The sequence below is a fragment of the Hippoglossus hippoglossus genome, chromosome 13, assembly GCF_009819705.1.
Source record: "Hippoglossus hippoglossus isolate fHipHip1 chromosome 13, fHipHip1.pri, whole genome shotgun sequence".
NCBI classification, from domain to species: Eukaryota; Metazoa; Chordata; class Actinopteri; order Pleuronectiformes; family Pleuronectidae; genus Hippoglossus; species Hippoglossus hippoglossus.
The window spans coordinates 5,278,096-5,566,453 of NC_047163.1; the positions used below are offsets into that span (position 1 = coordinate 5,278,096).

General features: G+C 42.1%; 12 protein-coding genes across 28 annotated transcripts in view; 3 read left to right on the plus strand and 9 right to left on the minus strand.

Annotated features, from left to right (window-relative positions):
• Nucleotides 1–405: 405 nt before the first annotated feature.
• On the plus strand, nucleotides 406–143,622 carry cadm2b (cell adhesion molecule 2b). 5 transcript variants are annotated; one of them, XM_034604590.1, is made up of 12 exons: nucleotides 410–771; nucleotides 99,054–99,080; nucleotides 114,665–114,814; nucleotides 125,922–126,074; nucleotides 126,803–126,940; nucleotides 134,184–134,342; nucleotides 134,663–134,753; nucleotides 135,629–135,807; nucleotides 140,829–140,855; nucleotides 142,536–142,658; nucleotides 142,744–142,867; nucleotides 142,905–143,622. In XM_034604590.1, the coding sequence occupies exons 1-11, from the start codon at nucleotides 711–713 to the stop codon at nucleotides 142,860–142,862; spliced, it is 1,227 nt and encodes a 408-aa protein (XP_034460481.1). In that variant the 5' UTR covers nucleotides 410–710; the 3' UTR covers nucleotides 142,863–142,867; nucleotides 142,905–143,622. The 5 variants fall into 5 exon arrangements, with proteins under 5 accessions (XP_034460485.1, XP_034460484.1, XP_034460481.1 ...); XM_034604589.1 differs by having other exon boundaries at nucleotides 142,744–143,622; XM_034604593.1 differs by lacking the exon at nucleotides 99,054–99,080 and having other exon boundaries at nucleotides 409–771; nucleotides 142,744–143,622.
• A 12,818-nt stretch (nucleotides 143,623–156,440) lies between these two features.
• rwdd2b (RWD domain containing 2B) lies at nucleotides 156,441–160,499 on the minus strand. 2 transcript variants are annotated; one of them, XM_034603429.1, is made up of 5 exons: nucleotides 160,358–160,499; nucleotides 159,599–159,850; nucleotides 159,448–159,515; nucleotides 157,416–157,781; nucleotides 156,441–157,310 (listed from the first exon to the last, which is right to left on the minus strand). In XM_034603429.1, exons 2-5 carry the CDS (start codon nucleotides 159,812–159,814, stop codon nucleotides 157,058–157,060), a joined length of 903 nt encoding a protein of 300 aa, XP_034459320.1. In that variant the 5' UTR covers nucleotides 159,815–159,850; nucleotides 160,358–160,499; the 3' UTR covers nucleotides 156,441–157,057. The 2 variants fall into 2 exon arrangements, with proteins under 2 accessions (XP_034459320.1, XP_034459321.1); XM_034603430.1 differs by having other exon boundaries at nucleotides 160,347–160,473.
• Nucleotides 160,500–160,522: 23 nt separating this feature from the next.
• usp16 (ubiquitin specific peptidase 16) lies at nucleotides 160,523–167,033 on the plus strand. Of its 3 annotated transcripts, none has more exons than XM_034603424.1 (18): nucleotides 160,523–160,809; nucleotides 160,988–161,055; nucleotides 161,157–161,347; nucleotides 161,430–161,533; nucleotides 162,396–162,508; nucleotides 162,588–162,820; nucleotides 162,908–163,003; nucleotides 163,116–163,246; nucleotides 163,350–163,437; nucleotides 163,849–163,930; nucleotides 164,021–164,112; nucleotides 164,198–164,251; nucleotides 164,331–164,504; nucleotides 164,606–165,320; nucleotides 165,530–165,624; nucleotides 165,756–165,842; nucleotides 165,934–166,081; nucleotides 166,159–167,033. In XM_034603424.1, exons 2-18 carry the CDS (start codon nucleotides 160,995–160,997, stop codon nucleotides 166,281–166,283), a joined length of 2,589 nt encoding a protein of 862 aa, XP_034459315.1. In that variant the 5' UTR covers nucleotides 160,523–160,809; nucleotides 160,988–160,994; the 3' UTR covers nucleotides 166,284–167,033. The 3 variants fall into 3 exon arrangements, with proteins under 3 accessions (XP_034459315.1, XP_034459317.1, XP_034459316.1); XM_034603426.1 differs by having other exon boundaries at nucleotides 160,591–160,809; nucleotides 166,162–167,033; XM_034603425.1 differs by having other exon boundaries at nucleotides 160,591–160,809; nucleotides 164,609–165,320.
• A 312-nt stretch (nucleotides 167,034–167,345) lies between these two features.
• Nucleotides 167,346–172,099, plus strand: LOC117772356 (transcription regulator protein BACH1-like). Its single transcript, XM_034603427.1, is given in 7 exon segments — nucleotides 167,346–167,483; nucleotides 168,873–169,130; nucleotides 169,724–170,174; nucleotides 170,177–170,889; nucleotides 170,976–171,182; nucleotides 171,386–171,786; nucleotides 171,820–172,099. Coding segments are annotated over 6 exon segments (2,133 nt in total). The 5' UTR covers nucleotides 167,346–167,360; the 3' UTR covers nucleotides 171,767–171,786; nucleotides 171,820–172,099.
• A 5,534-nt stretch (nucleotides 172,100–177,633) lies between these two features.
• On the minus strand, nucleotides 177,634–200,992 carry LOC117772354 (glutamate receptor ionotropic, kainate 1). 3 transcript variants are annotated; one of them, XM_034603420.1, is made up of 16 exons: nucleotides 200,520–200,992; nucleotides 191,346–191,513; nucleotides 190,957–191,214; nucleotides 189,551–189,732; nucleotides 188,972–189,025; nucleotides 188,450–188,623; nucleotides 187,168–187,311; nucleotides 182,103–182,210; nucleotides 181,732–181,773; nucleotides 181,329–181,442; nucleotides 181,049–181,252; nucleotides 180,733–180,956; nucleotides 179,790–179,908; nucleotides 179,430–179,647; nucleotides 178,755–178,980; nucleotides 177,634–178,631 (listed from the first exon to the last, which is right to left on the minus strand). In XM_034603420.1, the coding sequence occupies exons 1-16, from the start codon at nucleotides 200,602–200,604 to the stop codon at nucleotides 178,342–178,344; spliced, it is 2,610 nt and encodes an 869-aa protein (XP_034459311.1). In that variant the 5' UTR covers nucleotides 200,605–200,992; the 3' UTR covers nucleotides 177,634–178,341. The 3 variants fall into 3 exon arrangements, with proteins under 3 accessions (XP_034459311.1, XP_034459312.1, XP_034459314.1); XM_034603421.1 differs by lacking the exon at nucleotides 181,732–181,773 and having other exon boundaries at nucleotides 178,342–178,631; nucleotides 200,520–200,990; XM_034603423.1 differs by lacking the exons at nucleotides 177,634–178,631; nucleotides 178,755–178,980 and having other exon boundaries at nucleotides 179,497–179,745; nucleotides 179,784–179,908.
• LOC117772361 (claudin-17-like) lies at nucleotides 195,003–212,356 on the minus strand. 2 transcript variants are annotated; one of them, XR_004615764.1, is made up of 2 exons: nucleotides 211,493–212,356; nucleotides 195,003–195,022 (listed from the first exon to the last, which is right to left on the minus strand). XR_004615764.1 is itself a non-coding variant. In XM_034603434.1 (1 exon), the coding sequence occupies exon 1, from the start codon at nucleotides 212,236–212,238 to the stop codon at nucleotides 211,546–211,548; it is 693 nt and encodes a 230-aa protein (XP_034459325.1). In that variant the 5' UTR covers nucleotides 212,239–212,356; the 3' UTR covers nucleotides 211,150–211,545. The 2 variants fall into 2 exon arrangements, 1 of the variants encoding a protein (XP_034459325.1); XM_034603434.1 differs by lacking the exon at nucleotides 195,003–195,022 and having other exon boundaries at nucleotides 211,150–212,356.
• LOC117772357 (claudin-8-like) lies at nucleotides 202,846–205,219 on the minus strand. Its single transcript, XM_034603428.1, has one exon. It carries the CDS (start codon nucleotides 204,785–204,787, stop codon nucleotides 203,690–203,692), a length of 1,098 nt encoding a protein of 365 aa, XP_034459319.1. The 5' UTR covers nucleotides 204,788–205,219; the 3' UTR covers nucleotides 202,846–203,689.
• Nucleotides 205,367–208,016, minus strand: cldn8 (claudin 8). Its single transcript, XM_034603433.1, has one exon. It carries the CDS (start codon nucleotides 207,777–207,779, stop codon nucleotides 207,003–207,005), a length of 777 nt encoding a protein of 258 aa, XP_034459324.1. The 5' UTR covers nucleotides 207,780–208,016; the 3' UTR covers nucleotides 205,367–207,002.
• zgc:110333 (uncharacterized protein LOC550497 homolog) lies at nucleotides 209,001–210,353 on the minus strand. The gene has a single exon (XM_034603432.1). It carries the CDS (start codon nucleotides 210,301–210,303, stop codon nucleotides 209,428–209,430), a length of 876 nt encoding a protein of 291 aa, XP_034459323.1. The 5' UTR covers nucleotides 210,304–210,353; the 3' UTR covers nucleotides 209,001–209,427.
• Nucleotides 212,357–215,985: 3,629 nt separating the features above from the next.
• tiam1b (TIAM Rac1 associated GEF 1b) lies at nucleotides 215,986–262,090 on the minus strand. 4 transcript variants are annotated; one of them, XM_034603532.1, is made up of 28 exons: nucleotides 261,932–262,090; nucleotides 255,436–255,528; nucleotides 239,330–239,421; nucleotides 238,322–239,243; nucleotides 236,858–237,314; nucleotides 236,340–236,512; nucleotides 235,890–236,114; nucleotides 234,129–234,314; nucleotides 232,598–232,744; nucleotides 232,374–232,445; nucleotides 231,928–232,098; nucleotides 231,627–231,731; nucleotides 231,160–231,241; nucleotides 230,777–230,863; nucleotides 229,858–230,070; nucleotides 229,165–229,262; nucleotides 223,856–224,041; nucleotides 222,328–222,396; nucleotides 221,781–221,906; nucleotides 221,573–221,681; nucleotides 220,363–220,542; nucleotides 220,130–220,248; nucleotides 219,930–220,038; nucleotides 219,744–219,802; nucleotides 219,032–219,137; nucleotides 218,834–218,921; nucleotides 218,540–218,712; nucleotides 215,986–217,701 (listed from the first exon to the last, which is right to left on the minus strand). In XM_034603532.1, the coding sequence occupies exons 4-28, from the start codon at nucleotides 239,231–239,233 to the stop codon at nucleotides 217,181–217,183; spliced, it is 4,773 nt and encodes a 1,590-aa protein (XP_034459423.1). In that variant the 5' UTR covers nucleotides 239,234–239,243; nucleotides 239,330–239,421; nucleotides 255,436–255,528; nucleotides 261,932–262,090; the 3' UTR covers nucleotides 215,986–217,180. The 4 variants fall into 4 exon arrangements, with proteins under 4 accessions (XP_034459423.1, XP_034459424.1, XP_034459425.1 ...); XM_034603533.1 differs by lacking the exon at nucleotides 255,436–255,528 and having other exon boundaries at nucleotides 261,932–262,074; XM_034603534.1 differs by lacking the exons at nucleotides 255,436–255,528; nucleotides 261,932–262,090 and adding an exon at nucleotides 251,027–251,221.
• Nucleotides 240,985–282,171, minus strand: LOC117772422 (SR-related and CTD-associated factor 4-like). 4 transcript variants are annotated; one of them, XR_004615771.1, is made up of 20 exons: nucleotides 281,912–282,157; nucleotides 280,314–280,397; nucleotides 279,297–279,341; nucleotides 279,005–279,166; nucleotides 278,797–278,914; nucleotides 278,541–278,674; nucleotides 278,302–278,448; nucleotides 278,132–278,205; nucleotides 277,507–277,603; nucleotides 277,300–277,383; nucleotides 277,010–277,083; nucleotides 276,579–276,760; nucleotides 275,915–276,015; nucleotides 275,716–275,829; nucleotides 275,468–275,624; nucleotides 275,281–275,375; nucleotides 264,188–264,326; nucleotides 263,531–263,998; nucleotides 255,033–255,037; nucleotides 240,985–240,995 (listed from the first exon to the last, which is right to left on the minus strand). XR_004615771.1 is itself a non-coding variant. In XM_034603537.1 (18 exons), exons 1-18 carry the CDS (start codon nucleotides 281,939–281,941, stop codon nucleotides 263,595–263,597), a joined length of 2,238 nt encoding a protein of 745 aa, XP_034459428.1. In that variant the 5' UTR covers nucleotides 281,942–282,157; the 3' UTR covers nucleotides 263,004–263,594. The 4 variants fall into 4 exon arrangements, 2 of the variants coding, with proteins under 2 accessions (XP_034459428.1, XP_034459427.1); XM_034603537.1 differs by lacking the exons at nucleotides 240,985–240,995; nucleotides 255,033–255,037 and having other exon boundaries at nucleotides 263,004–263,995; XM_034603536.1 differs by lacking the exons at nucleotides 240,985–240,995; nucleotides 255,033–255,037 and having other exon boundaries at nucleotides 263,004–263,998.
• A 1,744-nt stretch (nucleotides 282,172–283,915) lies between these two features.
• Nucleotides 283,916–288,358, minus strand: part of urb1 (URB1 ribosome biogenesis homolog) — a 14,693-nt gene continuing 10,250 nt past the window's right edge. The window contains exons 33-39 of the mRNA XM_034603530.1: nucleotides 288,352–288,358; nucleotides 287,733–287,876; nucleotides 287,405–287,514; nucleotides 287,103–287,309; nucleotides 286,696–286,940; nucleotides 285,408–285,986; nucleotides 283,916–284,322 (exon numbers count right to left, since the gene is read on the minus strand). The exon at nucleotides 288,352–288,358 is cut by the window's right edge and continues 100 nt beyond it. Coding sequence (XP_034459421.1) covers nucleotides 284,144–284,322; nucleotides 285,408–285,986; nucleotides 286,696–286,940; nucleotides 287,103–287,309; nucleotides 287,405–287,514; nucleotides 287,733–287,876; nucleotides 288,352–288,358 — 1,471 coding nt within the window. The 3' untranslated portion in view covers nucleotides 283,916–284,143. The remainder of the gene's footprint in view (nucleotides 284,323–285,407; nucleotides 285,987–286,695; nucleotides 286,941–287,102; nucleotides 287,310–287,404; nucleotides 287,515–287,732; nucleotides 287,877–288,351) is intronic.

Here is a 288,358-nt window from a genome sequence, read left to right on the forward strand (position 1 = left end):
ATGTGATCACCCTTATGTCTCAGGGTGTGAGTGTCTGGACAGTTTAGCATGAGATCATATTTCTAAGTGTCCTTCATTGGTGAAACGTCTCCATATTTCCATATTTCTTAAGCATGTGCATGGACTGTAACATTCCTGCAGAATGTGGTCACCTTTATTTCTCAGGGTGTGATTGTTTGGACAGTTTAGCAGAGATCACAACTCTTTCTTCATCAGTGAAGTGTCTCCATGTTTATTAAGCATGTGCACGAACTGTCACTATATTCCTGCAGGATGTGATCACCCTGATGTCCCGGGGTGTGATGTTTGGACAGTTTAGCACAGATCACAACTCTTTCTAGGTGTTCTCCATTGGTGAAGCGTCTTCATTAGTCAAAAGGCGTGGGCGGGACTCTTGCTCTCTGCAGCGAGTCAAAGAGAAAGGCAATAAAGGGAGGCAGGAGCTGCACTTTGCCGACGAGCATCTCTGCCGTCCTGTCTTCACCGCCACCACAGTCCTCCCTGCTCCCCTCGCCAGCCCGGATCTGCGACCGTAACACACACAGGGACTCTGAAGGGGGAAGAAGGCAGAGTTCATGAATGTAACTCCGGTCTGTCTTAAAGAACTGCGCCGTTTACCTGGATAAGTCCGTCCCGACGAGAGGAAGAACAGAGGCTACCCCGAGTGGAGTGTCGACGCACACGACTGTGAAGGAGAACAAGAGAAGAATATGATTGTCAAGCAGCAGTTGATCTTCATCCTTTACAGCCTCTGCGCAAGCGTCTTTAAAGGTGAGGGCGCTGGATGGTGCTGGCCGGGAGACGGGCGTGGTGTGCGGGGTGGGGGGGAGAGAGAGAAGGTGGTGGCTGCGTTAAAGTGAACAAAAAAAAAAAAGGATGAGAATGTGGCGATGCTGTGAGTTCAAGTGCGCAACGCAGATAAGAGTTGATGGTGTGTTTTTGTGTGTGTGTGTGTGTGTGTGTGTGTTGTTGCGTGTGATGCGTGTTTGCGCAGCGGCTGTGCTCCGCTGTCTGCAGCCGGAGCCCATGCACGCGCTGTGCCGGAATGCCTGGGAAGTTGAAATTGTGCGTGGAGCAGAATGCGGCTGCTGCACAAGTTTTGCGTGCGTGTCCGGAGAACAACTTGCACGGTGCCCTCCCTTTTTGTGTGAAGTGACAGATGAGGCGTGAGGCTGCGGATGAGTCGTGTGTGTATTTGCGGTGTGGGGGGGTCCACACCGGAGGGTTTTCCAGCAGCCGTGCGTATTGTCATGTTGCCAGATAGCTGTGTCATTGAATGGATCGTTTCTGTAACGCGCACGGTCGCGTCTGTCTGTGTGCAGCCCCCGGTCTCACGCACGACTTTATGAAAACCAGTGATTCTGCAGAGATGACAAAGTCGCGGAGGTGGTGGCTGCGTTCCTCTCGCGCTCTGGTCTGTGGCGCACAGGGACGCGCTCTCCAAACAGGGTCGCATCCACTGACCCCTGCGTGCCATCAAGTCGGCGCATTGGAAGTTGTGCTGCCGGGACAAGGTGCTGTGAGTGATGCCTCCCTTGCAGCCATGGAGCATTATCCATCGGTGTCTCCTCATGACACTGCTCCCCCCCCTCCACCCCCCCTTTGACTCCCCACAGACCGTCCCGCTCCTGGACATGCTTGCGCAGCCACCGCCCTGTAGGCGACCAGTACGCAGATACATAACGCTTTCAACGGGGGAGGAGGAGAGGGGGGAGCTTGTAAAATATATAGATAGATAAATAAATAAATAATCCCCACTCACCCCAACTCAATAAGATCTTGTCCCACAACACATGAGCAGGAAGGTGTTTGGACTCTGCTGATTCAGTTGGAAGTGAGCGGTGACCCATCAGTGTTTATTCTAATCAAGGTATTTGTGCTTTAGGTCTCACAGATTGAATCAGCAGGAAAACTGAAGTCACAGTCTCTGTATGGCTGCGCCTGTGATTTTCATTACAATCCAAAACTCATAATTCAATCATTTTCATCCAAGATGTTGATCCACCGAGTTGAACGTATTGGTTTCAAATATCACTGACCTGTACGTGTCTCTTTTGAAGCTCGGGTTGGTAATCTTTGAAAAGCTAGCAGGAGCAGGCTACACTTTGATCCCACCCCCTCTTGTGAAGCCACACCCCTACAAAATACATGAAGGAGCACAGTCTGCTGCAAGCCGACTTCTCCGTGACCTGGTCGCTAACTCCTGTCTATCGTCTCTGCTTCAGCTGTGTACGTCTTTTCGGCTAAAGACCTCGGTTGTGTGCAGTGAGAGAACAGACAGGTCGCTTAGTGACAGACGAGGACTTTATCTACAGACGACATTAGCTATTGATGACTATCGGGATGATTTCAACAAATAAGAAAGTGTATCAGAAACAACTTTCCAACCTTAAACCTTTTTAAAGTTTCAAAGGGAAAATGTTATCATCTTTTCGCCTTGATGTGTGTTGTTTTCATCCGTCTCTCACTTTGGGAGGTCCCCCCCCCCCCCCCCCCCCCCCCCCCCCCCCGACACATCTCACTGATCTGCCCATCCTGAGATGCCATCAAGTGGTGCACATCCAGCTGTGACCTGATGACACATCCAGCCACATCCTCCTCACGTCACGTCATCACCATCGATCTTTCTTTTTTTAGCCTGTAATCCTTCCTCTGAACAGTTTCTTTTTTAACTTCGGCATCAGAAAACTTTTTCTTGGATGCTTCCACAGGCTCTTGTCGTACTCTCCATTGCTATGTCGGCTTCCCTCTTCGCCTCTGGCAAACCAATCGTTGCTGGTTGACGTAAAAAAAAAAAGCATCGCTACCGCTGTGCAGTGCGTAAATGTCACCACAGACAACAGATTTAAAAGACTGTTATAGTGCGAAACACAGAGAGATTTACCTGCCACTGACAGGATTAATCAGCTCTGTGTGAACTTGTTTGGCAACAGCTTAAATACAACAGACGTTCATTTTTATGGAACAGTCCTGCAGTCCAGCTCTAAAGGTTTGTTGGTTGGCAACAGGCCGATTGTTTTCATGACTGCCACATGTACGTTTTTGGCCTTTCTGGATGTTTCTATCTAGGGTGAAGTTTAAATATTCAGAATATTGAATAGCTTATACAAATGTTAATATTAAGATTTGAGATGCAAATCAGAAATACCAAAAAGTTCAACGTTGAGTTTTTGAGCAGGCTGGATTTGGTTTATGCTCACATTTGACAATTTATCGTTCCTGTTAATATTTCTGTTTGTGCGCCGGGGGACAGTTTGAAAGGCTCCATCTATAAATCATGGCCGCAGTCAAAAAAAGAAAATCTCGGTCAGCTCAAATCAAACCTACTGATCAACTAATCTATTAGTCACTGGGCTACAAAAATAAATCTGCACGTCATCTGTAGATGAACTAAATTGGCCCGAGTGCATTGAGAGCACTCTACCTGTTATAGCCTTATTAGCCCTGAATGAATTACAAAAATAAACATGGAAAGCTAGTATTTAACCTGAACCGGCTTATTAGCAAACATATTGAAATGTGCACATCCTGATATGTTCTTACTCAAAGCCTCAAGCTGAGCAAAGTGACATAGACAGGTTAGCTCAGGTTTATCGATGATGTGTTGTACTGGTTGTACAGCTGTGAAACGCGAACTGCAGCAACGCATGGTGTCAATTATAAACGTTCAGTAAAGTTTGATTAAGTTAGATGTGGCAAGTCTCCGTGAAAGGTTCTGTGTGTAGAATTTAGTGACATCTAGTGGTGAAGTTGCATGTTGCAGCTGAACACCCCTCACCTCACCCTCCCCTTCCAAACACAGAGGAGAACCTGTGGAAACCTTCAGTTAAAAAACTCAAAAGGTGTTTAGTTTGTCCAGTCTGGGCTACTGTAAAAAATATGGCGGCCTCTGTAGAGAGGACCTGCTCCTGATGTAAATATACAAAAGTACAAAATATAAAGTATTTAAATATAAAGGGCCCATTCTAGTGTAAAGAAAACCACAATTCGTACAATTTACATAAAACACACTCGTGAAAACATCACTAGGATTATTTTATATTTGTCCATTAAGTTGGATGAGGTTGAATTTGCAAAAAACGCCGTCTGTTCACATCTGTTCCTTCCACCATGCAAAATATTGGATTTATTCTAGAAGGGCTGTTAATGTGACTCCTCTTTCCTTACGGATACAACACTGGTGGGTTGAAAAGATCATACCTGCCAAGGTAAAGCGTAGGATTGTATTCCCAGCATCATCAGCTGACATAATAGTGGTGAGCATAAAAGTGGACAGCAGCGAGCTTGCCCCTTGTTGGAACAGATTTCTGGTCCATGACATCCTGCCAGAGAGAACAGGCCGCAGAGAGAGTTGTATCATCCTGTCCAAGAGCTCTGCTAAGATAGTGGCCACTTCAAGGGCAACTTTAAATATTTATGCCGTGTGGCTTAACTTCAAACACATGATCTAGCCGTTCCCAGGACAGTGGCCCCAAAAGTCTGCATCTAAGAAACTATAGAGTACTAGAGGATGTGAGCAGGTAAACAATGAATGAAACAAATAAAAACTAGGAGTCATCCAGAGTGCACGCCTCCAAAAGGTCTGCACCAGCCTCCCAATTTGTTTTTAAAATGTAAGTTTCTTTTTCCAATCTGCACTGAGATCAAGGTCTCCTGCTTCATACACAAAGGTGGGCAAATTATCAGATGCAGACATACAAAAAAAAAAGAAATTCAAGTAAGAGTAGTAATTTTTGGCAAACATCCTGTTTTCTATCTTGCAACGTTAACAGGTCCTCTTAAAAAATTGCAGACTAATCCGTTGCTTAACCATTCATCAGATTTTCGACAGTTTTCCAGACGTTGTGCCAAGCTAGCTAAGAGACAAACAAACCCACAAACGAGACTGACAACACAACCTCCTCTGCAGGAAAGAAGGTAAATGCATCTTCTGTGTGATCGCGGCCTAATCGACAGTTAAATTGCCGAGCGCCACATCACACGCTGCAGTTAAAGTTGCAGGCAAGACTTCAGCCTGAGCAGCTTTCCTCGTGCTCCGTAATGCTGAGAGTCATTTCACGCCGGCTCATCCTTCTTAGAACAACTACATTATAGTATTTTGCTTAAATGCATTGTTGCACTCTTATCTGCAGCCGCAGTCCATGGAGCGCTACACTGCTTAAATGTTTAATGTGCTGTAGTGACCCAGTGGATTAATTCTTATGTGTAGTTTGCTGTACATCTATGGTATTGTGTGTGTGTGTGTGTGTGTGTGTGTGTGTGTGTGTGTGTGTGTGTGTGTGTGTGTGTGTGTGTGTGTGTGTGTGTGTGTGTGTGTGTGTGTGCGCTCCTGCTCTGAATGTGAGGTCCCCGTTGTCCCACATGTGCACCAGTGGGAACTTGTGTCACTCTTTGAAGTGTTGGTGCATCACCAGACCAGAGTCAACACAACATATTTCACTAAACGCAGACACCTGACACACTTGTCAGAGCCAGTTAGCAGCTAAGGTGGCAGGCAGGCTAGTAATGCTAATTAGCCACGTGGTGCGGCTCTACTCCATCGCTCTGCAGACCTCTGGGCTGGTTGTGTGAGACATGTAAGTTTTATGATCTGCACGTTTTTCTTTGTTGGCCTCACATTCCTTCCACTCAAGTGTTTCATCACCTTCCTTCTCGCAGAAACCCCAAAAAGCCCCCATACCGCCGAGGGAACTTTTCTTTTGTTTGACCAAGGAGCCTTTCATCATTTCTGATCTTGTCAGACATCTTGGCCAGAACAACCTGCAGGTGACATAAGCAGCGGTGTGTGTTTGACCATAACATGTGAGGGCAAGTGATGCAGTAATGAGGACAGAGCGGAGAATAAATGAAAGTGGCTTCTTCTTCTTTTTTTTTCATCAGGTAACCACACACGGTTGAGGATGAATAATTCCCTCATAATGTAAATGACAAATGTCTTTCTTGATAAGGGAGGGAATTGAGGTTTGCCATTAATAATGCAAAAGTACAACGTTTGATATTTCATTTAAATATTAGCCTAAGACTGGACTCGTGCTGTGATCGTTGATCTGATTTTGTGGACAAATCGTGAACTGTAGTACAGGATTCAACCAAACCTAATTGAAAAGTTGCATCACAAACATCCATACATAACAATATTGATCTGTCTGCAACGTCATTTAGGTGAATAGAATTTTTTTACGTGTCAATAATGACATTGGTACAATATTCCAGTGTTTCTATTTTCATCTTTTTTGCATATTTGAACACATGAACTGGAATTCACATCCAAAAGTAATGTTATGCACAATGTACACATGCATATTAACACGTGCATAACATCATATAAAGTGCTTTGAATTATGTCAGTGTTTTCATTTGCATTCATCAGGATGGAAATTTCAACAAATAAGCAGGATAAACTGAATGTATTTGAATTTGAATCTTGTCTGTGTGCACATAGTCGGGACCATATGCATACAGACCAATATTCAATCAGCTTACAACAGAAAGATTCATTATATATAAAGATAAAATGAAACACAGCAAAAGTTTAGAGGATCAGGATTAAAATCGAGGATCTGCGTGAGTCCTTTGAGCTTTAATGTGCAGCCTACAGTCGTCTGGGGCAGAACTCATGTGGCCGAGTATAGAATCCACCATGGAGTCACAGTTCTACCATTAAAAACCCCGATTCCTGCTGCAGCTTTCACAAAACCCAGAGAGTGGACATCGATGTGAGTCACTGTCCAAAATCCAGAGTGAATTTGTCATTTCGAGGGTTCTATAGGGCGGCAGTGGGTGAACCGCTTTGTATTTTCAATATGTAAAAAATGGAGTTTCTGTTTCACCTCGGATCTGGTTGTTTTGAAAATGTCTGAGAAGGAATAGCAGATACTGGGCTCCGGTGAAAGTGAACCCCCAAACTGTCACATATTGTGAGACACAGGGAGCCTGGGAGATGTATGCATGGGCGCATCTCCTGTGGGTTGGAATAATCTGGCATGAGGAATAAGCTGGCTGAGCCGAAGGCAAGGTATGGCAGGAAGGTGGTTTACACTCAAGGATACCCATTCCCCTCTGCTGAGGGTGAGCTTATCCCTGCAGAACGTCTCCCAGCTGCCAAGTGCTGGCTCTGGAGTCGTGCTGCTGTGTACTATCGCAAATGAATAATCCAGTAAAGGGGACAAACGCTTTCCAAAAGAGCCTCTGCTGCCCTGCTTGCGTTTTTGTTGACAGATATACATCTGTAGGGATAAGCCTCAAGCCAGAGGCAAATGTGCTCAGACAAGTGGGGAATGGGCTTAAAGATTAGCTGCTCGCTGCCCCGACTGCGCCACGTGCTGTCAGTCTCCCTTTGCGATGCTCTTTGTCAAAGCACTTTTACACACTATGCCCTCTCGGAGTGGGCATAAGCTCAGCAATGAAGCTGATAGACTGTAAGGCCAATTACACCATTAAAGATTATTTTGCCCTATGTTTGAGCGGGAGAGATTTTTTCGACTTGCCAGGAAGCACCGTCTCCAGATACTCCTGATAAGTCTTAATGCCACAATTGGTCACGCTGGAGAGTGGTTAAAGCAGCGCTTACCCCCGATCTCCGGCCTCCTGAAGAGCCACCTGCTGTTCTCACGTCTTAAAGTGGAAATCACAGAGCAGAATTTACATGTGCTCCTATGATCCCACACAGTCGATTTCAATATTTCCAAACATTAGTGGCTCGCCAACGACGCCGACACCCAGAGAGCCATAAGTATTTCATTTGTCATGTCATCAAGCAGCAGCGGCGCCTCCATTTACAACCCGAGGAGAGCTGCTGTACGTGTGGAGGCGCACACCTGCAGGAGGCTGACTTCATTGTCGGGGTAGGATTTTATATTATCGTTTGCAACCATATTGATCCAAACCCTCGGGGAACGGAGGCTGATTGTCGGAGTAAAATAACTGGAGATTTGTAATGCAGGGAACATATATCTCAGAACACTGCAGTCTCACTTCCTGTTGCATCCTTTGCTAAACAGTGGCTGGGAAAATAGACCTAATGGAATAGAATGAATCAGGTCTATCTGTTTGTTTTCTCAAATAATATCCATTACTTATACTTATAATGATAGATATACATTATTTAACAATGACAAAAATGATATATTGGCCTCTGCTGAACATTATGTATTAATGTTTACCTGCCTGGGTGAAATTAGCAGCAGCTCCTTAACATTTCATTTGTTTGCCGTAGCAGACTGATCCTCAAACCTCTTGTCGTTCAGGTTTATAAATGACAAAGATTTACTTTCTGTTAACCTTGCAAACATATTAGTGAATTATTGCAGTCATTCCTCATCGTGCTCACAATGCAACACGCCGCATTCTGCAAACTAACAATACAAATGAAAAGAAGAGTTTTCCAAAGCTTGAGAATTATGCTTTTGAACACTACAGCCTGAATTTAGTCTTTTTGTACAATATTCAATGGATTCAGGAGCTTCTTCTGATGTGTTACTGTCTAAATACTGCAGTGTTTTCACAGTTTTTGTGATACAAATGTGATATGTAAATCACCACCGAAGAGTTAAAGGTCCTCAACATATGTAGATGCACACACAGGGAAAAAAATTTACTCAAACGTTTTTAGTGGAATCTGCAGAGGATGGAATAAAGAGCATTTCTCATCGAGGTTCAGATGAATGAGATTCAGCTGCGTTGTGTGTGTGTGTGTGTGTGTGTGTGTGTGTGTGTGTGTGTGTGTGTGTGTGTGTGTGTGTGTGTGTGTGTGTGTGTGTGTGTGTGTGTGTGTGTGTGTGTGTGTGAGAAACTGTCTCTTCTGTGAGTTTTCTGCATTCCCTACATTTCAGTATTGCGCCCGAAATGAAGCCTATACTTCATTTTATGCCCGTTTGCAGTGTTGACCTTTACCAATCTCTCTTGGCCCTCATCTCTGCTGAAGTGGGCTTTGTGCCCGATGCTGGATGAGCCTCTGAATCTCATTTAGCCCGTGTGATGATCTCCTGCTTCTCCTCTCGCTGGAGTCTACATGAACAAAGTTAATATTTTTCTGTTCAGATATGACACGATACACCAGAGCACGACCTGGCAGGTGATGTTTTTTTTTCGGAGGAAGATGTCGTATCATCCAGAAGTCACCTCTGTTTTGTTGTTGTCTGTTTAAACGCTTCTTCGATTAATATCGCACGTCATCACAAAAGTAGTTTCTCGTTCTGCTGAGAAAATACCTCAGTGTATTAATGCAGCCGAGAGAGAGAGAGAGAGAGATGCTGAGTGCACCGTATTAACTGTGACGTACCGGGAGCGTCTTTGTGCGGTTGCCATAATAGATGCTCTTTTCCGTGTCTGCTGTGCATGTTTGGGAGGCTTCCAGAAAGAGTGATTGACTATCTGAGGGTATCGCACTGCAACCAAACACCTGGCAGCCCGACCTGGAGCGGCCGCGCTTGTTTTTGAGTTATGTCAGGATCTTCTGCCAAGGCACAAACAAAAGCTGCAATATTGACAACAAACTGTGGAGCCTTTGTTCGGGGCTGTTTGCGTTTTTTCATTCAGATGTGGCGATTGGCAGGCGTGTCAAGTTCTCACAACCTTCCTCCTCTTCCTCCTCTTTCATCTGTGTAAAGCCTCGGTATTCAGGAGCAGAGGTTCCAGATGAGCTGTTGTCAACCTTTGTTTGTTTGTTTGTTTGTTTGTTTGTTTGTTTGTTTGACTCCTTTTCATCGCTGCTGGGCTGCTCTCACAATAATCCATTATCCTTTCAAATAAGACGTTTCTTAACAGTATTCAGAGGTCCCTGCATATCGGAGAGCTAAATGATTCTGTTTTAGAGGTGAAGTGATTGTTGTGGTGATATTGGTTAGTAGTTGTTGTGTCAGTTTATCTCATGAACCGATATGTCTAATTGTAAATGAACTGTATTTATAATATGCGCTTTGCAGTACAAGTTGCATTTGCATCTGTACACTGTCGGCACAGTGGAAAAGATGCACACGTGGGGTTCAGTATCTTTGGAGGAGGAACCGGGGATCGAACCACCGACCTGGTTCTGGATGACCCTCTCTCTATAGCTTTGCTTTCCTACATCTAGTGGGACTGTGTATCGGTGTGTAGACCCCACACGTACAGCGCTCGGGCCTCTTCACTTCCAGCACACTTTATTTTGTAGTCGATTTAATTGTAAGTGACTGAAATTAGTATTTTGCCCATCACTTGACCACAAAGCCACATTTTCACAAATTTATTAAAATTAAAAATTTTAATTTATTCTGCGGACCCTTAATTCAGCTTTAATTTCCAGCTCAGCATTAAAGCACCGAACATCCGAGTAGAGACCTGACGACGACGTTCACTGCAGCTTCGCCTCCCAATCTGATGAAGGAGGAAGAATGGTTTAATCCAGCTGTGCAGAGCTTTCAGAGACTTGCACATGAAGCTGCTGAAGGAGGAACTGAATTAAGGGTCTCAATACTACATCCATTTGAAATAACACATTTGAACACCTTGTTCTTTTGGGTTATTGAGAGTAGATTGATGGATAACAGTGGAAATATGACCCATTTAGAATAAAAAAATCTGGAACAATAAAGTGAGCAAACAGCGTCTGTATTCCAAATGGTAACAACACAGCAGATGTAATTGCATTGGGAACGACTGTGTCCTGGACTTTGAGGTTTTAAATGTTTCCTGTTTTTATGTGTCAACACAGAAATTCCATCAGTCTCACACGGGGAACAGGATTTTGCACCAGTGTGCGCCTGTGCTCGTAAAGTCCCCGCAGTCGGGCAGGACATCTGAGCGCCAGATAAAGGACACTCTGTTGTTATCTTTGGAAATTTGATAGCTCGCTGGAATAAGTCATGCATTTTCATTGACCTTGTAAGCAGGAAATCACGGGCCGGCGCAGTTTTTCATTCCATTGCTAATGTTTTGTGTTTTAATGGCCTAGTGTTTTAATATTGCTTGTGCACGATAGGCAATTAAACACCCTGAGTAGAAAATGAATAGATAAACCTGCTAAGACCAATAACTATTTGTCAGGGCTCGAATTAAAACCATTTATATTCTCCGCTCGCTGACCCCCCTCTCCGGGTCTTGAGTAGCTGTGGATCCCAAGCATACATTTTGCAGAACGCAGGCAGCCAACCTGTCCATCACAGAGGCCATCGTACACAGACATCGTGTCCTAAGGCGATTTAATGTCTCCACTCCAGTCCTTTACAGTATATCTCTACATTTGTGAGGAAACCCACGGGAACTTGTGTGGGGAAAACATGCCAACTTAAAGGGGAACACACTGTAAAACGTAACAAAGATGAGGCTAATTAAAAATGTCTCCATGTCTGGCAGTATTTCAGAGTATTTCAGGACATCTTCCCATGTGCTTCTGGTTTTTCTCCTCCACTCCCCAGTGTTGTTTTCGCTGCAATATTAGTAAAGCGACTGTTTATGCGCCTTAGAGCAAAAAAAAAAAAAAGAAATCACTCCTGTCTAACCTGTTTATTTTCCTACAGCAATTAAATTTGACAATTTCGCTGAGCAAACTTCCTCGTAGTTATCAGTCGACTAATTCCCAATGCATAGACTGTCTGAAGGCAACTTCTGCATCTTCACGTCGTCGTGTTCGAAAACAGCTCTCGACAGTTTTTAAGAAAAGTTCACTGCTGCATCAATATGCAATGTTTTGCATATAATTATTTTTGGAAGCCACATATATAATAGTATATGCTAAAGCCCATATTTCATAAACACATTCATATCACACCCTGTAGCCAATGTATGATAATAATATAGAAAATCAATAAGTTCTGTGGCAGAGTTTTGGATGAGTCTGCCCAATGAATAATGTCCACTATAAATAAAGGATATACTTTACATACACTTAGCAGTTCTGTGTTTGTAATGGATTACATTCACTCACTGATGGTATTTATATGCTAATCACATCTGCTAATGTTAAATGTTAAAATTTCCACCACGAGAGTTATGTATTCAGAAAAATATATGCAACAATTTATTGGAAAATGTTTTTTCTTCTACTTAATAGTAAATAAATTCAGTTTCATTGCTGCAACGCAAGAGCAGAAAATATTTAAAATTCAGCCTCTGCTGCAAGGTATCAACTGAGAAATGATTTTGCTCTCCAACCCTGCTTGAGCGTGATGCTGTCCCGCAAACCGAACTTTGGAATAAAGACACAAAAAGCACAAAACTTAAGCTCATGCATGTTTATACCGTTTTTATTGACTTCCTCTTTAAAAGCTTCCCACGGGTCTATAAAGCTGAAGTGTAGATACTGAACGCAGGCATATTTGCAAGTGAAGGTGGGGGATAAAAGCATTGAAACTCATGTCCTCATAAAGAGGGATCAGCAGTCTGCACGGGAGCTGCATACCGATGCAGAAGATGCCAGTGCTCGGAGCCAGAGAGCATGCTTTGCTGAAAAGAAAAAAAAAAAAAAGCCTTAAAGCCGCTAAGCTGAGAGCAAGACAGGGGAGAGCAAGAGAAGGTGTGAAGCAGGAAACCACACAAACTAAAAAAAAAAAGCAAGAGAGATTTGCCGTAGTGTAATGCAAGATACTTCTGCCATTTCCTTCGCCTGCTACAAGCGAGTATCGTAAAAGAGGTTAATGCAGTTTTAAAATAAAGGTTAAACCATTACATGTGGGACGGCGTAGCGCATTTCACAGATTTCTCCCTGATTCACTCGCTTCGCTGTGACTTTAGGGTTGAAGAGGAAAAATCTATTTTCCTTTACAGATTTATGTGAGAAAAGAAGGCTCAGGATTTGAGAGGAAATGAAAGATAAATCCGAGTCTCAATGAGTTCCCTGTGTTCGGTGGAGCATTACAATTAGCACAGATAGATGACCTCCTCTTTAAAGACTCTTTATGGGGAATGTTTCCACCGACTGCTGCAACGAATGTGACTTTCTGAGGGCGTGTTCGCTCAAGTCATGTTCGGGAAAAGTTTCTTCAAACCCTCGAGCGTTGTTATTATTTCAGTCACGTTTACTTTGGCAGGCCTGAAGCTTCAGGTGTGCAAGTACAGTCACCACCCTGAGAATGGAAATACCCTCATCATACAGAATCTCACACTTTGTATTCTTCAATTCTACTTTAGATCGAAACTGTTTTATGTTGTATGTGTAAGAACTAACTTAACCCAAAGTCCCCCAAAATACCTAAAACCACGTATAAATCCATACGCTTAATTTTATTGCCTCTAGATGGCACAGGTGAGACACATTGACAGTATATAAATGTCTCCGCTCCCACCCACTCTCAAGAATTCAAGGAAAAATATTGTAGATGTATGAATACTGCCGTCTTGTGGCAATGACGTCATTTGGCGCCAGAGTCTGCGTAGAAGCAATCGGGGGGGAACGATTCACATGCTCGACCAATCAGTCTGTCATGATGGTTCAGCCCGTTTGTATAGAATCAAATAATTAATTTAAATGTGCATTTTATTTTGTTATCCCTGCCCATGTGCTTGCATGGAGGAGGCAGGGTTTATGACCAATACTGCAGCCAGCCACCAGGGGGCGACCAAGACATTTGGCTTCACTTTCAGGAGCTGTCATGTCGTCTATCTGTATGTACATTCTACGGGAAGACACAATAATCAATCATATTACGCCATGTATGCAGGGTGGCAGAGGATGCGATGACAGCACGAAAAATACATTTTAAGCACGGTAAATAATATAAGTACTAAAAATTTAGTGACATGAAATATATGTTCAGAGGTAAGAAAAGTAATTTCACAGCCTACAGGAAACTAGAGATGCTCATTGAGTCTAAAAGGCTCAAAAGAGCTGAAAGTACGAATCAATCAGAGTCTGTTTATAATATCAAAATCTATAGGAGGATGGTGAATGTCTTTTTTTTTTTTTTTTTTAATTCCCAAAAAGCTCACTGCAGCAGAACTGTGAATTGCTCATCTATAATTGTGTCCACACAGGCAGAGAGAATTGAAACGTTCCTCGTCTTTAGGGAACACTCGGTCCGAACATCACACATTGTGCTTCGAGGGAGTTTAAACATATAGAAATGGGTAAAAAACAAACGCCAACTTCGGGAGCCATTTAGACAACGGACATATGTGCACAGTTAAAAATAACCTGCAGGAGGCCTGGGGAAGCAGGAGGAGAGGGGAGATTTCTGCATTATTTTTAGAATTGTATTTATGATTTTAGCTGAACTGAGGGAAAACTCTGGAGTTTACTCGCCTGTACAGCAGCAGCCTCGGCATCGATTTTTACCATGTGTACTAAAATAAAGAATAGAGGGTGTATACGAGTGTCCCCTGTGGTCAGTTCATTTAACTGTCTCTGTGAGAGTTGGCATATGTTAAGTAAATACCTGCAAATGTTTAGATATGTTTAAATAAATACTTTGATTAAATGGCTGGAAAATATTGATGTGGAGCAATGTCTCAATTCAGCGGCTGCATCCTTCGAAGGACGCGGTCTACCCGGCCCACGGTGACCACCTCGTACACCGTGAAGGCTGAACCCAAATGAGACGGTCTGGTCTACGGATGCTTTCTGTGATCGGCGTCACCAGCTCGTCCTGCCCTTATTGCTGTTGCCTAGCAACAGAGCTGAAGTTGAACATGACGAGAAAGTTTTTAATGCCTTTTGTTTTTAGTTTTATTTATTTATTTACCTGTGAACCGTCAGCTGTTCGGTAGAGATGAAGCGTGACACTCAAGCATTAGACATCTTTGTCGCTTGTCGGAGCCTTTACCTCTTTGAAAAATGTTTTGTCACTGAAGCGCAATGCATCCTGGGATATGTCGGGCTGGGAAGGATCCACCCTTTGTTTCTCAGGGATGGAAGGACGCGTTCGGTGGCTGCATTTGAAGGACTGTGACGCAGTCTGCCTTCAAATGCAGCCTCCGAAGGATGCAGCCCCTGAATTGAGACGCAGCTAAGCTCTTTAATTCACTGACCTTGTTGTCTGAGCATCTAAATCAAAGCACCGCAGATGTTTCGCTGTTACTTTTCTTGCAGTTATACAATCGAAGTGAAGTCGGTCGATACGTGGATTAAAGGAAACGTACGGGTCGGACTTGTTAACCCAGGTGCTGTTGGATGATAAGAATCTCACTGTACATGTCTCCATGTCTATGCAAAGCAGTCAATTCGTTTTTCTGTCATTTAAAAAAAAATGATTTCACCTTTCAGTCGATCCACTCGTTCAACGTGTGACTCTTTATCTGAGCAGCTGACAGAGGTGTAGGCAGCAGTGAGGGTGACATCACGGACATGTCAGTGTTTTTCTTTTGAGCTGTTTGAGATGACATTTCAGAGATTGTTTGATCTGCAGTCTATATTTTTCTAATTAGTCAATTAATTGTTAAAGGGGACATAGCATGCAAATTCCACTTTGTTAGTGCTTCTACAGGTTAATGTGGGTATCTGGCTCATGTCTACCAACCCAAAAACTCTGGGAAAAAAACACTCGCGCGTTTTGTTATGGTTCCTCTAAGTCAGAAACGTCATGCTTGAGCGACTCGATTGAGCTTCCTGGGTTTTGTGTCGTAACAAGGTACTGGAAGTCTCCCTACATGGCCTTGGCCCACCCCCCACCTCATCCCCCCCCGTCCCCCCACCGTCCCCCCACACTCGTTACGCCGGGTTTACACCGGAGGCAGCGAGGCTGCAAGGCAGCGCAGATCGTTGTCTGGATCGTTGGGACTGGGAGGCTGCAGCAGCTGCTCGGGCGCGACCGCTCGCTCTCCCATGCGTGAGCTGGAATTTGTGTCAACGCCACACAGCCAGCAGTGTGGAAGACTTCCGCAGTGTTCAGCACTACTGTAACACTGGCACAAACACACAGAGCCCCCCCACTCGTTACGCCGGGTTTACACTGGACGCGGAAGCGCCGCTGCGAGGCAGCGCAGCGCCGTTCTCAAGCGCGCAGCCGCCTGGCTGTTCACACGGGACGAGCATTTCTCCGCTGGTCAGCCCCATAGACTGTATATATAAGGTCAGCCCGCGATTCTGCTTTCTCCGCTTGTTGTTGTACCCGTTGAATGTCGGGGTTCGGGGGTAAATGATGGTCTTCATAGCCCCCCCCACCCCTCTCTTTCTCTCTCTGTCTGTCTGCTTGTGTGCTTGTAGTGGATGGGCAGAGGGGGACATTTAATTATGTGATTGGGAAAATTAAAACTCCAGGACAACAGAAGGGGAATACAAAGTATGGGATGCATATTTGATAATTTATATCATATAAAATATGTAATTTATATTGTTTAAAATCATGGGGGGAGAGGGGGGAGGGGGGAGCTGGCTCATTAGCATTTAAAGGAACAGGCAGTCAAAACAGGTCACTCTGTGGAGGGCTGTTTTAGACAGGGTAAAAAGGGTGCTGTTTTATATGATCCTTGTGGTATTTTGACCAAAGTATGTTACAGACATTTCATTAAGACCCCAAGGAACCATATCAACTTGTGGTAAAATGGGCATGCTATGTCCCCTTTAAGTTTAAGAGGTGACGAAGAAACGAGGCCAAAACTCCCAAGAAACCCAGTTGAGGTTTTGTTTGAATAATGACTTCAGTGAATATTTGATTATCAGAGTTTCTGAACATCTATTAGTCGACTGATTGATTTATAGACTAATCGTTTAAGCTCCTGTGCAAACTGTTGTTGCCTTTTCTTGGAATATACAGTGATAATAATTCATTGAAAATATCAGGCACACAGAGTTTATGATGATACTGTGTATGTGACATGGTTAAAATGGCAAATAATGCTAATCTTGCAATGCAAATAAAGGTGGGGAAAAAAAACACACCTTTCCACCAAGTTTTATGATAATTCGTCCAGTATTTTATCGAGTAATCCTGGTAACTAACAGACAAACAAAATGCAGTTATTTGTCAAATGCTGTGAAATAAAAGTAATCAGCACCAGGAATGGGTAACCGTAGAAACAGTGCGACCAGCAAGAGGAGCAGACACAATAGTTTTGCTCTCTGTATCAATCCTGAGCCCAATAAGACTCCCACCTTCACCGGAGTCGGCGGTATCTGCTATCTGGGAGAAAACAGCCACAGGAAAGATGCACTGTTTTGGATTGTGCTGCTAAAATAGCAGGATATAAAGCCAGGACGGACCCCACAATAAGCTCCTGTAATGGCCGGTCTGGATAGACCCCGGCCTTTTGTGGGCTCAGAGATGATTACACATTTAGTATCCTCCAGTACTGGAGGAGTGCGAGGACATCCGGTGCACCAGGCGACCTTAACTACTGGAGCTGCAGCATCCCCCAGATAATGACCACTCTGAACCCCAGGAGCCGGCCTCATCACCCCATAAATACAGGGACCATATGGACTCTCGGTGAAAAGCTGCCGGCAGTCACTTTTCAAATGGACGCATACTTGTAGGAGGCTTTTGTGCAGCGGGGGGAAAAAATAGACTTGGATGTTATTTTCACAGGTTCACAAGGACTGTGTTTTGTGGAGGCTTGAGTTCACTTACACTGGCCAAAGGGCAGATGTCTCTAAAAGTATAATGTCGTTTTTTTTCCCGGCGCAGGTCTCCACTGGCAGAAAATGATCCGGTCAGATACTGTATACAAACCGAATTCACGGCTGTGTAAAAATTGCTTGTCCGTGATTAAGTGCAGCTTTCGGGAGCAAATTCAGGGTCAGTGCGCGACAGATAATGTTGAATTTCTACTGAGCAAAAAAAGAAAGTTTTCAAAAAGCAGAGCCAATTGCGGTTTTAACACATTGCTTCGAAAAAATAGAGGCGTATCGAAGCAGATGTTGTGTTGCACTTTCTGTCATTTTGAGACTCGGGGTTGCACAAATTCAGTCATTATCTGCTTTTACCGTCTGTTTGTGTTATTTTGACTTTATTGTTTTGATGATGGTGGGATTTATCATCAAACTGTTAAAATGTTCTAAACAACTTGACCACAAATCAATTCAATTAATGTTTATTTGTATTTGTACAGCCCATATTCACAAGTCACATTCTGCCTCATAGAGCTTAACAAGGTGCAACATCTTCTGCCTGTTCCCCTCGACAGGAGTGAGGTCACTGTTTAAAGTATTAACACAAAAGAAAATATGTGACAGAGATGAAGGGAGTAGTATTGAAGTGTGTGTGTGTGTGTGTGTGTGTGTGTGTATATTGTAAATCTAAGCAATAGTTGAAATCATCAATCAATCAATCCACGATCTGCTGAACAAAGCACTTTTACAGAACCATGCAATGTCGATTAATACAAGAACAAACCATTTGCTATAAATTGGATTTAGCTGTAACGTGACACCGGGACTCAAACCTTCCTCCTGCTCTGCACGGACTTGCACTGTGCGCTCGCTCGAGGCCAATCAAACACATCAGAGGGAGATTGCTGCTGAGGTGATTTCCATTAGGTTTCTACTCCTTTTGCCTTCGGACAGTCTGACTTCTCGTGTGGCCTTTTTAATTTTTTTCCCGAAGGCTGGAGACTGGAATTACCAGCTGGGGGACGGGGGCAGCGGGCAGGTGCACGGTGTACGCGTGGTTATCGACGGTGTTCAGCGTGAATTACTTCACGTCGGCGTAGATCGCCCTCAGTCTTCTGCTCTGTCGGGATGATGGAGGGGCCGTCGGATGTCCCTGCAACTGTTAAAAGAAATCAGTTAACGAGGGGGAAATATTTGCCTCCCGCTCAAAATGCGACAGCGCTGCTGGGAGCACTGGAGTCACACTGGAGTCACACTGGAGTCACACTCAGCTTGTTGATGCTCGTTCACAACAGAGCACCACATGGTCATCGAGAACAGGGACTGGTGCTGGGGAGGCTTTTTGAAGAAAATCATGTGGTTTCTTTGAAATAACAAAGTGATCAATGTAAAACCATTAAGGATTTTCGGAGCTTAAAGACGATTAAATATTTACGTCCTCTTCTTTCTTCACAGCGAAGGACGATTTCCTGTTTTTATCGTTTCAGCCCTGACTGAACGATCTGTGTGTGGTAGCTTGTCTGATACAAACCAGTCGCTGTTTTAGTACGAGTCGTATTAAAAGATGTCAGTTTAACGACATCTGGTTTAGTTTTTAAACTTGCATTTGGTAATTAATCACCAAATTTTATTTCATGGTTTTCATCCACAAATATACTTTGTACTACAACAGTGATACTATTGGGAAATATTACTTTAACGATAATATCAGTAGAACCATAATATCATCTTTTTTCATTCTTATTCCCATTATAAGTCTGATATTCCTGTGTGTTGTCTTTCGTGCAAGTGAGTTCCAAAAGAAAAATAATGCACTTACACTACAAACTCAGTAGAGCTCAATCAATCAATCAGTCAATCAAACAAATTTAATTTATATAGCTCGAATTCACATATCACAATTTGTCTCTTAAGGCTTAACAAGGTGCAACGGAAAGTAAAAAGCAGGTGAAATAACAGGAAGTTGCTTAAGTACCAGACAGTAGAGAATGTTCTGTAGAAATCATCACAGTGAGCGACCTCCACCAGCGGCAGGAACACAGGAAATGATGCAACCATTACCAAACCTCGTCAGCACGTTGGAGTCCCACACCACTAAACCTCTGCGGAGGCCAAACAACCCTGCACAAGATCGTTTTTTAATGTAGAAATATAAAAGGAAAAAAGCAAGTGGTCTGATATCCTACATTATTTATTTGTCATAAAACATTGAGTAAGAAAATGGGTTCTTCCCTCGCTCCCAAACTGGAAATTGGTTTCTCGGTTTTGCAAACAAACAAACAAACCAACAAGACACTCGGTGAAAACAGAGGGGATGAGCATTTATGTAAGTTTTGTTTTTCACTGCAAATATCCACACAATTAATAACCGCATGTGGAATTCATCTGTGTGAATGAACTTGGGCTGGACAGAGGACACAGTGTGTGTGTTTGCACGTGTGGACGACGGCTGCAGCGGCTGTTTGTTTACGTGTGTGTGTGTTTGTGTGTCGTAGTGTGTGTCCACGTGTGAGCAACCTGGATAAACATCACAGCAACTGTAGTCCAGCTCACATTATTAGTTCCCTTGTGCTCAGGTGGACATAATGCAACAACACCAGCTACAACATGCTACAGCTCAACTGTGTGTGGATGTGATTTCTGGGTGACGACATCTTCTCACGGCTCTTTGCCTCAGTGCTTCTGCTTATCTTGATTTTTACCCAGATTTTGGATGTGCAAATAGCGTAGGTGGAGCCAGGTGATAGTGAAAAAAAAGGTCCCAGGTCAAGTGAAGCAATATTACTCCACCATGGGCTCTGCATATTTTTCCATTTCTGTATTAAAGGTTATCTGTATTATTCTACCGGGTTTGCAGGAGATAGTACGCTGTTCATTTCCTAAAAGTCGCCCCGATAACAGTATGTTGTGTGCATTTACATAAACATGCATTGTGTTCCCCTACAAAGACGCTCAGACACAGATCAGATGATGATATCTGGAGTGAATGAGGTTTCTTTGTTGCCGGATATCAAGGTGCAGAGAGCGGAGACGGCTAATGTGGTTAACTGCGTTTCCTCATCATTGTTCCCATTCAACCAAACGGGCAAACATTTAGTTGGTTCCACCAGGGAGATGATGCTTTAATCAGGGTTTGTCTGTTTGTTTGTTAGTCAGCAGAATGGCACAAAATGTACTCTACTGATTTTATTTAGAATATATGACCCACGGAGCAGATCTAGATAAACTGGGAATTTACTTTCACTTTAATGTATCGTATTGGGATACGGCTGTTACGCAGGTATGAGCTCTTGGAGCCCCCTTGTTGTTGGGTTGTTTGTTTTCCTCAACCATGGAGGTTGTGTTTTCATTTGCATTTGTTTGTGTGTTTGTTTAATGGAGGACTATGACACTTGATGGAATGATTCAGTGTTGGTCAGGGAGGTCCCATTACATGTTGGTGCAGATGCAGATTAAAGGGGGGGGGATCCAGGAAGTTATTATCACTTTACAACGTGCAACATAAAGCATTTTTCAACATTTTTGTTTATTTTGCGGATCTTGATTTTCAACAGCTTTGGGCTCTGTTCATGACAAATAAATAATTTCGTTTATTTGACCACTTCCTCTTTTCTTTTACACTTCCACTATAAGAAGACAACCCCATTGGATTAACTGTTATTCTAGTTTATCTGAGTTTTAAATTTCTTTCTCTGATGACGATAATCGGCACGATCAGGTCTAAAGCTCTGTGGGAGGTTTCATGTCTGTTTGCATTACACGTCTGATCAATGCATCCAATGGAAGTGGAGAGTTTGTGCACTGGGCTTCATCAGATGGAAAAAGTAATAATGTGCACAGTGCAAGTATAACGGATGATACTTGTAATGGTGTCTGACTTCATACCGTTTTCTCTCTGCTCCACTTTTCCGTAGTTTCAAAACACAATCAGTGAAACACAATCAGGGTATTTTTAGATATTCCTCCTGAACGCTGCACAGGGCTGATCCTGAATTACTTACCCTTTTGCCAGTGGCAACACAGGAGCAGTAATAGGAAATATGGGTTTCCAAGGTATTCTTAGCTTTACAAAGGCTGTGTTAAATTTATCCCAGATTGACAGGATCCAGTGGGGATTTTCACGCTGGAACTAAAAACCCACTGTCATTTCCTCCCTGCGAGACCAGAGGGAACACGGAGAATGGTGTTAAGGTTGGTGCACGTTGGATCAGGAGCATGTGCTTCACTGAGGGTCATGGGATTGCATTGTACTTTTTTTTTTCCTCCTTATGATTTTGGGTTGGTGTCATTGGAAGAGTGAGCTACTGAGCTAATGGTGACAAATATCAAAAACGATCACAAGAACATTTTTACAGGCGACTTTACTTTATTAAATATTAGATAAGATAATTTAAAGATAAACTATTAGTCCCATAATGAGGAAATGTTCCATGTTACAACAGGGGAGAGTAAAAATAAGAAGCATCCGTAAAAACGAATATAAAAGTAGTAATGATGTACACATGTACACTATGCAGACAGGATATACTTAAGGAAATGTATTGAGATTTAAAATATTGAAATTGCACAGACATTGGAGGTTTTGCATTATTTAAATGAGATTAGTTCAGTTGCTTTGTTTGATTTATACAGTGATTATGGTCAAATGACTGGAACATGTTTCACTCTTTATGCACAATTAAAACATGATATATTTTAAAGATGCATATTTTTGCCACTTATATATTTATACACAGAATACAGTCTCATTACTATGCATCTTTTTCCTTCTTCCATGTCACTGGAATCATTAAACATTCAATTTGAAATGTTGGGATACATTAAAGAGCATGTTCGCAGGGCGTCTTTATCGGCGTACACTGACCAAATAAAAACTTTGTGGATGGTTCAATCTCTGACTCTCGTTAAACTTTATTATCATCTACCGCAAAGAAAGATATCCTCTTTCGCAAAGTGTCTAAAACTGCATCTCTATAAAGTGAAAGCAGGGTTCTCATTAATTGTATTACAGTCCGGGGGAATGATTTTGAAATTTCCCAGAGCAGAGAGTGAGCCTGAATGCAACATCGCAGCGTGGTGACATTGACCTCACCCTGCTGCACAGAGAGCCCCCTGCTGTGTGATATACTGTACCTGATAGTGATGTGACATTCACTGAGAGGACGTTACATTTACTGCATGAAATGCAACTCGTTCTGACTCCTAGTCTCAAGTAGACGGGTGTGTGCGCTCTTAGGTTTTCACATTTTTGGCCTTTGCAAATTATAAATAGCCCTCAAACCCTTTGCTTTAAGAGGGAAATAAGTTGATGCATTATTACTATGAATTAACAGAAACCATGGAAACAGCCCTTGTGATACGCTGTCAGGAAGTCAAAGAGCCCAGCTCTTAGAATCGTGTGCAATAATTGGCTTAATACTTCAACAAAATAACGCATCTCTCTAAAGAACAGAGAGCCGCCAGAGGCACGTTTCTGCTTGAAAACATGAATTATTCACTGTCCTGTTATTTTTGATGTAATTTCTCTCACCATTATATAATACCGGCCCAATCCCTGAATAAATGGATACAGTGTGTATACATTGAATGTTGAGATTTAAAGTATTTGTGCACAGAGCTCTGAGTATTTCTGTAATTGAAGATGTGCTGTTTAAACACCCTTTAGACGGCTAATTTGCATTGCAATGAAATGTTCTTTTGAGTGAACCTCTAATGGTTGGAAGGTTTGAATGAACAGTTGTAAAGTAGATCCAGATGTTTGATATAAAGAAGCACAGAGTTGCAGCAAATCCTCAAAGGTGTTTCAAAATAAAGCAGCTTTTTTTTTTCCCCCCTCCATACTTTAAATGTATGACATTAATGAAAGTGAAGGGAGTGGGAGACTTTAACAGCAAAAGTAATTAGACTGATTGATTATTTAATAGTTGCTTGCAATGTTTTTTTTCACACCTCGGGAAAAACAGCGGTTTGTCTGGAAGCATCATTGACATGAAACCTTTAAATATAAAAGCCACTGAAGTAATTCGTTGTGCTAATGTCAATGTAACTCAAGTGAATTAATCTCTTGTAAGTACAGTATGGTCTTTAAATTTATACACCAGGTTGAATAAAGTGCAGCAGCAGTGGGTCTGCCCGGCGCTGGGTTGTGCATAATGATACCGCACTCGATTAATCACAACCTTCCTGTCTGAATGTAGAGTCGAGCAGGCAACCCTTTGATTTCCTATCAAAACAATTCGTTTTACTGTATATGTGGTGTTAATCAGGGGTTAGGGTTGGGGGGGGGAGGCTGGACTGGTACCGGCTGAGAGAAGAGTGCAATTTCAAGATGACATCATACGGACGAGGAAGTACGAACGGACTGAGTGAAAAAGTCCGGAGTGACTGTTTTCATACTTTGAGGGAACCTACTGATCCCCTGCAAGTAATTACTGATAGTAAAAGTCCAGAACATGTATGTGACACAATATGAGCCCTTTTAATCTACACATTTTAATAGAAATATCCAAATGAGTCAATGATTTGATAACTGATCATCATATTGTTCAATGTGGCTGCAGCAAGAAGAATATTAGTCTGTATGAATCAATGCCATCCGCCCATAATAAGTAATTTGTTGAAGCACAGGATGTTGGGAGAATCCAGCTCATAAATCAATGACCTCCACTTACAGTGGTTCTATTTAAAAGTCTTTCTCATGTCCTTTAACACACAAGCTGTTGATTATTTATATAATAACTTATATTGAAAAGTAGCCCATCACATTGTAAGATAAAACTTTCTTGATCCCACGCTGAGGAAATTATTTTCCTATAGCAGCAGATCGTCACAAATGAGTACGAGATGAGAATGTGAAATAAAAGTATAAATAGGAGATTTCTCGAGTCTTACATTAAGACGAACCAATCCTCTCCTTTCCCACCACTTCAACCAAGATGGCACCGGTAAGAGGAGCAGCCTTCTTCATCTGTACTCACATTCTCCTTCATGTTACATTATAATCTCATCAAGCACGTTTTACCTTTAGTATTTCCTTAAGGCTACTGGCAGGAAGGATTTATTTGATGATGATTTGATATTTGACGATGTGATCGCATTACACCTTCTCCCTCCACCTCTCCTCCATGAGAAACTTTAAGGCTAAAATTGATTTACCGGGAAGCCCAGCTGCACGTTTCTGTAAAAATACATTTACCGTAATGCACTTTCCCCGTGACGGGCACATTTGTTTCATACATCTGTCACTGTGGAAGTGATTCTAAGAACATTAAGAACAATAAGGGCATTTTCTTAAAATGGTAATGTTGAAACAGGCACAAGCAGATGTGGAGATTCTTCCAGAACTACACACTCTCCCGTACGCTGACCAACCCACATGATGCTTTTGGTAAATCTGGGTTTTCTTATTAGCTTATTCGGGGGGGAGAATCATCTCACGGTTGATTGTGAAACCCAGAACATGCACTTGAAAAAAAAAAAAGAAGCTTTTTCTTATTCATGGTGGCAAGAGAAATTGTGATAGTTAACTCTCCACAATTTCGACATGATTCCTTAAAGCGGTTGCTGAAGTGCTTCTTGCTCCCGACTCGCTCCGTCTGAAAAGCTGCACAGTAGCAGCCTTATGCGCCCGTCTTCGCTGAGCAGTTACGTAATTGGCCTGCATTCACAAGAGATTATAGTGGGGTGCCTGTTGCTCGGGGTTTTCACTGAGCCTCTATCAAAAATGTATGTCGGGGGCCTTAGATGTGGCGGTTTGAAATAACGATACTCATAATAAGAGTGATAATATTTCATGAGGTGCCCAGAGAGGTTCAGTTATCCCTGAAGATGACGATAATCAAGTTGCGTGTTTCCTTAATTGTATTCTAGACTGATATAAAGGTTCCTGGGGGGGATCATTATGAAACCTGAGCATTGGTACTCATCACCTCTTAGCTGCTCTCTATATGTGCTGGAATAATCAAAGTACTTAAGATCACATCCACACCATAGACTTTATATAAAGATGGGAGACGGCTCCCCAAACCAGAAGCTAAATCCTCTTGATCGCCCCCTGATGACTGTTTGCAGTATAGGCCATAAACTCTCCATGTTAGCGGATTGGGATATGAACCAAACTCGAAAGTCAAAACAACACATTAATTTACATTTTCTCAAATAAGTTTTCTGTCATTTTAGTTCCTTCTTATCACACAGATTTTTCTGGTTGGTTCATTTTATAAGTTATTTGATGCTATAAAAATGTTCGTATTTGGGATATTTTGGCTTCATGTGTGAAAACTAAGGCCGACACCTGATGCTTTTCCGCTGAGAGCTTTATGTTTGGTGAGACAATGCGAAAACCAATAGTGGTACCTGCAGATGTTATGCCATATTCTGCCTGCAGAGGACAGTAAAACATTTAAGGCTGTTTTAACAGACCAAAGACACAGTAAAGCCCAAATCATGCTTCTGCGTCGTAGCCACGGCGTAGGTTTGCATGTAGCCGCCGCACGGGGCCCGAGCATTCATAGTTGTACATAGCTGCGTGTGAGTCGCACTGCAATTACACCGCAGAAATGCTAGTGGTGGTAGAGTTTCTATGTTACAACACCTCTGGAATCTCTGCTCACTTCTGAACTGAGTGGATTGTGTGAAGAGCAATTACTGCAATGAAGAAAAGGAAGACGTTCATCGAAAACACCATGTCACCACTTCCTCGATGATCCAAAGTGTTTTCTCTTTTAATAGTGCGATTCCAAGTTAAATTCAGCTTCTAGAAAAGCCATGTGTCAACGTCATCCACTCCAAAAAAGTTTCCTGTTCATCCCAACACGTCAACATGGAGATCTAAACCAGCTCATGTTTAACGCTGCACTGTGGGTCAGAGGAAAGCTGTGAGAAATACCCGTGTTTATGTGCTCATTATTGCCACTGCTCTGAGTTTCAAGAGGCTTCTTATGCTTATCAAAGAGTGAATTATCAAGCATGACACAAACAGGCATAATTAGACCATCAATCAAGTAAATTAGTTATGGATTATCTCTCTGTAATTGACCCTTTTGTATTACGGGTTCAAAGTGAAATTTTGTCGAAGATTTTCAAAAGTGGGCCGGGAGGCTGTGATTTATGTTTTTTCCTTCCTTCCTTCCTCTTATTAATATAGTGGAGGGAAGCCTTTTGTATATGCTCATCAAATCCCAGCAATTGCAATCTCTCGCCACGCCGCTGTTATTTTGTCCCGGCTGTATCCGCGATGACAGATTCCCCTTGAAATGTGTCTGAAGGCTTAGAGAATCGCACGGGAAAGAGAATGGATGCAGGCTTTTTTTTTTTCTTCTCAAAAAATAAATTATTTGATCAAGAAATGGGGCAGGAGTCGGTTTTAAGTCATGAATCATAGGCTAATACTCAAAGGCAAAACTTGGCTGTGAGCAGTCTAGGCCAATATGGCACTTTGCAGAATCCTGGAATGTAAATGCTTTCTGGCCGGGCTTCTATGAGATCCCTAAATGAACCTGACGCACCGTATCAGAGGAGATAACAACAAAAGAGCTGCCAGTGTGCGGAGGTGATTTGCATTGAGGCGCTGCCGGGCCCCTCTGCTTTACCTGAGCGAGCTCTCAGACAGGCTTCCAGACGCTCCCTGCTAAAGCAAGCAGCGAGCCGGCGATCGTGACGTCTTGAGATGTTTACTGCGGAGTGTGGGGCAGCTGTGGGTGTGTGTGTGTGTGTGTGTCTGTGTGTGTGTCTCATCCCCTGTATAGCCCCACAAGTGCGTGATTGTTGCTTGAAAAAAATCACTTGAGCAGAAAGTGGAGTACAAGCGGAGAGAGAGAGTTGAGTAAGCACTTTGAGATCTGGGCAGCGTGTATTCTAATCGCCCTGTGTTTTTTCCCAGACACTGTGGCTGTGGGGGTTTTACTGAATGTGCTTAGTTTGTGCAGCTTCATGACACAGGCGAGCTCAAGTTCAACGACTGGAGGAGACAATTCATGCAGCGTTATGTGACACCGTCCACGGGCTTATGAATGAATGCATAAAATCATCAACACACAAGCTTCTTATATATGAGGGTTTCCTGCCTTTCTCAGCTTTTTATTGTAAATAAAATATCTTAAATATCTTTAGACTGTCGGTTAAACAAAAAACAAGATATTACCTTGTGCCATTGGTTTAATTATATATGAATAATATTGTAATAATTGCATTTACCATTATATGGTTTATACACACTCAGTTGTCAGTTTATTAGGTACACCTGTATCTCAAACTAATGCAGTCTAATACAATAGTTCAATAATTCAATCTCCCCACTGATGCTCATAATGTTGACTTTGTAAAAGAGTCAGTTGTGATTTGTGGAGCTGTTGCACTCAATTGTAAAATAAAAAAGGGATTGCTGTGATTAAGCCTACCCCCATTGATTTAAATGGCGTGGACAAAATATTAGGAACACCTGTCAACACAAATAGGTGAATCTTTGCCTCTTTAACACCGTTTCAACAAAAAGCAGACTGTTGTTCTGAAGTACAATAGTTTCAGCTCGGTGTTCCTAATAAACTGATAAATGAGTGTATGTGGGGAGTGTTTTGTTTATCCGTCTAATACGATTTATCTCCTGCCAAGTTTGTCTGCCTCACAACTCCTGCACCAGCTACATGAGTTTCATGTGTTAACTCACATTTATCTGTGATTTGAAAATATCAGACGTACAAAGTGAAAGTGATTAAAAAAACAACGTGAACTGGCAGATATATTCATTTAGCGACTTCAAAGGCAATTAATTAACTCTTAAGTCTACTTGATCAGAAACCGTACAGTTAAGTATAATTAAATTCAGACACCTGTAGGTCCAGCAGAATGTGGCCCAAACATACTGCTCTTCATAAATTAATATCTGGAACAGAAATGGACACATGAGACAAGGTGGCATCAGTTATTCAGAGTGTAACTTCTGCAGCAAAAAATAAGCAAAAATAACAGTTGACTTTGTATTTCTATAGAAAGGTTGGAAGTTTTCCCGTTCACTTCAAAACAGTTTTACTCAGAGCCAGCATCCCAGCCATCAGAGCTGCATCTTAAGGCACTTCCACATTAATTTCAACTTTCAGACGCTGGCGTTTGCTGGCGCTCCAGGCTCAGTGTGGCATCTGTGGACCTTGGCAATTCGGTTTGTCCTTTCACGAAAAGAAAAGCTTCCAAAGTTTTCTTTTTTGACCGAGCTAATTTAGCCAGTTTTGTTGCATTTACGTCATTTATTTATTTTACCAAAGACTTTTTGCAGGAATCCGGATATCCTGGCAGTGAGAGGGAGTCATTCTTATGGTTGTTAGAAATATTCCTCAGACAGATTTTGTCTCAATCAGTTTGTGGCCACTTGCTGTTAATTGCTTTACAGAAGAAACGTGCAAATCAAATGTAAACGTTACAGCAGCGGCAGGAACCAAATAAAAACTAGTCCATCGCTGCTCTGACACAATCGGCTTCTGCTGTTTTTTTTTACACATTCGGCTTCCCCGCGGATGAAGATGTCAGCTTCTTAATTGATTTAATTCATTCAACTTGTCATTTTTAAAGGCTGCATCAAGAAAGTGAAACATTCCCAAAACAAATTGTCTTACAGTCAACTCCTACAGGCGTTTATATAGAAGACACTGACACTCAGAACAAATTGGCCTGAAGCTAAAACTAGATATTTGTTTATTTATAGTTATTCCTTTAAAAAAAAACAACACTGAACAACTTCCACGTCTGTAAATAAAGATGGACGACATGACGGCTCCCCTGAAGTGAAGCCCAAGCATCTTGATCGCCCCCTGGTGGATGGCTGCAGTATAGCTCATAAACCCTGCGTCCTCCATGTTAGTGAGTGGGACACAGACAAAAATAAAAAGTCAGAGTACAGGTTAAATACATTTTTCTTAAAGATGGTTTCTGTCATTAAAGTGTGTTTGAAGTCTGTCATTAACATTTGATACATGAAAATGGGGTTTCATGATTGACAGCTTCGACTGTCGGTTTCCGGGATGTTTTGGCATAATTTTCGTACAACGCGTCGTCCATCTTTATTTACAGTCGTCTGTGGTTAATATGGACTTGGATTTTGACGAGAAAGTGTGATGACGCTTTAACCAGGACACAACACCCTATTATTCCAGACTTTCCGGTTTGAAAGTGCTAATTTCATTGTGTGACCTATTTTCCATTTTAACATTGCATTCATTGTAGAACGAGGTAATGTGGAGCACCAGTGTCCTCGGTTGTGTGTGTGTCTGTGTGTGTGTGTGTGTGTGTGCATGTGTGCGCAGGTGCGTGCACAGGAGCCTGCAGGGAAGGCCCATACTGCGGATATCTGTCATTCCCCTATTCCAAAGAGCTTATCACAGAGGGAACATTTTCTGCTTCACCAGTTATTTGAATTGAGAATCTTTTCTGTAAGTCTGAGTAATACCGATTTTTTTTTTTTTTTTTTTACGGGGTGAAATCGGCTGCGTTAATATGCAATATATTAAATACCAGATGTGCCACCGTTTGATGTGGGAATATCAAACTGTTTTAAATTCCCCTCACATGGGTTAAAAGCATTAAATGATGTCGGCGAACCCGGGCCGTCAGGAGTGTTTCTAATTTTACAGCACTGTGGATATGGAACTTTTCAAAGGTTACAGTATTCCGTGAGATAAATTAATTTTCACCTTCAGTGTAATTGTGTCACCGGGATGAATGAAAGACTTTCCATGTGGCGGTGCGGTGTTCTCGCAGTAGGTGTTAATGTCAAAGCCGCGATGAGGCAGATGGCAGGGAGATGCCTCGAGTGGAAGTCCTTAAAGGCATCTGGTAATTGTTTGTTTTTTTTCTTTTTTTTGAAGACGACTTGCTGCCGTCTGCAGGAGCTGTTACGGACATGTTTGATTTCATCTTGCTATCAGATGACCACTGGTGCTTTCTGATCGACGTCAGGCACGCGCAGCTGCCACAGTCTCCTGTGTGTCTGTCGCAGCTTTGACTGGAAACTTCTGTCGCTCCTGATTTCTGAGAGCCTGATTTATTATATCCTCTAATATGAATCACACATGTTGTGAATGGGTGAGAGATCCTGGACCTGCTGCACAGAACAGTAACAGGTCACATTAATTTAATGTTACGCACATTTTCACAGCAGTAATTTCATGAGTGTGATAACGTAATAATCTCATAATGAATGAATATAAATAAGGTTGATACATTTATTTAACATATAATAGTTATATACTATATTAACATTTTTTTTTTGATAATAGAAAAAGTGAAAGTGAAATATTAGCGAATGAAAATGGTATTTCCAGAAAATCTTGCCACAGAAACTGGATTTTAACATCTTGGAATTTAATTATTGAATCTTGAATTGAAAATATTTGAATCCTCCTGAGTGTATAAATACAACACGAGGGTTAAATATGGAGGAAGTGTGAGTTTGCATTTGACACCAAACAAAATTAACAGTTAATTCAGCTGGGAGCAGATCAGGAAACGGAAAAGCTGGTTTCTATTGTAACTTGATTCTTGTTTCCTGTGTTACTTCTCACAGTTTGTCTGTTGTCTCACAGATGATCAGAGGTCTAGTTAGTCTCTCTTCAACTTCAAACACACTTGAAGTCATCTTAAAAACAAAATCTTTAATATTCATGAGTTCCACAGATTTTTCTCAGATGCATCTTGGTGATGAAATGAAGCGCCCACACACCATCGCTTGACACCAACGCACAGAAGAGGCTAAATGGTGCTGATGTGCAAAGTTTGCAGGGTCGGGACTTTTTGACGAAATGTCAGATTTAATGTCGGTCAATGCAGTGGCAACCCTGACTCGTGATAGATGTTGGGCAAATAACATAAAAGAAATGTCAAATAGCATCCTGACATTCATAATATTTGTATTTTACTTCCTACCGCTGCTTAAATTGCCAGCCACACATTGATTTGGCCCCTGTATGCACTGACAAGCCCCATACTAATTCCTGGAGTAAGATATTCAGCGATTGCCCTTTTTAACGGCCCAAAGTTTCCCCACCAACTTCACGGTAATAACCAATCGGCCCTAGAGTCTGGTGTTGTGTTGTTGCCTGGAATTTATTTGTCCTCCCATAAATTATTCAGTATTTTGCATCGACTAACTGCCATACCTTTAAGGTTGTGGATCCAGGACCTTGGCACACCTTGCATGTTAATAAAGCCGCGCTCACAAGGTGAAAGCCAGTCCCAAAATGAGCAAGGCTTTAGTAGAGAGATCCTAAGTTTTGTCATGCCTCCTTATTGTTCCTCAACTTTTTTACCTGTGCCAGGAGATTTGTCCATAAATTTTCCCGCCTCCCGTGTGTCATGAGCTCCGAGCTCTGAATCTGAACGGCTCAGCAACAGCTTGTTGGTGCCGAAAGTCCGATTACTGCACCGAGGAAAGCTCCTTTGTTGTCAGGTCCAACGTGGTGTGAGGTATCACGGCCTGTTGCCGTCAGGATGTCAATGCAGATCCTCCGTCCATCTGTCTGTAGATATCTGCTGTGAGGGCTCGTCCCATTCGCTCTGACACCCGGCAGAGGCACTTCAGCCTGGAGCCGAGATGAAACGAGCTCCTGCTGAACCATGTTGCTTACGTTCAATCCCAGCGTCCCGTCAGCAAATGATGTAGAACGTGTGTGTGGCAGATTTCATGTTGCTGTAGGAACCATTGAATTTCGGTTCTGGATGAAGTGGCGGTTTTCTATGATTTTATTTTAATTAGGGAATTAGGGAACTTGTATCTGAGTGTGTGTTTTGAGTTTGAATTTTGTATTTTACTCCACAAACAGCAAATGCTAAACAATCAACGTGTCTACAAATCTTCTGAGGATACTTATAGATTTTAAAGCTACAGGTGAATACTCGCATCTTAACTTGCAGATCCTCAAGAGATAAAACTCTTGTCTATCTTACTTATTACTAGTGTCAAGGTGTGGTGAGATAGTGTGTATTTCAAATGAACTCATCCTGGTGGTCACTACTGCACCTCGGAGCAGAAACACATCCCTTCCCAGACATTTACATCCTTGAAATCTGACCTATTTGCTCAGAATAAAAAATATATAGCTGCAGACTTTACACCAAACAGCAGCTGTGAGGATGTTGAAGGAGAAGCTGGACACTCACCATCACCATCTCTACTCCCACCAGCCTCCTGAAAGATTCCAGGTCAAAATGTTAAAAATGTGTTTCCCACGACTTAAACTTTCAAAAATTGAAATGCCTATCTGCCGCTGCCACCCGGGGCTACCGGAGTGCGAAGCTTCCTCCTGCAGGTCTTAAATGATGCACAGACCCACTGATCAGCATTTAATAAGTACTTTGGAGGAGTATTTGCACCTAAGCCTCAGCTGTGAACGTCACTGGCGATTGAATAATTGTGTGTGTGTGTGTGTAGGTGTGTATGTGTGTGTGCTGTAGTCGTGGATGTGCTATCGGAAGGTGACGTGGTTTGACACCAGGAGTGTGAAGAAATCACACCCACTTCAGGTGTGACTTTGGCGCCTGGGGTCACGGAGGTGACTCACGCTGCTCAGAACCGCAGCCAGAGTGACTTAGTTGGTCAATCTGCCAATGACAGAAACGGTTTCCCAGCCAAAACATGTTTCATCTGGACATAGAACTGCACAGGTCAGTGTTTCCTATAGAGTTTGATGTGGGTGTAATGTGACTGTGTCGGGTTAATCAGCCCTAAATCATTGAAACATGTTTTAAAGGTTGTGCATTGTTTTGTTGGTTGGTTTGTTTGTTTGCCAGCAGGATTACGCAGAAACTCCCCATATACAGTCTGTGTTTCACCTATTTCCCAGGGAATTATTCATTTATCTTTATTTTAGAAAGATCTGACACATTTAAGGGACTGATGGGCTCTAGTTTATATATTTTCAGTTATCAAGTGAAGTCTGTTATTTTGTATTCGAAATATGTTGCAGCCAAGGCTTGAAACGTGGAATCTGTGGGCCCCATCTCGACTTCCAATACGTTTGATCACCTCCGGTCGAAAACAATACGAGTGTCAGTCTTTGAACACGGTTTTTATATTTCATGTGTTGAGACAGTAGCCTCCTGTTATGGGGAACGAGCTCCAGAGGAAGTGTTGCTTGTTCTTAGCTCCTTTTTTTTTTCTCAACCTGACATTTGAGTCCAGGCAAGAAGAAGAAGAAGAAGAAGAAGAAAGAAAACAGAAATAATATCAACACTATTAAAGTAAAGTGTTGAAATTCAGAGGAAGAACATTGTGATAAGTAAATAATTTCCATTGCATTTCTTCAAACTTTTCCAATTGTCTATATTCGCTGCTGGTGTTTTTTTTTTTTAGGGGAGATTGTGTTTCCAAGTCTACAACAGCAACTCTGAACAAATGCTTAAACTCCTACACCATTTCTTTTCCACCTTATTGCAAATCTAAAGCGACAGTACGGCTGCTTGAGGCTGTAATTTGAGTTAGATTTTTGCGTTATATGCTGTTTTCGGGCTTCGTCCCTGGTCCTCACTGCTTCGTACAATAATCTGAAACAAATCAGAGTTTCAGCCTCTACAAAGTAAAACATGTAACTTATTTCATGCATGAGGAGTCCAGGAAAAACACTGACTGCTCAGCACAGTAGATCTCCACTGGATGATTCACTGTTGTGTTGGATCAGTGGTAAAACTTTGTAGTCATGTGTAACTGTTGTGGATTATATCTTCACACTGTTAAAGACCTTCATTCTATGTGAATACGAGCAAGTCTTTTTGCAAAGTGCACAAGCGGTTCACACAGAGTCCACTGAGCATCATAATAAAAGCATCCAGTGCTGCAGGTCGCTGTGTGAAGACGCTGCTGGAAATGGAAGCTGCAAACTTTGGGGAGCGTTTGTATTGAACTATCGAGAGAGAGAGAGGGCGTCCGTCTGACGTCAATGTGCTGACATCGGCCATCTCACTCCTTTAAATTGCCTATTAGCTCAGCCACAGTATAGTGCTGATGTGGTGGCTGCAAACACGCCGCCTTTTTCCTCGTCTAAATTTATTCAGGGCAGGATTGCACGGCCACAGATGCTCAGCGCCGGTCGCTCCACACCTCACATTCAAAACACACGCCACACATGGGAGCTGCCCGGTACAACTGAAGTCTTATACCGCTGATCGCCGAGCAGCGGAAAGGTTACGTGCCTTGCTTAAGGGCAGCTTTAAGGCAATCATTAAACAGATCTCCCCAAATGATACACGGATTAGAACCAGTGACCTTCTGATCCCGTGTCTGCATTAGTTTGCTGCTGCTGCTGCTGCAGGTTTAAATACTTTAAATATTTGCTTTATTTGAACTTCTTTTTATTCCTCATGATGGAAATTTAAAAACTGTATGATGGAGATGAGTTAAAACAATATGTGACAACTCCTTGTTTTAAAATATTAACTGTTAATTTCAGATGATTTATAATGCTTCTTCTTGTCCATAGTGCAGTCACAATGTTATAATATATTTATGAAATTATAACGAGATACTTATGAGTTTCGCAGTAAAGCAGCAGGAACCATTTATGAAGTAAAGTAGACAAATGGAGATGTTGACACAACGATGGCACTTTGAAAAGTCTTTCAGTTAGAATTCATCCTCAGGGGCACGCGAATATCTGCAGGATAATACTTGACAAACAAACTCAGTCTCTCAATGTCGCACATAAAAGAGATAAATGAGTTTGCCATTAATTATCTAGGACCGCCTTTCTCTAGGTCATTATAAAAACATATACTTCTACTTACCCATTGCAGTGATGAGCTGAGGCAAAGTAAATCCATATTAAGATTTTTAAAAACTTTTTTGTTGTATAAATTGATTATCTCGTGCTTTCCAAGTAAACAGCCTTTGACCTCGATTAAGTAAATGTAAACTTGACTTGTCTTAATCAGTTATATACATCTAGATATAAGGGACGTGTCTGTAAAACATCCACTTTGAGGCTATAGAGTATTTTAAACATTATTACGTCATGACAAAAAGATCTAATATCAAGCATTTCTGGTTAACTTGATATATTTTAAATCTGTTTTTTGGATATGCATCTTTTACATTTCTATATTCCCACAATACACTGGAAGTGAATGCAATTAAAAGCACTAAACTTAACTACATGCCTTTCCAGTAACAGTATCCTGGTATTTACTGGATAATCCACAAACCTCAATTCAACAGCTTTTTACTGAATCGCCTTTCTACCACAAATAGTCCAAAACTATGAGGCGCATTTGGATTATTCACAACATTTATACAAGAGGTTTTTAATGTAACACAAACACATTTTCTTTTAACCCCATTGTATTGATGTGGCAGCAGAAGTCTCAGTACAATAAAAAACATCTGGCTCTGAAGGGAGAGTGTGTTTTTGGTGGTGCGGCCCCCTCTGACCCTTCCAGAGTTTTTATTTGTGCAGATTCATAAATCACTTGGGGGCCTGTATGTACATTCACACTTCATAATTCATGCATGTGTGTTTGCTCACCTCTGCGTGCCCTGCCAGCTCGTTAAATCCACTAAACACGATAACCAACAACATTTGCGAATAATCCCCAAGTGGCCCAAGAGCTCGGCAAGGGAGTGCACTCAGTCCGATAACAGGAAGAGCCAGAGGAGGATTACCAAATCCAGCCTGATGTCCCGCGCTCCGTCATTACAGAAATATGTTGCATGTGCACAGCGCTCTGTAAAGAATCACTTAAATTCAGGAAGATAATCATTCTTTGCCCGTCTGGGTGTCGAGGCTTTTATGATTATGCAGTAAAATGTGACATTTTCAGTAATTAGGGAACGTTGCAGCCGCCGTGAGGAACCTGAGATCTGCTGCACGGCTGACAACTGAATGAGGGGTTTATACATTAAGATTAAAGGACAATTCAGAGCACTTCACAGACAGGAACTCCTCTTTATACGTCCTCAACAAGTTCAGCGCTCATCCAAACATACTTACCCTCGCAAGGTTAAAAGCCTGGTGGATTCAAACTCAGACAAATCGCTGCTTTTGTTCGGCTGCGAGTTTGCCTCCATTATGCCGCGTTTGGCTCCGAGCTCTGGAGTTTGCGCAGGAAAATTGCTGAAGGTTGCTCGAGCAGAGTGTCTTTAATATTCACTGCGAAGGTGGTTTTTTTCCGAACAAACCAGACGGGTAATTCTGTATTATTTCTACCAACAATTATGTGTCTTTGAGCTCAAACTCCACATCAGACATATGGGGGCTGACGCAAGTCTGAAGTGTCTGAGGAGACTGTGACTCCACCTGGGTCCCACCGAGGAGAGAGAGAGAGAGAGAGAGAGAGAGAGAGAGAGAGAGACAGAGAGAGAGAGAGAGACCCAGAATGGGTCTAAAACCTGCTTAAGAACATCTTAAATGTAATGCATCATTTTTATCAGACTTGTATATTTTAATATATTGTAAATCAACCAGGAAGAAATAGTTTACATTTCCAGTGTTGGACCGTAACTTAGTAACTTTCTACTTTACTACATCTCAGAATGAAGCATTGTACTTTTTACTCCATTGCACGTGTCTCCAGATGTTGTGATGTTGAATGTTCGTGATAAACTGGAGGATGAAACATCACAAAGCTCATGAAAAGTTTTTAAAGATACGTGGTTTGTCACTCACAGATGAGATTAAATCCAGTAATCCAACAATGTCAGATAGTAGAACATTTTATTTCGCTATAAGAACTTTTACTTTTCATACTTTAAGTGCATTCTGCTGATAATACTTAGATACTTTTACTACAAGGCAGAAATCGGTGATACAAGATCTTCAAGGTTTTGAATGCAGGAATTCTACTTAGTGGAGTATGTTTAAAGTTTGTAAGTAGTACTTTTACCCAAGTGAAGGCTCTAAATACTTCTTCCACCACAGAACATTTCATGTTTTTCTTCATGTGGAAAACAGTTATACTGACAGAAGTGTGACTGACTTTTAGTTTTTATCGTTTACCGCCTGGTTTAAATTATGAATGATATAAAAATGAAAGGACATAAATAGGAGTTATGACTTAAAAAATGAATTTATTACCCAAACAGTGCAGCCCTGCCTTACCATCTCCAAAAGAGGGTTTTAAAAGTAGGATCGTAAACTGAGCTGCTCTGTGTTTTCTAATTCTGAGCATTTATGGCTGAAAAGTGATGCAGTCAGGAGAAATAAAATGTCTGGAGGGAAGTGTTGCAAAGCAGCTGATGGTGTAAACCAGGGAGAGAGCCGGCACGTCGCTGCCAGACAAAGTGAGAGAGATTGAATAATGTTTTCTTCAGGTGACGTGCAGAATGGAAAAACCAGCAGCTAATGCTACAAAGCAGCTGAACGTTGTGTATTGCATCAAAGTGATTAGGCTACATTTAACGGGTCGGTTCATCCAAATGAAGTAGAGCCACATATTCCTGCTCATCTATTGGTGCTGAGGCTCTTTAATATCAGGCATGTGTCCTTTAGATTCTTGCTGCCGCTCCAGTACAGAAGTGAATCAGTATAACTCTGTATAACACACTATTTTAGAAAGCTAATAATAACCACAATATACATTTTTTACATTTTCCACTAATACTTCCTGCCCTGCTTGAGATTTTCTTTTGCTGAAGGTGCGATAGGATCAGAGAGTTACTATCCAGAAATTCAAAGATGCACAAAATAAAATGTACACCAGCTCCTCCTCTGCAGTAACGTCTGTGCCATCACAGCTTCAGCCTCCTCTCGGTGCCAGAATATCTTTAGATGTGTGCTAAGGCAGTTAGCGTGTTTAAGGGTTAAAGTTCAACTTCTATTGGAAATCATTTTTCTGCCTCTGCGTGATGTCAAGCTTGTGCTTTTTCTTTTTTTTTTGCATGAAAGCCCCCGAGTGAGAGGAGCTGCTGCAGCTATTGACTGGATTTTCTTTGCGTCCCAGTAGGATGTTGTAGTGAACTGCATCATGGGATCACCTCCGTGCAACGAGCGGTGCGACAGTCGATATAAATTACCTCTTCACGCTGGGAATAGATGGCATTTCATTAGGGCCCAGACAATAAAACACACATTATCATCAAATATTTAAAAGTCAGCTATTCTGTGAGGGCAAATGCACTTGTAAAGCCGGTTACACACACACACAGACACACACAGACACACACTATACAGTTACGGAGTCGATAGAAGACAGCTCATAAAAGCTTGGATTCAATGTCAAGAGTGGGAGAAACGCTGCGGTTCAAACGTTTGATCTGTTGACAGGTTGGAGTTTGTCAAAATTGCTTAAAAACACGCTACTGATGAGTGTAGCTCAGCAGGAGGTTCGTTAATTAAACCATTTTTAGATTTATCTTTTACTTTATCGCTGTCAGGCTGATACTCTCAGATCGAAATATAACAAGCACGTGAGAAGAACTTTTAAAACTGTGAGTTCATCCTAGTTATTTCCGAGGTAAAGCTTTTTATTACAGCATCTGAAGCAAAGAGTCGCACTGCGAGTCTGAGCCGGAAACTCAGATGAGCTTTGTAATTGCTGTGCAATTAGGCCTCATTAGTATTAGCATTTTAATTTAATGTAAATGGGATTGTTTCTCCAGCTTCCCGGGCATTATGCATATTGTAATGTAATCAATATTGAAGTTCTGATGATGATTGACAACAAGGAAATAAGAAAACGTTTTTTTATTTCTCTAAGGACTCTGTTATGGCAGTTTAATAAACATTCAATCAATACTCGTTTATTGTAAATGTCAAAGAGGAGACTGTAAAGATGGACGACATGAACGCTCCCAAAAGTGAAGCCACGTCGTCTGGATCGCCCCCTGATGGCTGGGAGCAGAATAGGTCATAAACCCTGCCTCCTCCATGTTAATCGATGGGAGTTGGACCCAAAAGGATTGTTTCTGCCATTTAAAGTAGCTCTTCATGCAGGTTTGGTTATAATTTCTTATTTGATGCTAAAAAAAACAGGGTGAAACGTCCTGATTGACAGCTGGGACTGGCCCACGGTTGGTCGAGCACGTTGGACAGCGGGAGTTTGATACCACGGCTCCACACCACGAACGTCACTGTGCAGACTCTGGTTTCAACTTCCGTCAATAGCGCAAGATGACAGCTCACGTATCCGGGTTATTTTATATATACGTTTTTGTGGATTGAAAATCTAGATTAAAATTGAGGCCAGAACTGAAGGTTTTCTTGATACTGGGCCACAGATGAGTAGAGGTCATATTCTCCATTTCAAGGTCGTCTGCCGCACAGTTGTTGCAGTGACAAAATGGAAAATGAATACAAATAAAATGCTGTACAACTGTTTCAAATAACATAACATACGTACTAGATACATGTTAGAAGTGCTCACATAAGAATTATCTGTGCTCACTTTACTCCTGCACAGTAAAAGTACACACTGAGGCTGGATGCGTGTCAAGCAGCTGCATAGTCGAGAACTTGCTTTGCAACTGAAACAGAAAATAAATTTCCTTCCCCCATTATTTTTATTTTACAGTTTCAGCAGAGATGATATGACACATCCTGCGCCGTGGATCCAGCAGGTATTTCACAGTTGTTTGCCACGGAGGGGGAGAAAAAGTGCACAGGCATGTTTTTGATTATACCAAATTTTTGGTGGATTCACTCTGTGGGCTTTGGAGTTTCAGCAAGTGTATAAATCTTCAGCAAACTTTATTTTATTTTTTTTACAAGGCTCTTTAATATTTAACCGTCATTTGCACTGGGAGTTTCAACAATTTCCAGTAAAACAAATCCTCCCCCACAGGGAGTCGCACAATAACCACAAACCTATTTGAATATTTCGCTGGGAAACTGTCAGAAAACGTTGCGCTTACGTTGATAATCATGGGCGTTGTTACATAGGCTCAGATAAATATTGTTTAAAGCAGCTCCTGAGGATAAATCTTTAATGTGTGTTACTGTAAAAGAAAAAAATATCCTTTGTTATGCTGAACGCACAAAATATTGAAGATGCCACTTTGGATGCAAGTTTCCCCCCCGAAGCCCCACACTCGACTTGCGATGCCCCCGTTGAGCTAACAGATAATTGGTTTGTAAACTCCGCGCTAATAAACAAGATATTACTTCAGTTCGTCTTTGAGCTAAAAGTCATCTCGACTGTCGGGAACCCATGAGCTCATTTCCATAGTGTCGCAGTTGTGTGACTCAAAATTAGCCTCTAATTAAATCTGAGGAATTCACACTCGAGTGGAGACTGTGTGTGTGTGTGTCTGTATGTTCACATGTCTGAGCATGTGTGTGTTTGTTTGTGTGTGTGTGTGTGTGTGTGTCATTGGAATTCATTTCACCGCTCCTCACAGAGGAGGCAGAAAATAATGGGTGATACACTCGAGCGAAAACATATCATTAAGGATCAAGTTTTTCGTTTTAGCGAAAAGTAAATGTTGTTTATGTCAGAAGCAGAGTTAAGTTGGGATTCAAGTGTGAATGAGACGGTTTGCGGGTGAGTCACCGAAGCCGGTCGATTCCCCCGGAGCCGCCCGCGTCTGAATATGTCTTTTACATATTTTTTTTACAGGTATGTTATCAAAAAGCCTTTTAACAAGTCTGGCACAAAGGAATAGTGTAGCCTGGTTTTAGTTGTATCGATTCCGTTATCCACGTTTCTACACCCCCGGCATCTCAGATGTGGTTATCCTCCACTTTGTCTCATCCTGCCAGGCTGCACGCCGTCTAGCCTGAGAAATCACGTATCAATAAGCGCTGTGTGTTGGGTTGCATGCTAACAATCAACAAACACGTGAATGCAGGAAAGTGAAGCAGTAGTTTTTTCCCCTGCTGCCTCTTTGTGTCTGAATCGTAATGTGTTATTATTTTAACTGGCTTTTGTTGTCTCTCTTCCATGATTATCACTTCTTGATTTATGGTAATTGTGCTGTGAGCTCATCTAGGCGATTTGCTAATTTACTGCACAATGTAAGTGCGTTCCTGTAAACTATTCATCTACTTGGGCTTTACTGAGGCAGATGGTTTCATACGTATGTGGTCGTTAAACCACACATCCTCCGCGCTGATAGGTTATTTGAATTTGCATTTAAATGTGTTTGACCTTGAGACTTTGGTCACGCCGCTTCCTCTCTTTCTTTTTTTTTTTGCTTCACACCTTTAATTGGCTAATTATTTTGGGTTTTGTGCTCAGCCTGCTTCATTATGCCTTGTGTTTGCTTTTGCTTCCTCATGTGTTGCTGGCGAGAGGTGATTAGGCAGGAGATTTGTAAGTGTCGGATTTTTCCCTGTAATTTAGTTTTTTAAGGGATTCGGTGAATTGGCTTGAAATCCGGCCAACGCTGGGTGTTGAACTGTAATTTGTGATAAGGGCTGCAGGGGCCATTTGTCCTGTCCTGCTGTTAAAGCGTTGTTGGGGTCATGAGGTCAGAAAATGACCAACAGGGAGAGCAGCACGTTGGTCTGTTGTTATGATGCAATTATGATAAAACAGGGATCAGGGTGGATTCAGCACAGACGCAGTACAGGTGGCAGGTAACAATGTGAGCCGGGGCTGTATGAGGCTGCATGAAATGAAACAAAGACTGGAGTGTCCTCGTCTGTGTGTTTATTAAAGACTTTGCAGCTGCAGAGGTGTTTTGCTTAATCATCATCTTAATCATATTTTTCAATATTCTGATGAGTTTGGCAAATGCATTCTTCACTTTGTGGGTGTAGCTCACCGATCGCTGACAGGTGTTGACATTTGTCTTGTGTGTTAGTCACAAATCCTGCAGCAGGAGCCTGCACTAAGAAAAACGTTAACTCATTTACTCTGGATATTAAAACACTAAATTCTGGGTGTGAAAGTGTGTGATGGTTCTTGACACGTGTGGACATTTTTTTGTTTACTTCCAGAGCACCCAGACTCACCTGTCCCCTGCCCACCACGGGACTGGGAACGTGATGGATTCATTTCACCAGTCTGCACGTCAGTTGGCAGATCACTCAAGCTGTTGTCATACATGAATTCTGGAAAATGTACAGATAATTAGGTCCGGACGCACTCGCTAGAACAGGAAAATCTCCGGAGCATTGAGGCGAGGAATGGGGTCTGGGTCCTGCAGCTTGTAGGAGGCGGGAAAAGAGGTTTAAATTCAGCTGTCAGCATCGGCCCTGTCTTTCCAAGTGGACATCTTCAGTATCCATGTGTATGGCACCTCTTTTTACTCCAGAGATATTTAATTTTACAAATTAAATTAGAGGATAAAACCTCTTGAGATGCACCATGAACGTAAATTACAAAATCAACATAGTAACAACAATAATAAGAACACACACAATAAGACAAACACATATTAACATACATCCAGACTCCCTCCCCCTCTCAAGCCATATTTGTATTGTTTTGGTTTCTTCAGTTCTCAAGAGGGCTGACTCTGACATTTTCCAGAGTTTTCACTAAAGGGCTGGCAGGAAAGATGTCCTGATAGTGTCCTCAGCAACTGACTCGGTCATTTGTGTTCTCACATACAGAGTTCAGTGTCCGTCTGATAGCAGCCTCAGCAGGAACAGATGGGGGAAATCGTAAAGCTGGCAGAAGTCAATTTTTTGAAATTGCACAACTTTGCAGAGAAAGACATAAAATGTCTCTTAACCTTAAAGCTCAGGACTACAACACATCGTTCTGGGCAACAAAGATGAAGATATTTTAAGGGCGAACAAAGGCAGAAGTTGTGCTTTTTTTTTATCTGAGGCACAGGAACACTGCGCTGAATATCTAAGATTTACTTTAATAATATCTTAAATCACATCATCCAGGTTTATATTATTTTTTTGTTAGGCTGGCTGTGTTGTACAAAGGATGAAACACTGAGGCCTGCCCAGCAATATCCCGGCAGGGGGAAGCAAAAAAAAAAATTAAAATCATGTAAGTGATTAGCTCGTTGATGCATCTCTGTCTTCCTCAACAAATTACATTTTAATTTGACATCGCACAAGGATTTTAAGTCACCTTGGAAGCGCTCTGGTCCTCCCCATCAGGAGCATTAGCATGCAGCGATGATCCCTGCAGCCTTACCAGCTTAATGCCGAAGAGCTGTCGCATCACAATAACAGTTTGTCATTTGGCTCGGCCGTCCACCTGGGCACAGAGCACAGGCACAATGAAGCAGTGTTTATATCCCAGTAAGCCGATGACACTGATAGCCAAGCCCTTGTTTGATGAGGAGTCGCGTAAGCTATTGAGTTCGTTTTAGGTTGCATACATATTCTAAGCAGATGGAAATTGCCCCCTTGAGAATCAGTGATGAAAGTTGTTGCAATGGCTAAACTGCAGATTGGTCGGAACAGGTCTGTGTCAGATACAGACACGCGTCTCTTTTCATGCCCATCGGATCCGTCTCTCTGTGTGGAGGAGATCTAAAACACAAGATTGCAGGTTGCAGGAGCGTTTCAAGTTTCCCGGCTGCTTTTTCATCGTGGATAATTGTTACTTGATAGAAGAAAATACAAAACTATACTTGGGATGCATTTACTCTCCCCTGGAATCCTGTGAATGTCTGCCCATGCACCAGTTCCTGTTCAGGTGTGAGCTGGGATGTTCTGTGGGGAAACAGGGACAACAAAATCCAGATAAGGTGCTTACGTGCCACAGTTTTGAGAGTTGCCAACAAAACCAAACAGCTTTTGAAATTCTGGGTTTACAATAAGCAGGACAGAAGCTTATCCCTGCTGCTGCAAAGCGGATGTGCTTCTTCTGAAGTCGTCGTCTTGTGTTGCACACGTGGGTCGGACTTCACCGTCAAACAGACGATGTGCATTTGAATTGAATTAGAGATGAAAATGCTAATAAGCTGTCATTATGGCGGCTAAAGGACAAATGTTTAAACCTTTCCCCATCATGTGATGCAAGCCGAGGGAACAATAACTAAAATGTATAGGTCAAGGCATCTCTTCATCTTATTTAAACTGTCACTGGAGCTTTAGTAGAAATCTATCTCTTGCAGGATTGAAGCTGCATGAGAAGTGCACTTGATGTTTCCCCTGTAGTTGTTTAGCTGTGTTTCTGTGTGTTTCATCCTGATCAGGAAGCACAGTGCTGCATTATTTCTCTCGAGGTTTTCATGCAACACAGACCAAATCTTAAGGATCCCTTTGATAGATCGGTTGATGCATTCAGAGCGAGTCCCCTCGTTTTGTTTACTCTCTACGCTTCTCAGCTTTCAGTCGGCGCCCAGGACCATCTGCCCGTGTGTCAGGAAGTGGAAACACTAACCGGCTTACTTCTCAGCGAAGCGGGTAGAATTCCAGGAGAGGAAAAAAAAATAATTACAGCTTTCTGAAATTAGTTTTTTCACAGACTGCAGACTATTTTGAAAAGTCTCCTAATTGCACCAAAGTTTTAATTGATGTTTGTACATCCTGAAATCCAATATTTGAGGAGAACGACTTCCACAGCGGAGGTGCGAGTTACAGTTACAGCGGCGCAGTGCAGATGGTATTTACTGGCTTTAATAGTGAGCTCCTGAGATAATTAACAGTGAGTTCTCGCTACGTCAGGTATCAGATATAATCAGATTCAACGCTCGACTTAAAAGGGTCTGGATTTTTATTTTGTTCAGTCTTTTTTTTTCACACTTATCCTGTGTTAGGAATCATTACACTTACTGGGCCTCGCAGATGCCATGTTTAATAATATCACAGGTAGTGAATTTCTCTCAAAACACACATCAAATTGCTATGTTCTCAGATTTAGAAACAAGCACTGGGAAAGAAATGCAGTAACAGATGAATGATAGATGTGGAAGACAAAGACAACAGGTAATTCTGTCACATTTCCATATTTGGTTCTGCGGCAACGCTCTGTTCCTCTCTCAGCGTCGAGTCACAGTAGAAAAACCCTCTAACTTCTCCCTGTCGCTAATTTATCACGCTCTGATTTTTTGGTTTTGTTTGGTTGTTTTTTGCAACAGACGAAGGTGCAGTTCAATTTAACAGAACTAATGGAGAAGAGCATGACCCTGTTTTCAGGGGACGGTCAAGTCCCTGGATCAACCGCATGAAAAAATAATGAGTTCACACAGAGGTAGTGGAGGATGAGCCCGGTGTGAATACTCCTGCTCTTCATGGCCACCATCGCTCCTCTGCATCCCACTTCAGCGCTTCACTAAAACAACCGAGTGACCAGCAGTTGTACCGAGTAATGTGATATTGTAACGTGTCCTCAGGGTCACAGGAAGGACTCCAGCTTGAGTGATGAACTGGTTGTGTTGTGCGTAACTGTTGAAACCTGATCTGTGCAGTTTGATCCATCCTGTGATGCATCTCATTGATTTTTGTGTTTAGCTGGAAGTTGTTGACTGTGACGACTGTGGGTTATTTTCTGAAAATCCATTTTACAATCTGCAGCTTGAATTTGGGTTTAGAAAGTTTCCCTGAATGTTGAGCTGCTGCCCAGGTGCCAACATCTGGATGAGAACACTTTGAAAGCAGTTTTTCGGGCCTTGTTTTACACCTGGCACATGCAGCACCGAGCATGACGCAAGTTTCTCTGCTAGTTTGAGACGAATGCATTCTTCATTTTACCCTTTCCAGCTGCTAATTCATTTAAAAGGCAAATGCTCTAATGGTCCATTGTTTGCCCATGGTGGTGTTGGGTTGGGGTCAGGGGCACCTCTTACTCTTGTACCATTCTATAACCTATTTGCACAGTTATTGTTGTCTTTGTTCCTCGCTGCATGTCTAGTTATTGATTAATTATATTAAACCGGAGTCACATTCCTTGTATGTGTAGAAATACTTCGCCAATTTAGCAGATTCTGATTCCAGTCTTAAAATGAGATGTGGGTATTGTTATCTTGGTGCACATTATGCATTATACTGTATGTAGTATGCAACTATATATAATATGCAACTAAATAAACAGGTGCACATTGGATGTACACATATAGGGAAGCGTTGAGATATAGCAATTATGTGACCACAGTGGAATCTCAGTGTCTTTAGTCGCTCTTCTTTCTTTGACTGTGTGATTTTGATATATTTCTAAAAAATATTGGTAGAAGAACTGGACTTGAAATGTATCTGAATCAATGATAATGAAGAATACTGCGACCAGTTTAATGATTTTGACCAAGGACACCTTGAGCTAACTGTGTTTCACACTTGACTCCGTTGCTCATGCACTAGAGTTACTAGCCAATAAATCCAGTATGAGCGTTAAAAGGAATTTTATTGCATTTCAAATGTATTTGATAGGTTTTTATAAGGTAACAGACACTGAAGATTTTTCTACACCCAAAAAACTATTCCTCCAAGTTCTCCAGTAAGGAGTTTTATAGGAGCCTTATAAGCTATATTACTCATAATACAAGATTGTGTGTAGATAAATATAACTGGCTTTATATATTGTAGTTCTATATATGTTATTACAGTCAAGTCCACCTAAAAAATAGAAAACCAGTGTTCCCTGTTTCTGTTAATTGCTTTAAAGTGTTCTGATACAGACGCTGCAGACATCTCGGCCGGCAGCATACAAATGTCTGTGTATTAGCAGTGTCAGAGGTTGATGTCTAACCAAGTCAGAGCAGGTACAAACGTGTGCTGAGAAATATCCGTTGCAGCGAAGTGAAAGATTACCGGAACAAAAGGCGAGTAAATTGTTCTTTTTTGTCATTTTTCTTTAAAAAATGCACTAAAGTGACTTTTTTTGTCAAATGGCTCAAAGAGAGAAACGCCAGCCTCCATCCTCCCTTGAATTATTCCCCCGTACCGGCGGATGTTTTTGCACAACGCTTGCACGTAATTGTATCCTTACAGCTTTGATGGATGAGGCTGAAGAGTTAAAGTCTTATAGATTTTGTAGGTTTTTGTGCAGTGTTATTTTAGTAGTCTCTTCCGACTCTCCCTGTTTTTTTTTTTGGTGTTTTTTTTTTTTGAGTAGACGGATGAAGGTAGGTATGGGCACAGTGAGGGCAATGGAGTGTGGCTTGCCTCAACCCTGTCACTTTGATAGAGTGAATACATTGTGAGAGATAATGGAAACTTTCTATTCAGCGAGGGCTGGAATAAAGAGAGCCTTCCTACTCATTCATCAACATTGATTACTGTACAGCCCATGGCCTGGAAAGAGCATGGGAGCACTACTTCTCACAAAGACTCTGCTGAATTGCAGGTAGAGGGAATCAGACAACAACAAAAGTGCAATACTGGCCTTTTAAGAAACATCACCCCAATTTGTTTTAAGGTGAAGCCGAACAGCGGCTGAAACACTGAGCTTTAGGGTTATAGGGAAGGTTGCTCCTGTGCTTTTCTGCTAATGGAATTGATAGGTGAAGAGGGTGCAGCAGCTAATGTTTTATGTAATGTACACCTGCAGCATAAAGGGCAAACGGTACCGTTGCATTTCACATGAGGCAGGTAGAGCTTTTAAAACCACACTTATTTCTTTAGAGACTAAATCAGACGCGTATGCTGCTCATGTATTATCTTACTATATATTGAGGCCCTGTCCTAATTCCTCTCCCTTGGCCCGACCCATAGAAATGAAGCGCTCTTCTCTGGGGCTAGAAAATCTTCCCCCTAGGAATTGGGACACTACTCGTTACGTCATCAGCAGCCGACCAACGTTATTACAGTGACAATAATAACTAACTTATTATATTAACAAGCGTTTTCAACCAACATTATGACAGTGACACATGTGACAACAGCAGGACAGAAGGGACAGATTGATCTATTGATCAATACACAGTCAGTCAGAGTTTGACAGTGTTTACATCGGTTATTTCAATGTAACGTTAGTCTTGTCCATAGAAACATCTGCCCCTGCACTGACAACGTTATAACACTCGTTACTCTCAGACTGTTTACATCCTTGTTTTGACGGCGTGAATAGGGATTTTCCTGAAAAGCTTTTGTCACCTTTTTATTTGCTACTAGATTATAATGAGATATTTAGCTGGATTTTACTTACCTTTGTATTTAGGGGGGTCCTGAATACACTATATGGTCAGCTAGATTTGGCCACTACCCCTACATCACATGGAGAAATGGGACAATACTACCCCTTCACGGCCACATGAATAGGAACAGGGCATGAAGAGATCTTCTTCCATTTTCTCCACAACCTCTCATCCACCAGCATGTGTTTATAATTTCCAGATCTCTGCTCTAGGTAGCATCTTAACAATGGCAGCTTGTTGTTGACTAACGGTCCATAGCACAGAGATGTTAAATTTACAATGACAGTTACAATCCTCACATTTGAGAAGTCGAGCCCGTGGCATTATAAATGAAGTTATTGATTTGTTCTCAGTCGATCAATTAAATATCCTATTGCAGCTCCTGTGCTTTAGGGCCTTGTGTAAAGCGGCTCTTCACTTCCCTGCACTTCCATTTTTTGTCACTTCATATTGACTCCTTTCAAGCCGGTTCGGAGACGACGGGCTGTATTCAACTTTCGAGCAGAGGCATGCGCGGAGAGTTTGGAGTCTGAGCTGCTGAATGTGAAGTACTTCAAGTGTTAAGTGACAATCAGAGCCGATCCTAAAACATTTTATTTTCTTCCGCTGCTTGATGATTGCAAGGCTGCGGCGATAATTGTTATTTTAATATGAGCTGCTCAGTTTGCCGCGACACACTCCAGTGGCGCTCGCTTGTCAATATTTTCTTCCCCCCCCGAGTCCCTGGGGTGGCGACTGTATATCGCTCACCTACCGGGTTGAGCACCGTGTGTTCTGCACCTCATTTAGAATCCGGTCCCTCAGCACTGCGCCCGTGTCGTGTCACATCACGCTGCAGTTCGGCCATCACCTCAACACTGTGTAAGCTAAACAGACCTCGTTTCCCTTTTCATTTGTTTGGGAGTTGGCAAAGGCTGCAAATCAGTGGGCTGGCTCCCAATCTCCCCCTGGACCATGATTTTCAGGCCATATCCTGTTTAAAGTAACTACTGCAGCACAGTTTATGAACAGGTTGCGTTGGAAAACATGGAAAAAGAAAGATAAAAATGTGGTGATTCATATTTTGGCACTAGTAGAAGTCGATTTCAAATTATATCAGGTCATACTAAGCTTTGCAGCTTTTTTCTTGGTGGCAGTTAACTTGATAACAGACCTGGTGTGTGTTGGCTGAATACAATTTCACTACAGTTGTCTGGAGCACTGTGAAGACTCGGCTTTATGGCCAGAAAGGCCTGTGATGCATACTGATCAATTCAGAGAGCAGTGCTTTGGAAATTCAAACAGTGCTGTGAGTTTCAAGAAGTAACTGAAGTATATGAATCAGACATCACACATGGAAAATATCTATATGTACACATGGGCCTATGTCGTATGCACTTACTCTGCTAGTTAAAAGGGATAGTTCACCGTAAAATGAAAACTCACTCATTATCTACTCACTACTATGACGATTGCAGCCAAATCCAATACAGTTGAAGTAACTGGTGATTCCTTCTTCAGACGTAATGAAACAACAGAATTAAAAAACATAACTTTCCTCCTTACTGCTCCTGTGGTGTCATGCAAGTGTCCATAAGCCCCAACATTCATATTCAACTCAACACAAGGGCATTTACACAGTTTTTCGGTGAACTATCCCTTTAATTATTACAACTGCAGTCTTTTTTCTCGCTGACTTGGACAAATTGAGCTACGCTTCTTGTCTTGTCGGTACGTAAAGGCCTGTTTACTCTGCATGTACAGAACCAGGCTCGCCTCGTCAGACGGCAGACACAGACGAGAATGGATGAAAGTTATCAAATTACATTTCTCCGCACATGATTCATTGCGAGCAGCGAAAAAATGTCAAGGTTTCAGACTCTGCGAGGCGAAAGCGTTCTCCCCGTTCTTGGCAGCGATGTCGCGGCAATAATAGTGTACGATCATAACAATAAGAAATGTTGCTGAATAAGCTGTCGTGTTTTTCACACGAGAGAAAGAACCGTCTGCTCAACCTGTTCAGCTGCAGTTTCAGTAGAAAGCCAAACCCGTTGAAAAGCTTTTCATTTCCAGGCAAATCTTCTGAGGTGCCTTTGTTGGCTATTCAATTGATGGGTACAGCCGTATCACAGCGGCAAGGTTATTAATGACAGAGGCAGATACGTGGAGCAGAATCATTTCTGAGTTAGTTAATCATTTAAATTAAATGGAATTAAACGATTCCTCATGTTTGTTTTCAGAATTTGAGAAAGTAAAAATGTCTGCACCAAGCTCGTCCCAGGTGCGATCCAGCATCCACAGCCCTCAGCAGGAAGACAAAGATGTGAATATGAAAATGAAGAGTGATCCGTGTTGCAACAGCTGGTACTTGTGTACAGTAACATGCGTCGGACTGATTTATTTAGCTGTTTAGCATAATGCAAGTTTTGCAAGGTGGTAATTCCTCTGGGTGAAATTGTTCCAGAGGAAATGGTGGACAGATGTGTCTCGGGGAGGACGGTGCATATGCAAAGATCCAAGTGTGGCTTCCTGCAAAGTTGGAGTCGGCTCACTTGCATAAGTGCTTCCACACGAGCTCCGAAATGGGAACGGAAAAGCCACATGAGAGCGAGCACGGAAACTGGCACAGAAAGGTTTTTAATCTTAAAGGTGTAAAATGTAATTTTTCCTCTGGCACGAAATGCAGCCTCGTGCCAGAAGTGGGTGGCGGTGATGGTCTCCTGCAATGGGCCCCGGCGATTGTAATGTTTGCAAGAGAAGAGGTTATAATACGACCTCCGAGCAGCTTTGCTTTTAGTGCTGGATGAAGTCTAATGAATTTACTTATGACAATGTTAACATTTAGGATCGTGTCTATAAAGATGGTCAATTAGTCCCTTCCTCCTCCCGCTATCCAGAATTAAAGCCAAAGTATCCTGCATATAAATGCCATCTTGCACATTTGGAGCCAGAGTCTTTGCAGAAGGGAATGGGAGGATGGAGCCGAGCCATCGAGGTTCCCGCCGACACATGTGCTCAATCCAGTGTGAGTCGGTCTTGGCTGTCAATCATGATGTTTCTACGGTGGCAGAGAGAGCTCAACGCGCTGCCAATTAAGAAAACACATGCAAATAGAAAAAAAACAAGTGCAAATTAATTAAACAACTTCGTACATTTGACGACGACATGCGTTGCAAAAAGTCACAACACATGCAAATACAGAAACACGCTGCAAATAGTGAAATTGACACTACTCGTCAGTGGTGATGAACGTCACAAAACCATTTGCAGCGCGTTGAGCTCTCTCCCTGTTTCACCCTGTTTTTATATCATCAGATGACTCATTGAAATCAAAGTTATTAGACACATGAACACTTCAACATACATCAGTGTGATAGGAACGACCTAAAATGACAGAAACCATCTCTGAGAAAAATGTTCTTGACTTTTATAGTTTGGTCCATGTCCCATCCGCTAACATGGAGAATCAGAATCTGGCTTTATTGCAAAGCAGGTTTACACATACAAGGAATTTGCTGTGGTGTATTTGTGCAAGTATAAATATTAAAAATATATAAATAGGAAACAAAAATTTAATATAAAAAAGTATAAGTATAAGCACACACAAAAAAAAGGCAAAATCTTGGGTTAAGATGGCGGAATACCTGGTGGTGAGCGTGAATATCGTTAAACTGGATTTAAAATGTCCATTGTAAGAAGAAGGGACGTGTTCTCGAGTCGTATTCTCAGCAGTGCGTCACCTGAAATCTCCCTTCAACACCTGAACACTGGAGAACAGGAGGGTTTTTATCCTTTGTGATGATGTTGTGATATGAAAACACGGGGGCCACACTGAGCTCTCCTTCCTCATTTATATGGCTCATGCTGCGCTGAACTTAATGAGTCTCATCTGACTCACCGGGACACAGAGATCCACTCGCAGACTCAGACGCGATGACATAAAGAACTGACTTTGACCTTGAAGCTCGAGGAATCTGGCTCAACGAGTCTTTTCAATATGAAACCGTTTTTTTTATATAGATAATACACTCACTGTATATGACACATAGCAAACGTTGCCATTTTTGATCCCTTTATTATTTGGAAAACCTGAAGCTTAGTTTTATCCCGACAAGAATTATCATGTTAATCCTCTTACTGTATATCGTCTCTAACATGACGTGTCATATGTCTGCATGGCAAGGACGCCTCAGGTTTTTGCAGCGTGTAGCGGGTGAATGCACGTGCAGCAGTCACATGTCAGCAGGCTTCTGTGGGTTATTAAACGTGTTGGATACTGGGTGGGAAGACAAATATGTCCTTCACACAGAGGATTAGATATTATCAGCTTGTGTTTCCCGCAGCCATCCCAGCCCACTCTGTGTAAACCTCAGGACTGCATACTTAAGCAAACACAGAGGCCTGGAGTCAGGCGTGGATGTGTGGGAACTCTGGTAACCAGGTAGAGAAGGCTGGAATTTATCTCTTAATATAGCCTGTCTCCATTTTGTGTATGTGCTCAGGTCACAGAACTCTCAAAGCTGATTTTTGTCAATTACCTTCTATGTTTATTGGATCACAGCCTAATTGTTCAACGTTATTTTTGTCAGTGTCCTTGTGCACATGTTGTTATCATGGTTTTCTGTTGTGGTTTGAGTTTCTCGTTCAAACAATCAAGGGAAAAGAAGAATTACTGTCAACTTGTTGTATTCTTCCGCCCAACAGTGACGTTTCAGTCCCTCCAGATGTTCCTGAGACTTCGCATTCACACCAAGGTCACTGTGACCTTTACCTTTCACCACTGAAGTCTAATCAATTCATCTTTGAGTTTAAGTTTGTTAAAATTTGAGGACATTTCCTGAAAGGCAGACTTGAGATATGTTCAAGATGCCAAACACATGTTTTGTGGGGGCACTTTGACCTTGACCTAAATCTAATCAAAATATCTGAGTCTAAATGAACCGTTGCCAGGTTTTTAAAGGATTCGCTGAAGGCAAACTGGCGATAATGTGTTTACATGATTTAAAAGTGTGATTTGTAACATCACAATGACCTTGACCACCAAAATTCTAATCAGTTAATTTGAACATTCATACCAAATCTGAAAAGATTCCCTGGAGCGGCTCTTAGGATGATGTGTTCACCAGGCAACAAAAGTGTTTTGTGCGATCACACCCACCTTGACCAACAAAATCGAATAACTTCATCCTCGTGTCAAGTTTATACCAAATCTGAAGAAAGTCTTTCAAGGTGTTTTTGATATATTGTGTTCACAAGAATGGGACGGATGGACAGATGGACATCGGTACGGACAACCCCCCCAAAAAAATGCCTCCTGCGACTGTCTGTCAGCAGCGTAGAGTCGTAAAAACCTCATTACTGACAACATTACATACTAAGGCCCAGTCTTATTGTCTATGTGAGGTAGAATCTGTGGTTCAGCGTGATACTGGTGATCACTAATGACAGAATAGGAGTCTCTGAACAATGATGTGACCAACACTAGTGACGAAGGGGCTAAACTCTCTCGGCAGTAAACTAAAAACCTTGCTTCTTAACAGACGGAACACCGCAGCGCTTTCTTCCTTTCTAATTAAGTTTGTTTGTTGCGTTGGGATCAAGGGGCCGGCTCGTCGTGGCCACCCACTGGAAATTAAACCACTCGCACTTTCTTCAATGCCAAAATTCACTTGATGAGGAGAGGGAAAAAAAACAAGTGTAAAGATTTACCGAGATAAATCTGCCTGAACTCTTCCATTATGTGGCCGGTGGGATGCAGAGATGGAATCTGCTGTTGACTCGCTGGGTTATCAGCAGTCACATTGTCCTTGGCGAGGCCTCCCGGTGCTTTGCTTGAGCCTGGCTTGTCGCCATGTTTGCCGCTTCTTTCTTTTTAATATTAGCCTTTATAATTGAGATGGGGAAAAGTTGCCATCGTGTCCTTGATGTCCCACTCCGCCGAGTAAATGAAGGCAATTTCCTGAATGCAAGATTTTAGCCATGAGCGTCATGAGCACTCGGCTCTCAATCTTTGCGGAAACACAGAAGATAATCACTTTGTTATACATATGAAAAGCTTGAAGAAGCAAACAGGCTATTAATTTAATTTTAATGGTTATGATTCCGTCAGTCGCTTGATGCCCTCCCAGTTTGTCTTGTGTCACGTCAACCCAAACCTCACTCAGATTGCTAAAGCAGTTAATAGGTAAATATGGACACTGATGGATCTATTACATCTCAGTAAAACTGTCTTTTTTACAAGTTCAAGTTTTATATTTGTCCTTTTTTCCACAGCTATTTTAATTTCATTGCCAAAAATGATTGTCTCTGATTAGACTTTAACATTGATGGGAGTTGTCGGAGGCAGACAGCCAGATGATATCTGTGTTACCTGATCGTGGGAGGCTTATATAAACGACCCCATTGTAATCAGGGAGATGGAAGAAAACTTTAGATTTGTATTAAAGCTGGAAGCTCTGTCTCTATCGAGTGTGCAGCGTGACCTGAAAATCACCAAAAATCACGCCTGGAGGGTCCTCGCAAAACTCTGCATAACGTCTCGTGAAATTTAAAGAAGCCAGGTCAGGAGGAGCTGTCGATTTTTACCAAGAGAACTCAAACTAAAAAGACTCGGTTCAAACCACCTACACTCCTTGGTTTTTAATATCGTATAATACCTTAATTACACAAATACATATTTGATTACATTTAAATCAGATTGAATGATTAAGCATTGCATAGGAGTTTTTAAATCGTATCTCTAGTGAAAGATTGTGATTGACAGTGTGATGTGGTGCAGTTTCTTTTTGCGTGGAATCTATTGCTAATCAAAGGTAGTTCTAGTTTGCATCTTTGTCTTTTTGTTCACAGCGTTCGCTCGGTGTCAAATATAATTGATAAAACTTCACACTTCACACTCGTTCACACTTGGAAAGTATTCAGACCCTTAACTTTCAGTAGATTTTTTATGTAGCAGTAATGTACTTCCAATAACCTACAATGACAAAAATGTCTTTACAGTATTTGCAGATTTATTTAAAAGGACAAACTTAAAACTCACATTGACACATTTCTATGGACCCTTTCTTGTGAATTCTTTTATTTACGGGTAACACTTCGGTTGTTTTGCCAAGTGTGGCCAACGTTGTGTTAGCACAAGCTTTCTTTTCTCACAGTTTAATGTCCACCTGCCTGTGCTCAATGTGGTCGAGCATCACTCACGTCGAGCAGTTACTTGCCAGTTTAATCCGACACAGCCCACACACACTCTTATTTTCATTTTCTGGATCCGAGTGATGCCAAAGCACCCTTGTTTTATGAGATGTCATCTGTCCCTCTTTCCAGCTTGCAGGTTTACAGCATCTCTGTGTGTGTGTGTGTGTGTGTGTGTGTGTGTGTGTGTGTGTGTGTGTGTGTGTGTGTGTGTGTGTGTGTGTGTGTGTGTGTGTACTATACCTGTCAAACTTTTTATAACAGGCTGGTTGGTCAGGGCTTCATCCTACAACAAGACGTTGACCCAAAACACACAAGAAAAGAACTTGACAGTGGCTTCACACGATGGACGAGCTGCACAGTCTCCGGACTTTATCCACATTGAGCTGGTTTGAGAAGCAAATTACAAGTGCAACACGTTTGTGTGAACTTCTAAAACACTGTTGAGACAATCTAGATAGACGGAGCCTTTATCTGTCCTTTTCTGGAAATTGGTTTGCAACAATAATCTCTTTGAACCGTGTTTTTCTTTTAACTGAACGGGTCAATATTTTAGATTAAATATAGGATTAAATATTCCATGATTCCTTTTTCCAAATTGTGCAAAATGTATAAGTTTTGTGCTTGACTGTCAGAGAATGGAGGTGTAAAGTAATATGCAACATAATAAATGTCCTTTTGAAATGTAAATGTCCTGCGGCTTCGTGTTTAGTAAAAAATGCCATAATCTCCATATTATGAGTTTTTGTTGTGCAGTTAAAATGTAATTAAAATAAATTTACGACCTGTTATGCATCTCAATCTTTAAGATTGAGATGCAAATCACCGTTAACCACATCTTGATTTAAAAATGTCTAGAGAGAAATTGTAATGTAAATCCTTTATATACAGAGTATTGGTTGCCCTGAAGCAGGAATACATATGGAAGAGTAAATACTTTCATTTTCATTCAGTAACTGATCCTAAAAGATGAATAAACATAAGTAAAGTATTGAAGAAGAACCTGTTGCAGTATGAACGGAGTCGAGGATATTTCACAGTGAGCCTCTCGCACACATTAATCATCTATTAAACCTGTTATGGGTTAAGTCTGTTGTTCTTACATTAGATTTTAAAGTTGCTGCACCATTTACTGTCAGTCCAGTGCAGAAGGTTCGGAGATGACATCACTCTGCAGAGCAACACTTTATATTCTGAATTGAGTTATCCGACTCTGACATTACCGAGGCAGTGGGTTCAGGCTGTAAGGCTGTGCTCTTTAAAAGGCTTTATTATCTGTTTTATCTATATTTTGCCAGTGTCTACAACAGGAGCCAGAGACGGCATCTGCCTGGGCCGTTTCAGGTTCGCTGCCAGTGGCTGACAGTTTAGTTACAAGGGCACTAGAGCTGGCCGGAGTATCACTGCAGTCCTTTTCAGACGAGACAGATGGATGTGAGTCATAAGCCAAAGATTACGCGAACCAGTGGTCGATAAAACGGCAGATGGGTAGGAACTTGTGAAGTATCCCATTAGCTATGTGGTATAACTGTTATCTTCCTAATTACTTTTTGACTTTGGATCATTAGGACATGATGTCACCATTTTTAGCTGAATATGTTGAAGGGGGGGGAAGAAATGAGTGACTTCTGGAATTAGCTCTATTCACCCTGATAGCGGAAAGACAAAAAACAATCATGGCCATATTGTGTTCCTTTTGGCATAATAACATCATGCGTCACACTTTCTATAAGGAGGCTAGAATAATGCGGCTTGAACGCACAACTTATCAGCATTTCACTGATGTATGTTTAAAAAATCCTTCTGGATTTCACATTCAATTATAGCCGAGTTGTCGGAGGCCACGGGGAAATGATAGTCCACTGATGTTGAATAATTAGATTAGGACAATAATAGGATTCAATATATGTCTTTGTCCTCTGTGGCAGATATTTTAATAGGAGTTGAGACCCTACCAGGCCATTAGCCAGATGGGTCAGAGCAACTTAATCTCCAAACACAGTCTTCAATGGAGCTAATGACCTAATTAGCTTCATAATACAGGACACACCATGCAGTCAGTGGCAAATGAAGAAATGGAATTGTAGTTCTCTATACTTTGATTTTGAAGTGAAATAGACAGGCTGCGAGAAGCACAGTGACGAACCCAACAGAATCAAACCGCTGTCAGTTTGGTGGAATATTCTAAGTCATGATTTTGTTTTTTTTCTCTCGTGTGACCCTCCTTTGACAAACTGAGAGACGGCTGAGGATGAAAGGCTCTGAAATAAAACCTTTTCTCTTAACTGTTCGGAGAGATTCGAGTTGAGGAGGCGATAACCTGCTCAGTTAACCTTCATTAACTATGTTAAGTGATTTTGAAAGGGAGTCTTCTCCATAAAGCATCTTAAGGCCCCGGGGGTGCCATCATGGGGAACTGCTCATCTGGCAAAGTAACACGGATCGTTTGTTTTGAGATACAATTGATTGGGTTTTATTTACTGGAATTGGGTCTGTTTTGACAAGCTGCTCCGCTGATTCAGGAAGTGCAGCGTAATGGGCCCCACACATGGTGGGCGACTGAACATAAAGCCTGATGAAACACGCCGCCCCCATGTGACGGACTTGGCTGGCGATGAATGCGCGGCTGGAGCAGATCACGAGTTTGGTTTGCGACTGGTGAACAGTTATAGAAACATTAATGCACTCTGTGAGGAAGCGTTGTGGTTTTTAACGGAGGAAGAATAATAAAGATGGAGCAAAATGTTTCATAGAATTTAAATGGTCCCTATGTGGAAACATTACAAACACATATGAGGCGCTTACTTACATCATTTGTGACTTTTTATCAAAGTAAACCTCAAATAAATAAGTTAAAGGAAACAATGCTTTTGTCAGTTTTTTCCTTTCCTCTAGTTTACTATTTAGATTTCTTTTTGAATAATGCAATCCAAGCAACTAGTCTGGCACGCCCACATTCCCTATACGCGCTGGAAGTGGTTGACCAATCACAACAGAGCCTGCCAGCTGTCCAATCGGAGCAGACTGGGCTTTTTTTCCGTCGGGGGCCTTAAAGAGACAGGCGCTAAAACCAAGTGTTTCAGACAGAGGCTGAAGAGAGGAGCTGCAGCGATGGACAGTCTGAGGACAGTGATGTGTTTTCTGAACATGTAAAGAGAATGTCAACCTTTTTGAAGTAATAACACAAATTAAAATGTCTCCTTTACCTGATGGACCCTTCTCTAGATTAGCAAGAGATTTAATAGTAGTTCAGCTGCAGGTTTCCAGGTACAACAACTGAGGGGCTGCTGTGTGTTGTGTAAATCTTGAACGCACACACACACATAAAAAACAAACACTTAGGAAGAGAAAGTGACGTTATATATCTCTGTGTGTGTGTGCATGTGTGTGACGTGCTCAGCTAATAAACCAGCGGAACACAATGCCTGTGATACTGACTGACAGTGGTTATCTGTCCCCTTTATGAGCACGGGGGGGATTGTGGGAATTACACGTCCTCACAGCCACCCACCCACCGACTTTTGTTTAACACCACCTCATGCGGCGTTCCAGTTAGTTATGAATGAATTGTGTTTAACTGGGGAAATGGCGGCGACATTTGTGGTGGCGACATTATAGGCGTAATTTCCAGATGAAGTGGCCATTGAAGGTGGTTTTATTGTTTCCGTGCGGCTGCTCTTGTTGTTTGGCTCTCAGCTTCACTTTGGATGTAATATACGCGAATTGCAGCAAAAAAATACGTCTTATAAATGTACATATACACGATGTTATGAAAGATATTAAGGCGATAATTGTGCAGTAGAACTATTTATTGACTCCAGTCAGATTCAGTAAGTAAGGCTTAGTTTTATTTAAGTCAGACCTGTTGTTTTGATATTTTCATTCCGTGCAGAAAAGTAGATCATATCTGAGAATTAATAAATGCATTCAAACCTGCACAAATAGATTTTTTTTTGGTTTCATAATGAATAACCTGCAGACAAGGTGATCTCATGTCATGGTAATTCCATTCTGAAAGCACATGCAAGTCACATCCGTTGCCCTTAGGCATAAATGTAAGTGTGAATGATTGTCTGTTAAAGCTCTGTGATTAACTGTTGAGCCGTCCGTCGTGTTTCCCCCGCCTTTTGCTCCGTGTCTGCCTGAATCGTCTCTGTGACCCTGAATAACAATAAGGAGGTGAATGAATTATTTATTTTATATTGTTCATTTTCACATCTGATTGAATCTGCTATATGAACTACGGACTACAGCACATTTTTTGGATGTGATGCATCATCCTCGCAGTGAATGATGGGGCTCCTCTTTTAATCCCATTAGGCGGAGTCGACGTCTGAGTTGTTGGCACCAAAGCTTCTGGGGTTTTTCTTTTTTTGGGCGTCCTTTGTTGTGCTTCAGCTGTTGGAGGGTTTGCCAGATCTGTTGTTAGTGTAAAATGAAACATGTCACTGCCGAGCCAGAAAACACGAGGAAGGGCTGTGACGTCCCGACTGATCTTTTGCTCGGGGGCAGAGCAGATTCTCAGCCCTGACATTGATCAGGGTCGTTTCTACAGCACCATTTATTTCACATTTCTTTCAGAATGGTTATTCACATATTTTTCATTTGAAAACAATCATATAATGTGAATTAAGGGATTTAATTCAGGTATATAAAAACAAAATGTAGTTGTTTTTATTAGTAAAGGTTATATTCAGTGAATTTGTTGAACGTGTCGCATCCTTAAAGGTTATATTTTTGCAGTTTGGGAAAATGCCATCAATTACTGAGTCACAAGCTATTGATGAGTTGAAAAATTGCCATGATCGTCACACTGGCGTCTGTTGAGATTCCACTGTTCTTTGTTAGTATTTCCTTTTTTGTCCATTTCATCCGTGGATCATAAGTTATTTTTATTTATTTTTATAGCTTGAGATCCATTTGTTTTGACAGATGCTTGTTCTGGGGCAGCAGCCAAAACTCAGCTTGATTTTCTGGATTGTCACGCAAGACTTGTGGTTTACACTTTGTTGTCAGACAAACAAAATTGTTCATTTGGCACATTGGCGAATAATTTTCTCTCCTCAAAGAGATGTAATTGTTGAACTTGTTTTGTTTAGCGGGTGGAAAAATTCCGGCCATAGTTTCTCTTTTTTCTCCGTTTGGCTGTCACAGAAAAGTCCAGATGTAGCTGCAGTGGATGTTTTAAAACATCTTGGAAGGCGACTGCAGAAAGATTAATTCAGGTTTGATTCCTGGGATGTTTAGCAGAATAGCAGCAGACATATTTTTGACAGAGTGAGGAAGTTTTCGATTGCTTCAGGCGCGGCGAGGTTTAGTTTATGTGTCTGAGCTGACGTCGTGTTTTCTGCAGAGGAATCACTTGTGGGAGATTCGGGCCTGGCTGATCGGGAATCACTTGAGATTTGACAAGTCATGCCCTTTATGCACTAGCTGTTAATTATGTGTTTAATCGTTTAGGATGTCTTTACTTTCAATCTTAATAACTCACCCTTTCCCCTCAAGCATTTAGCATGCGGTAGATTAGCGGCGATGTTTGAAGGTGTATCTCGAAAAAGGTGACGGCAATGTCATTTTTCACGGGGCATAAAAATCGGTGCCAGGCAGAGATTTTATGTGGGTTTAAATTGGAATCAAAATGCATGTGATTTATAAAGCGGAAAGGAAAGTAGAAACATCTATTTACTGTTGCTTGCGACAGCCCCGAGTGATCAGATGTAATCCTCACAGGTAGCTAATAGGCTTTTAACACAGGGGAGGTTTGTTCCTTTCTTTGTGTGGGGATGGAGCTAATTTCAAGGCTCAGTCAAGCCTTGAAATTACACAATCTATTCTTAATAACACCTTGTTGACACCATTACTCTCATAAATGATATTTCCTGGTTTCTCAAAATTAAGATCTGTTCAATTTTAGTCAACACTAAAAAAATCAGAGAACATTCTGGGAGTCTCGCAGGCGCCACATTTGTTTTCCCTTTTCTTACCATGTTCTGGATTGAATGGCTGCTCCGTCGTTCACGCTTTATTTCCCCGGCTTTGATAACGTGGAATCGTAGCGACGCTTTACATCCACACAGATGTTTGCAGCAGCAATCAGCAGTTAACAGTTCACACAGCCCCGCGCCGGCAGCTGGCGTTACCTCTGAGGACCGGTTCAATCACAGGAGGCTTTCATGTGTCAAAGAATTTGAATAGTGACCTCTGTGACTCGGCGGTGCAACCCGGAGATGTGTTCCGCAGGTTGCAACGCTAATCTTGGCTGAAGTCTAAACAGGGAATTTATTAGCTCTGCTGCGAACACGCATAACAAATTCCCATCTCGGGCACATTTTAAAAGCTTTTGAGTATTCTGGAAGTGTCGGCAAGGATATTTGGAGGTGAGTTTAATTAGAGCGCAACTCCCCTCTGCAGCGCTGGCAAAAGAATGCATAATGGCTCGAAGACACAAGAAAACTGCTTTATAAGCTTGTCATGCTTTTTTGATTTCTTTCTTTCCACTCAAAGTCTTCAATCTGTTTTTGTCTGCGGCAAATCAGCGCTATCATTTACAAGCAAACAATATTGGTTTGTGCAGGATAATATGTTGCCCACATTGTGTCCTAAAGGTTGGGTTCCAGAAACTAAATAACTCTCTGTTATTGTATTACGGCAGACATTTAATAACCTTTATCAATTCGGATTTTGTGAAAAGTTAATTTCGGGAAAATGTTTATCTCTCTGTGTGTGTGTGTGTGTGTGTGTGTGTGTGTGTGTGTGTGTGTGTGTGTGTGTGCAAATGCTGTGTTCAAATATGAGCAAAAGCAATTGATTCCACCCCCCCCCCCCCCTTCTCCTCTGGGAAGCAGCCAGCGAGAGGCTGCGGCATGACAAAACAGAGGAAGGGTAATTATTGGTCATGTATGTCTTGGCCAAATGTTGGCTCCTCAAACATCACACCAAGGGATGGAAGTGGGCCAAAGAATAATTCATCATCATGTAGCCGCCAAAGTCCTTCCAGCTACGACCTTTTATAATTATACAGAAACATTCACACTACTCTTTGTATTGGGATTTAAATAATAGTGAAATAAATGAAAAATGTTAACGACCCAAACAAGGAAATTGCAGGATTAAAGAATTAGTTATGTCTCGGTTTACTTTGTGCAAGTGGGTGATAAAAGATGATGGTGTGTCCCCGTAACACAAAAAGAGCTCAAATGGCAGCGTTACACTTCACTTCACATTTAACATGACGATGAAGAAGATTCTCCTCGTTAAAGAATCCATAATGGAATGAGAGAAAATGGAGGACACCTGTTGGGGACAGTTGTCAGACATTTATCTGAGACTGTTCAGGGAGGACTAGCAGCAGCGAACTCTCCGTCGTAGCTCAGTTATGAAGATGTCGGTTTCTGTCGACCTCTTTTCGAGATACAGGGCGTCCTGATGTTGTTTATGATTTGTGGCTACTTTCCAGATTAAAATAATACATGTTAAAATATATTTTTTACTGTCAAGGATATAAGTTTCGTCACCACCCCTGTGTAAGAATATTAAAGGTGCAATAAATACTATTTTTATTGTCCCCTGGCACACAGTGGCCTTAATACTGTATATCTGCAGGGTAGTCCAATTTCTTCACAATGACTTTGTTAAAGTTTGGACTCGATTATCAACCCTCACAGTCTCAACTCACAAAATGCAATGGATTATATTATAATTTATATTTCATCTCACATGTGATAAACAGTAGACGTAGCTTATTTTTAATACCCACGTTGTTAATCTCTATTATCAACATGTGATGTTATATTTGCGTTGAAAACATGTTTCTATACGATTTTCTTTTTTTCTTGTTATCTATATTGTGTGTAAAGCACTTTGATCTGCATTTGATGGTTGCAGGTGATATACAAATAAAGATATTTATTATTATTATTATTATTATTATTATTAAACATGCAGATGTTGGGTTCTGTGAGTAATTCCCAACTCGGAGCATAAAATAATCATATTTCCAAACTTAATTATTTAGTTTGTAGGGAAACATATTTCTGTGGATCATCTTTAGACTATAGCAACAGATTAGTGTTTGTGAATCAAATGGAACTTTTAAAGGCTTTTAGCAGTAAAACCAAACATTCATTCATCTCCATTGTATCTAATCTAAAAACCTTGAGACAAATATGTTGAATGTAATTGCTTCTCTGTGGGTGGAGCTCTAATGATGTATGAAACACTTTAACATTGCTTTGTTTCGAACATACAACATTCAAACTTTTCCATTACTCTAATGGATCTTTGTTGGTTAGATTCAAGAGAGACCTTGTATGTCATCAGTGTGGATAATAATACGAATTTAACTTAAGATAAAAAATCCCTTAAGAAGCACAAGTGGTTTGTCACGTCACGTTGTGACCTTGTTATGTCAGTAGGTGGTTGTAATTACATCATAATTCACTAGGGACCGTGCAAATTAGTTATTTAGTGCAGAGCCTTTGTGGCTCGTAAAGCAAATTACAGCTGATCATTAAAAATAACATACTGGTGACAACTTTATCCAGATTATTAAAGAAATAGAATCTTTCTTAACCTACATAAAACCTTAAAAGGTATAATTAGTTTAACGGATGTTTTGTAATGATGTTAAAGCGTTGGCTAGCTAGTCAGTAGACCACTCACACTGGTGGTTTTATTCAGTATAAGGTCTGTAGGCAAACTTAATATAAAATGGAACATCGGTTTAGATGTTATTATGTTTCGTTTTGTTCAGTGTGTTTAAAACATGCCCACGACTCGTGTCTCACTCTTGATGCTTAAACCAATTTGTATTGGTGCAGAATCTGAGTTCGTAGAGCTGAGAAATGAGATACAAGGACCAAGCCTGGGTCGTAACGCATGAACTTTTAATGAGAGATCAACAACGCGATGTTGTAAAACATTTCCGCATAAGCTAACCCTCATTGTCCATATGTGGACCAGTGGACCAGTGGACTCGTTGGCCACTCACAAACAAACGAGTTAATGTGAAACATCATTCTAGAATAAGGGAATCTTCCTCTACCAACCACCACAGTCACTTTTCCATCACAGGATTTCTTTTCTCTAATCCTTTTATAAGACTTTTGTTGTAACTACATGGTCACAGCTTGACTGACCTTAGTTTTCAGAATTCACTCACCTGCTGCCCTGGAAATTAAAAAGAAATGAAAAAGGAAACGTGGCCAGCACCCCGGCTACGTAGCCACACAAGGTGAATATTAAATCAGAGGCCCCAGTACTCTCCTGTGTTTGCTCCGAGCCTTTTCCCCTGTTCCCCGGGTTTCTCCATTCTTTATTTTATACCTCACTCATACAGAATTCTAAAGGGGAATTGAGCGTGCCGTTATTCTTCGCCGTGACCACTCAACATGGGAGCAAAGCAGAAGGGTGACCTCTCTCTCCCTCTCTCCGTCTCTCCTCTGATTTGGCGCTCAGGTATGAATCAGACAGCCAGCTGTGACGGCTGATCATGGAAGCTGTCAGCCGGGGAACTTTTCAAGGCAGTCCAGGTTCATCGCCGACTGCTTCCGAGCAAGATTGATGCCAGGGCTGCGTTGAAGGATTGCTCTCTGGTGCAGTCATTGGGCACGGAGATTGAGACTCACCCATGGCAGAGCAATGGTGACATGACTCATCACCGGAGAATTATATGGAGAGAAAGGAGATGGAAAACAAGGCTCCTATTCAATCAATCCTGTTTACGGGAAATTCACAATGAGCGTCAAACGTGGGAGGGGGTGGGGGGGGGAGTAGAGTACAGTAAAACAGGAAAACCTGGAGCCGATTTGCTTTAAATGTGCAGCTCTGCCGTATTCGACAGTTGTTTCTTTTTAACAGAACATTGCTTGATGTGCTGAATCGCACAGCATCCCAGAGGTTTCCCGAATAAACCAGCAAAAAAAATAATGGCTTAAACAAACAACAGCAAAAACCCCAAATTCCCCCGTGCACCTCGCTGTTGTGTCCGCCGACAGACGAGTAAACCTTCGTCAGATTGCGTAGACGGAGGAAAAAACAAGCAACGGGGTCTTAAAAAAAAAGACGCATTTCAGCAGAAATTTGGCAGTTCAGCTGAAACGGGATTCTGAATACACACAGCAGACTTCTTCACCAGTGCACGGTGCTGTGTGGGTGATGCTGCAATGTCATCGTGTCCCAGTGTAATGTCAAATGCCGTGTTAATATTTGGCCATGATGCATCCGTAATGTGGCGTTCGATAAGAAAGGCATTTGTATTCTCATTCTGGGGCTGATGCAGAGTGTGTGGGGCGCATTTTACCCAATAACAATTTTTCACTTAAGATAAAAGCACTGTCATTCCGCTCTGACATTGTTTAAATTATGGCTTATACCCATATTTCTTACTTCGTTTATTTATTTTTTAACGGCGCCTCATCCATTACTTTCATCTCCTCATCGTTTTATTTGGCTCTGTGACTTGTGTCCGACGGGTTTTTGTTTTGAAGTGCAGATGGGCTTTCCAGACGATTATTTTAGTGGAGTGAACGATTAGCTCTCCAAACAGATTCCTCTACCTGTTCCCACCAAGGAGGACTGAAGGTCATCCATCTGTCTGGCTCTATTTTTTTCCTGCGCTTTGTTGTTGAGTTGCTTTTCCAATATGTGAGGAGAGTCATTCCGTTCAATACACCGCCTGCCCCGGCACTACCGCTCGGCACAGTGATAAATCACAACACAGAGAAACAGAACTTTATTTTGCATTCAGCTTCCGTCCACTTTTGAAGCCGCAGATTTGGAATTGCATTTCTTTTCCGCTCTCAGCTCTCTCTTTCTCTCCAGTAAGAGGCTATGATCTGGGAGCTCGGAGCTATCTACCTTGTTTTCCCGGGGACACCTGATTCAGCTTGAATCTGTTAAAGCACAGTGAACATTTGCATACCCATATAAGTGCCACTCACGGTGTTCTCGGCTCAATACCCGATCCGTGGGGGGGACTATTAGTTGTAGAGCAGTAGTCTTTCAATCTTGAGAAAACGTTAGGAAGTGCCTTTTTATGTCCCCCATAAGTTATGGTGATTACGATGAGAGGACAGAGCGGCTGGGGCCGGCCCAGAGGAGTCGACCCGCCACCAGATTTTGGAAGATAAACAGTGGGGCATGTGGCAGGATGTTGACCGGCTCCCTCCTGGCCATGCAGGCTGCAAAGGGAATCTATCACGTCAAAGAGGCCATAGCCTCCAGCACACTCCAGATTGCTCCCTCTGCATACGTATACACACGATCACGCTTACACACACACACACACACACACACGCTCAGAGAAGTGCGCCTGCTCAAGGGCCGGCCTCTTCCACTTGACCGCTCCCAGTGGCAGAGAGGGTATATACTCAGCGTGACAATGGCACTCTCTTGTCCTCCTGGATACGGAGCTCGGCCCCTCCAACCTGCCTGGCTGCCGGGAGCTGGCCCCCATCGACCCTCGTGTGCCGTGACCTTCATGTCCGACAAGCAGAGGTGAAAAGCAGAGCCATCCTGGAACGACGCCTTCCATCCGGCCGGTGCGTTCCCGTATTTGCTCGCTCCCGAACAAATTAGAGATAATTTTGTATTCATCTGTGAGTCAAATGAGTCAACAGTGTCGCCCGGTGTGGAGCCGGGGCTAATCTGCTTTTGCTCGATGCTGTTTGAAAATGACTGACAGAGCACTGATAAAGCCCAAACAAATCCAAAGCTCAGGCCACTGGTTAATCAGAAGATGCCAAAAGATTGTTCCCCCCGGACTGAGGGAACACAGGAAATCACTGTGACACCCCCCCCCACCACCCACCCACCCTGCAGAAAAACATCCAACCTTGTTTATCTTGTTTTATTTATTCAAACTCTCTCCAGGGATTCACAATAAGGAAATGTCTTCCTCTCACAATGAATACGAGCAAAATAAAACAATCGTATTAATTTTGCACGAGGAGGTACATTTAAAATAATTATGGAACATAAATTGTATGATTATTTTATGTACGACTACAGAAAATCTCAACTACATCGAATGTGTAAATGAATAAGCGTGGATTCAAAATGATGCCGCGACAAAAGTAGATTTCTGCCTTCCCTGTAAAAGTTTTACCATTTGTAAGCTGCATAGGAAATTAAGGGATTTTCCCAATTCTCAAGAGATGTCAAGCTTCTGAAACTTCGCTCTTCTGTGGTAGGACGCTGCATTGTTGCTGCTGCTGCTGCTGCATGGATTTACATCGGATCACCATAATCAAGGACAGAAGATTTAACTCATACACCTTTTCAAGAATCAATTTTGGAAAAGTTTTTTAGAAGTTTGGGTTGAGGATTTATTTCGCTACGGATTTGTACCGTCGACAGTTCCACACTATTCCCAACTGTCAGTCTTTGGTGGCTGAAGAAATGACGCAAGAGGAAGGCTGCTAGGCAACGACGTCACGCATTTAACCTTTCTTTTTGCTAAATTCAGTCACTGTTGCCGCGAGGTTACTTGGGAACACAAAGGTTCTTAAAGGGATATCACCGAGAAACATGGGATTAACCCCTTACTGCAGAAAGTGCTCCTGTTGCTGTTAAAGCAGTGGTAATTTATGCTTGTTTCTAAAAAGTAACAAGACACTGAAAACTTTCTCAGTGAGATTATTCTGTCTCAGCACAGACCCGGCGGCTGTAGGATTTCCTTAGTTACTTAAGGGATTTTCGTCACCACCTTCACATACATGTTTTTTTATGCACCGCTTGGCCTAAACAGCACTAAATACATCATGCGGGTCATGATTAGATGTTGAGTGAAGCCATTATGCGAGGAATTGATCTGATCCTTTAAATAATCATTCTCGCCCTCCTTAAATACAGTCAATACAGTGGGCAGTAATGAGTCGCATGCGGGATTGCATTTGAGGTCCTTCGACATTTCCCTGGATCCCAGATTGCTCTGGGCACAGACATCCCTCCTTGCTAGGCCTAATGAAGCATCATGCTTTCCCGTGGCAGCCCACTTCATCTCCCCACCACGGCTGCATTGTTTGAGAAGAAACCCCCACGTTGGGAGGTCGGCTGTGTGATCCCATCTGCTCAGGTGTTACATCGGGGGTTCAGTCAGAGTTGAACACCTTTTGGATGTGGTTGTTTCAGCGTTTTTTGGACTTTAAGCGTTGATGTAAATGAAGCTGTGCACGTAGGTGGTTGTCAAACTAGTGCAGCGGTAGCATCTATATAATGTGCAGCTTTGCGCTCAGTTGCCTTTTCCGTTAGTTGGCAGCATCACACAAAAACGGATTTCCATTAAACTTGGTGGAAGGATGCGGTATGACTCAAGGAGAGTGAACTTTATTCAGACACTGTAGCGTACAGTAACAAATACTCCTTTCACATATATCAGAGAATGGATATTTTGCCTGTTTTATAAGGAAAACTTCTGCGTACATGTGTCTGATCTCAAAACATAATATGATGATAAAATGGCCACTCAGCCCTGGCGGAGGTTTGTGGTCTCTGAGGGCCCTGCTAGTTTTTACTGGGTAGCATTGATGGCACGAAATGATAGAACTATATAAAAAAGTTTGTGCACAGTGTGTTTTTTATTTGATTCTTGGCGTCTATGGAGTTTCTCATCATCTAGGTCATAAAGAGATTGACAAGAACAAAGTCAAAGACAAATGGATGCTCGCAAAACTATCAAGGAAGGCAACTTTTTACTAGGAATAATTCTGTTTTTGCCTCGTAGCTCCCCCTCTGATGGATCTGACTCGTGGTGTTGACGGACAAAACAACCGTTTACTTCTCTCTAATCTACAGTATTTAGGAGGGCCAGTGAGGAGAAGGCTGCGTCCGCCTTTTCCCAGCACTGTTTGGATTAATCACCCGCAGCATAGATACAGGAGAGAAGGAATTTGTGTTGGTAGCTATCACTGCATGTTGGATCCACTCACTTGTCACTGTTTGCCACACTGGAAGCCAGCAGCACACATTCAGAAAAGAAAAGTTTGACAGCTCCTTTTGTTTCTCAAAGTGCTGCAGCCCTGACACCGCCGAACGACGCCTGGCTTCCCTTTTTATTGATTATAGAGTCAGCGGGTGCTCCACCAGATGTCATCGCACCGTTCTGTTTATATTGGCATGTTGAGGGGGTGAAACACTGTTATAGAAATGCATTACCACCCTTCATTAAACTGAGACCAATCGTAGGCAGGATTATGTAAATGAGCCCTGATATGAGAATCGGTATGCCCAGGACAGCGAGCCGGCGGTGCCAAGAAGAGCTGGCCAGGAAGCTCTCGCTCGGAGCCAAGAGTCGCTGGCTCCAGCAGTGGAGAACATGTGTTGGTCTCGATGTTGGAGTTACTTTGCATTTTCGCTGCTGACAGTCTTCATCATCCGTCTGGAAATCATAAAGGTAATTGAGGAATGTGTCAGCGCCGGGATAAAAAGGTAGTCATTAACTCCTCCTGGAGGACGCCTTCTTTTCCTCATTGTTCCACAAATTCTGTGTAATGGTCCATTTTTAAGCACAATCACAATGCAAATCAATCAAGTAATGACCGTCGCCATCTGCGGTATCTCCCTGTTCTTCCACAACATCAGACTGGCTGGCTCCAATCTGGCACGCACACATAGGCCCGTGCGTAGGGAAGCAGAGAGGGAGGGTGACACCCAGTCATTAGCAGCATATTTTTGGAGAAATCGCCTCGGTTCTGTTGCTGGAGCTGTTGCAATTAATCTACACTGCTTGTTATTTCACAAAGAAATCGGAGCCTCCCTGATAAGTTGGCTGCACACTCCGCGGAAACAAAAGGGAGGGATAAGTAAATACATGCTTTGAGGCACGGCTGCGTCAGACAGTCGAAACTGTCTAATTCAGCGTTTTACAACGATGTTAAGTGGTCTCAGAGAACTGAGTCTAATCCCGCCAGCTCGGGGACAGAACAGTACCTGCACATTAGCTTCAAGTGCTCGCTCACATCCCCACACAATAAAGACGGACATCTCCCAGAGCGGGCACCACCGGGCACAGTTTTAATATTCCTGCCACAAGTAAGAGGCTTCATGAGGGGCATCAGCATGTCAGAGTGTGTGGCTGTCCGGGGAAGTGAAGCTCCATAGAGCTGAAGGTTATATGGCCACATCGCCTGCAGCTCTACCAGGGGAGGGATGAGTGTTGCCGCAGGCCACTGTCAGGAGAGGAGGGCTGAGCGCCGTATTTGTCACGGCTCCTGTGTAAGAAACCATTTTGAGATCCCTACCCCGGCAGAGGGCTTTCCAAAGTATCGGTGGAGGAATATCCTGCTGATATTAAAGAGCCGCCGCAACAAAACCTCTGATGTCTTCTCCGTGAAGCGATGATTCGATGACAGCTGCTGGAGACATGCTCCGGTTTGAAAATTAGACGCCATCAATTATTCAAAGATTCACCTGGCTTCTTCGCTCACTTCCTGTCACCGAGCTTCTGTGACGCCGCTAGTCAAATTTCCTCGGGATGTGGTGGAGGCGGCTTGTGTGGATGACTGTGTAAAACAAGAACAACATTAAGTTTGACTGATGTCACGCGAATCCGTAATTAAACCGAACATCATCCCCAGGGCTGGATATATATAAGAAAAGATGAGTCAGGCAACGGGCCTCAGGAACAGCATGAAATAACGCCCTTGGCTGTAAGCACTTCGTCATGGAGCCTCAGATCGCAGTGTGCGGACCCCATGGCACCGCGGACCACCACTGGGCAGTGGACATTATTACAGAATGGCCGGTGGTTCTGATGTGATTTAGTGTTTACCCCGAGGATGTGCTGCACAGACAAAAGAGCTATTCTTTTCTTTTATGGTCAGTCTGTCAGTGATGTATTGTACATAATTCAAAATGAGTGGAAATGTGTGGCTTTCTTCAGTAGCCTTTAGCATCTCACAGTGCAGACTGTTGGTTTACTGATGTCTTTTTAAGTGCGTGGGCCCTTTCAGCCTCTTTGATACCAAATTGTGTGTTTGCGGGATTGTGATGAAAGCCAAGATGGATCACAGCACATTTCGAGTCTCTTTTTTTTTCTTTTCTCTCTCTAACCGTAATGACAGCACACTTTATGTTTGAATGTATTTAGGTCGTTTTCCAGGTAGCGTTTACAGTCTGTCTCTCGTAGCGGGGGGGACAAACACCTTGACTATGGAATTAGAGAGTGGGAGAAGAGAAAGTGATTTTGACGGACTTATCACTGAGGGCTCCAGCGGACTCTCTGAGCTCTCAGTGACGGATTATACCGAGGTTGGTGTAAGAGGTTCCTCTCACTCCTGCAAAGCACTTGTAAGACCGGGGCAAATGTTGAAAGATAGTTTATGTGCAAGTGCAATAACAGGGATGTTGTTAAAGTTTCCAATGCTTTTCTTATATTTAATATGAAGTATTTTTCTTTTGTACTCTCAATCCATTTTTGCACTATTCCGGTTTGCACTACTCTCATCCCATCCACCGTGTGACTTATGACTGCATACTACGTGTATACCATGCAGTATTGTGTACTACATTTTGTGTACTTATTATTTCTACTTATATGTTCTCTCTACTTATGTTTACACCGGAGATCAGAGAGAAACGACATTTCAATCCCCTCTTTGTCCTGTATACATATGGCAGGATTGAAAATACAGTTGACTTTGACTTATTAGTGTTTGCATCGCTGCTCACCAGTTTTACAGAACCGCTTTTCATTACAGTATAAATAAAAATGCAACACTTTTCCAAAAAAGCCCATGGGTTCTACCATTTATAGATATCCCATCCCATGCATAATCAGCTAACAGAGGCATTTGGCATTGAGAACGGCAGCTAAATCTAAGGTCAGAGAGAAGACGGAGGAGAAGCTGTGAATCTGGTGCGGCTGAACGCGGATCCTCGAAGCCAAAATATTGGGCGGCTCTGGTTGCTCTTTCTGGAAGCCTCCCGGGCCCCCCCCCCCCCCCCGGGAGCAGAGACACGATCAGATTTATAGGGCAACAGCTGCCACCCCGCTAAGTTCAAGCTACTTGGCTGGAAGGAGATTTGTTAGTATTCACTCTCATCACTGATAATCTGATACCCGTTTCTGACAGAGCGGCATAATGATGATAATTCTTAAGAGTGTCAGCTTATCCCTGACTGCTTCAGTAGATCAGTTAATTTAAGAGTGTGGCTTCTTACCCTCGCACAATGGAGACGGTGGCATTGTGTGAGCGGCCGTATGGATATTTTCACGGCAGCCACAGCATCGGAGTATCGGGAGGTGTTGAAGTGCGGGTCAAGCGCTGTAACCGTCCTGATGCGAACATCGATCTGTTCATTGACAGTACAATCTGCGGGGTTTTCAAACGCTCACGTGTGCCGTGGACTCGGTTGATCTGGGGGGGGGGGGGGGTTGTTTCAGTGAATCCATACGCTGATTTTTTTGAATTTTTTTTTCCTGTGAAAGAGGAGCAGACGTTTTCCATTAAGCTTTGGGACGACTTGCTGGAGCGTTCAGGCCTGTCAAATCCTGAAATGCCACTTCAAAAAAAATCTTTTAGTCTTAAAATGTTTAAATTTGTCCCACTCCTGCTTGTAACAGGTCGTGTGTATCAATACATTCTGTCCGTCTGTCCTTCCACTCGTCCGTCCTTCTTTCCTGTTTTCCTGTTTACGGAGCTTAAGACCCAACTCTTGGTCGTTGGTGCTGATGATGTTCATCAAAGGTCGTGCTGTGGTTTGAAGGTCACTGAACTAGTTTCCGTTTCCCTCATTAGTCGTAGCAGATGTACTGGGGCACAGTGAATTCAGTATAAATATACTAAATATGCATTGAAGTGAAAATATGCAATACAGATACAGTTTTCTTTAGGCGTCGCTCGGCCACCATCAGAGTCATAAGACATAACCCGCTCTTAAAGATTTCATGCAGGACCCTTTGTTTTACTCAGTTGTCAATCTAATAATCAGTCTGTGGTCTGATGGGCCAATTTGAGCTAATCTGCCTGATGATGAAAAAGAAAAGAAAAATAATCAGTGGTTGCTGATTACCTGTGGATGTATGTGAATACTTTTTTCATTGTGTCCATGTCCATCTGCAGTAAAGATCTTCTTTACAGAGACAATGTTCACAATTACATCGGTGTAAATTTGTCTCATTATTTAATTTTTATACAACCATATTTTATCAGTTGAATAAAACAACATCATGATATTGACATTATACATCTGCCATCAGATGATGATGGGTTCATTTCTACATTGTGTTATTTAAATGTACCTTTTGAACTTAAATCATATGCTTTTTTAATCAGGGCCCTTAAAAGCAAAAGAAAATGATGTCTTGTTGCAAGCAATCATTTAAAGATGAATATAAGAGGTCTGAAGAATAGTTTTATTATCAACCATTTGGAGGTATAAAGATAAATCTGACCTCGAGATCTTACCCCAAGATTGAAAAGCAGGTGACTTAAGTAAAAGTTGTCTGTGTTTCTTTCAACACTTTGTGGTTAAAGTCTGTGTTTTTGTTCGCTTGGAGGAAATGACTATCGGGTAGATAGAGGAGGAGGTGGCTGGAGGGTGGTGCCTCTCTGGCCCCGCGGTGTAAGGTGAGTGAGCAGAGTGTTTGGCTGGAGAATTGGAGGGGCTGCAGTAGTGAGTCGCAGCTGTGAGTCCTGGGGAAGCCAAGGCTCGATAGTTCCGGTGAAAGAGAACGTTCATGCTGAGCAGATGATACAGTCTACTGGAACTCGAGAGATTTCTCTGCCTCTGTCTTCAGCCTCTGTGCTTCCTCGCCAAAATTGGATACCGTCCTTCTGTCATGAGTCATTGGTTCCTTTCAGAGATGTGAAACCTGTTCAGTCTGGCTCCTTCTTGTGTGCCGATGAAATTGAATGAACAGAACGCTTGTAAAAACAGAATAATTTGCTGCTATTCATGAAGGAACATCGGTTTTGTCTAAGTGATTCTGTAGCTGTACCCCAAGTCACATCTTTTAGCTTTTGCAAACAGAGAGGTACACCAGACAAATGTTATTAGGCAAAAGTGGCTGGTTGATTTCTTGAAAAACAGGTCGTCGAGGCGGCACAAACAGGCGTTCACCCCGTTTGACCCCCCCTCACACACACGGGGGAAGTGATCGGGTGTTTCCCCCGCTGCAGACGTCTACCTACAGCATCAATGAGACACTCATTAGTTCTCTTCTTCGCTGCCGCTCTTGGCCCAGATGCTTATGCTACAGTGGTTCTGTCAGGGCAGGCTGCCGGTGTCAGAAATAATGGTACTGTAGGTGCATGGCGAAGGAAAGTGCGATGAGTGCAGTTTCCTTCTCTCCAAAAGAGGAATAATGAAGTACATGGTCCGTGGTTTCCCATGGGGGGTGTAATTTCGTTTGCACACCTGACAGTCTGTGATGTGCATTCCTTTCTCGGGGGCCAAAGAACATGATTTATTTGCTCTGCTATTTTTGTCTGACCTAATTGGACATTATTCACATCACACCAGTGACAGGTGTAAATGCACCAAAGCAATATCAAAGTTAAATTTTACTCCCCAAAGTCAAAAAAAAATAGTATAGAAGTATAAAGTACTTTATGCTTGCTGACCTTGGTTTGTGCTATATTTCCAAACTCTGTCAGCTCAACCTCGCATCACAAATTAACTGCGGGGGGGGGGGAGAAAATGCAAGCAGAGAAGTATTGGGACAAATTCAGACTCATCTTTACACCCATGTTGAGCTGGATTACACTTATCATTGCACCTTATACTGTGAAGGGAACTGGATGTTCTGTCACCTGTGTCGACGAATCACCATTAACTTTCACTGGTTCTGATGCTGCCAACATTTCTCTTTTACTGTTATTCATGTGTAAAATGCTCTTCGGGGGGGGGGGGGATCTTCCCCCTGCAGAGCCAGAGAGCCCCCACCGCTCCAGATGTTTACGTGCATGAGTCATGGAACCACAGTTTTCGACCTACGCGTGCGCCGACAGTTTGACGTACACATACGTGCAAAACCAGGAGAAACAACCTCAATGTGCCAATAGAATTAAAATAATACATATAAATGTCTATATCTATATTTTAATCAATATAAACACTTATTAAGTTAAAACAGCCATATGCCTATAAACATTAATATGTAAGAGTGTATGTGCATGAGTATTTTATAATTTATACAGATGTTGTGTGTTTTTAAAAAGAAACAAACTTGGAGAGCTTTTGTTTGACCTTCCTTTGGGCTCAGCCATGGACATCTGAGTGCTGCTTGAAGCTGTTCACTATTATGCCACCATTGTATTCATTTGTCCGTCATAGAGACCTTGAATTAATTTCCGGGCTGGATGATGTACTAGATGTTCAGTTTCCTTCTCTTAGTGGCTCTGGAACTAGTGCATCGTAGGTTTAAAACATTTGCCGGTGGCTCTCCTCCTCTGCAGGTCGATGAAATTGTGGTCGGGCTGCACTCCGCAGACCAATATCTGCTTCCCTGTAAAACCGGAGCAATCTCTGCCTGTGCGGCTCCGTTATGGGATGTTCATCTCACAACAGATGTGTCAGTAATGTGGCCCAGATACTGGAGCGGCTGGTGTAAACTGAGGCCTTGTAAGTCACGCTGAACTTCATCAACTGTGACGAGACCATCCTGCGATGAAGATTCAGTTCCACAAAGAGAAAGGAAAAAAGCAGATATATCATTGAATCCAATTTTAAAAAGCCTTATTAACCAAAAAATGTAAAAATAAATCAACAGCTGCATTTGCATTTTTGTCGACAATCAGTTTTTTCAAATTAAAGGATAAATTATCAAAAGTGTTAAGAAAACTTGTTCACTTTGAAATTGAAATTTGAACTAATTTAATTAATTTGTGTCTGACCAGTATTTTACCAGTAGAAGTAATAAGTTGTTAACAATAATCTTGTTTCAGTGTAAATTAAAACAGTAAAACATTATATATTAAACAGTTCCTCTTGTTCTAAAAGTTAATACAGCTTTTATATTGTCAATGTTTTGCTGTGTTCATTCTATCAATCCTTTAATCTATCTTCATGTTTATATTGAATTAAAAAAAATGTTATGTGGTGTGAATTAAAAAAGTGGGCAGTGGCTAACTTCACTTTGACTTCACTTTGTAGTGCGTTAGCCTTGATAACCCAAACTTCCTCGTTACCCTGCACACAAAGTTTACATTTTAATACATCAAAACTACCAGATAAAACCTTACATTCCCCAACTCGCAAGGTTAATCTCCGCCGACAGCCGACTGGGAGCAATCAATCTCCGCGGCGGAAGAGCATTCTCTCTGTCCGTTTTGTGAGGAGCGTGATGGAGGGCTCAGTCAGGGACATCACTTAGCTAACACCCCGCCACGGCTCTGCCCTCTCTCCAGGGGCTGAAATGATACTTCAGCAACCATGTGTGAACGGCCCCTTTTCACACAGCGCATCCATCACTGCAGAAACGTAGCAATCCAGACAGATTAGTCCAAGGTGATTTTGTTTTAATTGCGGAGATGTTGCTCGAAGGGTGATACAATAACTGTCGGCTAAACATCGCGGCGGTGTATTAAACAAACGCGCGAATAACAGCCCGCACGGAGGAGCGCTTCGTCGTCAAGGGCGTTCAATGTGGCTTCGGCTGGGACGGCTGCTGAACTGACAACGCTGATAAAACGTAAGGTCTTGTTTCTCTGTCAACATGGGGACACGAGCAAATCCGATGATTGTTAGTCTATAAAGGAACTATCAGCGAGACTGTCACAGATATCGGTTATGACAGTGCGAAATTACACATTGCACGGGAGGCAGAGGCGCGTGTGAAAGATACACTTGTTTGGACATGGGGCTGAGATCAGAAACATGCTGAAGCTGTTGTGTCGAGAATGTGAGGAGCTAGCCCCGGCAAGTCAATAGTCATGTCTCTCCCGTTTCCCCAAGAGAAGAAGAGCAAAGCCATGAATACATAATCGAGCAAAGGGGCAAAATAGTCCGGGCATAAACAACAGCCCCTGCGAGCTCCATTAGTATGAGCTGCTTGAGCTAAACAAACCACTAATTTCACTTTCTCTCCGATGCTGATGCACGAGGGAGCGAGAACTGGTGGGAGCCTGAGATGCTCGGAGAGTAAAACGCTGTCATTAATACACAATGCATCAAATTCCGCAGCTTCCGTGTGATTGCGGTGATGAACGTACCCGGCCTTATCTTGAAGTGGTGTCTTCGCCCTTTAGACCTCGGCAACTGGTGGATTAGAGAGCTGTAATTATCGAACGTAGGGAGGAGAAAATGGTATTTATTGGCATTATCTCAGTTCATGATGTCAGCCTGACTCGATTAACTCCTCCAGTGAAGAGTGAATGAGGTTATGGGCCTTATCAGGTGGAACTGTGCCTGTGAGCTGTTTGCCTGTTTGCCTGTTTGCCTTTGTCAGTCATGAAGACCTTCTTATTGATGGCGGGGGTCCGGGAGGCTAAACCGATATTACAGTTTTTTAATGGCAGCCGTGCAGATACTGTGCTCCTCTGTACGGCGCTGCAAAAAAAACCTTTGTTCTTCCTGCCTCCGAGCAGAACACGCCCTTTAATCAACTCCGAGACCCCGTGCTGGAGAGGAGCTTTGGAGATACGTTAACGAAGGCGCACGCACGGGAAGCACACGCTCCGGGTCCACACAGGCGAGGGCCGACGGTTCAGCGCACTGCGAAAGCTATTTGCAAAAGCTATCATCCTAACAACTCGTGTCTCATCTTGCACTCTTGGCTCAGACTCAGCCCATCATCGGCGTCATCTGAGGTGGGCACACACACAGAAATGGGACGACGCGGGGCCTGATGACAGATGAGGTGTTTGTTTGTAAGCCGTAGATATCTGCGGCATTCTGGGTAAAAACAACAGATTACACATGATGGATGAACAGCGTTGACTGCCACTTTGAGTGCAGACTCCCAATAAAAAAGTGTAATAAGTAGAATGCTGACACCCATTCCACGAGGATTCAGTAAATTGCATCTTATCACAGGGGGTGATACGTTTTTATGAAAAACCATAACACGCTGAATGTACCTTTTATTGCAGTGATGCCACGACAAACACCGCACAGGCATAATGCATCAAGGAAGACAAGAGCAAGTATATGACTCAAATTACATAAAAGAGAGAGAGAGATGTTTGCAGAAGGAGGTGATTTCTAAAAAACTGTTCACTGGCAGACGTGGTCAGTTTCCCTACAAGTGGACTCAGCTGTTTGAAGTCACGCTTATTTTCATGCATATGTTTTTCTTTTAACTCAGAGTGTGAGCGTTGTTCGTTTGAATCGTCGTCAGCTGCTCCTGCGCTGAGATGAGACGGAGTTAAAGCTTGCGTGTAAAATACATATTCTAGCAATCAATCCCCTTCCTTTCATTATTTCCTACAGTTACTTGTCGTTCAAAACTAGCTGCTGAGGACAGTTTCTTTTTCCAACGGCACAGTCTCAAGGTGAGCGTGTGTGCCGTTTCTCCTTCCTTCCTGTGCGACATGTTGCAGAAAGCGCGGATGCCCTCAGAGCACAACTTTGATGATAGCTTGTGATGGCCTGCCCAGGTGCGAGAATAACATTAGACCTGCTGGACAGGTGGCAATGCAGAGAGAGGAGGGCTGGGAGGCTCAATAATGAGGGGGTGCAGCCAGACCCCCATCTGTTGCCGTGCACACAACTCTGATCCATTAAATTGCAGCACTCCCAGGTTTTGTCACACATGAGGAGCCGTCTACTCCTTGAGGCCATTTCAGGTCACCTGTTAAAGAACGTATTCTAAAGGGGCCGTCTTCCGTCGTCTTGTTGAACGTTATTTGACGGATTTTGTCCTCGCGGAGATCGGCCACAATTGAAAGAAGGCGTTTTAACAGCGCTCTACATTTACTCTTTGAGACACTTGACCTTTTATTTATCCCCGGGAATAATGTTACTTGTCTGGTTAAAAAATCATTTTGTCTGTAAATGCAGGGGTTGAGATGAAACAACAGTTGAAAGCAAATAGTGTCAACAAATACAATCAATTATTTAATTCGTGGAAATTTGTGGCTATGGTAAAAAAACGTTATTTATGAGTGACACCTTTTATTATTCGTCTGGTTTTCATAATAACGATGATTGTGATGATGGTTTACAGCTACATGGGATGAAATAGTGGCATCTGCAAAATAAATAGCCACAATATAAAAATGATGTGTGAGAGCGTTTTCTCCATCCATTCATTGATAATTGAAGGGCTGGAAATAAAGATCCGATTGTGCACGTGTGCTAGTTTCAACAATGATGGTGATTTATAAAAGCACGGTTACTGCTCCCGAACTTCATTTCTCTTTAACATTTCCTCTTCTCATTGCTTTCCCTCACACGTAAAACTTATAAAGAAAATCTGATTTCCCTGATCTACTTATGTAAATTTTAAAACATTTCAAATAGCTCAAAATAGCTTAAAACCTGTGTCAGTGGGAATTATAGACAAACGTCATATAACAATATATGAAAGTAAGCTTTATGCATTTTATACAATGATATCCTCATATATTATGGTCTGTGTTGTTAAATTGAGCCTATAGGTTGTAATGTAGTCACCAAAGAGCAAATGTCTCTGTGGTAATTGGCTCCACATTGTGTGAATGTGATCAGGTCACTTTCAGTCTGTGTTGAATAGCACAGGGACATAATGCTTATTGTATCCTGGCTGCTGCCAAAGCTCAGCTCTCAAAAACAAAGCAATAAAAGAGCAATAAAATACAGGAAATAAGCATTAAAATGATCTGCCTGCTGAACAGGAAAATGTCGCTTCCCAAACATGTTTAAAACAAGTAAAGAATGAACTTGAAACCAGTGGAATCCTCAAACGGACCAAAAACCCTGTCAGACAGAAAACAGGCACACATTCTCTTGATTTAAGATATTTCATCTTTCCCATGTCATCCTGCTGAGATTTCAGATTTTGTAGTGTACCTGTTCTCCCTCTCTTATCTCCACCATCACCTTCTCTCTCTTCTTTTTCTCCTTGTAACGTCTCCATCTCCTCATCTTGTCCCGAATCTCCTCCCTCGCCAAGAGCTGCGCTCTGATTGATGCACTCTTTTCATTTTCGTCAGTGAAGAAAGTAAACACAGGGTCAATTGATATTTATATGCAAATGCTGCCGCCCTTCACAGAGATAATCTTGCGATGAAAATGAAAATAAATCATTTTAACGTGCTTCACATCCATTGAAGGTTCATCCGTCTGACATTGGACGGTTGGAATTAATATTAACTAGCTACTTGATTAACTAACTACAGTGGTTGCCATGGTGATGGATGGCTACTGTTGAAGATGGGACCTATTTATCAGATGATGTCTTCAGTCAAACCTGCCTGGTTTGTTGACATAATCAATAATCACCCACACACGAGCAATAATGATCTCGATGTCACACAGTATCTTCGTAGCTCAGTTTCATTGTTTACACCTCGGAAAGATAAATTCAAGGTCGGTGTCGGCCACACGTGACATAATGTGACGACCAGAGCGCAACCGATATGGATTTGTGGGGGTCGATGTCGACAATGATATTAGGGAGTAAGAAATTTCAAACACTGGCATATCGGCTGATATATGTTTTGGGATAAATGGGAATGATTCCTAAGATGTCGATATGAAAAACCTAATGGAGAAGAAAGGTTACTGAGGCTTTAAGAGTTAAATATAAATAAAAAGAAGACACAAATACAACCAAATATATGTATAACTAAAATAAATATATAATAAAAGGCTCAAATTGGCCAATTTTTATCGGACAATTGGGAATTCTTTTTTTATTATGACTTGTCCGGTGGAAAATGTCTCTTTCAGTTGCCCTACAAAATACATCCACCTGTCCCGGACAAGCGGACAATCCTCAATGTCGAGCCCCGTGTTATATTCCCCCACCTTTACTGTACTTACTACTCTGTGCTTCTCCATGTTAATGTGCAGGGAAGCTATTTTTAAACAGCCCCTCGGCCGGTGTACTCACTAATTAGAATATGTGGCAGAGCTCGGAGGAGAACGCCTCTCAGGCAGCGAAATGCAGCGAAGCCACGAGATAAGAAGTCTTTTAAAAACAGTCAATAAAACAGATAGTTCTTACTCTCAAACCTCTTTTTCTATACTCAAAGGGTCAGTTCAGCCAAATTATAAAGAGAACTATTTTATGTTTTTTTAGCCATAGAGTCGGTCTCTGGTATCCAGTTCAGGGATTTGTGTCGCCCCAGTAAGGCAGGTGAGAGGAATTTGATTGGGATGCTCATGGTGTTACATTCATTACACTTATCCATTGACATTCATTACATTCTGTCAACAGTTATAAGGAAGTGTGTACATTAGTCGAATTCACGGGGTGCTGAATCTGGAAAGGCACAATATTGTTGAATTTTTTAAAAGATATAATATGCATCAATTCTTTATTAAACCATCTAAAAACAACTTGACTTATCCAAAATGTTTACAACAATGTTCAGATCCAGTGAATTCTCCAATTTTATTCAAGGTAATGAGACGTTTAATTTTGGTCACGTTTTAATTGCGTCAAATTTGCCTTTTAAAATTAGCTTTGCACGTCTCTGTGAACTAACTTACGGGTCAAATTACATATGACGAGGGAGAAACACTGCGAGCCAGTTAGCAAGTCGGCTGTTTTTTTTTCTCCTTCCAGACAACAACTCCCATGATCCCATGCGGCTTCATGATGCCATCAAACACACACACACACAAAGAACTCAACTTCAACTGTTGGCTGCTGGCGAGAAACAGAAAAATCGTATTTGCCTTTCGGGGGGCTTCCATAGGGACAGAGCAGAAATTGAACAAATATTCCAAAACCTCAGCAGACTGTGGTGAACAAACCCTGAAGAAATATGATCCATTCAGAAGAAGCTATAGAAATCCGGTCCTCACCTGAAATGCCTTATACCTGGGAAGGCGCGGAGTGACGTGTCCAGGTCACGGTGGGAGATTTGGTGCGTCTGAGCAAATAGATCCGCGAGTTGCGTGTGTGTGCCTGCTCCGCCTCACGCTTTTGTCACTTTGAAAATCTACTTTGACGATTACACAGTGGAAGTGTCATGAATAATCCACCGTATCCACAGGGATGAATGTGGATAAGTATTACCTTGTTTGAACCCAAACAATGTCTTGGTTGAGCTGTCTGGCTTCTTGTGCCATTATCTCTCTCCCTCCCTCTCTCTCTCTCTCTCCCTCTGTCTCCCTCTCTCCCGAACCTTTATTGTAATAAATACAACAATAATTATAACAGGCATTCTAATGCTAAACACGAGGGGGATGTGTTTTCCTTTTCTTGTGGCCCTGCTTGGATACTATGGATTATTTTTTAGAAGCGAGGGAGAGGGAGAAAGAGAAAGTCTTATAGGGATTAAGAGTAAATGATGGCGCTGGGAACGGAGCTGCTGGGAATGACCCCGTCGACGGGGATGTTTGCAAGGTGAGCAGTTTCCTTTGGGTTTCCCCGTTGTCGGGCCAAGTGGTTGCTGTGTTGCCAGAGCCCGCGGTGGGCCGGTCTCATCCACAGCCGGGAGTGTCTCCGGTGGTCGTTGCTTCCACTCGTCTCATCCGAGCCCACACTGCGGTCAAGTTATCAGCGAGGAGTGGACTTGAATGCTCTGTGAATGTGGTGGGGGGGGGGGGGGGGTGCATTTGCTCAGTATGTTATCAAAACAGTGACATTATGTCATCATCCCACTCAGGTATTGATCATACTGCTGGATAATGTGCCAGTTAGAATGAATGAAGCGTGTTTCTCACACTCCCGAGGCTACAGTCGCACTGAGGGTGACACCGAGGGGAGAAGTCACCGGCTCCTATTTCTTACACAAATTGCTTTTTGTTTGCCTCTGAAACTGCTTCAAACCCTGTAAATTGTCTCCCCCCCCCCCCCCCCCCCCCCCTTTACTGTATAATTACTGTGTTAAACAAATACTGTAATTAGTTTGTATTCCATGATTGCTTTTTACGCATTTCCACATAACGGTTAATATTTTACAACCTGCTTATTTGTAGTCATAAAAAGAGGGAGAAGGTGAGAGCTGAAATAATGGAACCTAAAGGAAAGAGAATAAAATAAAAAAATCAACCACAATAATAACAAAAAGGGCTTCACGCTAACTGGATACAATTGGTTTTACACCCCCCGTTAAAGACGAGACAGCAGCAGAATGCCCCAAATCACATTCACGTTATTTTCACTGCACAGATCTGAGCAGCGACTGAATCCTGCCACGAGGGAAGACCTAAATAAAAGCTCAGTTCGGTCATTCTGATACAGTTTTATCAGTTATTGATTACATATCCTTAAAAGCGATCAGCAGGAAATATTCAGATATGAATCAAAAGTTAAAACTCAAGGTGTCAACAAGCGTAAATACCTGAGAACCATGTCCCTCTAGTTTAAACACTTAGTACTTTCTCTTAATTAATTGTAAGGTTTCAAATGCTCTTGAGTGCAATAGTTCAGGGGAGGACAATTTAGCTCGCTATGCTTTTATTGCAGAGGCATATGCGTTATTAACCAATAGCTTATGGAAATAATTATAATAATATTAAAATAGATAGCTGCACCGTAAGCATGTCTAAAGGGTTTTAGACTTGGGCCACAGTATCTGTTAATAGCATTACTTGCTGAAAAGCACTGACATGAACCAAGCTATTAGTTTCATTAGGTTAATTAGTTGTGATGGTGTTGAGCAGCAGCATCTCTGCGATGAGAGGAAACACAGTTTATTAGAAACCTCTTCATTTAGAGGCACAGCAGCAGGAAAAGCACCACAGCTCATGAGATGGAGGCCGCCGACCAATCGGAACCACAGCATCGTTTGTTTCCAGAACCTCAAACATCCATCCATCCATTATCCATTATCTATACAGCTCATCCTCCGAGGGACGCAGGGGGCCGGAGCCAATCCCAGCTGACATTGGGCGAGAGGCGGGGTACAACCCTGGATGAAACAACCTTTCAAAATTAATTCAAAACCTATTATTGCCTTTTATCAGTCATGCATATGACCTTATTCAGAAAAGAGACAATAGCCGTGTCTTAATTCAGGGGCACCATCCTTTGGAAGCTGCGTTCGTAAACCAATTACGTCACAACAGCGCGATAGACCCCCCCCCCCCCCCAATTCGAAGGTTCCTCCAAATGTCTCTCGCACAATGCCACCTGGATTGGCTCTAGCCCCCCTCCGACCCCTGAAGGATAAGCGGTAAAGCTAATGGATGGATGCATCTCTTCCTGAGCCATGCAGACTGCCACCTAGTTGGTTGGTTTGTGTACAATGCACATAGGTGATTGTAAACAGACAAGACAGCCAATAGAAGTATTCCAAATGCACTGTATGCACGACCAAAGCATGCTCGTAAAACGCACATGATGTCAACATACTTTATATTCTAATTGGAAAATGCTAATTCCCAAATTAGGCCTAATTTGGAATGAGTTTGCCGTTTATATGACCCTTGTGAAATTCCAGATATTGTCCTATTTGGAATAATAGTGAAATATTAGTGTGCCTGTAAATATGCTGAGTGATTTATTATCCATTAAACGCTCAATCACACCATAAAACTTTCATGGCTTTATTGGCTCTATAAAAAAAAAAAGCCGGAGCCAAGAAGCCTTTAATTCTGAAGAAGCTGACAACAAAGCTTCTGATGTTTTCTTCTACATCTTCTCTTTACGCAATTGTGTATTTGTGCTCCTCTGGATTGTAAGCGCGGCATTGTAAGAGGTGTCAGGCAAAGAAATGCTTCGGGACTTTGCTGTGGAAAACATCTCGAGATGACCTCCACTTCACAGCACAGACACCATCGACAGTGTGGAGTGAAAAGGGAGAACTGTGCAGTGACAAGTGTTCAGCTTTGAAAAAAAAAACACGGCATTACACAATAGGACGGCGGCATTGAAATCAAAACATTCACCGAAACAGGAAGCAAAAGGTTTGTTAGTCATTTATGTGAATTGTGTCTTTTTAATGACAGGCTTTTAATATTTTCTCCCAAATGACCATGAAGCCCAATTCCTGCTTCTGCTCGAAGCTAAACCGTATCATAGGCGTAGACGTGTATCCTACGCAGAACCCTACACCGTACCCTGATGTGCACCTCCCCAAAAATGTAACTACACGTCTAGACGAGAAAAAGTAATTTTAAGATAAGTAATGGCCTTTGATCTGAAGTAAACAGAGACACAGAAGTAATCCCAGAAAAAGTCTCATCATGACCCTTCGAGGGCTCCGTAACATGATGTAGTATTATTTGAAAAACTTTCCTTCCATTCAGATCGCAGCACTCTCTGCACCAGGGGGCGAATTTACTGCCTTTAATCTGACTTCCATCATGTTGCTCGGAGGAAGCGACAGATAAACTAGCACCAGCTTGGACCCCGACTCTGCTTCTGCTGCCACGGTCCCCTGGGCAGCTCCTGCGTGGCCCAGCTGCAGCTGAGTGTGGCTGCGGCCAGGTGAGACCAGGTAACAGGTGCGGTGGATCCAACTCGCCCCTTAATTTCCTCCAGCAGCAGCTTTTGAAGGCCGTGCAGAGGGACTCCGAGCAGGCACGAGATGAGGCGTGGAGACGGAGCGTTTGCCAAGAGGAGCCCGGTGCCAAACCTTAAACTGTTTCGACCATCACAGAAAGTGATGTGAAGTGAAGCTGAAGATTCAACAACTTCACTTTGACTGAAGTTGCCCTAAAAAACACAGTTTGGGTAGTAAAATTCCCCTGAGCTCATTTTGTGCATGAGCAGATGTGTGGATGTTTTGGGTTTGTTTAGTCTCCGGCCTGCCTGTCACCGCCGTCACAGCCTCGGTGACTCTGCCTGCTCCAACAGGAGGATAATTTACTCATACTAGAGTAAGACAAGTGTTTTTATCAATAGACACAGAAGATTTTATATTTTCCCTCAAATAAAGTAGAAGGATTTTAAAAACCGCTTCAGACATTTCAGCACAGAGATTTTAGACATTTCGATTCATCTTAAAAAGCTCATCCATCACCTCTGACCACTAATTTATAATCATATGTACAACATAAAACATGCAGCGCTTCAAGTTTTGAATCAGTTAAAAAAATAAACTGAACTCGATCTCAACTTAAGATTTGAAGCTGCAGCTGCAGGGTGAAGAAAAGACATTGAGATTTGATTTATGTGGATTAATACTCCATCCATGGACATGGAGATAATCAGTATTTATATTAGGCAGGATGATTGTTTGTTACCTTTATCATTGATAAGAAATTGTTGTGATTTGCTATCTCACAATAACTGTTTAGATTTTTGACTTCACACACACACACACTGGATGTGGGGAACAGAGAGCTGAGAAAAAGAGCTCAGGGATAAGAAATTAATGAAGCCTGATAAATGGTTTCCTCTGCTTGAATTTTATATCCACTGCTGTAAAATAAAACAAATACAAGAAATGTGATAATAATAAAAAATGTGGAATTGCTCTGTTATGATGGCACCTGGTCCATAAACGGACGATTGGGCGGAGACGTTCAGACTGGAGCAAACTGTTGGGGATATTATTTCCACTTTGGTCAGATTGGTCCGTTTCGCTCTCCCAGCATCTGCCTGGTGGTTCTGGTACCACCCCCCCCCCCCCTTGCCAAACTCCTCTCCTGGAGAAATGTAACTTTGGAAGGCTCTTTCAAAAAAAGCATTTTTTAGAAAAGCGTTACGATCCCCAAGGTGGAGTAACTCAAAAAGCAGTGGGGTCTTGGAAGCTGGAGTTAAAAGTGAAACCTCTAGAGGAAGGTCTTTTGTTACTGATGAGTGGGTCCAAGCCCTGGAGCTAAGTGTGGGTGGTTAAATTCCCAGGTACTCCGGTGTCCAAAGGCAGAGCCACAGTGAGTCACTCCACTTCGCCACAGGAAGCAGTAGTTTGCATCTTCATCGCCCAGGAGAGGAATGGAAAGGCTTGTATTTATCAGCAGGTTATGGCTCTTGAATGCTTTTTTCCTTTAGAAGAGGCATGAAGGAAATGTACAGTAAATGCTAGTTACCAGTATTTTCATGGGGCTCATGTCATTTTCTATAACCTGGCAACCTCACAGGCAACAAGGAGGAAGGTTGTAGGTTCAACCCTGCTGCCGTGTAGAAGGCGGAACATGTGATTAACGTCAGAGGGGATCGTACACACTGATGTTTCCTTCCTCATTATGTTGAATATATGAAACTCACTTTCCACGTGAGCCCGAGAGAAAAACAACAGGAGTAGAATCAAAAAGAAAATGATCAGATGACTATCGCTGAAGAAAAGTAAAAAAATAAATCTAAAGTACATTGGAATTGCATGCTGGGAAACTAAGCATACATCAAGTATTTGTCATCTGAAACTCTTCAAAACAATAAAGCTTTTCAAAATTAGATTTCAATGCCACCGCTCTGTTGTCTCATTTTAAATATTGCAATCGATGCCAAACAACACATCACTAATAGGCCGCAGTGTTTAAATTTGCTTCCTGGCACACCGGCAGTGTTCAGCACCGCTCGTCGTATCATCTCCGACACTTCAGGCTGTCGTCCTCAACAGCTTCTCACTTCAGGTTGAGGAGCACAGAAGTGTTTGCAAGCCCAGGTGATTTATGAAACATCTATTTCATATCAAGGTGGAAGTCGACACTCGGAGAATGTGAACAGATTCATCAAAGTGGATTATCTTTGCTGCCGAGACTCCTCTCCAGACGCTGACCTTCTTTACAATTCCATCACTGGGACAAAGAACACAACTGTGAGTGTGTTTTTGAAAGATAAGACGCTGATCTACCACGAGGGTGTGCGTCTCACGTGTTGTTGTGTACATGACGCCGCCATCCAGTTTAGCCACAGAACATCTGTATGGATTACGCTTGGGTGAAGGGTGTGTCACCATTGCTCATTCCCAGTTTCCTGTAATGACCTTGAGAAAGTCATCTCCTCCTCATCCTCCGTTTTCCAGGAGAGGTGACACGACAGACCAGGGCTTGACCCGACAGTTCATTTATTTTAAACGTCCCCCCACCGTGTGTTTCCCATAAACGGCGTCAAAACTGGTTTCTACTCGGCGAGAGACACTTAATTCCCGTAGATGTGACGCGTGTTTGCTCGGAGTTGAGCGGCCTTATCTGTCTTTCACAGCTTGAAATCCTGTTTGCAGAGAACAAGGGCAGAGGCTCTGTTTTACCTATTTAAACGTTTCCCACGACAACACATTACATGGCAAATATATCTGAAAAAAAACCTGGCAGTGGGCCGCAGATAACTACCAGGCGCCAACGCAGGGTTTTAACTTCATGTAAATACCTGCAAATATATCCCTAACTGACTTCCTAGTCCCATCAAGAGAAGTGTAAACACTCAATTTTGTGTTATTCCTTTATTCCCCCTGCACAGCACACAGTGATGGGAGGATGTAATACCGCAAGATAAACCGTTTTTTATGTGTCACTTCCCCCCCTGCGGTTCATCAAATCTCTCTTAAGATTGCTTTCCTAAACATCGCGTTACATTTTGAATATATATATGAAAGCAATTCCTGACACTGCACACTTTTCTGCCTGAATGTGCCGGTGGAGTGTCATCTCTGCAACATTAATGCCTTGTGCTTGTGCTCATCCAGCGAATACGGCCCAATTCATACTGCATTAACTCACGCAAACCTGTGTGTACCAATTTTGCACAGCTTTAGTTGAGGTATAAATTGGGTGCTTAGTGTACATGGAAGGGGGGGCGGGGGGGGGGGGGGGGGGGGGGGGAATTCTCATCTCAGAAATGATTGGACTAGTATCGTTTTATCAAATCAAATGGAAGAAAATGTCAGCATAATGTGTAGGTATTTCTCATTTAAACTCCTGATAAATCCTGTTCTCGACATTATTGTTCAACGTTGATTGAAAAATGGTTTTTGGGAATTATGCATTTCCCTTGTGTGCTGTATGAAGATATGAAGTCTGACAGTGTCACCATCACGCGAGGCTGCAGCCAGAGGAGCGGAGTGGGTTTGCGTGCCGGGTTCGACCATTATCCTGGTGGTTGGCAGATAAAGACTTAGGAGGTTTGAGTCCTGGATTGCCTTAAGCGCGGTGGGGGGGACCCTCATCTGCATGCACAGGGCTTTTGGTGCAGCCACATAGGGTAAAGCAATTTTCTGTAATACAAGGAAATTAGATTTTTAGTCGAGCGGGGAGTAGAGATGGACACTTCAAAATCACTTTGAAACATCTTGGTTTGTGTTGAGTACAGCTCAGCTGGGCTGAAGCGTGTCCTCATGGTGTGCACATCCAAAACCATCCTGCAGGTAAAGCTGGAACTGTTGGCACTGTGGTTGTCTTTATTGTCGTGTGTTTCCTTTATCACGACTGCCTTGGAAACAAGTTTTCTGTTGTATAGTATACCTCTACAATTAAACTCAGTATTTTGGTCTATTACAAAGATCTCTGCGACTCACAATGATTTGTTTGGAGAGTTCAAGCAGTAGTCGACATGAGTACAGACGGAAGGAAGCTAGTGTCTTTTCATATTAAATTGCAGGTCTGAATCTCTCATTTCGCTGTATTGAAAACATCTTATTACAACCTGCCGTCAACAAGGCAATTTGGTGCCATTGAAATGGTAAAATCTTAAAAGGTTGTGCCTGAAGCCAAAAAAAAAACAAAGATTTGATACAAGTAACATGGTAAAGTTGAAGGCGGCTGTGGACACAATGGTACAGAGGAAAACAAAAAAATCGGTCACAACTACTGTTCTTAGAAACAGGCTACTACTTCAAAATAATGCTCCTGAATTACACTAAGGGCCGGAGTTAAACCTCAGCTGAGGGTTTGAACTTCTTTGACAATGATCCAGTCGGTAGGCTCCATGTTAAAGGTGCCATATATACCATTTTGACCCTGTTCAACATTTGTCTCAGGTCATCTGATCACAGAAGAGCAGCTCTGAGTTCAGGTGTGAACGCAACACAACAAAGATGCATGGACGAGGCATTTAAGATCCAGTAGCATCCTGGGCCTCTACTCAGCTGACAACTTCTGGACGGCTACAATTTCATAATGAGCCGAAAATATTTTCACACATATCAGTCTTCCCCATACATTGATTTATTTGTGGGCACTGCTACACTATCATCATTGACATTGATCCAAAGCCTCGGTCCCCCTACGCAGACACGGGAAAAACATTCAAAACTTTAGAAACTGGGAAAGGGTCACATCCTGATTTATTCTCTTTACACTGCAAGCATTTTTTGATATTTGTTTTCAGAGGATCGATAAGCGACTTCTTTGTGTTACCGTTTTTTAAATTGCACTGCCGTGACGCCAGGAAACAAGTTGAAAAGAAAAATAAGCCTCCGTATGGATTCCGCTGCAGTTTAGGTTTTTACTGACATCCTCCATCATCGTGTACAAGGATTGTGCGTTGCATTTATTTTTTTACAACACCAGTGGGACATGGAACAGCTAAGTTGATCATATATATATCACACGGTGGCTTTAGCGTGACATGACACAGCTGTGTGAATCCAGTTTTCTCAATTACTCCGGCTCGCCTTCCCCATGCTTGTGTTAGAGACACTCAGGTTTTCTTTACATGAAGCGCTCCGATTGAAACCCAGCACAGACAAGATGAGAAAATTGAAGAAGGAATTGGCCCCCGGGTGTCATCAGGAGGTACAATATGTGTGTGTCTGTAATGCTGCCTCACCCAGTAGTGCTCTGGAAGTGTGTTTAAATTGTGGTGTTTTTATTGGCCCAGCCGCGGAGATGCGATCCTCTGTAGCAGCAGCAGCAGCAGCAGCAGCAGCAGCACGTGCTACCAGGAGAGTGGGAAACATGCTTGTGCGGCTCTAAAGGGAGTCGCTGCTGTTTATGGAGGAGCTGGCTCCTTTAATCGGGTAATTCATTCAGTGTTATCGCTGTAAAAAGCTGGAGGCGCTGACCATTTCTTACAGCTCAACCTCATCAATAATCCAATAAAACACTAAATAATTCCCCAAACTCCGGACACAAGTGAGAGGATATTATGGCTGTTGAACTTCCCCAGCTGTGTCACCTCATGTTCAGTGGATTGCACTTTCAAACTTTCTGCTTGTCTGCTCGGCCCCCTCCCCCCCCGCTCCCTGCTCCCGGCCTTATCTTGATCTGCTGTAACTGGCTGGAAGATGTACAGCAAATCACCCCCCGCACACAAAAAGCTCTAGTTTTTAACAGTCAAGAACTGAATCTGTATCATAAACTAAATCTACAACGTTACTCTAGATGAGACGCCACATTCTGTACATTTCGTAGTGTTTGATTCAATTAGTCATTGGGAGGTAGTTGTGAAGGAATCAGGCATCAAACTATAGAAGGATTACTGAACTGATTAGTTGATTTTCTGATGTTATATCATTCTTAACGAGCATTGTGATGTGTTGGGTTCTTATACTAAACATTTATTCAGTAAGTTGTATTTAGTCGGATTAAAAATGATATCATGATGTCCAGAGAAACGGCTATTTTGATTTTTGAAAAATGAACTCGTGAAATAATTTGAACCTACTCTTGGATTTTATAGACTAATCCTGTTTTTTTTTCCTATGAATGCATTAAGTACCATCTGTGCGTTCCCCTAAATATTCAGCAGTAGACATCAGATTATTCGTCCTTATTACTTGACCTCAGATTTGATTCTCCATCAGCTGCAAACTCACACCGGAGACTCGATAAATCATTACTGTCTGATGCTGTGTTCTGCACTTCAATAATACAACCAATTGAAGAATTAATATGCTTTAACAAATCCGACAAGTCTAATTTATCACTACTTCGGGGAAACCCCCCCGCTCCTGCTCTCCCACTCCACTTACCACAATAACACAGAGGACATAATTAATAAAATACCAGACACTGATAATATTTGATGAATCCTTCTCTAGATCCGAACCAGAGACGAAGTGAACCTCCGAAATACATTTGATATCTCACCCACAGTAAAGGTAGAGCGAATTATAATGATGTTAAATGGGACACCAGGGATATGGGGACAAAGCCAGTCCAGTCAAACACCAGTCTGCATCTACATACAGTACCTTTCTTAGACTGACGACCAATCAAACCACCACGATGATGTAGAGCCACTGTTGAATCATCGTCCTCTTAACCTCACACAACTTTCATAACTTTTTAAATCCACAAAAGAAACAAATAATGGCAAAATACCAGGAACAGATGGTTTTACCTTGGATTTTCCAAAGCAATTAGCCCCAATGCTAGATAATCATTCTCTGTCCTTGGCAAATAATTATTGAAATTGAACATGCTGCCTTCGAATGGAACTTGAACCAAACCACATATATACACAACTTGTCATGTCGTAAGCACGAGCTCGAGTGGTTCCGTCATGAGAGCACTGCTACTAGACGACAGCAACATGGATGCTAATGTTACTGTTGTTCTCGGAGTCTAGAAGCCAAAAAGCTCTCGATGACAATAATTACAATACTTAAAACGACCATCCAACCAAAATAAACTTCCATGGCTTTGATTTCTGAAAACATCAGCACAACTCAGCACAACTCGTGAACTCTGAGCTTTGGGAAAATGTTGTAAAAGGTCCAATATCGTTCACATAAAGTAAACTGTTAATCAAATACTTCATTTTTTTCAGAACTTCATTTCCGGCTTCCTTTTTTTCATTTGTATGTTTGTTTGTCTGTTTAAACATTTACACAATTTGTTTTGTTCCGTCAGATGCTTTGTAAATATAATGAATAAAACAAATTTGTACACTGATTTATTGATAGTAAAAATGACTGATGTCATCTCAGAAGATTCCAACACCCAGCGATCCAATAAGCTGCCGTTTCAGGGCCAATAACAAGCGCAGCCGCCTGCAGCAGCTATTAAAACTGCCCCCCCCCCCCCCCCCCCCTGCTTCCACTTGTGAACATGTGTGTGTGAGCTGAATATGATGAAGTGCTTCCCTGTCACTGGGTTACTTACAGCCGTGTTCTCCCAGGAGAGTTTGTTGTGTGACACCGGCAGAGGGAGAGCAGTGACCCCAGCGATGGCCGACTGAGTGACAGAGGCCAGCTCTCACTGTGTTGGAGGACAACCCTCTCAGTGGTCGGTTAAACTAATCACCACGGGGACCAGCGGCTCTCTGCTTTCCTTACTGGCCTGCTTCCCCCACTTCAGGAATAATTGTGACAGTTAAATGAACGGTCTTCATCCCGCTGCACTTTGAGCCTCGCGCAATGTAAAAATGAGCCAAGAATCAGGCCAACTGCTCCCAATTTATACCTCCGCCGGCCAAACTGGCCCAAGTCCCATCTCTCTGCCTTGTTGTCCCTCTCATTGCTTCCTTATCTCATTGCCATTGACATGCTATGAGCCATTTTATTTATTATTATTTCATTTTTATTGTTCCATCGCTTATACCATTTATCTGTTCGGTGGGGCGTCTCTTTCCCTATTTATTCTACACAGTGTCCTTAGTGTCTGTACTTTCCTGTTGGCTTCTCTGAGATAGTCAGGTAGTAATAATTGATAGATCTAAAATATTGTTCGGTTCTAGCAAAGTCATTGTAGGTTTATGTTATTGGGTTATTGTGTCATTACAACTATAAGAAGATACAGTATAGAGGTTTTTAGTCTCGTATCTCGTCGTCTTTCCAAGTTGACGTCTACATCTTCTTTTTCATCCTGTGATATTTGTATTTGTTTTTGTATTTTCAGTTTTGCATCCATCACTACGACAGGATATTTCCGAGTTTTTACTTTTGGGGGGGGGGGCTCACAAGAGAAACTCTGGAGAATATCTGCAGCAACTGACACGTCCCCCGAAACATACCCTCTGGATAATTTCAGGAGATTGTCCAGAGTTTAGTTTGTGTCTGACAGCAGTTTATTTAAGATCCTGAAATGCTACTAACAAATGACATGAGCAAAACTGATACTCCGTTTGTTTAAATTGTTAAATTGTTTAGATTATGAAAACCTTATATCTTTTAAAGTTTCCATTAAGGCTGTAACTTATTCTGGTCATGCAGTTATGAATAATAAAAAACAGGTTGGTGTTTGCAGAGTTGCAGTATTTCTACATACATAGTGTCTGATTTAATAAATGCACTCATGCATTTACTCATGCGATAAATGTGTTAAACACATTGGCATTCCCGCAGAGATGTGTGTGTCGTTACACGGCCCCGCTATTGATTTTCAGTGAAAGTCCTCTTAGGAATGTCAAAGTGTTATACTTTTTCCAGATGGAATATATTGATATGCTCGCCGTGTGCTTGTAAACATTTCCAGTTCACGGCAAGGAGAATCTTATCATGGTGTCTGACTTTGTCAACACTATTAAATTTAGAGGGAGTCTGAGATTAATAACTTCCACAAAACAGGGAGAGGTGCAGGCGTGGGAGCTTACAGAAAGATTAATGAGTGTCAAAAACAATGCATTTTCCATTAGATGGCGGAATGGCATATGTTTCTTGTACGGTCTTCCCTGTTTCCTCATCAGATAAGAGCTTGTTCAAGGCGAACCGAGAAATGACCTATTTTACAGATAAACATTTTGTCCTTTCTGCAGACTTCAGATTAACACTGACCTATTTTTAAGACAGAAATAGTACTTTTTTCTTTTCCACCCAGGCTTCATTCCTCCCTCAGCTATAGGTATTGTAATGAGCAAAATGGAGACGATTTTTTATTAAACGTTTGGCCTGGCTGTAGAGAGGAAATTCAAAGAAAAGTGCTGTGCAGTTATTTACAAAATTGGCCTTGTGGAGGTTGGTTTCAGAGGGAAATGTCTGCGACTTGCTGAACATATTTTAGTGTCTGTACCAAATACTAAAGATACCGAGAACACACACACACACACACACACATACTCACAAATTGCCTCGTCTGCAAACATGTCATTACCGTTATGATGGATGTGCGGCATTTTTCAAAAATCAGCAATGAGGAAACCCACGAATGCTGCACATTTAAAAACATGTTGAATACAGACGGATGATAAGAAGCCAAAAGGTGTTGTTCTGAGAACAACAGAAATAAATGAGGTGTGTGCGGCGTGAACAATATCGCCGGCGACTCCAGCTGGGAAAGAAAACAGTGGGCTGTTAGATCTCTGCTGTAATAGACAGGATGTGTCAGCACACAATGCGTTTGACCAGACTAAGAGGGGAAGGAGAGGTAAATCCTACGAGGGGAGCTGATTTCTCGAGGAGCCATGAAGTGTTCTTGTCTCTGTGTCCTTAAGAAACTCTGTGTGACCCAGTCAGAGCAGATCGGCTCAGTCCCCCCTCACCTACGTCTCCGGCAGAATCAGCCCACGTGTTGGATGAAGGACTTGCAGGAAACAATAGCAAAATTTCTGCGTTGTTAATAACAGTGTTTTTAGAGAAATCTGTATATTTGTATTATTTTAGATTTTTTTTTTATTGCTGGTTTTCTTCTATCCTGAAATAGAAGTTTTAAAAAACTCAATATCATGAGCAAAGACATTGTCATTCTGATCTAATACGTAATACTGCAGATATAGTTTCTTCAGGAATAGTCGTTAGTCGTCTTTAGTTCAAGCTCATAGTTTTCCCAGGTGGAATTTATTCACTCTACAAAAAGTCAGTGGCAGTTGATGTGATAATGATGGTAATGGTACGTTTTTAATTGCCCAGTAACATGTGATTTAGAGAAGTTGTTGGACGATTAAACTCCACTTTAAACTTCAGCTCATGCAAGCGAAGTCTTGTCAACATTGCCAGAGAAACCAGATGAGATGTGTAAATTAACAACCTCCACAGACGGACTTTAAGAAGCTCCGTCCTACAGGAGGACCATCAGGAGTAAACCCTTCAGAGTTGTGTTCTTCATCTAGATTTCCTGTTTGGCTGCTGTGTGCTGGGAGTTTGCAACATCTGGGCCAAATGTTTGCTCTGAATAACTTGCAGGCTCCAAGTCTGCAGTGTTTCTCAGATCATTTTTGTCTGTAAACTTCTCAACTTTATAATGACTGGTGACCTTTTTGATCCTCCTCCCCCTGTTTAGTTTTCTAGGAAAATCCATATGTGAAGTTTGAAATGAGGATTTGGGATTTATGGAGATTGTGTTTTCATCAGTTTTTTATTGTTTGATTGTTATTTAGCAGGATCACACAAAAAATACTCAACCGATTTCTATGAAATTTTATGGAGGGGTGGGGAATCACTAAAGAAAGAACCTATAACATTTTGGTGCAGATCCAAATTAGGAGGCAGATCAAGGAACTATTTTTCACCTTCTTGTGAATATTATTGTTATATATTTATACTGTTATATTATTATATATAATATATATAAAAAATCTGGATCGAGTGGATTTAAATGTGCTGTAGATTTGTCTGCTGCTGAATGGTAACAAATGGTTCTAGAAACCTGTAACTACCATCAATGTGTAGCCGAGACACATAATGTGGCTTGTTTTAATTTAAGTGGACTGTTGCATGGGCCTTGGTGGAGGTTTGCACTTGTACAATTACCACTCTCTTTCCTTTTGGTGCAGTTTATGCATCCTTCATACGATGTAGGCAAGTAGAGGTGGGTTGGGATTGTTACATGAAGTAAGCAGTCAGTTAATGCCATAAGGTCGACAGAACAGTCACACTGTAATCTTCTCTGCAGCTAAACTGGTTGACTGGTTCCTGGTGTGAACAAAAGCCAAAAAACCTCTCAGTGTACTTAAGCTTTTTTTGTAAAAAAAAGGTTTTGCACTTTCGAAAACCAGTGCTCCAGTCTTTCTTCACAAAGGCGCTTCAAGCACTCAGTTGTGTAGTACTGTATATCAGTTTGGAGGCTGCTAACATGTCCGGTTCTGCTTTGTCTTATTTGGGCAGTGCTGATTTTGCAGTTTGTGCAGTGGGTCCTTTTCAAAACCTGACGTCAGTGTTAATCTGTCCTCATTACGCTTTAACTAAGTGTCTCCACCTGAGGACAGCTAAGCACCTTTCCCTTTTGTAACCGCCGGAGACAAAGCGCCCGCCTCTGTGGTGACGATGAAAGGAAACTGTTTACCAGACTGCTGTGCCGCTCTGAGCAGCGTGTCATTTTCACAGAGGGTGAAAGTTAAAGTTATTGACGCTAGTTCTTCCCAGGCTCTGTCAGAACAGATTAGAAGGATTTACTAATTTAGTTGTAATTAGCCATTTTACAGCGATTAACGCTTTGGATTATTTGCAATATCCCGTGATCCTTTGGCTATATGCAACAGTACATAATTACCCATGACTCTGTAATCTCATACAGAGCAAAGACAACAAAACTCAGAAATACAGAGAATCACACTGTGGGGAAAATGAGTTTAAAACTCTTTGTTTACAACTTTGGTGACATTTTAATCCTAATCAGCGTCGCTGCATAAGATTTTGCAGTTGCAGTTTCCCCTTGAGGCCTCAAAGAGACGTTATCCTGCTGTTATCCTCAATCCTACCGCAACATTTACAAACCAAGAGTTGTGAACCACAAGTCAACAGCAGGGAATACTGAGAAGCATAGTTGGTGCATTTTTAGTTAGTCTAATAAATGTTTGGTTAGCTGTGATTTCCCATCCCTCTCTTAACCCTGACCAGCAAAAAATGCTAAATTAAGGGGAATGTTGAATATGACGGCAAGTGTTTGAAACTGAAAACATTTGAATCATCTGCAGAGCTAAAAATCCATTGTGACTATAAAGAGAGTCAATTTCCCTAGTAGAGTTTAGTAAGGCCCAGTTTTGGCTCAGTTGGTAGAACGGGTCTTCCACTGACCAGACGGTCGGGGTTTCGATCCATTCCATGTGCCATAATTCCCCCTGATGGCTGAGCGTGGCTGTGTGTGGTAGAGAAAGTGAATATATAGAAAGCAGATGCAGTGTATGAGTGTGTGGGTGAATAGCAACTGTACTGTAAGAGACTATAAAATCACATGTATGTGTAAATACAGACCCTTTACAGACCATTCCCGCAGATTCAAAATGAGTTATTAGGACCAATAAGCAAGATTTTTTAAAACAAACAAATTGGTACAAAAAGCCTGAAGGAAATATCTGTTTTAGTTTGATTCACCGTGATTTATCTGTGGATCAGTTCTCAAACAGGAGAGACGTCATGTCATTCAGGTCATATTAGAAAAAAAATTGGATTTGTCATGATCGGCGCGTTGAGAGTTTTTCTCACTAAGCTGTGAATAATTCTTCTGTGACCGTCGGCAACAGGTGCCGGTTGCGAAGGTGTCAAATAACTAATGATGTGACTACCTTGTCAGATGCTTTAATTAGATGAAGCCCTGATATTTATATTGATGTTTTTCTCTTCTTGTTTTTTTCAAAGTGTATTGTTGTTATTCTAACAGCTGACATGTCATCGCAGGGTTTGGTACATATTAATACTTTTGCTCACATTCCCACATTCACCACATTTAATATTATAACTCCTGTCACCATGGATACGGCAAATAATCACCACCACCATCCTGAGTGCTACTCCGTCACACTGCCTATCTAACCTGCTGTTTTCTCACTTTACCCCTTCATGCTTTCAGTGGCTGGGACAAAAAGCAAAGCGAAAGGTGAGTTATTGCCTCCATTTTCTTGCCGCATGATTTATGTCGCACGCAGATCCCCAGTAAACAATGTTTGGATCGTGCCTTTATCTCCCCCAAGAGCTCAGGAAACATTAACATACGCCGCGTGTTGCAAGGCTTTCTGGGCATTTTGTGTAATCTGCACTTCCCTGTAGGAGAGGTGCGCTGAACATGCTCCCTCTTCCCCCGGATACAACCTGCTTCACATATGTATAGATTCACACGTTCCCACCAGGGAGCTGCCCGCCTCACCCAGTCATGCTTTTTCCTATATTTGACCACTGTGCAGCTCCACTGGAGCAGCTGGGGGGGGGGGGGGTTGCTCCTGGTTCAAGGACACATCGCTGGTATAGGAGGGAGACGAGGAGGGAGAGGAAGAGCGCTCCTCATCTGCTCCCCCTTCCTAGAGTTTCCCAGGCATGCTGTGTATTAAAAGCAGAGACCTTCTGGTCACAGCAGCGCTTCTCGTACTCGTTTATTTCCACACGACCTTCACTAGTCAATGCTTTGTCCTGATGTTCTGTTGGTATAGATGCTCATTGCCACTGATAACAGCCCAATAAATCGTCATTTTCAGATTGGTTTGGCACCGAGCTGAGGAAATCCAGCAGATATTTGTTTACGTATCGGGTTTATTTTTCCTGCTGCTCACCCACAAATTACTTCTACCTTTGAGGAATTTATGTTTTTGATCAGTTACAGACCATTTCTCTTCCTTTCATATTGGTTTACATTTTCTGTGATTGCTCATGTTCGTACTAATCTAGTCTGGCATCTGAACATTAAAGCCTTAAAGGTCCAGTGTGTAGGATTTAGGTGAAAGGATCTTTTGGCAGAAACTGAATATTAAATAATAATAGTGATGTTTTTTCTAGTGTGCTTCATCTAAATTGTTGTTTTCTTTACCCTAGAATGAGTCCTTTATGTTTAAATACTTTATATTCACATCAGAAGCGGGTCCTCTCTACAGAGGCAGCCATGTTTTTTTACAATAGCCCAGACTGGACAAACTTAACAACTTTTGAGTTTTTATGACAAATGAAGGCCACAGGTTCTCGAAGGGGGGGGTGAGGGGAGGGGTGTTCAGCTGCAATATGCAACTCCACCACTAGATGTCACTAAATTCTACACACTGAACCTTTAAGCCATTTTCAGACATGACAGGCAAACTCCGGAGAAAGTCCGAACCCAAAGGTGTGGATCTTTTTGTTCCTCGATCAATTTGTTCACATCTCCGTCGGTGTCTTCTATTATTATGGCCCTGCTTGTTCATCCCGAGATTTTAGCTTTTGTTATTTTAGCTTTGTGTCTTTACTGTGTCAGAAACTGCTTCGACGTGGCCACTCGCTCGGTGTGCGGAGAATCTCCTGCTGTTTTCTCACATGATCCATAGATGGCTGGAGAAACTCTGGAGCCCCTCACTCAGACATTTGCGTTCCCCCACACAGCCCCTCCGGAGGATATCAGATTATCCGGAGTTCAGTGCAGCTTTAGCGACTCTGCCTGTCGGGTTCTGAGTCCCACTGTTGTTTCTGTTACTGAGAGATTCTGTAGAAAATCCTCACCGGGTTCCTTAGAGCCTCCAGAGTCGACCAATTTGAAATTTGAGCATCCTGGTAATGTTTTGCATTGAAATGAAATCTTGCTTCCAACATGCCTTATTAACAATCATGTACTGAAGCTTAATTTAAGTCAGTGAATTTCATGTTTTTTTTTAAATTTAAACCGAACCCTCTGATTTATGCCATTAATGTCGGTGAATGAATGCTGTGGGCTTCTTCCCTTTTTTCACTCATTTTTGAAAATGCAGTGTTTTCTAATTACAGAAGTAATTAGGGGGCTAGTTTTGAATTAACAGAAGATACACATTCAGCATCCGTACCTCTAGAATCTAGTTCAACACTGGGAAGCCTCTTTTTTTTTTTCAGCAGCACTTTCAAGACCCTAATTACAGCTAATAACTTTTACCAATAATGATGAAGATAATGAATATAACCACATGTATCGTGTTGAATATTGATTAATGGATTTTCTCAGCTCTCCTGTTGCATGCTAATATTAGAGATAATCAACAGGATAATGGGTCATTATGGCAGTCGTCAAATGTAATGGAAACCAAGCCTCGGATATTTTTACCTCACAAGAAGATTTATTTGCTCTGTTAGGACTCAACTGAACCAAGCAGTGATTTTTTTTGACAATCTGTGAAAATACAGCAACCTTACTTTTCATAAAGGCAGAGGTGAGACATGGAACCTAACACAGGTTGCTTTTATAGTCGTGTTATAAAGAGCACATTCAGGGTGGATGTGAAGGGGCCGTGTTGCATTCAGGGGCGAGGATGCTCTTTTTACTAAACAACTAAAAGAGCGACGTATTCCTTGACCACATTGTTCAGCGGGCTGTGTGGAAACCAAAGGTGAATACATGTATCCAATATGGCCTCATAGAAATTACTGTCGTGTGCGACTAACCTGCAGGAGCATATACAGTTTTTTGTGGGAAACATAATTGCCGGCCGGATTATATTCAGAGGAAAATGTAGTTTTTGAATGAATGAAGCGCTACAGTTATTAAACAGCAGTGGAGTCGGGTCTGTGGTGAAGCAACAAGAGGGCTTGGTTAAAGTGATACTGCACATTTTAGAGCTGTAGATTAAATAACGTTTTTTGTTTGATTAAATCCATTTCTTCTGAATTCAATATCATATTTATTATCAAATTTATAAAAAAAAAAATCTATTTATGGGTTGAACATGGCTTATTGCGCCCCCTGGATTTTGCAGGACTAATGCGTAAGTAGAGTCGACCATGAAATAAGAGGATGGGCGGCACCAGTGACCATTTGTGATTGGGAATCTGGAAACTTAACCCTTAAACCACCACATCGTCTACATTCAGAGACATCCCCCATCCTTTCCTGCCCCTCCAACACGGCTTCTTCATCCCTTTCTCACACACACTTGTCGTTTAAACGTGTGCGGTTCGAATGGCTCCGAACCACCGAGCTCTTTAGCCCCCGGCTGTCCCAGCACCAGCCGCCTGTGCCAGCGGTTCACACGGCTCGGGACGACCGTGGTCTTGGCCGTCAGGAAACTCCGGAGGCGAGAAGCACAGCACTCCATTCAGTCAAGACTAAGGGACAAAGTCACAAGTTTATGGAACCATCATGGTTTTGGATAAATCTGAATAAACACGTCTAAAGTCTGTTATTACGTTAAAAGGTCCACATTTGTTGATTTCTTGGAAACAGGGTTTGACATTAACATGAGTCACCCGCTTTAATGTTCTGTCTAATCAGTGAAGATCTCTCAGAACAGTGTTCCTGATGTTTAAAGAGCATTTGATTATAACTATTCTCATTGTTCTCACCTCATGGCTCCTAAACTTTCTAAAGGAACTCCATACTCGAGGGGCTCTGAGAAAATTGTGCTACATAATTCACAATCAGCTGCATGTTCCACTTAATTCTCTATAATTGAAGTGTTTCTTGGTCTGTTAGCGGTCCTGTAGAGTTGGAGGAGCTTTTTTTTTGGTCTTTCTTTTCCTTGTCGGCCACTTACAGTATCTAGACTTTAAACTCCTAATTTACTCTAAGTTTATCACTTATATTTCTCAGTGTGAAGCTCAATTTCGAATTTGACAAAACCAGGTTGTCCCAAAGTTCAATAGCGGAGCATCACGTGTGCAGCCCTGCACAGTTGAACGTGCAATTTCCTGCTCCACCTGGAGACTGTACAGTATTTCTGACCCACTTTCTGAAGCTGATGCATTGCCACTTTCCTCTTTCTTGTCTTCGCCTCCTGCACAGCAGACAAAAAAAACACTGCTAAGAGTTTCCCCCAGCAGGGATATTTATTGCCAGTTCTTTAGATCGTCCACCCCCTCCCTCCCCCCACTGCCTTCCCCACTGTGGAAAATCACAGGGGAGGCCGGCACTCGGTACCACCTCTGAGCGGAGTGAGTTTCACTTTTGCTCAGGTGCTACTCAGTAACAGGCACCAACTGTCCTTTTTGATGGAGGATAAATCTGGCAGACAGACAAGCTCACTCCGTCGTGGTTATGTCCTGTGTAACAGGCGTCATCCGCCGCCGCTGTGGCGACTCAATCCACTGACTGCATCATTGAAGATCACGATATCGGTGCCCGAGCTGTAAATACAAGCGCTGGGCTGACGCACGGCCGCTGTGCGGTGGTGGGTCATCATCGCGTCATCGTGCATTGTGCCGCGTGTCAGCCGCTCTTGTTTTACAGCACCGGCAGAAACCCACTATAAATCCCGGTGCAGATAAAGGATGCACGCAGTCAAATGTGTCTCGATAACGTTCCACACAAACACATTTAATGCTCCTGGATAGTTTTGCATGTGCACTTGTTTATGAGTGACCTGGATAAATACGGCGTCTTGTGCCCCTCCCCCCCACCCTCCTCCTCTGCTCTATTGCTATGGATGCAAATGGTGTGTGAAAGAGAGTGACGTGGGGTACATTACTAATCTGGGGCAAAAGTAATCACAGCCTTTCCTCTTAGCATAATTACATATGGATTTTCTATGACTGAACGCGTTGCATATTTAAAGGCCTGTATGGAAAGATTTCAAATGCCCCCCCCCCCCCCCCCCGTCGATGTTAAATTGTGACATTATCAGGAGCTAACTGCGTTCGAAGCGGCGGCTGTTCAGTTTCTTCGGCGCATGCATCACTCTGGACAGGTAATTCGCAGATTAGCTTCAGTTAATGGATCAGATCTAGATTTAGTGCTAATTAGTTGCCGCCCTTAAATAGTTGCTTAAATCTCCCCGATCAACGAGGCTGATGGCTTTTAAAATGGCGCTGCGTATCGAGTGCCTCAGATCAGCAGCACGAAACACAAGAGGCCGTTCTGTTGATGTCGAACCAGCCTTAAATTACACTGTCAATGTAAGTGATTGTTTCCCGTGACAGACGTGACCTTTAAGTCATTATAGAAATAAATTACTTGAAGTGTATTTTTCTTCTCTTTTTTCGCCCCCCTCCGTGTTTTCCTCCTACATCTGTTCAGAAAAGGTCACTGTAGGTGAAAATAATCAGATATGATGAGGTTACTTCAGGGGCCAATTGATAAAAGCAGTGCCTCTTATCTTCCCCTCACAACCGTTTACTTTCAGAGGAGTTTCTTTATCGACGCTCGCAGTTAAAGGCGGTTAATGAATTTGGTTATAGCGAGCGTTTTTTAGATATTATTCAAACATCGGATGAGGTCAGATTCATCATGTTGTTCGCACCCCCATGATGCATGATGAGTGTTTAACTGTTGTACTTTTTTATAACTGTAGCTGCTCTTTGTGTGTTCTTCTCTTGAGATATACATATATTTTTCTCAAATACATCACAAAGCCGGTGCAAAATTCAAGACTCTTTAAAAAATTGCAACAGACAGTAATTACTTTTGCACGGGCATTAGTATTCAGGCTAAAACTGGCAACAACTCGCCAGTGTTTTTCCGAGGTGGTCTCATTTGGACGCCGCTGAATGGAACATGTTGTTTACATGATATGCTTCAAAGAGAGTGTTGCTGCACTCCAGTTGCATACAGTATAGAATAATAATGTGCTGGGAAAATTCACTGTTTTACTATCAGCCTCCAACCGGCAGATAAGGTTCAGGCAGAGCTGCCATTAACAGCAGCAGCTGGTATTATACAGTCATTATTGTTGTCATAGTTATTTTATTAGAGGAATTTACATGTTATAATAAGACGGGAATAAGACGTTAGTTTCTATGTTGTGCTTTAGGCTCATGAGTCACTTTTTAAAGGAGGAATGGAGTGGATTTGAGTTATTTTATTGTGTTTTAGGATGGATGGTTGTGTTGTTTCTCAGCAGTCCTCCACAGGAGGGTCAGCGTTCATCTAATCCACTTCACTCCCTTTGAGGAAGGGGTGCTGTTAGTTTTGGCAGGAAGACACATAAACGCTATACTAAGGAATAATATCAATAATACTGCGGAGAATCCTGTGACAGGCGGCCATTATCTGGACGGCCCCCAGACCGACACTCTCAGGACTGATTGCTGAGTTCTGAGCTGCCGAGTCCAGATACGTGTTTGAAAACTCACCGACTTTTAATCAATTTTTGATTAAATTTGTATTTCTTTCTTTTTTACCTCGCACTTCTGCAGGTTTTTTTTAACTCAAATGAATCACGCAGGTCTTTAGAGGGAATCACACAAATGACAGTAAGTCATTCAGGTCCTTCGCAGGCTTCAAAATAGTTTGATCTGAGATTACCAGTCAGACTCTGTGGTAAATACTTGTGTGAAAACCCAGTTGAAGATGCTCAGTTCAGGTTTTTTGGCTCAGGGGATTTAGATTTGTCAATTTGTTAACTCCGTGTCAGTGAGTGGTGAGTAATTATGAAATTCACAAGAACAAATGAGTGTTGTCTTGTAAAAAAAACACCTATCAAGTTCAAATCAAGTGGTACAGTTTGTTCATCTTGTTTTCAGGTGAGCGAGTGATGTGTTATGTTTACAGAATCCTTGGCATTGCTTGTTTTATTCATTTTAGACAATGAAAATCCAAAGTTTAGAGCTGTGTCTAATCATCACCTTCAGGAACATACAGATGCAAAGGCAACACTCACATCACCAGCAGCTTAGTTGCTTCCATACCAATAAATGAATAAATATTTGATTATACAGTATGTGAACATGTTTCCGAGCCGAACAGATTAGTTTGAAATCATTTGGGTTAACAGGTGAAAACAGAAGCAGCTACTGTGGCACAGTTAAGAAAGGTTTGTTTATAAGAATGGTGATATACTCGGGTATGTTTTCATTAGGTTATTTAAATGTGTTTATTTTATATATGTATAGGAACAACTAAACATTATAGTGTTAATACCTAAGCTAATTTGAAGTCCCTGGTTTTTTTAATTCCATAAAATGTAATAATAAAATACATATGAAACAGTAACAAGCAGACTTTACAGGCAGCAATACTATAAAAGCAGTAATGAAGCTACAACTGTCGTGAGAAATGATCAGATTTAAAATATTGAAGCTCTTAACTGTGGAAAGCTGTATTTGTTTATTTCTACACAGAGAGACTTGTTATTATTTCCATCCGCAGTCCCAAACCACCACCAGGTTAAACCGAGCAAACAGCTCCGCAGTTGCCAAAACACAAAGGATTTCTAATAAAAAAAAATTGTTATCACAGAGGTTGGTTTGATTGAATCAGATTCTCTCGGATGTTATTATACTTCCAGAATCCCATCGTTCTCAGCAGTGTGAGCGTATGAAAGATTAATCCTGAAATGGGCTGGTAGGATGGTTATGAGTGGACAACTGAGCATAACCTGGAAGTAATTTATGCGCTGGCTTCACAGGTTAGAATTTGCACCATGTAAAAAAATTTTCACATTTCCTCCTGCTCACTCTCCGGTGCCTCTTCAATCACCCTGTTGGAGAAAGAGAAGCTGAATTAATACATTAATAAGGAAACATTTCCTCGTACACCCACTGTTACTCATTTGTACTATATTTCTTATACTGCAGCGTTAGATACTATAATCATATTAAATTCTAAATCTTGCGCGCTGATTTAATTACCACTCGTGTTTTTATCTCTGCTGCAAACAGACGTAAAATAGGTAAAAAAAACAAAACAAGCAATGAAATTACTTTGAACTTGAGTTTGAAAAGGTGCTCTTTTTGCCCTGAGGGGATTTCAGAGGTGATCTTAAAGGATGGTGGTGCTTTGGCAGTCCGAGCCGGTCTGGCAGGACATTTGACAGTCTAGGTGTCCTGGCAGTGAAATCCAGTCATATTTCATCTGGAGCGCAGACTTTACCAACTGCCAGGAGCCCTGCCTGTGGTGGGAAAGCTGCAGAGCGACTCATCAGGGGCCAAGAGGTCAGAGACAGAGCTGAGGGCGAGGCCTCGACAAGCCATAAAAGTTATCAATAAAATCTTGACATCGGTTTAAAGAATAAATCGGTTTCCGAAACGGCTTCAATATGACTCATTCACCCGGCCCTGGTCAACAGCCTCGGTGGTTATATGAAGATATAGAAGCAGGTATGAAACTTTGCATTAGAGGCAATTTAACTGGGGCAGGGTCGCCTGATTAGATACATACACCCCCCTTGACCAATCACGAGTCGGTGTCAACTGTAGCATTAAAATAACTTATTAAAACTAAGCTTACAGGGAAGAATTAACAGTTGAACATACATCAGTGTGATAAGAACTACTTAAAATGGCAGAAAACTTATTAGAGAAAAATGTATTCAACATGTACTTTGACTTTTGGTCCATGTCCCATCTACCAACATGGATGAGGCAGGTTTTATGACCTACACAGCAGCCTGCCAGCAGGGGGCAATTGAGATGTTTTGGCTTCACTTATAGGGAGCTGTCATGTTTTCTTGTTTATATACAGCTCTTAAGGTTGACATGCAGGTGTAAAGGGTTATATATGGTCCATATATTTATCACTAGCTGTGAAACGATTTCCTCCAGAGTCATTCAGATAAAGACCAGTGAGTGTAAACGTCTTTAGTTTGGAAGGAAGGTAAAATCAAGGTCAGGTTTCTTCAGGCTACGTCGTGCAATGTGTAACACAACCATTAGCACCACGAGTTATTTACAACAGAGGAAGCAGTCGGTGTTGTAACCTTTGCAAACCCCGGAGAATATAGTAGGTAAAACGCCGAGTGCACCGGCGGACGTGTCAAACATGATCAAACGTCTATAAGTTCTGGTGGAGAAAGTGACTGAGCGGAGAGATGACAGTTTATTTCCAGCAGAAAAAAGGAAACAGGAGTCCAACAGGATGTTAAGAGCCGTTCGTGCTCAAGTTCTACTTTTACTAAAACTTCCCCGCGCGTCGGAACGCAGAGCTGTCAGCGTCCGTCCCACATGGGAGACAGCAAGATCTGTTATTGCTTGTTCTCTCCACCGAGGACCGCACGCCACGAGAGGCCTCAACTTTTAATTAAATGGAATATTTATACACTGTTCAACTTCCTGTTCCCTCAAACACGCTGGCAAATAGGCCACACCGTTTAGAGCCGGCCATTTAATTACAAATTTGACAAGTCACAGCATTTGTCGTGGTTAATTATCATTATTTTCTCGGGAGTATATTGTCTGTTTTAAATACCTCGTGGGTATTAATGCAAGGCGTTTGATTTTCTTTTCCCTACTTTTAGTTTTCAAAAACAAGTTTTACTTTTAATGAATCTATTATCTTTTTAGCCATGGAAATAATATCATATTTGATTTACTGACTTTTTTAAGATTCAAGGTACAATTAAATTTTCCTCCAAAAGATGAAAACATATTTTTGTGTCTGTAAACAACCGAATTATAATTTCTTTGTGCTTTTAAATTACAATTCATGGTGGCTCGGTGATGAAAATATCACATTTTACAAACACAAGGAGTGAGAAGAAAAGATGAAATAATGAGAAAATGCAACAACAAAAAAACATTACATACAGGTTGGATTCGGTCATTATACTTGTGTTAATTATGTTTATTGTCTATAAATGTACAATATGAACTCACACACCCGAACTGCCCCACAAAACCTTAAATGTAGAGCAACCATACATCACTTTATTGTTTGAAATAGATTGTCTGGCTACTTAGGAAATATCTTGATGTATTTGCTCGAAAAATTAAACAAGAATCAAGCCTTTTGTATCTTTTAGTGGCATAATTCAAATGACCCTCTTGATTTCAACAGTCTCAACAATGTATCCTTGATTAAAAGAGACAAATAATTGTGAGTGTAATTCATTAGATTAATAAACGAGTTACAGGCACAGGCTTCAGTTTGCAATATCGGGAAATTCACGCCTTGGCTTCATCCTTCAGTTCAGATACGTGGGATTTGTAATTTTTTTTAATGAAGCTGCCACCGCTAATTCTCAGCACCTCCAACATCCCTCTTGGCAAAGAAGCTCCTGTAAGACCAAGCACCAGCAGGTGAATTCATCTCACATGAAAGTTGATAATCGTCATTATTCCCTAATGAACGGAGGCGTCGGTTATTTCTTCAACTGTTTCCTGAGTTATTTGTTTTCTTTTTATCCTGCCTGCAGTTTACAGTTTATGCTGCAGTGGTGTGCTCCACTGCTCTCCAGCCATTCATCATGGCACTGCTTTCCATTATTTGGTGCAGTCAGCTGAAACTGAGAAAGGCTTTTTTTTTGGGGGGGGGGTACGGCTCATTCTTCCTCCAGCAACTCTCTGTTCTCCTCGACAGAGACGTACGTCGCATTTTCTCATGATCACCTCATGATCAGCGGTCATTAGATGAGTCGGTGAAATCACATAATGCGACGCGGCTCTCTAATGATCCATCAGACCTGGTTTCCTGGCGCGCTGTGGTATCGTATCAAAACGGAGGCAAAAACATTTTCCACGTCATCAATAATGCTAAAGCACCACATTGCTGCTATCTCCCTTTTAAGTAGAGGCATAAAGATTCTCATTTTCCCTCATGTTCACGTTTTTTCTTCTAGATACCCACCCACGCTGCAAGACTCTCAAAATCAATAACCCTGAATATCATATTCTACGGCATCTAATATCGCCCGACTCGGATTCACCGGGGCGCTGCCTGAGATGCATTCTGATAGCAGCGTGAGGCGAGGCGGGTTGGGATGAGATGAAACAGTTTATCAGTAATGCACACTCAGCAGCCGGCGATTCTGAACATCTGCATTCATGTTTAAACTCCACCCACCTGTTGCACGAGACGTCATCCCCCCACCTGCTAAGAACGCACAGAGACGGGGAGCGGCCATGTTGTAGCAAAAAACGTCTTTCTGGCTCATTTCAGCAGTGCAGGTAAATATTTGATTCATGAGGCGAGTGTGTCACTTGATTCCGTATGAAAGTTAATGTCAGAGCGGGGGGGAGATGTGTCAGCAGCATTCTGTGTGAAGCACAGCAAACAACTTGACTAATCTGGTGTGTGCTGACATTGTGACTGATGATCTGGGTGCTGGTGGCCCAACCTGAATGTGCAAACCATAATCTCCCGGCTCAGGGGGATGTTGCTGGTAGAAAATAAAAAAAAACACAGCAGCTCTGAGATCCATGTGACGGTCGTAAAAAAATATGGTGAAATCACGGCTGAGGGACCAATTACAGCTTGAAGAGTTGGGAGCGTCAGCAGGTGGAGGTTTGGAATATATATTTTTTTAAATCAAATAAAAAAAGCTGGGATTTGAGTTCTAATGCAATATTTCAACTCAAGGTTAATTTCAAGTTTTTAGTCTGAACCTCGTTTTCTGCAGGATTGGAAAGAAAGAGAGAGAGACAGAAACATCAGGGTGACTTATCTCATATTGATTTTTTTTTCTTTTACTATATCACTTCATGATATTCATGGGATAAAGGAATAAAATCGCCAGAGTGGAGAAATAAAAAGAAAATGTTAGTGGTATTCATGTTTTTAGACGGCGCCAGTTATACTTTCATCACGATTTCTCAGGTTGTTTAATCCTCAACTCACCTCTTCACTGGCAGGTTGTTCGCTGTCTACTGTGAATATGTGGTCAACATGGTGGCCTCGACTGAAAAATAAGTAGCTCGCTCTGATTCAAGTGTTATTTTCTCAGTAAGTTTGGTTTTATTTTCATCATTTGATGCTACAAAATTGGGGAATTATCATGATTGACAGCTGGGATGGACTAGCGATTGGCGGGAGCTCCACACCACAGCTCCACTCCACCACCGCTACTGACCAGAGGCTATAGCTTTAAATGATGTCAACAGCTCAAGATGGCCGCACCCATATCACGTGATGTTCAGGTTTCATTTGGAGGAAGTGGAGACCAATTAATGTTTAGAAAAAACATCATTAAAAAGCTTGGATTTGATTTGAGCTCAATTTTTACTTCACCTCAATGATTATTTCATGTTTTTTCGTCTTGACCTCCACTGAGATCCTGAGGGAGACAGAAATATCAGTGGGACTTATCACATATTGATTTTTTTCTTTTTCTTTCACCATATCACTTCATGATATTCATGGAATAAAGGAGTGGTCGGAGTGGAGGAAAAAAAGAAAAATGCTAATGGTTTTCATGTTTTTTAGAGAGTGGCCAGTTATACTTTCATCAAGATTTCTCAGGTCGCTCAATCCTCAACTCACCTCTTCGCCGTCATGGCAGCCAGGTTGTCAGCTGTCTACTGTAAATACTGTGGTCACCATTGCTTGGGGCCTTGTCTGAAAAATAAGTAGCTCGCCTCGGGATTCAGTAAAATGCATCTAAGTGCTGCAAAAAGGGTCCAGCAGGGGCCCGGTATTGAAATCCTCCAGCCTGTGGAGCTGATATACTTTGTGTTTAAGGGATGGTTTGTCCTGGCATATTGCAAAAGTGCAGTTTTATTCCTCATTTCATCACTGCACTCCACTGAGTCGTCTTGGATCATCTGTGGAGCAGACAACCTTCACACCTCTTATTACTTCTCTCAGAACTGTTTGTTCCCTTTCACCGGGTTTTTGCTTTTATGGGAAAATACAGACATGGCGAAACATAATCTTCTCTAACTTGCCTTCACCTACAGAAGCTTTTATTGTAGCCGTCTTATCCAGAGCAGTGTTGTGTTGTGGTTGAAGGACGGGCCAATTGTTAAAGACCCTGCACACCCACATACGTTTTTAATTATTCAAACCTATTTATATGCTCAGGTTTAAGATTTATAAACCCCTGTATGTTATGATGTTGTTTTGTGATGTGTCCTGTTTCACTCAATTAGTGTTAAAACTAATTTAACCACATTTTTGACACATGTAATACTGATGACAGGATCAGACAGTGAGGCAGCTAAATGATATTCAGCCATCATTCATTTTATTATTTGCATTTTCGTCCTTGACAGCCTGAACAGGCCTGAAGTTATAGATGTCTTTTAAAAAAGGTCTAATGAGAAAAGAATAAAACTAAGTTGTGGCTATACGATGGATGTGCAGGACCTTTAACCCATAAGCACCATAGACTGTTTATAAAGACATTTTGACCTCTAAAAAGTGAAGCCATTACAGCTTGATTGCCCCCTAGTGGATGGCTGCAGTATAGGTCATAAACCCCACCTCCTCCATGTTGTCAGATGGGACAAAGCATGTGTCAAATAAAGTTTTTTCCAAATATAGTTTCTGCCACTTTATTGTAGTTTTTATTTCACTCACGTATGCTCAAGTTTTAATTTCTCAGTAATTTTGGTTTGGATTTGGTTTTTCTATGCACTAAAAGAAAGGGGTTGAACTTTGTGATTGACTGACTCACAATTGGTGGAACGCGTATTTCAGCCGGACCTTGATGCTGCGGCGCCACTTCACGAGACTCTGGCTCAAAATAACGTTACAAGCAAAAGATGGAAGCACCGTCACGTGGAGAGATGTCATCCATCTTTATTTACAGCCTGTGATTGTTAGTGAAAGGTTCTACCATGTGTATCATGTCGAACCATGTTGTCTGGTTGTGACCATGGTAATTGTCAAGGTTCTATTGCAGTATTACCGTGTTCGCTACAAGACATGAACCCTTCATTACCCTCTTTCCAGGTTTTAAAGTGCCACCACGTGTTTTTCTACAAAATGTGCCACACGTTAAATCACGTAGTGGAATACCCCTCCTGTCACACACACCAGAACATATGCTTCTTTAAAGCGAGGCCGGTGCACAGGGTCACGCAGTGTAGCGGTGTCCTTGGAGTGGTTTGTGGTTCAGTAACTTTCTCGAATATTGTTTGGCATTGTACTGTAAAAGTAAAGCCAGCTGCCCCCCCCCCCCCCCCAATCACCATCTTAAAGAAAAAAGACAGTGTGTATTTGGCACTGGGGATTACGTCTCCTCGGAAAGGACTGCACTTGCTCCACTCTACACTGCTACAGAATGTCAAGCCAGTGGAATTTCATGAATGCATTAGGTGAAGCCCAGTTAGCTGCAGTGCGCCCAGACCTGCACTCGCACTTCTGTGAAAACAACACCCACGACATGGCCCTACTTCTGATTAAGTGCACAGCCTTTATTGGCCTCGCAGGTATAATTAAAGCAAATGTCAGCCACAGGTTGTTTTTTGTTTTTTTCGCCAAAGCAATCCTACACTCCCCCAACCGCAAGAGAGTTATATTCATTACTGTTTGGATTTTACATTCGTCCCATAGCATTTCTGTGAATAGTGAGGAGTATACACTGGAGAGACGGTGGGCTGGATGAAAGTTGAAAACTTGCAGATACTGACAATAACACCTCCACATGGTTTCCCCACACACAATGCATCCACTTCCCTTTTTAATGTAATGACATATGGGTTTCTGCTGACACCCGGGCCAACTCCATCTGAATTGTTGTAATGATGATATGATGAAATGGTGGCATATTTATTATTATGGTGTGGCGTGATTGGATGCAATGAGCAGGTAAGTAATGTGCACCGTTTGAATCCGCCTCCCATTACTATTTATAGTCGGCCTCACCTTCACCTCTGGCTGACAATGGTCTCCATCAGGACAATCGAGGTCAAGGAAGGTGCACAGACCTTTAACTGTCCCGGCCTCCTCTTCTCCCCCATGTGAGCCGGACTAATGAGGCAGGCAGCTGCTCCCTTAGCTGAAATATCCCCGTGGTGAACTGTACCTGGGAGAGGCAGCGACAATGTCACCTTCGAATTCAGGCACATTACAAGTCAAAACCAAAGCAGACGTGTGAAATCAAGAGAAAATATGTTCAAAGATTAGCTTGAGGAGAGCGAATCGTTCAGAGGCAAATAAAAGCCCATTCAGCTTGAAGCGTGAACTCCAGCACAGAGTTCTCCAAGGGGCCGGTGTGGTCAGGCTCATATTAGCCTAAAAACATTGTTTCCTCACACAATCCCCTGCAAAGGAGTGTTGGTTTTCTAGACATCTGTTCCTGAAGCTTGGCAGAGTTCAACAAAATACGGGCAGGATAGAAAAGCTTCGGCGGTGTAATTAGGAGACTTTGCTGAGACGACAAGTACAAATGTGGAATAAGAAGGTAAAATCCAGCAAGGCCGGGTGATTAGGCCTCATTTGGATGTCTTCTGCACACTGTGACGAGCGGCTGTTTTGGGGCAAGGCAGTCGCTCGGATCGAAGGCCCACAGTGTCTCGGATTATGTGTCAATTTACCACCCAGCTGCAGCTCTAGACTCTACAGCAGAACACGACTACCTCTAATTAGGCCATGCTACCAATTAGGGCCCTGCAATAAGGCAGGGAGGAAGGCACTCTGGGAGAGTAAAACCCACCATTGTTTCCACCGTAAAAAAAAAGACCCACGGTTTTCTGGCTACAACAGATGTCGACGGCTGGAGTCCATGTCAGCCGGGCTCCCATTGAGCTATCTTTGGTTTACTGTGATGTAATGAAGACATTAATGTAATTGGGCGATGATGATGACAGAACATTAACTCTGAGAGGTGTCAAGTCTGAATGGTGCACTAATGTGACTCGATGAGAAGACGGCAGCAACCGGTCCGGAGCAGGCGACGCCTTATTCATGCCGCAGCCGTGACCTCAAACTGTGTCTCACTCTCCCCACAGGTAGCCAAGGTCAGTTCCCCATAACTCAGAATGTGACGGTGGTGGAGGGGGCCGCAGCCAACATGACCTGTCGTGTGGATTACAATGATAACACTTCCCTCCAGTGGTCAAACCCTGCACAACAGACCCTGTTCTTCGGGGACAAGAAAGGTGAGTGATATTCCCGGGGATAATGGCCGTAATGATAAAGTGATGAGATGTGATAAAGATGTCTGAGCCAGATTACATTACTACGGGAGTCCTCTTCATTAAATCTTCATATTCTTAATGCACAAAACTGTCCCTGCCCGCCCGCCTGCGAGAGCACAGCTTCACCGAGTGCAGGGAAAAGACGAGGAAACGAGGGAAGTGCATCTCTCCCCCTTATTGTCGAAGCAGAGTTTTTAATGAATTTGTGTCTCCGCCGTCGTCCCACGGCACAGACGAGGCAGAGAGAGGCTGTTTTTGAATTGAACTTCTGTAATCACGCAACACTGACAGTGCTGTTTACAACACAGCAACGCCTGTGGATTGTGAGATGATTTGGGTTAATTAGCATTTCGGCTGCCCTACATTTATGTGGCTGTTTGCGTGTCACTCTGAAGAGGAGGCGCACTGTTGCAACCTCGTGAAACAAGGCCCGAGCCTGGATGAATTATAATGTGCTCTCGCCAGCCAAATCCAATTTAAAGGTGACAAAGTCTGGAGTTGATAAATTGGAATTGGGGTGAAAGGGGGTGTAGCAGTGGACCGGTCGTGTAAGGGTTGGGCGGGGGAGGGCGTTCATCTTTCAGTGTTTCTCACAGCATATTACCCATTTCATTTATGCTGTAGCTGCTAATACAATATCATTGGTTCAGTGATTGAAGATGAACTTTCCCTTTGAATAACAATTGATGGAGAGAGAGAGAGAGGGAGAGAGAGAGGGAGGGAGGGAGGGAGACGCCAGAGTGAACCAGCAGAGGGAGAGGCTCAGCCTGGTTTGAAGAAATACCTTATCCCTCACAAGTGATTGGATTTAGCAATGAGGTCTAAGGTGTTTTATGAGATGAAATTACTTCCAAATACAATTAAACAAAAGTTACCTGAATCTTAAACAGATACTCTGGTGTGAGTGTAGCCCCGACGATTTAAACTCACGCAAAAGCCATTGAGCCAAAGCTTTTTTTTATACATTTTGCTGTATTCTCTGGTGTATAAGAGATGTAGTCTTTTAATATTTTACTTTGCAGAACCAATTCTGAAAGTCACCGTATTCTATCAGATGGAAAAAAAAAAAAACCTCACCTTCACTTCTTTGTACTCGTTGAAAAGATAGTAACACATGATGAATCACTTTAAATCTTTGCTTTTTCATTCATTTCATTCGGATTAAATGAAGCCAGTCAATTGCGTTTTCACATTTGTCATCCGCTGTGAATTTAAAGCTCGTATCTACCTGTAAATCGACGGTGTCAGCGGGTAAGGAGAGCCGGGGCGAGCACAATATGCATGAGCCGCCGTGCCCTTCTCCAGCAGCCATTTATATTGCATGACAGAATCCTTTTCCCGAGCAATGCGGATGACAAAATGAATGTAGTCCACTCGGCAGAGGTTGCCAGGGCTAAGTGTGGGAACACTTCCTCTCCATCTCCTCTTAAACAGCCAAATGAAAAGCTTCATTGGCACGACTAATTCGATGCCTGCGAGGCCATCAGGAGAAACGGGAGGCGTGGAGCAACACGAGCTCCATGCGAGGAAGAGGGTGGGACACCTGGGAAGAAACCTCCGCTGTGCCAAATCACCAGTTAATTGCTTGGCAGAGGGCTGCAACTGTCCTTCTTCTCCGGGTTTTGTGGTGCCTTCTTGTAGGGGCCAATGAAAAATGTTAGATTCAACCTTAGGCTTTCTTTCAGTCCGACTGCAGGCTGGCCGAGCGGGAGGCAGGCTGTTCTCTCCCTCTGATGAACAGCTGGTCGGAGACTGTCACCGAGTCCGTTCATTCCAAGCAGCCTTTTATTTTTTTGTGTTTTCTGCTTCTCGGTGTTGAGATTTTTGTTTTGTCTGTAGATAAAATCTGTCCGGTTGCTTCTCGTGCACGTCCATTCCCTCTCTCTGCCTCACGAGAATCCCCCTGGGTGACCATAACAGCGAAGGCCATATGTTTGCATCTGATGCACATGCAAGTTTCCCCCGCTCTTTCTTCACAAAGGTAGTCTGTCATTGTGCCCGTGTGAGCCCAAGGAAATTCAGATTTTACAGCGTGTTTGTGTGATTTTCCCGATGCTCGACACACACGAGTAATGATGATAAAAATACATCTGCCGGTCCCGTCTTAAATTAGACGAAACACTCTGTAAGGCACTTTTGGAAATCTACTCCCGCTCTTTTCCTCAAGCTCTGTATTAAAGATAAGGGCATTTGTCTGGATGTGTTTGGAGTTTGATATAAAGTAGTGAGGCAGGAAAAAGGATATTAAAATGACCTTTTAAATCCTTTTGAGCAGCGACGGTGGAGTAAAGAGAAACATCTTTAAGAAAACACACACACACACACAAAAGCCGAATTTCTGTTTTATATCAATTGAGTTTGACAGCTGCCGGGTAAAGTAAGACTAAATCTGATCTTTGCTCCAACTATAATTTGTTCCATTTTAATTCAGGTCTGGCAAATGAGTATATGAGGGGGGGAAAACCCCAAAGAGTCGCTATTACATCCAAGGAGAAAAGGGATTTCTGTGTCTTTCCAGAATTTCAAAGACACTGAAGACCATTAATCTACTTTAACAAAGCAGCAAGAAAAGCAAAGCGTGTGTAAAGTGTATCTTTTGCATCAAACACGACTCTTACACAAGTGCCAGAAATGGAATTCCTGACAGAATAATCATTAAAATAAATTAGGTTGTTAGTCAGTGCATCCCAACGCTGTCACCTCTAAAGTAGCAGTTTGTTGAAGTTTAGTTTTCACACATGAGCGTCTGGACCTTCATGTCTAAGCTTTATGTCTTTGTAACATTGTCGACATTTGGTCTGATTAGTTTTGGTTTCATAATGTAGGGAGCGCACCAAAGACTTTTATAACAGACGTATGTTCTTTCTTCATTTTACGCACGTGGGCTACGTCTACGTCTTTGTAGATGTGCGTCTGTCGGACATCAACGTTTTGTCAATTTCTGCTGCTGTATTCACAAACTTTGAATAAAGTAGTAGTCTTTACGTTTGAACGGAGAGAATGACTGAACTATTTTACTTGATTTTGTTGCCACTGTAATATCATTACGATGACAAGGCCAAAACACTTGATGACTAAAGTTATGTCCCTAACATCTGGTGGTGGTCGCTAACACCTGCTACTGGTAGTTGGTAACTTAAATTGTGAAGAGGACCTTCAAACGTACAAGGGATATTCACCACAATATGTTATCTCTACCAGCAAAATGAATCTCATCGTCGTTTGAACATTATATTGTCTGAGACGAAGTCTAAAAGCAATCCTGTGAGACGCGTCTGCTTCTTTTCCTTCTCCTGTTGTCTCAACTTCTGCAATTTGTCAGAAAATTCAAACTATCAAAAATACAAAATGTTGTTCCACTGCAAACAAACCAATAATCTTTAAAAGACTATGATTAAAAGAAACAGACACTTTGCACACCTGACGATTGACCCCAGTATCCTCCATAAGAGAATTTGCATCGCTGTGCTTGACTTGAACTCAAAACCCATAAACATGGGTCATTTGAATCATTTGCAACAACAGTTACCATGAATGACGAGCCTACTCCAATCAACCGGCAGCAGAATATGGATAACAACTGTGCATTATTATTCTCTAAACCTACAGAACATGACCCTGGCAGTGCGTCCTGCTGTCGCTGATGTCATTTCTCATCAAAGGCGTGGAGGGAGGATAAGAGATGTGGATGCAGGTGCAAGTCAGCAGGTCACGGCTCAGCAGCTCAATGTATCATAGGTGATAGTGTAAACAATAAAAAAGGGCCCCTGTCTCATCCTCTCCCATTACATGCTCAGTCAAACCTCGTGCAGCTCCAGGAGAGTGTTAACCTTGCAGGATTCCCAAAGCCGATCCATATGGGTTGGACTGTCTCTGCACATTTGTCTACAGCGGAGTACAGCCCTCCTCTTATATCATGCCAGCTGGCTCCCTGGCATGCTCCTCCTCATCCATTATGTATATCCGGGTCTTGGTTGATTGTTGCCACCTCCGAGGCTTCAGTCTACCTGTGCACTATACAGCCACAGACCTGGGACAACGGAGATAGATTGCATTAATAGCCAACACATCATTCATACATTAGGCCAATTAATGGGGACGTGTTGAGGAGGGGGGGGGGAGCAGCTCTGTGGTGGGCGTCCCCGATGAAGAAATCAATTTGGACCATATGTCTTTTGTAGAATTATCCCTTTTATAAGTTGCCGGTTGTTATGAATTATTATTATTAGGGAGCGGGACAATTCGAGGACAGAGCCGTCTATTGCTGTCTTTATTATGATTTACTTCACTTTCTGGTTTCTGTGGGAAAAGGATAAAAACCAACGTAGGGATGCTGCAGAGAATGGTAATGACATTTTAGGAGGCGCGCGGGATGGAAGCAGAATCTTTTGTCAGATACGGTGAATATGAATAATGCAATTAATGGGAAGTTACAGCAGGTAGCATGTCAAAGGCAGATAACAAATAGTTCATTTGATCTGCAGCTTGTGCTTGTAGGGGGGGGGGGGGGGCGCATATAGTATATACACGCACGCTGTGCCAAATTATACTTCCCTTTTCCTCGTCTCAATTTCATCTCTCAGAAGTTTGCGGTTCATCATTCATGACATTTAATTGGGGCATTCAGCCCGGATCATAAAGGTCACAAAGCGAAATTGATCTTAAGTGGCTTGTAGTAATCAAAATGCTGTTATGTGCTAAACGAATGCTCTAATGTGAGCATTAAAACATTCATTAGCTTCAGAGAATGAAGGATAATTACAAAGGATGCAATTACTGGAGTGAGCACAGTTGAAGCGCATTAAAAACATCCAGTCTGGTAAACACACAACATTTGACGGTGGTTCTGTTGAGCATAGTGGACGCCTGCTCCAGCTCAGTCTCTGATGTGTGTGAGTGGATCTGTCCTCCGTTTGAAATGGACTTCATTTATATTATTATTATTATTATTGTTGCTGTTATTTGGATACATATTTACATACAAGTTAGAAAATATAATGACAAAATAGAGCGTATAGGAGTAGCCGATAAATAAATTCTCATATTTCGGTAAATACTTAATAAAATCAGACAAATAAAGTCGTAATAATACAAGAACAAAATTGTAATATCAATAAATAAAGTCCTAATTTGACAAGAATGAAGTTGTTATAGTATATGATGAGGAATTGTTCCCTTCTACTTTACTATAGGTCTCACACATAGTGGAATACTTGAGAGTTTGGCTCATCAACATCACATTATCATAAGTGTCAGGACTTTGAAAAGAACGTGCAAGAAATGTCACATTCCACAGCAACAACCACATATACTTGGAGGAAATTGCCTCATTAGTGGAGGACGGAATACTTGGTCATGGTCGACTGTATCGTTGTTTACATCTGTGTTCTATTCAAAGTGGTTTTGTATTGTCTCGAGAAACAATAAAAAAATAAATAAGATTCCTGCTTATTCCCTGAAAAAGTCTCATAATATGGTTTTGTTTAATAAGCTATAAGATGATTTTATTCTCTTTATAAAACTTTTTTCATGTCATATTACAACTTTATTCTTGTAATATGACATCATATATATATAGAGAGAGAGTGACTGCTCTGTGACAGAATGTAGAAAGGGTCTCATGGCCACAGCTAATGTCTTTCTTCAGGGACTAATGGAGTTTTAAGTGTACTGGTTACCTTCAGCTTCACTGCAATGTGAATCTGCCATTAAGGCACAATACACTCAGATATGATCACTAATGGGAAGAGCTGCTCTTGTGCGATACTAAGCTCTGGGCCGCACTGCGCTCTCATGTATAATGTACATACATTAGCTCTTTAGAATTATGAAGAATGTGTTGCATTAAAATTCCTTTAAAAAGTTTTGACATCCTCTTGAAAAATGTGCAGATCCTTTGTGCAGGGCGCTACATCACTGTTATGTGTTGTACTGTGATATATCCTCACAAACCCTGAAGTGGGTAACAATGCATTTTAAACCTATAGATTCATGGAACCCCCCCCCCCCCCCCCCCCCACTGGCACTTGTTTTAATAAAAAATTAAATTTAGAGAATGTGAAAGAAAAAGGACTCAAAGGAAGGAGGAGAAATCCCACAGTGTACAATCAGGATTATGTCAGTGGGCTGAAAAATGGATGGACAAAAATATATTCACTCTCATTATTTACCACTTGAAAAGAGGACATAGCGCGGCTGCTGGGAGAATTCCTTCTTCTATCCTTTCCTCCTTCAAGCGCTGAAAATGAGTCCAATTTGAGGAGCATCTGCTCTGTGGGATCTCTGAGAGTGCGGGCAGTAACAATGGCCCTCTGGAACGAGGCCCTTTCCTTCTCTTAATTGCAGCCACATGTGTGGTGGGAAAGAGCCCCCTGCCTGCACCACTAGCCCTGGAACCCGTCCAGAATCGCCCACACAGCCACTGAGCGAGCACAGCCAGCAGCAAACACACTCTAATTGCAAAGAGTGGAGCCCCTGGCTGGAGAGTGTGGGGGTGCGCCAGGGCCCTGTGTTCTCGCTGAAGGACAGCTAGTGCTTTCACATTCCAGGACTGGTTCAAAGTGGTTACAGGCCATACAGAAAAATGGCCAAATGGCGACACTCTGTATCGCGGACGTAACGCGGTTTGGCCGAACCCAACAGCCATCGGCCTGTTTCCAAGACTAATGGATAGATGTGAAATCTCCTTTTCTATCTGGATTGTCAGGAGATACTTGCATCAGAAGTATCGGGTAACATCTGCCTGCTGCTCGATGGAGTGAGAAGGTGACTGCCATGTGATAAGGGCACTTCCAGTTCCCCCTGCTTCCAGTTTCATCTGGACAGAGGAGCTGGAGCCACCGAGCAGTCGGAACAATGCACCACATTGCAGTAAATCTTCTTAACAGCTGTTTTACATGTTAAAACAGGATCTCCGACATCTAACATTCAAATAACTTCTCAGGAAAATGGACCGAGGTTGTTAAAACTGAATCTGATCAACGTCAGCCTTCTCGGGAGACCTCAAATAACTCTTTCACTGACATGGTCGGTCGAGCGACGGACTATCAGGGGAAACAAGGCTAACATTACTTTGCATCAAAGGGCCATAGCAACAGTATCCCTTGCCCTGAGGGGGGAGCCGGGGTGTCAGTTTTACTGATTTGAGACAGCCTTGGTAAGGCCTCCATCACAGGAGATGTACTGCGCATTAAGCTGCCATGCTGCAAGGCTGGAGCACGCACAAGGTCAGGGCGCAGATTTATGCCTCCTCCTAAGCAGCATGAACCGCACAGGACCTATCTAGGGTTTGGGGGAAATGAACCTTTTCATCACATTGATTTCCTAAAGCACCTGGGGAAAAAAAGCTTTGTCAGCCGCTGGCATTTGGGTCTGATTGTGACGGATCTGCCCACATTCTGGGCCCCTGGCGTGAATTGGATCCTGGTGCTATGGTTTCCCCGGCCATATTCTGTTAGAGTAATAGATAACACTTGTCTTTGGGTTATTCAAACCTTTGTACATCTCGTTCTATCAATATGTCATTGACCCGCATGCTTTCCAGCGCCACTGGCTGTCCAGGCCAAAAATGCATCATTCAAGTCCATCTTTTGTTTAACTGTAAGTTGTTTCTCGGCCCTATACTTCAAACTATTCCAATCTGTATTCAAGCCACTGAGTTTTATGGCACTGGGATATTTTTTCAGTAGATAAAATGAGGTGCAGCCTATTGGGTACTTTAAATGTCACTTGAAATTATTAGTGCTCCGTGGTGTATATGGCCACTGTTTGGTAATTAAAGTGATCCTCTACATCTATAGAGTATCAGACAGTGCTAAAGGCTTTTTTAACGGTGGTAATTCCTGTGAACAGTTGCTGTCTTCAGCTTTATTTCATGCTAGTTTCAATAGAATTTATTTGCTTTAAGCTTCAACAAAGAAATAAGAGAAACTTCTGCAGCATAATCCACTTGTCCAAGGTCCATCGAAAAATATTGAATGCTGCTATCTCCCGCATTCAGAGCCAGAGTCTGCACAGTAGCGGCCAAGGGATCATGGGCCAATGCCGATACAAGCAAACTTATCAGAAACATGAACAAACATCAGTGTGATATAAACTAGTTAAAATGACAGAAACCATCTTTGAGAGAAAGTTATTTGAAGTGTACTTTGACTGTTTTGTTTTAGACCAGGTTCCATCTGCTAACATGGAGGAGGACAGGTTTATGGCCTGTATTTCGGGGCAGCCACCAGGGGGCGATTAAGGTGCTTTAGATTCTCTATTGAGGAGCTATCATGTCGTCCATCTTTATGTAAAGTTTATGTCCATCAGTCATATTTTTGTTGATATGTGATTATAAAAGGAAACACTGGAGGGAAATTTGAGTTAAATTTTTTATGGTCATTTTTCTTCTCAAAAATCAACATTAAAATCAACTACCTTATTTTATGCTCACAGCTTTCTGGTGGAATATCCCTTTAACCGAAAGATATCAGTTTTCCTTCAGCAGATCCTTTTTTAGTAAACAGTCATATCGTTTATCAGAATCTCAGAGATGCTTGTGCATCGAGGAATGGGGGGGGGGGGTAAGAAGAAGAAAAGTCGGTCTCTTCCTCCTCGTCTTTTCTCAGCCCCGTAGCAGAGATAGAGGGATATGGGGGAAGTACAGTATGTCATCTTGTCCAAAGCTTTGATCCTCTCAGCCGGCGCTTTCATATCTTTTGAGTTCCTGTACAATGTTTGCTTAGACCCCCATCACCTCCCCAATGCATCCATCCACCAAAGCGTTCGCTCGTCTCTGCCTGAGCCTCTGGGCATTTTGCGGCTCTGTAGTGAGGATGCTTAACTACAAAGAACATCAGGCAGCTTTGTTTCAGGATGTGCTTCGCTACAGTACGACGACCAAATGTTTGTATTAAGCCCCATAGCAGATAATAAGCTGGAACTCCGAAGGCACAGCTTGTTATTAAATTTTAATTCTGGCTTTGACGATTGAATTTATTTACGCTCGACTTTATTCTTGGATAACAAAGAGTCTATAAAAAGAAACTTCTCAGGGCCATCAATATCTTTATAGCCGATCTTTATCTTAATTTTTTTCCCTTTTTAGCACGTGTGTGATTATACGATAACGATCGTCAAATGTTATGGTGTAATTGTAGCTGAAGAACGGCGTTGTTGGTAATGACCTCCGTCTGTGTAAATCTAATAACCATTTCAGCCAATCTAATTTAATTGTGTATCACATGGCTGCCGTGCGCGTTTATCACCGAAATCAAATGGGAACACGGCCGGTGATTAATGATTTTCATAGAGTTGTCTTCTTTATTTGCGGAGGACGCCACTTTGCATTGACCACGTTAATTAAATCCTAACGTGCACCCACTCCTGCCGCATTTTGCCAGATTTGCTTTGGTTGTACAATCCAATATAGTTCAAATTAGCTGAGATGAAAGAGTGTCCGGGGAGAGGGAGCCGGCCAGGCCTAAAGGGACGGAGGATTAGGAATGTGTAATTCACTCGATGAAGACTCTCCCTCCCTGCCCTCCGTGGTCGCTCCGCTGGTGGGAGCAGGTGATTCTGAATTTCAAATTGTATGGGAGATGACAGGTGCAGGATGACCTTTCTCAGCCGGGGCTACATGGTTTCCCCGGGTTAATGAGGGAGTAGTCACATCTGAATGAGCAGCGGTGAAGGCGTCCGGTATTATAGGGAAACAAAAGGTTTTGTTTCAAGCTGTGTGTGTTTCAGAAATCTCACGGTGATGGTAAACGTGTTGCTGACCTTCGTAGTGGTTGTTGATTTCTACTGTGTGTACTGTTGCTGTAGCAGCTATTTAATTAACGTTAACAGTGTTGTCTATTTGGTTGAAATTGTTTTCCCAACTTTTTTGATGCATGTAAAGATACAACAAATAAATGAAATAATCAAAAAATAAAATAATCAAACTGAGGTTCAGTGCAGTAAAGTGTGTTCCATGGTTATGCAATAGTTTGTAAATATTACATTTCCAAAAGGGTCACAATACACTTTGCTTCAAATAACAATTGTGACAAGAGGAATTTTTAAAACAGTAACACAATATGATTCATTTGATATACACTCTGTATTGTATTAATGCTCATCCCTTGTCAGTATGTAATAACCTTATCTTTTTCACTGTAACTGTGGGATATGAGGTTTTCTGTATGGGATGCGGAAGCTTGAGCCTTTCTGCAGCGGCCGTGGGGTCAGTTCTGTCCGTCCATCACTCATAACTTCGTCGAACTATGACTGAACATGCGAAGCTTCAAAGGTGCCACTCGAGGAAAAATCTTTCAAAACCACGTGTGTTATTTTTGCAGAAATTTAGGGAGTTTCAATGTGCATTTCCCAACAATAAATCTGTTTTCGCAGACAAATTCTAAAGGATTAAAGTTGCTGGACTGGAACAACAAATTTATGGCGATAGATAGGGTGGGGGGGGCTCACCTGGGCACTTGGGCCCTCCTGGCACGGCCGCAGGTTCGAATCCGACCTGGCCCTTTGCTGCGTGTCTGCCTCGCTCTCTCTCCCTATTTCACGCTCCCTTGTCCTATCCTAAATGTTGAAATGTCCAAAAAAATATATAAAAAAATCGTATCTCTGCATGTCCACGCCAAGGTTTTAGTATCAGTGTTCAGGGTGAGAAATGTCAGAGGCAGAACCATTTGCTAAGAGTGTTTAAGTGAATGTAAATCAATGCCTGGGATGTGGAATGTACCCTAAATAAATATTGTAATCTAGGACTATAAGCTCTTTGTGCTGCTACGCTTCAGTGCGTCCCCGCTGATACCTTCTGTATTCTCACTGACTGTGAATAAGACTGTCAGCCTGGAATGCAAATCTCACGCGAATGTTTCAAACCATTGGCCACGGTATGTGTTTCCTGCATTTGACAAACAATTTGAAATAACTGAAAGCGTATTCGACCTTGTTGCGGTAAAGGTCATCTGAATTTCACATGGCACCGGCTGAATCTGCCCCCGTTAATGAATTCCTTGTCTCCTTTTTTTTGTTTGTTTGTCTGTCTGTTTGTTTCCTGTGCTCTCTGTGATTCCCCCCGGTGCAGCTCTGAGAGACCACAGAATCGAGCTGGTGCGAGCCACGTCGCAGGAGCTCACCATCAGAATCGGTGACGTCAGCCTGTCAGATGAGGGCCAGTACACCTGCTCGCTCTTCACCATGCCTGTCAAGACCACCAAGGCCTTTCTCACTGTTCTGGGTGAGCACGTCCGTTTTGGCCCAGTCTCCACAGGCCAATTACTCGTGGCTAATTCCTCACGTTCTTGACAGCGTGAATACCTGCACCTTTTTTTTTTTTTAAATGATAGCCCATTGCTTTCCTTCGCCTTGTTACTTTGCGGGAAAATAACATTTCTGCTTTACATTTTACCCTTTTCTACAAGAATAAAGGTTGACAGTCGAGCCTGCAAGATAGTAGTGTTACCACATTTTTATTTTCTGCCAAGCAGGACAACCACAAATACTCAAATAGTGAGAATATGTTCACACCTTTGTCAGACAGGTGTGCTGAAGGATAGTCAACACTCGTTTTTTACATTTCTTTGTCAAGAATCTCGAAGGCTGACAGGAAGATAGCAGAGTTATTTATTTTTATCTTTATTTAATAAACATCCTTTTTTATTCTTATTTATTGTCAGCCATCGTTTTTCTTTCAATAGAATTCATTTTTGGATTTTTTTTTTTTTTTTCTTTGTCCCACCTTTGAAAAATAAGTTTGTGAAAAAGCCTTCAGCAAATATTCAATTTGCTCTTGTCACCAAGATAAGAAGGCATGGATATCAGAAAGTGAATTCTGTCATTCAGTAAATCATTCTGAGTTGTCAGAGGTATACAGGATATTATAACTCACTGGGCTGTTTTCTCATCTCTTTATATACATGTGTATGTTCAGTATGTTGCTTATGATTATAGTTCCCTGCACCACAGGAGTACCGGGACGACCGGAGATCACAGGATTCACCAAGCCGGCCATGGAGGACGACGTGATCACCCTGACGTGCACCACATCCGGCAGCAAACCAGCTGCCAACATCCGGTGGTTCAGAAACGACAAGGAGGTCCAAGGTAAGCGTGTGCTGTGGATTGACCAGGGAATCGTCTCCTCTTGACACTCGCCCCCTGTTGGAGACCTCATTACTGTCAAGTCATTCCTTTGTGCTCATTTTCATGCCTTGCTCCACCGGCTGTGCTCAAACGGCGCCATGATTCACGTGGCTCGCAGCCGGCCCGTGCTACTGCTGTTGTTGTGTGGAGTTTCCAAGTTCTCCTTGTGTCTCCGTGGGTTTTCTCCCACAGTCCAGAGACCTGCAGCTTCGGTTAATTGGAAACTCTGTATTGCCCATAGGTGTGAATGGTTGTTTGTCTCGGGATGTCAGCCCTGTGATACTCCATCTCTCGCTCAGTGTTAGCTGGGATTGGCTCCAGCCCCCCAGGGACCCTGGATGGACGGATGGACGGATGGATGGATGGATGGATGGAAGTCTTGGTCTTGTTCTTGTTTGTTAAATCTAATCTAATCTTTGTTTATAAAACCCCCAAAAACCCAATGTTGAATTTAAAATGAAATCAAACACAGAACAGTATCATATTATAACCTCCATCAAGGAAGTTATGTTATTGCCTGTTTGTTTGCTAGTTTGCAGGATTATGCAAAAACTACTCAACCAATTTCCATAACATTTTGCGGAGGGTTGAGGATGGACCCAATAAACATCCACACATTCCCCACTTTCCTTAACATTGTGAGATTCTGTGTTTTACAACAGTTTCATTGATTTCTCAGATCATATTTCATGTATCTTGATTAAAACAAATCATCAGAAATGTTTATGGGACTGATCTTTATGCAATTTGGTGCAGATCCAAATAAAAGCCATTCTAGTTAAGATAATTGAACTAGCTAATGTTTGAAACGATTAACTGATAAAAACATTTGTTGATTATTATTCTTTTAATCGAGCAATAAACTCATGAACTGACTAATCATTAAATGGCAAGTTTGTCACGTTGGAGAATTCATATGTTGGTGAAAGGTCATTTGAAGAATAAGAATAATAAAAATTGCATTCTTGCACTTTGAGTAAATGCTTTGTGCGTCGCATTAGGTTCAAAAGACCACAGGTGATCATTTATCTTATGGTTAGAAATTCTCCGCAGCCCTCGACACAGTTTGCATGTGATGAATCGATGTCGTCGGGCTTCCCATCCACTCTCGACAGCCATGTAACCATCAATCCCTCGGTAGCTCCGACTGAGTGCTTTATTTTTTTTACGCAGAGCGGCGATTAGATTAGTCACACGAGTCAAAGACGATACAAGAACGCACGGGAAAGGCAAACTCAGGGAGGCCACGTAGTTTCACCCAGACGGTAAAAAAATACCCCAACAGGAAAAAAGGAATTAGGCAGCAGGTGCAGTTTAGCTTTCTGTACTTTCACTTTCTTATATACCTCTTCCCCAAACTGCCTGAAGTTCTTTTTATAGCTTTTATCTCCATCTTATTTCCAGTTTAAAAAAAAAAAAAACACAGATAAGACAAAAAACATAAAAAAATGAGAATGGAATGTTTTTTCTCAATGTGATGGCTGAGGTAAGCTGTGTGCAGCTCTTTAATGTAATGGAGCCTGCTGCGGAGACTGGCTGTGACAGTTGCTCTTTATTGAAGATTTGCACCAGAGAGCTTTTTCTTGGTGGTTCTGTCTGTGTCGGCCCAACATGGCATGATGATTGATGGGAGAGGGGCCGGGATATGAAGTTTTCTTGTTGAAATGACATGCACGTAGATTCCTGAAAGGCCAGTGGAGAGATGGCACGCGGCATCTCAACCAGACACGCCGTCCATCTCGAGAGGCGCTGAAATGATCCATTTCTCTGCCTTGAAATAAACCCTTTCAAACTTCAAAACTTTATTCTTAACATTTTGGAACATGTCCATTTAAGGTAAAGGCCAAAATGTAATCCCACAAAGTTTAAGTGACGACAAAACAGATCCGGGAGAGTTTGGGGTCCTTAGATTCAAACTGATCCCCCTTCAAGAAACACATGATAAACCACATCATTCAAATCTTCCATTTATTTAATCAATAGAATAAATGTTTCTTTAAATATACGCAAATCATAGTAAAGTAGTAAAGATAGAGTACAAACGTCTCCAACGGAACCTGTAAAATTATGCTTTTGGCAGAAAGCTAGCATCCTCGATGTCGTGGCAATTTCTTACATACAAGATCAAGAAGAATTAAAGGGGGTTCTCACAAAATAGTTATTGCTTTAAAGTAACGTTACAAGCTGGTTCCAGGGGCCCCCTCTCAGCTCGGGGGCCCACCCTGTTGCAACGGCCATGCACATACTTCCATTCACATCCAACTCCCATCTTCTGTAGATATCAATAATAATACCTCCATCCCACCGTCAGGTCAGCAGGAATCACAGGACGAAAAACAAAAGCACGGTTCCCTACAATTATATTTTACGTGTGAGGCTGCATTGACATGTGATGTGTGAATTACCCGTCTACCCCACGTCTGCCCTTAACTGCCGCCTCGTATACAGATGTTCTTTCATTAGTTTTACTCGTGCGCGGCGGGTTTTTATTAAGCCGCTTGGGCAAACAGCCCCGATGTGATGCATCTCCGAGTCAAAGAGAGAAGAAGAACAAAGGCGAGACTGGAAGGCTCGACTTTAAAAACTTCATTTCCATGTCAAAGTGTCAAACAGGAGGAATGTCAATCAGTGCTGCAGATCCAAGTCTTTTTGTAGGCGCCGCTTTAAAGCGCTGTGCAGCGGGAATGTGCTGGGAGCAGCATGTTTTGCCATGGGTTCTTGTGCGGTGGATCATTGCCGCCAGTGTCTGCTGTCAGTCAAATCTATCCCCACCGGGGGACCAGTCTACAAAGCGCCGCGACGACAGCAGGTGCGATAGCAAAAACATGTCATATTTATTTTATGCTCTGATGATTTGTTTTTCAACAATTTGTATTAGAAGCACACGGCATTACAAACCTCAAAATGCAACTGTCATCCGGTGTCAAGCAATTTGTTTGCAGAGTATAGAGCCATACAAATTACTTGTGTCACTGAATGACAGCCAGGCTTCAAAATTGTAATCTATTGAGGAACAAAATCCACCCACTCTCCCTTTCTCTGCAAACACAAAACGGCCTATATATTTATAAGAGCCCGAGCTGTGGGGAAAAGAAGAGTCACAGGTAGAATTTCAAGAAAAGAAGATCTTTATTCACCCAAAATGAAGAATATGACACTTTTGCAAAATGTTCAACGAAGACACAGGGCCATAAAAAAGTCAACTTAGCAGAACTAGAGTCAGGCAAACTTAGAACCATGTGACAGTAACTGAGCCGAGCAACGTTTTAGGCATCTGAGGCCAAAGTGCGTCACAGTGTCCCATTTTAATGTGGCCGACAAATGTGTCCATCACCTGCGTCCCTGTGTAAAAAGTCCAAGTACACATTGAATACACTTTTGTGTTTCATTTTTCCAGTGAGTTTGCTTTTGATTAGATATTTGATGCTATAAAAACCGAGTGAAACATCATTATTGATAGCTAAGACACTCACCATTGGTTAAAAGCATGTTTTTGTGGGACGTCGTTACCGAGGCTCCTCGCCACGATCACCACGGCACAGACTCTGTCTCTAAATTACATTAGAAGAGCAGGATGGCAGCACTGTATTCTATTGTATTTCTTTTTATTACAATGGGGGGAAGTGGAGATCTGTTGCATTTAGGTGCGGCTGTGGCTGTAAAGTGCTTTGAGTCGTCAAGACTAGAAAAGTTTGAGATTATTACAGCCCATTCACATCTGTAGATTTTTCCAGGTGTTTATTTTTCTATTTTATTCATTTATTTGGTTTATACCATATTTCTCACTTCACATATTCCTCATCAGCACCATAAACCAAGTATCCCGGCTCCCATTCATACACATGTTGCATTAAATACATGTTTTAAATCGACATCAAGAATGAGAGATGTGCTGTTGCTCATATTTAAGCACAATTAAACTTTTCTTTTACGAGTCAAACATCTGTTCACCTGTTAACAACTCCCTGTATTATTTTCCTTTTCTATTTGTGTCTTATATATTTCGAGAGAATGTCTGAGACTCGAGACACATTACAAGAACATTCCAGCATATGTTGTCGACCTTTTAATAGTTTTCTCACATTTATGCCTTAATTGGTGTGTTTTTGTTGTTGCTATTTTTAAACACTTTTCCACATTAAATTCAACTTTAGCGCAAACTAATCTATTTACCTCTTTATACTTTAGATTAAAGTAATAAAAGTAATCAAACAATTAAAATTTAAGGAACCAGAAGCCGTGGGGGAGAGGTTTATAGAGGACTTATGGGTGTGAGATAAAACTTGTCTGTGGCTTCTGCTTGGTTTTTTACAATCCTACAAATCAAGACAATCAAAATTAAACCCTAAACTTTATATCGCGAAATGAATTTAAAATCCAAATAAAAGGTTTATTTGCAAAACAAATGTGTGCAAACATATTTAGACCTTTTGAAATTTTGACATTCAATTAATTAATAGTACAAACTTTTCCACACTGGGCATTGATCTAGTATTTTTCATACTTTTACCTGAGATTGAAAGTGACAACAACAGTTAGACGATTACACCAATGTGTGAAAACATGTGACGGTCTAATCTCTTCTAACTGAAAATATAATTGTGTGATAAAACTTTGAATTCACGATCAATAGTTTTATGGAGCCAGAATAATTATTTATAAGCTTCTCATTTAGTAGTTGAAGCTGAACAGTGGAATAATAATAAAGTCCCAAGGGAATAATACGCTTTTTACACAGCTGATACAAGTTTATTAAAAATATTATTTTACAAATGTGATCAAAGCATAATGGATATCAATCAACATCATAAACAGTGACAATGAGTGGGTTAAAACAGCCTGTTACCATAAATATATATAAGTGCAGATATATAGTGTGTTAACTGTGTACTATTACAACCCAAGACCACATTGTTTTAGATTAGAAAATAAATTAGGATTGTCATGTTCCTCTTTACTCTGTTTTGAAAACCAAAATTGAAATAAAATGTTTAAGTTTGATCAGTAAGGATATCAAGTACCAATGTGTTATTAATAAAAACTGTTAAATGAGGCATGGTAGTGCGAGTTCACACTTTTAACAGCAAATTAAATGAGAAATAAGAACATCATCATTTTTTTACATATTTGAAAAAGCCTCTGATTCCTTCATATAATAAACAAAGGCTTCACTGAACTTGACTGGGACAGGTGTGGCTCATGAGGTCGTCCAGTAAGCAGAAGGTCGGCGGTTTGATCCCAGTCTCCCCCAAGTGTCCTCTGGAAAGATACTGAGCCATAAACCGTACTGTAAAGATCTATGGATGATCACCAGGAGGAGAAAAACACCATATAAAGACAGATATAATTCAACTACACCTGCACCAACTCTAGTATTGTCACACCTGCATGTAGATCTTTTTAAAAAAGACATAAAATCCTGCCACCGAGGCTTCAACTTGTTCAAACACTGAGGAGGAGATTCCAGGAGCCGACCAACCGTCATCAGATCTGCTCACTTCTTAGGGATCTGGTTTTTAAAGCTGCTGCACCTGGGCGCATTCCCATTCCGGTGAGAGCTGCCGCTGCGTGCTCTGTGGCGATGCTCGCAGCCGCCTTTAAAGACTCGCAGCTTCCCTGTGGTATCTCTAATGCTGCGGGCAACTTGACGAATGAGAGGAAAAGCTGGAGAGATTTGGTTTTGACGCCACAGAGTCAATTCCTACCCCCTCATGTACTGCAGGGCAAAAAACGCAAAGCCTCTGACTTCCCCTGTTTGCTCGGAAGATATGTGATGTTTGATTTCTTCATTTTTTCACATTCTCATATGAGAGGAATTAGTCAATAACAGTGAGGTGTCCTGGAGGTTGCTGTGTGTGTGTGTGTGACTGTGTGTGTGTGCGTCATGCATTCAAACACCACTGACTGTTATAAAATAAGCCAGAACAGAATAACAGTGCACCATTTCAAACTTTGCTAAAAAAAGTGAAAAACACAATTTAACGTAATTTACATAATCATATTTTCAAACTCTACAATAAAATTCCTGAATGACTAATTGAGTGATGTAATTGTAATTCACAGGGAAAGAGAAGTAATGTTGAAGCTTCAATGAAAACTTCGTCCTCCCGTTTTCTAAGCTCTTGAGGCAAAGTTTGGTTATTTTCAGAGACGAACATTAAACAAACCCTTACACGTACTTTACAATATAAGTCGTTATTTATTCTTCACACCCAGATTGAAAATGAATTAATGTAGTTGCAGTAGCTGTTATAGTAAAAATCCTAATGGTATAATCCTCTTGACGTGACAAAATCACAGAGAATCAGTAGAGTGGAACAAATGGAACAGATCAGCCCAAAATGATGATGATGATGATGATGATGATGATGATAATAATGATGATGATGATGACGTGGGTGATCTATGTTTCATTGAAAGGGGCTTTTAGTGTTTAATAGACCAAGTGATTAAGTGAGTAAATACATGTACATTTACAGTATTGATTGATTGAGTCAGGGTTGCACTAGATCGTAAGAAAGTACGGGGAGAGGAAGAGGGGTAGAGTTGTTTGTCCTCTTTGCCTCCGGGGGGGGGGGGCAGCGAGCAGCCTTGTGCAGATGTTTCCATAGAAATGTGACGCCAGCACACAAAGTGCTGACAGGAGAGCAGCAGTCAAACCACAAAGAAATGCTCCCAATTAAAAAGAGGCGTCTCCATGAGGACGAAATGACAGGGCAGGGGAAAGAAAAGCAAGGTGTGACTACAACTATGGAAATCCACCCCATGCTGCCGTGTGTGTGTGTGTGTGTGTGTGTGTGTGTGTGTGTGTGTGTGTGTGTGTGTGTGTGTGTGTGTGTGTGTTGACTGGGATGTTTGAGAGATGGTCCTGGAGGAGCAAACACACCCGACCAACCGAGTCAACACTCGCACACTCCGCTCACCATTCACTCCACTTTGACTTGGCTTTCAAAGGCCAAGGATTCTAATCCTCAAAGGAGATGCAGAGAAAAACAACAACAACAACAACAACAACAACACTGCAGCTTTCTGTGTCAGAAAAGCAAAATTTTTCTCACTTTCCAGTTAACATTCGTGCACATTTCAATTTTTCTCCGCTTCTTTTTAGAAAACTTTATTTCTCCATATGAAGAACTCGCACAAAACTGTTACTCCAGTTATATTCTAAGGAATTTGCCTCCCTTGTTTATTTTTCTGCCTGCAGGGACCAAGGAGCTGAATGCCACAGGTAAATCTTTCACCGTCAGGAGCAGCCTCCAGTTCCAGGTGGACAAGCGGGACGACGGCGTCGCCTACACCTGCAGCGTGGAGCACGTGTCCCTGTCCAACCCCTACATGACAACCGAGGTTCTGGAGGTCCACTGTGAGTGCCGTCACACACAGACACACACACTCCCCACAAAGCTGGATTAGGTGCCAGATTAGTATTGAGAAGAAATACAAGGATTGAGATTACATTTATGTCTGCAGGTTTAGCTTTGCATTTGCTCAGGATTAGTGTAGGATTAGTTTGCAGGTAAGGGATTAGTAGCAAAGCAGAACAGGGATATGGGCTGGAGCGGCGAGTTGCCCGGTGGGTAAAGAGCTAACTACTGTTGTACTTTGTTGGTGTTAGAGTTAAACCCTCTATCACATAGTGCTCTCATTGCAATGGATTTTTTTTTTTGCGTCTCTTTCCCACAGATGCTCCCCATCTGGACATCACACACTCATTGATCATTCCACAAGAAGGGCAATACTTCAAATTGGAGTGTGTTTCCATAGGCAACCCAATGTAAGTTATCAAAAGTTGTTGTAAAACTTCAATTTGGTGTTAATTGCATGAAAAGGGGAAGGAAATAGAGTGTTAACGGTGAGCGGCTCTGCTTCTGGAAATAAATTGCTAATTCATTTTCTCCAATGACATTTCAGAAAATCCTTATGAAAAGCGGTTTAAGCCAGAGAACATTTGATTGGGAGCACAAAAAAAAGAAAAGGGCAACGGTACAAGACTGTGTACAGTATTGTTATAAGAGTGAAGGAACTACGCATCCCACAAGCCTTTGCAAATTATACCTTTCCAATGACTTCCTGTGCTTTTATTCTTGAAATTGAACCTTGTTAATGTAGTTTTCCAATATACTGTAGTTTTTGTCTTTTATGTACGTGAGTAGCATTTTGATTTTGTGTTGCCGACGACATGTTGCAGAGCTTCATTCCCGACTGTAATCATGGGAAATCGTGGTTGCTCTGTTGTAAACATCGTATAATTCTGTAATCCAATCGTAGCCGACATGATTTTTTGCGTTTTTGGTAAACGGTGAGCTCCACCAATCAGAGACTCCTACGCCCGAGGATTGTGGGTAGTTGTGGTCCGTCTCCTTGACTATATAACAAACTGTAGAACAGACTTTCATTATCTCTTATAATAAGTCTACCTTGGAATGGCGGCAATATTATGGCTGATAATCAAAATCTCCATTCAGAAAATGAATATACTGGTAATGGTATTTTTACTTCCAGAACCAAGCTGTGGAGCTCCATTCGCCTTCATTAGAGAAAATAATATTCTAAGATTTATCTGTAGTTTATTGTCTATTAACTGACATATAATAAAGTATCAGGATTTGAAAATAAAAAAAAGATCATATTGTCTGTTTTCTTTCCCAGACCTGATTCGGTGCTGTGGTCTAAAGACGGAGGCGAGCTGCCCGACATCGAGCGCATGATTGTGGAGGGGAGAGAACTAACCATCACCACGCTAAACAAAACAGACAATGGCACATACCGCTGCGAGGCAAGCAACCACCTGGGGACCAGCAGTGCTGAATACACACTGTTTGTATACGGTGGGTACTTCAGTCGGGGTCTCGTTATGGATGATCAGTTCTGTGCGCCGCAGCGTTATTATGTGCTCGCTCAAAGATGGTCGGCTTTCATAGCAAAGATTCAACGTCAGCAGGGGGGGGCTTATCAGTCCTGCAACATAATCTGAAGAGGTTATAGATGTATAAATATATATATATGCCGCTGGTGTATGTTATGATAAAAAAAAAGCAGGATAACAAAGCCTTAACATCAACCGTGAATATGAAAGATTTCAATGTCTCCTAGAAATGACTGTTGTTGTCAAAATCAATGAGTGTGGGAGACGTGTCTGAGGGAGACTTTCTGTATGCAGACGTACAACTGACAATCATTTACCCGTCATTAGGCGTCATTCAGGAGCTGACAGCCTCCAGTCACCCACAGCCTCCGTGAAGGATAAACACGCACAGATAATGAGAATGGATACATGCAGAAATCGACAAATATGTTTTAAATTAGATTTATCAAGTCATTAACAATTTTCCCTGAATAATGTTTATCGCTCCTGCACCTGTTTGGTTTGGATGAAAGAAAAAGAAACACTTAGACCCTGCCAGTGTGTTTGCAAGGTTGAGCTCTATAACTACACATCAGGTTTACTTGACACCTTTTCAAAGCGTGTTGGACAGTTTTAGATGTATTTTATTTTGTTAACATTTCAAACAGCCATTGGTTGCCATTCATTTTTATGTTTTAAGATTTCTTTCATCAAGGTAATTCTTAAACCTGCACAGAATGTGGTTACCAATATATTAGAACTGTGTAATTGTACTATGACAGGCTAACAAATGCAAATCTCAAAAAGATAATTAGCAACGCGATCATTTGGCTGCAAATTGACGGAACATTTTAACCTTAGTAGAATAATACATTTTATAACCTCAGCAGGGTGTAAACGATTAGTAGTCAATGGGATACAACATTTAAAAAACACTGGTATGAGCCATTATAATATTACTTTGATAAATCATTTCTTTGTATTTGTGAATAATTGGTTAAAAAGAGTAAAACATGGCTGGCCACAGTATTTATCTAACACAAACTAAGTATGGTAAATTTAAAATCCGTTGTCATTCTATACGTTTAATTCAGATTCAGATTAATCGTATTTTAGGAGCAGAATTTATGTCGTATAGCAAAAATCATCCATAGTCGTGCATGACACCTGTTTTCACACCAATTCCTCGAGTTTCACATATTTCCTGCCTTGTCACCGCGCAGGGATATAAACCCGTTTACTTAACTGCACCACACCTATCACCACACAGGTTCAGCTTTTGGACTCTCTCCCCTGTGAGGAAACAGGAGAAAAAAGTGTTAAGGATGCAGAATTTAGCTTCCAAGTGCTGCCTGGAGGAGAGATAAGTTAATCCGAGACAGTGGAGGGAATAAAGACAGCGTGGTGTGGGTAACGGATCATTAAGGCCTCAGCGGCACGTGTTTGTAATGTTTATCAAATACGGCCAAGTCCCCCAAAAAGATACAAAACAAGGACAGAATATATAAATTCTGCTTTTTGCCAATTAAACAGTCCCCACATGGGAGTGCAGTTTGCTTGGGAGTGACTTATCACAGCTCCGGCGATGGACTTATTCAAGCTCACAGGCGGCTACAGGATGCACGGCAGCTTCTTGTATTCAAATTTGAAAGAGCAGAGGGTTTTTGGGAGAGAAACACTGGAGGAAAAGGAGGACGACACATTTGTCCTTTCAGCTTTTGTTATCTCAGTCGCTTCTGTCGGCATGCTCAATGAACAGGGTAAGGCAGCAATGTCAGGCTTGTCCATATCATCCTGTCACATCTGGGCGCCATGTGCTGCCTTTTCATTCCTCACATTTCACAGCCAGGGAGATTTCTGCATTATTTAAAATTATATATATATATATAAAATTCAAATTTGTTGTTAGAAATAGAGGGTATATGTGCCGAGGAGCTGTTCCTCACTCTTTGGGAGATTAACCGAGGCAAAAGAGGAACTGATAACCCCTCAGCAGCTGTCGCACGGCGGAAAACACAAAGATCCCGGTTACGAGGGACGGATGAAAGATTGAGTGTAGCAGGTAGACGATGTGCGAGACGTCCTCGTTTCACTGATGACGTTCTTCAGCTCCACTGTGTCTGGCTAAATACTTATCGGGTCCTTTCTGCGGCGTCTCAGCCTCTTAGCCTAATTTACTAATGACAGCAGAGCTACGAAGCAATAAATGTTATCGCTCAGCCGCAATTCATCATCTCCCCCCGATTATGCTCCATGATACACTGTATTAAATAAAGCGAGGAAACGCTACACATGATAATTACTCTGTCTGAGAGGCCGGGGGAGATGGTAACAGATAGCGGTTTGCTTAAATGCAGCTGAGAGACGCCACGTGCGCGTGTCGGTGAAGCCGCGGCCGCACTCCACTCTCACATTTCCCCTCATTCATTGTACATTTTCACCTCGACGAGCGCGACACATGCTGAGTCTTTCACTATCTGTGTGCCGCCCATTCACCAGCCAATCATCAGCTGCTGGGAAATATACAACAGATGCTATAAAATCGGAGTCCTTCACGTATATGACTCATCCTCTGCCCAAAGATGTGGTTTTGAAAGAATTGACTCATTCAGAGCTTGAGTCATTTGTGCAACTCTTGTATTTTATCATCTGTGCATATTTTAGTTTGATGTTGCTTGTGTTCACTGAGGTGAAAGATCAGCATTAAGCCTCAGCAGCAGCAGCAGCAGCAGCAGCCACGCGCACTCATTGATTTGTGCTGTTTGGGTTCTTTTCCTTGTGAGTTTTCTCATGTTGAGCCTGTTCCCTGTGGAGAGGTTGTTTTGTGTTTTTTTTGCTCCACGTTGTTCCTGTTTTCATTTGGCAGACGTCATCACCTTAGCGCCTCCATCTCCACGTCCCCTGCCTCCCTCCCTCCCTAGCCTCCGTTCTTCCAGTTCGATAATGCCGACATTCCCACACCAGGCATAGGCAGCTGTGTTCGCAGGTACGCTCGCCCCCCCTCCCCTCCCCTCCACTCCCCTCCACTCCCCCCCACGGCCTTGCCTCAACGCTCCGTGCACTCACGAACATGACACCGAACACACACTTGATGATTGATGAGCTAACAACCAGGCTTTGAGATAGAAAATAACATTGTGTTTCTGGATGAATTCGATACTCTGTCTATTTTTTCCTCTTTCCATTTTTATACACAGCACCGGTTACTTCACCGCCAGCTTTTTTTTTTTATTTATAGCTGTTTTCTGATTAGAGTTATAACTGGATCAATAAGCAGACCTCGCCGAGCAAGTTACCGAATCGGGTTACGACGGTTTGTAAACCACCAGGAGCAGAAAATAGAAAACATGAATGTTTACACTTTAGTTCTGAGGCGTAATGCTTTCCACTGTTTGAACCACACACGAGAACACGTTTACAATTACGTTCAAACAATGTTAACCAGTGTGTTTTCTTCAGTTCATGTCTCTTAATGTAATTAGCATTGTCGTGTTTGTGTGTGACTTTGTGTTGTTGAGCCACAACAGCTCTCCGCAGGTAAAATATGCAAAGTAGCTGCTTTAACAGTCGGAGAAGCTTTTGATGTTGTGTGAGAAAACAGAGGTTAGCCAGATTTGGGACGTGCTTCATTTTGATAATCAAACCGGCGGAAAGTTTTCTTTCAAACAAAAAGAAATTATGTTTATATTCAGTTTCATTCCTTGAGGTGTAGCAAAAACATTTTGACTGTATTTTCTTCCTCCGTGAAATATTTGCAAAAACAAAATTGCTGTGGAATAGCTGCAGGATCTTGTGTCCGTGCACGTGGAGCTTTTTCGTCTGTGCACAGTCCCAAACAAAACAGGACCCCACTCTTTAACACTTTGATCCAAAGCAACACTGACACACAAACAACAGAATCCACAGGGGACCTTTAAACTCTCAGGGATTTGGCCTCTAGAAGCAGTGCTTTAAAATATGTGACTTTACTTTTCAACAATATTTTGATACTCTTCCCGGTATTGGCTCTTTCAATACTCAGGTGCATGTGAATGACGTGTTACCAGTTAATCAAAAATACTGGGGGGGGGGGGGGGGGATTGCTTGGTCTCGGTTTTAAGGGGTCTGTCCACACAAAATCCAAAAACCTATTTTCTCATTTACCTCTGGTGTTGTATAGGTTTGCACTTAGCTTTTATTTAGCAGGTTTTTTAGATATTTGTACTTCTATAACTATTGAAGAAACATATAAACTGTTGAATCCACATTATCCCTTTTACACATTGGTGGTATTTACAGGTTTGTAGCCGTATTTGTTAGCTTACATCGGCTGGAAAAACACCCCCCCCCCCCCCTATTAAACCACGTGTAAATTCAATAAATTCAGATTTTTACTTGGATCTGCACCAAATTGCATAAACTCATGGAGATCAGCCTCCTTAATATGCGTGATTTTATTTTTTGCATGAAGATCCAGAAATGATTTCCTGGGAAATTAGTGAAAATATGAAAAAATAATTATTTCTCTCTTGGCTCTTATCACATCTTCCACCAAATTTCATGGAAATCTGTTCTGTAATCTTGCTGACAAACAAACAAGCAAACAAACCGGCAGGGGTTAAAACAAAACCCTCTAAAACACGGACTTGTTGCTCAGATGCAGCAAATACCAAACCTATCTGCACCTTGTTACAAACCACTGATATTTGGTGAACAGACCCATTAAGAATGTACCAATCACATGAAGAAACTCACCAGTAATTGAAAATTTGTTTTTCATCTTGTCAGTGTTTCCTGTGCTCCTCTCCCAGTCACTGTTTCCGGTGACTCCAGTTAATCGTGTATTTACAACCTTCGCTTTCCGTCACTTCGGTCAAAGTGAAAACTCAAAAGTGGAAAACAAAAATAAAAGCACCATGTTAACTTCTAGTGTTTCCTTTGAACCTTGTGGCCATCCTGTTTTATCACGGTGTTGTTCCCCTCATCTTCCCTTACTGCTGTCACTGTCTGCAACCATGGCAACAGCCAAAGACTTTCCAGGGCCCACGACAGGTAAATATCCCACTGGACGATCATTGCAAGCCAGATTTTACAGTGTGTGATGCTGGATCTGGATCTGGGTCAGGACACATCACGGCCTTTACCCAGCATGAGCCAAGCCATCACCATGCATGGATGCTCTCTCTGCTGACGCCAGCCGCTTCCTCTCGAGCCGTGTCACAGGCTGCATAAGTTATCACACCATAGGTTTTTTTTTGGTTTGCTTTGTCTCAGAACCATCTATATTCCATCGTGCAATCCGAGTGATGCTGGGCTGGAGATTGTGTCTGTGCCGCTGTGTAAATATTTGATTTTAGATCATGTGAGTGTACGGCAGCGAATGGAAGGGAACGGACACAATTCTTATTTCTATCGCTCACGTTTCTGATCACGTAAAAAAAAAAAAGGTTTTCAAGGAAGATTTATTTAAATCTATTTAGATGCACGTGTGTGTGGTGTGTTGTTTTTCTAAGGTTTAAAATAGCTGGGTTGGGTCTATTAGAGGCAGGATGAAAAGAAAATAGAAAGAGCTCAAGTTGCTTTCATGTAACTAAACTAAAGTGTCGTCTAAGTGTTTCACAAAGTCGTTGAAATACTTTACCCCCGTATTGATTATACATCTGTAGCTTGTCCGAGGATTTACGTGTGAATTACAGCTCAAAACTCCAGCTGGACGAGGACAAACGCTTTATGGTTATTTACTCCCCGAGAGCTGTTCTGCTCGTCTCCAGTGTGATATGAAAACTGCTTATGCTCCTTGTTGACAGTGGAACACCTGCACAGGTCATTACATCCATCGACATCCAACCAAAACTCAGCTAATTCAACGGTTGTGGCCGTTAACATTTATTTTGCTTTGGAAGTCTGCAGTGCCTGCCTGTGAATCCCTGATAAAACAGTCGTGGTTCCATTCTGCATGGGGTTAAGCTGCATGTTTCACAATTTCATCTTTTCTTTTTTTTGTGTGTGTGTGTGTGTGTGTGTCATTTTTAACGTCCCTCGCTCCCTGTGGGTTGCTGAAAATGCGGCTTGCATTCTGTTAACAGAGGAGCGTAACGAGGTTTGTAGGAACATCCCCGTCGTCATCTCCCAGGGTCACTTTGCCAAAACCCCCGAGCACAAGCCATAGCCATTCATCAGCTTGAGATAATGAGAGCGCACGAGGTGCACGGTGAAGACACAGCCACTTAAGGGGTTATTACACAACTGACACCAAGGCATGCTCCTGCCTCGGGAACCCTCAGCTCGCTCTCTGCCCCGGACGCCGAAATGTTAAATAACACTGACTTATTTGTGTTGTTGTTGTTTTAAACTGATCCTCAGCAGAAGAATGTGGCAACAAGCAAAACACAAAATCAAACAAACAAGAGCTTTTTCCATTGTTCAGAGATTTGTGGTATTTCCTATGATTACTCCTTTTATACATCGACTCAAGCTCTTCAAAGCAGCGACGTCAGGTTGCTCTAAATATGGCAGCCGCTCATTTGGGGGCTGTCGAGTCTTTGTTCGCTGAGGGAAAAAAGCTGCATCAGGATAATTGAAGGAGCAAAATATTTTCATCGCTGTTCAGTAAAATGTCTGCAGCTGCGTGAGACACCAGCTGAACATCTTGCAGGTGTTAATATCATCTCTCCACATTTCCCTCCCTCTCTCTCCCTCCCTCTCTCTCCCTCTCTCTCTGGCTCATTTCAGATCCTAATGCTCTGGGACAACACGGACCTGACCACGCTTTAATCGGCGGCGTCGTTGCAGTCGTGGTCTTCATCACCTTGTGTTTGATAATAGTTCTTGGGCGATATCTGGCCAGACATAAAGGTAAAGTAGGTCACCGGAGCTGCCTTGAATAGTAATTTACTTGCCTGGAGGAAACTTGTATGGATAACTCGCTTTGGGTCCGCAGGGACGTATCTAACGCACGAGGCCAAAGGAGCGGAGGACGCCCCCGACGCCGACACAGCCATCATCAACGCCGAGGGAAACCACGTGCACGCAGAGGAGAAGAAAGAGTACTTCATTTAGACTTCCGTTTCACTCTTCTCCTTCGTTTCATGACAACGTGTGACAGCAGACATGCAATTTTTACTTGCCTCAGCATCACTGTCTGTTTTACTTAACTTCATATTCTTTTTCCGTGCTCCAAAAAAAGCTCATGCTCTGATATGCTGGTTTTGTAAGCATCCGCTGGATATATAGCTTTCTCCTTTTGTAAAGCAGTGTGCCCCATGCAGTTGGATCATGTCCATTTCGGTTTTACGGTGCCTAATTGCTGTATACATTTCTGGCAGGTTTTCTTTATTTTGTAAAAATTCAGAAGCAACGAGAAATGTGCTTCAGTTCAACTTTGGAGTCGAGGTTTAAATTTTTCGGGCTGTTTTTCGCTTTCACAACAGATTATGTAAAGTCCATTGATTTATTATACATTGACATCAGATGCATCTTTTTAGGTATTGGATGTTCTCGGGTGTTGCCTGGAGTTTTTTTACCCCCTCCACAGCCATACTGCACATTTTTTTAAAACAACGTCACACAGCAGACCAGACACACAAACGAAAAACGTAGAAGCACAATCAATGCGATTGTCTCCAGATGAAATCGAGTCCCACTTCTCGATGTCTGTTTATCCCTGCAATGATTTCTTTTCCAGGTTTTTTTTAATCATTTTTGAGAACAAGTCAGAAAATTAAAGCACAAAGTCTGAGGACTAACACAGAGGGAAAACACATCAACCGTCTCAGGATTCAATATGAGTCTAGTTGGAGAGACGGTGTCAGACACACGATGAGGATTTCCGTACACGGTTGTCGTCACGGATGAGGAACTTTAATTTTGGTCGGTGATTTGATGTAAGATCCAAACCGAGCGAGTGGAACCTTGTGGGGGTTGATTATTTATGTTGAATTTTATTGAACAACTATGCTCAATGTGTGGATATTGCTGTAAAATACTTTGCCAACGTGAATATTGGTGAACAATATTGTTGAATCTTGGGATCCCTGACACATTACAGTTTGTATATTAGCATATACGGTAGTTAAAGTATTCCATGAGTCTCAGATCTTTTCTTTCTCCATTCATCTAACAAGAGGTTGTTTTGCCGTGAGGTTTGTAAATAATGTGTAAGTATTGGATTTCAGTGAAAGGAAACCACACTGGTTATAGCTTTTCATTTCAGGTCATTTTGATGAGATTGTTTTTTTCGCACTTTTGAAGATTTCTTCAAACAGGGATTCTCATCGCTTAATTGCTTAAAATGTAAAAAGAAAAGAAAAAATCTGGTCAGAATATATGTATTTATTATTATGATTGATTGACATTTATTATATAATGCTATATTGATTGATATTATTGCTGTTATTACTAAAGTAGTTGTCCGACATTAACTTTTCCATTTTTTAATTCTCAAACGTATCATGAAAAACAATACAAGGATCACCGTTATGGCCTTTGAGTTTGCTGCAAACAGTACTAATGACATGTTGAGGCATTGGTGAATCAGACATCCCCTCACTTGTATATAGTCACTGTATCAAAGACATTGAACCTCATTGCCAATGCTCATACATGTTATTTTGTTAGTTCAATATGATGCTATAAATAACTCATTTTGTACAAAGTTTTAATCGCTGTAATTAATTTGCTTTTTATGGGGGATGTGTGAGGTTTTTGCTTTTTTCTCAGTATTGAGTATTCACTTTTCAACTATGCCACTGTAAAAAAAAAAAAAAGAGAGACAAAGTGTGGATTAAAATATGAACAACTTGAAATTGCTGTTGTCACCAGGTTTGTACTTTGAAATCCACCCATGATTTAAATGCTCGGTGCTCTTGAGCTGCGACGCTGTTGAACCACATATCAGTCCACATATAAAAGAGAGCAGATATTGATGGGCGGTGCAATGACCAAAAACAGCGCTGTAATTGTTATTATTCCATGAAACTGAGTATTTTTCAGCCTTTAGTATCAATAATACATGCAGAACTTCTAACTTGTAGATGGATTAAAAAGCCAAGAAGCTCCTCGGGAAGATCGCCTCAGGCCCTCGGCTCCGCTCGTGATTTCTGCATTAATACAGGGTGACAAACGGAAGACTCCAGTCTCCCAGAATTCCTCCCGTCTCACTGGAGCGGAGTTCAATATGCTTGAAGTGTCTCTGTGAAACTTCCCACAGATGTCGGGACAGCAGGCTGCTGTTGCCCTTGTTTTAACAAACGACACGGAGGCGGCTAGGTGAGGGAGTCTGGAGGCGAGCCGCTCCGTGCCACATGGTGAAGGATGTCGGGACGCAGCTGATTGCTTTAATTGGAAGATGAAACTTTATTAATCCCTGTGGGGAAATTAGATAAATGGAAAAGAAAACAGTGATGGCATCTAACAAGGCAGAATGCAAATGGGATTGCATTTAGTTGGAAAGATAATAAAATAAGCAATAAATGGAGAAGAGGATGAAGCAGTAAAACAGTTGTGGGGAACTGCAGATGTTGCTTTTGCATCGGTGCAAATATATTAAAGACGGGTGGAAGATTGATTTACAGATGGGTGCAGGTGTTACTAGTGTTTATGTCTTCTTAATTACTGCACCTCAACATGTACATGGGTATTAGAATGCACAAAATCAAAGATATCATATCATAGAAACATATGGGAAAAATCTACATGCAACAGGCAGATGTGTAAAATAGGCTATTGACTGTCTCTGAATGAGGACTTTAAGTATAACGGTCTTTGGATTTGCATTATAAACAATAAACCTAATTAAACTTCCACTTGATTAAAGGAAAGGTTGATTATAGTATCATACATACACAGTAGTGAGCTGGAAACTATATATACAGTGAGCCCTACCAATTTAGAGAAACAAAAAAAAAAAGCCCTTTTATGGCCCATTAGCATCGCTTCAGTGACACAGATTAACTTTTGGATATTTCAGGATGGATATAATAGCCCTTTGCAGATTGCTGAGCTCATATTGAATATCTCAACATCCTTAGAGGGAGAGATCTCGTTCCAGGACACGGGGCCCGAGTCATTACCATCCTCCATTCTTCAGCTCCCATTGACCTTGAGCATAATGTTGCTTCCCAGCAGACTAACGTCGCCATTACCAGCGCACTGTCCGGCCAACCACCTGCCTCCTCTCGCACAAAGCCTCGCTCCCCCCCCCTCCTCATCGCGGAGACGCTTCCCGCTGCTCACTTCATAATCATTACCACCAAAAGCTCAGCCAGTTCAAATAAACATCAGCTCCCACTATCGCGCTCCTTGGCGTTATTAAAAGCTCAGTGCTTCGTTAAGCCATGTAAATTGAGATAGACTGTCTTGAGTAATGCCTGGCAGAAAATAATGCTCCGAATCCATCATAATTTAGTAATTGGATATCAAAGCAGGGTGGGGGGGGGGGGGGACGTTCGTGTGCAGTTGTTCAAAAAAAAAAGGGAGTTGGAAAATGGATTTTGTCTTTACCCTAGAAATGTGAGAACCGTACCCTGGGCAATGTAACAACCGCAGCATGACCTCTGAGGAGGCCCTGTAAGTCTTAGTAAACTGGAGAAACTGATCCCCCCCCCCCCCCCCCCCCCCCTCCTGCAGCCTGTAGGCACCGTCCATATCAGTCCTCCAGCTCACAATAAACTCTTATCATAGCTGAACAGAAGTTCCTGACAAAATCCTTCAGGGGACAAAGTGATGTCTTTAAAAAAAAAAAAGAAAAACATTATCACACTTAAACATATTAGGTCAAAAGCACAAAGCTGATTTTACAATTAAATACTGTTTGTGCCGCTTCTTCAGTATTCGCCTGTTTTCTATTGTCTCAACAAAACTCGGGCAGAAGAAAGTGAAGTTCCTCGACTTGGACCCGACTCAGCACAGACTGGTTTTTTCTGTCTTTTTCATCCCACTCCTCTGCTATAGATTAGTGACAACTGGAGGAGCCATGGCACAGACTGTGCGTGAAGAAGCCCTCCAACCCTGACACAAATAGCGGGCTCTCTCTTTTTGGATTAACGGCACAAAGTTTTTATGCAGAAAATAACAGTAATTCCATTTGTTTTCACTATCCGAGCATGTAAATGGCCCCTGTGTAATTCACTGGGCGATTTGCTGAGGAAGTAAAAGGATCAAAGGATTTCAAAGATGGAGTGGGATTGCGGAGAGCGAGCGCGGCGCCGTGCACGCTCAAACACACGTGATGAAGAGCTGTTTGTCCTCTGGATCATGGTTTTAATTGCAGATTTAATGGGATATCGGTGACACTGATAACAATAAGCACAATATCCCCTACTGGGAAAAAACAATTTTTGTTTTCTTTTACTTTATTGATACTCGTGCAGTAGCCGTTTGGACTGTTTGTTTGGCCTGTGGTGATGCTGGTTGCAACCTCGGAGACCATTGACGTTCGTCTGATGATGAATTAATGTCTAGGGGAAATAACTGCAGATATCCTGGCCTCTATCTTCCACTCACCGTACACAGTTCACAGTCTGAATAGTTGCTATACCGACTAGATAACGTATGTTATGATTTGGTGCGATACAAATAAAATGGAAGTTTTTTTTTTAGAATTGAATTTTTCTCCAGACAAAACATAAACTTTGCTACTTTTTGTAGGTGTTTTAGATTCAGATGACATTTGGGCTAATCTCTATTAACAGCTGTTTGTCCTGTTGGCGACTTCACTTCTGTTGAGAAGTCCCAGCCGCCGCTGCTACAGAGCACTGGTCGCCTGTTTCTTCAATGTTTAATATTGGACGTATCATGTGTCCAAATCACATCAAATTCCGACTCTGCACGTCATTGGGGCCTTAACAATACACAGGTCAAGTGTGAAGTCGATAAGATGAAGAGTTCTGGAGATATGTCCTTCACATACAGACAGACAGATTTCTTATATGTGCCCGTAGTTAAGTTATATGACAAATGTACACGAGTGGCGCTGTCCCTGCAGGTTAGTTTAATCGTGTTTGTTACTCATCATGTGAAGTGAAAACATCTGTTCCTGTAGTTTATCTGAGGACTCAGTCATGTTCTTGGTTCACACACTCTATCCCACCTCCAAAAACTGCACAGAAAGCAAAGGGAAGTTTACCTATTTATTAGAATTGTATTAATATTGAAAGATCCCGTGTACAAATTGCACCAAATTCAACACTGTACTTCCTTGGACCCTTAACAACACGACTACCAAGTGTAAAGCTGATAAGATGGAACGGTTCTGAAGATATGCAAGTCGCATACAGACAGACAGACGAACAGAGACTTCTAGAATTATTAGATTGTGTCTCTCTCATATTGCTTCCCGGCCAGAACAAATATTTTTGGAAGAGTTTTCTTGTAATCATTGCTCTGCACCCAAAGGCGAGGTTCAAAGAGCCGACAGTGGGAGATGAAATTCACAATTTTTCAATATCCTCCTTTTCATTTTCAAAACTTTGGGGGTCTTGTTATTGTTGCCCTTAGAAGCCCGAGGTGGCATTGTTTGTATAAATGGTTTTGTCCTTGATTGACAGTTGCTTCTAATGGAGAATTGGATAAAATAATAACAGCGTGTTTACAACCCTGCTGGTCCCGCTTTGGAAAGAAGAGTCACTGCAGGAAAAGTAAAAGATCACAGTGAGGCCAAGTAGCGTCGCAGGTACACTCCTGGACATTTGTCAAAACACCCGAAAGCTAAATGTATTCTCACTTTAATACATTCCAACAGCAAATGTTCCAGTTGAGCTAAAAGAGGTGGAGCGCGGCTGAGCTCTCCGCGGCCCCCTTTTGACTTATAGCGACAACATTCACGCCTCATCCGTATCACTGCCGAATCCGAGGGGCTGCGGGATATTATCCTGAGATGTGTTTTGCCTAATCATATTTGATGAGATTAAACAGATCACTCACACTTACACTCGTGACGGGGCCGAGTGGAAGTTAGGAGGAGTCAAATGATCTGGAACAAAGAACATGAGCTTGTGTATCCCCCTGGATGCATCACCATGCCATTAGTCTAGATGAATGTGTACAGTCAGATACAATTCCCTTGTTTGCTGCATGAGGGCTTCCACTTTGTGAGGCGGCGGCTTCACTGTTCAAATCAGGCCACATGCAGGCCTGTGGATTGATGACTGAAACAGGGCTACCCACTGTATTTTAAAGTCATTCATCCACACTGGCTCACATCCTCTGTGGTTCATCTTTTAAAAAAAGCCTGCCCTGGGACTGTCTGTCTGCCATTTGATTTATTCCACATCGTATTTTTAGATCTAATTAAAACAAACTTCCCTGCATTGTTTGGCTGTATTTTGAATCACGCAGGCCCAGGAGAATACATAAAGGGGAGCCTTGTCTTGGGAAGTCATTTGGGGGGGGAGATAGCGAGTACCTGTGGCATAAGGTATGCAATAAATAGCGTGCCATCTGTTTGGATTTGAGCACTTGAGATTCTTCCAAGGAAATCACCAGAGACTTAATTAAAGTTGGAATATTAGTGAGTGGGAGACTGATGTTCCTCCAATAAAATGATGGCCATAAGAAATCATAGCACGAGTTTGATGACAGGGATTAAAATTTCTTTAGGGTGAAAAGACAGCGCTGCGTTTTTTATTAAAGTGCTTTTGTCCTCAGAGATTTTCATAAGATTCCAATTGATGCTTTTTTCAACCGTGTTTTTTGTCGCCTTTCAGTCTATTAAAGTTCTGTGAGCTTTTTAAGTGTTAGTTTCCTTTCATGCTGGGGAGGACGCTGTTGGGAAAAGTTTGCCTTCAGGGCTTCAGAAAGCCTTGTTGGCAGAAAGAGTTTTTGGCTTTTGGTTTTTTACGCAGCAGTTTTTGTTCAGTTTAGGCAACATAACTATTTGGTTAGGCTGGTTAAAATAGACCCTTTAACAACATTAAATGAGGCTTTTGGGCAGAAAGCCTTGAACCCAGCCTCAGTCATTTCCAGCTTCTGTGCACGTCTGTTGAAAACAGTGGAAGCGATGGCTGCTCACACAGGAAATATGGTGAATGTTGAAGTGGGGTGTCAGTGGCCAAATGGACAATCAGCCAGTTATCAGCGGACAAAGAGCCACAGTTAGTGGAAAGATGATGTGCCACTAGATTTTTCTGTCTCTCGAAAACAGGCTAAATTAATGCTTGATGCGCTGATCCAAACACGACAATGCCTTTGTTGAACGAAGTGTTGAAAGAACTTAATTAATCAAAGTTGTCATTTTTTCTGAACGTTCAGACATTCGTCACCTTCTGTCAGGAACCTGGCTTTCCTTCTTTTCTGGCTTTACTACTGTAGTAAAATACATGTTTGTCAGTTACTATTTAATTCCACCTGACGGCATCACTGACAAGTGGATGATTGAAAAGCACAGATGAATTTGTCTACGCATCAAAAGCAAATAGCTGGGTGATGTCCTAAAACCATTAGTAGTGAAGAAAGTCAAGTTTCTGTTTTTAGGACAAAATAACAGTGAGTAGGATGATGTATAAACAATTACAACTATATATTAAGTCAAGTCCAAGTTTAAAAGCAATTTTAAATCAACCACACGTGACCAAGGTGCAGGCTTAACTGAACAGGTTTAAAAAACAACAGAGAATACATAGAAAATACAAAATAAATACAAAGTTACACATTATAAATATTTTTTTTATTAACATATTGCACTATTGTAGTTGAAACAAGGTCTCAAACTCAACTTGAATTGAAAGCCAGAGAGAAAAAGTGGGTTTTAATCAATCATTTAAATGTTCCACTCCAAAATCCTAAAATGTAAGATCTTAAAAACAAGGAATAAGATCTTAAATATACATACATGACCATAACAACACGTCTTCTCTTGCATATTCTATTATTGAAATACCCATTTTCAAATAACACCCTCTCCAATGCAAACACGAACGCTTAATGCCTAAACATTGTACTAAACCGGTTCTAACAAACTGCTGTCGCTGCCGGATGCCAGATGTCTGGATGTGGGTGGACGTCAGGTGTTGGCATCAGCCTCATTATCGTCCAAGTGTCTTTTTCCCAGAATGTATAATAATGGCAGAGGACGACATCGGGTTTAATTGCACCCGGTTTGAAATAGCACCGGCGCAACATATGCTTTGGCTCAATGTGCTGCTGCCTGTGTCTATCTGTCACCTCAGTAATCACACACACATTTATATATCTGGTAAACACTTGATTCCGCTTGATGTTGATGCTCCTACTGTGTTTATACATTTAAGAATATCAGTAGGTATTTATTATCATTTGAACCGCACGGTGTGGAAGGCATCACGAGTTCTGGAGGTTGTGACTGCTTCTCGGAGAGATCACACACCTGGGTGCTGAAATCTGATATATTTTCGATGTCTATACATGGTGATTTCAAGCAGAAACCGCTGCCGCTGATTGAAAAGTGCACCCATGGTTTGTGTAGGAGTGCAGCTGCACAGTTGATTTTTTATCTCTCTCATCTAATGAATTTCTGATCGCCTCGGTGCCGTGCGGCCTTTTGACCCCAGCAGTGTTTCATTCCAAACTGTGGTTTTGGATCTACACTATAAAAAACACGCTTGTAAAAACACCAATACAAACTTCTGTATGCACGATATTCTCTCTTTAAAGTGTTTTAAATGAAGGAAATGTCACGTAAAAAATACATCTCTGCTCAGACACAAGGTCTTCCATTGAGTTTAATGTAAATCTATATCTGTATTAAAGCACTTTACAAAGGAAAAATCATCCTGAAGAGTTGGACAAGGTGAGACATGGCTCAATGCAAACAGGAGCATGAAACAAAGGATGGTCTCTTGCTCGATGCTCAGGGGAACCATCCCATTGACTTGCCTTCAGGCAACAGGAAAATATATGCACAGCCTCTGTAGAGAAAGTTTCTACAAGAGAGTGTTTTTGACCTGAACAGATCTATTAGTCTGTATGTAGTAATAGCAGCAGCACCACCTACTGCCAAAAGAAGGTAAGCCTCGTTTTACAACTTTAAATGGATTTACATAACATTTTCACCGTGCGGTCTACACTTGATGGCCTGGACCGTAATGCATGATTAGTGGGCGTGGTCATGCACCGCGTGACGGACGCAGGAAGTGACGTGTTCGCCCGGCCCCTGTTTGCCCGCGGCCGCATCAGGTCCCGGGATCGCACAGTACTGCTTTATTCTATTCACCATTCTTTATTTGTTTTGATGAATCTACTGGTTGTTGCAAACCTACACCTTTCTTTTGGTCTCGAATCACTTCAGTTCAGTGTGCAGAGTATTGTTGACATTGTCCTCCTTATGTATTTCTCTGTAAATAAGGGAAACCTTAACTATTTTCAAGGCTCAAATACATCTTTGTCTGAATGAATGAATGAAAAGGGAACTTACAGGGTTGTAGTTGGTGAAGAGCAGATAGAAACGAGGTGAAGGACCAGTGGAGAAGCTGCGACTTGAATCCTTCCAGAGCCGTGTACCAGTTGTCTTTATAATGCCAGTCAGTGTGATGGCGAGCCTCTGGGATTACTCCAGACAGACAGCTCAGTAAGACAACTGATTAAATAGTAGTGAGAAGAGAGAAAATGTTTAAGTCAGCCATATTTAGTATTCATGGGATGGACAGCCATACAACAGTTCACCTTGAGGGGTCATCCTGAGAGAAGGTCCAGAATCCCAAAGAGCCGCCCGGCCAAGTCTCCACCGAGCGCTCAGAAACACAACTGATTGTGTTTTTAATTGCTTTGATTATGGAGAAATACGTGGAGAATTAACAGACTGATACGCCGTGAAAGGGAAAGTCCTGTTGTGCAAGTCTTGTGACATTTTGATGGATTTACCTTCAAAAATCAAAGTTGAACTCCGAGCGGTTGTTATAAATACATTACTCATGCATTCAATCCACTGCGTTTATACGTTACAGCTTTAATATGCTCATGTGCATGTTTTATGACAGTATCTTATAAAAATAGAATGAAAGATTGTGCACATGACTAGCTGCATCGGGAGGTTATATTTTATTATAACCATAATTAACTGCTTGTCACCACCTCTAATGTATCACATTACAGCCAATGCTGCAATTAACTGGAGGGGGAGTACAACTGTGCTACACGTTGATTTGTGTTTTATTTCTATTATATCCAACAATCACAAGAAATGATAAACATTCTTCATATTAACAACAGAGATATGTGGAATTAAGTGTCTGCATCTTTTTTTTTAGGACTGTGAAGCTTCCAAAGCATATTTAGGTTTGTCACCTCTCCACCATAATAGTCTAAGAAAACTCTTGTGTTAAATGTTTGCAGCTTCAAGTAATTCAAAACAATACAATTCATATTAGCTTGGCTCTGCGACAGAGAGCTCGCTATAGGAACATGATGAAATCCCTGTGTTAAAATACCTCACCATGACGTTCAAAACTAATTCAATTATATGCATCACCAGTCCAGTAGACCTACAGAATTGAGTTATTGTCTAAAATGATGAAAAAAAAGGGACAGAAAAATACCAGTAAATCATGTGTGAATGAAGTTTAATGTAAAAATGATTTTCATGAGGAGTCGCCGAGAACGAGGGGATAACAGATGATTTCTGCAGACATTATTTTCTAAGCTATTTACTTTGCGTTTACTGCAGATCCTATTTACTCTGTATCTTTAAGGTATTCCTATAATGGGGGGGGGGGGGGGGGGGGGGGGGGGGGGTAATATGGTGAAGGACCAAGTAGGGCAAACAACAGAAAAGACTGGAAAACATTTTCTTCTCTTTGAAGTCTAACCCATTTAGGCTGAGTGCAGTTATATAGCTGCTATGCATCATGCACTGCTCCCGAGAAAAACATATTTAAAAACAGAAGTACAGTATTTTGGATGATGGTACTGTATGGTCTCATTAATTCAAGGCTACACATTTGGCTTTTGATCGATACCTCATTGCATCAAACACGGGGCGTGAATTCATCTGCAGAAAGTCAATATGGAAGATGAGCCTCCTAACGAGAATCAGGAGAATCCAGAGATGTTGTCAGTGGGTGAAAGTCTCCAACAGAAAACTGATAATCAGATTTTTCAGATTGTGATTAAACTCCTCGGTGTCACCTTGAGTGGAGAGCCACGTACGATGGTAGTCCAGGTCCGCTTGCCCACTTTCATTCACGTTAAAATATGAAAATGTCACAGAACAATGAAGCAGCGTGAAGCAGGTGAGAGGAGGTAAATTACTAAATAAATAAAAACTACACAACGAACAGAACCTTGATCCTCAGAGTCGCCTCGTTGATGTGGAGCCCAAACTCGCTTTGTGTCCAAGTGGGCAGCACAATCATCACACTTACCCAGAACTATGAGTGAAGTTGAAGGAGAGTGACGGTGACATTTTGCATTGTTTTGTTGTCTGCACTTCAAAAACGAAATAATGACTTCGTGGTGTCTCTCAGCTTTGAGAGCATTAACGTCTGTATTGAAAGTCATCGAAACAAATATGAGAGACGATGAGTGATTTCTGATCATATTCAGGTTCATCTTTGTCATTTCAAAAATGTTTTCATGCTCTCAATGACTTTCCTCATCGCTGCAGCTCCTCTTTTCAGCCTCTGTCAGAAACACTTGGTTTTAGCTCCTGTCTCTTTTAAGCAAATTAAGCCCAGTCTGCTCTGATTGGCCAGCTGATCCGCTCTGTTGTGATTGGTCGACCACTTCCAGTGCGTGTAGAAGATGTCGGCCTCTGCTCTTGCTTTACCTGCCGTTGGCATTTACATTATGCAAATATGGTGGTTTGTGATGTCAAGTGACATCATGATTCTCTGGAAGTATCGGCCGGACTGACGTGGCGTTTCAGTAGCTCCAGTGTTTCCTGTGGAGGAGACGAGCTCAGTTGAGTGCGGACTTTGTAGTTTTTAACTTACACATACACAAAACACCTATATGACACACTAAAGGACAGGGACAACTAGAAGGATATGTCTCTCACAAAAAATTAGCTACGAAAATTTATGAATATGCTTTTAAACATCGTTTTAGTTGCTATTTAAAAGTGTTGGCGTTGAAAGACAACAGAGCGAAGTCGCCCCCTGCTCTCTCTCTGTCACGCTCTCCCCTGTAAGTGCGGATGCAGAGAACAGAAGCTGCAGCTCCATGACAATAACAAAGAAGATAATATGGCTGCTAAGAAGTGGTCCACACTTGACCTGTTATGGTGTATTGACCAGGAGAAGTGGTAATTACTTGCACCACGGCTGCAGCTGCAGCGCAGGTCAATAACACTGCTTCATTGCTTAAAGATCTGTCCTGTAAACAATGGAGTTGTTTGGAAACATGTTGTGTTTCTAGTAGTGGTTTCATCTGGCAGGTAGATATGAGTTTGGGTGCAGGGACCAGTTTGCTCTGACTAACATACGCAGCCATTTTCCACTTGGTGTTTCACAGTCATACCTCAAGGCACAAATTCATTAGTTAGAATGTTAGTTTTGGATGTCGGGATCGAACCCCGGAACATCACAAGCGCTGCTCATCACTTAATTTCCTGTGGAGACTGTTGGACAAGGACAGTCATGATGTCCAACATTAAATAAAAAAAGAGCACTATAATATTTACTGGTGAGCCATAAATCAAATATTCCTTGTGCGCTCCTCTGTTTGTCCACTGCTGAATAGTTGCGGCGGTTGAGGAGTAAACAGATTCACCAGAAATAATGACGGAGAAAATCAATGAAGCGTCGTGAAAGTCGTCTGTGCGTGGGATGAAACAAATTAAAGGTGCGGAGCGAATACGTTTCTGTCTCTGCTGAAAGAGCCTTTACAAGTGATTTATTCCAAATGTGGAAATTCATACTCCACTGGTCCTTGTTATAATAAAGCTATTATGAAACGATGCAAGTCGTTACATTAAATCACGGCGGAGTGATATTTAGATTTAGAAAAATAAACCAAATTTCCAGACAATCCAAACAATACAGGATAGAGAGCTCCTGCATATTTTAACAGTTTACAAATAGTAAATTATCTGGGTGTATGAAGGGAGAATAATGATGAGTTTGTCCACTTTCATATCATTTCTGACTGTTTAACAGACAGAAGACTTGCTATATACAGCACGTTTATGATGGAGGTATCTACTGACTGATTCAGGTTAAAGACTCTCCTCCAAAAAGATTCCTGTGATGAGCCCATACCTTTAAATCTTCAGGCTAAATTCATGACAGTTAAATATATATTTCCTGGAAATCACGATACTCACGTTTGATCAAGATAACATGTGATTTTAAAAAACACAATCCTTGTTGCCCTATATATTTTTCTAGCAGAGGTCATTTAGGTTATGCCATGTGTTAGTTTTGAAATCACAGACAACTTTTCATACTTTCCAACTTTGATAATATAATGCTGCCATCTGCTGGCAAATGTACACCAAACAAGTAAATCCAATGAAATACCTGCAATATTTTTTAAATAAAAAACTCTATATACAAGACGAGTCATACTGATAAGTACAATATGCTGATTTTCATTAGTTTGCTTAATTAATTTGTAACGGAATCATATAAAATGTACATCGAACCCCAAAGGAACAAAAAAGACATAAAAGTCAATATGGATTTTTTTTTTTATTTCAGTCTTAAGGGTTTATCAATATGAGTCATGTTCAATACCCAGATTTTTTAATTGCTTGAGTGTAATCCACAACTCTGCACAATTCATCAGATAATCATTCCAAGAAAATTGGAGAAAGTCTTTCCGCGGTTGTTTTATCTATAATTCATAAGAAGAAAGAAAATCAACAGATTTCATAAACAGATACCCAGCTTATTGTTGACTATGTTGTCCAATTATTAATGCGGTATCAGACCTGAAAATCCTATAATAGCCTGGTAGCAATACACAGTGGTGCCATTTGAGGGGAGAAACACCTAGGGCAAGATGTGATCTGTGGCACATAGGAGTATTAAAATTGCAAATTGAACTGAGGTCCTTGAGAAAATGCTCAGGTAAACATCTTTTTAATACGTCTTTTTGAAAAATATGCCTATTGGCTGCAAAGAGCAAGAGCTGTGTGTCTCAGGATTGCAGAAATGTTGTTTCTGTCTTTTATTCCAATGAGGTCCCCGGTGGAACAGCTGAGCAACTTTCCATAAAAAAGGTGGTTCGTTTATTTCAGTTTATCAGGCACATGTGACCACGGGCTCACGATCCATTTGTGAGCACGTAACACACATAAAACCAAACGACCACTTGCAAATGCAAGGCTCCAAGTTTGACCCCTACCTCCCTTCAATGCCAAAATACAACTGAAAGACGTCACAACAGCCTTTCTCGTTTAAGAACTGGTAGAGTTGCCCAAGGTCCATGTGATTCCCTCTGTTGCCATGGGGTTCAAACATGGCCTCTTCAAAGCCTGTGAATTTGCGCAAGGATTCCACACTTTCCACAGTCCTGCTGTCCTTGCACTGACGATCAAGGGGAATATCCTCCCTATGTCGAATCATGATCTTCTTCCATGTCAGAACCTTCACTCTAAAATGAAGGGGGGAAAAAAGATTAGAAGAATTATAGACCTCACACCTCAGCAAAGCTTCTGGCTGCGACATCAGCTGCTAAAAATAACCTCAGTGAAGGTACCTGGACCAGAACTCCTCGCAGGTCGACTGAAGTCCTTCCACACACACGACTCCAGGCTTCCCGGGCATGCTGAACCCCGACAGGCCGAGCTCCTTGGACCACTCCAGGATGTTCTTCCTCTTTGTCTTGTTGTAGATGTGGTGGCTGTAGATCCACAGTCGGGTGAACACTTCCTCCGCCCGGGGAGACGGCTCTTTCTTCGGGGCTGGTGCTGCTGTTAAACTCTTGCTTATGAAGAGCTGCAGGTTGTCTTTCACCCAGTCCACCGCAGAGAGCACACACACTTCCCCCAGGCAGTTTTCCATGAGGTGTGCATTGAGCGCTGTGTGGAGCTGCGTCTGCTGGGCCCTACTGAGACCAGCACACCTACAGCACAAATCAAAAATTCAGACAAAATTCTATCCTCGAGACCGAAAAACTCAAATGGAGGAAGATAACATCCGTAGTACGAAACAACAAAAAATAATCTTATGCTTTCTAATCAAAATAAATGACTATTCTAAGTGATGTATTTTCTTAAAGCAAATTACAAGTGATAGTTTTCTTTTACTGCTGCGGCAGTATTTTGCATTGTGATACATGCATCATCTGCTCGCTCCAACATTTCTTCTCAAGACCACGAGTTCACTCATTTTTATTGTGACAACGTGATGGGGTTGTTTGTCTCAGTTATGGGCCGCCTGATTAAAGCGGACAGCAGACGATCCTGTGATTTATCCTCCAAGGCTACTATTGTCATTGATAGAGGTTGATATATCCTTTAGCAGCTTTTCAATGGGTTTTTTCTAAAAACATGTGAGGCAAATTTGTGGCACATACGGCAGCTTTCTTTACTTCCAATAAGGCTGTAAAAGCAGAAAATGACCTATAATCACTTTCCTCTGCGTAGGTTGTTGCTCATCTATGTCATTTTAAATCATTTCATGTCCACATTAACCTACAACAATGGCACAGTTGTCCTTGACTTCTTTTTGTGAGCAAGTAGAGATTTATTTATACAACACATTTTTTTAAACACAGAGTTAAGAAATAATTTGCATATTTAAATGCATAAACAACACTGTTTATTCTATTCTGAGAGATTTAAATCCTTAAAAATGAAAACAGAGATTTGAGGTTCGGAGGAGCTGGAAGTAGAATGAGGTGATCATGTATCTGGAGGGCAAGAACATGCAGTGCCTTGCATGTACTAAACAGGATATCGTCAAGTCAACATTTTATAGCATGCTCAATGAGGGATTCAAGAACAAAGGTAATGTTGACCCATTTTTTTCAGCTGCATTTCGATCGACCCCTGGGGGACTTTACACTGCGGGGGGAGCCGAGGAGGACACGTGATTGTCGATTTAAACTTTAAAATATCTATTAGTCAAATTAGAAAGAAACCAGGTGAAAGATGCAGTGCTTTCTCAGACAGAACAGCAAAATGAAAACGTGCGTGCTTGTGTTTTCTCACACTGTGAATTGCTGGAACTAACTTGACATTTCAAAACAGTTGACACATTCTTCTGTTTCCTTATGTTCTTTCTTTTATTCCCTTTATTCCCATTTTTCCAGTGCACTACATGTGATTTTTATCCAGACTTCTACTACTCTTCCTTTGCCATGGTGGACTTGGATTGACTACATATAAACTTTCTGTAAGCATGTAAACATTCAACTAGCTTAAGCACATCACTACAGATGTATTGACAACCTGACTTTTTGTGCACAATTGTAATTTGTGTCATTTTTCTGTGTCATTACTTTTTTGTTAATTGTTCTTATTTTCTCTATATTCCATTTTTATTCTATTAGTTTTATCTCTATTTATTCGGTACTTGGGCTGCTGTAATACCTGAATACTGCCCCTGGGGATCTATTAAGGTTAAAGATTATCGTATTTCATAAAAAAAACATTTTATGTTGTTGTTTTGCAAGATTCACCTTTAAAATTGTATGTGCAATATACATAATTATTGCGACCTCAGCAGATTAGTCATTCAAATGATTGTTTTGAATGTGTGAAGAACAATGGATGATGTCTTCTTACCGGACTGTTATCTCTGGTAACACACTGGGATATTCAGATGGATAAGCACAGGACAGAATGACGTCCGTCTGAATAGAGCAAGAAGAAAATGATTATATTTCAGGGCAGAGATGAATCACCGTGACATACCCTGACAGTCTGGTTACGTTACCGTGCCCGTGTTTGTGGTGTCCAGCCTCTGTTTGATGAGAAACTGGGGTCTGTGGGGACGAGGGGGGCTGTGTGCTGAGGACGACCCCTCCACAAAGTCCCTGAGCTCAGCCACCGCCAGCTGGTCTGTGAGCTCCAGCTCCTCCACGGTGGGGAACATGCTGGTCAGCAGCTCGATCTCTGCGAGCTGAGCCTCAGCCCACTCCACGTAGGGCATGTTGATGGAGGCGAGCTGCAGTGACGACCTCCACTGCTACAACACAGTTAGAAATAAAAGCAATCAAACACGTTTTCTGCCCACAGTTAGGGATGTTGTTCTCAAGTGAACAAAACAAAGCATGCAAACAAACTAATAAATGCTAGTAAACAAACTAATGCATGTAAACAAACTAATAAATGCTAGCAAACAAACTAATGCATGCAAACAAACTAATAAATGCTAGCAAACAAACTAATGCATGCAAACAAACTAATAAATGCTAGCAACCAAACTAATGCTGACAAACAAACTAATAAATAGTAGCAAACAAACTAATGCTAACAAACAAACTAATAAATGCTAGCAAACAAATCAAAGTATGCAAATAAACTAATAAATGCGAGCAACCAAATCAAAGCATGCAAACAGACTAATAGATGCTAACACACTAGTAAATGCTAGCAAACAAACTAATACATTCTAGTAAACAAACCAATAAATGCTAACATAAAACAATAAATGCTAACAAAAGACACATTTTTGAAGTCCCCTCAGATTTACCTCACTGTCGATGGTGTTGTCACGTGTGAGAAGACGATGGAAGATATTTAAATTAGCTGTGTTTACAAATCAACCAGATTAAACTTCACAGCTGTTCTGCTCCGTCCACGTTACACTAAGCTAGTAAATGGTATAACTTGTTTCCACTCGGACCCTTCCAAACACGACGCACACAGGAAACGCCGCGTACCCGAGCGGTAAAAACGGTGGCACCGTCCCGCTTCCGTTGTCTGCATGTGTCAGCTGGGATTTCTCTGCCGGGGAATCAGTGGAAGGAGATTTTTTTTTTTTGGTGTCACTGTAAAAAAAACGCTGCAGGTTTAGTTCCCTCGCATTAAATCGCTTTAATCGACGAACCGAGTCGAAGTTATGTTCGCGTCGGAAGAGAATCCATCGTCGCAAAGTTAACCGGAACCGGGGATCGTGGAGGTTTAGCGGCTCCGGCTGTGACAGTGAGTTGACTGGACCGTGATGTTGGTCACTGGGGGGGGGGTCAATGGTTTTAATATCTTTGTTGTTTACTGGGAAACAGAAACTGGTGCTAAAGCAGATTTACAGTGTGGTTAGCTGAAGCTAGCATTAGCTCCTGTGACTGATGTGTGTGGTTGTGATTTTTCTTTTTTATTGAAGGTGAAAAATGGGAAAGAAACGGGCGAAGGACAAAAGCCCCAGAGAGGATGAGGAGATCGACCTGACGGGTGAATACACCTCCATCCTCCTGGTGTTCAGACAACATGTAACAGGGCCCAGGCTCAACTTTCTCTCATCCTGTTGTGTTGTTTTTTACTGTTGTGTTCAGGTCCAAACTGCAGGCACATCAAGAAAGGAACAGACCAAACTCTCCTCAAGAAACTGACAGGCAGCTCGGACTGGACCAGTTGCCAGGATTGTAAGCACGAAGAAAACAAAGAGAACACAGACACCAACCAGGAGCCCGAGGAGGAGAGTGAAACAGCAGCCGTGTGGATGTGTCTGAAATGCGGCCACAGAGTGAGTTTATTCATTGTTCACTCTTGAGAGGTTTTACCCTTTGTTCTTCTACCTAAACTACCATGATCCTCTTCTCTGCCAGGGCTGCGGGCGCCACTCTGAGAACCAGCACGCCATCAAACACTATGAGACGCCGCGGTCAGAACCCCATTGCCTGGTGGTCAGCATGGACAACTGGAGTGTGTGGTGAGTGTGCTGCTGTGATTCATGGGGGGGGACAGTCAGAGACTTGCTTTGGATCAGTAAAATGTTACAGGTGAACTCTGGAGCAGGTTTTCTTCAAGGACCTCTCAGTGTTTGTCTCCCCTGTCCCTACCACTAAAGATGCCCTCCATGGCATGATGCTGCCATCACCATGCTTCTCAGCAGGGATTGTATTACCTGGGTGTTGAGCAATCTGGCTAAATACAAGTAGACCTTCTCCAGAGAAGTTCTGAAGCTCTGTGAGATTGACTGGTTCTTTGTCACCTCCCTGACAAAGGCAGTTCTCACCAGGTCACTCGGCTTGGCTCGACTGCCAACTCTCAGAAGAGAGCTGGTGTTTCCAAACTTCTTCCATAGTACCAATAATCCTGAGAGCACTCAAAGCTTTGTAAATAGTTATATACTATATATATATCATTATTTTCCGCAGAGATCTACAGAGAGTTCCTTGACCTTCATGGCCTGGAAGTGTGTGTCTTTTTAAACTATGTGCGGTCAATTAAATTTGTAATTTAATTGGCCTACAATCAAATGATAGAAACATTTGCCACAGAAAAGGACTGAATTATATATAATTATTCATCCATAACATGTAATTATTCAGAAAACAAAATATTTCAACTTCAAAATTAGATGCAATTTTCCCCCACAAATTAATAAACAAACCATAATGACAAACAATCGTATTTTCATTATGTGTGTTTGGATTTAAATCGTATTTAATCTGCAACACGATCAATGGTCCACGAAGTGCAGTTATCTGATTTACTTCCTGAAACCAGTGGACATTGTGTTTGAAGTGAAACGTACATGCTCCTTTTTTCATGTGTTGTCAACCCTGCAGGTGTTATATATGTGACGATGAGGTGCAGTACTCCAGAACTGGGCATCTGTCTCAGCTGGTGACCAGCCTACAAAAGCAAAGTTCTGCAGAACCCATAAAGAGACCACAGAAAAGTGAGTAATAGTGAGAAGTGTATCATCACTCTTGATGTTTTTTATGAAAATGTCCACTTTGTCACGTCTTGTTATTAAGGAGTGAAAGAGGAAGAGGTCTTGATGGTGCTTGAAGTGCAGCCGCAGACCGACACTGTGACAGTGATGGAAAGTGAGGACGCAGAGAACAAAGAAAACAAGCAGCAACAAAAGAAAAACACCAAGAAAGAGAGTGTTGTGAAAAAGTCCAGCCCAACTGAAGACAAAGGTGGTGTTTCAGTCAAGGGCCTGAGCAACCTGGGAAATACCTGCTTCTTTAACGCTGTCATTCAGGTAGAACTCGGCTGCCAACATTGCTTTAAAGTGAGAGAAGTTGTAAACTCTGGAGTCATTATTAACTTCTGTCATTGTCGTTTGCAGAGTCTCTCTCAAACACTGCTCTTAAGACAGACACTCAACAACGTGGCAGAAGAGAAAATGAGTCTGGACATTAAACCTGGTGCCTCCTCAGAACTGGTGTGTTGCTGTTATCCTTCAAATGTTTGTTTTTAAATGTTAAAACAGTAGATGTATCTTTCCTAATGTAAAGCTTTTATTCATTTAAGGCTTGTTTTTATTCTGATTGCAGGAGCCGGTCACGGTGCAGTTGGCTCAGCCAGGATCCCTGACTCTGGCTATGTGTGGACTACTTAATGAGATCCAGGAATCCAAGAAAGGTGTGGTGACACCGCAGGAGCTGTTCACTCAAGTTTGTAAACGGTGAGCGTGACGACAGATTGAAGTGGAACTCGGTTGTGAGATTGTGCTTCTTCCTGTCATCGCTGCATCAGGTGTCATTCATCATCTCGTCCTTTTCCTGCAGGGCTCCCAGATTCAGAGGGTTTCAGCAGCAAGACAGCCAGGAGCTGCTGCGCTACCTTCTGGACGGGATGCGTGCTGAGGAGCATAAAGTACAGTTTATACATTCAGTTTAGAGCATATATCACAAAGGATATACATTTAAAATACTCTATACTTGTCCATGTGGCTATTTGTTAGATGGAAGTGTGTTGATTTGACAGTGGAACAGTACGGCAATGAAAATACATCTATTATTCTAGCTCATTGGCAGCAATTTAATCAAACTTAATCACAAATTTAAGACATTTAATTATTTATGATGCGAAGATATGTTGCCAGATTTATATTTCTCATTTAAAGATGTTAAAGATTTAGCTCCCCCCCGGATAGTTTGTGTGATTTTCACAAGTGGAGGATTTATCAGTGTAAAGAGGCTTAGAATTGTTGATATTCTGTGAAAATGTTATATCAAATGGTCCGTTGTTATACTTTACATTTAAACGTTGTGTTTGTCTCTGCAGAGAGTCAGCACAGGGATCGTGGAGGCTTTGAAACAAACGAAGAAAAGCACAGGTGAAGAGCAGCTGAAAACCCTAGTTAAAGGTAAGTCACTGGCATTTCAAATAAACATGCGCATCCTCCCATAGTATGTCTTGGTTCACCTAATAATTAAATGTGGCGTTCTGCTTTCAGAGTACGAGAAAAATGGGTTTCCACAAAATCTTGTCGACCACGTTTTTGGTGGGGAATTGACCAGCACCATAATGTGTCAGCAGTGTAAAACGGTATGTACTGATGACAAACCTTTTAAGATAACTGGTCAGTGTTGTGTCAGTATGAAGCTTAACAGCCAATTCTTTGCACTCGCAGGTTTCTGTAGTGACAGAAATGTTTTTGGATCTTTCTCTTCCCATTTTGGACGAGGTAAGACCCTTAATAGTCAGTGTGTTGTTCATTATATGCAAGTTAAATGCACGTGGCTCATTATGAATACATCCTACAGGCATATAAAAAGAAGAGCCTGAAAAAAGCCTTTCAAAAGACCAGTGAGTCGAGCCCGGATGAGAGAATCAGCCCTGCTCTGACCAACGGAGACGATGACAATGACGTTACCAGTGGGGGTGCTAGCAAGTACCAGCAGAAGAAGGCCAAGAAGCAGGCGAAGAAGCAAGCTAAGGTACGTCAGTGACTCTGCACGAATGGATCTGGCCTTCACTCGATGGATGAGTGTGGAAACATCGTGCAGAATGAACTAACCAGCCTTGTCTTTGATTACAGCAGCAGAAGAGGCAGCAGAAGTTTGAGGACAGAGTCACTTTGGATCATCTCACATCTCCGAGCTGTTCAGAGGGCGACCAGATGGATCCTTCTCCAGGTGCAGATGAAGGGGAAACTGTTGCCACTGAGACCCATAAGGAAGAAGGAGAAGGAGAAGCAGCCCCTCTGACTGAAGGAGACGCTGCACAAATCCCTGCCGCTGACGTGGGTGCACAGGACCAGGACACAGTCCAGGCTGAGAAAGAAGAGAAAGAAGAAAAAGAAGAGGAGGGCGAGGATTCCGAAACCGACTCATCCGCTACCTCATCCGTCAGTAACCGGTTTACAGTCTTATCGAAGAACCAGGACTCAAAGGACGGCGTCTTGGATGACGGCAACACATCTGACGTGGCGCCGGAGGCAGAGGAAGATACACAGCTGGTGAGTGAAATGGAGAAAGTCACTCTGGATGAGGCCTTCGTTCAGGACTCGGATGCTGCCGATCAAAGCATGGAGGTAGAAGATGAGCCAGAGGACGGTAGAGAGTACACTGTTGTGAACCAGGACCCGGAGCTGGCCTTCCACACGCTGGCTTCCAGAACGTCCCCCGAGAAGATGGACTGTTCGGTGGAGTCGTGCCTGTTCCAGTTCACAGAGGTGGAAACCCTCACGGAGAACAACAGCCTGTTGTGCGTCACCTGCACCAAACAGCGGGGGAACAAAGACAAAGCTCCAGGTGTGTGGAATTTCTCTCATGAACATTTTTGACGTGTTGTTGATGCTTTTATCTCCTTGATATTGTGCAAACTCATGAACTGTACATCTGTGGATGTGGGGCAGTACAGTGTCACAAATCCACTTCTTCAAATTGTGTTGCTGCTTCTTTTTCTCACTTTCATTTCAAGATGAATAAAAGTGTGTTTTCTTTGTTTGTGCCTTGTTAAGGATCCAAGAATAATGTCTACACCGACGCCTTGAAGCAAATGCTGATCTCTTCTCCCCCACCAGTACTTACCCTTCACATGAAGAGATTTAAACAGGTGAGATGGGTGAAGAAACATTTTGCATTTTTACAGCTTGGATTCACTTGTTGTTATAGTTTAATTTAGTCTTTTGTAAGGTACTGAATCACGTATTTGTGCAAATTTGACCCACTTTTGTTTTCCTATAGAGTGGACACAGTATTAGTAAGGTGAACCGACACGTCCCATTCCCCCTAATACTGGATTTAGCTTCTTTCTGTGTGGTGAAATGCAAGGTAAATATCCCAATTAATGGCTTTTATTATTCACAAATAACTGTATCGTTGTTTTGTTTCAGAGCACTAACAAAGAGTTGTCTCCACACAGAACGTGACGGAAGGAGAGACTCAGATCCTGTATAGTTTATACGGTATCGTAGAGCACAGTGGAACCATGAGGTCCGGGCATTACACGGGCTACGTGAAAGTACGACCCGAGGGCCCTAAATCCACATCCAACGGACATGCATTAGATGGTAGGCATGACAACAAACAGACAAACAATTTGCTTGTAATATTTTACATATCTGTTCACTAACCCGTTGCTTCACAGCAGGAGATGCGGAGCCAGCCAAAGGATCCTGGTTCTATGTCAGCGACACAAGCGTTCAGCCTGTGAGCGAGAGTAAAGTCCAGAGTTGCCAAGCCTACCTCCTCTTCTACGAAAGGATCCTCTGATCGAACCGTGCCTCTCTACTCAGGAAATCCAAACAAGCCAATCCTGCTGCTGCTGCGGCTGCTGCTGCTGCTGCTGCTGCTCCAGTTTCCACAGTTGACCAATAGAACTCAACGGTTCTGGTCCCAGAAGTAAAAAAAATCCCATTTCATTTTCTGAATACAGTCTGATTATGAGCCATAGTATTGAAACCATCCAGTGGAGACTTACCACAGGCTATGGGCCCTTAACCCTGTGACAATAACATTATATGCTCCCTGTATAAAACCTCAAGTGAGTATGATATTAACAGCTTTTTAAAAGATAACATGTTTTATTTGTAATATCATGAAGAAATACTTCACTACCCACAATCCCCAGGTGTAATAGCAACGTCCCCGATTGGTTGAGCAAACTTCCGCCATTAAAATGTAAATGCAGAAGGGCAATGGTTTCTGGGATGTGTAGTTTGTTTACCCAGTGCATCCTTGTACCTTTTTGGTGTTCAATCATTTTATTTTGGTCAGAATGAAATGTTTTATGATCCCGATTCATTTCCAGACTTAAACCTCCTTTTAAATACGGATTTTTCTGAAATGGGAAAGTTACTGCCGGAACCAGAACCGCTCTAGAAAAGGTGTTCATTGTTTTTTTTGCTCTATTTGTCAAAGACTCAAAGTGGTCTGTGACAAGATCAAACTGACTCTAAACACTTTTGACACGTGTTGACATTTTTTCATCCCCAGCGATGTCGTACGCTGCTCCGGGAATCAAACTGGCAAGGGGGGGGGAACAGCTGCTCTGTTTCTCACACCGACGGGTGGGAAAAAAAAAAGGATAATAAGTTACATGCAAGTGGAGACGGACTCTGAACAGATTTTTGGATTTGAATTTTCAGGAAGTAGGAGGAGAAGGATTTGTCAAAGAAAAGTATTTATATGTCCCCCTTTTTTTAACAGAAAAAAAAAATGAACGTCATGTAATTAAAAGCTTACAAATGAGCCATGTGTCTTTCTTTGTGTTGTGACCGAATATAAATATTGTTGTGATATTATAATTTGAAATAGTGTGGCCCCCTTCTGAGGCCTGTGGCACTGAGCATGCGCACTGAGTGCAGCGTTTCCTGGTCCGGGCTGTCACATGACCAGGGGAACGTTCAGGTTCCGGATGATCATCCCCACGCTCTTCTCACAAGTGGCAGTAACGTCCCGCTGACATGGCAGGTCAGTCAACATTCAGCCCCCTTTTTAAAACTTTCACCTCTAAAGTTTGTTGTTTTTGTTTGTTTTTGTTTACTTCTAACTCGACAACAGGAAGCTCGCGTGGTGTGCTCGTGAAGCTAACGGTCCGGCCTTGCTAAAGCTTCCCCCGCTCGGGTTTTATGAAAACTCATCAAAATATGAGCTGAACATCTTTAATAACATATTTTTCAATGTGTTTATAAACGTCTTTCTTTATTATCTCATGACGCAACGTCACGCTGCTCCGCCAGGCCCCAGCTGAGCTTATCATGAGTCAGCGGTTTAAACTTGCTGCACAAGTTGGACATTAAACTCGTCCAGGCTCCGCTGACTCGTCACTTATCTTCAAGTGCTGATGCTAATTGTTTATTTTTAACGTGATTCCTGAAGTAGTGTTAAAGTTTATAAGTAGTTTAATGTATCACAGGTTTTTTTTTACTTTAATAAAGACAACTGCATCGTTTGTATTAGCTTCCCTCTCACGTGACCCGCTGACACTAACGTGCTGAGTTAGTAGATTTTAGTCCTAATAAGTAAAAGTATTAATATTTTAAAAAGTAATATTCTTCTATAGCTTTAATGTAATGTGACCCACTGACTCCAATCTAATGCCAAGTTGTATTATTACCCTACTTTACACCGGACACACCCATTTTCTATTTGATTTCAGTGCTTCAGATATGGTATTTTTTCATATCATGGAACCAAGTAACTCAAATTCATATCCGATATTATTGTTACAGACAAACAGGACATACCTCTTTTTATTGGATTTTTGTGTGTCCTTTATTTTATATGAATAAACGGGTAACAAAAACAAACAAAAAGATATGTATTTAATATATCTTTGTGTTTTTTTTAATGCTGAATTGTATTATTACATTATATAGTTGTAATGGTATTATTATTTAGTATCTGAGTTCTTTTCCTATTCTATTTGAATATTCCTACTTCAAACCTTTGTGTTGGTTTTTTTTAAACATTAATATAAGAAGCACCAGAAAGAGGTGTGTCCTGTTTATCTAGGGTAATAATACAATTCAGTATTGTTTTTGAGTTACAGTGATTGAAATCAATATGCTTTCTTAAATATTTATATTCATATAAAGTGTCGGATGCGCTAAAATCCTTTATAAAGGGTTGTGAAAATACATTTCAGTATTAGTCAACCGATATGACATCTTCAAATATCTTGTTTTTACTGAACAACTGTCTACAGCCTGAAAGTATAGTTGTTATTTTCATAGAAGAAGAATAAAAAGAGAGTACTCGCGTTTTGATCAAGTTAATCAGAATTGTTTGCAGATTAATTTTGACAAATTTCAGACATAGTTTACATTGTGGTTTTATTCTGACTGTTGTCTGACACAGGCTGAGCTTGTAAGAACCATGTCGCTCCCAGCTCCTCGCATGTCAGAGTTCACGTTTCAGTCGGCAGTGCACAGCGCCCACGTTCTCCGCTGTCTGAACGACCAGCGGCAGCAGGATGTCCTGTGTGACGTGACGGTGGTGGTGGAGGACCGGAGTTTTCGGGCCCACTGCTCCGTCCTGGCCTCCTGCAGTGAATACTTTCACAGCCGGGTCGCCAGCGTCATCAGGCAGAACGCCATCATCACCTTGCCGGAAGAGGTCAGTGTCTTACTTTGGGAAAAGAAACGACACTGCTAAAATGTTGTTGGGCATCTGTGCTTGAATTCTTTGTAAGTTACGGTTTCATAGAAATGTGTCGAGATCAGTTCCTCTTTCAAATGTATAAGTCATCTGAGTTGGGAGTGGGAAATAAGGCTGTTATGTACTTGACAGGACTTTCTCATGAAACCAATACAGAGAGTTCTCGTTATCAATAGCTTAAATGTCGATTTACATTTAACAAGCTATAATATCTATAAATTAGTACATGCAAGAGCAGCTACCAAACACTGCAGAAAAAATGTCTGTTTACCTCTTGCACTTACAAACATAACTATGTAGGCGACAAAAATGTTGTATATTTGTCAGCCCCTAAAGAATAACTAAGTTTATTACAGCTAGTTGTTTATTATATACTGGAGTTAATGTATTGAAAAGTTATTTACTCTAAATGTATGTGCAGTTTTAGGGCACGTAGGTAACTGCCCTGTTGAAGTGTAATTGCTTTGCTACCTTTTAAACTGTTCACATGTTTTATACTTGCATGGTTTTATTATGGCTTAAAATATTTGCTGTACATCTTTTGTCCGCAGGTGACCGTGGAGGGGTTTGAACCGTTGCTTCAATTTGCCTACACATCAAAGCTGCTCTTCACCAAAGAAAACATTCACGCCATTCACAGCAGTGCTGAGTTTTTAGGCTTTCAAGACTTGGAGTCAGCGTGCTTTGATTTCCTCATCCCAAAGTTTTCTGAAGGCAGAAGGACCTCAGAGGAGGTCAGCCGGAGAGCCTGCTGTCGGAGCCGGGATCCCAGCACCAGTTTGGGCTCCAGTGTAGAGAGCAGCCAACCAAAATCATCTGCGCCGCAACGCTCGGTGCCTTCGGCAGGAGATGAACAAACAGACTTCCCATCCCAGTGTCCTCTGACCGCGCAGAGTCAGACGAATGACGGGGAAGAAAACTTCTGTCTGGAGAACTGCGGGCCACAAATGGCCCCCTTAACTCTTGACTTGACGGCAAATGGAGTGTGCCCCATGTTGTCTTTGCCTGCCCGGACTCCGACAAAGCAGATCCTCCGTCTCAGTTTTGTGAAAGAGACATTTTAGAGATAGGAGACGTGTGTAATCAAAGTGAGTTCAGTTTGGCAGACTGTGGCTTACCCTGTGAGCTGTCGACCCCCGGGGATGTGAATCCGCCGGAGCTCATTGAGCCAGCAGGCAGGGATGTTAAACAGACTGTCGAGACGCTTGGCGCTGAAACCAGCTGTAACCCCGGTTCGTGTCCAATCAACACATCAGGGGCAGAAAATTGCAGTGAGTTATTAGAGCAGAGTGCGGCTGGCCTCGAGCAGAGGGTGACAGGTGATCTCTCAGACCCGGCACTAGCTGCTTTAAGCCCCGAGGAGGGATTTGGGGAGAGGAGCAGTGTGGAGAGGGAGGTGGCTGAACATCTGGCAAAAGGATTTTGGTCTGACCTATGCCCGTCTCAAGGTCAACCCCTCCCCCTGGATCCCATGGACCAAAACAATTTAGCCAAAGCATCAGACTTTCATTGGCTTAAGCAGCTGGACTTTAACTCCAGTGCAGGAGACTGCCCTTTCCTCAGGGACCTAGGGACAGGTGATGACCTCGCTCCACGCACCGACACTTTGTCCCAGACAGAGGAGAGCCCGTGCATGTCCTCCTCAATCAACTCTGGGGACGACTCGGACCTGGACACAGATGGAGACACTGAGGCCAACAAGAAAAGAGCTGCAGAGGTCGTTGGAATACGCAACTAGTCTTTTATTGTTGATAGTTATAGATATTTAGCTAAATTAATGTAGCTTAACCCTGTTCTCCACAGATTCAGCTCCCATTCCCAGTGGAGCAGATCTCAGCGCTGACCCGGAGTGCCTTCCAGCAGCTTCTGAGAAACTATCAGCTGACTCCAGATCAGCTGGAGTTTGTCCATGACGTCCGTCGACGAAGCAAAAACCGTGTGGCTGCACAGCGCTGCCGAAAGCGAAAAATAGACAGCGTTCAACATCTGGAATGTGAAATCAAACGACTAGTAAGCTACCTTCGATATGTCCTGTGTCTGCAACATATTACTGAACTCAGTGTCTCTCTATAGTCAGAAGTGATTTGTGACCTTTATTGACCTCTAGTGGTGAACCTTTCATTTTACAGAGTAGTTTTAAGTTATAATTCTTTTTGTGCAAAACAAAAGAAGTCGAGTAAGTGACTGCTACTTCCTTGTCACCCTCTCCACAGAAAAGTGAGAAAGAGCTGCTGCTGCAGGAGCAAACCGAGCTGGAGCAGAACCTGGAGGAGATGCATCAGAGTCTGTGCGGGTTGTGTAAAAGTGTGGAGTCGGGTTCCGATCAGGACCACCTGCAGCTTCTTGCCAAGCTCTCCTCACCGGACTTCACCATCCCCTCCCCGAGTCACTTGGTCAAAGATGAGGAGTCCCACATCACTATCGAAATGGTAAGTTGTTCTGCGGAGTGCGACCCAGAGGCGACGCCTGCAGACTTGGTTCAAAGTACTTCACCAGAGGCTGGCGCTCACACTAAGGAGGCAGGTTCTCCACAGAGCGGCCCTGTTCCTGCATCTTTTCTCAACGCTTGTCTGGACATGAACAGCAGCTTGTAATTGGACTCAAATTCCTCTGTCGATTGTAATCATACAAGGCCACGGGCAGGAGGTGAACTTTCAGTATATACTGTTATCCTCTACTGGGAAACGACACACGTTTTCTGTGTATTTCACAGGAGAATTTTTTCGACATGCATAAATGTCACAGTTCCTTTGCTGTATTTCTAATATGCATTTCACACAAAACCCAGTGTTTATCATTTCAAAGGTGCAGACAATTTTCAGGTAGTTCCCAAGAGGTTGCAAATTAGCAGGACTAATTAATTAAGTTTCTCAGGGACACACATAACCTGACTGTGTTTTGATTGCTAAAATACTTCTCTTTGCACAACCCCCCCCCCCCCCCCCCCCCCCCCCCCCCCCCCCCCCCCCCCCTCCTCACAGCCCACACAGACTCACAGTGTTCGATGCTGAAATGTTTCTTGTATTCTCGTCTATCGTTATAAGTTTAAAAACATACTGTTTTATTCCACCGGTAAATATGCAAGCCTAACAGAACTTTTATTACAGTAACTATCAAGGAACAGTACCACTAACATAATATGTAACAGTTTAAAAGAATAGCTGTCAGCTTACTCCAGTGTTCGTGGAGTAGTTGCAGTGTGACTGAAAGTTTTGTAACAGACATTAATTATGTTATTTGATGCAAAATGTGCCTTATGCAGTAGTTTAGTATGAATAGAGAAAGGTCATCTTTGTTAGTTCTTGTCTCGAGGACTGTTGCACATTAACCCAGAGCTGCTTTCTCTTATGTCTACTTCTGTCTGCATGTCGAGTATTTTTAAAGAAATGCTTTCACAGGTTACACTTTAAAATAAACAGCATTTTGTTACCAGTCAGCGTTTTATTTCTGCTAATGATGTATATACCACTCAAACGAGGTGAAGTGCCACACGTTGGCCAGTAGATGTCAGTGCAACTCTACTCACCAGCTCCTTTTCACCCTTAATTGAGTGAATAGATTATTAACTGTTTTTCCTTTGGCTCTTTCTTGAGAAATATTCATGAAGATTAATTCTTTAAGTTGTTTAAACTTTGATTCATGACACAATCAACCAAACTGAAAAGATGGAAAAAAATAAAAGTCATGGAGGTTTGGACTGAGCTCTAAATGAGGAACAGGAAGCTGTTTCAGAATTACAATTATATTGTGTCATAGTAAGTATAACACTGTCTAATAGTCAAACTCACAGTTGCACATCGATTAGTCAGTTTTACTTTAGTTTTATAGATTAGGTTCACTGACATGGAACTAAAAATAGGGCTGAAATAATAGGAAAACTTAGATGAAGGTGATAAAAGACCTAAGACCCTGAAACTTTGCGGACAAGAACTTAGGAAAAAACCTGTTACCCAGCAGTGCAGGTGTAGCTGTAAGATGCAAAAACACTTTGTGCTCCAGACTCACAAATGTAAATCAGTGAGAACCTTATTGATTCTGGCTTTGATGCCATTTGAATAAACCTTTATGAGTAACCTGCTGATCATTGCTTCAGAAGCAGAGGATGTGACTAATGACTAATTTACGCATCTGCACATTCAGGTTCAGCGAGATGGAGATTGAGCACAAAGCCGCAGCTCTTCAGATCGTCATCAAACCACTATGTATAGTAACCATTAGCTGTCAGACAAGGAAAGAACAGTACCTGAGAAAGTGACTCACAGTTATTGTTCAAGAGATACCAGTTAGCGGTTTAGGTTGGACGTTCGTGGTAAATGCAAAAAAAAATCCACAATCATTTCTGATGTTCCTATCTGACAAAAGCTCGATATTTGCCTCTAACATGAGACGTATCAGGTTCTTCTCCAAAGACCTTGAGCTCATCATCCTCATCAAATCAAATAATTCTGTTTAAAGTGTTTCTTAAAGTTATTTTGGAGGCAAATGTTGCTGCTTATTCTTGTAAACAACATGAAAAAAATTTGAAGGAGCACCGTTCATTCATCAAATCTGCAAACCTTGTTCAAATATCCTCACAACATGGTGGCAATCACTGTCTGATTATTATTATTTTTACTTATGATTATTTGCAGTGTTCTGCTGATGACTAAATCAAAACTGGGATGAATATTATTTAAGATTTAAAGTTGTATGGGGTTTAAAAAAGCTCTACCTAAGTGCTCCCTCTCGTTACAGAGTGGAGGTCAAACCAGTGTTTAACAAACAAGTTTAAAAGAGACAACCATTTCAGTGAAATATCCCTTCAAAGTTCAGGAAGCAATTTCATCAAGATGTTTTTATCAGTGGATATGAATTTCCTGTGCTGCTCTGTAGCAATGAAATATAAAGCAATCTGTTACCCTGAAGCAACTAATAAAACTCGTCTTTGAGAAGTTCACACGCACACAAAGCTGCGGCCCTTAACTCTACAAGTAGCGCTGCATCTAAAAGTCAAAGGGATTAGATGGAGATAATGCCCCGGACATCAGATATCATCTCTCCGAGCTGCCATGACACACATCTGCAAGAAAAGCCTCAAGTCGAAGTCTGTCGACACCTTCGAACACCGAACCGCTCTGAGGCGTCGCGAGTCGGACCTATGTCTGAACTTCACTCCCCACCCCCCTAAAAAAAATGAAGGAGGCTGCCGGTGTTTGCATCTTTTATGCACAGTTCAGATTTTGGAGGCATTGTAGCTCAAAAAAGTAAGATTATCCTCTTCTGCAAGCTACACAGGACGAGCGACTTGATTTGAGGAGGAAGCAGCTGTGCGGCATGGCAAGGTCAGAGGCCCATAATCCGCGGCCTCATTCATGCGAGATTAAAAACCTGCTCCGAGTTCTCATTAAGAACGCAGGGTTAGAAGATTAAAGACCAGCAAACAAAATGAAAGCAGTTTAAGCCCAATCCTGGAATTCATCAGAATACCAAAACCTTAAACTGTCATTACAACGTGAGATTAATGCAAAGCCCCCTTGAACTCTGTATCTATCTTGATATATCTTCTGTGTCAGAGCCTATATTTCCTTTTTTTTCTCCAAAATATCTGGACCAAGATGTCTCAAGCGTTTTTTTTTTTAGATAAAACATTGTCAGTAAGAATTGGCTCAGATTACCGTCAATATAATTACCAGTCCTTTTTGATTCTTCTGTTATGTCCACACAATGCAGGGTTTTATTTTTTATAAAGTGTCGATCTATGTCCCTTTCACCTACTTTTCCAGTGAGCTAGGTCATTATCCTCTCACAGACAGACTCTGCAATACTAAGGTAGCTAGGATTAGGAAACAGGAGGCGCGGGGGGGGGAGAAAACAAGGATTAGAAACTAAAACATCTGGAAGTAGCTTGCTTGCAAAATTGCTAAATCAGAAAATATATATGTGCTAATAAAATGCTTTTTTTCAGCAGGGTTACACGGGGACGATTCTTTTTGGACCACAGTTGTTTTTTAGTTGTTTGTGTTGATTTTCTTTTTCAAAGGACAAGATAGTGCACGTCCGATGGCGCCGTCTTCAAGGCCCAACAGTCCCCTTAAATTCAACACACTCGTATATATCAGTTCCCTAAATGTGCCTGAGTTTTTTCATCAAGATCCATGGATTCTTCTCTGGGAAATCAGTGTACAAACATGTCTATAAACGCCCAATTTCACAAAGAAAGAATCAGATAGAAAACTCCTGGATCTTCCCTCTGATCTGGAGCCGCACCAACATTTTATTGGGTTCCCCCTGATTCACACCCCGTCCTTCCACCAGGTTTCATGGCATTTTGACCAGTAGTTTTTTTGCATAATCGTGCAAGAACCCAAAAAATCTGTGGCACGATCTATTTGTCTTGACTCAGTTAACACCAGATTATAGCCTGACAGCTTTCAGATTCCTTCTCGTCTTCTGCACCTCATGTAAGATAAAGATGGCAGCGGCTGCAGCCATGTCCTTCACGCACTCCTCCTGCATGTGGAGCGATGAAGTGGGCATCGTGCTGGAGGTTCTTCAGCAGGGGTCAAAATCCTCGAGAAAGACACAATACTCATACAGTATAATCAATTCCAGCATAAGGTCCATGACCTTCTTGCAACACAGCATAAGTCTTATAAGCTGTTGAGCTACTGTAACTGATTACATGCTGCAGTCACTATGAACCTCATTTTGGGGGTAGTGCGGCGAGAGAGGGGCTGTATCCCATTGACAGGATTATATAAATGAGGAGCATAATACTGTAATCTCCCAGAGAAATGAGAGAAACCAGGGGGACATGTCGAACCGAGCCGCAGCTCGCACCCTGCTCTGCAACCGTCAGATTGTCAAACAGCTGGTTGTACAGTGACGGATTACATTCACACTTGTTTTATTTTTTTCTATGGTAACAGCCCCTCACTGTGTTGCATCTGTGGCACTATGGAGGGCGCAGGGTAATGTGCCTTTTCAGGACGTGATCCGGGAGAGAAGTGGTGCTGTGTCAGATTATGATTATTCAACCAGTCGTGGAGAAAATGTCTGTATTTCCTCAGAGTCGAGAGCCAAGTGGAGAAGCAAGAAAAGATGCAGAGCAAGCGTGTTTGATTTGAATTCGCTGCTGTGAGAGTTGGACGCAGCTTTGAGTCTTTTCTTCAGCTGAGAAGTGCAGAAACAAAATCCCTTGAACAAAGTCACACACTGTGGCTTATTCCTGCATTTGATGTGTGCTGGTGTTCCCTGGTTGTAATGTAAAGGCTTTTCCCATGTTTGCCTATATTATAATTATTCAATTATGGATTTAATTGGCCATAATTAACAGCTTGACCATGTTACATCTTCAGTTAGTGATTAACTTATGTTGAATTCATGTTATTTGTTTTTTTAAATCTAGTCAACAGAAGATTGTATTATTAAATGTATATGAATGTATATAATTCGTGTGATAGGAGATGTCTGTCCTCTGCTCGGCTTGGATTCTTCTCTTCATTATAGAAATAGATATTGAATGAGGTATAAACAAAATACAACATTAAACTGTTCTCATGTCAAAATCAAACAAAACTGGACTTTTGACTGAAAGAAAAAAGAACTTCAACACAGCAGAGTTGTTTGATTTCCACTTGGAATCAAACCTTGTTGTTGAGATAACTCAAAAGTGTTATATTTGGACCAAATGACTCTCTCGTGTCATTATATTATTTTGTGGTGGACAATCCCACTAAATTAACCAGTTTGAATTTAAATCTCATTCAAACTCCTGGGGGCTTTGTTTATACTGAAAGCAACAGTGAAATTAGATTCTATATAAATATTTGGCCGATCACATCCAGCTCAGCCCAGCTTAGCATCTAAAGCTGATGCATGAAATCATATTGTATCTCAAAAATAATCCACATAATAATCACAATCATCTTTTTCCATTTGCTAATTGCTCCATACGGGCAAACGTGATGTGGCATTGGACAAAGACGTGTGTTTAGATAATGATTGTGGTTCCTGGCTCAACTCTCCTCAGTCATAAGCAACAATCACATCCAACCTGAGATTCTGTCGCATCATCTTGAACGTGACGCAAATCCTATGATGCAGAAACAAAACGAGGTACATTTGATTTCATCTGCAGGATTTTCCACTATGTGTAAAATCAAGTTTATGGTTAAATTGTAACGTATAAATATTTTATCATAAGGGTTTGATACGATCTGAGGAATCGTTGCCAATTTTAAACAGCCAGCATATTTCATTTAAACAATAACAAGAAACCTGGGGTTGTGTGACACCTGTTACAAAAATAGGAAAACCACATTTTAGAAGGTTTAGTCTACAAAGATCTTCTCTGATATCTCGTGGATGAAATCGAAGGTTTTTGCGATCACGTGTCCGTTACAGTGAAGCCAGAGGTCGTGCGTGCAGAAAAAACAAGTGATCAAAACCGAAACAACCAGAAATAAAGGGGTTAAGGGTGTAATGTTGTCACACAACTTTTATCATTCTGAAACAATTCCAACATGACGAAAACGTATACATGCTTGTTCATGAACTTCATGATATAAAAAGCAAAAAAAAAACAAAAGTATAAGACATTAAGCAACTCGATGAAATTCAGAGGGAGCACTCATTCGTTTAACAAATCGGACACAACCGAGTAAATCAAAAGAGGCTTTGAAATACACGAGTACACACAAACATGGTAAGAAGTAGTGCTGTTATGTCTGTGCGCTATAAACCTACTGCAAACATAAAGATACCACTTACCACCACTTCCCCACAACATCATGGCAGGACAAGGACATTTTTTTTCCACACAAAACGACAGTGTTACAGTTTGTTTTTTTTGTTGGTTTTTTTTTTTGCGAAAAACAGAAAGGCCAAGATGGTCAAGTGTCATGATGTCAGCAGTCGACAACCATCCGTCGTCATAGAAAGGGATTCAAATGAAAAATCTTCCAATCGGGGAACAAAATGTTCATGTGCTCTACATCAAAACTACTAAAAATACTAAATTCTGCGTTAAAAAGTTTTTCCGTATTTTTTTTTTTTGATTGTAACAATGCAGTTCAACACATTTTTTTTGCTGGCCCAGTGATTTACTGCAGTCCTCTGACGACAACAATGACAAACGCAGACGTGTAGAAAGGTTCATAACAGTCTCGGGCCGAATCCCCTCAGTGTGTTAATACTTGTTGTGCCATTCACACTGGCCCACACTCACCTCCTCAATGTCCAGGTTTTTCCTGGATTTGTAAATAAACTCTCCGATCGCTACAAAAACCGAGAGGACTAGTCCGGCGGCGAGCACGATAAAGATTCCTCCTATGTTTTCCACACCGAGGGCACTGGCCTCCTTGCTGTCCTCCTCCGGGCAGCCGTTGCCCCTCCACCACTTCTCCTTCATCATGTGCAGCTTCCCCTCCTCCTGAAGCTGCAGGATGGCGATGGTGACCTTGTCTCTGTACGGGGAGCCTGCAACACACCAGCGACATTAAAACACATTATTTCTGCCATTACAAGCCACCTGCACTTTGTTGTCGGGAGCATTTATTCATTATCGTAGTTAGTGTGTAATTTGCTGCTCGTGTCTCTTACCAATCGGGGTTCCCACCCCGTAGCCCTTTGAATCTATCAAGCCTCCGATCTGTGTGAGGTTGCAGTTGCGCTGGCTGATGTACTCGATGCTGGTGGACTCCATCAGGAGAGCGTAGTCCGTGGTGAGGACCCTCTGAATCCCCTCCCGGTTGTTTTTCACCAGGGCGGTGTTTTTCCTGCTGCTCATGAACGCCCACATCTTCTCATAGGTGGAGATCTTGGATTTCTGTTGAATCAGAACCAGGATTTATGGGAGTTTAGAACAGAACAGATGATGTTGATGTTTCCTAATGTTTCAGAGAGTGAAATATCTGCTGACTGGAGCTATCATCTTGATGCATGGCAGGCGATGGGATGTGCAAATCTGCCAAGTTCATTCTATTCCACTGCATATTCAGATAAACTGGTGCTGCAAGCAAAACAATAAATCATTGAAATCTTTATGAGAAAACTGCCCACGGGTTGTTTTTTTATAGGCTGCATCTATGAGGACGTTTCTAAAATAACCTTTGACCTTCCTCTTTCTTCCTCGAACTCTATTGATACAGCAAATATGCTACTGTAATGACTGGTGGCTGAAGGGTGAAACTTGTCAGGCTAACTGAACTCAGACTTCCTCCTCTTACTGTTGTACCGGGACTTTCCCAGCTCACTGCACAGCAGAGAGAAGGTCACCTTAAAGAAGGTCATGGTGGAGCCGTCTCTCACGGCGCCGTACTCTATTTTGGTTTGCTTGGCCAAGTCGTCCGCGGAGTCGATCGGGGAGTCCATTCTCTCCACAGTGAGGAAGGCAGCCAGGTTGGCGGTGTAGGAGGAGATTATGATCAAAGTAAAGAACCACCAGATTCCACCCACTATCCTGGTGGAGAGGGCCTTGGGCATCAGCTCAGATCCTGTGAGACGACAACACCAGACACATTATGAATTCTGCAAACACATAAATCATGATAATAACGTCTCAGTTGAAGGTGGGAAGGTAAAACAACAGTAAAAACATAATAGAGTTATTATTCCAGTAAGTCCTGTGCAGCCTACCCTGCTGCATCAGAGCTCCAACTCCAAACCAGACACTGTTTATTAGAGTGAAGTTGTTTTCCACCACGTCTGAGTCTGGGTTGCAGGGGTGGGGGTTGTACCACTCGTAGGGGGTGAACCTGAAGGAGAACAATCACAATTGATAGAATTAAACAAATAACCTATGATGATTAGACATTTTTAAGTCTGTGGCAACAGTTTATGATTGTGACCTACACATAACCTCTTTCCAACTCTTTTTAATGATATAATGCGAAATATCGGCTGGTACGAGCCTCTCTCAGACATTCAATATCAGCTTTAATCTTTGAAGATATGAAAACTTTTAATTCAAGGAAAAGGGAAGATTTAAAATTCAGGTTCCATATATTTGGTTGTATTTGTGTTTTGTTTTCATTGATAAAGTTTATGATCAAATATCAAGCTTCGATTCCATTTCATCATCATAAAGACACCGGTAATCATATTCTTTTTAATGGATATATTGGCCAATATATCTGTATCAGAAATTTTTGACAGCCTAATATTGATATCAACATTTTTCCTCAAAAAATCCATGGGGTCTTTTCATTTCTGACCCAAACCAGCGTGCAATGAATCTATTGATCCTTGTTGCAGCCAAATCTGATTGATGATTCATAACTGCACTGAAGAAAATACAATCTTTAACCAAAGTGAAATTCTGCTCATAGTTAATTAATGCTTCTCTGATTGGCACCAGCTATATTAAACACATTCTTTGTTAGCATGTGTGTTGAGCTTATTGTACATAGGAACTGAGTTTATCACCTCAGGAACCAGGGAACAACTTCAAAGTGTAGGAAATGATCATTTGCTGCTAAGTGGCATATTTAGTAAATCTTATTCGTGTGTTTTTTGGTAAAACATTGAACATTTGTGAGTCAAAAGCCGATTGTTTCACTATTTTAACTTTTTCTTTTACCTGGCAATGACAAACAGCACACAGCTGACTCCCAGGCATGCCAGCAGCACATACATCCAGATATCAGGAGAGAGCGGGTTGAGGAAGGAGAACACTCCCGGGTTGGTGCCGTTGGGTTTGTGGTACAGGATGCTGATCCCCAGTGTCATGAAGGGTTTGGAGAAATCTATCACCTTCTCCCTCACATATGTGATGGTGAGAGGGGCCACGGCGAGGTCGGCCACCTGGCGCAGAACAGAATTCACACTCAGACGATGCCGCCACTCGCTCGAAATTACTTTTCCCCTCCCGGTGAAAGCGACCGGTTGCTACTCACGTGATCGATGAGTTCCCGCACCATGCCGTTCCACTCGCCCTTGTCGTTCTGAGCTCCGTATTTGCCGTCTGACACCAGCTTCACCTCGTAGGAGAAGCCCAGAATGTTGGAGAGCTCCTTGAGCAGGTCGAGGCAGTAGCCCTCAAAGCGGTCGTTCCCATACAGCGGCTTATCGGACTTCTTATACATGACGTAAGGGTTTTCCTGCAAAAAGAGAAAGTTCGTTCATTTCAACAAGACACGCCTGATTAAAATCCTGTCCGATAATGACTTTACTGACCAGAATAGTTGTGACAATGAGGGTTCTGTTGGCCATGGAGTCCGTCACATTTGTGGAGGAGTCCTTGTTGCTTTCTGTTAGATTAAGGCCTGTTTGGGAGTTCCACACACCAATCTGTACACAAACAATAAAACTGAATGAACACAATGATCCTGTGAGTCTCAGTCAAATGATCAAGTTAAATAATGCAAAGAAGGGAACAAAAACAAGGAGAAGGAACAAACGTAGACTCGAGAGCAGGGGAGAGAAAACAGGGAGGAAAGGCAAAACACAATATCTTCTCATGTCCAGTGAAGGAATGTTGAACATTTCTTCAAACCAGGGGCGACGTCACAGAGAATTTAATACATTTGTAAATTGTGGCGTTATTCCTTTAGTCTGCCGGGGCAGCCAAAGTACAGACCTTTTTCCACACTTTATTCAGGCGGTTGCTGCCTGCGATTGTCTTGCAGAGATAATAAGAGAGAAAGCATTTTAATCACAGAGCCCCCGAACTTGAAAAGTGCAACAGAGATGGTGAACGTTTTGGCTTCGAGAGCAGCATCATCTTGATAATTAAAGGAACATTCATAATAACAGATACAAAGCAAAAAAGGACACAGAATTCCAAGATATCTCTATTTTTCTGTGAATTGTATTATTTTTTACAGACAATTATCTTTCTGCCACTCTGGAAACACACCAGCAGTGGCCTTGCTTGTCTGTTTTCTTCCTGTGCTCCGTTCAGCGCTACTTGAATGTTCAGACACTAAAGACGCGGGTCACAAAGTTCACCTTCTCCAAGCCGTCCTCCTTGAGGCTGATGACATCTAAATCGAACTCTTTCCGCAGGCCGTCCGTCTTGTTTATAATTATTTGTCCCGTCAAGCCGTTCCACTGTGCCTGTGGCGGGAGAGAGGGCAGATAACACAACCGATGAATCCCACACAGTCAAAGTCACACAGTCGCCTGGAGAAAGTAAAATTAAAACAATTCTAATAAATAAAAGCTGATGAGCCCTCTGTTAACGGTGATAAAAGCTAACTGCATCTTCATGGACATCCTCGGTGGAAATGGGAAGTGGCTGTGATAACAGCAGGGCCTCTGTCTGAGAGGAGAGCAGCGGGTGGGCAGCGGCGCTCAGGGATATTTGAACGCAGCTGATAATGAAGTGAGCTGCAGCTGAATAAGAGTCAGGTTAGATCTGTATTACATGACAGAGGACGCTGAGAGGGGAGATGGTGAAGCTTTGGATCAATAGTCTTCGTTCAGCCTGTGGGGAAACTGAGCGTGAAGCCAAAGGGGCCAATTTGCACAAAAGACAGAACGTAGATCCAAGACCTGAAAACTCATTTCACATCTAAACTGCAGTTTTTTCATGCACCTCAGAAGTAGGTGTAGTTCAGCCACATCTTCACGATTCTGCCTCCACATCACATTCAGAGGAGCCCTGATTAAATCCCGCGCTGATGAAAAGACTTCAGCGCTGTAAACAAAAACTCGCTGCTGGTCCCTCATTAACATATGATCACTGGAAAACTGGGTTACTTTTGATGATCCATACAACTTGTTGTGAGCTGCTTATGTATTCTGCACAAACACGAGTATCGGCTGGTGGAGGAAAGCGGCTCTCACAAGAAACGTGTGGATTTCTGTGAGCGGCTGTAACAGTGACAAACGTAGGGGGAAGTTCTCAAATGTTTTAGAACAAGTAAAAAGACAAAAATGTACTCAAGTTAAGTAACACAATAACCTTTCTACTTGAGTAAAAGTAAGTAAAAATATAAAAAAAACAATATGCACGTGTGATGTAAGTGCATTGTCAAAATTTAGGGGAATATAAAGTACAGATATTTTCTTTTATATGTAGTAGAGTAATACCCGAAAATAAATCGAATCAAATAAAGTACGGATACATGAAAAATGCACTTTACAGTAACAAAGTAAATGTATTTTGTTGCATCCCACCACTGCTTTCTAGTGAGAATCAGCTGAAAGAAAAATCCAAAAACAGTTGTTGTGCTGGAGAGGATCTGTGTGACATGTTTATTTATAAAGAGTCCGTGATGAAGCTCACTCCGGTGCACCTCGCTTCACGTGCACTCTCAGAACCAGAACATGTCGGTGGCACCGTGACACACAGACCAAGAGAAAGAGCCCGAAACACACTGTGTGGGTGACTAAATGGATTTTGAGTCGAGAGGGAAAGGTTCTGTGGAAATTGTATGTGAATAACTGCAATAATTGATCTTATTAAAATCTAAAAATCACAGTAATAAGTTTAGTTTCAACGGGATTAGGCAAAATACTCCAAACTCAATATTCTCTTAAACCTATTTTTGTTAGAAATCAATTTCAGGTGAGAAAAGCAGATGTGACCCCTTTTGTATTTCATCCTCTTCTCCGCGTCCTGAATCAGAAACTTTCTTTCATCAGTCGTCAGGGAAATGAATTCAGTTCAGTCCCCTGGAACCCGAACAAGTCATGAATAAGTGCAACAAGCAAGAAACAATACGACCTGAAGAGCGACGTTAATCTAAACCCACCCTGCCTCTGCGCTGATTCACAAGTTAAAGGTTTGCATCGGAACAAAGAGAAATGCACATCACTATGAGAGTAGTTTTACTTATTGTCATGTGCACAAACACAATATTTAAGTTGGAAGCAGACAACAGCAGGATTTGGAGTTTTTTCAGTGACCGGGTATCGCTCGGTGAAGTTGCTCTTTGATTAGACCGCTTCACACAGTCTTATTGCACACATCTGTGAGACCTACATGACCCGTAAATCCAGATTTATTCCTGTCATTAAGTCTCTTTTTTAAATCCTCACCAATCACAACTGTCTCTGTCTCGACCATGTGTTGGTTTCATTACTGTACACGTAGCGAGGACATGGATCCGCTCGGGATCGGAGAATCCAGATGATGCGGAGGATGAGAGCGAGATTTCCACACAGCAGCGAAACAGCAGTGAAACAGCAGTGAAACTGAGCGTCCATTGACATAAGAGAGGAAAACTGTGAAAAATTTGAAAAACTAATCTCCTTTTCGACCTCCCCCTTCAAGCTTTTACTACACATGCATCTGTGCAATTTAGGGGAGAAAAAGTCAAGAGCACAAAGCTACCAGATTCTTATTTTTTTAAGCTGTGAGGTAAAATTTGTGAAACTCTCACCTTTAGTAGTAAATGTGTGACACATACTTGATTCCTGCAGGAGAATCTATCTTGCAGGCCGAGCCTCAATGTCAGAGGCACTTAGGATAACATATTGGTTTAAAGTCTTACACGGCCACACCGGGTCTTTTGCATGATTTTACCTATTTAACTTTAGATCTTTACAAAAGTCTACTGCTGGGAAGCATATTGTTTTGGATGTTTTCTTTTCTCTTTCTCTCTCTCTTTGTATTTTCTACCATCCAGGCAGCCACATGTTTCCTGTGCAGTGTCCAATTCATTTAGAAGATACTTGTTTTGCTTTAAGTGATGCATCCCAGTAAACACCATGTCTGAGTTCACTGTTCTGTGATTATTGTGCAGAAATTCAGTACAAATTTTTCAAGTCTTCAGTGGAAACATGGAGAATGTGTTACAGGGGTGATGGATAATGTGCGTAAACCACGAATAAAGTAAATACAAACATTTTTAAAAGGGATAACTGATCAAATCTAAGGATTGATAAGATGTTCAGAACTTATTTTGGATATACCTAGTTATAAAATTCTATATTATTTTATTCATACTAATAAAAATTATTTAAATGAATAGAAACCTGTTGTCATGGTTTCTACCAGTTCCCAATATCAGTTTAAATGTTTTGCCTGTTTGCAAACTCTAACTAACTAGATCAGCTGGTAATGTCAAATATTGTGAATATAATATTTGTTTTTAATCGACTTGCATGGAGGAGAACTGGAATATACATCCACCAAGAGCAACACCCTATATGTAGGGTTAGAGTTATGAGTTATCGGTTTCTTCCTTTGCCTGAACCTCACCCTTCCACCTCGTTTCAAGAAAATCAGTGCAGTGGTTTTTGCAAAAACAGAGAAACAGCCATGAAAACCTGCAAACTGCTTGGTGGAGGTCATTGATAAAAAAAACAGCTGCAACATCCTTGAAGAGGATAGAGGATGTTGTATTTATAGAGTGAAAGACTGAACACAGACTAACTGTTAATCTCCAGTGGACAAGAAGCTCATATCTGGTGCTTTGGTGTGTTTGTGTACAGAAAAAAATGCTGATCGGAAGTCTAATTATAGAAAAATATCTGCTGAGGCCGTGCGTCTGTAAAGTTCATTTACTCCCACTCTGCTCTGTGGTGCTCTCGCCTGGCATCGCCCCCGTGTCCTTCAATATTCTGTCCCCACTCACAACTGAGAAGCTCATTCGTCAAAGAAACATCTAATTAGAGAGCGCAGGATAACAAGAGAGACTATTATTAACCCAGACGGTGACGTTTGAGTTTCTCCATGACTCATTCAAGTTGAACTAAAATAACTTGATATTGGATTTAAAGGCCCTGTTCCAGTAGGTTTATATAGAAGTAACTGTAAGGGGTGATGAAGGTAAAATACCCTGGATATGTGTGCGGCCATCTTGCACTTTTGACGTTACTTGGAATTTAACTGACTAAAGCCAGTCAAGAATATTTCACCTTTTCACCCCGAAAAGCTTGTTGCAATTTTTTTCCGAGAAGTCACTTTTTATTTCATCAGCTCATATAGTTTTGTTCCAGAACTAATCTTTTATTTTTTAACTAAAGCCATGTCTTTGAGGTTTACCAGGGGGTTGCATCTTGTGCTGAATCCTCTGAGGTTACGGACACTCGATTGATCCTGGACAACATTGTTGCTGTGCAGTCATTTGTGCAGTTTCTCCTTTTGCATCATCCACAAGATGTGCGCTCCTCTTTCTCCCAGGCCATTTTCCATTTTCTAGTTTTCCTGTACAGACCAAACTGTTGATTTCAGCCCCAAACGTTTGATATCTGATACTCTCTCTATCTTTACTCCTTATATCAACATGCAAACAACTTGTCCTCAATCCAACCGGCAGCTCTCGTCTCTCGGTCAGAGCCATGTACGACACGCATATGGAACCAACACACTAATATGAAACATGGCACTTTATTTTATTTTAACCTGAATATATTGAAACACAAAGCGTCAAGAACAAAATCTTGATGCTTATGGTCTGAACATTATCTCATAAAGAGCTGAGAAAAAACACTTCTACAATTAAACTGGGATAATTAACCCTGAACAGAGAGTGACAGTGTTTGCTTTTAAATCTGTTTCTGTTTCTGTTTCATTATGTTCTCGTTCCATCTGCTCTCAGATCAATAGTTCATATTAGGTCATTTTTAATAACCTAAGATTTATACACAGGATACTTAGTATATCACCATTTCATACTTAAAAAAGTGAAGCTGTGAAATTTCAACAAAACATACTTCGTTTGGGGCAATGAATTCTGTCTAAAATCATTCTTGTCCTGTTTGCATGAAATATTCGTACAGATCTATAACGTTATGAATAAGGCTGCAGATCTCAGTGGACAGCTGTCATCAGTAACCCACGAGTCTGAGAAACCTCCGACACATTTAAATATGTCACAAACACGCTCAACACATCGGATCTAACTCCATTGTTTCTGCTCTTGCACCCAAACAAATGAAACAGAGGCAGCAGGCTGTGATGGATGGATGGATGGATGGATGGATGGATGGATGGATGGATGGATGGATGGATGGATGGATGGATGGATGGATGGATGGGTGGATGGATGGATGGATGGATGGATGGATGGGTGGCTGGAGGGGGAGTGGAGGGTGTCACACATTCATAAACCCCACTCACGTCTTTCAGCATGTTCATGAAGCGTGATCCAAAGCGCCAGGGCTTGTGTCTGTGGCACTGGAGGGAGCTGACGGTGAGCTGGGCGGCGCGCTGCGAGGCGGAGGCCACCATGTAGACGGCATCGAACATCAGAGCCGCTTCGGTCTGCAAGGAAACAAACCATTGTCAAATCAGGGCTGTGGATGTACAGTGCTACTTGTAGAAACTGCATGGAGAGCAATCACACAGGCCACCACACAATCAGCCACAGTGAGCAGAGCCATTTAATCCAAAGTACCTTTCTGATGTGACACAATCAGACACACACACACACATGGTGGGTTGTTGCCTTTTATACTCAAGTGTGCGATTAAATCCCATTTGAAGCTTTTTGAAATAAGCAACATGTTAATACATTTTGTCTGATAGAGAGTATTTCAGTTTTTGTGAATAAAATATTACACGGGAGATCAATTTGAATAATTTCCCACTGATTGTTAGATGTTTTACAGAGAAATTATGTTTATTCCTTTACTCTTTTAAAACACGTGTTAAAAACTGAATGTTTAATGACTGGGAAAAGGAACAACGTCTGTAGAGGCACTGGAAATATTGATATTTTTAAATGGAGGTCTAGTTTTTATGTAATGATCTTTTACTTTAATAGGTTTATATCTATTATAGCTTTTATTTTAACATTCTTTTACTGTTGTCTTTTCTATAATTGATTGCTTTGGTCTACATTAGTCTATAAATCTGACTGTTTTCAACTAATATTTAATTCATTTTTAACATCCTATGTTTTTGTCAGTCCCCCCTAAAGAACATTGAATTGCATTTGATTTGTTTGAACGGGGCTGTTTTTATTAAGTTTGATGGATCGATGTTGGCTGCAGTACATAAGGACAGTCACGTCAACATCAGTGAGGCTATCGTTAGCATTGCTGCTCCTATTGGTAGATCGTACACCTCCGCCTTTAAATTCACTAGATCTGGATTTTTATAAAGATCTGCACCATAATTCACACATTCCTAATTATCAGCCCTATTAATATGCCTGATTATTTGTTTCACCAAGATCCATGAATTTTTCTCTGAGAAATTAGCGAAAGTGTTAAAAAAAAGGCCCCATTCCTGGATCTGCCCCCTGATCCGCATCATGTTTAATGGTTTCTTCTGACCCATACCGCAACCGTCCACCAGGTTTCGTGATGATCCATCTCCATCCAGAAGCTATTGCATAATCTTGCTCACAAACAAACGGACAGGGGTGAAAACATCAAAAGCTGTAAGGTGAGCTCACTGTCATCATCCCCTCCGTCATTCCAGTCTCAGCTTTGGAGGGAGCCTGCAGCCGCTCCATGGCCCACCTCTCCACCACTGAGGCCACCTGGGGGCTGTCGATGTTGAGCAGCCTGAACCCCGTCATGTTGACGCCGCTGTAGCGGTACGGCTCCAGGTCGAGGGCGAACAGGTCCTGAAGAGGAAGAAACATCAGGGCAGAGTTAACGCTTTCAAACAGACGTTAAAGAGGATGTGACTTATTCAGCAAGGGTAAAGGGACCGTTGATTAAAATGGTGAAATGATATTTACAGTATAATACCGCGGAATTATGCCAAGGACACTGAAGACGTCCAGCAATCTTATTATAAAACTGTTTGAATTCATCTGCACGAGTTTAATCTGGCAACAGAATCTCTAGGTGAACACAGACTTTCACAGGATGAAAGGAAACTTAATGGAACAAAGTCAAAGTCCCGTTGTACACATGGACAAACAAAACAACCTTCATGTGAAAAAGAGAGGAAAGGAGATTTTCTTTACCAGTGTGGTGAAGAAGAAGTGATAATATTCAGTCATCATCCCCATGGACAAGATCTGAAAAAGATGAAAGAGGAAACAGAGTTTTTCCTTCATTTGTAGATTCACACATTTTCGCTCGAGCCAGGAAAAATATTTCTTCCATTCACGCCACTCAGCCAAATGTATATTTATACCCTGGGGCTCGTCATCTAATTTGATTTCATTCGTTTTTCTGAATTTGCTCATTACGTATTGTTTGCATGGTTTTCACATTGACAATTTGCTCGTGGATAGTTTCGCGTCCAATTAATCTTCTGTCGCGTTTGGTTCTGAATGTTTACGTGTGGCTCAGAAATAGGCTCGGCTTGGATTTGGAAATGAACATAGGATTTCTGACGGGGATGGAATTTGACTAATCTTACACATGGTAAACATTAAACCAGCAAGCAATGAAGGAATGGGGCGAAAAGCAAATGGAGCAATAATTCAACTGGATTTTACAAGTTAAAAGTGTGTTTCAGACAGAATATTGGATTTTAGGTTTGAACTTATGAGCTAAACACTTTGACCTCTGTACAGTTTGATGTATCTGCAGTTTACCTGCTTGAGAACATCAGCTGATGTTTGGTAAGAGCAGTCGAATATGACGTAGAACTCCTTCCCCTTCTTCATCTCTTTGAGCAGAGGGCGGGCGTCTTTACTTCCTGTTGGCAGCTGGCGGATCTTGATCTTGATGCTGTATCTGGACGGAGCTTTGATCAACTCTTGCAAACGAATCAGTCCTTCGATTGAAATAGAAGAAAGAACATTATGAGACTCAACAGTCACATATTTCAAAACAAACCCGCAGTCTGTAGGTATTTAACCGTAACATATTCCACATATCTCGTCAATAGTTCAGTTTAATTTGATCTGCAGTTCGTCATTGTGACCACTAGGCGGCAGTGAAACCTTCAATAGAAATCATTGCGTTAATCAAGATTTAGCGCAGGCTTGTCTTGGGTGTATTTATCGTTGAAAACCAGTGATACAAACCCTTTTAAAAATGTATATTCAAGAGTACACTTCATTACATGTTTCTAATAAATTCTGATTGGTCCGTTTATTTTGAAAATACTAACGGGATGTTTAAGATTGTTCGTAATGATGCTAACTTGAGTAATTTATTTTAACAGTTCCTCTGAGTGACCACTGGAGGGCACTAAACACAAACACATTAAGAAATACAACAGTAATTTCCACAAACGAAAAGAGAACGAGTCAGTTAAATAACTAGCAGCTAGCATCAGTTGGCTACAACCACATGAACAGTATATTCACACAGCGAGGTCATTTCATGTGCTGATGGCAAAAACTCATGGGAGAAGCAGTTGTTGAGTTTTTCTTGGCTGCAAACTCGTCCTTATAAATGATGTGCTCTGATCTCTCTGATCCCCCCCCCGACTCCTGATCACCTAACTTTGGTAACATTGAACACACAATTCAACTTAACTAATTACTCCTGATGCTGCAGTGTTTATATTGACAGTATAACACATTTAACTTCCACTAGTGAAGCTGGAAAACAACATGAGCACCGTTTCTCTGTGAACTGTATTCAACCAAAGTCTCCTACACAAAAACTGTGTTAGACAAAATCTCTCTTAATGACCATAAGTGACAAATTCCATTCATATCTATTTTAATGCAGTCAAACATGTGATGATTTGAACTGGACTTAAACCTGCAAAAGGTTGAAATTTACTATAAAGCTGCTGCCTTAGTTAAAACTAGGGGTACCTAATAAACTGACTGCTGACTGTACAGTATACATACATGCCAGCTCGTTGCCACTTTTAAACATTTCGTCTTGTGTCTGTGTTTAAGCATTAAAGTGCTTGTTTTTCTTGCTTTGCTGTAGCTGCAGCACACAAACGCTGATGAGGTGCTTTTTTTTTTTTTACTGCTGCTCTGATATTTGAAATTTCCCTCTGGGACCAACACCCCCATTTCTCATCTTCACTCACCAGTTGCGTCCTCGTACACCACAGTGACCGTCTTCCACTTGTAGTACTGCACTATGTCCAACACGGAGCGGCTTATGGACGCGTACTCCGGGTAGAGGTTGATGTAGAAGCTGTCTCGGTTGTCCACCGACGGGTGTTTCCATCGTGTCTGGATGTGAGGGACTTCCAGGGCGTTGCAAATGGACTGGACCGCGCTGACGGAGGAGCTGTGCGAGGGGCCAAACACGGCCCCGACGCCCAACGCCAACTGGTCGCAGGCTGCAGAAACACAAAGTGACAAGATGGGGAGAAAATGACAAATGACCAACAACAGCACCGACACTGGAGCCAGCAACAATCTTCTTTTTATTGATTCTTCTACACGTCAGGTTAGATGAGGTGACGCTTACCTCTCCTCGAGGCCTCGAAGCTGTCGAATAGGTTTATTCTCTGGATGTCATAGGTCAACGTGGTGTTTGGCATTAAGGTCCGGTTCCTGTTTATGTTGGTCACAGCAAATTTAAAGGCCAGCTCTTCAACACTTATGGGCTCGTTTTCAAGTGTCTCGAAGATGCCGCCTGTGGGAAGAGGAGACACGGGGACGGAGAGAGGATTAGACAGTGAACTCGGTGGAGCGATCACGGCCTGACAGTTCCCTTAAATTCAATCTAGATGCACCAAATTTCACACTCTTATAGATAATAGTTCCCTAAATGTTCCTAGTTTTCTTTTCATCAAGATCTATGAGTCTGTTGGATCTCTCAAAGTTAAAGAACGTTCCTCGATCCGCCGTCTGTTTGGGAGGAACCAGAATTTAACGGGCTCTTCCCTGATCCTTTGTGGAAATCCGTTCCGTTGTATTTTCTTAATCTTGCTGACAAAAAGAAAACAAACAAACCAACCAACCAACAAATGGACAGAGATGAAAACACAACATTCTTTGCGGAGGTAATTTATTATTGTTATAGTCATTCACCTCCATTATTAGCATTTTTTCTTAAAGTTTGAAGGTTAACATCGGAAGTCTGAATTCGTCCAGTTGCATAATTTGGACCGATTGTCTTGTGTCCTTCCATCACATAATACTAATAAAGGACTGAGGCTGAGACGACAGGATTTAATCTCCTTCGCAGAAAAGCTTTACGGACTTCGCTCTATTGACATGGCCTAATTTTCAACTCGCTGACAGAACAGCTTTTATAAAAGTGCGGAACGATTTAGTTTGGGAAAACATTCAGTTCATTACAGCTCCGCAGTTAATGCATCCGGGCAGTTTCTGTACCCGGTGATGAATCATCGTCCCAGACATTCAAATCCTTTTTCTGTCCTTTTAATGTCAAAACAGTAATTCACTGCCGCTCTGCATTGATTCACCTCATATTTGCAATCTTTTTAAATTTGCTGCTCCGGACAACAGTCGCCTTTGATGGAATCGTACTTGAATGTGCGGCTACCAGCTCACGATTTATAGCATCACAAAGACAAGCTCCAAAACATAATGTAATTTAGTGTAAAGAGGTTAAGGACTAAGTGTTTCTGCTGCGACTGCCAGGACTCTCTGGCAGTGAAACCACTGTCTTGACTTAAAACACACACTCACAAATACTTAACTCTCTGAATACCTGTTGTCTTTTTAGCTTATGCACTTATTATTTACTTATTTATTAATTATTAGAGTAAATCTGAAGTAGATCAATTGTGTGTTAAACTGTTTTGCTGTAGTTGCTTTTGTTTTATTGCTTTTGATGCAATAATTATTGATATTGATCATTTTTATTAGTTAGATTATTTTACTTATCAAACTTATAACATTAGCTATAAAGTCTTTTTTTCTATTTGGATTGTATTGATTAATTGTTACGACTAAAGACTCTTATTTGACTCTAGGTCAAAGCAGGGCAATAAAACAATATCAACACTTATAAAATTATCACAATATAATTTGAATCAATAGCAACATAACAGAAGTCTAATATATATCAATATATTGCTTATGCCTTCTACAAGCACAGGGAGGATCTATAACACATAATTGATCCACCTCAGATCTGCAGAATTATTTGTTGTGTAAACCTCAACCTTTATTAACCGTTATTAAATTCAAAATTATAAAACGACAAATGATATAACATTTGTCGTGACAACTATCAATATCAACTGATTTGTTTTTGTCTATCTTTTATCTTTGGCTGTATCGCACGGCCCTCATGTCAAAGCAAAGCGAAGCTACAGTCACGTGGATTAACACAGAGCCAGTGTTGACATGTAGAAACTGTATCATAAAGACTGAGCATCATTTTCCATTTACTAAAACCTACTTAATCATCACGCATGCAACAGGGATTTCTACATTATGTCTGTCCAGTCATTATTTTAAGTACTTTTCATAACCAAAACAAAGTTTAATCACATTTACATTCAGACCCGGGACTAATAATCATGATTAATTGATTGACACTTTTAAAAATGTCTGAAATATGACAATGAAAAGTTTCCAGAGCTGAAAGTGAGGCCTTAGTTAGTCTGATAAACAGTAACGAGAGGAAAGTGTCAAATCTTATATTTTCTTCATGAAGTTTCAGCACGTAATTGGCTATAAAACTGATTATTAACTGGTCAATTGATCAACTAGTAGCTTCAGCTATAGGGGACGGACAATACAGCCACAAATGATGCAGATCAGTTGATATTAAATGTCACAATGTTATTTCTTTTAAATTTAAAAACTGATTTTTTTCTCCTCAGTGAAGGTTGAGATTATCAATACAATCTATTAATTATGTATTATGCCTCCTCAGTGTACTAATACAATGCATAATCAATATACTGATATATATATATATTGGACTTTTTTTTATATCTTGCAATAATTATAGATTTTGTTTTATTGCTCAGCCTTATTTTCAGCTTAAGATTTCAAATTGTCTGTTTCAGAAAAATGTTAATGAAGTACAAATATTGGACAAATTCAAAAGGCACCAAATGCAAAAACCAAAGTACTGTCAAAATTGAATGCCAAGATAAATTTCTCTTTTACACACAATCACTTTGCAGCTGGATGTGTGTGCCAGGAGGGGAGGAGGAGGAGGAGGAGGAGGAGGAGGAGGAGGAGGAGGAGGAGGAGGAGGAGGAAGAGGGAGGAGTCGAGAAGATCATTCTGAAAACCATCCAACTCTTAATCCACCACCGTGGCTGCTCCAGAAAGATGACAGGTCTAGCATGCCACGGCTTCATGGCAATATGGCCGTATATTACTCACGGCCCAGGCATGAAGCCCTGCATACAGTGCTTTTATGTTTCAGTTACATAAAGCGCAGCATGAAAAACATTAGGATTAAGGCCAGAAAAGAAGCCGCTGGATTGTCACTGGATTGTCACCCCCTGCAGAGGGGTGGGCAGAGTCGTGTGAGATTCACTGTCTTTATCCCTGCTGACAAATGCCACTGCACGTCCAGTCCACTCAAGCCTTTCAAATGTAAATCATCCAAAACATCTGGGCCTTCGCTGATAGGATTTCTGAAATAATACATTCAGGGCGAGATGCATGTTGTCACTGTACATTAACGAGCGCGTGACGTAACGAGAGATTTTTAAAGTTTGCCACATTCACGTGGTTTTTCAAAGAGAGGCAGAGAGGACGGTTAAAGGCTCGTCCATTTTCAGAATTATAAATCAATAATTACATGAACCGTGAACTCCCGTCATAAAGACGCCAATTCAATGTCGCAATAGTTTGCAAATGACCTCGCCTCAACGCCGAGGCTGCAGATGGCCATAGGTCACTGCTCTCCCGAACGGTCTTTGAAGAATTGCCTGTGAAATTGTGATTGATTTGGGAGCAGGAAAGGCCTTTAAAAAGCTCTCCCCCGAGGCCTTGATTGTGAATGACCTTTTTCTTTGGAGTAGCATCGCCTCAAACCCCAAACTGAGAGAGCTTTGTCTGGACTCCCTGGTCACTAAAAGCATGCTTGAAAGTGCCAATCCTAATTATGGTTAGCGAGCCGCAGCGAGCAGCTGCTGGGACCTGTTAAAAGTCCTTAATTCTGTCGAGTATGAAATTATCCGGCAAACATATACATCAACCCTCTCTAAATTTAGCAAAATAATACATTCTGTAATAGCACCTTTATCGTGACTTTCCTCCAGGGTGTTTTTAAACATGAAAAGTAGATTTTTAAAGTGCAGCACAGACCTTATTAAGGATTCAGCGACAAAAATAATTCGAGTGGCAGCATCACAGCATCATTTCCGATCACTGATTTTGTTTTTCTCACACTCGGCTGCAAAATAACACAATTGTGCGAGAGGCAAAAAAAAATAGCTGCATGATTTTCTGATTCACATGTTTTTCTGCAGATGACCTCGAATCACACAGGCGTCCTAATGACCTGGTGCAAACACTTAAAAGTGAGGCAAATGTTCTATATGAATCTGCAAAGTCTATTAATAAAACTAATGCAAATGACGATAACATTGTTAAGAGAAAAAATAATTTGAGAAGCTCATCTGCTGAAATAACACGACAGAAAATGAGCTTATAAATTCAGCTTTTATCTGAGGTTTTTAATTTTATGTTGATATGACATTGCAGCCCAGTCTGTTTAATTTGTTTGGATAAATAAATGTAACCTCATTAAAAGTCCTACAATAGGTCATAGATAAAATATTGTTATTTCATTAGCTCTCAAGCTGAAGCAAAATCTCAGTGAGAGTGTTTGATGTGGCTTTTATATTTAAAGTGACCTAGATGAACAATTTACGCTCATAACTTTCATTGTCAGCAGAAGAAAAACACAATAATGATTTTATTGCATTGTTCACTTATTTATTCCCCCCCTTTGAATCGTGCTTGACAGGCACAACTCACAATGAGAGGAAACACATTCATCTCCCCTCATTTCCACTTGAGATAAGATCTTAACTTTCTGCTTAAAGTATAATGAGTTTCTTGATTTCCAGAGAGCGACACGGTGCGGTGACGGCTTGTTTGTCTGCAGTTGAGCCTCAAGAAATCGCCGACAGAAAATACTTATATCGTTTAAAAGTAACTGAAATCTTTTGAACAATGCACATTATTGATATGCAGTACCTGGGGTGGATATACACTAAATCAGGAAATTAGTCATTCGTATGTTAGCTTAGTTATTGTGCATCAGAGAGTTATGTTAATCTCAACTGACTCTGTAAATACCACAGTCATGACCACCATCAACCATCCAGACGTCTGTAGTGAAGCAGAAACACTACGTCACCTCATTTTGGTCAAATTGATTCAAATTAGTTCACGTGGTTGAAAACCGAGGCAGGAAAATCATGGTCTTATCTCTACAGGCATTTTCAATTAAAAGACCTCACACATGCACACATCACCAGAAAATAATTAGGTACTACGCCGGGCTCCGACAATTACGGTCCAATTAGACTGGGTCAACATGGACGTCCGGAGCCGTGTTGAACGCTTTCCTCCGTCTTTCAGTCAGACATTTCCAAGTTGTACAAACGAATCGCAGAATCGTCTCTGATACGTGGAATTTAACCAGCAGCTTCAATAAAGTACCGCTGAAACAATATTTCACCTCTGGCTCCTGCGGTGGATCCAAACAGGCACAAATGTTAAGAGACAATAGATTTATCAGCCAGTATTAATTGTTTTACACAGAAAATGTGTGTTTGATGTGGATCCCCAAATACAAACCGACAAGAACTTTTTACAGTTAAATAAATGTCTCTGGTCAACAAACTATGTGATGAGGACACATATTTTTGGCTTATTACTTGTTGATCACCATATTTAAATTATCTGTCTTGCTCTACTTCAGATAACCTTCAAAAACCAAAGGTTTACATTTGAAACTTAAAGCAACACTTCAACTTCAACATGAGTGTGATGGTGCATTGACATAGGGAGAATGTTTTCATTCCCACTCCGGCTCTATGTTATACATCTTTTACACCAAAATTTGCATGTATACATGTTTTTCTTTTTTTACATAGACGAACCGAAAACCAAGCCACTCTCTCACCTCGCCGTCTTGCCAACATAATGAGTTCACCCGGAGTTGTGTTACCATCGCTGCCGATCTGAGCCGGAGACGATTAAAAACCGTGTCTACTGAGCCATTTGACCCGGGAGTTTAATGCCAATTGAATCCATTCCCATTGCAGACAAAAGCCAGATGTTTGTTTTTTTGACCGGTGGAAAGGGGGTTTAACGTTGGTGATGGGGTTCCAGCAAGTTCAAGAGTAATGCTGAGCAGTAGACCAGTTGAAAAGACTTTGAAGTCTGGTTAAAAAACAGCGTTTATCTCCAATATTCAGAGAGGAAACTTTTAATATATCAAAAATTCAAAACAGAGTTTGGTGTATTTTTTATCGAAGGCAGCTCCTCTGGTTCAGGAAGCTGAGGATCATGGGTAATATCGACCGTTCAGTTGTGTTTGGGCAACACAGTCAATACGTTGATGGACTCGACATGAAAACCACTTCATCAGCACGTGTGGCTGCAGAGGGCGCTGTTGCTCAGTAAACGTTACATAGTGTTGCTTTAATGTCCCCACTTATCTCAGGTACATGCCTCCACTCTGATGTTGGAGAAATAGTTTTAAAATTAAACCACGATTAGGATATATATAGTAAATAGATACATAAATCCTGTATGTACAAACTTGCATGGGATCAGTTTTCAAGTGATGCAGATAAAACAGGGAGTAAGAATCTCACACTTTGTGTTTGCAGATGACACGAGGATCAATGCACTCACTCAATAGACTATTTATAAGCAAATGCACAAGTCAGAGCTGCCTCCGATAATTCATACTTTAGTAATCACAAGTTTGAACTCGGAGGTGCTGGTAAAATTATAAAAACTGAAATTCATCCATACTCAATCCTCACACATAAAAATAAAATCTATGCAATTTAAAAACCCAGCTTTCTTTTGCGAGGAGAAGCTTTGTTTTTCAATATATTTTATCACAGCTTCACGATTAATGCAACCGCTGAAGAAAAGACAAACGAAAACTATTGCCATAGTCGCCATTAATTACTTTCCAATATAATTTTCAGGATCACTGAGCTTCCATCTAATCTTTAATAGGCCAGACAATGCTGTGGGGTGATGCATGCTGGGAGGTCACAAAAACAAAAGCTTCTGCTCGCGCTGCAAGCAAATTCTGATAAACCCCCGAGGCAATGCTTTTTTTATTATTTTTTTTTAGACTTCTGTTCCTCTGCCTCTTAGAGCACAGAGGAAAAAAACAATCAGATCTATTTAGCGTTTAAACCCAAAGTTCAAATCAAGAAAACGATCCTGATTCTCATCTGTGAATTTTCTGTGACTCTGCTATTATCACATGAAGGGGGCTCTTTTAAAGCAGAGGAACACAATGACGTAGTGTTTTGCCGTCTCCCCTCTCTCCGAATCCTGGACCGGTTCCCAGTGAGAACCCCCCCCCCCCGCCCCCGCCCCCTCCACCAGCACCACCACCAGCACCACCACTCCACCCTGGGCCCATGCCAGACTGTGAATGAATAAGGGGGCCCTAACCCGTCTACTATCTTCGTTTGATGTGGGTAAACTGAGGTTTCTCTGTTTGTTGGGCGGCTGCTTGTGACCCACCACCAAAACATTTAAACTGAAAGATAGATAAATCTGCATCGATATATATCTTTAAAAAACTGCTGTGCAAATCAAATCAGATTTTACCAATACATCAAACCTGCAAGCAAACAGGAAATTGACCAACAGCAAAATAAAGTGGAGGCCGAGTCGCAAGCTGCTGCGTCTCCGTGCTCTCCCCAATGATGAGATTTGGTCGCGGCCTAAGTACCATATTTGGGGGAAAGAGACTTTCTGCATAAAGAAGATTAGTGTTAGTTGTTTAAGGGCTTGGAGAAGGAGATTTACCATTATTACCAACCCCAGTGGGGGAAAAAGAGTGAATACAATCTGATGCCAACACTTGCCAGGACAGAGAAATGTTAATTGAACGGAGCCACACACCATATGGGAGAGATTATGATGAGTGCGGGTCATGGGGAGAATGACAAAGATTAGATGGGCCTGGGAGAGTGATAGATGATTGAGGAAGATTAACAATACAGAGCACAGATCGGGATTGTCAGAGCAGGGAGGTGGCACCGGCCTATTAGCCTCTGAAGTTATGCAACGCCACAAGTCTGATTTGTTCAAGTCTTCAGAAGTGGAGCAAAATTTGGAAAAAATCACAGTCGCTGCGGGGCATCGAGGCGAGCAGCGTCCCGAGGCCTCGGTGAAATATTTTTGTGATGCAATCTTCTAACCCATGAGAGGAACAGTGGGAAACCAATAGGAGAGGAGGAGAGAGAGCATTCATTTGCAGGCTGGTTGTTACAGAGTTACATCAGAAAGCAAAGTGGGGAAGTTGGGAGCAAAAAAGCTCAATTTGGGTTGTTTGCAAATGTAGAGTGAAGTCATGAGCTTTGCCGATTCAACAGACAACTCTGGACTCTTAACATGCATCCACATGCATATGCATCGAGTCTAAATAAGCCGAACTTTGTCAGCAGCCAAACGGAACAAAGTCCCACTCTTCATTCTTTAGCTCTGTATCCATTTCACATGCGTCCGTGCCAAAGACATCATCGTCATGCCAACAGTGCATGCTCTCAGATGCAGCAGTCGTCCAACTTAATCACTCATCTGCCGCTGACCTGCTCTGTCGACATGGACGAACAGAGAGAGAGAGGGAGGGAGAGAGAGAGAGGGAGAGAGGGAGAGGGAGAGAGAGAGAGAGGGAGAGAGGCTGGCGTTGGCCAACCAAACTGGATTAACATGATTTTGATGAAAACAGAGTCGTGGACAAGCAGCTCTCTGCCCTCGGTTCTTCCTTTACGAGCAGAAAAAAGAAAATATAATCCCATAATGAGATGTGTAAAGGTACTGCACATACTGCACATCACAACCAATGGAAAACGTCTGTAAAAGGACAATATTTCGGCAGGGATGCTCAACAAAAGATCATTATTGAATAACTTACACACAGATTGTGTGTCAGTGACGATTTGAGTGTAAACTACAGTGAGAAGAGTGTTCAAATTCAACATATACACGACATTTAAACACGTGAAAACACCATAAATGCAGAGGAGCCCACACAGCAGTCACACAGTGGCTCACTGTCGGGGCCTTAAATGAATTAAATGGTGTGTTTGGGTTGATGGAGCACGGAGTCAAAGGTTATCCTGCAGCTGCTGACTTACCTACAGCAACCGAGCTGCACAATCTGAAGAGATATCATTGCACAACATCCACATGTATAATCTCTGCATTTATTAATGGTTATCTTTAGAGGGAATAGAAAGTGCATGCATGCTTCACAGGCACCATGAGAGATTAAAAAATGATGGTCGTGCCACAAAAGTCTGATTCTTTTCTATTTTTAATCGGAGACACAAGGGAGTTCATTATGCATTTTAATGGGGGAATGAGGGTCAGTGTGGCTCTGGTGATCACAGGGTTTATTAAACCTGGTGAGTGCACATATGTGGGAGTCTGCGGCAAACACAGCAAACACACAAATGCACTGACACGTCTCCCCACTCACCAATTCTCAGGACTTGCTGCGAAGTGAGCCAAAACTCTGCCATAAAGTACAGCAGTGGAAATAACAGTCCCTTCCCTTTCGCCATGGTCCTCCCTCCAGAGTCGAAATGAACATTGATATCAGTTACTCTGCCCTCGGTAACTCATACTGGTAACTTGCCAGTCCTGGTATCCGTCACAAAAATAAACTGGCATCCGACCCACATCCATTCCTCACACATAGTGATGAGGAGAAAAAAAAAAACAGGAAAAAAAACACACACTCCACTTGCAGCTGTCAGAAGAACTCCAGTTTTCCCATTTCTACGATCCTCGGTGTGCCACTGAGGGTTTGCTTCCCATGTTTCACTGCTCAGACATCCCTCTGATCGTGGTTTTTCTTTTTGTTTCCCGGTGCACACTTGAATTGAAGGCTGCTACTGAGGAGGAGGAGGAGGAGGAGGAGGACCGTGCACCCTGCGCCCTGGTGCCAAGCTGGCGACAATAGAAAACAGCATGTGTGGGTACAACTTTCACAATAAAAGCTGAGTTGGCAGCAACAGAAACGATCCACGATATCTTTGATGAGAAATGTCTTTTATTTCATCCGTTAATTATGTATTTTCAGAAATTAAAACATGTGGTATTTGTAGTTACATGTATATATTTTATTTATACATCATTTTTCATTAGTCGTGGTGGCGGCTGATCGTGGAACTTTATATATGTATTATTATATTTATATAGCACTTTTTAAATAATGTAATGTGACAATAAAAGTAAAGTGGAAAAAAGCAAGTCTATAAAAATGGGTTTTAAGAAGCGAGGGGCCTTGATGGCACCTTTAGTTTTCAACCTTGACCGTTACTCACAATAGCTCCTCAAATAATTTGTCATTGCTGCTCCCTTCAGCTCTATCAGAAATGTTCATATGTACAAATACTTTAAACATAGACACACTTTTCCATTATGTTACAAGCATTTAGGACATTTAGGCTAAAAACGTGGTGTGAATTACCTTGTTTTGAGTCAAATTTGAAAGTCAGGGCTTCCGAACACTTAGATGACACCACAGGAGGCATTTTATGTTTTTTATTACGTTTAAAGAATTGGTCACATTTACTTCAATTGTATTGGCTGCAACGCTGTTTACACCTGAAACTCCAAACGTGTTTTGTGGACTCAAACACTTCACCCACCCCTCCATCGCCATTTTTGGGTGAACCATCCCTTTAATTAACTTCTCTCCAGTACTCTACCAGGGTGTTTTTATATATTCTTCTGATCTTGTGTTATTTATCCAACTAATTCCCATTCATTTAAACTACCCCAATCCAATATGCGAAATTCGTAACAATAATCAGTCTTGATTCTTCTGCTGGTTGATACAAGAAAATATCTTGAATGCTTTTATTATGAAATCCCTCCTGCCCTGTTCCTGGTCTGTCTCCGGCTGAATTGACGCATCTGAGCGTCTCTCCCGTGCAGGCGCTCGATCGAGGGCACCGCCAAGCCTCTGATCCGCAAACATGGATACGTCCTGAAGATTAACTTCAAATCTGGCCACGTTCGACCTCGACAACGTCTTTGCTTCGGTACACCGAGGAATGATTAAATCTTTGCTCCAGTCCTGATGGAAACGCAAAATCTAATCTTCAAACTGGTCAGTGTCGCTCCCCTCGAAGATTAACTACCTCAAAACTGTTTTTTGTGACACAATCTCGTGGTCAAATAAAATGTGTTCACATTACCTTAATCCACTTTGCTTGATTCCTCGGCGCAGAGAGGTTTGGGTTGAATAAAAAGTTTTGTTTGCACTGATCCTATAGTTGTGATAAGTGATGATGCTGCAGACCACTTCTCTCCAGCCAATGGAGAAGCATCACGGGTGTGGTGGTATTTTGGGGGATTAGGTTAATCTCACTATTATTTAATTCCTCATAAATGAGCCTCATTAAACACTGATAGTTAAGAATAATTTTACACCCTGACAGCTTGTTTTATTTAGTTAGGGAATATGTACAGTTTTTAAGTACATTTTGAGTTTATTAGATTCTATTTTGAGTTATTTAAATCTTCCTATCTGGTTTATTACTACTTTGCTCTATGTGTAATGCCTTTGACATTTGGGATCTATAAAGTATATATCTATCTATCTGTTCATCTATTATATCCTCAAGTGGGGTTTGCTCGGGAAAAATATAGATCATTTGCTGTAATACACTGTAAAATTCAACTACTCTTTAAAGGATAAATTACTTTTTTTGACATCAGAAACTCAATTTTAGAAATTTAAAAAAAGAAAACCTATTAAAAATAACCAAATCCCTGATGGACGACACAAGAAATCACTCAATCCACCGTGTTTATCATTTGCTTTTTATATATTATATCAGATCCTCATGTTTTTGGTTCATTGCCCTTAATAGGAAGTTCTCCAATTAGAGCTTCAGCCAACTCAGGGCACTCATCACGTTCTCTGGTGTCATCTAGTGGTGGATATACACAGTGTCTAGGGTTGACTCAGGCCACCGCAGTTTAATCACAACAAGTGCAGTAGTTGGTGTTTTCCATACTAAGTGGGGTTCACATATATTCAAACCTAGTTCAGTACACTAGTTTAACATCAGTACCACATACATGAGATAGTTATAATAGACATCAGCACTGTACATAAGCAAGATATATATTATTACTTGAGAAATTCACTAAAACTTTGCTATGTTAAAGAAAATAAAATATAAATCTTGGATCCGCTCCCTTATTCTGATGAATTAATCATTCGATTTTTTTCTTGGCCTACACCTCACCCTCACAACAACTTTAAATAAAACGTGTTAGGTATTTGTGTTAACAGACAAATGAGGAAAAACCACATACAATGTTTACATTTATAACAAAACAAAACATTAATACACATTAACATTGAATAGTTATGTTCACATATCCCTTATATTTGTAACAGAATAAAAATGACAAGGTTATTAATTGTAGAAAAAAGTTAACCGCACTATTTAATCCGGGCATCAAGATAATCCTAATACAAACAGAGATAATTCACTGTCACCTTGCAGCTAATTTACAGCAGTTGTGATGCTGTAATATAAAAGTATAAAAAGCCTTTGTGTCTGTTGTTTAATCAGCTACAACCCCCCCCCCCCCCCCCCCCCCCCCCCCCCCTCTTGCTTTTGTTTATATGTATACACCACCACCACCACTGCTCCCACTGTGAGACCCTGGATGAACTATTGATTTGTTATAGCCTATGAAAATAGGAGTGTGTGGAACCGGGTTGAAACTGGACTGGTAGGACGCGGTGGGATTGCCGGCGTAAATCAGTGGATAGGGTGTGGTGTTGTGGCTTAAGTACAAGGAGTTTGCCGGAGTATACACGCTTCCAGCATTGTTAGAACTCCGCATGGAGGAATGGTGAGCCATGCCAGCTTGATACAACAATGATGCATTTTCAGGCAGACCTGGGTTATAGGCAACAGGAGGGTGGATTAGTGCTCCATGATTTGTCATTACTGGAGGGAAGGTTTCCAGTGGCATTGCAAGTTGAGGCCCAGCTGAGCCATTGCTCCGCAGAGAAGGATGGTACGCAGTCGATTTGAGGCTTGACACACTCGGGATGTGATTGTACCTCATCAGAGTCGGGTATCCGGATGCTGTCTTGTAGTTTAGCAAGTTATCCGGGTGGTACACGTCAAATGAGCCTTTGTCCGCGGGCAACCGGCGGCAGAGAAACAGCATTGCTGAGGCGAAAAGGAAGGCGCCGGTCACCCAGCCGACGTACAGAGCCTCTCCCAGCTCCCTCCTCTGAGCGTCAATCAGCAAAGGATTGTAAAAATCTCTAATGATGACGTGACCCGTCCATGACACAGGGATGAAGACACAGAAGCATGCCAAGAGCTGCATAACACCTGCGACCATCAGGATTATGGTCTTAGCCCAATCGTTACCCTGAAAACAGGAAATGCACCGCATTCCCGCCAGAGCCACGAGGAGCCCGAGCCCCGACAGGGCCAGGGAGCAGCACATCAGTCCCCTGGATGCCTGCAGCTCCGCCGGCAGGAACAGCAGCGAGTCGTACACCTTGCACTGCATCCTGATGTTGGCTTGTCGGTAGCAGTTCATCCACAGGCCCTCCCAGCGGGTTTCCATCACAATTATGTTCTCGCCAATGAACGCCGTCACCTTCCACATGGGCATTCCTGTAGTGGCCGCTGCGCCGATCAGCCCGACCAGCCCGACGCACATCGCAGCTATCTCTGTGACACCCTGAGGCATCGTGCAGCGTATGAGAATCCAGCTGGGTCCAAATCAAGAGGTAGAAAAAGCTCACGTCGACATAAACTCCTGATGCTTTAGTACAACATCTCCGAGTCAGAGCGTCTTCTCTTCTGATGCAGTCTGTTTTCTGTAAGAGGCGATTTGTTATGGGAAAGGTGCTTTGCTGTCACCTGGTTGGCCCAGAGCGATGGGGGTGAAGAGGATCTCTGCTTGTTTTGTGTTTATGGTTCCTCAGGGCATCGACCTGTATCTGCGCCCTCAGCTTCTCCAACAGTAAACAGTGACAAGACAATACCAGGACTCACAAACAGAAACGTTTTTTATCAATTATCATGTTTTTATTTTTCACATTAAACTGTATGTGATATACAAATATAAATTAAGACGCAAACAAATATACTCTGTAGCACATAAGCTCCTCCAGTACTTCTGATGTCCACAGGGGAGCAGAGATGACCCACAAGTCAATGGAGCAGGAGAGGATGCGCCTCACAAGTTATTGATTGTTGAGGACCAGATGTATAGTTTCAGAAATCACAAGTTAACTTTTCATACAACAAGTCAACATATATTTCATATTTGTGTAACTCCAGAGCTGCTGAGAAGGCACAACATGGACAAACAAATACTTAAAGAATAACTAAATCACTTTCTTCATCTGAAAAGCAATTTGCACAGGTATTTAGTGGTGTGGTTGATTAATTTGGGTACAAATGTTGACATTTTAGGGCAAAATGTTTGAATTTGACACTAAATGTGTTAAATATGCATTGTGACTGCTCTCTACTGGTTGAAACCTGGCTATTGCAACTGAATATTGGCTGATCTGGACAAAAACTGTCTCAGATTGTGGGATTTATGTTACAGCTACAAACATGTTCGTTGTTGTTATTTGAACCCAGAGACTGACTCCACCCTCTCTTGGACTTGCACGGCCTACGAGAGGTGTGACTTTGGGGGGGGGGGGACCACCATAGTCCTCCACCACACTAATGCCCATTCCAGGGGATTCCAGAGGGGGAAAGTCCTCCACTTTAAAAGAGTCCCATAGATGCCTTGTGATTCTGTGTCGCTCTACATTGTTTTCATGGCCTGAGGACATCAGAGACAACTAAATCCTCCTCCCTCTCCCCCTCAGTCCCCCAAAATCATGCAGAGGATGGAGTTTAGCTCAGACCTGGGGGTGAAGTTACACTTAAAGTTTAGTGTAACCTTATTAAACACTTAAGACAACCACCAATCTATCGTTTTAATTCAAACTGCTATTAAACTCACTGAAATTGAAATGACATGTAGTTCAAGAACTAACTTGACTGAGCAAAGGTTTTCTCACTCTTCAACCAGGAAATTAGCTGATACAAGTTGTGGCCTAAAAATACGTTATCTCTATTCAAAGTGACTTGCAAATTCTGATCACGTGATTCACGCTGTCAGGTCGTCTCTGTCCGACTTCTTCACAAACTCGCAGCTCTCCGGCTGAAGCTGCCTCTGAGTCCACACCTTCCACACACAGTCTTAAACCTGCATCTCATGTTTACTCAGTACCATCAGTTAACAAGCACCTCCAGGGCATCATACCTAACTTCAGCAAACAGACACACACACACAATGTTCTGAGTTTTAGACTCGAATGTCTGTAATTCTCACATCATTCCTCACGAACATATACAAATTCTGTCCCTGTGATTCACCTGTATTGGTTTTCCTTTCTGTATACTTTTGCTAATTCTGGTGAAAACTGAGAGGGAAAGTCAGTGAGATCATCTGTCACATGATCGTGTGTTTATGTTGGAGGTTGTGTTGAAACACCTGAAATATTAACGTCGTAACTGCGCAGCTCACATCTCCCACCAACAAATTTGCATTTTCACAGTAAACACAAATACAAATGTGCCACAAAATTTGGTGCTTAAACAATGCGTGAATTGTCACAACACATATAAAAAAAGTTGAAATTAACGGAAATTACTGGCTTCACACAGACGTGGTTTTACTTATCAAAATGTTATGTACACCACAAACAATATATAAAAGCAGTTGATTTAAAACGGACGTCACCATGAATTGGATTCATTTGCATTCACAGCAGCCTAAATGTATTCGTTGAAATGTGTTTCTAACCTGAAATGTGTCGTAGATCGCACTGTAAAGCATAAAAGAAATTCCCTTTCATATAGTGACCGCAACTGATTATCATTACCTCGGCCAGTGTTCAGAGATAAGCCATCTCGCTGCGTACAGAGGGGTATCTGGAGTAGTTGCTGTAGATAGTCGATGGGTGTCTGGACAGGACCGGATAAGGTTGTAGTTGAGGTTGTGGTTGGGGAATTAGCACCAGCTGCTGAGGCTGGAGGGGCTGTGGGGGATAGGCCATGTAGCTGGAGTCCCTGGAGTACACGTACCTCTCTGGAGCCTTTTCTTCGGGCTGCAGGTTGCAGCAAGTAAACATGCATCCTCCAATGAACAGGAAAGCCCCGGACACCCAGCCGATGTACAGAGCCTCTCCGAGCTCCCTGCGCTGGGCGTCGATCAGCAAGGGGTTGTAGAAGTCCCTGATGATGACATGGGCCGTCCACGAAACAGGGATGAGCACGCAGATGCAGGCCATGAAGTCCATGGTTCCAGCAATGATCAGAACCAGCCACTTGGCTCGGTCGTTGTTCTGGATACATGACGTGCACTGCAACCCCAACAAACTGACCAGCAGACCCAGGCCGCCCAGGGCCAGAGCGCAGCACATGAGCCCCCTCGCTGCTTGCAGGTCAGGGGGCAGGGCCAAGAGAGAGTCGTACACCTTGCACTGCATCCTGATGTCGGCCTGCCGGAAGCAATTCATCCACAGGCCCTCGTAGCGAGTCTCAAACACGATGATGTTCTCCCCAATGAAAGCTGTGACTCGCCACATGGGCATCCCGGTGCTCGCCGCCGTCCCAATCAGCCCAATCAGGGTCAATAACAGACCCACGATCTCCAGCGCTGAGTTGGCCATCTTGTTCTCTTCCTACGCCTCCAAGCTCATGCGTGCAGAAATGTGTGGCGGCAGTGCGACTACAGTTGGATGCATGCAGATTGGAGTGGCTTTGCATCCCAGGGGAGAAGGAGGAGCAGGTTGATGTTCACCTGCGTTGTCTCCTCCCTGTGGACAGGACGCCAGAATGGAAGGGGTGGGAATTGCAACCTGTTGCCATGAAACAGAATCTCCCACTACCTCTTTCTTCTCTTTGCACACCTCGCCCAGGAGCTGCTGTAAGCTGCCACTTTGTTTATTCACAGGTCTCAGTTTACACAGCTCACTTTACAAAGGACCTGGAGAAAATAACTTGGGTGTTTTATTAACAAGGGAAATTTGTTTCTAGCTACGTGCATATGAGAAATACTTCATGTTAATATATAACCAGTTATAACTATAGATATCACACACAACCATCAGCTCTGGAGCTCAATCTAGTGTTTGTCCCGGTTTCCAGGTTTTGTTTATTCAAATTTGACATGACAGGATGAAAACAACAGCATTGAACATTTTTAGATTTGAATGTTGAGCTGTGTCAAAATGAACTCCTCATAATAAACAAAAAAGATATATTTAATAAAAAATGTAAACCCTATACAACAAAAACTACTACCATGACTAATAATAATGATAATAAAGAATATATAGTATAAAGGAATTTGTATATTTTTTAATCATAAGTGAGGGCAGAGAACATAATTCCAAATAGAACCAATTAAATTCTTTATCATTTACCATGGTGGTGTGCTTTTTGTTTAAAAAATGTATCTTCAGTGGGACTTTAGACACAAAACGTTAACAAAAAGAACATTTATAATTCCCTTTTTACATTATTTATTACTGTGTGATTACGTGTCCCTGTCAGTGTTGTATCTCCTGTCTGGGTTTCTTGATTTCTCTGTGTCAGGGTCAGAAAAAAGCCGGCAGTTGCAGCTCTGGCTCGGTGGAAATTAAATCTCTCGCCATCTTTGTGTTGTGAGTGGACCCAGCTCAACGGTCTGGTTTTACCAGTTCAGGCACATTTCTACCTCAGACAACATAACAACTCTCCATGTACACACAACCCGAGTGAGTCAAACAGGAGCAATGCCAGTAGGAACTCCTGTTTTACCAGGAAGGTAGTGAAACAAAGGCTATTGTGTAAGCTGTGGGTTTAAACTTTAATCTCCATCAGTTTATACCAGAAAAGAAAATAACAAGTTTCTCAGTTTTCTGAACATTATCCCTTTATTGTAAACCACAGTTGACCATATATTTTTCGGCCAACAAGTATGTACATTCACAACAAAACTCATTTGGAGGTATTGTATCTGAAAAAGGCTTAGTGCATAGTTTGTTCTCAAAGAGCATGTCAGCAGAGGCTGTAAAGATGACACAACAGATTATATTGTTACAGATTTTTAAAATAAAAATGTTGCGCCTCATTAACTGATATAATTTAGTGAAAATCAATCACATGGAAACAAAGAATGCAAAAATTCAACACAGTTCACCATGATCAAATCACACGCGGCCCTTTTTGAGAAAGGAATGAAAGATCCGGCCATTTCCAGTGACAGCCTCTCCTCCAGTTTGTCAGTTTATTCTCAATTGCAATAAATCAAAATAGTCTCTGTGTTTGATTCCTCTAGTACTGACTTGGTGTGTATGCTACAGATCCTGGCGGTGGTGCGGAGTAGGCCGGCTGGTAGGTGTAGGCCGGCTGGTAGGTGTATGGCTGGTACAGGTAAGAAGGTTGGTACATACTGTCCCCGGGGTTGTACGCAATCCTCTCATCTGATTCCTGGGTGCGGGGAGCGTGGCGGCACAGCAGGATCACCCCGGCAGTGAAAAGCACAGCCGAGGTCACCCAGCCGATGTACAGAGCCTCCCCGAGCTCCCGGCGCTGCGCGTCGATCAGCAGCGGGTTGTAGAAATCCCTGATGATGACGTGGCCGGTCCAGGACACAGGGATCAGGGTAGTGACACAGGCCATGAGGAACAGGCAGCCTCCGGCCACGAGAACGATGTGCTTGGTGCGAGCCCGGTGGTCCACCACTTTGGTACACTTCATCCCCACTGCTGAAACGATGAGGGCGATGGCGGCGAGGGCCACGGAGCTGCACATCAGGCCTCGAGCGGCCTGGAGGTCGGGGGGCAGAAACAGTAGGGAGTCGTACACCTTGCATTGCATTCGGATGTTGGCCTGTCTGTAGCAGTTCATCCATAGTCCCTCCCAGCGGGTCTCCATGACAATGATGTTCTCCTCGATGAAGGCCGTCACCTTCCACATCGGCAGGCCCGTCACGGCCGCCACTCCGATCAGTCCAATGAATCCGATGACCAGCGCCACCACCTCGCAACAAATGGCGTCACTGCGGTCCTTCTTGTCGCGCCTCTGTTTCTCCTCGTACACAGAGTCTTGATAATCTGTGTAGGCCTTGGCCTGTTTCTCGTCGTAGTAAGAGCCCGCATAAGACTGTGGGGGTTTGCTGTAGCCACTGTAAGCAGTGTACGAGGCCATCGTGGCTTTCGGCTGCACCCTGGCAGCTTCGGCAGCAATCTGAGGAGAAGAGCAAGTCAAGGAACTTATACACCCACAGAAATGCTAACGATGCAATGCAACCATACTGGTTGAGCCGCTTTATAGCCATCAGATAAATGGGGACACACCAAAGAGTGTTGCTTCTTTCGAATGCAAATTCAACTGCACCACAAACAATGGTCCTGTGATCAGAAACTAATTAAATCACCGTACAAAGTCGCAGTTGATCAAATTATGTTTCCTCTCTGTTACACTGTTAACATTTCCATACGTGCTCAGTATTCACAGCACAATGTTTAGTGAACCAACGATATTTTGACAAAATTATAAAAATGAACTAAGTAAATGTGTTTTTTAAGCGAAGAATTGTCATACAATTCTTAGTCTTCCTTCTTTGTGAAGCACAAATCAGTCAAATTCAATCTATTTAGATTTATTGAATTTGTTCGTGCGACAAGAGATTTAGTGATTTGTGTTGGTCACAAATCTGTTGTCGCTCTCAGACCGAAACCTGAGAGACTGGTCACAGACGTCTGACCGTCTCCTCCTCCAGATGTAAACTGAGCTGATAAAAAAGGTGTCGAGCACAGAAACGTGAGGAGGGTTGGTTTCATTGTGACACAGTGTTGTCCACATGGCGGCAGTTCTCACCTCGAACCGGGACAATGAAGTCTCTGAATCATAAAAACTGAATGTTTACTACTTAGTTTCATTTAAATGAGAAGTGTTTTTGCTGTGGTTGGTTAAAAGTTTGTATTTGATGTTTCTGGGCCGAGTGGGAAAATGCACACCTTGAAAAAAATGCAATTGCACAAGCAAAGGTAGAATCAAGACTTTATTAAATCCGCTGATTAGTATGAGTCCGTTCAGACCAAAGCAAAAAGTGATCAACAAGAAATGAGCAGTTGAAAGTGAAAGTTACAAACGTAAAAGAACAATAAAAATGGCACAACAGCGTAAAAAACAACAACAATTGAATCATTGCTGATTTCACAGGAATAGTTTTATATTATAATTTCGACATGAACTAATATTTTCTTGCAACTGTGCAGTCGTATAATCCATGAACCAAAAGCAAAAAACCCCCAAAGTCTTCCAATTACAAAAACAGTCCAGTACATTATGAAAGCAAATACATTTCCATACAATTACCCTCATGCTTAGCATAATTTTGAATGTTAGAGACATGTAAAGGTGGAGTTTGCGGTGCAGTACAGTTATTTACACATATTGGTGATGCTTATGAGAGGTGGATGGCGTCCTCTTCAGGTAGGCGCTCCCCTCTGTGGACGGTTTCCTCAGGGACCTCAGAGGTGCACCAGTGTAGTAGGGATCTTCGTCCTTCGCTTGATGTTTGCTGTAACTGACCAGAATGATGATCCCAGTGATGAGCAGGATGCCACACGTGGCCCAGCCGATGAAGAGGGCGCTCCCCAGCTCCCGCTTGCGACCCTCCATCACCAGCGGGTCATAGAAGTTGCTGATGACGGTCAGGCCCACCCAGCTGACGGGGATGATGGTGGTCAAAAAGGACAGCAGGTACAAACACCCCCCTATGGCGAGGGTGGTGTTCTTTGATTTGAGGTTGTCACCGCAGCAGGTGAACACCCGGGTCCCACATCCCGTGATGATCAAGGCGATGACGACCAGAACTATGGAGAGGCACATGAGCGCCCTGGCCGCCTGCAGCTCTGGCGGAAGAATCAGCATGGACTCATACACCTTGCACTGCATCCTGATGCCAGCCTGTCTCATGCAGTCCATCCACAAGCCCTCCCAGAGGTCCTCCATGACAATGATATTGGCGCCGATGAAGGCAGAGACTCTCCACGTGGGCAGGGCGGTGATGGTAACTGTCCCAAACAGGCCCATGAAGCCCAGGACCAGGGCTAAGATCTCCAACTTGTCTCTCATGGCTCAGAAGTGCGGCGCAGCCTGGTCTCTTGTGTGTCATCTATCAAAGTGTCTCGACTGATCCCTTTTGCAGAGCGTTAAATCTGCGATAGCATCACCGTGCGTGCAATGTCATCATACTGGTTTGAGACGACTTGACCTTGATTCAGGTGTAATTCAATTGAATTGTTTCTAAAAACACTTGTCATCATTGCTGGTCATGCATGACCTGCGCCAATGAAAAGGGTGTAACTAGTCCAGTTATGGTATTGACGCCAGACCTGAGAGATCCGATCACGTGTTTTCATAAAGTTTCGGTGACTTTAAATATTGCACACATCTTCATGCTGCTCCCAGTTTACTGTGTCTGTCAACTGAATAATGAGAAAAATCGATATAATAAATGTTTTGTTTAAAATTAATCAGGAACACAATTGTCCCAGGAAAAGAAACAGCACGTGTGGTCAACAAACATTCCCTTTGTTTTCTATGCAAGCCCATAGCCCACACACACACACACCCACCCACAAACACGCACACACAGACACACACACACACACACACACACACAGGCAGCATCTTGATAAGCATCATATGTAAAGTTTGTTGTAGGTAGTGTGTGAGAGCTCTGTTCTTCACAGGATTAAGATAAATTCGACCTTGGCTCAACTCATGAGTTAAAAATCAATCATCACACAGTCGTTCTGCTTAGTGAGAGTTTTTCCTTTCAATCGCTTTAACTTTCAAACACTTATTAAATAGACCACAGGTACCAATTACTGCCGTGAAAAGTTAAATGACAATCTCAACTTGCTTTAGCTAAGACAAGGAGGAAATGTTTCAAAACAATGGGGGGATTTTCACTGCTCCTGTTGTTAAGAAGAGCCGCTCCTTCTTTCAAACTCAAGTTGATCTGGGAGAGGTCACACCCTGTTGGTCAACCTGTTGCTGAGAAGTGGGAGAGGGACAGAGAGAAGGAGGGAGAGAGAGAGAGGTGGAGGAGAAGAGGCCACGGAACAGGAACAGAAACCGAGAGGCCTGTTGAACAGGTTCGCTGAGTGATACCATCGTCACATCCTCAGCTGCTTCAGATGTCAACAGAGTCGCTCATGCAGAGAGACGCTCGGCTCAGAACTCAGATACTTCAAACCTGTGCTGTAGAGATGTGATGTATTACAACAATATATTCTGATGTGAATGAAATGTAATTTTATTAAGCTAAGATTGAACGTAAGTACATGAATCCACAGGGGTAAGATGATGTGGGGGCCATGTCTGCCCCCTGCTGTATGTTAAGATGACTGCACCTTCCTGGGCCATAACTTGGCAAATATTTAAAAGAAATATAATTAGTTTATACAAAGAGAGAAAAAACATCCTTTTTTAAAATAGATTCTATTCTCCTTGTTTTTAGTTTTAGTTTTTAAACTTCACTTGCGCCTCGAGTAGATCACATGACTTTGTTTTTGGTTTCAAAATATGACATCAAAACAGATTTTCTGTTTTTTTAAACAAATAACAGATTTACATGTTTTATTATTTTTTATTTTTACTAGCAAATCAATAATAGATTATCCAAAACCTTTTTTTTTTACACCAACATTTTTATTTTATATTTTTCTGTTTTTGGTTTTGTGACGATTAACAGATTTACAGATTTTTTATTGTTGCTTGGCAAATAAATTATTAGCTTATCCAATGACATATCCTGAGCATTAGCAGAAACACACATATCAGCTTCATCAGTCTATAACTATCAATATTTGGAACCTACAAATAATGAAAATACATGGAAAAGCTAGTCTTAGTGTTTAAATTTGATTGTAATAATATCAGAAATTATAACAAAAAGTAAGAAACTTTATGCCCGAAAGCAGTGTTATTGTTACAAAGTGCTTTACAAAGAAGAAATGAGACCAGACAGGCAGATAGAAATAGAATAAAACAAAGGAACGTCCATAAAGTATGTTATATGGTAAATAAGAGAAAAATTATAATAAGTAGGGATTTAAAAGAGTTTGTTCAGTGGGGCTCCAAGAGTAAAACCACGATAACCAGCAGGACTCCTTGATCATTTGGGTGCAAGGCAATCTAATGCCTTTGGAATGTTTAAATCAATATGATATGTAACAGGAAGTAGGTGAAGGGATGGTCACAGGACTATGTTTGTTGGCAGAGGACGATTTCAGATAATGTCACAGCTATAAAAAAAAAATACTCCCACTCATCATATATAACAACTACATCTTTAAGCTATGATCATCACCATGCAAGTTTAACTTCTTATCTTTAAATAGCTGCTCACACCCCCCCACACCTCTGCCTGTTTACGGGCCCTGAACACCTCGGCTGCAGCCCCAGTCTGGAGGAGCAGCAGAGCCTTTGTGGTGGAGGTGTTGATTGACAGTGGGGGGACTGGGGCTGACAGGAAGTCCACAGAGCTCAGAGACACAAAGGAGGAGATAACGCTGTGAGGACAATCACGTTACCAGTGTTGCTGATGAAACATCACCCCCCCCCCCAAACACACACAGACACACCACACAGGAAGTTGGAAGAGAAAGGCTGCTGTAATGTAATGATATGTGATTGGTGTCCTGATTTTGACACGTTCCCTTTTTGCCATGCGCTAGAATTTCAGCTCTCAGAAGTCACTGTGACACCAGATGAGAAGAGAAAGGAGCCTTGCTAATAAAAAAAATAAAAATCACACCCTAATGAAGAGATTTTAAATGAGAGACAACAGTTGCTCAACGCGCGAAAAGAATGAGCTCAGCTATGATTGAGTGGAATCAACATATGTTCTGAGAAAAACATTATTCTAACAAAGCCGGTGAGCTTCTGTTTGTTGTGGTTATTTATTGTACGGTGTTTATTTACCTGTTTATTTTGTCTGTTTGTTGATAGGGATGCTCAAAGCCTATGTTGAGATTGGGTGTTAGCCTTGGTGGAGGTCTGTGGAGGTCTGTGCTCTCCTGCCAACTTTCTTGAGCCGTCTTCACCCTTGAACTCCGGATTGGGTCTGGACATTTTCTCCCACGAGTTTGTCTTTCACATATGAAGAAGGCAGCAGGAGATTCTCCGGGTCAGACCCACTCACAACATGAGGAAAGTGTCCGGAGCGTTCAGGCGAGGAGTGGCGTGTGGGTGTAGAGAACGCAGGAGGCGTGTTTGCGTTTATCGACACCGACATGAACGCTGATCAAACACTCTAGAATCTCATCGTGTTTCCAGTTTGTCTTCTACGTGTATGTTGCCTCTATTTCATCCTGAGATATTTGTTTTCTTGTTGGTTCTTTCAGTTTTGCGTCGCGTGAATCCTCTGGAAAACATCCTGCCTTTTTCTCACGTGAATAATATTCAGAAGTTCAGTGAATGTCATTCTTATTCTGTCCCAATGTGTTTCACTTTAATTGTTGCATTACCCCCCCCCCCCCCCCTTAGTGAGCAGGTGAAAACTTACTAAACATTCCTGTATCCTTTCTCTTACAGTAGGAGATTTAGATCCGTCAGCATCAGACACTAAATCGGCCGACGCTTGTTAAAACACACAAAGCTGCTCCTAATGTCTTCTGAAGGTTTCCCCCCCCGTTGTTTAGCATTTGTTTTCTGTGTGTTGTTTTGCAACAGGTGAGGCATTGATTTGCTGCTCGGCTCCGTCGTTCTCTGGGAGTTTGTGTGTTTTTCTCACATCTCTGAAAACAGAGCTGCAGGGAACGAGTTGTTTTACGACCACACGAACCAGTGAATCACAGCACAGAGAGGGGCTTTGAATTATAAGTAGGAAACAACTGTATTTATTATGATATCAATACATTTTTCTATATACACACAGTAATAAAAATGCAGTCTTAGTAGCACAATGAGTTGTTTACAAGTATGAGATCGTTCTCTTTAGGCATTCTGCAAGTCTTCCCCTTTGATTGCTTGAGCACATTTGGACTTTCTTTGTGAAGAAGAAAAAAAATAAACCACTACTTGCGCTTTGCTAAGAAAAATTAATTTACATGTGAATAAATAAAATCCATTGCTTTGTAATTCATTACCAGTGAACAATTGTTTTCTTTTTGAACACACAAGTGGCTGATGTGCAAATTCTCTACAATACAGAGTGTGCACGTGAAATGTTAATGGATGTGACGTTGGGTGTTCTTTGAATACTGAAGAGCAAAAGAGGGAAAACATATCAAAAAACGGTTTCACAGTAAATAAAAAAAGACATAAAACAGCAAAATGCAGATTCAAGTAAAACAGGATTATGTTAAGTTAAAACAAATTAAAATCCCCTCGTCTCTGTGACACCGGGGCTATTACATGACGCCACTATTTTAATGTAACAAAGAGATCAAACAAAATATATTCCAGGCTAAAAAAGATAAGTCTGTAAAACAAGAGATCATAGAAATCATATCATACACAACCAGGAAGTCTGTCCCCCCCAAAAACGAGTCAGTGTATAATTCATGTGAAAATGTACAAGTACAGTAAACGGTGCAAGACGAGGCTTTTTAAAAATTATTAAATCTATTTTCCTTAAGGACAAATAATACACAGCCCTTAACTAAGATAATATCTCTGAGTCACACGGACAAAAAACGATTATTAATGTTCTTACGATACCCAAATTTGGCAACAGCAGGCAGGACTATAGGATGCTGCCCAAATGTGCAAACCATGCCAATCAAAGCCACTGATTAGACTCCGTGATTGTACCATTAGCTCGTCTCTCAAAGCTTCCACGCATATGTAACAGCATTTGTTTTGGGACCGCGTTCCCTCGCTCTAGGTTCCTGTATTGCTCCACTGGTGATCTTAACCTGTACAAAAAGCAAGTTTCCTCTACTAGCTTTGTGATATACGTCAATGCACGTCATGCACTGTGGGTGAAGACTGATGGCTGATCTTTATGGAGCCTCGTGTAAAGCTGATAAAACTCTTTTGTCTGGCCGTCCTCGTCAAGCTCTCACATGTCGCAGTCTGGGGATGAAGCGGATGGATCCCTTCTTACCCAGATCTCACCCCTCTTCGTTTGCTTCAGATCCTGCTTCTCTGCGTCGACCAGCTCAGGATCATGCGTTTCGCTTACTGTTGGGGACTTGAGGCCTTTGCACTCCTCCGCCTCCCCACCCTCCCCACCCTCCAAGGACAAAGCCATGACGGGGGCCTCCAGGTCGGCCTCGGCGGACGGCGCCCCAGGCGTCTGACAGAACTCATCGTCGTCACTCAAGATGTCCGTCTCCTTCACCTCCTCCTGGTCCTCGTATTCCTCGAGGTCGAACTGCTCCTCCACCCAGCGGTCTGTGTCGCCCGCTACCTCGGTCTGCTGCTGCTCAGGTTTGTCCTCCTGCTGCAGACGGGCGGAGACGGGCTCCTCTGGAGAGGCGAGGTCTTGCTCGGGTTCACCGTCAAATACGATGTCCGTGTCGATGGTGAAGCGGTTGCGCACGAGCTTCCTCCTGCCCAGAGTCCTGGTGGGGGCAGATGCTGCAGGAACAAAGGATCACAAACATGTTATAGGACAAACATTTTCAGGTAATATAACATTAGTTTTATTCATATGTCACAATGAGCAATAATGGTTTAAAGCACAGTGTAATAACAGATTATAACAAATAGTATTATTAGTAATAGTAATAGCATCTCAGTATTGTTTCAAAAAGTAACTTTTATTACTAACTGAATAGAATTTATCTGTTATAATTTTATTTGAACGCTTCATTCCCTAGTCTGCACCATAAATACTAGTTACTGTTAAAACTACTTAAGTGTTGTTGTACATTAATAAAATATGAACTCGCATCCACAGATCTTATGCAGCGCTTCTCTGCTCGTTCTAATTCCAGGATAACACGGGAACATCTCATGCAATTTGGAACATTTTGATCTGCGAATTAAAAATAAAATTGGTAGGTAGCATCCGAATATGCTGGCACAAAATAATTGAATGAGAGTGTCATCTCTCATTAAATAAAACCAATCTGGAAGATGTCGCTACATTCAACACAGGCATGTGGACATTTATTTCTAACTTTCACCACACTTATAACCATATTGTTTTCCTGCAGACTCTGTGCTTTGGATTAAATTGTGCTCATTATGTTTTCTAATTGTTTTTCGTACTTTCAGACTATTCCAAGTAGTCTAAAATTAAATGTTCATTTAATCGACAGGTAAATTAGCTGTTGGGAACATTTCTAGTCCCCAGAAATTGAATCAATTAAAATGTGTTTGAGGCCAGATCTGAACAAAACCTTATCTGTGTCAGGTAAGAAGGAACAAGCTCTGAGCTGTCGGGTGAGTGCTGTAACAAACTGGTATTCACCTGCTCTGTTTATGACGGGACGTGCTCCCTTCAGGGCACAGAGACGCTTCCCTCCAAAGGGCACGTACTGCTGGTTGAGGGGTAAACTCTCCGTCTTCAGGAGCTGCCGGCGGTGCTTTTCCCTCAAGATGGAATGGACGGTTTTCAGGAAATCTTTTCTACTCTCTGGGGAGCTGGAGGCAGAAAGAGCGACACGTTATCGGTCTGTCACTCTGTAGACACCGGCTGTCGGGGGTTTTATCAGCGACACAGTGGCTTCAATCTGCAGTGGAATCCATTAGAAGAGCTCCTCACCTGCAGCACAGCTGAAACGTCCTCTCCGGCCGCCCCTCGGACTCCGACTTCGTGTGGACGATCTCACACACGGCAGAGCCTTCGCCGTCTGAGGAGGAAATTCCACACTCACATTAAATCTATATGAAATAATTATTGGATTTTCGAGCGTTCACCATCAGTGTTTCTATTTATTATTGTATTTATTGGGTGACTCACCTGTGTTGGCCAAGGATCGAACTTGAAGGGCGTCAGTGGGGATCATGTGACGGAATCGGAAAGGGTCTTTATCATCTGAAGATATGGAGGCTCGATGGGAGCCACCCTACGGGAAAAAAAATTTAAATAAAATCATGTTTACTTCCCCTACAAAACTATACTGGTGAAATTAGGTGCACTTTAATCCAATCAGGTTTAAAGGAGACATTATGCACATTTAGGTTCACAGCTGTAACTTGGGTTATTACTTGAAAAGGTTAAAATGCTTGAATGTTCAGAAAACACATCACTTTCCTCCTCTTTTCAGCCTCTGTCTGAAACACTTGATTTCAGCTCCTGTCCCGATATAGCCCCATGATTGGGTAGGAACTAACCAACTCTGCACTCACTTTACGTGGCTTTGTTACAGGCCGTCCTAGACTAACGGCTCGTCGTGCATTATTCAAATGGAGGGCATTGTTATCAGTTCTGTTGAGGCAGTTCAGGAGCTGTGGTTTCTGTGGACTTTGGGCTTTTTTAACTTTGCAGATGTACGATAAAATCTATAATACACTAGAGAAATTAAACTGAACAAGCACACGTCTCCTTTTAGTGCTGCTTTTTCTACAGCTGACCTATTGGGCTGATTCTGAAAATGGCACAAGTGAATGTGCATTGCTAAAATAAAGCAGGTTATATTCTAAATGGATGGATGGCTTTTCTGAAAACATACCATTTTCTTTTTCTGCTTGGACCCGTCCTTGCATACGAAGACAACCGCCGTTTTGAACACTAAGGAGAAACAAGAAAGAAACAAACATCATCACTAAAATGCAGTAAACAGGAGTGATTACTTCACAGTAAAAGCACAGTAATACTGACATACTGATCACATAATCTTGTAGGAAACCTGACGTACCAAATGTTGCTATCTGGGGCTCTTTCTTCCATTTCCCTGAGGAGGCCGGCGGGTTGAGCCAGGTGACGCTGGTGTGGAGTAACAGGTCCCCCATCGACAAATCAGCAACCTGGCAGAAGCGACAGAAAAAGCAGCCGTTACTCCACACGTCCGCTTTGGTTGACAGAGTTGAGCCGATCCACTTTTTAATCCCAACTTACCTCTTTCTTTTCGCCGCTTTGTTCGGTGATGAGGTGATCGAACACCGCTCCGAACTCCTCGTGGATCTTCTGCATCTCGTTGATGTGGCTGGCCACTTTGTTCATGGCTTTCATGGCAACTGTAAACAACACCGGCGGTTAGAGATCAAGTGTTGTTGCTGCAATGTTTTCACCGAAATGTCAAAAATGGTTTCATCTCCCTGCGTCAGTCGGCCCACGTGACTGGGTCTTACCGTCCAGGTGGTAGTGCTCCTCGCTGTCTGGGTCCGTGAGCGAGTACAGCTCCTTCAGCAGCAGCGGATACTTCAGGACCCTCTGGATGGGTTTGATCAGATACGACTCCAGGGTGGATGAGTGCTGCTGCTTGGGGTTGCGCTCCTCCAGGAAGGCCTTGAAATCGTGGTCGGTTTTGGCTGAAATCATCGATAAAAGAATACTTAATAAAACGTTCTTCTGTAATTGATGCGTTTGCATGTACAGACGATTCTTCTCTTTTGTTTGTGGTTTCTAATTCACAACAATAAAGCTTGTGCTCTGGATATTTAAAACTGGCTGAAGGCTTAATCCCCTCTATTATGTTGTAGTTTGAAAGCACCTCAGAGAGACGTTTTAGGCGTTTTTAGAAATGCTGCTGGACCTGTTTCCGTTTGTGTGCGGCTGCATTGTTGTTACGGCAAAACATCTTAAACACCAACTGTCACTAACAGAAAAACATCTTAGTGTGGATGAAGCGTCAGTTTTTTGATTGACAGATTGCCGTCGTATAACCCTTTAGATCCTGTGCAACATTGGACCCTTGAGTTCAACGTTGTGAATGCAGGGAGGAGTCTGGTCCAAAGTAGTTGTTGGTGCTGTGCTTTTCTCTTCATGACTCTTTTGTCTCAACCAATGAGAATTTGATCGAACTAAATAATAAACCATAATCCTACTCGGTTAGTCAGTGGCTCGTGTTTATGTTTTTGCCGTCGTCATGTCTTGGAAATGATCTTTGAATGTTTCATGCTTTTTATAGACGAGTCATTTTTATTCACCAGCCGCCCGCCACAAGTAGAGAGGAATAATCTGTTTACTGCCTCAAAAGCCACTTTACCTAAATAACGCCTCAACACTCTCATTACGGCCTGTATCTTGTTGACTCCCTGAACCAAAATGCAGCCAACAAAACCATCCACTTGACTGTAACAGGGAAGGGGGGGGTTCTCTCTGCAGAACAAACTGTTCAACACTGCTTATTATATAGATCATGCAATGCTGCGGTGCTTTTTAGCTCCGGGAGCCAGCAGCTTTAGAGTATGCAGAGGTCAAATAGACAACTGTCTCTGCTGACAGCTCTGCACAGTGGATTTATGGAGCCTTGCAGGATATGGCAGATGGTTGATGGATAAATACATCCTCTCCTTTGAGCCCAAGAAGGAATGTTGACCCGAGAGCACATTGACTCACCCTTTACGAGGACCTTCGGGACTTTGGTGTGGCTGGCGCAGAAAGCACTGTAGATTTTGAAACGGTCTGCATAGTACAGGAACGAGCCTCCCAGGGAGAAGAGGATTTTCTGTGAGGAAAAAGTCAAGAGTTGTTACGCAAAGAGTTGTTAAAGAGTTCATGGCCGTTGCTGTTCGTAGCTCTTGACGTACGTAACAAGGAGACACACCTTAAACTGATCCACTCGCTCCAGCTTCTCCAGATCTGGAACCAATCTGGTCCCGTCTTCCAGGGTCTTGAGAAACTCGACTTGAAACTCCACCATTTCGGGCAAATTCCCAAACAGCACATCCAACTGGAGGAAAAGAGCATTTGAGCAATGTCAGAAAAGTGTCTCCTTACTACAGTGTCAAGTAAAACCTTTCTCTTCATGCGATGATTCTAAAGCTGCTTTCAGACATGCACTGAACTCTGGAGATTCTCCGGAGGGACTCTCAAACTCCGGAGAGAGTCCGGACCCCATCGATCGGACATCCTCCGGAGTTCATCTCCAATTAAAACTAGTCCCTTGCTATAGTTAGAGATTGCTGAGGACACGAATAAAACCAAATGAATGTCATCCTTGCATGTGCGTGTAAAACATCCCATCATTTTGTAAACACCTCCCTCGGCTACTCTTTACATGGTTATGTAACCCACTTTTCTTTTTTAACATTTCAACAGTTCTGACATTTAAAAGCCAACCACCACTCAACGGCTCCCAGCGTCAGACGTACCTCATCCTGAGTGAGGAAGGTCTCCTTCTGCAGTGGGGTTAAATATCTCCCGATGAGGCAATTGAGATCCTGCAAGACACGAGTGGTTGATTCGAGGATGTCAATTTCATTCAGACGGACACAGACATGAGAAACATGGAGCTTTGCATCATGTGGAAAAACAATAGCACAGCAGTGATTAAGATACAGGGATAGTCTGAGTCCCTCCAGGATCAAAAACAGAGGAGCTGGCCTTTCTGGGTGAACTTTAAAAAGGTTAGGGAGCCATGAGGAAGCCCAATTAAATAAGTGACTGTGGCGACAGTCACCTGAGCAGAGCCCATTAGATTAATTAGCTGCTCTTAATAAAAAATAAAGTAGAGGAACAGACCTTTTAAATTCGGGCTTGGGGGTCTTAAATCAATGCTCTGTAATTAACATGTGTCATATATGTGTATTATCAGTTTCATAATAATAAACTGTGTTAAGCTTCTAACTTTTTATTTATTGGTCGTAACGGAGGATATTTCCACCTTGTAAAAAAAAAAAAGGAATGGTGTAAATAACTTTTTAAAATGTAAAATATGTAGAATAAACAATATAATAATAAACATTACTTGAAAAAGGATGAATTAATCGGACAAACTTGAAATGAGACTTGTAAATAAAACTGCAGAGTCTAAATCAACGGTGCCCGAATAGGTAAAGTATTAAAATATTTAAATGTCACAAGATTAAACTTAACAACAAGGATATGAGATGATCTAGTTCACATCTGTGCTGGTCAACTTGTGCACAACGTAACATGAGCAACCTCTGTAACATATTTACTGGAGAGTCTTAGTACTTCCTGTTTACATTATATACATATAAATATAAATATACATACACACACACACACACACACACACACACACACACACACACACACACACACACACACACACACACACACACACACACACACACACACACACACACACACACACACACACACACACATATATACATACACACACACACACATATATATATATATATATCCCTATATTTCCTTCGCAGTTGAACTGAAGGTCCCACACATGGAGACGCAGCCACATGTTAGAATCTGGGTAATTTGAACAAATTGCTAACTTCCCTCTGAAGGTTGCACAGTGCACCATCAATCATGCACAATGGGATTTCCATAACAAGTATATATGTGGCCCCTCTAATGAGGTATAACATTTTAGATAGGCTCGACAGTATCCCATTATCCCCCCCCACCTAACCCAGTTATTCTGCTGAGCAACGTTATAACAGGCGGAAACAGATTAGGCGATTTCAAGGCAAGGGCACAGCTGTGTCCCCTCATGCCTCCTGGGACACAGATAAATATGGATTTGACATGTGGAATAGGTAACGTGTAGGAACAACACAACCCAGGACAGGCAGAAAAGGCAGATCGATGGATAGAGAGAACGCACACACACAGACACACACACACACACACACACACACACTCACAAAGACCATCTGTCTCTTGCAAGTAAAGATGAGTGATACTGACTTTGACGTAGGCCCGCTCGGTCTCCACGAGCTCGCAGATGACTTTGCGGAGCTTGTCGGCATCGGAGAGCTGCCGGAGAGTTGCGGGAGGCGGGAAGGGCGACTCCGGGCTGGGCGAGGAGGACACGCACTCCGAGGGATTCATGTCATGGAGACTGCGGCAGAAAGCGGCGACCTGCTCCGTGCTCTGTGAAAAAAAGAAACAGAGGGGCCAGAAAAACGGGATTAGATAACGATGCAACTCCGACTTAGTCATGGAATCCAAATATCGACCGCTCGGCGCCACATGTGAACTTGTAGGTGTTGCTTTCCAAGTGCTGATGTGCACAGGTTCATGACTGTGCAGAGAGAGAGAGAGAGAGAGAGAGAGAGAGAGAGAGAGAGAGAGAGAGAGAGAGAGAGAGAGAGAGAGAGAGCCTGGAAAGAGGCGGCTCTGAGAAAAAAAAGAATAATTTGCACTAATTTGGTCTATTTTCAGTCTGTCATAAGAGTGACTCCCGCCTCCCTCTCTTCCACTCACATCCCTCTTCTCCCTGGTGTTTTCCTCCAACTGACTGATCAGTGGTGTAATGATTCATCGCTTTCACAGATTCAAAATATACACACACACACACAAACACACACACAGACTCACATACAACAGTGTCTGTCCACATACAGTGTGCGTTGCCGTGGAGACCAGGCCTGATGTGCATTAGACTATCATTTTGGACAAAAATAGACCCCCCACCACCTCCTCAGCGAGAGCAGGCCCAGATGAACTAACACACTCACCAATCCCAATGAAAGGGTGTTTTGTCTTTTTGAATCAATACAACAACAGAACTCAACTCACACCCGTCACTAACTTATTTTGTTTGGGGGGGGGGGGCGGACATTCTTTTTACTGTAGACTTGTAAAAGATTAACTGACAAGGTCGCTGAGAACAAACAGTTACAGCCAAACAAAATGGAATCGCTGGCAGGTATCGACGCCACTGGGAGCACAGTAGGAAGCTCAAGTTGGTTATTTAAGATTTTTTATTGGTCAGACCGAAGCAATTTATCCTGTCACACCTACAAGCTCCTCTGGGAAAAGAACGAGGCTCCATGCTGCTGCAGAAGATGGAGCGTTATCATCTCCAGATTAAAAAAACATCTTAATTAAAATCTGGGTTACTGGTCTATCATCCATCTACACGTCTGAGGGCATCAAAACAACGTGACGTTTTTCATTGTTACTGTGCAAGAGGCAACAACAATTAAAACAACTATAGTGCGGGCGGACCTTTTTTCTTAATTAACTAAAATACGATGAAAAAAGGAAAACGCAAAAGCAAAATGCACGAAGGAAGAACACTGTGTGATCAAATAACAGTCATGCATCTTCTCGTGCACTGTCATCACCATTGTTACCTAATCAGACAGACACATTCATGCGTGAGGCACGACAGCCCCTTTGTCCCTTTTCCTCAATGTTTCCGAAAATAATCAGGAAGCTTCCAGATCAGCAGATGAACCGAGTTGCTGTAATGTCTGTAAATGCAATGTTGCAAATTCACTTTGCACAAATGGGCGGTGTTTGGTAAATCTGCAGTAACAGCTGCTGCTGCAATTGACATTTTGTCAAATTTGATTTTTCTTTTTGCTCATCAAGTCAGATTTGAGTACAAATTGGAGCAGCATGTAAGTAATTACTTCCAGAACCCTTTAGAGAAACAAACATGCCTGACAAAAGGTCAATTCTGAAAACATAAATTTCGGATCCAGTACGATTTTACTCAAAAATAAAAATCAGCCATTCAGAGGAAGATGAAGTGAGAAATGCTCCATTATCAGACATAAAACTGCATCTTGTCACAGACGTGTTTCCTCGGTAACACATCTGTATTTGTTTCTGCTGTACTTTACTGATGTGATGACGTACTGTACATTTAACTCAGATGAAAACAAAGAGTTAGAAAAAGAAAAACGCTCATCACTTTGCAATCCATACAAAAAATAGGAAAGAAATAAAGAAATGTCTGTAAATAAATACATCTTCTATCTATTTAAATCAACTGAGCTCATCCAGGTTTCCAGAGCCCAATAAGTCAGTTATAATCCTGACTGGGCTAATTAACACCGTGGCAGCTTTGGTTGTGTGGACGGTCATGACATGACAGAGAGAAGGCAGAGAACAGAAGGAGGTGGAGGATCAAAGCGATTCAATATCACATGAAAAGAACAATATGTAGATAAGAGCGTCCGTCGCGGGTGAAACCCTGAGATGCTAAGAGATAAGAAGGCTTCCCCGTGCAAATTGAATATAGATGAAAACCCATTTTCAAAGCATGTAAGCACTGGCGATGGAGTGAGGAGAAGACTGAGCGTCTCTCCTCCTGAAAGTGTGAGCCTGAGATCACAGCTCTCGGTGCCAGGAGAGAAAACTCTGCAACAACAGTCGCTGCAACGACGATCTGGGTAGTTCTGTCAAAGATATGTAAAGTCCGAGTCATCTGGGGGGGGGTTTAGATTTGCAGCGGCTTTGTTCCTGCACATTCAGTGTTTTACTCTCATCCTGTGAAGCACTCCGCTGATTGTGGGGCAACTCTGCGACACAACGGTGACTCACTGCTTCCTGTTTGTCTGCCTGTGGCGTGCAACAAGCGGCGAGAGGGAGAAGGTGGGAATAAAAAAAAAAAAGAGCTGGCCCCGGGGCGATCGCGGCAGCAGAGGCAACTAACCGGGGGTAAGAGAAAAAAGTGAAGGAGTCTCACCAGATGCAGCATGTCATAGATGGAGTCGGCGGAGCGCTTGGTGTGCTTGCTCCACTTCAGCATGGCCATGGTGCAGGTGCAGGTTGGAGAGTCAGCCTCAGTTCATGTGCCAGAGAAGAAGAAGAAGAAGACTCCAGGCTTTTGTCAACTCTACACTGCAGCTCTCCAACACATTTCTCTTCCCCCCCCCCTCTCGTCTTTCTTGTGTTTAAAAAAAAAGAAAAAAGAGAGAAGGCGCCGTGCTGCTTGTGATGAAGGATGAGTGAAGCTGCTCTGCCTCCTCCTCTCCGCCCACCAGCACTTACAGCCTTCCAACTCCCCTTCCCTTCGCCTTCCGAATCTGCTGTAGTTCTGTCGCTGATATTCTGCTGTTCTCTCTCCCCACCCCCCCCCCTCGCCGCTCCACAGGCTGGGTAAACTCAGGCACACAGTGTGAGTGTGAAGATCTGGCCAACTCCGGCAGCATTGTAAATCAGTCCTGATAATCCTCCAGACCGGAGAGAGTGCAAAACAGGAGCAGGAGGGAAGGAGCCTCCTCCTCAAGGTTGCAGCGGTGCAGGATTGGCTGGCGTGAGCCGCGCCGCAGTGGAATATAAATGCAGAATTTCAGGAAATGGGGGGGGAGATTGAAGGAGAGAGGGGAGCTGCAATGGAGCAGGCTGCAAACGTGAATGAATGGCACTCAGGAGAGCTCAGACCTCCACCAAGGACCAGCAGTCACCTTACATTTAATTAAGCTGCACCGAACACTCATAGATATCAGTCCTATGTGCCTGGTTTTGTTCATTAAGATCCATGAATTATTCCCAGGGGAGTTACAGAAAGTGAAGCAGCTCCTGACAATCTGGTCTGGAGATTCTCTGGAGTTTGCTTTTCACACATGAAGAACACAGCAGGAGACTGTCGAGTCAGACGTGTTCAACAACAGGAAAATGTCCAGAACATTTAGGCGAGGGGTTGGCGTCTGGGTGCAGGAGGGAGGACATGATGTCTTAATTTCACCGGCATCGGTCCTCGTCACCAAAAGCTCTTAAAAGTCATCGTCTTTCCATGTTGACATCTTCTTCGGTATCTTGTGTTCCTCTTTTTCATTCTGGGATATTTATATTCTTCTGGGTTCTTTCAGCTTTGCGTCCATCGCGTTAGAAGCATCACCAACACGCCAGCTTTCTCGCAGTGATTCTCCTAACTGCATTCTCACATGGGCTCACTCGGACATTCACCAGGGTTTTGACCAGGGGGATGAAAACGCTGCCTAATGTCCGCAGCTACTGACTCAGACATTTGCATTCTCACATGTGCTGCTGTGACAGCCCAGAAAAAATGCCCTTTATTCAGACCAGTCAAGGAAAATAAACCTTCAGACACATTTAAATGTCTTCAACCTCTGAGCAGATTCCAGCTCTGCTTCAACTCACGATCGTATGTCCTCTTCCCTGCAGTTAGAAACTTCTACCTTCCCCAGAATGACACCAACACCATAACAAAATGTGCACGTAGAGACATTGACTGTGTCGAGCAAAGCAGAGGAGTGACTGTTATTCAGATCACAAAACATCTTGCAACAAGCACTTAGACTGAATGTGTGGCACTAAAGCCCTGACAACATCTCAGAGCAAGTTAAGACCAAAAAACTGAAGCTATATTGTAAATAGCTTTCTTACCCCCCACAATGACGTAGCAGTGTTATGCTGGGATGGATTCTTTCTGCCTGTACTGCAGTGACAGGGAAGCTTCGTCTCGGCCCAAATCACAGAATATAATCTACATTTTCTCCAGGCTCAGGTTTTTTATTAATAAGAAGCAATGACTCACTCACTACTCGAACCCTCTGGGGAACGTTCACTTTACAGCCACTACATCTTCCTGCTGTTTGGATGCAGCCCGCTGGTGTCGCTCCAAGTTTTCACTGACTGCAGGAACATGTGTTGCAACAGGGAGCTCAAGGGATATGCAGTACAGTGCGCACAAAGGGGAACATGTTCTGAACATGCTCCGTTCAGGCGCAAATCCAGACGCCATAACCACATCTCACACACAAAGCCTTAAATTCCCACTCATCTCTTCGAGCTTTGAAATTTTACTCAGAGTGCAACGTCTTTCGCTGAAGTCCTCAAAGAGAAAAGAAGACTGATCTACATTTAAGAAAAAAGAAGAAAGTGGAAAAAGACGAAAGGCGCAGTTTGACAGGACAAGACGCCACAAACACAGACACCTGCTGCAGAGATTCTCTTTATCTTCCTCCAGCTTGTTTGTTCATATCCGTAGTTTTCTTATCGTTAATCAATACAGAGGATATGAACGAGATTTGATGCAGTATTTGGTTAATTGCTGCAGAGAAAACCTTATGCAGAGTTTCGCTTCTCTTAACAAGATAGAACGAGCCAGTTACAGACGGTGAAGCAAACTAAACTGTTCTTCACTCCTCTATTCATGATAATAACACAGCTGGGGGGGCCGTGAAAGACAAGGACAGAAAACAAGCAGCGGAGCCAGTGCGTGGTATGAGAGTTGAATGTTTTTCTGTGGTGATATTAAACCCGCTGAAAGCACAAATAGACGCCGCTCTCACCTTGCTGCACTCGAAGTCCCTGAAGATCTCGGAGTCGTCGTCCAGGCTGTCTCCTGAGCTCTCCAGCAGCAGACCCACCCCCACGTCCAGGATGTCCTCTGCAACAAGACACAACACGGCCTCGTGAGAATTTGAAGTGAAAATATTTTAATGTACAGTCTATGACAATTTAATACGATTTTAAGTCTAATCTACAAAATCTGGTAACAGCAATGCGAGGTTAACAGCCTCCTATCCTATTGAAGACCCTGTAGATTCACTGTGTTTGTATAAATGAAACAAAAACAAAATAAATCAGAGCTTGACATCTGCTTCTGATTTATAACCCTATGTTTTACCCCTGTCAGTTTGTCTGCTGTTGGTTTTTGAGCAAGATTGCACAAAAACTTCAGAGCAGATTTCCACAGAACTTGGTGCGAGGATGCAGGGATATGGATCAGGGACGAACCCTTTAAATTCTGCTCTTTGCGTATTAAGTCTAGTTTAGTTTCCTTTGGTATAAAGTGTAATCAGCAGTGACAGCAACTGAGGTTTTTTTAAATACACTACATCATTTGAGGGAATCAGAATTTAAAGTTTTCACTAAACTCTACTGCTCAGGTCTGCGAATGTGCCAAGTCTTCCCAGTGCAGCTTTATAAGGAACGAAGGAAACTAAATATCAAGATGAACTGCATTTGCATGTGAAGCTCACCTTGACTCTGGGAGAAGATGTCAGTGTAGAGATCCTCCTCCTCGTCGGAGCGGCGCGGCGGCACGTAGCACAGCTGCCGGCGCTCCACGGAGGGCAGCGTGTTGACCGTCAGCGCCAGCGACGCCTGAGAGAACGCGGCCTTCATGTCGGAGAAGTTCAGGCTGTGGGAGGCCTTTCCGTTCAGCTGAAGTATTTCATCCCCCGCGTTCAGACCTGCGGAGTAGGGAACACCATCAGCTTTGGATTCAATTTACTCTCCGTCACGCCTTCTAGACAACCAGTACACCCCCCCCTGATGTGAGACGGTAACAACAATTCATCTCTTTTTCAGAGTTGATTAACTGACCATTAAAATCCTAATTAAGATGATGAGATACAAACAAAACAGTTCAGCTTTGGAGACCCATTAGTTGCAGATACTATTATTTTTTAGACCCACAAGCATAACCAAATCCCCGATGACCCATTTTAGCCACTCGGACGGTGCAAATATCTCCCTGTCTGCTGCACAGCACCATCTCATGTGCTTCGCCTGCTCTATAACCAACATACTCCGACATCCCTCGACCCTGCAGCCTAGCGATGGCTGCAGTGAAGTGTCATACTGGGCATCATCCGAGAAAGGCCAGTGAGAGGCAGTGTGGTTATGATTATAGTAATCACTGCCCTTGAGAACTGCTGTGCTCTCTGAAACATTCCCTGCCTTTTGAATAAACATGCGCTGATGCGGGTTTTTATAGAGAAACTGTAAAAATGCATCTTGACCTTGTGAGGAGAAATGCTCTGGTTTTGAAATGCAATGTAAACAGCGGAAAAATGGCTAATGCACCAATCTCCCTCTCTCTAGCAGCAGCTCATCACTGCAGAGGCACAGTGACTTTGAAGGGAGTTAATTTGATGGAAATGAAAGGTAATGAACCTTTGGCAAAGGCTAATCCGCCCGCCTTCACGTCGGTGATGTAGAGCTGCTGCACGCCGTCCTCCTCCACCACTGAAATGGAGAAACCTGGAGGAGGAGAAAGGAGGAGAGGAAGAGAGGCGAGAGGAGTAGAGGGAGAGGGAGAGGGAGAGGGAGAGAGAGAGAGAGAGAGAAACAAGAGGGACGGTTATATAAAACATTGGGATTTGTGCAAATGGGAATGTGTAGGTGTACAGGTCGAAGTAAAGCTATTATTACACTCAAAACAACATACAAAAAAATCTTTGAGTTATTTACTTCATTATTGGATCTTAACTGAAAACTAAAAAAATCATATCATGACTGTGAAGGAAACCACACAGGATCATTTGATCGGTTCCTACCGTAGCCGATCATGCAGGACTCGTCTCTGTCAAACTGGATTACTTTTGTTATCTTGGAGCACAGCTCAATTTCTTTGTAAAGCTGTGAAGAACAAAAAGAAGTTATGTAAACCTCGGGAACAGCAGCCGACTTTATTCACATTCTGGTGGGTGGGTTATTGACAGTGCGGGAAGAGAGTGTTCATTTTCTGTATTTCTAGACAAAAGCAGCTCGAGCACAGTCTTTATGCAGGAAACGGTCCATGACATGTCGTGATTACATGATGTGGAAGCACTACAGATATTTTTATACTACGGCTTTCCATGAATAGATTTCATGTGTTGGTGAAAACATGCAACATCAAGAGGATAAAAGGTACGAAACCTATTAATAATTTGCAACATAGGATGGTCATTTGTGTGTAGAGTGGTTCCTCTGATGTTTCCTTAAAAGCTTCAGGATCAGGCTCATGCAGGTGGATACTCACCAAGTCGCACACGTCCTCCTCTGGTTTGGGAATGTAGAATTGCACTTTGTTTTCGATGAGGAACTTGAGTCTCAGGTAATGCTTGGTGGCATCGAGCTGGTGAGCCTGTGAGACGAGACGAGAGGATTTGTACACAGCATCATAGCATTGGATCTTTCTTCTCTTCTCTCTGACTGTGTAAAGCTGGTATTTGTCTAATTAAACGACGCTCTAACACATTTCCTCTGCATGCATCTGAATAACTTGCAGACATCACTGAAGTGGAGCCAGGGCAGGTCATTTGAGTGTGGGAGCCTGTTACCTTGCAGATGGTTTCCAGGACACACAGTGCAGATTCCCCCGGTTGGATGATGGTGAGCACAGGCTGGTCGTTTGGCAGACACACCCAGGAGGGGGTGAGGTGGTCGGGCACCCAGATGTCGCTCTCCGTGCTGGGCCGTGGGAGGCTCTTCACAGTGCCCGCCTCACTTCTCTTTAAACCAGAGACAGAAACGAGACAGATTAAAAACAGCTTGATTTGATTTGAAAATCTGAGCTAATTACACTGTCATGTTTCGATCATCTACAGAACTTTTAAAGCAGAACCTACAAAGCACGTGCAATGCATTTTTCAAGGACTTCAGCAAATTATTGTATATCTGCATAAGAAGGAATTGAAGAAACAGAGAAATACAGTACATTGCACATAATACAGTACATTTCAAGAGTGGCCTTTATGCAAACAAAGAATAAATGAGTCATTCTTACTCTGTGTTCCTTTGCAGGATCCACATATATACCATCTACAGGTTTCACGGGCTCCTCTCCATCAGCAAAGACCTGCAGGCACAGAAAAGGTCAAGGGGTCAGAACTCAAGCAGAGTTGTGGAGGATAAATCCTTGAAGAAAGAGCACAAATCAATCTTCGCGTGGTCGATGTTACTTTCTTGGAAACCGTAAAAATAACTACGAGACTGGAGAACCACACAGACCTGGTTGATGGTGGGATGGGCTTTTGTCTTCTTCTTTGAGGTCGTGTCCAGACCCCAGAGCGAGGAGAACCTGCTCTTGCGTTTGCTGCAGGATCGAGACATGGCCTGCGCTCGCCGCCTCACTCCGGTCTCTGTGCGTGCTGCCACCTGCAGAAATACCACAGCTCAGTCACCGATCCAACGTAACAAATGAGACGGAAAACAATATGTTCGACTTCACGTCTCAAGAACTTTTGAGAGATAAATAACTAAAATCTTAAGTGTCACACAATTTGCACCTATAACAAAAGTATGAAAAAGATATTTATGATAAAGGTGAACTATTGCAAAAACAACTTAATGACCAATCTCGTTAATTGAAATTTTTGAAATTTGTTACACAGGCCCGATTGAGATAAATAGTTTACACACATATATACTGTATATAACGCCGCAATTTCTGGTTTACACATGAGCACTACAACCAGGAATTTCTAGTGCTACTGATGTGTGAAAAGTAAAAAACATGATAGAGTGAGATTAAAACAGCTCAGTGCCTGTCCGTGGGAGTGTGAGCGTTACTGAGGCACTCATTCTGTCTGTTTTTGTTCCGTCAGCTTTTTCACAGCACTTTTTGGACGCGGTGTTGATTCAGGTATTCATGGAGGTGGAGATGAGTAAATTGGAGAGGAACACAAGTGAAGTAAAGAGGTGTTAAAGTGTCTCTTTTATTAGACATCCTGCTTCTCGCAGCCCAAACACCCACTTGCTCTGCAGCTCCGCGTTGGTCGAGAGGGAGGAGGGGGGAAAAAAGGGCCTCATTGATCTGCAAACTTCTCTCTAAAAAAAATGAAAAAATCAAATTGATGTTTTCGTTGCCGACGGTGCTTTTAGCTGCAGTGTGCACAGACCCAGAGCAGCAGTGGGAGGTTAGCGCTGAACCACAACCTCCCGAACAGGTGCCCTGCTTGAGACCTAGACTGCTAAATGGCAGCAATAGCGGAATAAAGTGCTTTGACACAACAGGTTTTAGTTTCTGGAATCAGCTGCCCTTCTCCTGCAGAGTTCCCAGGTGTATTCAAGGATGCCAATGTGTATTTTGAGGGTTTTGCTGTGCTTATAATCTGAGGAGGCTCCGTATAAAAAGTACAACATAAGGTTGAGAGAGATCATCCTACTTCCTCCTGGATGGTTATGAATTTAATCCAAGAAATCCAATGCAACAGCTATTCTCTAACTCGATCGGTACTCAGTGGTGAATACCTTCAAGGCCCCACGGTCCCCTTATGAGACCACATTCAAAATCACTAGATGCAGATTATTGTTTTCATCTGCACCCAGCGGCAAACATTTTTTTCCACCAAGACTCATATATTAATCTCGGAAATGTAATGAAACTGTTGAAAATCGATCTAAATCCTGGATCTGGCCCCTGATCTGGATGCGTAACCTTGCTAAAAATAAAATAAAACCCAAGATTCTAGTATATGAAAACAACCAGATAAAATAAGCACAATAAATAAACACAAATAAACAAACAAGACATATTTACCAGTGCATGGAAGGAGGAGACAGAGAATATTCCCAGTCGGCCCATTGCCAGCTTGGTGGGGCGAGAGGCAAAGGCCAGGAGGCGTTTGGGGTTGGGCAGCTCTCCTCCCTGCAGGCTGGCCAGGTAGCACCTGAAGCGGAATAGATCCATGTGAAACTGCTCCAGGTTCTGCTCCCAAAGGAAGATCTGCGGCGTGAGAGAGGAACACGACAGTAAAACCCATTAATCACTCGCCGAGGCTCTAGTTCGTCGACTTCAGAGCAAGATGGAGAGTGTCGCCTCCCCCCCAAAGGAGCTCCGTTACCAACTTGTGCCAATCTGTGCTCCGTGTGCCTAATGGTTTGATGTTCACTGGGGCAATGGAGCGGGACATTATGATTATTCACTAGGCTGCCCCCCCTCCCAGTCATGGTGCCGCGCTGGTGTGTGGAAGAGGCGGCCAGCACCGTGGCAGAGGGCTCTGTGCCGCTGCCAAGTCGCCCAGAGACCAGAGAGAAACAATACTGTGCATTCCGCTGGCAGATAGAGGCTGGGAGTGTTTCAGCTTTCTGAGGAGCGGGGCCTATATCCATTCTGCTCGGCACAATGTGAAACCCAACACTGCCAAACAGAACCAGGCACTACCTAACTGAGCGAACAAAGGCCATTTGATCCCCCTGCTCTGTACACAGACCGACTAAAGACAATGTGAGCTTTGCAATTAATTGAGAGAATGGCAGGCTATCGACCGGTGCCAACCGCAGAGCGTGTAAAGAAATGAAGGTATGTGTTGTCAGCAGCCTCTAGCGGATGATGCCTCAGTTACTTCATCCTCTCATTCCGGCTTCTTTGTCCATCTCCTGTTTCTTGAATTAGAACAACTCTGGGTTTATCCTGATATTAAAACACCTACTTGTGTGCAATTCTAATTTAGCAAATAATGTAAAGTTGAATATGGTCTAAAAATAACACTTATTATTATAGCTGTAAACCATACGAGTGAAAAACTATGATAGTTTGCTTCGTAGGTTTAAATCAAGGTTTATCCTGCAGCAGATCTCCCACTTAGTTAGTAAGAGGTTGATGGCAAGAGCTTTTATTTTGATATCATAATCCTTGACTTTATCTGCTAGTGAGACTGACAAAGTTTGCTGTTGCCTTTTAATCATTCCACGAGTTTTTAAGCTGCTTATCTGTCAAATTCTCATTGATCAGACAATCCCCAATGTTCCATTCATAAAGAGATGAGCACGACGATAACACCCTTAGAGAACGAATACATTCCTTAGGGCATGGAAACAGGGACAGGCTCCCTGTGAAGTAGGGGGGGGGGGGGTTAAACTTTGAACTGATCCAACCTAATGCAAACAGCTAGTTCAAACTTGCATGAATGTTTACTGAACATTTACACAGTGTGTGCTCAAAGGTTTTTGATACTGTTAACATGTATTTCCCCTCAAAAACACTTGGAGTTAGAACTGATCAAAACCGGCACGTTTTAATGTGCTTGGTTCTAAATAAATAGTTTGAAATTATGCTTTTAAACTGAGTTAAAGGACTAGTAAATATTCTGTCTTGTAACCATGAGCTGAAATAACCTAAACTCACCCTAGGGACAAAGGTTTTATGGAAGGAAGCTGCTCTGCTCATATATTTTATTAAAGTGTCTGAAGATAAACAGACATATTTGACATTCTTGATAAAAGGGACAATAGGATAATATTCATCTAAACCCTGAGCACCTGGCGTGTGGAGACAATCTGAAGTGAGAATGAAACCCACCTGCTCCAGGATCGTCTTTCTCTTCTTGGTGTCAGTGACAGCCGACAGCTGCATGTCCCCCATCTTCTTCATCTTCTCGTCCATGTCGATCTTTTGCTCCAGCTTCTTGATCTCGGCGCGAAGGAGCCGCACCGTGTCGTCCCTGTGGTGCTGCCGGGCGACGGCGGTGGCACAAGCCGAGTGGATGGCGGTGATCCAGTTCTCCAGCTCCGTCTGGCTGCAGGTCTGCACGGGGACAGACGAATAAAAAGGTCAAACGTTATTCAGCAGCACGGCAGCTCATTGACATTCAGAATAAAAAAGGCTTTTCAGTCGCTTTTCCTGTGTTGATTAACAGCTTATTACATTTTAAATAAAGCAAAGTCAGGATTTAAAAGGATGACAAGGAAAAGAACCCAAAGGGAGGTCAAGGTTATGTTTGGCTACAGGATCATTTTCTAATTCTCTAACCTGGAACAGAAAAGCATCTCCCAGGGAGTTGCTGAGACAGAACACAAAGTCCTTTTTGGGATGCTCTGGCACGGCCTGGACGATGCTGTTCTCCACCCAGATGGCGTGCTTGGGGATACTGTTGTTGTCGATGCCTGACCCGCCGTCAGTTTCGTAGAAGAACAGCGTGCAACCTGGAAAAACCAAAAATGTATTTATTACTTGACAACAGCCCTGCTGGCACAGATGTCTAGGAAAGAATAACAATGATGCTTGTTTTTTAAAGGCCTAGATTTGCTCAAGCAATTTTATTCTGCTCTCCAGTGGCCAACGTTAAGAAGTGCAGCATGGTTGACTAATCACCAAGGCAGGCACCGGGATCATTACAGAGCTGATTTGATTTCAGGCCCAGTCAAGTGGCAAAAAAATTGATAATGGTGTTTGTATCATGCCTGAAGTAAAGCTTGGTTTTACTGAACATTAGATTTTAAGTTTCTAAATGAGCTACTGTAGAGGACTGAGATGAGGGAAGTACAAACCTTTCAGGGAAACCCAGTAACTCTTCCACTTGCGCCTTGTGGCCGACTCCACTTTCTTGTTCTTCTTATGCACGAGGAAGTTCTTGACGGAGAGCCTGCCAGCCTTCCTCACCATCCCCTGGGCGACACTGAGCAGCACGTCGGACTGGTAGGCGGAGCTCATGGTGCTCTGCTCGTCACTTAGGGCGGAGCCTGCCTCCTCCAGGCTCTCCGTCTGGCAGGAGCTCATCTCCAGCTCCTGGCGAAAGTTCTCGTACACGCCCTGCACGCACTCACTGGCCCCGCCGCCGCTGCTGCTGCCACTGTCACTGCCAGCGAACATGCCCCTGCCGTGGGCCGAGCACACGGAGAAGGAGGCCGACATGGTCTTGTAGCGTCTGGACTGGTGCTCCGGCTCCACGGTCACCCCGTCGATCCCGCTATCCTCGTACTCGCTGCCCTCCCCGGCTGTGACATCCTGCGTTGTGGCAGAAGCACAAGACAGGTGAGACGGCATTGCAGCCACGTTTTCTTCATCACTATGACAGCAACTCCCCCCCTCACGGACGACTAAGCCGTCTCTGCAGATGCAGGATGGAGCCATTCTTGAAAAGCAAACATTTTTGCAAACACTGAGTGTAGCGGCCTAACGAGAATCCACAGTTTTCTTAATCCTGAGGGCCTCCTCAAAATTAATTACTGGCGGCTAAGCAAAGCGCCGGGTGCTGTGCGAGTGCAGCCTGCCCTCCCTGTGGCACCGCGGGGTCTGCCCTCTCCTACCCACATGGCCAAACGCTCCTGGGAGATGAAGGGGGCTACGCCGAACGTGGTATCTCCATCTAGTCACATGACCCAATCATGCGCTCCAGAGCTCCATTCACCGGGGGCCGCCGGTGCCCCGCAGTGACAGGGCCACCATACACGTTTTACTGTTACACTCTTCCACAGGCCTCCCCTCATTATCATAACAAAAGGCCGAGGCATTTCAGACGGGGAGTGACTTTAAGCTCTAACCCCCCCCGTCCCCTCCATCATCGCAGTCTTCTCTCCCAAGAAAAACAACAGTTTCATCCGGAAACAACACGTCGCTCCGTCGACACAAGATTTCTTTCTTACACTTAATCTGTTTCAGCAGCTTATTATCTGTGAGGTGAAAGCAGCAGAGGAAATGCTCCGACAGAATGAGGAGGGGGGGGGGGGGGGCTGTCTTTATTTGGTGATGCCACCACATTAAGATTCTGCACAGCTTTTCATACTCTGTCCAAAAGACGAGCACAAAAAGGAGCCGTGACATAGCCTCAACAGTTCAGGACCCTGACATTTCACTATTAAGAGAGTATTAAACAGACGTGGCTACACTGTTTACATATTCATGAGTGTAGAAAATGAATTGTTGCATTTTTTCTATGAACTGTGCCTTAAAATTAAATGAGTTTATTGATGGCGTCAAAGATCAGCACGATGTGGATTTGCGCTGAATCTTACCTGTATGGTCTTCGCCCTCCTGCCCTGCATGCTGGCACAAATGGCGGCCTGGTGGCTGCTCAGGCCTTCGGACAGGCAGTGGGAGCGCCGGCAGGGAAGGGTGTACGCGCCGTAACTGTTGCCATCCTCCTCGGACGGCGAGAGCATCTTATCATCCTCTCCTTCCCTGATAACCCGGTTGGCGTCGTGCCACTTGGCATAGCGGCCGTGGGGTTGCCTGCGGGCAGGGCTCTTCTGGCTGTACAGCTCGTCCAGGGAGTTGGCTCTGTCGGTGGAGTCCGTGGGGCTGGACTGCAGGTGGCCTTCACAGTCGGGAAAGTCTCTCTCATTGGTCGCGTCGATGATTTCCTCTGTGCTGGTCAGCTGCTCCTGGCTGAGGTCTGACAGGGAGAACTCCAGGCTGTCATCTCGCCACATGTCAGCGGACTTCGACCTCTTCTTCTTGAAGATGATGGTCTCCTTGGTCCCGTCCCGGGTCTTCTGGAGGTACGTCACTTCGCCCGTGTACACATCTTCGTCATGCACCTCCTCCGCAGTGGCCCCGGGCAGGGTTATGTGCATCGTGTTCATGTGCACGGAGGGATTGGCCTGGTCATTGTGGAAGGACACGGGTCGCAGATTCATGGCCACACGATCCACCCAAATGGGGCTTCCGAAGTCTGGCAGGACATTTGTCTCGTTGAAGGGTTCCAGGCCATTGTCAGCCAGGGATTGTGGGATGCTGGGAGTGCTGCTCGAGCGCGTGCTCGTCTCAGAGTTCCTGTGCTCTATCTTCCCAGATGAAGCATGTCGAGAGCGCCTGGACTGCTTGTTGGAGATGCGGAGAGACCGAGACATGTGCTTCCGTGACAAATAGCCACGCTCGTTACCGTAGAGGCCGTGGTCCCCATGCTGACTCTCGACATTCCCCATGATTCAGAAGCTGAGGAGAAGAAGACATACAGCTTGAATCAATTTCTTATTTAGAAATGACTTGTCAGATATCAAGTTACATACATGTTCAACTACCTGCAAGACTGTAGATAGTTTTCTGGCATTTTGCTCGTCACTGGATCTTCAGGCGGTTTGGTCCTGGAGCTGCTGGTTCAATCCACAAAGCTCTGAAAACAAAGAAAACACGATTATCTCATGTGTCCTTTGTATTTAGTTTATTATAATAGTTTAACACCGGCCCATATTTTTAAAATAATCACTCATGAGTTTATGTAAGTCAACTTTTTTCACAAAGATAGAGCTGTTTGTGTTATTCCACAGAGCCCTACATACCAGCCAGAAATACTGGGATACAAAGACGAGTTAGATCGAAACAAGACGGAGCATTTATTAACTGGATCAAAGATTTAAGAAGCCTCCCAGATACCGAGGAGAACACATGGCTGCGTGATCCTGATTTTAACTCGTTGTGTGTCTTCATAATCCATTTTTAACTGATCCAATCTCAGCCTGTGATTATATCAGTTTTTCTTCAACAGTTCTTTTTTGTTCGCCATCGATCAAATGTTATTATCAATACCAGTATCGTCCTGATTTCAGTTTGACTGGGAAAGAACCACAGAGATCTACAAAGTTTGGGAAAGTCTCCAAAACAACAAGATGGTCGTTCAACTAAACTTAAATTCTGAAAATAAACACGTTCTTCCCCGTCCTAAAGCATGGAGGCCGTTTCTGTGGAGCTGCACTAACACCGCCCTCAGCCTGACAGGAGAAGTGATCCGCTCAGCCACTTTCACCACGCGGCACTGTGGTCGTGTGAAGTGGAGGGGACGTAATGACAATACGAGCACAGTGACAGCCTGAGTGAACAGGAGCTATTCAGAGCCCAAGCGAACCATCTATATAGTTGATGTTATTGTCCGGTCTCCGGCTCTATCTCCTGCATTAGAGACGACTGGGAGCAAGAAAGGCGAGTGTGTGTGTGTGGGGGGGGGGGGGTGGCTGATAAGTTTTCACCATAATGCACATTTGTGCACCCGCCTTCAGGCCGCGCAGCCTGCTCCAAAAAGGTCCCGTTCCATGCCTGGGACCATCACCAGATGGGACCGAAGATTAACTAACCACACTGTGGCTGTTGTTCCTCCTGATGTGCACTCTCCTCCTTTCAGGACAGACCCTTTGGGGGGGGGGGGGGGGGGTTGACGCAGATGAGTGGGAGCCCAACCTACTGCTGCCACTGCTGCTGCCCGCCGCCGCTGCTGCTGCATGTGCTCATGTGAGGGGCGTTGCGTAAACTGGAGCTGACCCCGTTTCTCTACCTCATGTTGCTCCCCCCCATCCTCGTTTAGCTCACTCATCACCCCTCAGTGGTGCTGCAATGCACTATGTTTGATGCTGATGGAAGTCCATTTATTTTTCATACAACCCTGCAGTTTACTGCCGGTTTCGTTCAATCCAGTTCGGTGTGTGGAGGAAAAGCACAGAGGAGGGTAAAAAAGGAGACTTGGAGCAGGAGAGGATGAAATGCCACTGCGCTCATTTGCAGGAAGCAATATTCACCAAGGGACAAAACAGTCACATGTCACACCACGGGCTGCTTTGAGGCTCGTTGGTATCCTTTCCCAACACAGAGCAGTTTTAAAAGGTGAAAGCTTCAAGGCTCAGAAGACTTTCCAGTGTGTTTTCAACCCTGAGAGCTTCACAAAAGTATAAGCATCTTTTTCGACAGGTCCAACAGTCGCTGTTTGTGGATCAGGTTTCTGTGTCGTAGGTGAGCGTTGACATCTCGCCCGTTCTAGATTTGCTCTCAGTGGTTTCAATGTTAATATGATGTGAAATTAGCCAGAAACTAATTAGTCTGTTTCAAGCAGAGATGAGGGACTTAAGTAGCACAGGCGGTTTTTCTTCCGTCAGTACAGTTAAAGACAACCCGCTGTGCCGTGACCTTGGATTTTACAGTAAAACCTCATTCGTTCAGGCCTGAAATATGTGAACCCGCTGGTCAATGCAATATTTAAATGGCTGGTTGTTACTGCACAATAAAACCTCCCATTATTGTGACTAAACATTTTCTCTCACAAGGACCAGTCCCATTTAGATTCAAAAGGGCAGAATCAAAACTGATTTGAAGAGAGGGGGGGGTAAAAATCAAATAATGCTTAAACTCATGAGAGCAAAATCAGATCAGGGGTCCAGCATAAGCAAATCTACTCAGCCACTATCAAATCTGCACAATCACAAGGACAACAGATCGGTGGCCTTGTTCGTAAGTGGAATTAAAATGCACCCTTGGTGATCGGATCACAAGTGGACAGCTTTGTGTGTACGTCAGAAAATTTGGAAAGAGGCCATTTACAAATGTGACCTAAAATACCATTTGAACATAGAACAAAGACCAAAACGTATAGAAAAGGTTTTGATTTAAGAAAAAATACTTGTGGACCTCAGATAAAGATCATTTATTATTATCTGCTTTTAGTTTATTTGGTATAAACAGATACATAAAACAAACTGCAAGCATCTTTCCAATGCAAGTATCAGTATCAGTATAGCCTCTGATTTCCAACACCCGTCAGTAGAGGAGGCTTCTGTGACAACAAGAGTTAAACCAAGTTCTGTGAGATTCAATAAAACACACAGTTCTCACAAAGCTACAGAAAAGTACAGCATTGAGATAACAAACGAGACAAACTCCGGGAAGATATAAAACAGACATTAGTCATAACAAAGTTAAAGTTCAGCCGAGTACATCCCTCCAATAAGGCCACACAGTCCCCTATGAAACCAAATTCACTGGATCCAGATTTTTATTTGGATCTCATAAATATCAGTGACCTCAAAATGCCAGATTTCTTTCCCCATGAAGATCCATGAAATATTCTCGGAGACAAATATTGAAAAACGGCTAAAATATCAAAGAAAGTTTTAAAAAAGGACTTTAGTAATGCATTCAACTTAAAGTGCGAATCCCAGGACTTTGCTCCTTTCACAGAAAAGAAAACGTCAGAGCATGTTTTGCAAAAACAAACTTTTTCTTACTTCGGTATATGTTCCAATTTATTAAATAATGGGGTCATTCTGTTTTCCTGCATTTGAGTTTTCCAGAATATCCGAAGGCAACATTAAAATGGCCTCAGCTGTGTGTGCACCGTGTTCTCTAAAGCTGCTGGAATCCAACATCAACTCTTCATTAATACACAAAGGAGAAATGCCAGTGTTGTTACAGATGTTTCTCCACCACTGGAACACCCAGTGGGTTCATCTAATGCTGCAAAGTTAATGCTGCCGTCTGTCCCAGCATCATCACCGTCCTCCCTCATCCAAAAATAAATAGACGTCAACAATTAGACTGGAAAATGCCGCCCCGTGATTTGACAGTGTGACAGACTGTGGACGCGACTAAGTGGGTCGCAGGATCTTTTTTCAGTGGGATGCATGAGGGAACCAGGACAGCGAGACCGGGATGATTTATCTGTTACAAGCCTCCTAATGAAATACATGACCACAGGAGATTCCAGCCACCCACAGACCAGAAGGAAGAATCGCTTTTATTGTGACTCCAGATCAACAACAAAATCAGCTTCGGGGGGGGGGGGGGGGAGCACAGACATTCACGATATAGCCACCGGGGGAAGTTGTAAACAATCAGAACATAAAAGGCAGCGTCCAAGTGTGAGAGAGAGCGATGGGCAAACATCCAATTCATGAAGCCCAGTTCTCACGTCAGGACAAATTGGGGATGACACTTTAATTTGCTTGTCACACCAGGCTGCGTTACACGGTTAATGCCAAAATACAGATTTATTTTATTCCAAATTCTGAATATTAGTCATCAACCACATCAGCTATAAGACGCTACAGGGTAATATTTCTTCTGTTCTCACTTTGTTAGAGTCTGTAAATGGAAAAAAACGTTATTTGAACGCAGAGGTTTTTGGACTTTGTTCGGTCTCCACTGGACAATAACTGGATTTATGGCAAGAAAGACTCCACAAAATACTAATCGAGACCATTAATATCAGAGGACAGTGCAGGAACATAAATGTCTCCTGTTCTGATTTACGTCAGAACTGCTCTACTTCACAATGATGCCAAAGAAACCTGACACTGTTTTGGGTTCGTGTTCAAATTTCCATTCCGCGTTCTGTGGGGTTTTGTCATTCCTGAAATATGTGACAGGTAGATTTAAAAAGGGGCTTTGTGCTATTAAAGACGACTTTAAAAAAAAGCCCCGCTTTCATTTGACAAATACTTGGGCCTGTTGGAACAGGAACAAGGGAAAACTGCCCCCGACTCCCACCTGCTCTGCTTCTCCTCTGGATCCCCAAGGACAGAGAAGTGTCAAAATGTTTAAAAGGGAAACAATGAGGATTCTTGCACCGAGGACAAAATCTGACTGAAGACTTTCAAACCCAAGGTAATTACAGTGTCAAACACCTGGTCACACACAGTCCTATACTCATGAGATCCATGAAAACTAAAACAAACTCATGATGCACTAAATAAAACCTGAATAAATAAAACCACTGAAATCAGATATGACTAAAGAAACAAACAAAGCTCAAGTTTGACACAATCTGATTTTGTCTCTTGTCTTGATCTTGCACAAACAATCCTGTTACTTAACCAGGCTCCACTGGTGAAAGGCAAGAATGCACCGTGCCGACTAGTTACAAGCTCCAACACAAAACCCTGTAATCTGGACACTCCAGTCTCCAGAGATAATAACACAGGTAGTCGCAGGGAGGAAGAAGAGGAGGAGGAGGAGGAGTGTGTGTGTGTGGGGGGGGGGGGGTTACCACTGAAAGACGGCCTTCAGCACAGCTCACATTTCCCTGCTGATATAGAGTCATATGCTCCTTTGCGAGTGGAAATAAACAACAGCAATCGCTTGTTCTCATGACTCATTTTCTGCTCCCGCGTGTGCACGGCTGTATTTAAGACCCGATGAGGCCGGAGGGGGAATGTAGCGTCAGCATCCTCTTTCCATGAAAAACATCCGCAACAGAGCAGCATTTATTTGGGATGTTGGTGAACAACACAAGCACTTCCTCCAGACTTAATAGCTCAAATTAAAAAATTAAAAAACTACACACCACTGTCACGTAGCCAAAGAGTATTTTCTTCTAGACCTGGAATCAGCAGCCCGAGAAACTCTGAATAGTAAACAGCTGGAAAACAAACAAGGGCTTTCAGTGATAATCAAAGCAGCTTGACTCGTCTTGGAATCGCTTTGTGCCAAGTCGTGGCACCGAATGTATCACGAAGCAACGGGCTAGATGGGGATGTGGTGCATTGAGCCAAGGTTTATACAGCCAAACTCAAAATGTGTAGAGAATACAGCATTTGGAAAAACTGGGCAGGTATAATAATCCCAAATACCTGCCTGTCTTTATTTTGTTTCTTTAAATTGCATTAAATGTTAATTTTATCCATGTAAATTAATTTGTGATGAATAAATGCATTTGACGTCCAAGGCAAATTTCCCACGTGGGACAGTAAAGGTCTGATTATGTTCATATCTGCCATTTTCAAGTGCCATTCTGCTCATAACAGCTGCATTTACACTGAAGAGTGTATGCAGTAAAATTGCACAAAAATAACTTTAAACCACATATTTCAGAAACAAAAAACAGCCCCCCCCAAACGAGTCAGTGTCATTTGCTGCAGCGAGGACGTGTGACCCGTCTGGCCCTCGCCATGAGAGGCTCAGGTGGCTGTGTGCTACGAGCCTTTAGACGGACGCCAGCACACATCAAGCAGAGCGATGGGCGACAGTACAGCTGGTGAGGGACCTGGTGGCTGGACAGAAGCAAATCGATGGTGGAAAAAGTAAACACTGAAGGTAAGATTGGCAATTTTACTTGGAATTTTGAAAGTTAAAATTATTAATAAAACGTCAACTTTGTGTAAGAACACAGCAGACTGGGCTAAGTGGGACATCTAGTGTCTGTGACAGCCGATGCAGTGGAAGAGTTTAGCGAGTTAGCGTCGTAATTTACATGATTCAAAACTGACACTGGTTTGATTTGAGATACTCTGCAAGCACCGAGTTAAGGCGCCTGTGCAGAGGAGTCGGTTCCTCCGTTTACCCTCAAAATGTTTTATATTCAACTCATGAACAGAGAACTGGGAATCACATTTACCAATAAGTGTATTTTTTATTATCTGGCATACAGTATTTTGCATGGTTATCTAAATTTGCTAAGCTAGAGCCACTAACTAGTGAAAAGTTGTTTTTAAAAGTGAACTGTTTAGCGTTGAACCTGCCGGCTCTGGTCTTGGAGCCTGTGTTTTGGCAGCAGCTGGTGTTTAGCCCGGTGACACCTTTGTCACTGCCAGTGTTTTCTCTGGGGCAAACGCTGTGTGCAGAGGTCACTGCTGCTTCGGCTGCCGTTTTAAGCTGTGAGGGGTTTGTGTCAAGCAGATGCTGCAGGTTTCGTTGGGTCAATAAATCTTTTGTCCACTTTTTAGGTCTGGAAGAAAAGTTTAGAGCCTCATATGGTAAAAAATTCACCTTACTGAGGTTTATTATAAAAGTGTTTTTGCTACTATTTGTGATAAAAATTGAATTTCTGTCTTTTTGACTGGATCCTGGTTTTTATGACTCAACTCACCTTTTTGTGATGTCGTCTTTTTATCCTTTTGTGTTATTCCTTTTATTTGCTTTTATTTTCTGTTTTATTTGTGCTTTTACGTGACACAGAATCTTTTTTATTTAATCCTGTGTCCACTTTTTAAACCGTGTCTTTAAAGAACTATATAAATAAAGTTATTATTATCATTATTAAGTGAGTGCACTGGGAGATGTAGCAAATGGTATATAAACATAAAATCTCGCAAATGTATACAATTAGATGCTGTGATGTCTGTCTATACTCGTCCACGCTGAGTGAAGAAGATCTTGAGTTCTTTCATCTTCATCATCAATGCCAGAAACGTGCTCGTCCACAACTGAGGTGCTATCAGACCACTTCCTGCCTGTGGCTCTTCAGCTCCTCATCGACGACCCTTTGAAGCCTTTAAACAGCTGTTAATTGGACGTATACGTCAGCCGCAGACACTGTTGAGGACAAATGGGGGGGAGGGGGCAGGTTGTGGGTTTTTCGGTGATTCCCCCTCACTACAGTTCTGTGAGGGGGGGGAAAGGGATCTGTGCTTTTTCAAAGTGGACTTTTGCTTGTTTTTGGTTTCACCAGACAGACGACTACATTAGAGCAAATTATGACTTGCTCAAATTAGAGGGCAGCTGCAGAAAAATGTTTTTTGAAACCTGCAGCTGAACCACAAATGAATCCTGATGACTGTGTTTGATAGATATACGATCCCCATATTATCACCTGTGAAGTTTCACAGAGTAACTTAATTAAAGCAAATGTTCTCTAAATTATCCCTAATGTCATTTCTGTCATCTTGCTTAAACTTCCTTTCTCTAAACCTTAGCTACACTCCTCATATTCTTAACATCTATAATAATCATGTAGGACAGAGCATCAGTTATAATTCCCCTTAATTCTTCCGGTGGCGACTTCTTCAAGATCTGTAAATGTTAACTTTGTGCTCATTTAAGCTGATTTGGATTCAAGAAAAAGTTTCTTAAAAGACCCTTAAACTTAACCCTGAAAATATTTTAAAAATGTGAAACTTAAATCAGATGCTGAAGAAAAATGCACCTCCAGCCAGTGAACATTATCACACATGAGTTCCAGCATCTAACAGTTTGTGATGGAAGTATTAATGTGGGAAGAGCATCACAGGACTTTGTGTAATGGAAAGAAAAAGGGGGCTGCGGTCGCTGTGACCAAATATCACAAGCACAATCACCAGAGACTTGCATGTTGACCTTCTCAGAGCCTGTAACTGTCACTGCCAGTGAAAAGGTCTCCCCTGGCTACACGGAGCATCAACACTCATCTGCCTTCGCATGTTTCACATTCCAGACTCACAATCCACTCCTCCACGCTCTCCACTCAAATCACACCCGGCGCTATCCCCCTCACACGAGGAGCAACTGTGCCTGACAGTTTTATGAGTATAGATCTGTGATCAATGGTATCAAAGCTCGGACCCCCTGGTCACCAAAACACCATCTAGTGTTATGCAAGTTTTAAGTTGCAATGGCAACCTTGAATATAATCCACCAAGCACTGGCACAGATGGTGAACATTGTAAAACAGCTGGAAGATGAAATCAGATATTGGTGGAAACGGGCAAAATTCACAATATTGTCCTAAGGTGTCAAATACATCAAAGAGATTTCATGTCAGTAAAGCGGCTTGAAGACCAGCACTGAACTCCAGGGCTGGATGGGAGAACACAAGTGTCCAAGTGGCTGCCCCCCCCCCCCCCCCCCCAGGAAAAGAATGTCCTAGGAAGACAATGTGAGAACCCAGCAAAAGATCCTCCGTAGGATTCATCGCGAGCAAGTGGGTGTTTTGATGATGTTTCTATCACGCAACAGACGCAAAAATTACAAATACAAATACTTGCATACAACACGTAGAAGACACAGACGAAGATGTCAGGAGAGCTTTTGGGAATACGGGCCGACACGGTGTTCAGAGATTTCTGTGTTGTTCACGTGTGAAGGTCAAACTCCGGAGAAAGTCCGGACCAAACATCCTCCGGAGTTCAAGTCTGAAAACAGCTTTTAGAGATTTAAAACATCTGTGCTCCAGTATATTTTTTCTAAATCCTGTGTGAGGGCCTGGCCTTGCTCTGAGCCCAGCTGGCTTTGTGATCTTTTGCATTTCAAGAAATTCAAATTTAATCAAACGTCCTGCTCTCATTCAGTAAAGCCAGCAATGCCACAAAGAAAGCGCTGAATGGTCGTTGATGCCTTCTGAGCAGAAGCCCGTGCACCCGGCTGAGCCATTCACCTACCAATCTCCGTATGACAGCTGACTGGTCCGTTCCTTTGCTGGCAGCAGAATAGACACAATGCCGGTGACACGGAGGAGCCGCGATCCTGCATTGGAAATGTTTTTTTTCTCATCTGCTTCGCTCAGGATCTTCCTCCACAGAGGCAATCGTTTGCTTCCAGGTCAGCGAGTGGAATGGCTTCGGTTTGAGTGTTTTCCCTTTTATGTTGCACCACAAGTACAGACACACGATCCAAAATCCACTCAAAAACCCATCTGGGTCAACGTCAAGGTCCAATCCTGTCAGTTTGATTCCATTATTAATGGAGGAGGAGGAACACACATGGTGATGTTGCAAATGCCTATTTAAAAAAAAGGGAGAATATATCGAGGACTCGGAGATGATGAAATTTGGTGACACCTGTGTTCCGTCATCCTGGAAGTTTCCAAATGAAGTTCAAGCATCGAGAGAGTGTCTCTAAACCACGTTTCATCATTTACATGTAACGTGTGCTGAGGAAATCTGAATCATATCTCTGGACTGAGCCCACCGAGAATCCTCCCTGAGCACCACCTCAACCATAACACCCCTGGAGCTCCCGGCTCGCTGCTGCTGCTGCTGCTGCTGCTACACGGTGCACTGAGGCAGAGCGGAGCTGGATACTGACACACATCACTGCACCAATCTGGGTAGAAAATGCATCCACTCCTTCAAGTGGTCGTGATGACAGCTTCCAGTACTGGGCCTCTCTCGTTGCCACGTGATAAAAATGTCACAGAGAAAGACATATTTCTGCTTTTAGCTGGGTTATTAAAACTTGGTGATAAACTGAGTTATCGTGCAAAGCAGGGAGACAACATTGAGAAGGCACTGCTGTGGTGCAGAGGTAATACTAATCATTCCTTTATAATTAGCAGTACAATTATCCATGCTCATGGATTATCACTAACTGCTATACTCCTCTTTGGCAAAACACCTTTTTTATTTATACAATGTCAGAATATTATATTGAATTAAGAGAAAGTTATTTCATATTAATATAATGACCAGTCAGATAAAGTGGTATAGATACTGTTAAATTTAAAATCTCTTATTTTGAATTGACTACAGCTCCATGCACAGGTTATTTTGCTGCCATTTAATTTAATTTCTTCATAGGCAGCGCCCTGCTCTTCTGCAGAGCTCAGTGAGATGCAAAAAGTTCAGTCAAACTTGCAAAGTGACATCATGGCAGCACAGCAGTGCAACACAGTCATGATCACCACATCATTTACTGCAGTATATCCACTTCTCTGTGTTTATACTTCTGAAATTATAACAAAAGGAAGATATAAAAAGGTATAAACCAAACTTGAAGTCTGCATACAACACTTAATATTCTTACTATTATGACATCGCTGATCAAATATTCAGCGACAGTGATACAAATTTAAAAAATGTGAATGTCAGCAAAGAAAACCACGGGCAGCTGTAGCTCGTGCAGCTCCACATGTTTAGACTGGGGGGGGGGGGGTTGTGCATTTCAAATGGGAACAAATTTACATACAACAAACAAACAACTTTAACAACTTAACACATGTGTAAGTGCAGGTTATTTGTAAAGCAAAGATGATTTATTCTATATAATTCGACTGCTGCAGAAGTTGGCTTTGCAGCATGTTCATAAGTCTGTCTGTGATTGAGGCTGCAGCAGATTCCAAGAGTTTAAATTAGACTCATTTAATTGAGCAACTAGAAAACCCTCAGTGTGGAGCTGCATGTGGCGTCATGCTGAATCCGGCTGCACATATAGTCTAACTTTCATAGTAAGATAAGGATCTGAAAGACTTAATCTCAGATAAACATCGGCTGGCCTGTACATCTACAATATGGCCTTTGTCCCATTATACACAGTGGCGTTCAATTAAATGAAGCTTACGACACACGACCGTGCAAACCAATCAGTGGCTTGTTATTTTTCACGCTAAGGAGAGAAAATGTTAGGTTCAAATTAAGATCGAGGACAAGGGTCCCATTGCATGTGTTTCAATGTAAAGCTTTTTTAAAGGGTGCAGAGTTTGTGTCTTATTAAAAGTCGCTTCAGTCATAACAGGAGCATTGTCAGGACTCAGAAGCCTGAAAGCTGGAGCCTGACCCCCTGTCCCACTAAGCCGCAAACGGTCCATACATTTCCATAACTATGACACCAGATGACCACTTCTCGCCCCTCTCCCCACCGCAGGAGTCACACAACAGGCTTTCCAACACAAAGCTGGAATTTTAAATGAACTCACACATCATAAAGTCCCCCTGCGCCCCTCCAGGATGCACCCTGGGAATTCTCCTTGACTTTGACCATCTCTCAAATTTGCAATTCATCATCTCTCCCCTTTCTTGGACTCGCCAGCACGGACCTGCTGCTTTGTCATTACAACGACACAGACACGAGCTGCATTGTCCGCGTCTGACGCTGAATGGGGAGCAACACAATGGCTCGCGGCCGCATGCAGTTGGAGGTAAAGTTGTGTCCTACAGGTACAAACATGAGGTGGCAAACCCCACCCTAAACACAGGCTGTGAAGACCCCAGCAGCACACACAAATACACCAATTTCTAAAATAAGAGCATGTGAATGGAAACTAATGAGAAAAAACAATGTGGTGAGATGATGAATCTTGAAGACACTTTACTCCAAAAAGCCAAACCCTGATTTAGAGAAGCTTTGGTTGCAACTGACAGATTTAATTACAGAGAAAACTAGGTTTGCAGAAACACACACAAACATTGACTCAGTGTGTGTGACTGAAAGATGTGTTATTTAGCACCTCTTCTGGAAAGTGGGAGGTTTGGGGCTAGAAAACCATTTGTCTCCTCTATCTGCAAACACACAACCAAACACTGGTGCAAAGATGCAAAATAGGATAAACTTACCTCGCTGTGCACTACTATGTAGTGTCACTCCTCCCTTTGCAGCCACGAGAAATCCCAGGCATCACTAAAGGCTAAATTTCAAGCTCCACATGAGGGGATGATTGATACTTCTTGTGTCCACAGCAGACTGACTCCTATATGCAAGGATGAGTTGAAGAACTGAGGGAGGAAGGGAGGGGAAGGAAGGAGGGAGGGGGTGTGACTGTTTGTAAATCTCCCCTCCTCCTCCTCCTCCTCCTGCTGCTGCCGACTCTTTCACACTCTCCGCTCCCTCCTTGCTCTAATTCCACCCCCCCAACTACAAACCTAGTGCCAGCAGGAATGTGTGTTCCCTCCCTCGTCTCCTCCGTAATTGCCCCTCCACTCCCCAAAAGAAAAGCATCATGTTTGCACAACATGTTGCAGAATTCTTATTGTAAAAATAGTAATAAAAAAAAAGGAAAGTAAGATGAACTAAATCAAATTAAGAGTGATATTCAGAGTTTAGTCTGGATCAGTATAAGCTTAAACGTAAACGTAACATAATTTATGCCGAGAGAGAAAATAATTTGAAATCCACGTCTTTACTTTCTGGCTTACAAGAAAATAAAACGTCATTCCAGGAAAAATCTAACTAATTGTCTCTTTGCCTCCGAGGCAGCGAAGGCTGAGAGGTCGGAGCCTTAATGTGTTGCAGTGCATATTTAGGAGAATTCAGCCGCAGCCCAAAATGGACCTGTGAATGAGCGAGAGGCTGGGCTTGCTGTTGTCATAGCACCAGTGATGTCGTGCGGCTATCACGTCAGCAATGACAACGGCGCCTGCCCTCCGTTTTCTGAGATGATGGAACCGGCAGCAGGGAGCAGGGGGGGAGAGGGGCAGGGGAGGACGGAGGAGCGAGGGCACGGAAGACGTCTGTTCAGCTGCAGCTCTGCATCATGAGCTCCGGCAGCAGCAGCTTTGCATGCATGCACGGCGAACGGCAGAAAAAAAACAAACCCAGAGCTAATCAAGGGTGTGCACGACCACGCAGAGGAGAGGCAGAGCTGCGTTTATCTCAGAGGAGTCCGGTGAATTGAAGTGAATTGCCATGTCTAGACTCTGTGATGACTATGACCAAAATAAAAAGGCACTCAGCACCGTGGTCAGACTGGCTTCCTCTCAACGCAACTTCATGTCCTGCCAAGGTTGTGACCCTGATATTAAATTAAAGCACTGGGGTTGCGTAGTAAAGGCAGGAATGTCCGGTCTGCAGAAGGAACCAGACACAACAACACAAGCACTTATCTAATCTCTGAGCTCGATTGCACACAGGTGATCTGTCAGGATAACCGATTTTTTTTGGGGGGGGGGGGGGAGTATTTGTGCCAATTTCCTCTGTTCAATTAGTGATTTGTTGGCACGTGGTCCAGTGACATCAAAAGACTTGGAAGCGCAGGCTGCAGTCTGAAGACATGATATCAGGGTATTTCCTGGAGGGAGCACGTTTTTATAGAAGTAACTGAAAACCAAATATTAAACTTCTAATAATAATCCTGTAATATTCTTATTAATTTAATAAGTTTGATGAATGTTTTAAGTGTATGTTCGTTTATGCTACATGACATGAGATCTGCTTATCTCCTCGCCCCCCCCCCCAAAGAATTCTTGGATCAGGCAGCAGTGCAATAAAATGTCTATCAGTGAATGTGGACTAATGCTGAATCCACGTCTGCGCTCACCACAGGCATTTTAGAAATGTAGATTGCTCTGCTCAGAGCTCAGCTAAACAAACACAGCTTTCTCATCACCGCCACCGGGCTATTAAACCCCCGCGCTGTCCGCACTCAATTTAGGATCTGATTGAGCCGGACGTCCAATACATTGACAGGGCCGTTCAATACCGCGGGAGCAATTGGGCAAGTGAGACGATGGTTACAGATCCACGGGCAACACTTCGGACTGCTGATGCTGTTCAGGTGTCACAAGCAACTGCGATCACTGCCAATCACCTTCAGGACAACACAGAGAGAAACAGCTGAAGGTGGCGGAATGACAGAAGTCCATTAGTCGGGATTTACAGTGAGTTGTCCGACTGTGACGCTTCACAAAAACTGCAACAACCGTTAAAAAAAAGAAAGAATATTCAATATCATTGTTTGAATTAGATGAAAAGAGCCTGCAGAAACATGTATCCAATATTTTTCTAAATACTTAGAATGAACTGAAGACAAAGCATTGTTTTAATGTAAATTCTGACTTTAACAAAAGTTAAAATTAACTCTGGTTTCCCCAGGACGCCCCACAGGTCCTGCTTTATTTCTGTATGTGTTGAAGCTTGCCAGTAAAAAAAACAGCTGAATCAGTCGAAACCACCGTTCGCAGCAAGGACAGTGTTCTTTGTTTACGGTGAACTAAATAAGTTGTGTTCCACAATTAGAGCCGTGACGTGCATCTGTCCCGCTCTTCCCTTTACACAGACCTCCCCTGCAGGCAGAACAAACAACTGCTCGTACCTCTTCTACACAATGGTCCGACCAAGTGAAGGCACAGCGTCCCCGCCTTCAGCAGACTGTAAAAGAGCCACTCGGTGACTCATTACCCCCCAAAACCCAGTTTGAGCGTCAGCGTGATTGATTTCTTCAAAACAAATTTCGAAACCTGCCATTTTTAGGGAACATGGAGATTGGTCACATTACTCCTTGATTATTTGCTCTGAAGTGAGTCGACGGGCCACTTTGTGAAGGAGCCCACATGTTACATGTCTTGTAAGCTAAATCGCAATAAAGGTCAGTTAATAATTGACTACACACTGCTTTATTACAGCAATCCCGAATAGACCACAGGGCAACACTTCAGTCGAGATGATGTAACTGTAACGTTGAAGCCTCTATTGTGTAATGAATTAAAGCGAACGACTATACGAATGGAGTGCAGTCAACGTAAAGACACACACAAAGCTAATTTCAATACAGGAGGTCAAGACAGGACTGTAGAACAATACAGAACAATAAAACTATTACTAGAAAGAGTAGCAGGTCTATCCCTGACCAGGGTAATGTAAGGCCTGACAATGTGCCGAACACTTTCTAGTCTCGCACCAGTGAAATCCTCAATTAACATACAGGAGATGAGTATTAGCCACAAATAGGCATCAAGATGTAGATTCAATAACTTTGTTGTTTGTGGATTCAAACCTTATTCTCAAGACTGTCCACAAAGCCACTGGTCCACATGTACAAACACTCACTTTGAACCTGTATGCAGCGTCTGAATCCACAACAACATTGCAAATGGAATCCATCGCCACTAGGGCTCACTTCTTTCTTTTCCTGAAGGTCTCCACAATCACAACAACACAGCCCCCTCGTGCCCATCTGAAAAAATAAATGATCCATTGTGCTGAATAAAGGAACAGCGTGTACAAGTGATATCTAAAAATAAATAAATAAAAATGCAAGTATTATGCAAGACATAAAAGCAGTAACCCTGAGCCCGGGTAGGGATCATTAGTGGAGGACCCAGTGGTCTCCTGCAGTGAGTTGCCTCTCCAGACTCAACATCAAAGACAGCGGTACAGAGAAGGAAATCACTTAGAATGCGGAGAAGAGGCTGGAATTGATTGGTCAAGACTCAATCTATGCAGCAAAGGTGGCTCTCAAATATTAGTTATTAAAGTGTTCTCCCCTTAAAAAAGCTGCCGGGTCGGGTCAACTGCAAACTTAAACCAAAAAAATACTGTTAAATGACACATCTCCATTGCTTTAACAACATTTCAACATATTATATATAATTATTTTGTTGTTGATTATTAAGGTAATTATTTCTTGTATAAATACATTAGTCTTTGGGAAATAGTGTAAAATGTCCATTACAATATCTACGAGCTTATGGCTCATTTTGTCCAATTCACATTTGAAGAGGTTGTAACCCGTTAATATTTTGTGTTTTTCTTGCATAAATCAGTGGAAACACTCACCGTTTTTAAACTGAATACATTTTCGGTCAATTTACATCCATACTAAAGCAACCTAGATACTGGACATACTTACACTTCTTTTTCCAATCAAATTCGGTCTTTTCAAGTCTTATCCTCAACATTTTGACCTACATTATCACCAAACTCTTTATTGAGAGGTTCAAATGTGGACCCAGAGTAACTGACCATCGTTACATATCAGAATCACCTTAAGCAAATAAAAAATACCTGAAATATAGTCAAAGGCTACATCCACACTATTAAGTTTCCGTTTTAAAATGAAAACAATCTCCATCCAGTGATACTGATGTAAACAGGAAGCAGTCTGCTCTGCAACCGGTTGCTTCCTTGAAGAAAATGCCACGAACCAGGAAAGACCAGGGATTTCCTTCCTGGTTTGTGGTCCAGGTGGAAAAGTTCCTGAAGGTAAGTGATAGAGATGCTTGTAGTTTGTTGTCCATGTCCCACTTACCTGTGGCAGGCGAGTCGTGACTGATAAGATCCAATCAGGAGGGGAGTATGGATGCCTACGTCACTGTTTCCAAAAGTCTCCATTTCTGCCCATCTAGAGTAAAACAAGGCAGAGTTTTCAAACTAAAATGGGGACACAAGAGTTTCTTAAAGCCTCAGAGTACTGTGGACTCCAGGTGTAAACACAGCAAAAGTGAAGAGTTTTAAAACTTGAATGTATTAGTTTGGACGTAACCTTACTCTAACCCCTCCATGGTGTATCATAACCTTAGCAGTTTAATGCACTTAGTATCTATTATTCATTAAAAAAAACACAAGGCTCTATCGGCCATGTGAAGCTGATGATCATCATGATGTGTGGTTCCGACAGCCGGTCATACATTCCTGCTCGCAGCTCCGAGATAGGAGGAGGAGCAGAGCTGTGATGAGGCCTTTTAATGCTCATCTGTCATGTGTTTCAAAGCCCCATGGCCATTGTGGGGAGCGAGTATCAGAGAGCTACTGAATACCATCCACTAGTCCGCAGATACAGAACACAGCCGTTCTCAGGCGTGACCTGTGGATACCCGGAGAATTGGCTACAGAGTTTACCCAGAGTTTGCCTTTGACACATGCACAAGACAGCGGGAGGTTTTCTGCACAGACGCATTGAGATATTCAGAGATTCATCAAACCCCCCACACACACACATACGGTGAATCCAGTGCAGGATGCCTGGATTTCTACGGACACTATACCAGGAGGCCAGGTGTTCACACGTGAAACTCCTCTGCAGAAAATACGATAGGAACTGCAGAGTTCAGTGCATGTCTGAAAGCAGCTACAGTATATTGGCCTCTCACTTTGGAGTTGTAGTAGCCAACTGTAAATGGAAGGGAATCTTTTCAGAACTCACCTTTCTGAGGCTACTACAACCTCAAAGGAGGCTTTGAAGCTGGAGTCAATACACAACAGTGAAGGCGAGTCTTGTTCATTCATGGTGAACACTTGTTTACTAGTTTCCAAAAGGTGCAAGCCACAGCCACAGAATAGACTTCTTGACTTTGAGGTGAATGTTAATTCAGGTCTGTAATAATTCATAGGAAAACTATGCTTGAAAGTCAAGCTGAGAATCATACCTTGCTTTTCAAGGGCTAGTGGAACACAGAGTGCGTCAATGTCACTCTAACGTGCAGCTCTGCCAGAAGGGACGGCCTCTGGAACGCATCTGGCAACAAACCTTGGCAAAGCACAGAGATGCTTTCTTTCCAGATTATGCTGATTGTCAGCACATCATGAATTCATCATGACCTCAATGTCAGATGCTGAATCACGTGGCAGCTTCCAGTCTTCTGCGATTTGTGACAAGTGAGAAAATTATGCAAGGCTCTTTAAATGTAACTGATATGTTCAAGAAGGGTTTTTAAAGATTCTGTCACATCAGCATGTTAGCAGCACACGAGCCAGAATGAAACGATGGACGTGGACAATGTGACAGATTGTGGAGAACAATGGGATTCCTCTTTTCAACTTTCCAAAGATGGAGGAAGACAGACGGATACAGCAGCACATCAATAGTCCTCTCTAATGGAGACAGATGTCCTGTCAGGAGGAACAAGGGAGCACCGAGCTCGGGTCTGAAACTCAATACAACATGGATGTAAACAGAAGTTGTCCTTTATCCATCAGCTTGAGCCGGAGAGGGAACAAAGACCGCCCAATGTCAAAATGTGATTATATGATATGTGTTCTGAGAAATTAATTGGATAACATTATTTCTTGCTTATGACAACATGGAGTCTGTCTCAGTCTGATACGAGCAATCTGGTGTTTTGTGCAGAAAGACAGTTGATAATTGTCACAAGTAAACTCTGGCAATCGTTCAGTGGAAACTGCACTGTACAGACAGGACCACACACAGCTGCAGCATCAGCACTGTTGTGAGGGCTGCTCCATTGCAGGATTTGTATGGAAGAAGGCCAGACTCCTCCAAATCATTTGGAACAGCAAGGCCAATCCTTTTGTTTCTGCTGTAAACTGAACACATTTGCATTTTAAGATCATTCAATTGGATATTAATTTCAGCTTTTATTTCCTGGTATTTACATCGAGATGTGTTTAAGAACAAAGACTTCAGACCTTTTGCTTTGGAGTAGTAGCCAACAGTAAAGGGAAGATACTATTTTCCGAGGTTACCACAACCTCAAAGGAGGCTTTGAAGCTGGAGTCAATTCACAACGGTGCAGGTGAGTTGGCGTAATTTGTGGGGAGCACTTGTTTACTTGTTACTCCCAAGATGGAGGCCACAGAATAGACTGTTTGACTTTGATGTGAATTTTGATTTAGGCTTGTAATAATTCATGGGAAATCCCCGTGTCTTCACTGTTGAAAGTCGAGCTGAGAATCATAAAAAAAAAATGGCTCTGCTATATGCGTGAGCTCAGGGTTAAACACACCCATTTTTTCAACTGAGCAAAAATACCAGAACGTGTGAGTGACAGATGTTTCTTGTTGTGCAGCTGTTGCCTTTCAGATCGATTGTTTGAACATTGAATCGCTCTGAACGTCTACTCTTGTTTTTAGCCTCGCGTTTCACCTGCGAAGACAGCATTTGATGTTAAAAAGAATAAACCTGGAGACCAGAGAGCTGTCAAGCAAACCATTTTGAAGCTGGGAAAAACAATGTCCTGAAGATGAAAGAAGCTGTTGGTGAACCGGGCAACACACAAGACGGCAGCAGCGGTAAATGACAGAAACAGTGACCTCGCCACCGACCTACAAAGGGCCGGACTGAAGGTATCACAATCTAATGTTTATGGAAAACTTTATGGCAGAAAAACATCCATATCACAAGATGCAAACCACTCATCAGCAGGAAGGATCTGAATTCAAATGTGCAAAGTAAAACGTAACAGACATGAGCCACAAAAGCTCTGGAACAAGGTTTTAAGAATTGATGAGAACAAGTTTAACCTCCACAAACTGATGAGCAAAAGGATCTGCTCATGATCCAACACATACAAGCTAATCTCCGAAGCATGGTGGAGGGGGAGCTTGGGTTTCGCAAGGAATCACTAATATTTATGGATGCACGATGGTATCAGCAGCGAGAAATTAAAAGTCTACAGAAACGTTTTCTCAGCCAATTTCAGACCAAATGGGAGGAACTTAATCACGCAGCAAGACAATGACTCAGAAAACCCAGCCAACACAACAAAGGGCTTCAACGGGGGGGGGGAAAGTGGAAGGTGTACGACTGGCCAAATCGATCAATGCACCTTAACTCAGTGAAACGTGCATTTCACCCCCCGAGAGGAGGGGGGGGATGTCAGAGCAACAGCCTAACACCCTAAAATATACTGTTTTTTCACAGGATATAAAGCAAGGGGGGGGGAGCAAATCCATGTTAGAGGCTAGAAACAGCAAATCGTTGACACTTAGTCAATGACTTCAATGATTTCTCTCCTGGTCAGCTGACCCATTGATCAGGTGATTGTATCAACACTAAAGTATTGAGAGGTTAAAATTAATTTCTAGGATTTAATGAAAAAAATAACTCAAAATTTGGAACTCATGTCTCTGACCAGAGCTTCAATTCAGTTTCAAGAAACTCGAACACCACTCAAGCCCAGAGTTTGTTCAAATATTTAAACAACTTGGCCAGTTGGATCTAACTGGACAGTGGAGGAGTATATAGAGATAGATGTGGTCATTTCATTATTAAAAGCCTAATGGGCAGAATAATGGCACATTAAGATGGTATTTTCATAGCGAATCAAGAGGCTTCAGCTCAGTTCAAAACTCTCACCGGTTTCCTGCTTTCTGGTTGTGCTCCAACTTCTCTGCTAAATATTTCCACAACAACCCACCTCTTCATATTTGCCGACTTGTTCTCTCACACACGACTATGTAAACCAACACTGGGATACAAGTGATTTCACTCTAATCTAACAGGAGATAGAAGAAGTCAAACATCGTGCAAAAACACACAAGTCATTTTGGCATTAACAATTTACACTCCGAGTGATACAGTAGTTAATGGGGAGTTTGTGTTGGTATGAATGGCCTGTGTTGGTGCCATCACACTGAGCTCCGTTTGCTATTCAAGCAAAACACTAGACTGTCTTCAGTATTTACTTTGCACCGCTTTGCAAATGAATGGAGAGTTATGTGCAAGTAGGATGGAGATGAATAATTCACAAAGAGCACTTACCGGGGTAAAATTATGCGCATTTCAAGAAATCATCTGTGTTTGGTCGTGCACTTCGGTACGCGCATGAGGAACAAAGTCGTGGTCTGTGCAAAAAGCCAACAAATTACCATATGAATGTGTGGACATTCTTTCATGTGTTGCTACAACAGTGGATACGCTGCCTCAAGTTGGTCTGACATCGGAGGTCTCTGATGCAGAGTTTAAAGAGTGTGGACGCAAGCCAGGGGCTGGGGGGGGGCAAGAAGACCAGTTACAACTTGACGAAGACAGACACGCACACACAGAGGGTGAGGTCCCTGTGCAGGCACGTCACACAGGTGGGCTCAGGTTTCCACCCTGAGGACACATCACTGAACACCGAGGACATTCTGCCGGATGTCTTCTTCCCGTGGACGATTCACTCAGGCTGCTGCAGAAGGTCATCACCTCTGCAACCCTGCAAGTCCTCCACAGAGTGATTCACAGCCATCATCCACTGCTACAACTGTCCCATTCAACAAGTTTGAACTTAAAAAAAGGATTAAAGCATCTGTAAGTGTCAAATATATTTTGGCAAAACAATTGCTGGAGGTATCAATTGAGACAAACAGTGGGTATTTGATGCTACGAATTGGACTTGGCACCAGAATTCGTTGACGCAAGATGAGACTGCGTTGCTGCAAAGGTTCCACCAGAACAAATCTGAATAAAGTTTTGAAAATGACAACAACATACAAAACATGCACTGAACTATAAGAGCATCATCTACACTAATGTTTAATTTTCTCTCTGGCGCCGGTCGTATCAACTTAAGAGTCCTCAAACATCTGTGAAGTAAAGAAAACGCTGCGGTTTGAAGGCTTGTTTATACACATATCTGCAGATTGATAAAAAATGAGGCTGGGGATGGTTGAACTCAAAAGATACATGAGGATCATATCACTTTATAAGTCATTGGTCGGTCACATTTCACTGCAGCTTTAATCACTACGAACCTTTTTTAGTTCATTTATATTCTAACTCTTACTTTATTTAATAGTGCAAGACCAATTTTCTGTCTATGAAATGTCAAAACAAATCAATACTAACAATAGATTATTTTTGCATTGTATATAGTACTGTTATCTTTTTACAGGTGTTAATATGTATATCCTCCTTATTACTTATTACTGCTTACTATCCCATTTGCTGCTGTAACATGTTCCCTGTACTGGGACCAATAAAGGAGTATCTCACCTTGACAGTTAGGATGTTATTTATCACATATCTTTTCTCTGGTGTCCAAACCACCTTAAGGTAAATGCAGACATATATCTAATGGATTGTTTGTGGAGCAGACAGGTCAAACTGGACAAACCACAAACACCAGCTGCTGCCTGAGAGGAAGCTGCACCCTTTGCCTCCAAGCATTGAAATCTACATGTGTCACTTGGAAGGACACATTGCAGAAAAAAACAATTAGAGCAAATGCTGCCTATAGGAAAATATTAGTCAGCAAAAGTGACTGACCCAGCCCATTAAAAATGCTTACTTATAAATAAAGATATACCATTAGAAAACCAATCGTAACCTGCACAGTACCAGCAGTGGAAAGTCACCTCTGCAGCCTTCAGCTCAGGATGAGCACCATCACCAGTGGCTTCTGCGTGACAGGAGGACAACACTTGGTTCAGCAGCAGCAGTGACGCTGCAACAAACTTGACACCTCGAGGTCATTTGAGTTAAAGCAGCTGCACAACACGAGCTCTCGCCTTTCAGATGAGTCACCTGCACACGATCCGGTCACCGAGGTGTAAATACAGCGTCCGCACGGAGACATGCGACGAGCCCGTGCTCCACGCAACAATGTACCGCACCGAGGAGGCTACGGGAGGAGATGACCAGGCAGACGTGTGCACACACACCTCTGGGATCCGGGCAGGGACTCCTCGCTGGAGGCGGGGGGGATTTTCATGTGCATGTAAATCCAACATCCTGCAGCTGCAACATTGTGCAGGATGCGGCATACAAGTGCAGGGCTATTAGAATGTGTGGACATGCACGGTAACCCCCCGCTGCTGCATGTGCACGCGTCATCCAGCTGCATGACATGTTTTTCAACCACCGCATCACCGAGCGGATTCTGATGGCGGACACCGGCTGCACAAAGGCGCAGTTCCTCGGCCTCGTCCACCGACACGTCGCCTCGGTGCAGCCGCGTCCGTCTCCTCGGATCAAACTTGTATGATTGAGTGACGCGCTCATGCGTCCCGGCGGCGCTAGGACCACGCAGAGGCGGGATCGGACATGCGAGCTCCCCGGTGTCCCTCCGCTGCTCCAAACGTACCTGTCACCGCCGCTCGCGAGTCCCGGCTGCGTCCCCGTCATGTTCCACACGCTGACCGTCCGTGTGTGTGTGCGCGTGAGACCCCGCCGCTGCCTCGTCCACGGACCATGCGTGTTGTTTCCACCGCGCGCGCAGGGGCGGAGTCCGCTGGCCCTGGAGACGGCGCGCGACTGGATCACGAGAATGTCACTTATTCTTTGTGTGAGCCAATCAGCTGCTCAGCTCCGAGGAGAACAGTGAGAAGATGATGATGATTATTATTATTATTATTAGTAAAGTTTATGTATACTATATAATTTGTATTTCATCTGGACCCTTAGTCTGAATAATAAACAGGTTATTATTATTATTATTATTATTACGTGAGCAAAAACAGATACATTATTATTTTTGTTATTGTTATCATTATGTGAGTAAACAGAGAAATTAATATTTTTAGAATTATTATTAATTATTATTATTATCATCATCATCCTCATTATTATAATCATCATCATCATTATTATTATATGTAATTGTTTATTTTATACTATATAATTTGTATTTTACCTGGACCCTTGGTTATTATTATTATTGATTCAGTCTATTTGTGTGTCCCATTATCCGATCTCCTGCACACATAAAATCATTTCATCAAAAACAAAATAGGATCATGATCAAAGCAGCTTTAATCATTATCAATAGCCCATGACTAAACCATGACTAAGCATGGGCATGCTTATTATGAAACAGGTGATTTTTGAAATGAGTATTTCTGTAAGTGTCTGAAAACTGTTTACTGAGTAAGGCTGGGTGATGTGGTAAGAAAATTTAATATGAAAATATCGATAATTGTCACAATAAATGTTACATTATTACTATTTATAAGTTTAAAGACAATTTAATTTCGACTAAATTCAAATTGAGTGAGGGTTGTTATATTGCTATTGATGAAAATCATATTTTGATTATCACTGATATTGTTCTATCGTTATAAAACTGATAGAAACCTCATGCACGATATTTCACAAACTCAGTGTTTCTCACAGATATTAATAATATCACATTCATCAACAAAAACTGACACAGCCGATCAAATGGTAGTCCCTCTTTTTTAATATTCACTTCATGTGATTTTAATGTACAACAGAGGTTTGCCATGGTAACAGGCATTACTCCTCCCTCTACTGGCAGGACATGAAATTCCCTGCTTCAAATGAAATCAGACATTTCTGGTGAAGAATTAAATATCAGTGTGTACAAAGCATTATTTTGTTTTTTTTACTAAAAACAAATTACCAAAAAAGGTGTGAATTATAGATTTTCATAATCTTCTTCCGTACACAAAAACTCAGGTGAGGGAATAAGCTCAAAAATACAGATTGGCTTGTTTTGTTTTTTTTAACTTCAAACTATCATTATTACGGATTTTAACTACACAACTTCAAATATACAAAAAGGATATTCAACAGCTACAAGCACGTACAGTATTTACAGCAAAGTCTCTTCTCTGTTGAACTCAGAGGAGCGGCGACTACATTCAGAACACCCAGTCTTTGTTTTTCGTGGTTTGTTTTTAGCTACAAAAAAGGTTCTGGTGGTGTAAAATAAAGTTTTCACATCAGTTGAACCACATGTCCTAGAATCTGTCAGCGTCCTCTCCCCGCAGGTCCGAGCCCCACCTCTACCACCTCCCTCTGTGGAAAGGTGGGCACCCGAATCCTGGCCTCCCGTTCCTGAAGTGCCCTCCTTCCCGGTTGTCCATGCCCTCTGGTCCCATAGAGGGATGTCGGAGGAAAGGAGGCCCACGAGGAGCGAAGGGCATGGGCATTCTGAACCGCTCGGGTGGGAACATCATCTGCGGGGGCATGTGCGGCAGGTTTGGAGGCGAGAGGAACGGGGGCATGCCGGGAGGAGGCTGCAGAGGCGGCATGCCCGGCCTGGGACCCTGCATGACTGCTGGGCCGGGCAGGTTCATCACTGGGGCCCCGGGCGAGCCCAGCTGATGGTCGCTGCCTGCATCTGACGGAGGGCCTTTGTCTTTTTTTGATTCTATGGTGGAGTCCTCCAGAGGTTTTACACTTCCTGCTGGAAGAAGGGAAACGATAAGGTTTTCTAATCCCCAGTGGGAAATCAAGTATTCTGACAGACCAGAGAGGACATTGTAAAGAAATAACATTAAGACAAGATTATAGTCCAAAGAGACATTTTATTAAACATGACAGTTTTCACATATTCCGTTTAGATGAATCTAGTTTTTTCTTCTAAATGTCTTACCTGGTGCCAGGTTTTTATGGTCATATTCAGTGGGGATGAATGGGGCTCCTCCTGGAGGCATGCCTGTAGGGGACAGCATGATGGGGGCAGGAAAAGCAGGTGGACTTCGGATGGGTGCTACCTGTTGAACCGCAGGCGCCTGAAAGACACAGAAACACAATGGCATCCCAGTTAACATTAAAATAAAGCGAGCAAGGAAGTCGCCTTGAAGCGGTGAACGAAAAAGAAGAAACTGTATAAACATCTTCTGGCTGCACAGCACGATGCAGCTACATTTTTAACACTTTAACACAAAATGTTAATGTTTCCCCAGGACAGAATTACTGTTCATTATTATACAGAGATAATAAATCAGATTACATTCACACAAAAAGAAAAACAAGAACAAGGTTGAGGAAGTGCACGGATAAAAATGGAGACAAACTCGTAACAAGAACAGAAAATGTTTTATTATTTATATAGAATCTGCAACCATCTTAAGTCAGACCACAGGAAAAACAGGATCCCCCCCCCCGTGATGAACATTGTGACATAAATGAGAGGATGGACTCAATCCCATAAGAATTAACCAGAATACAGAGTGATTAACGGATACTGCATCAGTCCAAAGGACCAACATATATATACCCATACATTAATTACAGTAACTATGAATTAAAAACTATTGCCCAGTCTGAATCAGAACAATAGGAACCTTTACTGGCCATGAACTGTACTATATGCAGGACATGTTGAATCCTATATATTTAATTTGGAATGAACGAGCTCCATGTTGAGGTAAATCTGTATTAAAACAGGAAATATCCATTTTAGATTCTTAACGGCACCATTGCATTCAAGTCATCACTGCTTTCTTACTTACCCCTTGCACACACAGACTACTGCAGGGTTTGAACCAACATCACAACAGGCTCAAAATGTTTTTCCTTCCTGGAAATCACACCCACACACACACTCCTCACAGTTTACTGCTGTGTGTAAATGAGTAAAACAAAGTGTGTGACCGCCACTGACCAACAGCGGCTTGCAGTTACAGTTGTGTTGTAACATGCTTTAGGTATGTATTGTGAACGTCACTGCAACAAACACTATTATAGCCTCAAAGCACTTTAAACACTGTGTATAGTAGCAACAACAAACAGTTAACAGCCACTATAAGAGGAGGAAGTTTTCCTTTATGGAGGGGAAACTGCTGAAGAGAACAGACTTTTGATGTAAATTATTAAACCTAAATTCCAAGGGTGCAAATCACTGCTCTGACAATGCTGAGCTATGCATTTATTTCCTACAATACTCCCAAATAATCAATATGTTGATTTACATTTCTTGTCCCTAGAATCATAAACCACTAGGATTTGACTGAGACAACATGAGAGCTTTGTTTTAAGGTCAAGGTCGTGACCTGGACAGGAAAGTGTTAAGTTCCTTCACAATCCCCATGGTCATGTAATACACACAAACATGTGCAACACACACACACAGTAATAGACACACTGCAATAAAACTACCACTAACTTATATAGAAACTCATGCACATGATTAGAGATAATCTGCTGACCTATAAACTGACAGAAGTTGTGTCTCTGTGACGAAGGTCAAGCACTTTACTCTCATAAACTGCCACTTGAGTTTACAAGCGAGAATCTACAGGCTACCAATACTTCCATTTATCAATAACATAAATACAAACTACAAATACTGCCTTGAATGCAACAATCAAAAGCATAAAGCATCAGTGTGACACCTCTAAACTGAGATGATTCTAATTATTTTATATCAGACATCACAAGGTTAATACACATCTGACAGTGACTTTGTTAATAATAATCAGTTTAATATATAACAATGGTTTATAGATATACATAGAATGTGTATTGTTACTACCTCATAAAATCTAATGACAAATTATCAGTTTGGCAAATAAAGTTTAGAATAGTTATTATTAAATGACTTAAGAACTAAAGTTAGTAATGAAGTCACAGTAAAACCATATCAAACTTGTTTCTGCTTTCTTTATGTACTGTTATACTGTTAAAATAAAACAAGAAACATATGCTACATAACTGCAACTGCAATCTTGAGTAATTCAATTTGATAAGATATAATTAGTGATGGACATATAATTTACAGATGTATGTTAAGACCTCTGATGCTTTCATTTAATCCAAAGTGCTAATTTCATTTATTTTCAGACATAATTTCGTCATTATTCATTCAACCTGCAACTCTAAATCTATAACTAACACAAATTACATCTCTCTACTTGTGTGTATGATTGCTTCTCACAGTCACTGAGCATATCAAGTAGAAACTCACAGCCTACCAGATGCTGCGAGGTGCCAGATGCTTCTCCCTTGATTCTCACTCCTTGATGCCAAAGCTGAAGAAACACTGGCTACAAAGCAAGTTCACCTACGAATCTCGTTACAGATAATGAATGAAACAGTTTCCTTTCATAATGTAACCGACCTCCTGCAGCACGAGGACAAACACACAAAAACATCCCAGATGATTCATGAGTTGAAAAAAAAAAAGAGCAGCGACAACAGGTTTGTCTCATGTCTGCATTGTCAAACTAAATCACCCCTCAGATAGAAAAAAGCTAATTCTATTCATAATTGTGTTGCATTAATTACTGTTTACGCCTTAAACCAAATAGCTACATTTAGAATATCTTATAGTATTTGATAGTATTAATATTATTAGTATAATATTTGACAGCTAGAATTGTCCAAGGATCTGTAATGAGCCATTCAGAAATATTTCTGCACCCAGAGGGCATCTATGTCTACTGCCTGAAATACAATACATGTGCAAAATACACAAATTATTCTACACTGCAAATGGAAGAGGTAAGTAAATCAGGAACATTACTAAGGGATTCAAAAGTAAATTACCAACATTGTAGTAATTTGTTCACATCACAAAATGTGTGAAAAGACTAAACACTGTGACTTTTATCTTTCTAGAAACATCAAGTGACCGAAGTGCATGTAAAGGTATAAATAAAGGCATGAATCTTCACAAGATTCTGAATTTTGGTAATTCCTCAATAAACCAGTGCTAAGTTCAGGTCAGTAAATCAACCAGGTTTGACAGCTCAAGTTGAGTGCCTGAAAAAAGGTTTCCCTTTGTCAATACAACTAAAGTAGATTAAAGAACCACTGTTGTGGATCTCAGAACCTGATCTATTTTTCATACTCAAAAACGTAGTAATCCTGAATCACCCAAACCCTGTTCACAGCTGGTATTGACATCCATCCTGTGTGATCAGATCACAAGTGGACAGCTGGAACTACAGGTATGAACGCAACCATATGCATCCTCAGTTTATACTAGGCGGCATTCCATTACTACTCCTAGGCTCCATGTGTCGGTCACACAGACCCTGAGGCCCTGTGCACCTCTGGCATCATCATCCGTCCTGAGCGATCTCATCAACGTGTCTCCTGTGACCACTTGTGATCGGATCTCACTTCCCCGCTCTACATGCAAATGAACACATATGTCATTTGTGTTTTCAACCAGTGTGAGTTTACAGATGTGTCCGATGACACTGTTTGTGTGTATCTGTGTGTCGGCATGAGAGAGAAAGGAGTCAGGGGGCCACAAACAAATCAGCATAGGTTCAAAGTAAAACTGAATGTCAGGTTCACACAGCTAAAAGAATGTGGACACGTGGCCCAGACCCCCTCCGAATGTGGTCTGGCGTGATCGGGGTGTGTTCTTATCACAAGTGGACAGCTCTACGTACAGGTGTGATCACAAAAACCACATGTTAACACCAGGTGTGTACGGGGCCACAGACACACGGAAACACACATGTAAACACAGACTAGGTAAAACAAAACACAATTTGATCTGCACAAATAGAAGTGACGTATATCTCTACAGAGCGGGAAGGTGAGATCACACTCAGGACACATTTTAATGCCACATGTGAACAAACTGAACGTTGTCCACTTGTCATCAGATCTCTCAAGGCTGAACAGGGCCCCAGTTTCCAAATTGATAATTTGCCTACCTTTGCTGAAATGCCTCATCAGTCCAAGATAATGGTGTAATAAGTTCATATACAATGTCAATTCTAAAACTGCCATTAGGGGGCGTCAAAGCTGGACCTTTTCAAATCCTACACCTATTGGCTTTAAAGATCCAGTGAGTAAGACTTAGGTGAAAGGGATCTATTGGTGTTTTCTTTATTCTAGAATGAGCCCTTTATATTTAAATACTTTATATTTACATCAGGAGCGGGTCCTCCCTATGGAGGCCACCATGTTTTTTACAGTAGCCCAGACTGGACAAACTAAACACCTTTTGAGTTTTCAACTGAAGTCTACCACAGGTTCTTTCATGTTTGGAAGGGGAGGGTGAGGTGAGGGGTATTCAGCTGCAACATGCAACTTCACCACTAGATGTCACCAAATTCTACACGCTGAACCTTTAAGTTGTGTCACTCTCTGTGCCTCTACCTCATGAAGAAAGCAGGCTCAGAGGGAGGGGGTGCAGTTTTTCTCTCTTAGGTATTGGCTTATTTCTTCAAAAGTTGCCGATGCCAGTTTGCCATTTTACAAAATTGTTAACCTACAGCAAAATAAAAACAAAAAGCTGCACAAAATTATTTGAAGTCATTACCTGGCAGTGAGATTATAGCGAATCATTTAACTAACTCCAGCCTGAGGTCAATACCAGAGCACCTGTCATATTTTCTATTGGAATGACCTTTCATGCTGTTTAAGAATTAAAGTGAAAACTTCTCACTTCATAACTCAAACAGTCTCGCTGTGGTCAGCGCTCGGTGAAGCATTATAGTGTGCTGCCCTGAGCCTGCTGTTTTATTCCATCAGCAGAAAATGCAGGATTACAGCAGCTTCATTTTTTCTGCAGGTTTATTCCAGAGTAAAACCCTGTGAGGCAACCAGCAGGGCAGAGTCTCTGATCAGGAGCCTGATGGGTATCACTCTTCAATATAATGCCTTTGCTCTTTATATATACCTGCTACTTGTAAAACATGTGAGAAGACAGTAATGAAGCAGCTCTACGATAACACGGCCTTGATATTGAGTGAAGAAAGTGACATGTGAAAATTCAAAAGGTCTTTATCATTATGATTGGGCCTTTCGTTACCTTTCAGCCATTCCACAGTATCATCCAAGAGCAGAAATCCCAATATCCAAAGATGATTTCTATAACACTCACCTTTGTGAGGACTCATGTGAGTTTGACGTTCTCCAGACTGGGATAAAGACCACTGTTGTATTGTGTGATGTTACTGAAGAATTCCTCTCTTTCCTTGAAATGTCTTTTCACAGGAAAATGACTGAAAGGAGAAGACTGCTCAGATTTGACATTTTAATTCATGATAATGAGCAAACCTGAACCTTATCAGCACATGTAAGGAGGCTCCAGAGGATTAAGAATCAGACCTGTGACGTCTACAACATCCGGAATATGAATATTTTTCATGCATGTAAAAATGTTTTAAAATGTAATGAAGACAAAAAATCCTTATTCTCTCCCGTCTTGTGCACATTTAGATTCTATATTTCTATTTTAAGCACAAAGATTAGTAAAAATGCAAAACCTTTGTGAAAACTTAAACCCAAAAGACAATGTAAAGTGTAATTACTGTGACATAGTAATTGATTAGAATAGTTTTTTGTTTATATCAATTATGTCAATTTAAACATTAAGAAAATATTTCAACTTTTTGAAGATAAAAGCCCTTTTAACCTCCTAAAAACATGGGTTGAGAGAAATTTTCATCTAAATTTATGAAGCTGCCAGGTAGAAACCTCATTAATGTAATTTTCATGTTAATTTATTAATTATATTTGATAAAAAATGGATCAGCCATAATGTTAAAACCACTGAGAGGTGAAGTGAATAATCTCCTTACAATGGCAGCTGTGAGGGGTGTCTTACGTTTGTCACTCAGTTTTAGTGTAAGGATCTGAGCATCTCTGATGAAGGCCAAATTGGGCTGGTCGTGTGACTGGGTCAAAGCATCACAAAAACAGCACGTCCTTTGGGTGTAGGTAACCCAGCAGTGCCTACAAAGTGGTACAAGGTCTGCAGACTGTTGAACCAGCGACAGGGTCATGGACGCCCAAGGTTCTTTGCTTGCCCAGTAAGTACTGCTGTGGGGCTGCATAGACTCGCAGTGCTCATCCCAGAGTTCCAATGCAGACCCCTGTCCACTACCATTTACACCTTCAATAGGCACGTGAGCATCAAAACTGGATCATTGAGCAATGGAAGACAGTGGCCTAGTCTGATAAATCCTAGTTTACATAACATGGATGGCCTGGTGCACATGCATCGTTTACCTGGGGGAAGAGATGGCATCTGGCTGCACCATTGGAAGAAGGCAAACCGGTGTAGACATTGTGATGGTTCAAGCGAATGTTCTGCTGGGAAACCTCAGGTCCTGACATTCATGTGGAGGTTAACTGACCCATACCACCTACTTAAACATTGTTTCAGACCAAGTACACCACTTCCTGTCCTGCACCCCGCTGCACCGCACAATTCTTCAGGTTTAGTGTGAGGAACATTACAAAGAGCTCAAGGTGTTCACTTGGCCTTTAAGTTCCGTTGATCTCACACCAGTTGAGCATATGTGGAATGCACAGAAAGAACAACCCCCATCAATAGAGGACCCACCTCGCAACTTACAAGACCTGAAGGATCTGATGCTAATGTCTTGGTGCCAGATACCAGAGGACATCTTCCACAGTCTTGTGAAGTCCATGCCACAACGCGTCAGAGCTGTTTGGGTTGCACAAGGAGGTCCAACACAACATTAGGCAGGTGGTTTAAATGTTTTGGCTGAAAGTGAACAAACTAGCTCTGAGAGATTGATTTCTATTTAATGTAAAATGTTATTTAGTATACTAAATACCCTATGTGATGTTTTTTGAATGTACAATAGGCAATAGTCCAAGTGAGTCAAATTTATACCGTTCTTACTGCACTAGCTGTAATAACCATCTGCATTATTTTGCATCCTAAATGTTTTTAGTTTATAGTACTCATACAAAGGGAGAGGGAACCTAAAGATGCCATGTGAGAGATATTAATATGCTAGTACATAAGTACAGGAATACAGACAAGGGCATTCAGAACACATTTTGGGTCCCTTTAAGTTACATTTGAAATAGTGCTTAATAGTTTGTTGCTGAACATTACAATTGTTTGACATTTTTCTTGCAGTTTACTTCCTACTTCCTCTTTACTAACATTTACAAATGTTTTTTAATTTCCTTTATATTTTAAAAGTGTAAGGATTCAAATGAACAAAATGCTAAAAGTGAAACGTGAGGCCATTTGAACACTTGGCTGACATTTTGAAATATGGTCGCTGTGTAAATTGCACTCGGGCCATATCTGCATTCCCTGAGGTTTCACCTTTGTTTTTTTATTTTGTCATTCAAGGAGTTTATGAATGAAAAAGGGCTGCCATTACATTTTTGTTGTTCTATCCACTTTACTTTAGTATCCCGAATCACCTGCACATGAAAGATGTGCATTGTGCACACTGGCTGGTTATATATACACACTACCAAACATATACCCTGGAATACAGATATCATGGATCAAGTACATGCGAGAAGTGGATTTAAATAATCAGACCCTCCAATGAAGCCAAGCTCTTACAAATGGGCTTTGACATCAGACTCACTATTCCTCAAACAGTACAAGAGTATTATGGCCGAGATGCCAGGAGTAACGTTTGGCATGAGATAAGGCAATGGAGGATATTATGTCACTTCAGTCACTTGGCCTTGTGGTGAACAACTGAGCTTTGGTATCAAAGACATTAAAGCTCAGTTCTGCAAACTCAGGTGAAGCAACTACTCAAACTGAACCACAGTATCGGGCCAGGTGAATATTCTAACATGTAAATGGAGCATTCAGATTAATTCTGAGTTGAAAATATGGACTATAGGAAATTATATCACGTTATTTTTGTGAGCTACAGAGAACTTGAGGTTAAAAAAAAGTGACTAAAGCTCTGTCAACCCTGTGCGTTAAACAGACATTGAACACTACAATTCCTCAGCATGTTCATCTGGCGATGTTTAGCAATGTGTCTTTCTTGACAAATTTTACTTCATGATAATTTCTTTCTTCCTTTCAGCTGCTCTTGAAGATAACCGAACGTGAAACCTTTAGCGCAACGCACATGGACCAAATCACATTATTTGACACATGTACAGAAAGAGGAGCCAGAGAAAGAGCTGTAGCTGAGATTTGCAGATCCATGCAGTAAATGTGATAAAGTTGAAGCTTTCTTTGAAAGTTCATGCGCATTGATGTTGGAAAAAGGAAAACGACATGTCCTGACAGGTCCATGTGCCCATATGTCAGTGGTGTGAGGTAGCATGTAGACAACAGCAGAAAACAATAGGTGTGGGTGTTTCATGTCAAAAATAGTTTGAGCAACAAGTGTCAGTTGGCCGCCTTCAATGCTCAACTGATTTGGACAGCAAATTAACTGAAGACATATCGATACTATCCAAGTATCAAAACCTATGGTAAACTAATCTGACTGGTCATTAAGACTTGAAAAGCACAACATAAACACAGAGTATTAATTTTGTAATAAGCTAATGTTTATCTGCGCAGGCAGAGGTACAAAGGAAGATGTAGTGTTCAGTTAACTAGTCTAATGTTGCCTGTTGCAATATGTATGTGCACAACTATGAACTTATTCATTTTTGCTTTAGTGTTGCAGCAGCAATATTCAAAATAAAACATTAGTTCCAAGTTCAAGCACCTTTGACCCAATGCTGCTCAATGAGCAAACATGACCCAGCTGTGCAGGCATTTGGACACACTCATTTGGACACACTCATTTGGACACACTCATTTGGAAAATAAATCAGCTATAAGTTCAAATGCTCTGAATCTAGTCCACAAATTAAAATAAAAAGGACTACCTGAGTTTTTTTCTTAATTATTAAATCAACGATAAACATTCAAGATCCACAAGTGCTACGCTGAAAACTACAGTATGCATGACCATGTATGGACAGTGAGTTTAAAACAAAGAAAAATTATTTGATCCTCCTCTTTAAGTAAGCTTTATAGAAGTGGTAGGTGTGATTTGACCATTTTTCCTCTGATGAACAATGACCCTAGCATAGTCAAAAATTGTTTCTCTTCTCCAGTTTTCATAACAGTTGTCTGCTTTAACGCCACATTTAGCACACGGGTGCTGTCGGCTTACCTTGTCTCCCACTTTGACACGCTTCTTCAATTTGACCTTTACGTCCCACCAGCAGCCTACAGTCGACCTCATGACGTGTAAGAAACTGTTCTTCCAGTGGAGGTTTGGCCGGCCTGCTAAGTTTGGTAGGTTGCACGCAGTAGAGCTCCATCATGTTTTATTTAAGCTAGTGCATCGACCATTTATTCAGCACATGGTCATTAGAAGACAAAAAAAATCTAAACTTTAAACAAAACTGATGAAAAATTCCAAGATGATATTTTTATTATCATTTTTTTTTGTTTTGTTGCCCACTACTGGTAGATGTTAGTTAATGGTTTTACTAATTAGATGTGAAAACATTTCATACACACTTTTGCCAAACCCAGACTTTCAGGGTTACTGAGCTCAGTTACTGAAAACAGAGAAAGAGTTAAAAAAAAAAAAAAAAAAAAAGCTTCCCTCTACACATACCACAGTAATTGATGTTTTCGTATTACCCACTTTATTTGAATATGTTAAACCGCACAATACAAGACTTGTGAGTGAAGATGCAAATGTGTTGTAAAGAAAAAGGAGGAAAATATAAGCATTGTAATTCAATTCCAATCAGCAGAGGAGCTTATCTGAATTGTGGATAAAAATCACAAAAATTACATTTATCTGTTTATTTGGTGACGCTGAAACCAATCCTGTTCAAGACATAATGGCGACACCTTTATTGCTCTTTTTAATAAAAGGTTCTTTTCAGCACTATAAAATCCTATCCCACATCTGTTGCACACTAACTGAGGTTTTCTAGAGGCACATAGCTCTTATGCATGTAACCATTAGAGGCTGCTTGTCCTTGTTTCACTATAGTCGAGCTCAGCGTTCAAGGCAAAGTCAAGATAACACAATGAGAAGAATTTAATGCTCACAAACTAGCTCCTGAAGACGTTTCTTTCAGCACCAAATGATTGTAATTATAATCATCTTGAGAATTGAATGACAGTTATTAGCACTTTTATTCATGTTTCTTTGTAGGGTTGAAATAATAAATCTGCTTTTCAAGCCATATCAAGGATCATGTGTCATTTAAAGGATTTCTCTGGTCATTAGTGTAGTTGGGACACAAGGAGCTTACAAGCCTACAAACAAAACCCAAATACTGGTCATCAAGAAAACTTGTTTTAGGAGATTTTATCAGCTGTCACCACGAAGGACAGTTTTGTCTTGGCCTTAAGATCAGAAGCGTGGATGTAGTTTGTACTAAACAAGTCAATATCAAACTTTACATGGTCATACGTGGCATTGTGAGCAAAGGTATATTTCTATTCTTTGACTGCACTCAAGTATTCTTCTTAACCTGACCAAGAATATCCTCGTCCATTTTTTTCTTCGCTAGTTTCTTAGCTTCAAAGGTCAGTTAACTGAAAGTGATTTCATTCACCATTTCATTTGTTGACTATTGTCTGGAACTAGATTTCCCAAGTGTCCCAGAACAACCCACTTTTCAGCGAATCAGGACAATGTATATTTCCTGTGCTCATGGTCGTGATGAAAGAGTTTGAATGGTGAACTGTGTGCGCCTTGATTTTCAGAGTATTTCTAACTGAATGGGCCAGTCTGTAGTGATAAACTCCATTAGTACTATGACAAAGTTTCTACTTTAATTTTAAAGATTTAATCATTCATATGGGTCATTTCTTCAAATTGAAACTGTTTTTATAAAGATTAGAGGACTTTTTTTCAGATAAGCTCTACTACTCATATGCAACAATTTGTTTTCCTTATGTCCTCCACAAGAAGAGTAGTGACCAACACCACAAGCAGCAAACCAATAAAACATCACATGTGATAATAAAAAGAAGGTGTTTAAAGACAGTATTAGCAGTACCTGAATGTGAGCAGTGACCATTCCATCTGCTGGCACACTCTCCAATGCTCCATTTACAGCCACCGGCATATTGAGGTCCTTGGCATTAGTCCACTCTATGCATAGAGGAAATTGAAAAGACAACATCAGGAAAACTGGATGCAGCAGGTGAATCTTGGCCACACTGAAAGAATAGTTAAGTATTTACCTGGATTTAGTGTCTCTGTGTCCAGCATGCCCCCTTCTCGATAGCTCTCCAACTCATCGACTTTGGCCTTGCTCCAGGGAATGTAGGTAACCCCCCGCTCCACATCCCAGAACTTTTTGTGTGCTGATTTTATACCTTTGTTCAAAGCCCAAGCAATCTAGGAAATAATGACAATCAAAATACATTATACTGAACCGACACATGGAAGATAGTGGAGATAAAGAAGATATGTGAAAGAGACTATGTACCTTAACTGGTTTCTGATTGACTTTGTATGACCCCTTACTGAGCTTGTTCAAAGCTGTATTGGCATCTTGTCTGTGAACCATAACAATATAGGCACAACCTCTCGGGGGAATCATCTAGAGCAAAAACAGTTATACAAGAGAACATGAGCTTTAGATCATAGAGGCCTAAATTATCTTGATGTGAATCATCTAAACTTACATTGATGGACTCAATCTGACCAAACTCTTCCAAAAGGGACATCACGTCAGACTGCTGCGTTTTCTTGTCTAGTTGTCCAACCCAAAGTGTGGTGCTACAAACTATAAGCAAAGACAAATTTAAAACTGTTTTTAATTTTTACTTGACAAGATGAGACCAATCAAGTGCACGTCTTACAAAGTTACTGTGTTTTTAAAACAAAATCTCCTTTGTTTCTATCTGTCTGTTGCCGCTCTACAAGGAACAATGACCAACAGGCCAGGATGAATTTTCAAAATAAAAAGAATAACTTAGGAAGACCGTCACCTGGCGTTGACTATCTCAGACTGTTTAAGTCTCGTTGTGTTCAAATAAACTTAGGACCCATAGCTTGCATTAGAAACTTGTTGGAATCTGTTAATTGCCATTATGAAGAGGACTGATTAAACCACGATTTCATGCAAAACGTGATGTACACAAGGGTACCTGACTATTAATTAACTTGCTCACCAACGTGCACTTTTAATTTCAATGCAAATGCTCTGGCAGTTATATCTGGAAAATAATTTTTCAATAAAGCTCAAAAAGTGAATTTCATGTGTAAGTTACATACAATTTGTGTTTGTTACAGGCAGACGCGCAGAAATTTAGTTAAAAATAAGAAATTTATATGCAATGAACTTACCGCTTAGTGTCTGGCCTTTTATGGTGGGAAGACCTTTCTGCCTGCGCTCCCTGTCCTTCTCTCTTTCATTCCTGTCTTGAGAACGTGATCTCACCCGCTGTTCTCTGGAGCGAGAATGAGAGCGTCTATGCCTTGACCTTCTTGAGCGGGACGTAGATCTTGATCTTCTTCTCCTGGGGGATCTGAAACACACAGTTCAACAGGATGTCACCATGTTGCAATTCCAAAGAGAGAAGCTATCTCTCTAAGTCCGTGAAAGCAGCTGAGTGTGTCAGTGCCTGCCCTGCACAACATGCTACATGATCTCTGACATGTAATTTACCCAAAGGCGCATCATAAAATTATGTCTTAGCCCAATGTATTAGGATTTGGTTAGTATTACACATGCCCCAGCAAGAGTGCAACTGAAAACATCAAACTGAACCTCCTACCTGGAACCAGATCTTCTGCCGAAGCCCCTCTGTCTACCCTCTCGCCTCATATTCGGGTCTTCTCTTGAATTTCGCTATTGACAATGATGACATGACAAGTTTATTTTCCCAAATAATGAAGCGGCGGGTTCCAAGTTCCAAAAGGTTCATACCATGGGTCTCAAATTCAAATATCACATAACAGAAATGTCTCTGCTAATTAAGGGAGCCATGGCATTGTCAGTTGTATGAACAAGAAAATGCCAGGAGACATTCAATCAAATGAAACTAAATTGTGTTTGAAGATTTACCCTTGATTGGGAATAAGCCTCGTCTATGGAATGGTATCCATCTGACAACATATGATATTCACCATGACTCATTCCTCCATCATGCTGCGTATAAAAGAGGGAAACTGATCACTCAACATTATCTGCAGACAGTATACTGGTGCTAAAGAAAAGAGCTGCTATACTGGAGAGTTATAGTAGTTTTATGAAGTAGTTATAACTGGATACCTCGATCCCATCGGTCTGTCCCATCATATGTGGATAAGCATTCTCTGTGTTGGACATCTGACCAGGAAACTGGTTGAACACCTTTTCAGTTGTGTATCTGTCATGAGAAAATGCACAAACAATGAGTGTGGGTATTATGAATAGCAAAGGCAATGACCGAAAATTTGAAATGTCAGCCGTTATCATGGCAGATATTTAGAAAAAGTTAAATTAAGTTAAATAACATTTATAACATCTGCGGATACAATTTCCACAACCTTGAAGTGGCAAAGATAACTAAGGAATAAATATGTTCAGATTCACTGGAGCTTTCTCTGACACCAATTTTTACATAACAGGCATAACTTAACCACAAAATGTTTGTGTCCGGCCATCATTCTACACAGTAACAGTAGAATATCAAACAATAAAATAAAACACATTTTCAGTGCAAGCGGACTGGAACAAAAAGTGAACAAGATATTTTCTTTAATTCGTCTGGTGCACTGGTGACATATGTGTAACATGCTTTGAAGTGTCAGCCTAGAAACTAAGCTGTCTTGTCGTCATTGCTAACAAATACATATACTGCAAATAAATGTGAGAAAAGGGATGAAAAAAATCATTAAAAAGTCATTAAACTTACTGGGACTGGGAACTCAGTTCTTTGGGAGTTATATCCTCAGGTTCATCATCATAGTCAAAACGATCAAGGAGTTTCTGAGGAATAATACAGAGTACACAGTGAAATTAGTAAGAAATTCAATGGAATATGTCTAAAGCAAATTATGTAGAGACACTGAGCGATGCATTTACCTCAGCCAATGAGCTCTTCTTTTCTGTGTGTGCACTGTACGGGTTGAGCTGGGCCACAGGCATTTGGACAGGGTCTGGTACGTTGTTTGCTATGGCGGCCCCAAGGGTCTTATCTGCCTGCTGGAAGTTCTGGAGCATCCTCTGCAGCTAGAATTCAGAATTTAAAGCATTTTGGTGACACATTTGTACACATGTATAGTAGATCTGGTGGAAGAGAAAAAAAATCATTTATTACTTACCTCCTGCCCGTGGGGGGACTGAAACAGCTGTGCCACAGCAGCTAAGGCATCAGGAGTGGGTAGCTGGGGCACAGCGGTCAAAGCTGAGGCAAGAGTGATAGGAGGCTGGATCTCTGGTTGGGGGTCAGTGGAAACTGTTCAAATACAAGACAAAATGAAATTAAAACATCACTTTTCTTAACTCTCAGGTAGGAACGCAGGTGTATTGTTAAAAACTCTCAATCTGTCCCAAAGAGAATTAAATTAATTTCTCTACCTTTCAGTGCAGGAGGAGCTACAATGGCTTCATTAGCCATATCCATCAGAGGCTGAATAATGTCCATATCGAACACACCGTTCTTCTGCCACAGGTTCAGGACACGGAGAATTTTGCTCTAATTTATAGAATAATAAAAAACAAACTCTTTAGACATCATCATCTAAAGTAATTATATAAAATACCAAAACCACAATATCAACAGTACCTTATCATCCTCTGGGCAGCGGTAAAGATTTTGGAAGGTATCTTGGAAGTTTTTCAAGAATCTGGCCGCAAAAACATCCTTGTCAACCCCAAACTGATGCCGTGACTGTCGAACAATGGAATCAACCACATATAGACCGGGAACTTTCAAGTCGGGCTTGCACTGGTGGAAACAAACAGAAAATGACAAAACAATTTCGATTTAGTCATATTGTCTCACCACAAACTGAATTTGTCAAGTGCATTCAAATGTTTGATGAGGTGAAGAAAGAAAGAAGCTCTATAGCACCAACCTTCTTGATGAACTTCTCAACAATCTGGACAACATGTTTGTAAAACTAAAGAAAAACAGAAAACATTATCAGTCACAACAGTTTATCTAATTCACTACATGACTTCTCTAATCAGTAAATTAATATTACCATGTCCGGCACCACATGATTAAACTGTCATATTTAATTTCAAAATATTTCAGAAACCCCACATTTACTCAGTCTGGTTCGGTTTCAGGGTGCCACTGGAAATATTACATCTCAAAAGAGAAATCAGTTTGAAAGGCAGTCAACACATTAATGTGAATTTCTACATGACTAATATATCTCCATAGCCTGGACTGATAAAAAAAAATCTATTATGTTGTGTAATATTGCCATGTTTCAAGTGTTCTATATGCTTTTTGGTGCGGCTCCAAGAACCTTCTGTTCCAACAGATCTTTGAAATAATAAACTCATACATTTAAGTAAGAAAAACTGAGACTTCTTAATTTGACCTGTGTATTCACCACCTTGAGTGCCACAAAGACGATGAGCCAAACAACTCAATGCAAGTGTTTCTTTATCATAAAGCTTTCAGAAATTACACAATACTGTTAAGCTGAATGAAAAGCAGAGACACATTATAAAAATAAAAAACCAAATTGTCTGCAGCAAATTCTAACAAAAGACAAGACATACAAGGCTCAGTACATCCAAACACACATCTGAGCTTCTTATTGACAGATAAGCTTATCCCCCAGTACAAAGAACAAACTGTCACATGCAACAATACGCACAATAATGGTGAGTATTAGAGTTTATATTTGTAGTATTCGTAGAGGTAAAGCTTAACTATCAACAGGAAAGCTTTAGATAAATGAGTAAAAAATGTATTTTACTGTATTAGCAACACACAGTGGGTTATGTCAAAAGTCATAAAGATCTGAGTAAAATATTTAATTATAAAACAACAAAATCAAAAAGTCTAGAGAGCACCCACTTGAATAAACCACTGCTTAAAATGATGAAAATCCTGATGGCAGCATTGACTTTACCTTGATAGCTTTGATGGCTGATTTTGTTACAGACATCATTTTAGCTCGGGATATCGGGGGCTTCAAGTCGATCATGGAGAACAACTGATGGGTTTAAAAAGAAAAAACAAAGAATCATATCCACTCTTTTTAGGGAATTAATACTAGTGTAAAATAAAACAGGAAAAGATGCTCTGTTCTGCTTTATAGGGGAAAAATGGCAGCATAGACACCACTAACGTACAGCAAGATAAAGCCCCTTTTCCACTAGCAGATAACAAAACATTCATTAAAAGCAAATGAAGTGTAATGGAGAAAACAAATAGCCTCAACATGAGTTTTCCTGGATTAAAATGTTGATTTTCAATTTACAAATCTACAGACTACTTCTGATGGGGAAATATTCTGTCCCCTTTCTAACAATATTTGTTTTACAATATTATATTTACAGGAAATTCGAGTTGTGAGCTGTACAGACAATACAACAAGGATTTCTGTTCTTTAATTAGCTTGGAAAAGATTAAGAATTTATCACAGTCATATTGTATAATCTTAATCTACAAGAGGAAAGTGGACATTTGCTGTGTCTACGATCTAAGTCAGGCTGGGCAATAAAACAATATCAATCATTATCTCAATAGCATTATAATCAAAAACAACATCATAACAGACTAATATGAATGTGTATAAAATGTGTCTACACCGTGGGGAGCTTTATCACAAAGTATTCACTTCAGATCACGTTTTGCTGTTATAAATAACATTGTGATATTATTGCTGTAGTTATCAATTATTTTACTAATATGAGAAAATGTTAAAAACTGATTTCCCTCAGGATCAATTAAGTATCTGTCTTTCCATCTATGTTTAACACCTGAGAATATAAGAGATATCTGATGTGAAATACTCAGGTTTCACAGGAATGTGCAGAATACAAAAGAAAGGTCATTGTTGTTGAATGTATATTTAGGATCTGGATCCATAAGCTTAGCACGTAGTCAAATGCCAGTAATTCCACGACACCCCCCCCCCCCCACACACACACACACACACACACAAACACACAAACACGCAGTCAACAACACAGCAAGGTGCGATGACAGCTTCCTCACGTGCAAACCAGCATTTACATAACCAATGATTCACAAACACATGCTATTTGAACGATTGCGCCCGAAACTCCTCCAAACAAACAAACACTAGCTAATGGGACGTTAGCGCGACTTTAACGTGTAAAAAAAATAACAGCACCACACGTGAAGAACACATGACGCAACAGGAGTGTGCGTGTAGCGTTACACACGCACTGGTGTTGTCCTGTGTGTGTTGTCTTTTCAAGGTTGTGTACGTTAAACGGTTAAGCTAGGAAACCACGGGCCTTGCGTGTGTTCGGGCGACGTTAGCTTAAAGCTAACACATCCAACCGAGCCTTGTTTACGTTCAAAGCGAAACCTCGACGTCAACCGAGCCAACGTCGACAAATATGAACAAATTCAGCAGTTTTAGTTGAAATGTAGATTTTGTTCGCGTTGATACAACATTAGCTAAACCAACGAATGTCGTTTAGCATCGATTTTGACGTCACTACGCGGGCGGGCTGCAGCACGAACACACTTTACCTCCATGTTGAACGCCTTCACTGCATCCATGGTGGCTTGTCTCGTCGTAAACCAGCTTGAAGAACGTGCGTGTGCTGTTCCTCTATCTGATCATACCTGTGTCGAGTCGCGAAGCTAGAGACAAAACAAGCGGCGTCGTGGAAACGCTCAGAACTGACGTCGAGGCGGCCGCGCAGCTAGCCTGCTAAGCTAATAGCTTCTGCTAGCTTCTGCGGGCTCCACCCCGTGCGTCACTACGCCGTCCGTTGCGTTTGCTTGTGACGTCATGACGCAGCGCTGCCTAGTAATCATTTACTGTATTATTATAAAATGTATATACAAATATTAATATATATATATATATATATATACCTTTACTTTTTTCAGTCAAATTTCAAATATCAGAAATTAAAAACACAGGATTAAACTCTTATATTCAAAATACAGTTTAATCCCGATTCAATTTCCAAGCAGCAGCAATGGTGGAGAATATATTGTTGAATAATCCGTGTAAATTCCTCATTGCTGCCCTAACAAATTTAACTTGTTTATAATATAATTTAATTAATAGACAAACCTTTTCCCCTTTAAAGGTTCAGGTGAAAGGAATCTATTGGCAGACATTTCATATAAAATAATCCCAGTGATGTTTTCACGTACGAATTGTTGTTTTCTATACCCTGGAATGTGAAAAGGTTATGCATGAAAAAAATAAAAACAGTTCAGTAAATCAGACAAACTCATTTACAAACCACATACTTGAACAATAATACAGAAAATTCTCTTTAATTTATGAAAAGCAGTGACTATAACATCTTAATTGTAGATAAGTTTTCTAACTTCAACCTGCACCACAGACTGTTTATTAAAAGGTCTGTGCACAATGTCCCGCATACAAACAATAGATAGTGACAGTATATTGTTTGACTATACTACTATACTATAGGACAATACTAATATCCTATAAGAATATAAGGTGTCTCATCAGACCCACTCATTAACGGTCACTCTGAGCACAACCTTGTTTTCATTGGTTGTTATCTCACTCACTGCCTCATCCACTCAAACCCAGTCAGCACATCTGACCGCAGGGGAAACAGCTAGAGTCCGATGAACACACATTCAGGTGAGAACTGGAGGAACTTTTCTTAATTCTTGCGGAAATACTCAAGATCAACTTTTTCTTCCTCCACAAAACAATTCTGTTGTTTTTCATTTTAAGTTTCTTTGCTGACTTTTATGGAACAAGACAACGCCTCACTCCCAAAATCAGAAGATGGCTGCAACGGAGAACTCCACCGACTCTGTTTCCTATGAGTATGAATACTATTATGATTATCTCGATCCTGTGATGGTGGATCAGAGCAAGCTGAAATACAACAAATGTAAGTTTTCATGTTTTGTAGGATTTTTACATTTCTCTTCTTGTGTTGCAGGAATGTAACTGTAATCTTCCACTTCCCTTTCAGACTCGATTGTGATCATTTTGTGGGTATTTCTGGCTGCTTTTGTGGGACTCCTCTTTCTTGGTTTGAATCTAATGTCTAGCACTGGAAACATAACAATGTAAGTGTGGTGCATCACCTTTCATCATCATATTAAATGTATAATTAAAACATCTCTATATATATATATATATATACTGTATTATAAAAATCTGATGAATAGAGCGGCACATCTTGACTTTTAAACGTTTCCTACTGCAGGAGTCACAGATCCAAAGTCAAGGGAAGGCGCAGAATATCATCCGCATTAGCTGAGGCTGAATGAAAGCCATTTTTATGGATATGAGCTAAAATCTTAGAAATTGAGGTTTGTGAACATAATTTCACATTATGTTCAGATTAAAGGTTTTGAAACTGCAAGAAAACAATGATTGTCTATTCTTTAAATTTCACTGAATATCTACACATTGCAAGGTTTACTTTACCACTTAATAAAGAACTACAATCCTGTGCTTTAAGCAGCAGCCTGTGTTCATGTGATCCCTTTATTGTAAAAGGACAATAAGAGCTATTCATTGTGATCAGCTTTACTATCTTCTTCTTCTTGAATGTACTCAACAACCTTTATGTACAGATTTTAAACATTAGGTAACACAAGGACAGTTTGTTAAAAACACATTTTTATGACATTTGTAAATCATCTGATAACAGAGGGTTTTACAAAAATATTTTTTACAGTAAAAAAAAAAAAAAAGGAAGAGTACACCCATTATTTGAATTAGCTGTCTTTAAAAGAACGCAGTTGTGTTTAACTCCTCCAGCTGATGATGTCTTCACAGATGGCTCTGACAGCTGGTTGTGCTTGTTTGGATTCTTTCCCTCTCTTACACTTGGTCACCAAACTGACATGAGACAGGAAGAGCTCTGCTGATGAGGCTCCGCTCCACAGCTCATGAATGTACAACGACAACAGATGCAGCCCAGCGTCTGGAGAGGAGAAAACAAGAACCCTCATTTATTTACATGACAATAATTATACAGGAGTCACTTTGCTGAGGGAGACGTCAGTGTTATTATCTGTTATTATGAGTGTGTCATTATCGCTGACAGAGAAATAGTAAACATTAATTTATAAAAAAAATGTATAGTTTGGTTAGTTTGCATGAGTCAAATGGTTTAATAATGCAAAAACATGAAACAAATCTCTACATTATTCTAATCAAGTAGACATATTGTCTATGACTCTCACATGTATTAGTCAAATCAAGTTTCTCCTCCATTCCTGATTCTTAGTCTTATTCTACAGCTTTTGATGCGTCTTCATGATTTGTTCTTTGGCTTTTTGAGTGATTCTTATTATTGCAAATGTGATACACATGGGGCTAAATAATTTAGCTAATTTGTAGAAATGTGACTAAGCAACATTGACTGATCTGAAAAATTTGTATTTTTTGCAACTTGTATTGTAGTTCCCATTAAATACCATGTTTTTTAACCAGTTTCACAGTCAACTGCTTAATTTGACAAAGTAAATAATAACCAGCGTTCTGTAGCAGCGGTGATTGGGACTCCGAAGTGACGTTTTCGATCATGACAACAGCAGCTTCATGACGTCAATGGCAACTGATTTTCCAGTTTGGTTCTGTGTACCGAGTCAAGCTTCACTTAATATAAACCAGTGAACAGCTCTTTGTGCAGCAGCAGTGGTGAAGCTTAAGGGTTCTGTTGGTCTTAACTTGCCGCAGCTGAATTACTGCTGGACACTTTAACTGTTTGAGGAAGAAAGCTGTAACCAGCCTCACCACAGTCCAAGCAAACAGCCCTTTCCAAACAGATGTGTTTAGAACGGGCATTTCACTTGTTTAGTAGATCTAAGTTTAGCCCAAACTTCCTGTCAATTTCCCCAAAAGTAACGCCCACTTCAAGTTGAATTTTCGATACTCCTTTGTTAAAAGCTTGGGCAATCCTGCTCGGTACATTTCTGTGACCCTAAATGTCAACACAACACAGATCTTTTAGTTATATGCAGTGGAAGTAATTTGGTAAACTGGTATAGTACTGTTGGCTCTTACCACATCTAGCCGAATCATGAGTGGCCTCTGGCAGGCAGGCGGAGACGACTGCCTGATGCAGATCTGGAAGGTGGCCCTGGGCCTCAATTAAGCAAATCATAATGTTGGTAAATCGCTGGAAAGTTTCCACTCTTGCCACAACGCTGGAGTCACAATGAGCTTCAAAGGCCCGGTGGTAGAGTCGCAGGAGGTCAGCTTTCAAGCCGGGATCGAGCAGCATGACATCCAAAATCTCCCTGTGTTTTATCACAGCCGTTTCAACCCAGCGCAGGAAGCTCTTTGTTCTGCTCTCATCATACGAGGCCTCCACCAAGCACCTCAGGGACCACTTGGTGAGCAGGTGTGCAGCATCACTGGCCAGCTGACTGGGATCCAGTTTGTCTCCTGGCTGAACCTGCTGCGGTTCAGAGGGAGGAAACACTGGCTTCCAGTGAAGGAGGATACTGCTGAGGCTAAGTCTACAAGCTGTCAGGGGACTCTCGCCTGGATTCTCAGTTTCAGCATCTTCGGCCAGGGTCTCCTTCTGTGTGCGGGCCTGGGAAAAGGAGCCTTTACTCCGGGCCTTATCTCTCCCCATCCCTGAAGAGGAAGATGAACAAAAGTTTGTTTATTCAATCAAAGATACATGGAATGATTTAGATACTGTGACATAGAACAAAGCTCTAAATTCTCCAGTTTGTAATGGAAAAAGTTTGGCAAGTAATGACAACACATAACAGCGTGATACTTTTGAAGCTTCATTTCTATTTGTTCTCTCTGGGGTTAGCGAGAGAGCAGAAGCCCTGGAGCACTTAATGCAGGGTTGCTGCAGGTTTCAAGATATTCAATTTAAGACCTTTAAGGATATAATTAATTAAATTTAAGACGCATGTCAAGTACGACAAATATGAAGGAATATCTGAGTCCCAGGATTACTCAGTTTTTCCTGTAATTGAAGATAAGGTGAAGTAGCCTAGTAGAGAATAAGCAATTTCTTTCACATAGACTTTACTCTCTTTTCTCATGAATGTTTGAAATATTATTCAGACCAGTGTGTTCGTAAGGTCTGATTCAGATGATAAAATTTGAGACTTTTTTAAGACCCCAGACCTAAGCTGGTGTTGTTACAGTATGATCTTGAGGAGGGAAAACCTTAATAACATGGGCTTGGCTTCATTACAGGCCCTAATATATTAATCATTGTCAGTATTTTGTTCATCATTTCTTTTTCCATTCAGTGTTTACAGTACTTTGTCCACCTCTGACATGGAAAGACAACCATGACGGCTTCTGGGTTTGAACCACTCACCCAGCAATGCCTTCACTTTGTGCTTTTCAGACAGGACTTGTATTTGAGCAGAGAGTTCCTTGTTGCCAGACAGCGAAGCCCAGCAGAGGAGCAGCACGAGGACCTCGGCACAGGAGAGAGGCTGCGGGAGCAGGGAGAGTCGCTCGGCCTCTTTGTTTACATTGAGAGCTGTCCCACGATGCTTCAGTATGGAGCACAGGGTCTCCAGATACATGCTGAGCTCGGCAGCCTTCAGACCCGCCAACCTGTCAGGAGGAGGTCAAACAAACACTCACATCCTTGACCAAGAGACAGTCAACATTTACTATGTGTAAAGTCAACAACGTCTGATAACAACTGCCTGAAAATTAAACTTAAATTACATTTATTGCACTTTTAAATGTCCCTGACAGTTTTGGGGGCTTTACCTGAGGTGTCTGCTGATGGCCAACGTCGCACACAGGAATTCACAGACGAAAGGTAGAGGAAGACACTTCACTGAGCTCGGAGGTTTCTCTTCTGCAGACACGGAGGTTTCAGCTGCATCCACCTTCTTCTCCTTCTGCCCGAGGTTTGTAAACCACAGCACGTGGAGCAGATCTACGACGGCACTGAGCAGACGCAGGTCTCGATTCCTGAGGGGAATGATAATAACAGAGTGATGTGGAGAATATGAAGAGATTATGGTAATATTACGAATGATAATGTCAAAATGAAGACGGGACCTTACCTTTTTTCAACCAACTGTGTCATCCAGGTTAGGAGTCCACAGCTTTTGGTGAGGTTATAAGCTGCTTTGTTCACACGGGCGGCCTGACTCAACACCCTGATAATCTGCGCCTAATGGAGAGATTCATGCAAAATAAAAAACACATTTAATTGTTTTCCTTATGTCGTGTATTTCAGAGCGTCAAGCACCTTCCCCTCATTAGTTTTCATGCTTGATTTCCCAATATTTTCTTCTTCTTTTCATGCCTCTCTTCTGAGTTTACAACTTTATCATCTTTCCTGATTTCATTATCAGTGTGTTGGATCATTGTGATTGCCGCAGTGCGTACCTGTGACTGGTCATCACACAGGGGACTGCTGCTGAAGCCTAAAATGCTCCTGAAGATGCCTTGTTGCTCGCACAATTCGTAGCAGTGCCCATCACTTATCCCTTCCTCCAGCACGCTCAGGATCCACTCACGTTCCATCTTGTGCTGCGGCAAAAAAAAAACAAGACGGAAATCTAACACCCCTTCACTGAAACAGATAAGATCAGTCTGAGCTGAGCAAACAAACCGATGAAGGTTGAAAATTGTTGATGCACTGAGAGTTTATTTTCACAGTCCTTCATTTGTTCAGGGTAAAATTCATCCATCCCGATGTTAAGGCCACAGTGCTGCATTTCTTGTTGTGGCTTTGGAGCGTAGCAGTTTCTGTATCTGGGAGTTTTCATGCTGCGTGGTGACAACCCGAGCTACAATGCACTCAAACTGGTAGTCTTTTAGTAGGAGGCCTCATTTGAGCTGGTTTTACTTTGTTACTTTTTACTTTGGTTTTCCTTGATCCTGTTTTGTGAAGAATCATAAAGAATTTCTTCATAATCTTTTATTCTTACACATCTCATTCCCTGGACTTCACAGAACAAGAAAAATAAAGAATAAATGGTATTTTGGCAGTTTCCTACATTACCTCTAAG

Excerpts from the sequence above, each read along its gene's own strand:
- cadm2b (XM_034604589.1), top strand. The coding sequence starts at position 711 with ATGATTGTCAAGCAGCAGTTGATCTTCATCCTTTACAGCCTCTGCGCA. Across the intron at positions 99,081-114,664 it reads GACAAAAAGCAAAGCGAAAG|GTAGCCAAGGTCAGTTCCCC; the intron begins GTGAGTTATTGC and ends CTCTCCCCACAG. Across the intron at positions 134,754-135,628 it reads GTTTCCATAGGCAACCCAAT|ACCTGATTCGGTGCTGTGGT; the intron begins GTAAGTTATCAA and ends TTTCTTTCCCAG.
- rwdd2b (XM_034603429.1), bottom strand. The coding sequence starts at position 159,814 with ATGCCCTACGTGGAGTGGGCTGAGGCTCAGCTCGCAGAGATCGAGCTG. Across the intron at positions 159,516-159,598 it reads ACACCACAAACACGGGCACG|ACGGACGTCATTCTGTCCTG; the intron begins GTAACGTAACCA and ends TGCTCTATTCAG. Across the intron at positions 157,782-159,447 it reads TTACCAGAGATAACAGTCCG|GTGTGCTGGTCTCAGTAGGG; the intron begins GTAAGAAGACAT and ends TTTGTGCTGTAG.
- usp16 (XM_034603424.1), top strand. The coding sequence starts at position 160,995 with ATGGGAAAGAAACGGGCGAAGGACAAAAGCCCCAGAGAGGATGAGGAG. Across the intron at positions 161,348-161,429 it reads GTCTGAAATGCGGCCACAGA|GGCTGCGGGCGCCACTCTGA; the intron begins GTGAGTTTATTC and ends CTTCTCTGCCAG. Across the intron at positions 163,931-164,020 it reads GCTGAAAACCCTAGTTAAAG|AGTACGAGAAAAATGGGTTT; the intron begins GTAAGTCACTGG and ends TTCTGCTTTCAG.
- LOC117772354 (XM_034603420.1), bottom strand. The coding sequence starts at position 200,604 with ATGGCGAAAGGGAAGGGACTGTTATTTCCACTGCTGTACTTTATGGCA. Across the intron at positions 181,443-181,731 it reads TGAATAAAGTGTGGAAAAAG|ATTGGTGTGTGGAACTCCCA; the intron begins GTCTGTACTTTG and ends GTTTGTGTACAG. Across the intron at positions 179,648-179,789 it reads TGGAGCTCTGATGCAGCAGG|GATCTGAGCTGATGCCCAAG; the intron begins GTAGGCTGCACA and ends GTCGTCTCACAG.
- LOC117772357 (XM_034603428.1), bottom strand. The coding sequence starts at position 204,787 with ATGCCTCAGGGTGTCACAGAGATAGCTGCGATGTGCGTCGGGCTGGTC.
- cldn8 (XM_034603433.1), bottom strand. The coding sequence starts at position 207,779 with ATGGCCAACTCAGCGCTGGAGATCGTGGGTCTGTTATTGACCCTGATT.
- zgc:110333 (XM_034603432.1), bottom strand. The coding sequence starts at position 210,303 with ATGGCCTCGTACACTGCTTACAGTGGCTACAGCAAACCCCCACAGTCT.
- LOC117772361 (XM_034603434.1), bottom strand. The coding sequence starts at position 212,238 with ATGAGAGACAAGTTGGAGATCTTAGCCCTGGTCCTGGGCTTCATGGGC.
- tiam1b (XM_034603532.1), bottom strand. The coding sequence starts at position 239,233 with ATGGGGAATGTCGAGAGTCAGCATGGGGACCACGGCCTCTACGGTAAC. Across the intron at positions 220,543-221,572 it reads CCCGAAGGTCCTCGTAAAGG|CCAAAACCGACCACGATTTC; the intron begins GTGAGTCAATGT and ends CGATGATTTCAG. Across the intron at positions 218,922-219,031 it reads TCGATCCTTGGCCAACACAG|ACGGCGAAGGCTCTGCCGTG; the intron begins GTGAGTCACCCA and ends TTTCCTCCTCAG.
- LOC117772422 (XM_034603536.1), bottom strand. The coding sequence starts at position 281,941 with ATGGATGCAGTGAAGGCGTTCAACATGGAG. Across the intron at positions 278,675-278,796 it reads AGCTCCTCCTGCACTGAAAG|TTTCCACTGACCCCCAACCA; the intron begins GTAGAGAAATTA and ends GTATTTGAACAG. Across the intron at positions 277,604-278,131 it reads GAACTGAGTTCCCAGTCCCA|ATACACAACTGAAAAGGTGT; the intron begins GTAAGTTTAATG and ends TTCTCATGACAG.